The sequence below is a fragment of the Solenopsis invicta genome, chromosome 1 (genome assembly GCF_016802725.1).
Source record: "Solenopsis invicta isolate M01_SB chromosome 1, UNIL_Sinv_3.0, whole genome shotgun sequence".
Lineage (NCBI taxonomy): Eukaryota > Metazoa > Arthropoda > Insecta > Hymenoptera > Formicidae > Solenopsis > Solenopsis invicta.
In genome coordinates, this window is record NC_052664.1 from 442,135 (window position 1) to 692,564 (window position 250,430).

Genomic DNA, 250,430 nt, shown 5'->3' on the forward strand with positions numbered 1-250,430 from the left:
GATATAAGTTCAATAATCTGGACCTTTATGGTCAACATCTACATTCCCTTACGAAAGTGGTATATTTAACATAAAACAAAAAATTCATGGTCCAAATTGTGTTGACCAACAAGTAGCTACCAAGTATGTAGAATTGAATGTTTTCAAAAATAAATTTTATAATCTTTCGGACAATGAAGAATGTAGATTATTTATTAGTAATTTGTATTTCTATAAAAATTTAAGAGCAAAATCGGCTAGAAAAACAAAAAATCATGTTACACTGATAGGTAAAACAGAGATATTCGAAAATACAAGTAATTATTGTAAGAATTTAAATATCAAAAATTATAAACATATAATAAAAAATTGCAATGTGGGTTATGCATATAATCGGTGTATTTTCAATACGAATGTGTATCATAGTACAAAGTATACTGTAGCATGTAAAACCAATGATACCGTAATTTATTTGTATGAAGTCAAACAGTTCGTGGTAATATGTGGTTTTCTATTACTTGATGATATATGTTATACAATCGTTAGAGAGCTAGTAGTAGAAAATGTTATTCACGAGCGTACACTTGTGAAACATATGCATCGATTAGTTGGAAGTAAGAAAGAACGATTTATTATACGCTTAGATAAGGTAAAGCATAATAAGGCAATTATGATAAATAATACAGAAATTCATGATTTAGTATGTATAATGCCAAATAATTTGGAAATACAATAATACATAATATAACACAATATATAACATAAGATAACACAATATTATTTACACAATATATAATTCCGCAATGTAAATATAAAAACGTCAAATAAATGATTTTGATTACTTCATAACGTATTTTGTTTCATTTTTCAAAATATTCATTAAAAGTATTGGATAAGCGCAAAAATATATATTTATTCTGGGTTAAAACTTTGTTTGCAAATTATGTGCATATGAATTGCGTGCATACATTGTAATATATTTATATTATTATAATTTGTTAGTAAAGAAGTTTAAATCGGTTGATTTACTATAAATAATACTCGAATCAGTATAGAATTTGAATGTGATATTCCGTATTCGTAACTGTAAATGTTTTGAAATTGCCATTGTCATGTAGAAACACATTTTTACAATCATGATTTCAAAACTGTTACAGTTATGAATACGGAATACCACGTTTAAATTTTATATTGATAAATGTGGGTTATTTGACTGAATTATTCACATTCATCAACTATAAGATTTGAATGAGGTATTCCATATTTATAATTGTATGTTTTTGAAGTCATCATTCCCATATAGAAACACATTAATCTGTAATAAGCAAATCATGATTTCAAAACTGTTACAGTTATGAATATGGAATACCACATTTAAATCCTATATTGATAAATATGGGTTATTCAACTAAATTAACCACATTCATCAACTATAAGATTTGAATGAGGTATTCCATATTCATAATTGTATGTTTTTGAAGTCATCATTCTCATATAGAAACACATTAATCTATAATAAGCAAATCACTATAGTAACATAATGACGGTGTCACTTATAGAGACATATACACGCTGCATTGTAAAACACTCATAAGAACTTATTGGCTATGGAAAATCCTTATTGATACTGATAAATTCTGTGTAGTGAAAAAACTATTAACGTGAAAAACTATTCAATCTTATTCAGACACATAAATACTGTATATGTCGATTGTTGCTTGCCATATAAAATCTGCACAAAACTATAACTTACTATACGAAATGTTCACAGATTTTATAGTTCCTATATAGTTTTTTACAGTAAATTTGCGGCAGGGGTAATAAACGTTTTTCTAAAATTTATCGTCTTCAAAATCATACTATCATAAATTTTATTATAAAAAGTATATGATATTAATGTAAGTTAACTGAGTTTAAGCTACGTTAATGCAAACAGACTTGAGACTAATACGTAATAAATAATAACAAGTAAATAATAACTCAACTTTGCTTTAAGTCTTTGTTTGACAAAACCGCCAACAACTGTCCCCTACATTTTATAAATAAATATTTAAGCGTAAAATAAATGTCTAAATTTTTAGTGTTTACTGAAATGTGCCAACATGTCAAAAATATTGAACTTTTTGGCATGCCAAATCCTTCTCGAGAAGAAAGACGGAAACTTTGCTATAGGCCATCAGGCTCATCTAATCAAAGCCATCACACGCTTGATTTTGACTCATCAAAAAATGACAGTGTCAGTATCTGTAATAGTATGTTTAATAATTATTATAATCTCTTTTTTAATTATTTATGTTTGAAATTGCACAGCTTGTTGTGTTATCGTAATAGTAATGCTGCTTTCTCTTTTATTTGATTTAAGTATAAGATATGTTAATTTGTAAGTTTAACATGATATTTATTCTGTTCAATTCTCTAACAGGAGCCTAATGAATCATTAAAAAAGCGGAAGAAGATTGAAACATCAAGTATTGGAGAAAGTCATAGTTTACAATCGCAAATAGAAAACTTATCAAGAGATTTTATCAATAAATCTTCTAGGGGAATTTTAATATTGTCTTGTATGTTTGACAAAAAAAACTTTATCTTTTGCCTATACAAAGCATTTAATATTTAAAATTTGATGTGCATTAAAATCATATATGCATTCTTACTTTATTCTTGCTTTTTTTTCAATAAAAGTGAAATAAATTTAATATGTGTCTTACTTTAGGATTTTTATATATTTCCAAATTAATTTAACAAATGATGAGCCGAAGGAGAATGACGAAGACGGTTCAATGTTTAAATGGACTAAAGCCAAACTAATTGATCTAATAAATACTTTACAAATAGAAAACAAAAAGTGAACTGCAGATAATGCAAGATTGCGAGCTTTAAGAACTATTAACGAAGGTAAGATGTCCCTTGTGAGATGTAAATATCTGCTGTAGCTGTTGATTTTATGTTTTACTTTCCATTCTTTTGAACTGATTCTAGATTTACATAAAATGACTGCCATGTCATCAACTTTATTTAAAGACATGGATAAATTACGCAGGAACATTGATTCTCTACGTAATAAAGCTGATCAAAACAGTAACAAGAACAAAAATAGTGATAACACTAATAATAATAGTAATATTAAACTATGTTATTTAAATGAAGATGAACAGAAGAAAAATAATATTAGTCACCATGCTGGAAATACTTCGGAGATTGTTGAAACACAAAGTGAGGTAACGTAAATCTTTTCATACAATGATAAACTGCATTTGCTTTTTCTTTTGTATTTATGTACATATGTGCATGAATGTATATGTGTATGTTTAAATATAAAGTAATATTAAATATAAATTTATTATGTAATTCTTGACATAGATAATCAAACTTTAGCAATATTATAATTTGGCTAGTAACTACAACAAAATCTTTATGAAGTGTTTATAATTTAATGTATTTAAAACTTTTTAAAGAATAATGATAGAAACACACTAATTTTCATTTTAAAAAGTTTACAGTAAAGCTAGAATAATTTAAATAAGGAATGAGTTACCAGGATTTTGTTTTTGCCACTGAAAAGGCGAAATAAATTTAATATAATATAAGACAATGAACTGTGAAATTTTATTCTTTGTTACATTCTTTAATATTGGACCGATAAACACAATCGAGTAAAATTTTCTTAATTTAAGGAGGAAATGAAATAAATTTTAACAATTAAAATTCTTTATAAAAACTAGCATAACATATATTTTAAAACTAACGTACATAATGGTATAATTATTATATATCAATAAAAGGGAAAAGAAGATTTTACATTTGACAATTTGATTTGCCGCATTTATTTATTACTAGAGATGTATTGGTTTAACGTTAATTATTCTCATTGAGTTATAAATAAAAGAGATGATTAATTAGGAACGTTACATATTTGACGGTTCATAATCTAAGCATATAATCTGAATAATATTATTTGATTATTACAACATTACTCAAATAGTTGTAATTTAGAGATTATTAAACAATTATTGCAAATATATATAAGTAAGCGCATGTATAATTATAACACATTTGCGAGGGCGATTTGGCTAGATTATTATTAATTTCATATATCAGAAAGAAATGGGATATTAACTTCTGTGATTATTCTTTAGTAATCGATTTTTGGTTAATAAAAAGGGGTGGGGGGAGAGAAAGAATGAAGGAAAGAATGAATGGTTACTATTTTTCGTGTAGCGGAAAAACCTTGTCCACTAAAATAAATATTAACAATGAGGAACCGTTTCTCTCTTCTCTGGTTGTTTGAATGAAAAAATATATTTAAAATTTTAAAGTTTACCGGAGAAGGGAAAGGAGTGGAAAAAATTCGTTTGATTCGGATCGAAATAATTCGATTTAATCCAAAAAAGAGAAGAAGTAAAAACAGAAGCTCTTTAGAATCGAATTGAAGTATCAATTCAATTCGGATGAGAGTGGAAATAGAAAGGAAACTCTTTAGAATCAAATTGAATAAATTCAATTCAATTCGGATAAAAACAAAAATAGAAGTAGAAACTCTTAAGAATTGAATTGAAATAAATTCAATTCAATCCGGATAAGAGGAGGAATAGAAATAGAACCTCTTAAGAATCGAATTGAAATATTATAAATTCAATTCAATCCGAACAAGAGGAGAAATAGAAGTAGAAACTCTTAAGAATCGAATTGAAATATTATAAATTCAATTCAATCTGGACAAGAGGAGAAATAGAAGTAGAAACTTTTAAGAATCAAATTGAAATATTATAAATTCAATTCAATCCGGATAAGAGGAGAAATAAAGGAAGAAAATAGTAAAGAAAGTGGGGAGAGAATACTAATTTGTGTTACTTATAAGTGTATTAATATATGGAAGAAAAACCTTCGCGAGAAAGAAAAGGTAGGTGCTTATATAAGAATATAAATAAAGAAAAGAAGCGGAGTGTAGACTTACTGTTTGATGGTAGTGATCATCGAGTCGCTGGTTGCCCATCGTGTAGAGGATGTCTAGCCCCATGATACTTGCGAGAAGAGGTTACTTGTAAAAATTTCTACTAAATGTCTTGGCACTTAGCACTAGCAGAACTTGTTGCCAACCAAATACTGACAATGAGTGTCAATGAAGATCCGATCGCACAGACTCGAACGTGTAAGATGCCACGGACTGTGCGACGGACTTGAGATGATGAAATGGAAAGAAGGAATGAATTCGAGCATCACAGACTCGAGGATACAAGATGCCACGGACTTTATATTGGTTTTGGCCGATGTTTCTTGGGGTCGTGCGCACCGATTTTATTTATTGTAACACCTACACGTTATTCCACGAGCTTTGGTTTAATAACGCTCTTTGTCTCTAACGCTTTGCCGACAGAACACGTGTCAGGTATCAAGCAACCGCGTCAATCCGAGTGACTCAGTTCCGGCTTACTTGCACTGTTATCCCGAATCACTTGTTTGAAATCGGCCGCCTCGCTTATCCGGATGTCTGGTCACTCGGATTTCGTTACTTCATTCTTTCGATAATTTATAGCACTCTTATGTCCCGTCGTGCTACAGGAAGTCAATTTAACTAGATTTCCGTTGCCTGACACATGCCGTCGCTTGAAAGAAAAGAATAGTTACCTCGCCAGACGTAACAATATTTTAATTTTAATTTTAATCTGCCTACAAAAGACCAGCAATATCATAAACATCTACCTTATGTAATGTTAAATAATTCTGGTTTTTTTAGCGCTACTTTCATATAATTTATCTTGCGACATAAAAAATAACTTTTTTTTTTTTTTATTGTCATGTTTATGCAAGTTTCGTTTCTTGCTTTTAATTATGATTTAATAACGCAAATGGCATTAATGCCAACGAAAGTTTATTACGTTGTAACAATACGCCCCTCCACCGTGCCGCCACTCCGGACCGACCAACCGTCGAACGCACCGCAGCCGAGCACGTGTATCTTACGTAAGACCCACGCGCGTGCAATCGGCTTACGTAAGACCACCGCATGCTACCGCGCGCGACCGACGCGCTACACGCCGCGTTCCGAAAGCGCTCCCACTCTAGCCGGCCCGTCCGCGCGCGCTGATTGGTCCGTCCAGCCGCGCGGAACGATATATAAGCCGGCAGTGGGCAACGTAAAACAGATCCGTCCGAACATCCGATCTCATCGGATCCTCTCCAGCGCTGGGCATACTCGGCGCCTCCTAGCTCGGGGATTCTCGAGCACCTCCTCGGGAACGGGCATTCTCGTTCCAGCCTTCCAGCAACGGGTAAAACCGTCGTCCCCGAGGCCGGGTATGCTCGGCCAATCCGATCCGCTCAGCCGTGCGACGGGCATTCTCGTCGCGCAGGCCATCCAATCCGATCAGCCGTGTGACGGGCATCCTCGTCACGCGGCCAATCCGGACCGTCCGGACGGACAACGGGCATTCCCGTACGTCCGGCTAAATCCGATCCGAATCCGTTGCGCTGTGCGGCGGGTATTCTACCCGCACGGCAATTCCGTTTCCGTTCGGCTGGACGACGGGCATTCTCGTCGTCCGGCCACTCCGACCAGACCGTTCCGAGTGTCCCCGGGAATTCTCGGGGACCGTCCGCGCCGACACCGATCCAGTGTCCGCCACCGTACCTCCCGGGCTAACCCCGCGAGATGAGGCCGAACCGGTCGCCCCCGTCGACAGCCCGCGCACAGCGCGAGGGCGTCGAAACCGAGACCGTAACCGGTCAACCGCAGAGGCCAATCGGGCCCCGAGCACGGCATTAGGGTGGACCGCCGCGCGGCCACTCTAACAAACGGATACCGTACGCATAGAGCGTGAACCGAAGCCGTCCGTAGCTCACGACTCATCCGAGTCGTTACATTGCGATAACCGCGAGTCCGTTCCGACATCGCACGTTCCGCCGCGAACTATGTATATAGATATATGTTGTCGAACCGAGCAACCCCGCTTGCTACTTACGAGCGCAAAGCGCCTAGTCACCGTCCGTCCGTTTCCGAATTGTTAAGTCCGTTTCCTAGTTTTCTAAAGTCCTTTCCGTTTAGATATTAAGTACCGCGCAAATACGTTGCGACTGTTCTCTTAAATTCACGCGGGCCGACGACCGCGCAGTTAAGTGCCGCGACACTATTCAAATACCACGTGATCGTTCTCTTGATTTTCCGCGGGCCGACGACCGCGCAATTGAGGGCCGTAATGTTATACAAGGAGCTCAGTATTAACCGATAACGATATCGGAACTGTATCATTTCATTTTTGTACCAAAGATAGCTAAATATATTTAACCTCTTTCATTTCCACTACCAAACCACGGCGTTATCATTGAATACGAACCCGGACACCCGGCGAGCACATCCGAGCATCCTATCCTGAACCCGAAAATCCCGTAACCGACACCGGAAAAGTACCAGCGTTACAACGTTTATTTGTTTATATGTGTTAAAAAAGAAAATATTCTTTCCGCATCGACATTTAAATTTGGAAGACATCGAACAGCATTCAGAAGACTTTTTAAGTTTGGATATTTATCTTTATTATTAACGTCGTAACATTACAAAATATTTTTCCACATTTCGTCAAACGTTTTTGTTGAAAGAGTTTGCTTTTCCTCATTTGTAAAGTCTGATGGCAATGCAATCCATTCTTTCTTTAAACCATCTTTTTCAAAATCACCGATAGTTTTGGCTACGAAAGAAACATCTTTAAATGATATTTCTCTATCTGTATTATATAAAGTTATATTAGGTGGGAAAACATTTAACTTTAATAAAAATAAATTATTAATGGGTAACCTTTTTGCAAATTTCTTCTGCAGAAGTCACATAAAACGACAAAAAATTTTCTCGTATTGTTGCAATATCGTTTTCGTGATCCTGCATTTTTATTTCGTTAAGGTAATAATCGCAATCGGATCCAAAAGTAATTTTATCAAAAATTTTATGGTTTTCTTTTTCAGAGAATACTATGTTCATAATGTTCTCTGTAAAAGATTTCATAAGTTCATCTTTCAAAAATGTTTGCAAATTTTAAACAAAAATTGGACTGATTTTGAATGTATCAGCGTTTCTACTGCTTGAAAGAATGCATTGAATGTATTAAATTTATTTAATATATATTTGAAAAATAAAAAATACGCTTTTATATCAATTTTGCGCATTATTCTTAACAATTCTTTTCCAGACTTACTTTTTTTACTGACAACTTGCTCAGTTAGAAAAAGTTCAATTGTATGTTAAGATTGCAGAAGTCTATCTACGCATTGATAATGGAAAAGCCAGTGTGTTTTAATAATTTTTTTAATTTTAAATACCTATTTTCAAAACTAAAAGAAAATTCACGAAAAATAGCAGTACGTTTTGGACTGCTGTTAACGTATTTAGCAATTTTTTTTTTAAATCGTCACAAACATCTGGTATCTTATTACATGCAGCACAAGCTGCTAACACTGTCGAATGACAAGGACACGAAAACGTTATTAAATTTGGACATAATTCTTCTAATTTTTTTTTTTAATGATCTTTGTTTCCCAGTTATAACAGACGCATTGTCGCATGACAAGGCAACAATATTTAAAAATCTCTAATTGCCACATTTCATATTTGAATGCGTTAATTAACTTTTCATGGCTGGAATCTTTGGCATCTATATCAATCAACTTTACTAACTGCGTGCAAATATCTAATGTCTCGAAATCTACGTATCTTACAAGAAATGTCATCCATTTATCATTTGTAATGTCAGACGTCTCATCTATATACTCGTATACGCAAAATTTTTTATTCTGAATGTTGTCCACGACACGTTCTCTCATCATTGGGTATACTGCATTTGTAACAACATTTCTGCACTTTGTACGACCCATTGTCATTTTTTTCAAGACATGTGAATCATCTGATAAATTTTGAAAAAATTCTAAAATGTGTTTTGCATTATCAAAAGGAATATTGAGAGTAGCAATTAATGTTGCATGTCTCATTTCAGTTTTTTTTCTACGATCTTCAAATGGTAATTCGTTACTACCTACATAACATCGGATATTCTATGTATATGTATTTTTTCTCCATTATGTGAAAATATAATAATATCCTGTATATAGAATGTACATACATTTCATATACATGAATATTTAACGTATATACATGTCATATACGTAATTTAAATATACATTATAGTACATAATGTTTACATCTATTAATGTATTTCGTATATATATACAGTACGCAATATTTAATGTATATACATGATGTCTTATACATGATTGTAATATATGTTAGGGCATATATTATGTATATTCATTAATGTATTTTGTATGAATATACAGTGCACAATATTTAACGTATATACATGTCATATACGTAATTTAAATATACATTATAGTATATAATGTTTACATCTATTAATGTATTTCGTATGTATATACAGTACACAATATTTAATGGATATACATGTCATATATATGATTTTAATATATGTTAGGGCATATATTATGTATGTATATTCATTAATGTATTTCGTATAAATATACACCACATCATGTCAAATGTATATACATTTCATATATTTAATTTAATTCACATGCACCGGTATTTATAGTTCAAGAATATCTACTCACTAATATCTGATAAGGAGTTAACATACATACATACGTATATATATATATATATATATATATATATATATATATATATATATATAGCGTGGCGAAAAAGTACCGGAACAGCGAAATATTTAGAAAACTAAGCATTTTAGAAAAAAATGTTTTAGATAAAAGTTGTAGAGTTTCAAAAGACCTATATACTGATCTTATCATTTTGACCTTGGATGGCGTCGCCAAGGTCAGATCAAAATCACATTAACTTTTTTAAATAAAACCTTAATTTTTAATACCGGTGCAAGTAAATTAACCTTTAAACACACAAGTGGGTCTAGGAGACTTTTCCGAAAAAACTTCACTTTTGTGCTATTTTATTTTAGTTAAGCAATGAAGTTAGTCAATTATAGCAGTCGATAGAGAAGATTTTAAACTTTTTTTCCACCTAGCCCAAATTTTTTTTCTTATTCCGTCTTCACACAATAAGCGATCAAAATTCTAGGAGAATTTTTGATATGTGTTTAAGGATTAAATTAAGTATATGAAACATATATACATTTAACATGATGCGGTGTATATGCATACGAAATACATTAATGGATTTATATATTATGTATCATAATGTATATTTAAATAACTTATATGAAATGTATATACATTAAACATTGTGCACTGTATATACATACAGTGTAAAATACATTAATGGATATACATCCCAGATAACCAAACGTGAACACTCAATCTAAATCAAATAATTGCAGAAATTAAGTTGCTCGTTAATTGCTATTATGTTGTTTATAATTTAATGAAACAAAAATGTCTTTGTTAATTCAGTATTAATATGCTGAGTTTTATTATAAAACAGCGGTAAAACAATTGTTGCAACCAATGTTTATAGCAATCTGATAGCAATATGTGAACAACGATTATCATTCATGAGTTGTGAGCAACGTGTCGGCAACCGAATGGTAATATAAAGTTAACAGAAACATGCGAGTATTACTTTTATTCATAAGTTGTGAGCAACATGTCGGCAACCAAATAGCAACTCTACTATAATAATAATTGCTAAAAAGCTTTCAGCATTTAGTTGACAATGATGTGCATTAATATTGAGTGAGAAAAGTGCACGTAAACGCCAGTACCTAAGCGACCAACTGAAGCGAAGCATACTTGCGCATGCATCGCCTAACCTACTTTTTTACTCTTATTATGAATGTACATCATTTGTCGTTGTGTGTTTCATAAAACTAGTGAAAATTCAAAATGGCCCAGTGTCAGTAATGCATTTTCGACTTTTAGCAGCCACACTAGTAGCATGGGGAAGACTATGGGGAAGGAAGACATGGGGAAGATAGTACGTATGTATGTGGGCGCTTCGCGTATATGTGTTGAAGCCGCGTGTCGCGCGCGGAAAGATTCCGTCGGTGTGCGTATATACAGTCATGAGCTAAAAGGTTGCAACACTTTTTTTTATGAGTTTTGGAACATAGTTTTGCTCTTAACTCACTAAGCGCTCACCGATCTGCTCTATCTGTTGAACATAAGTCTTGATATGACACAGATTTGGTAACAAGATCTATATGGTATTTATAGAAGGATATGAAAAGGATTAAAAGGATATATGAAAAGGATTAAAAATCTTTTTACCTGTTGTTTATAACATGATGGCAATTTAAAAACACAATATGTTGCACGTCAGTTGTTCACAAATTACTGAAAATCGTTGTCATCAGATTGCCGACAAGTTTCTTGCATTGTCTGCAATCTGAGGGCAACCTAACAGCAACACTTGTTTCCTACCCATTGTTTAGTTTTTAAGGATTCCTGACGTGTGGCGCGCCAGTTGCCAGCAAGTTGCTGAAAACTGAGTTTAAAGTCTATTGCCAATAGATTGTTAGAAACTTGCCGTTATTATATTTTGAAAATTGTTACTGACAAAAACATACTAAAAAGAGGATACCCCCTTCTGTTGCTTTGCTGACAACTTATGAGCGATATTTGTGGCAAGTTGCCGACAATTTGCAATCATTTGGCTATCTGGGATATTATGTACTATATTGTATATTCAAATAATGTATATGAAATGCATGTACATTCAATATAATTATGCGGTGTACGTATGTACACGGAAAAAACAGTCTGGTTATCGTACACAGAAATCTGGTGATGCTAACCAGATTTAATAGTAAAATATGGAACAACTATTTATGGGGATGCTTGAATCGCAATACAATTAGCGTCAGCGCAGGACATCATTTATGCCAATTTGTGTATGTATATCATGAGTGCGCACATGTTAGAACTTGCGAGATATACTAAAATGAGGGATCCGATATTTTCTTTGCGCTTTTTTTTTTATCGGGGGGAAAATGCTCATTGCATCCCGGGTTGGCTAGACCACGGGAGTGTGGGGACTCGGGACGCGGTACCCCTCGCCGGCACAGACCGCTTGCGCGGCAGAAAGTTGGCGAGGCCCGGCCCGCCTACCCACTAAAAACCCACCGAGCCCATCTCACCCTATTGCGTGGAGGGATCGGGATTGCTAAGGCATACATTCAGATCCCTCCACCGGGGGTCGGAGCATGGAGCTCCCCGAATCGCCAGTTCGTCGAGTTGGAAGTCGGGCTTTGCTGGCCCAGCCGAGATACGTCAGCCAGTAGGGCCTAGCCCGACCCCGGGGGTGCGGAGCGAGGCATCACGCACCCCCGCGCCCATTTAGGGCCATAGGACCGCTCCCGACATACCGCCGGTGCGAGCCCCACGCCCAAAGACGAGCGGTCGCCGCCGCCCGCCCCACCTCCTCCCGTCCACGGCGCTCAACGTGGCCGGGCCGGGCGCCAGGGGAGAGAAGCGTCTCGCCTAGCACCGGGCTCCATCAGCCTGGGCCCCGTCCCGTCGCATCCCCCGAGCGCTAGGGGCAGCTAGGGGCGGGCACCCGAGGAGCGGCACTATCGCCGCTTCCCCTTGCCGAGGACGGGCGGCCCCGGGGAGGGCGCACTGGGCGCACCTCCCTTGGGCCTCTCCTCCCTCGCGGCCTTACTCCCCCTCCGCTCCCTCTGCGGGAGTTGGGGGGGGAGGGATGAGAGAATCACCCTGGCCACGGGGAGGTTCTCCCCAGATGCGTGACTGGACACGCTTATCGCATCTGCAGCGCCGGTCTCTTCGACCGCGCGCGACTTAGGCGGCGGGGCTCCTCCCCGGACTCCGACGAGTCCAAGGTGGACCCCGGCAACCGCGCGTCTCCCGCGGACAGGGCCGCCGCTCCGTTGGCCCCGCCCACGAGAGACGCACCCCCTCGGCGGCCTCGGCCTCCGCCGGTCTGTCGCCCCCAACGGCCTGAGCGCCGTGAGCAGCGCCGGTGTCCGGCGGTGAGGGAGGCCGCTCTACCTCCATCTCCCCCTCACTCCCCGGATTCGGGGAGGAGGGAGAAGGACCCCCCAGCCCTTCTTGGCATAGGGGGTATCCTGGGGCAGCCCGGACCACCCGGACAGTGGCCGGCCGCCCTGTTGCGGGAGGCACACTCGGGACAGAACGGCTGGTTAGCGCACTGAGCCCGAGTGTGACCCTCCCCGCCGCAGTTGAAGTAGCACCGGGACCGGTCGGAATAATCGGAGCACCGGTGCTGCATGTGGCCCTGGGCCAGACAGCGGTAGCAGCGCTGAGGAGGAGCCTTGAGCGCCTCCACGCGCGCAGCCGCCCGCCCAGGGCCACTCTCCCACCTTGGCGAGCCTCGCGGCCGCCGCGACCGGGGACTGTGCGATCACAGAACCCATGCCCCGGCGGCCGCGAGTAACTCGGCCGACTTTAATCTCGGCGGCGCTGCAGGTTCCAGCGCCTGCCAGCACCGCCGCCACCTCCTCCGGCTCGGTGGAGTCAAGGAACCCGGACACCCGGACCCCCACCCTACGCATAGGGCAGGTGATCCGGATCCCCGGGCCCCCAGCCACCCGCCTCATTTCGGCCGCGAGGCGCTCCGCCGCCGGCCGGCTCTCCGAGCCGGGGATCTCCAACAGGACACCCCCGGCCTGAGAAACCTTAAATTTGAGGCCCAGGTCGGGCTGAGGGAGAATTTCCCTCAGGTTGATTGCCGCCCTGGACCTCTTGATGATGTCGGTGTAGGAGGCACACCCCGGCTCCACCCGGATTGCCACCACGGAGGACCTCGGGACCCGCCTCCCCACCGCACCCGGGGCAGCGGACGCCGCTCGAGACGGCGGCGGCCCCCCTCCCGGATTTACCCCCTTTGGACCCTTCTTTTTCTTTCCGCTGGGCTGCGACCCCGGAGAGGGGGCGCGGCAATGCCTCGCCCACCCCCGCCGAGGCACCAGCACCAGCAGCTCCCGGCCGGGGAAGGGGACAACCCCGGCCGCTCTTCGAGGCTACAGAGGCGGGAGCCGGCTTCTTCGCCGGCGCCCCCCCCGCTGCAGCCCTCCTTTTCTCCTTGCGGCCAACCACGGTCGCCCACTCCGGTCCGTTCGTCGACGGAGCCTGAGCAGGCGAGTCCGTAGAGCCGCTGACAGGGGCTCGGGGACAGGGGGCTCCTCCCGCGGAGCCCGATCCCCCGTTGTCCCCTTCTCACCCGTTTCGCTCCAGCGCCGGCCAGGGAGGAGGCCGTAGCAGCTCCCTCCTCGATCCGCGCCAGGCGCCTCTCCAGTTCCCCCATCGAGCCCGCCAGCTGCCCCAGCAGCCCGATTGTCCTCTCCTCGAAAGAAGAGGGGTCGGGAGACGGGACAGCCGCCGGGCTCAGCAGGGGGCGGGACGATCCCTGCGGGAAAATTTTCCTGTGGTCACACTCCAGAGGCTACCATGGGAAGGGGAGCCCTCCATTGAGACATCTCCTAAGCCAAATATGGAGCCAGAAAGCACGTACGAGGCACCAGAACAAAAAGAACCAACTGCCGAGACAATCCCGAACCAGGCAAGACCGGGAGGTGACAGCCAGAGCGACAACGGCAACCAAGGGATAAATAATCCCACAAAAGAAGCAGAAGAGACAGCAGTTACGCTCACAGACACAGCAATCCCGGACAACAGCACGCCGCTCCAACCTGCAAGGGCAACGGAGGAACAAGCGACAACCACAATGGAAATCTAGCGCTACGAGACACGGGCAAGAATAATTGCAACAATGATCTCTTCATAAATATTTTTTTATTATTATTATTTTGTACTCATTATTATTTTATTATCATTTTAAAATACACTATTATAATTGTAACCACAATCATAAACATGAAAACATACCACGAACTAGGTTAAGATGTTTAATAACACACAACCAAATGATACACATAGATTAGCAAAACAGTTTTATTTATTTCAGTATTTGAAATACTAATCATGACAAAATATCATTTAATAATAGCACTATTAGAAATACCACAAGTTCAAATGCGCCTTCCCGCGCTCAGTTGTGGTACCACCGCCATCTTGGCGGAGTGATACATGGCGGCGTCGGAAAATAGGGGCCTCAGCGAGAAAAGCCAAGCGTCGCCATATTGACAATCAGTCGGTTACAGACCGAGCTCAGAGACGGACATATGCCACCGGGCATATGTAGTATGATGTACACAAGCGGTCATTAATGCCTTCCCCAAGGAGGTTAGGCGCGCATTAGGCGCTTCCCAGACATACGCGTCGCATCTAGGTTTTCATCACGCATGATTGTCAAATCTGACAACGTTGTTGCTTCCTAACGTATCGTAACGCGCTAAATTCAAATTATGACAGATAATGAATGACAGATTAAATTAATTTTCAATAATTTATTGAACATTGAAAGCACAAAAAAACGAATATTGAAAATCTCAGTCAGAAAAGAAAATTACGCCAGAAATAAATTAAATAAATAATCTAAACATTTTTATTAATAATTCCTTTTAGTTCAATAAGATAAATATTTTTAAAAAATTATCTTACTGAACTAAAAGGAATTATTAATGGAAACGTTTATATTTATTTTTGGCGTAAAATAAATAATTAAAAAAATTGATCTAATTGAACTAAAGAAAGTATTAATATAAATGAATACATTTATTTCCAAAATGTTGTAGATAATATTTATCCATTTGTAGCAATTAATAGAGTAAATGTTAAACAACATGTTCTTTGGTTATCATATAAAACGTGCTACATTTTTACAGAAAATTAGTTTACTGCTTTACGGAGGGAGGTAATTAAGCTCGACATTTCGAAAGAAAGGTATTGTCACGTGAAATCATTCAAAACACCTAAGTTATAAATGCATTTCGTCTCCCTTAATGCTAATAATTAAAAAATATAAGGTAAAATAAATAAATAAATATATGTGTGTGTGTGTGTGTGTGTGTGTGTGTGTGTGTGTGTGCGTGTGTGTGCATTTTATATATATCTATATATATCTATATATATATCTATATATATATATACAAGGTGTTTCAGACCACCCGTACACCTCTTTTCTCTTCGCAGGATTAGGACCAATCAAAAATATGTTCAGACGAAAGTTATAGGGTTTCAAAAGATCTATTCAATGATCTTATCAGTTTGACCTTGGATGGCGTCGCCAAGGTCAGATCGAAATCACATTAAGTTTTTTAAATGGAACACCCTATTTTTGATTCCAGAATCTAATAGCTGGTGTCAAGACCTTTCCAAAACACTATAAGAATGTTTATTTTTGTTGACTACTTTCCGAGTTGTGCGGCTTGAAAGTTACACTACCGCCAGCATCAGCATTACTCAAGATGTACCATGTGGTGGTTACTTAGTCGGATTTAATCTTGTATGTGGGTGTGTGCATACGTGCATGTGTATGTATATGGGGGAGGAAAAGGGGAGTCAAAGTTTTATGTACTCTGCTTTTGTTTATTAACTGGATTGATTATGTTTGATGATCAATGTCCAGATTGACTGTATGCATTTTCCCGTGCTTAGCATTATCCAGAATGAACGACGTGGACGTGACGAGAATTTCATCCCATTGGGATGCTTGATTCACGTGAGTCCCCTTGCCTCTCACGTTTGGGGTGCTTGATTCACGTGAGTCCCCTTGCCTCTCACGTTTGGGGTGCTTGATTCACGTGAGTCCCCTTGCCTCTCACGTTCGGGAATGAATGTGTGTATGTTTTGTTAAGCGACTAAATGTTCAAAGTGAGCACCATTCTCTGCGATGGCATCAACTCTATTTTGAAAATCATTGGTTGCTCAAAGAATTTCCTCGGCACGTAAGGATCGAATTGCTTCACTTATTCTACGAATCATATTATCTCTCGTAGTCGGACGTTCATGATAGACCAAGTTTTTTTATCCTTCCCCAGAAATAATAATCAAGGACGGTGAGATCTGGTGATCGGGGTGGATAATTGATTGGACCGTATTTGCCTATCCACTTGTCGGGGAACATAGTATTTAATGCCGCACGAGCAACTCTCGATGTATGAGACGGACATGCATCTTGTTGGAACCACATGTTCAGGCGCAATTGCAGAGGAATATTTTCTAGTAAGACAGGAAGATCTGTCATTATCAAGGCGGAATATCTATCACCGTTTAGATTTTCGTCAAAGAAAACAGGACCTATGATTTGACTTCCAATAATTCCACACCAAACATTGACTTTCCAAATGGTTTGATGATCTACTTCTCTCAACCAGTGAGGATTATTTTGTGCCCAATAACGAGAGTTCCAAGTATTAACAGATCCATCACTTTTAAGTGTACATTCGTCAGAAAATAAAATTTTCAAGTGGAAATCAAGTGGTTGCTGTCTTATAAAGTTGCAAAATACAAGTCTCTGTCTAATATCGTTATAATTCAACGCTTGATGAACAGACATTCTGTAAGGGTGAAATTTGTTATTTTTTAGAATGCGCCAAACACTGATTTTACTAACACCAGAATCTTGTTCTCGTCGTCTTAAAGAATCATAAGGGTTCAATTCTGTCGATGCAAGAATTTCCACTATTCTTTCATCCATAATCGGACGACGAATTTGTGTACCTTTGTTATGTTGAGGCTGAACGACACCTTTAATTTTGATTCGTTTAGCCAAACGTGAAAAAACATTTCGCGAGTGAGGAGTCCGATCAGGATAACGTTCCCGCCACAATCTTTCCGCTGCAATGAATGTACCTCGACATTCACCTAAAATTAGCAGCATATCATATGCTTCTTCATTGGAATAGGACATGGCTAAATAAACCTAGACTAATAAAGAGGGTCGGATTTTTGTTGCGCGATTGATACTGATATGACGGTTATTGAAGACGTAGGTGACAAGTTTGAGAGAGTTATTGTCACTCGTGTTGAGTTGAGTCACAATAGCGTTGTGGTGAATACATCTCTACTACATCCTATGCAAATAACAATATGTATAAAATCACGAGTTAGACATCGTTACGCAGAAAGCCGCGCTCGTTATTGCTCGTGTGCTACCGTTAAAGTAATAATGTAATTACATAATATTATGACATACATATGTATGTGACTATCTACGGTCGCGACAGCTAACTTTCACGATTTTTCATGATCTGTTTTTGTTGGCCCGGCTCGCGTGTTTACTTTCTTTGTGTCGGCTGCACGGCTTTCTGCGTAACGCGTGATTTTATATTGTTATTTACATGGTGTTGGCGGTAGTGTGACTTTCAAGCCGCACAACTCGGAAAGTAGTCAACGAAAATAAACTTTCTTGTAGTGTTTTGGAAAGGTCTTGACACCAGCTATTAGATTCTGGAATCAAAAATAGGGTGTTTCATTTAAAAAACTTAATGTGATTTCGATCTGACCTTGGCGACGCCATCCAAGATCAAACTGATAAGATCATTGAATAGATCTTTTGAAACCCTACAACTTTCGTCTGAACATATTTTTGATTGGTCCTAATCCTGCGAAGAGAAAAGGGATGTACGGGTGGTCTGAAACACCCTGTATATATATATATATATATATATATATATATATATATATATTTCTATTATTAATTTAAAAAATGTTTCTAAAAGTTACAATATATATAAAATATTATTTCAGACACTCGATGACAACGGAAAGATTGTTAGATTCAAAGAATCCAGCAAATATTGTGATTGAAACTTGAAATTATGCAATGAAGAACAATTCAGATGATTGGCTTTATTCAACAATCTATATATAAAAACGACGGGACAACACTGCTTTCGAATAAAGTTTGCAATCCAAATATATAATATTCTTGGTTATACACTAAAAGTAATATGTACATACATATACATATATATGCATGTAAATATGTATAATTAAACATGTCTTATGTAAGTACAATATAATGCAAATACATTGAATTTGTTTATATCAAGCAGAAGTAAGAAAGCAATAAATTTATTATTAAAGCTTAATTATGCATGAAGAAGGCGGCTACGAATTGTTAAAAGATCATTAAGAAATATATAACGCAAAACTAAATAAATGATTCGTAATAATGAAAAAATTATTCAATCGTTGGACGCAAATTCTTAATTTTGTTAGTGCTGCAACAATTCTCTAATAATAATATTTCAATTTTTGAAAGGACTGTGACACCTTGATTGAATGCTACCGATAAATTCATTCACATACTCCTAGTTCATTGAAATAAAATAATCGAATTTGCACAGTAGCATTTAAATTGTACAAGAAGAATAAAACAAAATAAATGTAGTTATGGATAAACAAATGTTTTCTTCGTCAAAAGACAGATGATCTAAGGTATGAAGACTAAATGTAGAACATTTAAATTCAAAATACATTGTACACAAAACACAGTGGAACAATTGTGTTAGGATTTTGAGAGAATGTGATATCTCTATTGGATCAATGAATATCATATGGTATCATTTCACATGAATACTGAGAAATATATGGAGATTTTAGAAGATGAATTAAAACCTAATGCAAGACGTAATATCTCGGAGAGTAATATTTGACTTTCAAGATTGTAAAAGTTCGGTACATCCTCAAGAATAATTCTGAAATGGTTTCATACCAATCTAGATTTTCAATTAGTACCTTGACCAGAAAGATTTTAATATAACTGATGTTTGGACTATGATAAAAATATTGCGGATAACTGATAAACTATGAATCAAAAAACCACCGAGAAATCATGTTCATCAGAAATAGGATAAACTAGATACCGGATTATACACAACATTGGATTAATTTAAGGCGGATGCAAGTACAAAAAAGTGACAAAATTAAATATATGTATCTTCGGCTTGAATTTTTTATTTTTGGGCTTGTAGATGAAGACTTCCCTATCTGCTTGAGCTGTCGTGCCAATTTCTTAAAAACATTTTACATTTCTGAAATATAAATTTCATATATAATCTTTTTCTCTTTTTAATTTTTTTTTCTTTTGATTTTTGTTACTCACTAATATGGAATCCAGTAACCATGATTTTGTATCACTAGTTGCATCCGTCTTGGCATTGAATTAACCAAATGTGTATAATCTGGTCTCAATGACAAGGTATTCTACACTTGATGTACATGATCTCTAAGTGCTTCTTTGGTTCGTAATTCACCAGATTTCCATGATTTTTGCATCATAGACCAAACATTTTCTATCGCATTTAAATCAGGAGATTTTGGTGGCCAAGGTATTAATTGAAAATCTGGATTGTTATAAAACCATTTCTGGACCATTCTTGAGGAATGCACCGAACTGTTGTCCTGTACAATCTTGAGAGTCGGATATTGTTCTTCGGGAAATATACGTCTTGCACTTGGTTTTAATACTTCTCCCAAAATCTCCACATATTCTTCAGCATCCATATGCGGTGTTATTTCTATGATATCCATTAATCCCATAGATGTCATACTCCCCCAAAACCCTAAAGTAATTCTTCCACTGTGTTTTGAGGGAATCACGTATTTCGGATTTAAACGCTCTGCGTCTGGTCTCCATACTCTACGACGACCATCTTCTGACGAAGAAAACACTTTCTCATCTAGCCATATTATCTGGTTCCACTCTTCTTGGGGAGTATTTAAATGCTGGCGAGCATATTCAACTCTTTGATTTCGATGAGCTTCTGTGAGTGCAACTTTTTTTGCTGGAATATGTGAATAAATTTTAGCTTCATTTAATCGACGTCTCACCGTTCTTTCAGAAATTGGAATGTCATTATTTTGTAAAACTGTTGCGGCACTAACAAAAGAATTTTCGTCTATGAATTGAATAATTTCTTCATCCTGCTGTGGCAGAGTTTTCTTCGGTTTTGCGTTAAACTTTTTATCTTTTAAATTTTCGTACCCTCCTTCTTCATATTTGCGAACCCATAGAGAAACCGTTTTCTTGCTGCAGCCTACTATATCAGCAATACTCTGTCTTTCTTCTCCTGCTTGATATAAACCAATTATCTGGCCTCTCTGGCTTTCCGATAAATTTGCATACGGATGCCTCTCGTTCCTCTCCATTATTATTTAACAATTTCTAAGTTCCATATGATGCTTCGCTTCGCATTTGTTTATGATTTTTGTGGCAGTGTTTAAATCCGAAATACGTGATTTCTTCCCGCTTTTTGCCTGGTCACTATACTCTGCCTCGATAATTATAAACAAATGCAAAATGAAGTAATATATAGAACTTAGAAATTATTAAATAATAATAGAGAGGAACAAGAGGCATCCGTATGCAAATTTATTAGCAGCATTCAATCAAAGTGTCACAGTCCTTTCAGAAATTGAAATATTATTATTAGAGAATTGTTGCAGCACTAACAAAATTAAGAATTTGCGTCCAACGATTGAATAATTTTTTCATTATCACGAATCACTTATTTAGTTTTGTGTTATATATTTCTTAATGATCTTTTAACAATTTGTAACCGCCTTCTTCATGCATAATTACGCTTTAATAATAAATTAATTGCTTTCCTACTTCTGCTTGATATAAACAAATTCAATGTATTTGCATTATATTGTACTTACTTAAGACATATTTAATTATACATATTTACATGTATGTATATGTACATATTACTTTTAGTGTATAACCAAGAATATTATATAGTATATACGGATTGCGAACTTTATTCGAAAGCAGCGTTGTCCCGTCGTTTTTATATATAGATTGTTGAATAAAGCCAATCATTTGAATTGTTCTTCATTGCATAATTTCAAGTTTCAATCACAATATTTGATGGATTCTTTGAATCTAACAATCTTTCCGTTGTCATCGAGTGTCTGAAATAATATTTTATATATATTGTAACTTTTAGAAACATTTTTTAAATTAATAATAAAAATATATATATATATATAGATGTATAGATATAAATATAGATATATATAAAATGTACACACACACACACACACACACATATATATTTATTTTACTTTATATTTTTTAATTATTAGCATTAAGGGAGACAAAATGCATTTATAACCTAGGTGTTTTGAATGATTTTACGCGACAATACCTTTCTTTTGAAATGTCGAGCTTAATTACCTCCCTCCGTAAAGCAGTAAACTAATTTTCTGTAAAAATGTAGCACGTTTTATATGATAACCAAAGAACATATTGTTTAACATTTACTCTATTAATTGCTACAAATGGATAAATATTATCTACAACATTTTGGAAATAAATGTATTCAGTTATATTAATACTTTCTTTAGTTCAATTAGATCAATTTTTTTAATTATTTATTTTACGCCAAAAATAAATATAAACGTTTCCATTAATAATTTCTCTTAGTTCAGTAAGATAATTTTTTAAAAATATTTATTTTACTGAACTAAAAAGAATTATTAATAAAAATGTTTAGATTATTTATTTAATTTATTTCTGGCGTAATTGTCTTTTCTGACTGAGATTTTCAATATTTGTTTTTTATGTGCTTTTAATATTCAATAAATTATTGAAAATTAATTTAATCTGTCATACATTATCTGTCATAATTTGAATTTAGCGCGTTACGATACGTTAGGAAGCATCAACGTTGTCAGATTTGACAAGGTCCGTGGATTGGCGTTGGAGGGGAAGAAGGTCGTTGCATCCACTTCAACGATGTGGAACGAAAATGGCGGCGGCCATAGAACAGCTGATTAATATGTAATGTCAACTCAATAGTAGGTTATTCTCGTTTTAGACCATAGGTTAGATTTGTAGGGAAGAATGCTAGGAATTGTTTTATAAATAAATGGAATAAACAAAAATGTTTAACAGTTTTTTAATAATATAAAGAACCAATGTTAATAAGTATAATAAAACGAAAGAAAGTTATATTATATATTTGTTTTATAAATAAAAACATAAATATATACTTTTTAAAATATATTAATATATATTATTATTTAAATAATCGATTGCCTATGGGCACTTTTTGATCCAAAAGACTTATTTTTGGATAACCGTATTTCCGTTTTTTTATTATTTACATAAATAATTTGGCGAATTCGAATATATCGACATAAAATGTAATAAAAGAAATTGCACGGTTTCGTACGTTCTGCACATATTTTTGAAATTTCTAAGTTTTTATAAGGCGCCCATTTCTATCATTTCTAATAAGTGCTCAAATAATTGAGGATGCAAAGCACATCTATCAAAATGTGCTTGCAAATGGGCTTCAACCAAAGTAATATACGTAAAAATATTGTTAGAAGGATTCTCCAAAAATCCAAACGAAAGTGCTTTAGTATAAAATGAGTTAGAACCATTGTCGTCAACAGTAAAGGCCTTCAAACAGTTATTGCAAACGAATTTTTTTCTTAATACATAAGATATTGCACTTCCTAAGACATTATTAATTACATTACATTCCAATCCATTTGTTATTGGCAAAATATCCGAATAATCTTGATTATTTTCGTATATGTGTGAATACATGCAATCTTTGGCTGAAATAGATGTATTATTTACATTCTCCTTATTCTTATTTGTTAATGAACTGAAGAAATCAATATAATACTCGTTGTCATCATCTGCATAATTTTTTTTCTCTTTCTGGGTATCTATAAATTGGCACAATGTAACGAGGCGGAGACAACGTTTAGTTTGTAAAGCTGTTGGATTTATATTTCCTTTTCGACGCAACGTGGAAAATAAATTTTCAATGGCATCTTGATTTAGACGAGAAGTTAGAAAGAAAAGATATCCATTTTTAAATAAATATTCACTCAATGTAATAGTGTTTAAAGCTGACATTTTTATTCCAGTTTGAACTGGTTTCCACGAGTTACCAATAATTATATTTTCGATTAAATGTAAAAAATCGTCAATAATACCAATTTTTAAGTTTCTATTACTTGGAGTAATTGCTTCATTTTGCTTTCTGCTGTTCATCGCATCAAACCAAGCCCGTACTTTTCTAAGAAACCAAGCTGTAGTTTTAGCTTCATTATCTATTAATTTCAATTCTATCAATGTCTCCAGAGCAGCAGCTGTTTTTATGTTGAATATATGTGCTGCAGCTGCTACATTCATTTTGTTAAATCCTGTTGGGTTCACAATGTCGGTAGTTATTTTTGGAGCTAATTTTAAATTTTTACGTTGCTGAATTACATTTAATTCTTCGAGATATTTAAATCTAACTTCATTGCATGGTAAATTTTCTGATTCTACAATTGACAGTGCTATTGTAATAATAGAATTGTTAGTTAAAGCCATCCGTAGGTTTTTCAATAAATGTAGTATATCCGGAAATATATAAAAATTATCATTAGGCCGTATCGAATGCATTACAAACGGAGTGTTGTTATTTCTCGAAACTTTAATTCCTAAATTGCGCCATATCGCTTGATTTTTTGGACCCATATCACAAACTAATTCGTGGACCTTGTAACCTATTTTCTCTGCTTCTTCGACAATTTCAAACAGTAATTGAGTCATGATATCATCATTTGAAGACTTAGATGTAAGATGCCATGAAACAATTTGTTTCCAATTTTGGTTTAAACCTCTGAGCATAAAAACAACAATAGAAGTGCTTAACTTTTCTATCTCATCACACGTTGTTTGTCCAACAAATGATCCTATGGCCAAAAATGAAAAATATTAAAATGTTTATTGATATGTGCAACGTTAATTGATAAAAAATAATCATTTAATAAAGAAATTATTAGGAAATTACAAAGACGGAAATTTGGTAAATCAGGAAGGTAATTTATGTAAATATATTAATATGTATTCATATGTAACAATGGTAATCTTTTTATAATTATATATAAACAATTTGTACATATTTAATATATATAAACCATTTTTCCATACACTTAAATTATAATTAAAAACGATTATTAAGATATATGTACTTAATCATTTTTTTACTTTAATATTTTTTAAAAGCTTATGGAGAAATATTTTTTAATTGATATTTATATATATATATATATATTGTGTAAACGTGTTGTTTGATAAGTAGACAACTTCCATGAATCCTTTGTTATTTATAAGTAAGGGCACTCGTATTTACAACATAATTTATATGTACAATTAAACGGTAGCAGATCATTGTTGTCCAGTTTACAGTTGTCATTGCATACTTTCTACAGAAGTTATGCTAAGACAATGAATTTTAATTAATTTTGTTGTGTGTAATATATATATATATATATATATATATATATATATGTATATATTACACTATAATAACTGAACCTCACTTGTGCTAACATCATATTCTAATGCTGGTTGAATATCCATCTCATCCATTAAAATAACACAGTCGTCTTGATTCGAAGATTTATGACTTTCTCTTTTCTTTGCCATTAATGAAAAAACATTTCTTAACAAACCAGGTTGAAAATCAATCTTTCTTGTATATCTGCATATTGTAGAATAAGATGGCAATGGTAAACCCAGATCTTTCTTTAGATATAGATAAGCCTTCCATCCAACTGTAAAGAGTAAGTATTGAGATTAGTATATTAATTTTTATACAAAAATGAACAATAGTTTAAAAATTATGGAACTTACCAGCATATCTTATCTGTGTGGCCAATCTTAAACATTGCGGAGTCCAGTTAGTCTTTCGCTTGGAAAATCCTGATATAAATTTTTTGAAAATTGGTGATTTTTCTACTTTTTCAGACAATATTGTGTATCTTTTCTTATACTTTTTCATAATTTTTGTTGTCTTAAATCGCAATACTTTTTCATTTTCATATTTGGATTTGAAAGTACTAGCTTTTACTCGTTCTTCCTTTAATTGTTTGAGCAAATACTTGATTTGATTGGTTTGTCGAATCGTTCCTTCTTCATTTGTCATGAACATTGTTTGTAAATTCTGTCCACTTATCTCATTATCCGTTTGAACACTTGCATGTACGGCAATTGGGACTGATAGAGTCTGTTGTTCACTTGGTAAATTCTCAGTAGTAACATTTTCATTATATCCAAAATTGTCATTACATGATAAATCACAATTAAATAAATTAGCACAATTTTCTGGTTGAATATTATGCCCTACAAACAGTAAGAATTGTGTAAAATTATATATATATATATATATATATATATATATACATATCTGTTTATAAATTATATTTATGATAATACAAGGAAATAATTGAATTATTTTGGAATTATTACCAATTAAAGATTGATCATTTAATACATCAGAATTAATTTCGTTGCTTTCGAAAATAGTTGGAATTGCATTAGGTTTCAATTTCCGCCATCCATCCTCTCGTCGATTTTCGAATTGCAAATCATCAAAATGATACTATAGAAGAGAAACATTTTTTAAATGTTTAAATATATTCTACTTAATATATTCTAATAATAATAAAAAAACCGATAACATATTTACATACCTCACATAACCTAGAATTCTGTGTTGGATTTTTACCACATTTCTCAGCCCACAAATGTCTTCGTTTCTCATCCCGAGGAAACAAAAACATTCGAAAACCATGTTCGCTTCTATTTTTGCAATTTATTGCACAACAACCTGGCATTGTATATACTTTTATTGCACACTCGCTCACTCACACAACTAATAGCTGTAGCACCTATGTACACTAACACTGACTCGCTGTCTCGAAAATGGCGGCCATGCAACGACCTTCTTCCCCTCCAACGCCAATCCACGGACCTTGAGATTTGACAATCATGCGTGATGAAAACCTAGATGCGACGCGTATGTCTGGAACGCGCCTAATGCGCGCCTAACCTCTTTCGGGAAGGCATTAATGACCGCTTGTGTAATATTGCATCATCTCGCGCGCGACGCGAACGATAACATTATTCGTTAAGAACATTGTGAATAGTGACTAGGGACCAATTGTACTTTTATTTTCTTTTATTATCATGTGTGTGCAATAAACATTATTTTATGTGAATCGGCATAAGTGATTTACGCAACCGACATTGATAAGTCCCATCCCCATGTCGCTACCTGAAATAAGAAGTGCATAAACATTAAATTCAGTGCACGCAATCGAAATAATAAACTTACCTGTGTACCGAAGAACATTACGCAGCGGCGTAATCAATCCTACGACGACCGTTGACAGGAAGGACGAGCCTGGCCAATCACGTACGAGGATTCCTGAAACAGACAGATAGGACAATTACATTTCACACCTTGGTAATTACTGGGTCAAATTACCTGGCGACCGTGAGATCCACGCAGGATTCATCTTAAAGGTAGGTGAAATAACCTGTAAAGTGAAAACTCAGCATTTAGCATTCGTTCGTCCGCTCACATCCCCCCCGTCGCCGCGGGACGCAGCCGAGGATCCCGATCCGAGCACGAGTGCTCTTCTCGCGACCCCCGCTGCCCCCGCAGCTCCTCGACCTCGGCGCGGAGGATCCTGATATCCTCCTTGCGCGCCGCGGCCCTAACTTCATCATATCCGTCATCTCGCCCGAGGCGACCCATGGCCCGGTAGGCCAAGGTCATGACCGCCTCCCGGGCGAGATGCGTATTCTTGTTGATTTGCCCGGACAAGGCACCATGCATCCCGAGCTTGGTGCACTTTGTCCGGGCATTTTCCACCTCCCGCAGCCAACCGTCGGCCAAACCGGCCAGGTCGGTCGTCGTGCTGCGGGAGATGACCCCTATCTCCCTGTCCAGCTCCCGCTTCTGTTCGGGAGTGAACAGGGTGGGGGGGATCTTGATGCGCTGCCTGGGCCGCGCATCGGACCCCCCTCAGTGACGTCTCGTCCTCCGACTCAGAGCTACGTATCACGTTAGCCCTGAGCCGTCGGGCCCTAAATCCTTCCAGGGGTACCCCCTGGAGGCGGTCTTTGATGTCCGCCCCGTCCGAGGGCGAAGACGGAGACCTAAAAGGCCCCGTCCCGTCCAGACGGGGACGGCCACGACCCCGCTTTCTACCCTGCCGATCCGCGGATTCGGCCGGCACACCCGGAATGTCCGGGGTTACCAAGACCTCCTCCGGAGGATCAGCTTGGGGGTCAACCGGCTCCCTGGGGTCCCTGGCTATCCCCCCCCCTCATCGTCGGACCGATCCATATCCTCGTCGGCGCCCTAAGGAGTCTCATCGGGTGAGTTAGCCTCACCCTCGCTCCCCAGGCCGCCTCCGCGGATGCGGATTGGCGAACGCCAGCGCGATCGATGCTCTCCCCCGTCCCCGCCGGGCTGGCCAGCACCGCCATCTGCCGTCCGCCAAGCAACCGGCCCGGAGACAAGGAGCGCGATCGGCGCGCCCCGCTACCGAGGCCCGGTCCTCGGCGTCCGCCTCGCGGCGTCCGCCGGGTGACCGGCCCGAAGGCTCCCCAGCGGGAGGCCCGGGGGCCACGGCCTTATTGGCCGGCTCTACCCCGCGCCGCCCGCCCTGCAGCGAAGCTGTCCCATCCCCGGCTTCCAAGGCGGGGACCACGACTCGTTGAGCCGGCTCAACCCCGCACCCGTTCCCCGAGGGGGGGGGGCATGTTCAGGGGAGGTTCCTCCCCTCATCTTCAGGGGAGGAATAATCCTCTGCCAAATTCCATGATTCGGCCGAGCTCCAGCACTCTAGCCCCATCTTGTTTCGCGTCTCGACATCAAGGACATGCATGCGCCATAACTGCCTGTCAGTCGGCACAAAGTCGCGCCTGTATACCCTCCGACACATTTTCAGGAGGAACCCCCGGCGCGCTGCCGAGTACGCTTTACGCGAATCGTACTCGAGGTCATATTCCCTCATCTCCGCAGTAGCACTATGGTCGGCGGAGCCTGCGGGCACTCTACTCGACCGCCCATCGCTCGATGTCGACAAGGGGGGACTCGGGACACTAGCCCCCCCATGCCGGCCCTGGGGTGTCCGCTCACCCCTGGGCGGTAACTTTTTACTCTTTTTCTTGCCCATGTCATTTTCATTAGTGGGGTCTTGTTTAACGAGGGGAACCCCACCCTCGCCCCGGAGCCTACTCAGGCCGATGTCCGGAGACCATCGGCCCGAGGCAATCCATGGGCAAGCGGATCCACCAAGGCGAGGGAGACGGCCCGGAAAGGCCCCAGACGAGCGCAAGCACCCGCCAGGGATCACCCCAGACCGACCCCACGCCCCGGCAGCACGCTGCCGACCAAATAGAGACGTTGGCGTCCAAGACACGAAGCGCCGCCCCGCTATTACACGGAGCGACACCCCGCGCCACGGGCGCCTCCCTTGGATTTTTTATAGAGGTTCACTCCTCGCAGCCCGGGCGGTGAGGCCCAGGCCACCGATCCGTCCCGCGCGTAATTTCAGCACGTGACGGATTACGGTATACCAGCTCAGGCGCCAGGGTGGCTGAAGTCCCTGAGTCTGCGGCCTACGAGAGACCGCATCCCCCTAGTGAGCTCGGGAACCGCAGAAACGCCAATTCCTGTATCTGGAGTCGTTCCGCAGCCTCGGGAGGCCCCGAAACGACTCCAGACCCCTACGGGGGTCTCTCGATGTCCTCTATCGATTGGTATAGTTCAATTTTTGACGTTTTTTTTTTAGACATTTTCTTTAAAATCTGGAAAAAAACATGGAAAAATTTCAAAAAACGAAATAATTATTTTCAAAAATGGAAAGAAGACGTATTTTAGATCTTGAGTTCCCGTAGAGGTCTGGAATCGTTTCGGGGCCTCCCAAGGCTGCGGAACGACTCCAGATACAGGAATTGGCGTTTCTGCTGTTCCCGAGCTCGCTAAGGGGTCTGCGGTCTCTCGTAGGCCGCAGATTTAGGGATTTCAGCGACCCTGGCGCCCGAGCTGACACCGTAATCCGTCACGTGCTGAAACGTGACGGTCGGACCGGGGACCTTGGCTTCACCACCCGGGTCGCAAGGAGTCAACCTCTATAAAAAAATCAAGAAGGCGGCATCTGAGATGCCGCGATTCTCGCCTCAGACGCCATGGTGGTGAGTGTTTTGTTCAGTGTACAGTGTTCGTCGCGCGGGGGGTCGGGTCGCCTTCTCTTTGCAAAATCCTGGAGCGATCTTCTGATCAATGACTAAATCCCGCGTGTTGACCCGCTGGTTGTCGATGTCTCCGGCTAGCCCGGGTGCATCGGCGCCGGGCCCTTGGGCCTAGGATCAGCCCGTATACCGGTGCGACTGGCGCCTCCTCTTTGTAATGTTCCTCGTTAGCGTGGGGGCACCGCCGTGGGTGGTGTTAGCTCTTGCCGAGGCCTTGAGTCGAGGGATCGCTCTGGGTGCCTGTCGGGATCGGGGGTCCCGACTGCTCGCTGCAGTCCATTGTCTGGCGCGTGTCGATCGTGGGTCACCCCGGGTGTGCGCTTAACCGCGTGCACCTGGTTTCCGTTCTATGTTCTTCCCTGGTTGGCGCGTGCGATGTGTGTGTCGTCCAATAAAGTCGCCTTGGGCCGCTAGTCCCCGGACACTGGCCCGTAGTATCCCTCGGGGCTAGGGTGGAGTTCCCCTCGTAAAACAATACCCCATTTATGAATTACATGGCTAACGATAGGGATACACTACCGCGCAGGGGGGGTCGGATACCCCAGGGTCGGCAAGGGGGGACTAGTGTCCCAGGTGCCCCCTTGTCGTTATCGTTCAACGGGCGGCCGCGCGGAGTGACCACACGCTCCGCCGGCTATCGGGCTAATGTGGTATTTAATGTTTGTGTTCGTCCCCGCGCTAGGCGGATAGGCTGAAAGTTTGTTCCAATTCGTTGGATAGACTCAAGGTCCGAAGCCTACCAGCGCAACTTATGGCGTCGCCGACTGCTTACGGCGTTGACGCCTTATTGTAACTCCACAGACTCCAACTCGTGGAGCCTTGTCGGCGTAGAGTCAGCGGAGGAGGTTTTCTCCTCATCGAGTGGGGGGGTGCCTTCCTTGACGGGAGGGGTGGAATTGAGCCGTCCCCGGTGGACGAGGCTTCTGCCCTGACCGTCGAGGGGGACACGATTCTGCTGGACGACGACTGTCGCAAGGCAGGCTCCGACCGGCAGGACGACAACGCGATCGGGTCGTCGAGGACCCGATTCTTCGAAATGGTGGCGTACCCGACGCCACTGCAGAGCGGCGGAGGCAGAACGCCGATCCGCGTCCGTGGGGGAGGCTCGAGCCGAGAGGACCTCGCTGACCCGCCTCGTAGGAGGCGGCAGAGGCTCTCTCAACCTCCCCCTCGATGGTGACCCACCTTGACGTGGTGAGGGGGCTGCCCTCTTCCTCGAGTCGCCTTCGGGCGAGGAGAGATGGAGGGTCTAAGAGATCACCGGAAGGCATCTGCCTTCCTCCAAAAGGCAGTTGCAGTGCCCAAAGCGTCTTGGCGGGCACGAGAGAAGGAGGGACTGGTGATCCCTGTGTCTGGGGACGGTGTCGTTTTCACGGCTCGCATCCTGGCACGGGGAGAGCTGGCTCCTCAAGGGTAGGACGGGCCGGTGGGACCTCGGTGTTACCAAACGCGCCGGGCTGGACCGTCTCCGGGCCGCCTGGACGTATTCCAGGGCAGGGCCGGAGCGGAGGAGGTGTCCCGGCGCGTGCATCGTAGGAAACTCTCCCCGTTGCACCAGGTCGGGGCGGCCCTCGGGCCGCTCGGACTATTCCGAGGGAGGGCCGAGGGCGTGTGCGGACAGCGGCGAGGAGTTTCTGTGAAGGGACTTGTTCCGGAACGGAGTCCGTCGCTGCCCTCATCTGGACGAGACGGGCCGCTGGGACCCCGGTGTCAACCGGACCCAGCGGGCTGGGCCGTCTCCGGGCCGCCCGAACTTATTCCGGGGCAGGGTCGGAGCGGTGGAGAACGGTCTAGCGCGTTCCTCGTGGAAACCCTCCCCGAGGTCACGGGCTGGACTGCCCCTGGGGCCGCTCGGAAATATTCCGAGGCGGGGCCCGGGGCGGTGTTGGCTGGCCCGGCATTCCGCGACGGCGTCCCTTCCGAAGCGGGTGCCAGGCTGGAGTCCTGTCCCCCCAGGGGATTATTTTACCCTGGGTGGACGTGCTGGTCGCCACGGCGGTTAGGGTGCGGAAGGGGCGTCGTTTCCGTTACCCAACCCGTCCGTGGGGTCCCCCGGGTGGCGCCACCCGTGACGGTGCCCCCGCTGTCGGAGGCGGGGGACCCCTGAAAGCCCATACGGGGCGAGCCCTTGATGACTCCTCCGTATGGATGTGTAGGGGGCTGGAGGCCAGTGCACCGGATGTTACATTCCCGGTGCCCGCGCCATAAGCCGACCCCCCGGGAGTACCCGGAGCGCTCCTCCTCAATACACGTATTGGGGCGGAGTGGGAGATACGCCGATCGGTGCAGCCGTCACGGGGAGTGGGATTCTTCTAATTATGACTTTATTAAATATCAAAAAAGTGCTGAAGGTCGCCCTTTCCAGGGGTGACGCAGAGACGAGCTCTCGCTCGCCAGGTAGCCCGGGAGGAATGAAGTCCGCTTCATCTCTACCGGACCTCAAGGGTCTCTCCCGCTGAGGGGAGGGACGCCACCGTGTACAAGAGAGGTCCCAGCACTGGGGCTAGAGGGCTTGAACTTTTTAATTCAACCAAACCCCAGGACACCCAGTGCACAGAACAGAGGACAAAAAAGCCCCCGCCCACGCTGGGGGACTTCCTGCCCTCCAAGGACAGGAAGGGTATAACTTCCGGCACTAAACCGGGTCAGGCCTGCAGCAAGGGCAAGAAGCCCGAAGGCTGCAGTGCTGCGACGACGAACGTCAGGCAAAAGCCGTGCCCGGATCGTCCGGCCTGAGGAAGGACGACTCCTCAATTTCTGTCGGCTCCGTAACCCCGCTGCCCTCAGACGAAGACGTCTTCATGGACGTTGAGTCTGAGGGAGCGGGAACCTGGGAGCAGGGAAGAAAACGCTCGAGGCGGAAAGCGAGAAGGAATCCTATTGATTCTTCTTCGGATTCGGAGGAGGGTCCCCCCAAAAAGGGGCATGGAAGGCCCGTCAAAGACCCCTCAATATACGGCGGCGGCCCTAGCGCGGAAAACGGCGAAGGAGAAAGCACGGCAGCTTAAAAAGCACCATAAGAACATTTTGGACCCAGAAGTCCAACCCTCCTCCGACCGTGTTGCCAGGGCCAATAATGAGGCCCTGGAACGAGCAGAACAACTGGAGAACGAGCCAACTACGGCAGTCGTGGCGGTAATGACCCGCAGCCTGGGAATGCTAGCCAAGTCGGTCGAAAGGTCGATGAATATACAGGGCCCCATAAGAAAAGACTTATGGAGGGCGTATACTGACCTGACGGCCGGCTTCGCCACAATGGTGGCCAGGCAGGAGGAGGGCGATGAGGCGCGACAGCGCCGAGAAGACACAACGGACCTGGCTAAAGCCAGGGCAAGATGGGAGGCCGAGAAGCGTAAACTCGAGGCGGAGCTCGGACAGCTCCGCGTCCGAGTGGCGCTCCTCGAGCAGGGCCCCCACAAGTGCACCGATGCGAAGCGCTACACTGACGTCGAGGTCCAAACAGACCTAGACCTCGACGCAGACGTGGTGGAAGCCCTGACTGGGGAAGCCCCTCACCCCCCGTACCCGACACCTTCGGATACGGCGATGGGGAGGCCCCACATTGAGGAGCTCCCCACCGAAGTTGCGACCACCCGGCGCAAGAAAGAGCCGGTGATCGTAAGCATGGAGGTGCACAAGGAGCCTTACTTCCGTCCGCCGCTAAAGGGGGTTCGCAAACAGATGAACACCCTGTCCAATGTGGCGGACGTGAGGGTGGCTCCCGCTCCTCCCCCCTCCTTCCCATCCCTTCCCCCGCCCTCGCGTCCCTTGAAGACGACGAGGCAGACGGGAGGGAGGGAGAAGGGGAAGAGGAAGGAGATAACGGAGGACGGCCTTCAGGTCCTCAGTAGGATCCTCCCGGCCGTCTTCTCGGAGATGGGGCTCCTCCCGACCAACAAGGTCGTGGAGAGGCCCAGAGTAGTAGCCCCCATCGGGGGCAGGCCTGCCAACCAGAGCCGGGCTGCCCCTCCAAGTAAAAGAGCGGGCCAAGTAACCGCTGCGGCGACAAAACCCACAGCGGGCAAGGAGACCACCTCCCCCTCCATACTGCAAGTATGGACGGAGGTGGTCTCAAAAAAGACTAAAAGGAAGGCCGCCAAAGCCACTGACGTGGTGGCAAAGACAAATGTCCCAGCCAGTAGGCCATTAAGGGTCCTCTCGCCCCCCCCACTCAGAGAAACCCCCCTCAGCAAATTTCTTCCTCCTCGGGAAAGAAGAAGAAAAAGAGGAATGGGCGTGGGGGAGGCCAAGCAGGAGCTGGGGAGCAAACCCCGGGCGGAGTCAGCTCCCAGGGTCCGGCGGTGACTAAAATTAGGCCGCCGACCACGGCGGCTGTAACGGTCACCTGCGCTGACCTGGGAGCATATGCGCAGGTCCTCAAGACCGCGAGGGAGAAAGTTAACCTCTCTACCATTGGGATTGAGGACCTGCGCCCCCGCAGGGCCATAACAGGTGCCTTGATACTGGAGGTCAAGGGCACAGACAACGGCACCAAAGCCGACGCCCTGGCCGAAGGTATCAGGGCGGCCCTAAGCGGACGGGATGACGTCAGGGTAGCTCGACCGTGCAAGACAATTCGGCTGCTGCTATAGATGTGGAGGCATTGGCCATTTGGCCAATGCCTGTAAGGAAAAGGCGAGCTGCCCGATCTTCGAAGATGCGGGCAAGCCCGCCGACCATCGGATCGGCGCAAAGAGGTGCCTGTCTAATAAGCCCCAAAAAGCACCCCCGAGCGCCGGGGGCCGCCGAGAAGCGGGGTCGACATCAACGCCGACCTCGTCCCAGACTGCCCCCCCCCCCCAAGGCAGAGGCTCCTCTCCCGCAAAGGGAGAGGAGAACAGAAAACGCAGAGGACGCACCCAGGTGCGTAGAGATGAGGGAGATGGAGGAGCCTCGGGAGCAAGACAACAATGCCCCGTAGGCTCCTCCAGGCCAACCTCAACCACGCTAGGGCTGCGCAGGATATGCTTGCGCAGTGCCTGGCGGAGGGGGGTGGCGGGCTGGCCATCGTCGCCGATCCATATAGGATACCCGAGGGCAACCCCAACTGGGTTGGAGATCCCTCGGGCAGGGTGGCGATGGTCAGTCATTACGTGCCGGGCGCTCCGCCGATGATTCCGATATCGGCTGGCGAGGGCTTTGTCATGGTCGAGTATGGATCCATCGATGTCCTGGGATGCTATCGCCCCCTAGTCTAAACAGGGGGGAGTACGAGGCGGCCCTGGATGGCATGGAGAGCGACATGCTCAGTCGCTCTCCAAGGCCCGTCGTTGTGGGGGGAGACCTCAATGCCCACGCTGTGGCCTGGGGCTGTCCCTGCACCGACGTCAGGGGCCGCCTTGCTCTGGACTTTGCGGCGGGACTCGGCCTGGTCCTCTTGAACCGGGGCCGGGTCAGCACCTACGTGGGGGCCGGGGGGGGAGTCCATTGTCGACGTGACATGGGCCTCCCTCGGGGCCCTAAACAGGGTCAAAGGTTGGACAGTGGAGACCGACTCCTTGGGAGAGCTGTCTGATCACAGGCTCATCTCTATGGAGCTGGTCTCCCCTCCCCCCGCGGAGGTGCGTGAGCAATGCCGCCGCAAACGAGTCGAAAAACGATGGGTCCTGAGGAAAATCGACCCCGAAGCCCTCGAGGTCAGTCTCCTCGTCTCCACTTGGCCGGAGGGAGGAGCTGACCTCGGAGCCGAGAAGGAGGCGGAGCGTCTGTGTATGATGATGTCGCGCGCATGCGACCGCGACGCCTCCATGCCCCGCAGCAGACCGATGGCGCGCCGTGCCGCCTATTGGTGGTCCACGAAGCTCGCCGAACTGAGGCGGTCTATCGTGGCCGCCAGGCAGGCACATACGCGCGCCAAGCGACGAGGCATGGAGGATGCGTTGAATGACGCCGCGGCGGTTCTCAGGGAAGCCAGAAAGGCCCTGAGGACCGCCATAGCGCGAGCGAAAGCCGTGGCCTGGGAAGAGTTGCTCTCCGAGCTGGATCGCGACCCATGCGGGAGACCGTACAAAATCGTGACGAAAAGGCTCCACCCGTGGGCGCCCCCAGTCTCGGAGACGCTGGAACCCCAGTTCCTCGGAACGGTGGTGGACACATTGTTCCCCACCAGGGGGAGGGACATTCCGGAGAAGACCGGCCCTCTCCCAGGATGGACCGAGGAACTGGAGGTGTCCAGACATGAGATGGTCGCGGCTTTCGCCCGCGTACTGGAAGAAAAGCGAAGGCGTCCGGGCCGGACGGATTACACGCCAAGGTCTGGGCCCGGGCGTCTTCAATAATAGGGGAGGCACTTCGTGTCACGTACACGAAGTGCCTCCGTGAAGGAACTTTCCCCAGGAGGTGGAACAGGGCCCGGCTTGTCCTCCTCAAAAAGGTGGGCAAGCCAGCGAAGAGTCCCTCCGCGTATAGGCCCCTATGTATGCTGGATGATGCGGGCAAGATTTTTAAGCGAATCATCGCCAACCGCATCATCCGGCATATGTCCCGGAATGGTCCCGAATTGTCCCCCGAACAATACGGGTTCCAAGAGGCGAGATCGACCGTTGATGCCATAAGGCAGGTCCGATCCTTCTCGGAATCCATCACGGGGGACGGGGAATTGGCGTTGGCGATATCCTTGGATATCGCCAAAGCTTTAACAGTATCCCTTGGGGCGAAGTGGTGGCGGCGCTCGACGAACATTTTTGCCTGCCGCCCTCGTCTCCATCGTTCAGAATTACTTCCGGGACAGGGTGCTGGAGTTCCGGGACAAAACCGGACTCCAGCAGCGGAGGGACATGTCGTGTGGCGTTCCGCAGGGGTCCGTGCTAGGCCCCCTGCTGTGGAACGCCACATATGACAAAGTGCTCCGTGCGGCCCTCCCCCCTGGCTGCCACGTCGTCGGTTATGCAGATGACACGTTTGTGGTAGCCCGGGGAGCGTCCTGGGTGATGGCGATTGCCATGGGCAATTGGGCGGTGAACTGCGTCGTCGGCTCCAAGAGCCTGGACTTGAGGGTGGCCCCGGAGAAGACGGAAGCCATCTTTTTCCATAATGGCTCTTCCCGGGTACCGCCCCGGGCCTTTGTCCGGGTGGACAACACCCGGGTCCGAGTGGGGCCAACCCTAAAATATTTGGAATTGGACGGTCGCTGGGCCTTTGTCGAGCACTTTGACAAATTGGCCCAGCGATTGGGCGGGAGGACGGATGCCCTCCTGGGGTTGGTGCCCAACCTCCGAGGTCCGAGAGTCGGTGCGAGGCGCACGTACACCTACGCGGTCGTGGTTGGGGCTCTGTATGTAGCTCCAGTCTGGTTCCGCGAAGCGCTGGCCAGTCGCCGCATACGGGATGTGCTGCACGTTGTGCAGCGGCGGCTAGCACGAAGGATAGTGCGCGCGTACCGCACCGCCCCTAGGCGCGGCGACCATGGTACTGGCGGGGCTCCCCCGGCGGAAGTCACGGCCGACGCTCTGGCCTGGTCATACGCCAGAGCGAAGGCCGTCCGCCTGCAGAGGGAAGTGGTTACCCCCAGGGTCGCCGCGCTATTACGGGAAAGAGCACGCCGGCAGGCCATGAGGGCTTGGCAAGAGAGCCTCGCCAACGACCCGCCGGCGGCAGGATCTTGGATCTTGGAGGCCGTCCTACCCCACGTGGACGAATAGGTGGGCCGCCCTTGGGGCGGCTTGTCCTACCGGACAACACAGGTGCTCACCGGGCATGGCTGCTTCGGTGAGTACCTGTGCAAGATACGCAAAGAGCCGACGACGCAGTGTCACCATTGTGAGGCTGACCGAGACTCCGCGCAGCACACGCTAGAAGACTATCCAGCGTGGGAAGAGCTGCGCGGAGTCCTGCGAGAAGAAATAGGTGAGGACCTCTCCCTGCGGGCCATCATTAACCAAATGGTCAGCAGGGAGAGGGCATGGGTCGCGGTCTCCTCCTTCTACGAGCAAGTAATGCGACAGAAGGAGGCCGAGTTAATAAGGGAGAGGAGGCCGGGGGATGCCTTCCGGCGAAGACAACGGCGACAGGGGTTGGCGGGGACGGGGGCCATGACTCACTTTGGCTCCCCCCCCCGGCCGCCCCGTAGAAAAAGAAGGCCTGCCCCCCGCCCCCCGGGCCCTCGTGGCCCGTCTGCAAAAAGGCGGCGCGAGGGTGGGCGATCAGTTGCTGTCGCCCCCTCCCACCCCACAATTGAGGAGGAGGGGAGCAGCAGCGCCAATATTGAGAGGAGGCGACCCTCCTCCCCTGCGGCTGACGGCCCCGCTTTCGGGACGCGCAGCCGCGGGAGGAGGGCCCCTCACATTGGTGGTGAGCCCGGCGAGGCATATCCGACCTGACGGTCTGGAGGAGCGACCATGCGGTATAACGCAGAATCGCTCCCCCCACTGCCTCGCCTGGCGGGGGGGAGGGAAGGATCTTCTCTCCCCCTCCCAGGGTAGTAGGGAGGACCGCGCCGCCGTCAGCGCGGCGCGAAGAAACCCGGGGTTAAGGCGGGGGCCGGATACCCCGGGCTTTACCCCCAAAACACCAGGGGAAGAGGCGGGGTGGAAGATGGTGTCCCCCTCCTCCGACCTAGGGCAAACTAGGCCCTAAAGACCTGCCAGGTGCGTCCATCGTCAGGACGCACCTGGCGCGCCGCGTCGGTCCAGGCCGACCGGATCCGGGGGGCTCCGGAAGTATGCTGCACGCGTTCCCGGAGCCCCCCAGTCATGGACCAGGGCAGGACATCCGGAGAGGTTTTAGTGGGTATGTCCCCGCCGACACGTCGTCGGCGGGGAAGAGCCCCACATAACCACCAGGTCTCTCCCGAGGTCTGGGGTATGCGATAACGCATTTCCTCTCCGTTACCAAAAAAAAAAATAATGGTGCAAAGATATCAAAAAAGCTCCAGGGCATTAAGGGTCTTGAAAAAAAAAATCGGTAAAAATAGTAATTTTATTATCAAACTCAACAAATAAACGGAAAAAGGTTCAACCGAAAAAGCCAAGATAGTTATTTAAGGATTCAAATGTGTAACCAAAAAAAAACAAATCTTACGCGGCGGAAAACAGGTAAAATGGTAGTCGAGAGACACCTCAAGTCATGGAGAGAGGAACAGAATTGGATATTGTTGAAAAAAGAATAAAAAAGGTCTGCTGCTAACGAGACAATAGTCGATGCAAGAGTGAGAGAAAGCTGTGTGATGAGTGTCAAAGAACGGTATGATATAAAGATTGTTGCTAGCACTGAAATCGTATAGTGAAATCGTATAGTGATGTGGCGTCAAAAAATAAACGATTCAGATTGATATTAAAATCGCCAATAATAACGGCGACGGGAAAGTAAGAAAAAGTCTCTCAAATTCAGACTGGAAGTTTATGAGGTGATCTCGGGAGGATGATAGACAACCGCCAACAAAAAAAACCTACAGCCCGCAGCAGAAATCCTCACAAGCATAAATTCAGGCTGGCCGTAGTAAAGTGAAGCGAATGTGACAAAAATTTTGGCAAAAAGCTCATCGCGCACGTAGACCTCAATTCCCCCACTCCTCTTACATTTCCTATCAATTTTCAAAAACGAAAAACCCAGGAAGCAAACGAGATCGTCAGGACATTGAGCTTTGACCCACGTTTCCGACATCGCTATTAGGTTGTAAGAATTACAAGCAAAGAAATCCCAAAATTTGCAGAAATAAGGGAAAAAAATTGGCAATTAACGTAGCAGAGTCTGAGCGGACCATCAGCGGCCAACCACGTGATAGGCAAGGGTCAAACGTTGCGCGCAAACAAAAGTTGGGCGACAGCTGCGTAGCTAGCTTAACACCGTCGGAGGTCACCAAGGCACGGGACCCAGCAGCAGGTGCCTGCAAAATGTAAAGCACTACAGAAGGGTCGTTGGAGCTCAGCTAAAAAGGAGCAGCAAGTACAACGTGGCGTGCGTGCGCAATCAAGGTCGATCCTGGAGTTGGAAGAACTTGCGGACACCTTCGCACCTGCGAAAACGGCCTTGGCTCTCCTCTCACCAATTCACCAATTACGAGCATCGCTCGATAAAAATTGGACAATGATTGACTTTGAACAATCGCCCTTTAAAGGAATCCGCATACAGGATAGTAACTAATTCAGAGGAACCTCAATCCCCAACGCGGAAACAATGCTGTTTACGGCACAAATGTCTTGCAAGCAAAGCTCTCTTACTCCGAATAAGATTAGCTTAGAGCTAGGCCTGGCACTCTCAAACACCTCAAGTTGCTTCTCGACATTGTTTGCAGTGGCACTAAGGCCACTGGAGAGTCGCGCTTTCGAGGCGCAGATGCGGACATCTAAGTTGATTGCTTGGCGTTAAACTGTCGCACTGAAGAAGCCAGTTCCTTGGTTTTGGTTCTAATGGCACCCAGAGAGCGCTGAACGCTACGCTCCAGAGAGGTAAGCTGATTCTTCATAGTTAGGAAATCCTGCAGTTGCTCCCGTAGCGCGTAAAGATCCAGCAGCATGCGCTCAATACTCTCAACCTTGACCAGCATAGTAGCGATGAGGTCTTTGACGGAGTCCAATTGATTCGCAGGAGCGGCCGACACCAAAACGGCGTTTACCGACACTGGGTCACAAGCATTGAACAGGCTTCTGAAGAAACCCTGTATACGACAGATGGGACAAAAAATCGCCGAAGAATCAAAGGATTTGTAACGCTGGTGGTTTTCGTGCGGTTCTGGTAGGTGTCAGGATACGGTTGTGGATAAGCTCGCCGGATTGGTCGGGTTCGGTATAATAATCGCACTCGGTATTTAGTTGACAAAATACTAAATCTTTATTTGGATGTGATGTTTACAAGTAGCATCATTAGCTGATTGCGTCTAACGCCTTGTGACAAGTGGACCCAGCCTTAGCGGGGACGCGATTGGCTCGCGGCGGTCGCGACGACCAATTGCCGCTGAGCGGTCGGATTAGCAAGCGGTGGTAACGATAAGCGCACGGTGACGCGTGGACTGACGGGCACGCTAGGCGAGGGTCAAGCCTGAAGTTAAAGACAAGAATTTTAATAACCGCGAGAGTATAGATGAATCGGTAAAGTGACAAAAGATAATTCTAACTTATAATGAGACATAATAAGAACCGAAGTACTAGAACTACGAAATCATAAGAATACAAATAACTCTAACTTAAATTAAATCGCGTGGTTTGAAACGGACTCGGTGTCCGGGGTGGTCGGGGAGCCGCGGAACGCGGGATCGGGGCGACGGCGGCGATTCCGCGTCTCGCCCGAGCCGCCTCGTGCAAAAAGAGGCGACGTTCTCGTCAGGACGCGGATGCCCTGACGAGGCTTTAGGTTACGAGAGACTCTTCCCTGAGGGAGAGGACGGATGGGATTGGCTAGGGATACCCAGCCTGCGGACTCGACGAGGATGCTCGTCGTGGACGGTGATTCGCCGAGGATACTCGGCTACGGAACACGGCGAGGATACTCGCCGTGATTGGCTGTGTACGGTGTTCGGTATGACAGGATTAGCCGAGGATACTCGGCTACAGAACACGGCGAGGATGCTCGTCGAGGGTAGTCAGGATGAGGCGAGTATTCTCGTCCTCTTGGGAGTCGGAGTGCGGTCGAGGATTCTCGACCTGTCGGATTCGGCGGACCGGGAAGATCTGACTCGGCGTTCCCACTGCCGGCTTATCCGAACGCACGGTTGGGCGGACCAATCCGTGTGTTCGGTCGGCTGGTCCGGAGTGGGAGCGTTGCCGAACGCCACGGGCGGCGCGCGTGCTGCCGCGTGATCGCAACGACAGGTTAGCCCTGTGCGCGCACGTGGCGTTCTGCCGGTGTTTCGCTCGGGTGGACGGAGCGGAGTGGCAGTGCGCGCGAGGTGGAGGGGCGTTTTTTTAAAGATTCCAATGCAAAATCAAACTGGCCGCAAGCACGCTCCTCATGAAAGATGTGCTTCGGATTACGGTCGCAACACAGAGCATCAGCCGCCGAGATAAAACGCTTACATATTGTACAGGCTAGAGTCATTGTTGACATAGAAAATAAATTGGCTCGTCACTCACAATCAAACTTGGAAGCGGCGCGCGCAGGTGAGGAGAAATGGCGCACGAACAAACTCGGTCGGTCGGCTGCGCACAAACAGAGTCGACAGCCTACGGCGGGAGCAGCAGCAGCCAAAAAAGAAGCGAGATTAGGCTGCGACAACACACCAACAGCTGTAAAAAAGCGTTGTAGCGGCTTGAATGCACTCACCTTAACAACGGATGTCGACCCAGAAAAGTCCTCGACCAGGTTACGTAAAACAAGAGGCCCTGCAGGTCAGAATACAGCCACAGTGTCAAAAATAGTGAAGCAATACAAAGTACGCTGTGGCGGTTCATACACGCCACAAAAATGCGGCCGCCTATCAAACGACAATCTGCCATACACCAAGGACACCTGCAAGTCCGACAGCCACCACGCGCAAGCAAACACGCCCGCAAAGCACACGGCACAGCACGTGCACCGCGCGTGTTACAAATTTGCAAAAGCAAAAGCAGGTGACCAAAAACAAGAAGTTACTCGTAGTTAAAATCCTGAAAAGCAGTAATATAAGACATGCCGCAAGAAACAAAATCACTTCTCCCAGCGTTCACAAGGCGATACATATACTCGTGACTGCAGCGCATTTTTGGACTTTCTTGTATGAGAAAGGAACGTAGGCTAGTATCTACGCTCGTTGCCGTCAACCCAGAAAGGGTCACGACGCCGTCGTGAAAGTTGATCCCGCTGACACTTTTGCCACTATCCTTCACAAGGCCTCCCAGGGTGTTCTTGTCGGCAAAAGATTGCTGAATCTGGCGGTATACATTTTCTCGGTTCTGGGGATTATCGCGGCCGTGCTCGCCACTATCGCCACAAAAATGACACCTGGACGACGTAGCCACTCAGACAAAGCAAGGCACCAGAGTTCATAAAAGCACACAGAGCAAAATCGCCAAAGCGGACTTCTCGGGAAGTAAGTGAGAACCAAAGAGCAGCACGGCCAAGCCTCTAGCACCATCAAGAGAGCAAGGCCTACAGGTCCGCCCAACATCCGCATACAGATGGATTTTACGCTTGCAACAACTCCTGTCCGTCAACAACGCAGCAAAGAACAAAGAAACCGGTCTTGCGGACGCCATCGCTCATAGCCATCTCGTCGGGATTCCCGCCGTACTTCAGCATGTAGAAACACACTTCGGGAATCCCGCCGCTCGTCCAAGACAGCAAAGCAAACGACGTCATCTACACGCTCCCCGCTGAAGATAAAACAACGCGTAGAAAAACAACTAAAGCGTCCACACTTATACAGCGCGCAGAGAGCAACATAAACGCTAAGACCAGCGTTTACAAACGGCCTTTTTCAAGGCCACCACAACACTTTAAATAAGGAACTAGTCTCTCATGCAATCTCACAGCAAATATAAGCCACGATACTTATAGACGCCAACGTTATACTCACGCAAAAAAGAGAAACCCATGGGGAGACCCATAGAAAGGCGATCTATCATGGAGTTCTGCAGGGATCGGTTTGGGGCCGCTCCCGTAAAACCTTGGATACAATTTGATCCTCCAGGGTGCTCTTCTCCTCGGACTGGAGGTAATGTGTTACGCAGATGACACGCTGCTCCTGGACTGGGAGAGGGATTAGGGGAGCGTCATCCGCTTTGTAGAGCTGGGAGTGGCGCACCTAATGAGCAAGATAAGGGCGCTGAGTTTTGGGGTGATTCTCCAAAAGACTAAGGCCGTGTGATTTGCAAAGCCTCAGGTAAAAGGACCACCATAGGAAGCCCAGTTTGCCATCGAGAAGATAGGTGTCAAGAACGGCAACCGGATGAAATATTTGGGTCTCATTCTCGACAGCCGATGGAGCTTTAAGCTGCATTTCCGGCAGCTGTCTCCCCGATTGAAGGCAACAGCCTCCAGCTTAAGGAGGCTAATGCCCAATGTCGGGGGACCAAAGGGAGAGGAGCTTATTGCCTCTATTTAGGAGTGGGCCAATCCATCGCTATGTATGGTCTCCCGTGTACGGGAAAACCGTGGGAATCCCGTGGTACTCGAATATGATGGCTAAAAGTCCGAAGAACTCGACGGATCACACATTGTGTGAATGTAGGTCTTGGGACAAAGATCGCCAATTCCTTCAAGAGGCTCTAGGGAGATGAGGAAAAACTCTCCCTAAAGAGTATGGTGAGGGCCATGCTCTTCGGGGAAAAATGTTGGAGCACGGCGGCCTTCTTCTGCAAGACTGTGATCTCGCAGAAGGAGGCCGCTGAGAGGGAAAGAGAGGCAAACGTGAGGGACTCTCCCTGTTAAAGAAGGATAGGAAAGACAAAGAGAAAGGCATATGTTCGATTCCTCTGATTTCCCTCCCCTGCCTCTCAGGAACAGGGCGTGGATGCGGGTAACATACATGCCCATTGCACGTGACCCACGAGTAGGGAGGCCGTTGCGTGGTGGTCCCGCAGCTGCTTTAAAAATGAGAGAAAGGGTCCTCTCTCTTGCTTTTGCTCACAAAGGAGAGGGGACCGATAGAGGCATGAGAGGGCGCTTGATGGCTCTCTTCAATTAGTGGAAAAACATTAGAGGTCACATCTAGTCCCATATAACCACTGGTCCCTCCCCGAGGATCGGTGGTATGCGTAATGCATTTTTCTCATGTAATAAAAAAAGTAGTTATTCTAATTACTATTTGCTTTGCATTGAACCCTAACTTACTCTGCAATATTAATCTACTAAATTATCCTACATAATTTTAATAAATAGTTTAAAAAGAACCAACAATATCATTTCTTAAAATCAAATAAATTTTTATTTTGTTTAAAGCTATTTTCATTTTAACACAGATAATCAAATTAAAAAACAATGGTTTCAATGTAAACATGATCTTTTCTCTGAGTGTATAATAATTAAGCAAATAGTTGACTTACAGTTACAAATTCCTTACAATTTCTTAACAAATTAAGGGGCGGTAACGCTCAGGTGTCCAAGTAGTTAATTATCCAAAATTAGTTTAAGACAAATAAACTCGTTAAACGACCACTTGGTCAAACATAACTCTCTAGCTATTGTACACAAGCGGTGATTAATGCCTTTCCCATGCAGACTTTTTCTCCTACACTTTCATATAATGTAAAACGTATCCTATATAAACGCATGCACATATGAATATGCGCAAAGACGACATCAATGACTGCTTGTATTCTAAAATTACAATATTGTAATAATATTACTGTTGTCTCTTCTTTTTAATTTTATGGGTTTGGGGAGAACCGAGATATATAATATATTGAACCACTGAACAACACTTTATTGAAAATATCACATTAATATTTGTGGGAGTCTCAGAGAGTAATCCTGGAGCATCCGCTCGCCACGCGCGCCGGTCTCGGTCTCGCTCTGTCTCGCCGGTCTCTCGTCTCGCGGAGCGAGGGAAAACAATGACTCGGCAAGATACCGAGCTTTAGCCGATATTCGCGAATAGCTAAATAAAAGCACCGAGAGATGTCACGCTAATTCTCCTTTTATCATCTCGGCGTATATACTTGAATACATATCAATTACTAAAGCAAATATTAACATTAATATAATATTGAGCTAGTACTATTGTAAAAACGGAAGTAATACTCCCATAGAATGTGAGAAAATATTGATTCAATGCGTCGCCAAAAAACTCTAAATGTACGGGAGCCAAGGTATGTGTTGTTGTTTTGTGCCGGATGTTTAGGATTAGAGAAAATTTGTTTGTGTTTGATGATGTCCTAACAAAGCTTTAATTATACCTACAGATGTTCTAAAATTATGCGGATACTTCTTTTATAGATTCTGCAGATAATCTTGTTATAGTACTGGGATTATAGAATCCATAAAATATGTTGCTCTACTAAATTTGAATTTTACATGGTTGCCTTTCGTATTTCGTAAATGGAACTATCCGGGTTAATAATTCATGGATCCCATTTCACAAGCGGAAAACCACATGACTCACTCTATGTTTTTAATTTGTTTTATTATTTTGGAGATAAAAAAATTAGGTAAACCTTTACAAAAGGGGAGCAGCCTCTGACAACCTTGACCTTGACGTATGTTATCAATGGAAAGGTACTGAGTGACAAACACAAGGTTTTAAGTAATGCTCACTTTTTATTAAAAAAATATCATTACAGAAAGAAAAAACAGTTTGTCTTACTTTTTTCGGAAAATATTCATTTTACAAAAAAACGTGTCAAACAAACAATGAAGCTAGTAAAAAGCTTTATAAAAAAGATCATATACATATTTTAGCTAATTTAAATATTGTTGTCATTATTGTAGAAAAACTGTTTAGCGTCGAAAAGGCTTTCGACGCAAAACAGGTTTTCTACAATGTACAGAGAACGCGTGGGCGGGGGAGGGGCGGAGCCCCTCCTCCTATACCTCCGCCCCGTATTTTTTCTAATCCAACCCACTTCGTCTCAGGTCCACTAATAACGGGTGGGTGCGGGTGGAGGTGGGCCATAATTTCAAATCTAATATTGCAACGTTAATCCGTTGTGGTTACACCTCCAAAAAATAACGTAATGGTTACACTGGGTCCAGTTGACCCGACGCAAAAAAACAGTTGCCATTTGCATTCCTTTTGATGAATCGACTCAAATCCTTCACGAAAATGAAGTTTAAGACTTCTTAGTAATCAAATCGTTTATGTATCTTTTATTAAATATTTTAATATTGAAACGACACAAGAAAAAAAAATTTTGAAAAATGCCATTTTGTACTAAAAAATTCCTGAAAATCTAATTTTTGAGTAAAATCAAAATTATTACCGCGGTTTTACTACAGAAGTAGTATACTTTTAAGGAAAAATAGTATTATATTGAGCTTTTCAAAAAGTATATTTATTTTGAAGATTAAAGTTGGTAATTGTAATGAAAATCACGAAATGACATAAATCAATGTTGAAGGAGTAAAATAATGTGAAGAAATTTTATTTTGTGTCAAAAACTATATATATAACTATACAGGGTGATTCAAAATATTGGTCCCGAAGCTGACATATTCGTAATCGAATTCTGCGACGATTTTTCCTTTTGCAAAAATTTGTCCAGAGCTTAGTTTTCAAGTTACAATAAGAATTAGTTAGCGTATGACGGATCAGGTACAAGTGGTAGACAGGGGCGGCGCGACTCACTGTTATAAGCGAGTGTTTCCGTGGGGCACCTTCTGCGCTCAAATGACTGACAAAAGTACATGGACAGCACATTCCTATTTAAACTTTCTCTCTTTTTCTCTCTGTCACTTTAATTATGCTACATTTAACTTGTCAAATTTCGATCTGTCATTCGGCCGTCAAATATCGGGATGACCGTGAAATCTTCATGTAAGTTTACATTATTATAATAAATGTACGCCCGCGAATAATAAAATTTAATGCAAATTAGATTACTTAAATGTGCAAGTTAAAAGTAGCACTTTTAAAACGCACAACAGGGGATAGAAAGGAGAGAGAGAGAGACGGGGAGGGGGTTCAATTTAAATTTGTTCTTTATCCAGATCTATCCCTCGATGTTGTTTCATATTTCACCACATTTACACTATTTACTCTGCATTTGATTGATAAACGCGGAACTACGCGACGAACCGATCGATCGATTTTATTAATTACTATTAATCACTAATGTAATCACTACAATCATTCGGTGCAATAAAATTACTCGAAGAAACATGTATTTATCTTACAATCACACAACACGTGTTCACTCGACGATATGAAGTAGTCGACTCATGGGACTGCAACTTCATGTTAAACGATGGAAACGGTGGGAACACAAGCGATCGACGCGATCCAAGCGGCCTGACCTTGATACTACATGATTCTATATATATATATATGGCTACTCTACATTAATTTTAAAGTCTTCGGCCCACACTTAGAATTTTTATTGATAAATGTTTTTAAACATATAATATATATAACAGACATTAGGTGCAATTAAATAAGAGGTACAAAAAAAGAGTAAATTAATTAATGTTACATAGAAATATATTTTTATTTCACAAAATAATGACAAATATACATTACTTAATTTTTATTTATAACTAAACTTACAATTATAAGATCTTCCAAACGTTTTAATAAATTCTCACTTAACATAATAGGCAAGAACATAAACCAATTATGTAGCGTATGTCAAAACAGAATTTGTGCCTGATCACTTTAATCACTTTCCAACTTTCAATAGTTGCAACTTGCCATTCTGACCCTTTTTACCGTTGCCACATAGTAACAGTCGTTCACAGATCATATGCAGTCGTTCTCTTGGTTCTCTTCTTAGGTTAATCACGTGATCACGTTCCACTCGCTATACATGCGCGCGCATACATTCATCCCCGATCCTGCCTGGCCCGGTTGTTTCCTGCTTTTAGATACTGCCTGCAATCCCGTGAGTCGACTGAATGTTATTGACGTTATGTCGTTATAAGAGTGTCGAACGATTGGTTAAAGTCATAAGTCAAAACGCGGTAATTCGAAATGAAAATATTGATTAATACGATTTAAATCGATACAATTTATTAGAAAAATGTGGCAAATGCATGTTTATTATTACATGTTAAAAATTGTAAGTGACTTTATCAAGATAATTATTTAGAATATTTATTATAAAAAAACTTCAAGGATATAATTCTTGAAATCTCCTTGCAGCAATAATCTGCCCTTTTCAGGGCAACAAAATATTTTATTTCGAGGAATATTTTCAGAAAGGAAGAGGGCGAAAGCCCTGACCGAGGACGGCCTAAAGGAGGCTCTCTCTAGAGTCCTCCCGGCCGTCCTCGCTGAGATGGGACTTCTCCCCGCCCCCAGGGGGGCGGAAAGGCCCAAGGCACCCCCGACTGCGGGCAAGATCGCCAGGCAGTCCGGGATAGCCCCCCAGAAAGGAGCGGACAACGCGGTCGCAGTGGCCGCTAGGCCCGCTCTGACGACGCAGAGGGAGGCCACCCCGTTCATACTAGAGCTATGGACGGAGGTGGTCTCCAAAAAGACCAGGAAAAAGGCCGTCAAAGACGCCGAAAGGGCGACAAAGACGGCCCCACCCCCGGCGGCGAGGCCGACTAGGGTCCTCCCGACCCCGCCCCCGAAACCCACCCCCCAACAACCTTCTACTTCTTCTTCGAAGAAGAAGAAGAGGGGTGGACGTAGAGGGGGCCAGGGGGGACCAGGGGGGCAAACCCCAGGAGGAGCCGGCTCCCAGGGTCCGGCCAAGGTGACCAAGATCAGGCCGCCGACCACGGCGGCCGTAACGGTCACTTGCGCCGACCCGGGAGCATACGCGCAGGTCCTCAAGACCGCGAGGGAGAAGGTAGATCTCTCCTCCCTCGGGATTGAGGACCTGCGCCCGAGACGAGCCGTTACGGGGGCCCTGATCCTAGAGGTCAGGGGCGTAGAAAACGGCACCAAGGCCGACGCCCTGGCCGAAGGGATCAGGGAGGCCCTCGGAGTCAGAGATGACGTTAAAGTAGCTCGACCGTGCAAGACGGTCGAGCTACGGTTGAGTGGCATGGACGATTCGGTCACCTCGAGTGAGGTGGCCGATGCCTTGGGAGCCATAGGAGGATGCTCCCCCCACGACATCAAAGTGGGGGAAATCCGAACGGCTCCCAACGGGCTAGGCACCTGTTGGGTACGTATCCCAGCCAAGGCTGGCAAGGCAGCTCTGGCCGCCCCCCGCGTCAGGGTGGGCTGGTCGAGCTGCCGAGTGGTGCTGCTTCCCCCTCGGGGGCTGCAGTGCCACAAATGCCTGGCCCAAGGCCACGTCCAGGCCAAATGCAGCAGCCGGATCGATAGATCCGGCTGCTGCTACAGGTGCGGAGGCCTTGGCCATCTGGCCAAGGCATGCACTGCCAAGGCGGGCTGCCCGGTCTGTTGCGACGCGGGCAAGCCCGCCGAGCATAGGATCGGCGCGAGGGGGTGCCTGGCGAATAAGCCGCAACGGGCACCCCTGAGCGCCGAGGGCCGGAATGAGGCGGGGTCATCTACAAGTTTAACACCAACCCCGCCCCCAGCTCCGGGCCCCATGGTAGTCGAGGAGGAAGCCCCTCTCCCGCAAAGGGAGAGGAGCATGAGAAATGCGTGCGCGGAAACGCGCGTAACAGAGATGGAGGTGGAGGAGCCTCAGGGGACATCCGAAAATGCCCCCTAGGCTCCTCCAGGCCAACCTCAATCACGCCAGGGCTGCGCAAGACATGCTTGCGCAGTGCCTGGCAGAGGGGGGTGGCGGGCTGGCCATCGTCGCCGATCCTTATAGGATCCCCGAGGGCAACCCCAACTGGGTTGGAGATCCCTCGGGGAAGGTGGCGATGGTCAGCCATCATGTGCCGGGCGCTCCGCCGATGATTCCTCTATCGGCTGGCGAGGGCTTCGTCATGATCGAGTACGGACCCATCGATGTCCTGGGATGCTATCTCCCCCCTAGCCTAACCAGGGGGGAGTACGAGGCGGCCTTAGACGGCATGGAGAGCGACATACTCAGTCGCTCTCCAAGGCCTGTCATCGTGGGGGGAGACCTCAATGCCCACGCTGTGGCCTGGGGCTCCCCCCGCACTGACGCGAGGGGCCGCCTCGCTTTAGAGTTTGCGGCGGGGCTCGGCCTGGTCCTTTTGAACCGGGGCCGGGTCAGCACCTTCGTGGGGTCCGGGGGAGAGTCCATTGTCGACGTGACATGGGCCTCCCCCGAGGCCCTAAACAGGGTCCAGGGATGGATGGTGGAGACCGGCTCCCTCGGAGAGACGTCTGATCATAGACTTATCTCCATGGAGCTGGTCTCCCCCCCCACGGAGGTGCGAGAGCAACGCCGCCGCACCCGGGATAGGAATCGATGGGTTCTGAGGAAACTCGACCTAGAAGCCCTCGAGGTCAGCCTCCTCGCCTCCACTTGGCCGGAGGGAGGAGCTGACCTCGGAGCCGAGGAGGAGGCGGAGCGCCTCTGTGAGATTATGTCGCGTGCCTGCGACGCCTCCATGCCCCGCAGCAGACCTATGGCGCGCCGCGCCGCCTACTGGTGGTCCGCGGAGCTCGCCGAACTAAGGCGAGCTACCGTGGCCGCCAGGCGGGCGCACACGCGCGCCAAGCGACGGGGCATGGAGGAAGCGTTGACAAACGCCACGGCGGTCCTCAGGGATGCCAGAAAGGCCCTGAGGACCGCCATAGCTCGGGCGAAGGCCGCGGCCTGGGAGGATATGATCTCCGAACTGGATCGCGACCCATGGGGCAGGCCATATTGTATAGTGATGAAAAGGCTTCGCCCATGGGCGCCTCCAGTCTCGGAGACGCTGGACCCCCAGTTCCTCCAAAGGGTGGTGAACACACTGTTCCCCACCCGGGGGAGGGATATCCCGGAAAAGTCCGGCCCTCCCCCAGGATGGTCGGAGGAACTGGAGGTGTCCAGGCACGAAATGGTCGCGGCCTTCGCCCGAATAACTGGCAAAAAAGCGAAGGCGCCCGGGCCGGATGGCATCTATGCCAAAATCTGGGCCCGGGCATCGCCTATCGTAGGGGAGGCACTTCGTGCCACGTACACGAAGTGCCTCCGGGAAGGTACCTTCCCCAGGAGGTGGAAGAGGGCCCGGCTTGTCCTCCTTAAAAAGGAGGGCAAGCCCGCGGAGAGTCCCTCCGCGTACAGGCCCCTCTGTATGCTGGATGATGCGGGTAAGATCTTCGAGCGAATAATCGCTAACCGCATCATCCGGCATATGGCCCGGAATGGTCCTGAACTGTCCCCCAAACAATACGGGTTCCGAGAGGCGCGATCGACAATTGACGCGATACGTCAGGTTCGGTCCCTCTCGGAATCCCTAACGGGGGACGGGATGGTGGCGTTGGCGATATCCCTGGATATCGCCAACGCCTTTAATAGTCTCCCCTGGGGCGAGGTGGTGGCGGCGCTGAGCGAGTACTTTCGCCTGCCGCCCTACCTCGTCGCCATCGTTCAGGACTATTTCCGGGATAGGGAGCTGGAGTTCCGCGACAAAGACGGACTCCAGCAGCGGAGGGACGTGTCATGTGGCGTTCCACAGGGGTCCGTGTTGGGCCCCCTGCTATGGAACGCCGCATACGACAAAGTGCTCCGCACGGCCCTCCCCCCCGCTGCTACGTCGTCGGCTACGCTGACGACACGTTCATAGTGGCGGGGGGGACCTCCTGGGGAGGAGCAGTCGCCAACGGCGACTGGGCAGTGGCCTGTGTCGTCGGTGCCATAAAAGGCCTGGGCCTGAGGGTGGCCCCGGAGAAGACAGAAGCCATATTCTTTCACGATGGCTCCTCCGGGGTACCGCCCCAGGCCTTCGTCCTGGTGGACAACACCCGTGTTCAGGTGGGTGCAACCCTGAAGTACCTTGGGTTGCACCTGGACGGTCGCTGGGCCTTCGCTGATCACTTTGACCAGCTGGCCCAGCGGTTGGGCAGGAGATTGAACGCCCTCAATGGGTTGATGCCCAACCTCCGGGGTCCGAGGGTGGGTGCTAGACGCGCGTACGCCCTCGCGATCATGTCCGGGGCCCTGTACGGAGCCCCGGTGTGGTTCCGCGAGGCGCTGGCCAGCCGCCGCATCAAGAAGGTGTTGCACGATGTGCAGCGGCGGCTGGCGCGAAGGATAACGCGCGCGTTTCGCACCGCTCCCAACGCGGCAATCATGGCCCTGGCGGGGCTCCCCCCGGCGGAGTACACGGCCGATGCCCTGGCGTGGACCTACGCCAGGACAAAAGCCACCCGCCTTGAGGGGGGGGTAGTCACGCCCAGGGCCGCCGCGTTGCTACCGGAGAGGGCCCGTCGGCGGGTGATGAGGTCATGGAAGAGGAACCTCATCGACAACCCGCCGGCGGCCGGATCTCGGATCTTGGAGGCCGTCCTACCACACCTGGACGAGTGGGTGGGCCGCCCGTTTGGCGGCTTGTCCTACAGGATGACACAGGTGCTCACCGGGCATGGTTGTTTCGGTGAGTACCTGTGCAGGATAAGGAGGGAGCCGACGACACAGTGCCACCACTGTGGCGCCGCCCGGGACTCCGCGCGGCACACGCTGGAAGAGTGTCCAGCGTGGGAAGAGCTGCGCGGAGTCTTGAGGGCCGAAGTGGGAGATGACCTCTCCCTGCCGGCCATCATCAGTCAGATGGTCGGCAGGGAGAGCGCCTGGAAGGCGGTCTCCTCCTTCTGCGAGCGAGTCATGCTGCAGAAGGAGGAGGCCGAAAAGGTGCGGGAGCGTCAGCCTGGGGGTCGTATGCCCCCAGGCGACGCGAGGAACAGAAGGGGCGGCGGAGACGGGGGTCACGCTTCGTCTCGGCCCCCGCCCCGTCCGCCCCGACCGAGAAGAAGCGGCCCCCGCCCCCGGAGTTCCACCGGGCGGCGGCGTGGCAGAAGAGCCGTGGCGGTCGCCCCCTCGCTCCCCACTATTGCGGAGGAGAGGGACGACGGCGACCGCCACAGGAATGATGAAATGGAGCGACCCTCCTCCCCTGCGGCTGCCGGCCCAGCTTTCGGGACGCGCAGCCGTGGGAGGAGGGCAGCTCCCCATGTAAGTGAGCCCGGCGAGGCAAACCTGACTTAACGGTCCGGGGGAGCGATCGCGCGTCACAATGCGCCATCGCTCCCCCTCTAGCGCCTCGCTGGGGTGCTGGTGAGGGGAGGGGAAGGAACTCCTTCCTACCTCGTCGCCCCCCAACACGGAGAAGAGTATGCCGCCGCGCCGGGCTAGTCCGGCGCGTAGGGGCCCGGGACATCCGTCCGGGGTCCGGACTCCTGGGCTTTACCCCCTTAAACATCACAAGGTGAAGAGGCGGGGGAGGGCTGGTGTCCCTCTACCCCGACCTTAGGCCGGCTTGGCCTCAAGGCCCTGCCGGGGGACCCGCACCAGGGTGCCCCCCGGCGTACTGAGTCAGCCTCGGCCGACCTGGTCCGGGGGGCTCCGGAAGCATGCTGTACGCGTTCCCGGAGTCCCCCCCAGTCAAGGACCTGAGCTGGACACCCGGAGAGGTTTTAGTGGGTATGTCCTCGCCGACACGTTGTCGGCGGGGAAGAACCCCACATAACCGCCAGGCCTCCCCGGGGCCTGGGGTATGCGGTAACGCATTTCCTCTCCGTTAACAAAAAAAAAAAAAAAAGGAATATTTTCACAATTTTTGCAAATATTCAAAAATAAGAAATAAAAAAAATATATTTAGAGAAAATTGATTTTGATAAAATTATTTCTTGAATATTTAGAATGAATAATAATGATCTTGATAAAGTCACTATCATACAATTTTTAACAAATAATGATAAACATGCATTTGCAACATTTTTCTAATAAATTGTATTGATGTAAATTGTGTTAACCAATATTTTCATTTTAAATTGCCGCGTTTTGACTTATGGCTTTAACCAATCGTTCGACACTTTTATAACAACATAACCAATAACATCCAGTCGACTGCTTGATATCGTCGAGTGAACACGTGTTGTGTGATCATAACGTAAACACGTATTTCTTCGAGTAATTTTAACGCATCGAATGATTGTAGTGATTAGAGTAGTAATTAATAAAGTTGATCGTTCGTCGCGTAGTTCCGCGTTTATCGATCAAGTGCAGAGTAAATAGTGTAAATGTGGTAAAATATGAAACAACTTTGAGGGATAGATCTGGATAAAGGACAATATTAAATTGAACTGTCGCATCGTGGAAACAATAAGCTGATTGCCGTGTGCGTGAGTGAACGTGCTTAAACTTGTTTAAAGCCCCCTTCACCCCCGTCTCACATTCTCTCCTTTCTTTCCTTTTTGTGCGTTTTAAAAGTGCTACTTTTAACTTGCACATTTAAGTAATCTAATTGGCATTAAATTTTATTATTCGCGGGCGTGCATTTATTATAATAATGTAAACTTACTTGAAGATTTCACGGTCATCCCGATATTTGACGGCCGGATGACAGATCGAAATTTGACAAGTTAAATGTAGCATAATTAAAGTGACAGAGAAAGAGAGAGAAAGTTTAAATAGGAATGTGCTGTCCATACTTTTGTCAGTCATTTGAGCGCAGGAGGTGCCCCACGGAAACACTCGCGCGTAACAGTGAGTCGTGCCGCCCCTGTCTACCATTTGTACCTGACCCGTCATACGTTAACTAATTCTTATTGTAACTTAAAAACTAAGCTCCGGACAAATTTTTGCAAAAGGAAAAATCGTCTCAGAATTCGATTACGAATATGTCAGCTTCGGGACCAATAGGTTATTTTGAATCACCCTGTATATGGCCTTGGGTCATCTAGACCCCGTGTAACCACAATAGGTTAATTAGATATCCTTGATCAAATTATAATTAAAATAGAGTTAGGTTAGGTTTGGTTGTAGCCGGACAGAGTCGATAGTAAATATATCCGGAAAACTTTGCGATTGTTTGATTGTTATTAGGAGTACAAATTGAAAACCGCCGTTTTCCAGTAGATGGCGCCAGCGGTAAATGCTGGCGCCAAACGTTTGATCAAAAATTTTAAATGTAAGGTTGGGCATCTGGCAACAATTCCTTATCATTGCAGTTGTGAATTTTTATCGGCGTTATATATTTTTTTGTGATCGAAAATGTCGAAATTTGTGCCCAATAAGCGTCATTTGCGGGAAGTTTTGCTTTTTGCCTTCAATTCGAAAAAATCTGCGGCCGAGGCGCGTCGAATGATTGTAAAAACTTATGGTGAGGCTTTCATTAGTGAAAGAACGTGTCGAGAATGGTTTCAACGCTTCAAAAGTGGTGATTTTGGCGTAGAAGACAAGGAGCGTCCCGGACAGGTGAAAAAGTTTGAAGACGCACAATTGGAAACATTACTGAATGAAGATTCATCTCAAACGCAGCAGGAGCTTGCAGATTCATTGGGCGTGACTCAACAAGCTATTTCACATCGTTTGAAAACCATGGGAATGATCCAAAAGCATGGACACTGGGTGCCATACGAATTAAAGCCGAGAGACGTCGAACGGCGTTTTTTCGCGTGCGAACAGCTGCTCCAACGGCAAAAACGGAAGGGTTTTCTGCATTGTATTGTAACCGGCGATGAAAAGTGGATCCATTATGATAATCCAAAGCGAAAAGATCGTGGGGCTACCGCGGCCATGCATCAACATCGACGGCCAAGCCAAACATTCATAGCTCGAAGCTCATGCTGTGTATTTGGTGGGACCAGCTCGGCGTGATTTATTATAAGCTGTTGCAACCGGGTGAAACCATCACAGGAGCTCGCTACCGAACACAACTAATGCGTTTGAGCCGAGCATTGCAAGAAAAACGGCCACAATACGAGCAAAGACACGAAAAAGTGATGTTGCTGCACGACAACGCTCGGCCACATGTTGCTCAGGTCGTTAAAACCTATTTGGAAACATTGAAATGGGACATCTTACCTCATCCGCCGTATTCTCCTGACATCGCCCCTTCAGATTACCACTTGTTCCGATCAATGGCGCATGGCCTGGCTGAGCAGCACTTCCATTATTACGAAGAGGCCAAAAACTGGGTTGATTCGTGGATCGTCGCAAAAGACGAGCAGTTTTTTCGACGCGGGATTCGTATGCTGCCCGAAAGGTGGGAGAAAGTAGTGGCCAGCGATGGACAATACTTTCAAGAATAAGTATGTAACCATTTTTCAACAATCAATCCTCAAATTTTGACAAAAAACGGCGGTTTTCAATTTGTACTCCTAATACTAAAATATCATATAGAAGGTTGTCACCTGTTTTTACCGTAAACAGGAAGGATAGCAATGATGATGTTTGCAAGTAATGATTACAACCGATTACCTCTTACTTTGCTGTTTCAGGAAGTGTCTCAAGATCACGGTGAGGATACACAGTGCAGGCAAGATAGAAGATTATTATCCGAGGGGAGATTCGCCTTCACTGGACCGCTGTTGCCACGAGGTTCTCTGGATTTTTGGTTCAAGACTTTTCTCGACAAAAAACTTCTCGCGCGTTTCCTTGCACAAGGAAATATGCAATCAATGACATCACGATAACACACGTGTGAGCAAAGCATGGATTATTCACGGGAAGTTAAATAATGTACTTGACGTAAGATAGATGTAAAGTGTTAAACAACAGTACAAAATTACCTTTTCAAAAAAAGGTAAAAAAAAGGTGCCAATTTATGTGTGTGCGCGCGCACCTTATCTATAATTTTTTTTTAAAACTCAAGTGGTACTATTTTTTAATTCAACCTAAATGTATTTTTTCCAAAAAATGTATGAAATCTTTAAATTGCGCCAATTATAAAGAGAATATATTGCTGTTTGAAATAACTGTTGCACTACTTTTAACGAATAAAATGCAAGTGATAGTATATTTATTTTTTAAGTAAAACCCAAGTAGCGGTATCTTTAATTCTTTTTTAAATAAAATTCAAGTGATACTGTGTCTGTGTATTTTTATTGAAACATTTTTCTGTTCTAACCTAAGTGGATGTACTTAATTTAAAAAAGTTTCAATGAAATATGTAACATTTAATCTCAAAGAATTAAACAGAAATGAGAATGTTTTATTGTAATAAAAGATTTTTAAACTACAAAAATTGGCGCTGCTGTTTTACAACATTTTATTTAGATTATAGTTAGACATTTAGCAGCTGAACTGAAGTGTACACTTAAAATGAAATAAATAGATGTTTCAAAGCAAGATGATGTTAGCAAAAGCAAGAAGGAACGTTCCAGTGCAGTCTAGTGCAGGAATAGAAAACAAGCCTATTGAATCTCAAAATTTGGACCCACTTCTGACTGGTCTAGAGTATGGTCCACTGCGCATATGGTTACTTGTTTCACCTTTCTTCTTACATCATGGTGACGGGACGGTGACCGAGAGGGAATAAAAGTAGGGAGATGGAATTTTGCCTAAGATTGGAAATCCTTTTTTAAACAGACTCCTCGGATATCGCGAGGATTATTGGCTCGGGATCCTCGTATAAAGCGGAGTTTTCGCGTTCGAGAAACTCTAGAAAAAACATTAAATCCACGGGGCATGTTGCGCAATCACGAATTACCCGAAAAGTAGTGAGGGAAACCCGGCAGAGTATGCACCGTTCCGGATTATGATTTGTGCCGATATTTATCTAATGACAGTTCCTTTTATTGTAATGCTCGGTAATGTTCAAGGGAAAATTTTGATGACAAATCTCGCAAATGATGTTGTGACGGTCCAATCGATGGCGAAAAAATACGGCGTGCACACAACGAGCGGTTGCTACCCAATCATAATAAGCGACCGGCAAATTCCTAGCAATTACCTGACGTGATTGGAAGGCTGAGATATGCGGGCACATTATTTAAAAACTCCTCAACAAGAAAATTGACGCGTCGCAATACAAATAATCAAATCCCGACATTGACCTTATTGGGGTGCGCACGATTGGACACCGCACGATTGGACACCACCACTCACAGCGGCCGATGCCTAGAATTTTTCCGTTGGTTTGGTTAGATAAGTCAAGATGATTGGTTGGTGTCCAATCGTGCTGTGTCCAAAAGAGTGTCCAAAAGAGTGTCACCCGACCTTATTTATTGAAAGAATAAGTAAACCTCATCTCCCTGTAGTAATGCTCGATCTCACGCCGTGATTCCCCTGGTAGAGTAGATGTTGGGCCATTGGATTTCCCCTTCTCGGCAAGGACTCGTGGTGGTCGTGTGGCACACACGCGAGCAAAACACGTGTCGTCGTGCAATGTTGCGCAATATTGTTTAGGATTGACTGGATTGAATTAGACTGAACGACACTAGGTATTTGAAATTAACACAGGCTCTATTATTACACACTATGTAATATTTAATAACAAAAGAGATCGCTTGACTTTACATAAATCTAGGATTACAACTTACGGCTGTTACATTCAACTTAAATTAGGTTCGGAATTATTATATTGGAGTGAACAGATTTAGGATAAATATTAAATTCAGAGTTAGGAAAGCGACAAGTATTAACTTAAATTTAGGATTATTATCATAAAATAACTAATGTAGAATCAATGTGGAATTTAGAGTTAGAGCTAATTGGAATTAGAATTAAATTTAGAATTAGAATTGATTTGAATTAAGATTAATTTAAAATTAGAATTGGAATTAAATTTAAAATATGAACTAGTGGGATTTGAAAATAGGGTTAACCCTACAGCGCGCGACGTGGTTCGCTACGGAGAGCGCGGCGCGACGCGACCTCCGCGCTGCCAGCTGTCGGACTAACAGATATAACAATTTTGAAGATGCCATTCGTTTGCTAGTCGTTTGCTAGTGTTGGCATGTTTTTTTGTTTTGTTTGCATATTAATTAGTTTAAACAAAAACCGAAAATAAAATTTGGACAAACTTGAACAAGTGAAAAGCTGTTTTAGCATTTACCTCGTGATTTCCTGAATAATTCAGTGTCGAATCGTTTGCTAGTCGTTTGCTAGTTCCAAATATATAAGTATTATTCTAATTATATCGATAAATAATGTAATAATTCATTTATTAATAAATGGGATTTCTATAGTATCATTAGCCCTAGTAACTTTCTAGGTGACTCGATGCGCATGCGCTAGTTTTATCCCCAGTAAAATCTGTGGGTGGCATACCTGTACAACTGCATGAGAATCCGGTGTGATTGTACTATCTTTTTCAAAATTGTTATATCTGTTAGTCCGACAGCTGGGGTCACAGAGGTTATCTTTTTAAACTTTAAATTCAGATGGTGAATATACAGTTGAATTACAAGTGCGGACGTGTTTTCCGTTTCTGAATATTTTTTGAAGCCGCCGATTGCATCACAATCGACAATCGTTTTTGTGATACACTTTTTGATTTTCCCATACACAAGTAGCCTTTAAAGTATGTATCGTCCTTACGTTTCGTTTGAGGGACGGGTATTAAAAATGACGAACTGAACTGGTCAAAGTAGAGGTATTGGATGTTGTAGGTCGTGGGAGACGCGGGCGAAAGAGAATCTGAAAATAGACAATGTTTCGACTAACGCGGAGAACACTGTGAAGAAACCCGTTCTGGATGCTGAGTTCTTCGATGTTTATAAAAATACTAATGGTGTCGTCATCGTCATGGAACCAATTGAGCTGTCAACTGAGTAAGATTATTATATTGAAGAATTCTATTGTAAGCATTATTTATTTACAAACGTTTAATAAAAAAACACTTGGTTTTAGCTTAAATGAACTGAAAGATATAGAGTATTATCGTACAAAAGTGAAGGGCAAATTTTTATATGAAAAGGAATTTTTGATAGGACCTAGAAGCCTTATTCTCAATGGCGAAGCCATTAACGAAAAAGGAGGTGGAATATTTTCTCCTAAAGCAGGCTCAGGATATTACGTAATTACGCCTTTCAGATTGGAGGATCGTGAGTAATTACACAAATGTTTTTACTAACAGCTAATTGTCAAAAGAAATTTTGAAAGAATAAAAATTGTAATATTTTTATATTTTCTGATTTATTAAAGAATTAATTTAGGATTATTTCTTGATGTTAGCATTACTATCATGGTGAATCGTGGATGGATTCCTAGAAGTGATCGTTCAACGTTTAAAATGGAAAAGAAGATTACAGATCCCATAGAAATTATTGGCATTATCAGAGCAACAAAAAAGCGACCTCCATTTGTACCTAACAATGCTCCTGGGAAAGGTGTATGGCATTTCAGGTAATAATGCATAATTTACGTATTTGCAAGATTGGATATGTTAATATATTTATTTTGCTTATTATAACTTTGCTTATTTATTTTTATGTAAACCAAAGTTAATGGTTTATAAAATTTAATTACATTGAAAATTACATAAAAAATAATTCAGTTAAAAGTTGTGTTAACATTAAATTAAAAATTAATATTTAAAAGTATTATTAAGTCAGAACGTTGTAATTAAAAAAAATTGAATTACTCTAAATAACATAACAATTACAATAGTACCAAATAAATTTAATATTGTTTGTTTGTAAATTAAATTTATGTGAAAATGATGTAAAAATAATTTTAATATCGATTTTTTTCTTTACACAAGTAAATTCCTAATTTGGGAAAAAATAAGTTTATATATGTTTCAATGCTTATTAAGTTAAAGTTTATGTGTTTTAAAAATAACTAATTGAGGTTAAAAATTAACTTTTAAACTTTAATATTTAATACAAATTGAAACAAGAATGTCTTCTACGGTCGCAGCTAGGTCTTTGTGTTTGTATTGTTTGTGTGATTTTATATACTTTCCTCAAATTTAATGAACTGCGTGCCGAATTAATTTTCAATCATAACACAATTCTAAATTGAACATTAAGTAATATCACGTATTATTAAATATTAATCCTTTTCCCCTCTGAAAAAACTAAAGAAATTTTTGCGAAAAATAACATCTCATGATGATATTTCTCGCAATAATCGATTATGAGTTAGAACGCTTTCCAAGGCAGTGTGACTTTAAAGTAGTAGAGAGATATTTTGACCGTTACTGTATCAATACAAATAATTTGACATGCAGTTCATTGAATTTGAGGAAAGTATATAAAATCACACAAACAATACAAGCACGAAGACCTAGCTGCGACTGTAGAAGGCATTCTTGTTTCAATTTGTATTGATACAGCAATGGTCAAAATATCTCTCTACTACTTTGTTATTTAACTTTTTGATTAAATTTGTAACTTTTTAACTAATTGGTTATTACTCAACTTTATTTATGTATGCTAAAATTAAAGAACTGTAAGAATTGTAACAAATGTGTTCTATTACACAAAAATTCAAGCATATATATGTGTTTGTTTTAGAGATTTAGATGCAATGGCAAAGGTAGCAGAAGCAGTACCTGTGTGCATAGAATTATTAGCCGGATATGGCGCACCTCAAGGTCCGGTCGGAGGACAGACAAAAGTAACTTTAAGGAACGAACATTCAAATTATATGATCACCTGGTATTCGTTGTCTGCCTGTACGAGCTACATGTGATTTCGACAATTTGTACAAAAATTACCTCTTCTTTAAATGCATAGATGTTCACCCGATATACATATAATGATATACATACCGAAAAAAATATGTAAAAAAAGAATGTAAATATATGTACATTGTCATAAAAAATTTTTTTATTATGATTACACGTTATATTTTTTATATTTCATTTTTTTACATACAACTTTATGGAAATGAAACAATGTTGACTTATGCGAATCAAACACGTACAAAACTGAAAAAATAAACGTAATTTGTAGAATTCTTTATTTGAATGTAAATGTGACAACTGTAAATGTATTCTTTATATGAGAAATATCGTTTAATTGTTTTCCTGAAGAATAAAACTTACTGTTAGACCTTTTCGCCTTTCTCTATCATTAAAAAGATCCTAAATGCCGATAGCATTATGGTATAATCGATAGAATTCTATGGCTATAACAATTTGTATATCCATAATTATGTCACATATTATTATCTTTTAGGTTATGTAAGAAGAATGATAAAATAAAGAAGTAACGTTGTTTTTATAATATTCGTAGTATTTTTAATTTTATAACCTGATCTGACTTTTAGAAGTAGTAGCGTTATAAATTTTTTCTGATTTAATAAACCCTAACCTATTAAATTACTATAATCAAAATAACTTTATATTTCAGTTTATTATAATAAAATAAAGCTAAATAGATTGTTAACAATATAAGATTAGGTTAAAATACATTAGTATAAAATAAAATCTTTTAATATTCTAAAAATTACAATACGTAACGATTAACGTGATATAGCGTAACGTGATCTTGCTTCATTAATTTGTATACAGTTATATAAAATTTTTATTGCTTCTCATATAGAGTTGAATAAAATGTGTTTAATCATAATAATAAACACCCTAATGTAAGGTTATAAATAATGTCAGCGTCTTTATAAATATATATAATGCAATAAAAAAATGTAATAGAATGCTTATCAATGAGCACAATACAAATTCATAGGATTCTTCTACTGTTATAGTGTAATCAATAGAATTCTATGGGTATAACAACTTGTATATTCCCGAAAATCTCTGATTTGTGGGATAAAGATGAAATAGAATTTAATGTAATTAAATTGAATTTTTATCGTAAATCTTTTTTATTGTGTATTATATATAAATAAAGAAAATTGTATTTAATACAAAGTAAGAAAATAGAAAATGATGAAATTTCTTCTTACATAACCTAGATATTAATATGTAGATATTAATATGTGAAGTAATTATGAATATACAAGTTGTTATACCCATAGAATTCTATTGATTACACTATAACAGTGGAAGAATCCTATGAATTTGTATTGTGCTCATTGATAAGCATTCTATTACATTTTTTTATTGCATTATATATATTTGTAAAGACGCTAACATTATTTATAACCTTACATTAGGGTGTTTATTATTATGATTAAACACATTTTATTCAACTCTATATGCGAAGCAATAAAAATTTTATACAACTGTATACAAATTAATGAAGCAAAATCATGTTACGCTATATCACATTAATCGTTACGTATTGTAATTTGTAGAATATTAAAAGATTTTATTTTATACTCATGTATTTTAACCTAATCTTATATTGTTAACAATCTATTCAGCTTTATTTTATTATAATAAACTGAAATATAAAGTTATTTTGATTATAGTAATTTAATAGGTTAGGGTTTATTAAATCAGAAAAAATTTATAACGCTACTACTTCTAAAAGTCAGATCAGGTTATAAAATTAAAAATACTACGAATATTATAAAAACAACGTTACTTCTTTATTTTATCATTCTTCTTACATAACCTAAAAGATAATAATATGTGACATAATTATGGATATATAAATTGTTATAGCCATAGAATTCTATCGATTATACTATAATGCTATCGGCATTTAGGATCTTTTTAATGATAGAGAAAGGCGAAAAGGTCTAACAGTAAGTTTTATTCTTCAGGAAAACAATTAAACGATATTTCTCATATAAAGAATACATTTACAGTTGTCACATTTACATTCAAATAAAGAATTCTACAAATTACGTTTATTTTTTCAGTTTTGTACGTGTTTGATTCGCATAAGTCAACATTGTTTCATTTCCATAAAGTTGTATGTAAAAAAATGAAATATAAAAAATATAACGTGTAATCACAATAAAAAAATTTTTTATGACAATGTACATATATTTACATTCTTTTTTTACATATCTTTTCGGTATGTATATCATTATATGTATATCGGGTGAACATCTATGCATTTAAAGAAGAGGTAATTTTTGTACAAATTGTCGAAATCACATGTAGCTCGTACAGGCAGACAACGAATACCAGGTGATCATATAATTTGAATGTTCGTTCCTTAAAGTTACTTTTGTCTGTCCTCCGACCGGACCTTGAGGTGCGCCATATCCGGCTAATAATTCTATGCACACAGGTACTGCTTCTGCTACCTTTGCCATTGCATCTAAATCTCTAAAACAAACACATATATATGCTTGAATTTTTGTGTAATAGAACACATTTGTTACAATTCTTACAGTTCTTTAATTTTAGCATACATAAATAAAGTTGAGTAATAACCAATTAGTTAAAAAGTTACAAATTTAATCAAAAAGTTAAATAACAAAGTAGTAGAGAAATATTTTGACCATTGCTGTATCAATACAAATTGAAACAAGAATGCCTTCTACAGTCGCAGCTAGGTCTTCGTGCTTGTATTGTTTGTGTGATTTTATATACTTTCCTCAAATTCAATGAACTGCATGCCAAATTATTTGTATTGATACAGTAACGGTCAAAATATCTCTCTACTACTTTAAAGTCACACTGCCTTGGAAAGCGTTCTAACTCATAATCGATTATTGCGAGAAATATCATCATGAGATGTTATTTTTCGCAAAAATTTCTTTAGTTTTTTCAGAGGGGAAAAGGATTAATATTTAATAATACGTGATATTACTTAATGTTCAATTTAGAATTGTGTTATGATTGAAAATTAATTCGGCACGCAGTTCATTAAATTTGAGGAAAGTATATAAAATCACACAAACAATACAAACACAAAGACCTAGCTGCGACCGTAGAAGACATTCTTGTTTCAATTTGTATTAAATATTAAAGTTTAAAAGTTAATTTTTAACCTCAATTAGTTATTTTTAAAACACATAAACTTTAACTTAATAAGCATTGAAACATATATAAACTTATTTTTTCCCAAATTAGGAATTTACTTGTGTAAAGAAAAAAATCGATATTAAAATTATTTTTACATCATTTTCACATAAATTTAATTTACAAACAAACAATATTAAATTTATTTGGTACTATTGTAATTGTTATGTTATTTAGAGTAATTCAATTTTTTTAAATTACAACGTTCTGACTTAATAATACTTTTAAATATTAATTTTTAATTTAATGTTAACACAACTTTTAACTGAATTATTTTTTGTTTATGTAACTTTCAATGTAATTAAATTTTATAAACCATTAACTTTGGTTTACATAAAAATAAATAAGCAAAGTTATAATAAGCAAAATAAATATATTAACATATCCAATCTTGCAAATACGTAAATTATGCATTATTACCTGAAATGCCATACACCTTTCCCAGGAGCATTGTTAGGTACAAATGGAGGTCGCTTTTTTGTTGCTCTGATAATGCCAATAATTTCTATGGGATCTGTAATCTTCTTTTCCATTTTAAACGTTGAACGATCACTTCTAGGAATCCATCCACGATTCACCATGATAGTAATGCTAACATCAAGAAATAATCCTAAATTAATTCTTTAATAAATCAGAAAATATAAAAATATTACAATTTTTATTCTTTCAAAATTTCTTTTGACAATTAGCTGTTAGTAAAAACATTTGTGTAATTACTCACGATCCTCCAATCTGAAAGGCGTAATTACGTAATATCCTGAGCCTGCTTTAGGAGAAAATATTCCACCTCCTTTTTCGTTAATGGCTTCGCCATTGAGAATAAGGCTTCTAGGTCCTATCAAAAATTCCTTTTCATATAAAAATTTGCCCTTCACTTTTGTACGATAATACTCTATATCTTTCAGTTCATTTAAGTTAAAACCAAGTGTTTTTTTATTAAACGTTTGTAAATAAATAATGCTTACAATAGAATTCTTCAATATAATAATCTTACTCAGTTGACAGCTCAATTGGTTCCATGACGATGACGACACCATTAGTATTTTTATAAACATCGAAGAACTCAGCATCCAGAGCGGGTTTCTTCACAGTGTTCTCCGCGTTAGTCGAAACATTGTCTATTTTCAGATTCTCTTTCGCCCGCGTCTCCCACGACCTACAACATCCAATACCTCTACTTTGACCAGTCAGTTCGTCATTTTTAATACCCGTCCCTCAAACGAAACGTAAGGACGATACATACTTTAAAGGCTACTTGTGTATGGGAAAATCAAAAAGTGTATCACAAAAACGATTGTCGATTGTGATGCAATCGGCGGCTTCAAAAAATATTCAGAAACGGAAAACACGTCCGCACTTGTAATTCCACTGTATATTCACCATCTGAATTTAAAGTTTAAAAAGATAACCTCTGTGACCCCAGCTGTCGGACTAACAGATATAACAATTTTGAAAAAGATAGTACAATCACACCGGATTCTCATGCAGTTGTACAGGTATGCCACCCACAGATTTTACTGGGGATAAAACTAGCGCATGCGCATCGAGTCACCTAGAAAGTTACTAGGGCTATAGTTACTATAGAAATCCCATTTATTAATAAATGAATTATTACATTATTTATCGATATAATTAGAATAATATTACTTATATATTTGGAACTAGCAAACGACTAGCAAACGATTCGACACTAAATTATTCAGGAAATCACGAGGTAAAGGCTAAAACAGCTTTTTACTTGTCCAAATTTGTCCAAATTTTAATTTCGATTGTTTTTTAAACTAATTTTTATGCAAACAAAACAAAAAAACATGCAAATACTAGCAAACGAATGGCACCTTCAAAATTGTTATATCTGTTAGTCCGACAGCTGGCAGCACGGAGGTCGCGACTGTGGCGTTGCTACGTATTTAGATAGCTTGGGAGAGCACGCAGAATTATGAGGGTAACGACAGAAATGACGGATGTATCGAATACTCGTTGCTTTATTAGCTCTTATAATAATTACTTTTCAACACGTGAACAGGCACAAATTATGTCGTAAGACCAGAAAGAGAATATCTGAAAGACTAGCGACTCGATGCGCTTACAGCGCCCCTAAACTAAACGGAGGAGGCGCCACACTTACCCCCCTCCGAGCGGTTTACTTAATCGCGAAATATTAAAGCTAAAGCTATAATCAAAAATTTGTGCCTGAAGATTCTTTTACAATAGTATATTAAATAGTTATTCCTTAAATGTAACAGTCTTCTTTGGTATTGTCTGGGTCCTCTTCAGATCAGTCTTCCTTGGATTAGTGTAAATTTTGACTGCTGCCTGTGCTGATTTTCTGCAATCAGTCTCCTCAGTGGACTCGGCCTCGAAGAATGCAGGTTTAAGCCGCTCCGTGGAAATATTCGTATGCCGACCCTTGACGTCGACTTTAAAGATGGTATCCGTTATGCGCTCAATTATTTCAAATGGACTCTCATATGGAGGTTCCAAAGGTTTTTTGACTGCATCAACCCTAACAAAAACGTGAGTACAAGAATATAGTGTTTTATGTGCGAATGCTTTCTTTTGTCATGACGAGTGACTGGTTTTGGTCTAATCTTTCGCATGATTTCACGAAATTTCTCGATAAATGGCTGTGGATCCGGAGGAATGTCTTCGTTGAAAAAGAACTCACCAGGAAGGCGCAGGGACGTACCGTACACCAATTCTGCTGCGCTCGCTCCGATGTCCTCTTTGAAACACGTTCGCAGACCCAGTAGGACCACGGGCAAAGTCTCAATCCAGTTTGTACTGTTATGGCACATAATTGCCGCCTTAAGTGACCTGTGCCATCGCTCGATCATTCCATTCGACGCGGGGTGATACGCCGTCGTTCTGATCCTGTCGCATCCTATCAGCCTGGTCAATGCAGCAAAAAGCTGCGACTCAAATTGGCTGCCCTGATCAGTCGTGATGGTGGCTGGCGCGCCAAATCTAGACACCCAGTGTATGAAGAAAGCAGTTGCGACTACATCGGCTGTGACCTGAAAAAGCGGAATTGCCTCCGGCCACCTAGAGACTCTGTCAATGATTGTTAGACAATATAGATAATTTTGACAGTTTGGCAAAGGACCGACAATGTCCATATGGACATGTTCAAAACGCCCCTTCGGCGCCTCTATTTGCTCTGGAAGATTCTTAACGTGTCGGTGAATTTTACTCCGTTGGCATGCTATGCATGAGCGGGCCCATTCAGCAATATTCTTGTTCATTTGCGGCCAGAAGAAGCTTCTACCGATTATCTTCTTTGTTGTGCGGCCGCTCGGATGAGACAAACCGTGGGTTAACGTAAAAATTTTCCTCCGAAAACGGGAAGGTCCCAGATGCGCACAGACCCAATTGGACACCACCAATTATAGCGGCCGATGCCTAGAGTATTTCCGTTGGTTGGGTTAAATTAGATTACGTGATTGGTGGTGTCCGATTGGGTCCGTGCGCATCTGGGACCCTCCCGCTCCTGCTATGTACGTTATTCTCGTCGTAAATTGTCCGATCAAATCTAACTGGCGTGTTTGTCTGGGCGACGCCTTATCTGCCTTTTGCTGAAAAGCAAATGTCAAGGGTTTGTGATCGGTTCTGATGATCAAGTTTCTTCCTTCGATCATGTGCCTAAAATATTTGATGCTCAAATATATAGCAAGCAGCTCTCGATCATATGTGCTATATTTACACTGCGCTTTTTCTAACCTGCGCGAGAAAAACCCGAGAGGTTCCCAATTATTATTAACCTTCTGTTCTAAAACTGCTTCCACTGATACGTCCGATGCGTCCGTTCTCAAAGCCATTACAGCGGAGTTCCTGGGGTAACATAACAATGTTCGTTTAGCTAAAAGTTGCTTACATTCTTGGAATGCGCGCTCCGTTTCCGGCGACCAATTAATTACGCGCCTGTCCTTCTTCCGAGCTCCGATCAACAATTTGTTTAATGGTATTTGCACCTTTGCTGCGTCGGGTATGAATCTACGATAAAAGTTGATGATCCCAAGAAATCTTCTTAGGTCACTTATTGTCTTTGGCTTGGGATGGTTTTGTATAGCTTCAACGCGTTCCGTTGCCGGTGAGATACCATCTGGGCCTATCATGCAACCTAAATAGTGAACCTGTTCTTGAGCGAAAACGCATTTAGTAATATTTATAGTTAATCCATATTTCCTAATTCTTTCGAATATAATGCGTATATGTTTTTTATGCTCTTCATGAGTTTTCGACGCGATGATTATATCATCTATATAACAGTGACAGAAGTCTAAATCTCTTAAAACGGAATCCATGAAACGCTGGAAGGATTGTGCAGCGTTGCACAAGCCAAAGGTCATGACGTTGAACTCGAATAGGCCGAACGGTGTTATCACGGCTGTTTTCGGTCTGTCCTCGATCGCAATGGGTATGTGATAATAAGCACGTGCAAGATCTATCGTGGAAAAGATTCTACATCCGACAAAGTGACGTGCCATGTCTTGAATATGCGGCAAGGGGTAACGGTCTGGACTCGTTACGCTATTTAATCTGCGGTAGTCCCCGCACGGGCGCCACTCACCTGATTTTTTTTTTACTAAGTGTAACGGACTGGCCCACTGACTGTTTGACGGCTGACAAATACCTTCTTTCAGCATGTAATTGAACTCGGCCTTTACTGCCCTGAGCTTGTCTGGTGGTAGCCTTCTGGCCCTTTCAGCGAGTGGGGGCCCCTTGGTGGTGATGTGGTGCCTCACTTGGTGTGGTGCGCACCCACGATTAGTTGGACGTGTAATGTCGGAGAATTTTTCTAGAAGTGCTTGACAATGGTTATTTTTGCTGACTGTAGATATGGTTGGCGACCTCGCACTAGAAACGCGTCCACTTGTATGCAATTTTGTGATGCCGTCTATAAGCCTTTTGTTTTTAATGTCCACGAGCAAGTTGTAGCGATGAAGGAAATCTGCTCCCAGAATGGCTCGTGAGACTTTGGCTACTGTAAATCTCCAGGGGAATTGACGTCGCAAGCCTACATCCAGCGTCAATAATTTTTCACCGAACGTGTCTATGGGCGATCCATTTGCGGCGTATAATTTAAAGTCCCTTGATGGTCGACGGTTGTGAACGGTTGATCTAGGCAGAACAGATAAATCGGCACCCGTATCGACTAAGAAACGCATACCCGTAGTGCTATCGGTTATAATAAGGCGGTATTGGTTTGTTGTGCCGTTTCCCACCGCCTCAATGGCCAACGGCGTGACTAGTTTTCCGAATCTACCGCTTTTTTATCTTCTTTCCACGCACATGGCTTACGGCATTTCCATGAGCTCTTTCCAAATTTGTTATGGAAGTAGCAGATGCCTGTTGAACGATCCTTAGACTTGTTCCTATTCCCATCTTGGTTTCTGGAAAAATTTCTCCTGTTACGGCTTTGACTCCTGCTGCGAGCTGTCCTCCGCATCAACGTCTCAAGCTTTCCGATACGCTTGGTGAGCGCAGCAATTTCAGAGTCCGGTGACTGTGCAGTTGGTACGGCATCATTGCGCGACACTAGAGCTACCTCCTGGACGCCAGACCTCTCCATGGCTTTGTCGGCGAGTTCTGCCAGTTTTTTTAATTCCATGTCTCCTACAACGGTGAGAAGCTCCTGGATCCTCTTGGGCAGCCTCTGCAACCATAAAGTCTGCAGAACGCACGCTGCGACGTTACTGCCCGCCAATCGCGTCATTTCTCTGAGCAATTCGGACGGCTTCCGATCATTTAACTCGAGGCCGGTCAATAATTGGCGTAGCTGTGCTTCCTCGGAAGCGGCCAGTCTCAAGATCAGTGCGGTTTTAATATCGCCGAACGAGTCGTTGGACGGGGGGCGGCTACAATGTCGGCGACGATCTTAGTCGTCGGCGTATCTAAATGTCGGATTACAGCCGCGCATTTTACCGCGTCCGATTTAACGTTGTACGCCGCGAATTCGCGTTCTAACATTGCGAACCATAATTTCGGCTCCTCCCGCCAGAATTGCGGGAGCTTCGCATTCCGGAATTCACTTGCCTGAATTTCTGGTCGGGCCTCCTTTGTCTCGCTCGGTCCGCTATCCGTTAACGACGTGATTCCAATCGGCCGTTCTCGAAATCCCTCTTCTTCTGGTATTAATCGGGTTTCGGCACCAAATGTGGCGTTGCTACGTATTTAGATACCTTGGGAGAGCACGCAGAATTATGAGGGTAACGACAGAAATGACGGATGTATCGAATACTCGTTGCTTTATTAGCTCTTATAATAATTACTTTTCAACACGTGAACAGGCACAAATTATGTCGTAAGACCAGAAAGAGAATATCTAAAAGACTAGCGACTCGATGCGCTTACAGCGCCCCTAAACTAAACGGAGGAGGCGCCACACGACGCGTGTTCGAGTCGGGCGAAGAAGTGTCTGGCGTCGGCGTGCGGAGGCGTAGCGTCGCCATCCCACGCGGCTCTATGTGACCTATGCTACCGGGCGCGGCGCTGGTGTTGAGGAGGGAGACGCTTCTCATCCTGTTTCCATGGATACAGTCTTACTCAAAAGTTTTATGTTTCAAGCCTCATTCGGTAACTAATCTTGCGAAAATTTATGTCGCGAAACGGCGGATGTAACAAAACACAAAGAAAGTTATGAACGCTTAATTATATACTAGTCATATTTTATTATAATATCAGATATAAAGAACGTTCAAATGTTATTTTAAGTTTTGCTGGGGAGGTGGGCCATATTTTCATTGAGTGATGCTCCCTTTGGTGACCCAGGTTTTTAATCAATCTCCAATCTTTCCCATTGATAACATATGTCAAGGTCAAGTTCGTCAGAGACTGCTCTCTTTTTGTAAAGGTTTACCAAAAATAATATACGTGTCTCGGCGTTTGATTAATAAGCCTTAGTTTCGGAGTAATAAATTTTGAAAATTGACTATATTTGCATCGCACTAAGGTGCGCAAAACCAGCCAGTGCAATTGATTTCCTGAGTTAAGTGCTTACTTCATAATCGTAAGATCGCTTCCCGGAAGTGAACAATAATTCTTTTTTTTTAATAAGTGTGTAACAAACCGTCTTTCGCAATCCCATTGGGCCGTCCACCGCTCAAAGATGTCCGGCTAAACAACCGCCGGACAACTGGCGCAAGGCGCCAAATAATTTATTTCAAACCAGCGTAGCGCGTAAAAACGCATCCGCGCGTAGAGAATGTCTCCACGCGTACGCGCCCAAAGAGCGACCAAAGTGGCGGTCGCTGCCGATCTCGAGTGGCAAGGATCCCCTTTCCGCTACCAAACCGTCCGTACCCCCGTACCGCCCCTCCTCACAAAATTCGGCTATATAAGCGCCGCCGCTTCGACAATCGAGGCTTCTTTTTCTTATCCAAACCGTCCGTCCGTAAGAAGTGGTACTTTTTCCGCTCCAAACCGAACTCAAGTGCCTTTGGTTCTGCTGAGAGATCTCAGCAACGAGCATCCTATCCGCCTCCAATTCTCTACGTGCTCAAGTGCCTTGGGCTCAACCAAAAATCTCGGTAAACCGGAGAAAGCACGATCCAATCTCTTCTCCGTCGGCACCAACTCACGATCTGGGGTGTGAAGCTCCGCGCCTCCACCAAAAAATCTTGGCGTGAGTCGTCGCAACAACACCGCGGTATTAACCGCTGAGCGTCGCAATCGCGTCTTGAAGTACAGCTGTACCGCGCGCAAATCGTATTGTCATCGGGCCCGCGCGCCCGTGGCCGTGGCCACGGCCTTTGGCAAGGCCAAGCCGGCTTGTAAACAGGGACTCCAAGTTTGAAGAAATTCGACTCGGAATCACCCACGTGAAAATCGCGTCGTTACCGCTTCCGTCCGTCCGAGCGCTATACTTTCCGTTCCGTCCGTCCGCGTGTTATTTTTTCATTTTGTCCGTCCGCGCGTAGAAGTAAGTACAACGTCACGTCCGACAGAGCATCATCCTCATTTGTCCGTTCACGCGCCGCGTCCGCAAACACCATATTGTAATTTCGTTCTCTTATATAATAAACTGAGTTTTTTTGTCAACTTACAAAGTCAGTTTAGTTTTCTCGGCGACCTACCCGCGTCCTCGCCCACCAAAATAACACCGCTCGTGCGTGGAAGTCAGGTCGTTACGAGTGTTTTTATTTATTTTGATGATATTGATAGCGACGTACTTTTCCTGCCAGACGCAGGAGAGTACGCCCAAGAAAAAGGAAAAGGGGGGGAGGGGGAAGAGCAGAAATTCTTCAAATTTAATTAGTGGGCGCCAGGCGCGATCTCTTGCACCACTTCACGAAAAGTGGTAATACATGACACGGCAAGACAAATATCGCTGCCTGCAGCTTGCTCCGCAAATGGCAGAGAGGCGTAGTTCGTAAGTGTAGCGAGGAAGGGGAGGAAAACGCAATCACAACGCCATGGGTAACAATAAAAGATAATGTATTTTCGAATAATCAGAGACACGGTGAACGAGTACAGGGAATTTACAAAAGTTACGCAGCGGTAGTAGATACTCTTAGAATAATCTGGAAGATAGAAAATTAACGGAGACGCACTCTTGCTACTCGGAAACGTCCCAAAGAAAATCAAGAGATCACCAAATCGCAGAACACATAGGACGGGACAAATTACAAAATACGCGACACGATAATTACTACGACATAACTACAAGCGGCACGACAATGATCACCACGTGAACTCGCACGGCACGAATAATATTCTCCTCGCACATAAAATCCGCACGGGCGTTACGCTCTCGACGACAGTACTCACTCGCGACTAATAATCCCGATAATTACCTCGCGGAATTCCGATCGTCGGTGGTTTTCGCGGCAATTCCACGGAGCTGCGAATCTCGCGGAGACCGAACGATATAACGTCTCATCGAGATCAAACCGAATTCCACGCACCGAGCAATCCCGCTATTACAAAAACTCTCCACGACGGGTTCGGCCGGAGTACAATACTGCTCCGAAATCACTCCGGTGCGGTACGATACGGTACGATAATCCTTAATACTACGGCTTGATACGAGACGACAATTTACAATTACGCGACACAAAACGATACGCGATTTTACTTAAAACTAGACGATACGCGCGACTGTCGGTGTCCGGCACCCCGAGAGAGACTTAACGATTCATAAGCTGCGGTCGATCTTTCTCGGAATGTCTTCACTCCGGCTCAGTTAGTTGCTCCGCTTTCATAAGTGCGGTATGATTACGGGAAATGCACGGAGATCGACCCTCACTCAAGGACTTAACTTACGATTACCGGAGCGGCGGCTTACAATGATAGGTCGGTAGGCGATAATCGGCGGCTCCTGGGCTGTACCTCTCGTCGCTGTGACACACACGACAGTGATAAGCCGATCCGCGCTTTCCGGCTCGTCGGGCTCCGCCGAATTTTCTCGTGATGTCACAACGTCCCTTTTCGCCGATTTTCGCCGATGATTGATTCGCGTTCCCACGCGCATCCTTTTCGCTCCTAGCGGTAGTCTTTCTTGAGCGGTCGGTAGTGCGTCTTTTTCCCTTGCTCCGGTACTCGCGATTTGCCCTCTTGCTTTCCCTCGGTGCTCCGCGCCGTTGTCACGTTGTGTGGCAACTGCCGCTCTTTTACTCAGCGGCGGGACGGACGGGACGTTCCGAAATCTTTCTCGGCGTTGACGCTCCAAGTTCGAATTTTATTTTTTGCTGCGGTCGTCGGGCTGGCCAGGCTTCTGACGGCATTCTTCCGGGATGATGGCTCAGCGGCCTGCAGTTCGCTGGTTTTATTTGGAGGCTCCTCCGGCAAGATTCGCTACAATAAAGGATGGCGTTAATACAGGCGGTGTTTGGGAAGATAGGCGGTAGTAATAAATAGGCGGAACCGCAATTTAGCTTTCCGGCATGGGTTCGGCGGCGGTGCGCCTTCCGTCGTTCCTTCGGCTTCCTCGTCAACGCCTCCACTTGGATCTTCGTCGTGCACACACAATTAGCATTGCCGTCCGCTCGGGTTTCATCGATTTCGATGCGTCCTAGCGTTCTCCGAATAAAACGAACGGTACATTACAAAAGAACATGCAGGCAATTAAAATTCAAGAGCGGTAAGACGCGGTAATGAAAATGGGGCATTCGCATCCCCTTGTCTCTCTCAGGGGGGAGAGAGAGGCGCAGCCCATGATACCCTCCACGGCCTTATCGCCCTCCGGGACGGCGCCGCGGAGCATCACGTCATATATGCATGATACAGTATGCAAATTTTTTAAAGAGAAAATTTAATATCACATTGTAAACATTAATTTAAATTTAATTTTAAGGAAATTTTAATTTAAGTAATAATATTTAAAATAATAAATAAGTAGAGAAAAAGAGGGTAATATGGTACCTATTTTCATTTTATTGAATACTTTTGTATATAATTAATATTTTCTATTGAAACTTTACGATTACATTTGTTAAAGTGTTGTTTGACAGATTCTAACATAGCATAAAGCATAAAGTAACGAGATATTTATTATTTAGGACGGGATTTATAAAAATCTAATGCCCTGCATAATCAATGGCAGAAAAAAATGTTTGTAATATAATTATCTATAAAAATAATTTAAAAAAATTAATTAAGTTTTAAAAAAATACAGTATCTTGTTACAAAATTTTATTTTTTAATTTTTTATTGTTTAGAATTTTTTTGCATTCAGAAACTTTATAAATATTATTAGAAATTTAGTTAAAAATATCATTTTATCCCCGTTTAACATAAAACAACAAGCATAAGATGATGTCTATAATGTTTCTAGACAACGCTCTTTAGAATGACAATCGATTTATCGAAGAAATATTTTGATATACAAATTTTGCTTAAAAAGCTATATTAATAAAATTCGGGAAGGTACCGATAGCGCACGGTACTATTACACACAAGCCACTCACAACCACTCACAGCGCTTGAACAGAAGAATATCACTAAGCACCACTTATGATTGGCTGTGTGTAGAGTCCTATATAAAGAGAGAAGCGACATTGATGTCCGAAGCTCTGATTGGTAATCTAATTGATACTTGATTGGCTAAGCGAACAGCCATATTGTGACCACAGCTGTTTACAGAATGATACGAATGGTGTTTGATGACGTTAGAGCGGTCTCAAAATGGCGGTGGAGGACTCAATTGGATACTAAAGGTTGTGGTGGGGGTTCGATGTCGCTTCTCTCTTTATATAGGACTCTAGCTGTGTGCAATAGTACTGTGCGCTATCGGTATCTTCCCTAAAATTCCATGTTATTATTTTAACTTTGTATAACTCGAAATGTGTATAGCCGAATAAAAAAGTAAATAATAAACAAACACTCAAGTGTATGTACATTCGTGTGATAATATACTCAAGTTTAAAAATAATGAGGAAGTATAAGTAATTATAGGTTAAAGGTGTACCTTGAAAAAGTTTAAAAGTGCTCAAAAGTAAAAATGCTTTATAACAATTGTCATTTATTATGTGTTGTCATATTAGCATCACTAAAAAACGACGGGCTACTAATGAATGACTTCATAAGCAATTGTTAGGATACGTCACTTAATAACAGAGATAATAGGGGTAACCATATTGTCGACAGTAGCCATAATACCCTTTTCTTTTTTAATAATAACAATATATCAGTTATTTGTAATAAACAACGTATAAAGGCAAATTTATTTATTAAAAGCATATCTAAATTTTCAAATTATTTAAATTTAAAATTTAATTCAAAATAATATTAACAGTATTTTGGACTTGGTTAGATGGCGCGATGGTGTATGGAGATAGAATGAGACTGAGTATGAGTGTTTGTAGTACATTAAGAAGTATTAGAAAGTAAAAAGGTATAGATTAGAGAGGTAAAAAAGTAGAGAAAACGGATAATTAAAGGCAGGTGTAGGGGAAAAGAAATTGAAAAGAAATTGTAAGATATAGGTGAAAAGAACAGGAATAGGTTAGGGCGGACAATGAGGCAGGAGAATACGGAAGGGTAAGGTAGAAATAAAACAAAGAAGGTGGAGAAAACAAAAAGGACAAAAAAAAGTGTTAGAAGAATAGGTTAGAGGAATAAAATGGTAAAAATGGAGACAAAAACAACTATAGGAAGGAAAAGACGACAGCTAATGCAAGAAATCTGGCAGAATAGTTTATGGAGAATAAGTGGCATATTGTAAATGAGAAAAGGAATAAATAAAAGGAGATTGGAAAAAATGTATAGAAGTACGGAAAACGTGAGAAGAGTGATAGTATAAAAAAATAATAGCATAAAAATTAGAATGTAAGATAGGAAATAAGAGCAGGTATAGACATAAGTAAAGATATAGATATTGTGAAAGTAAGCGTAAAGGAAATGGAAATATAAAGATAAATGTATAAGTAATTGGTTAATTAAGGATCCTGGGTGGCTTGGTATATGAAGAAGGAGACCGAGGAAACTCAGATCACCGACCGTTAGAGATTGAAGTTATGAAGCATAAAAGATGGAGGAAGAGATATAAGAGATTAAGGTTATAAAATATAAAAGATGGAGAAAGAGGTACAAGAAGAAAAAGAAAAAAAGAAAATAGAATAAATATATAGGACAAGGAGACGACAGAGGTGTAAACAGGTGTAAGAAAAGAGAAACCGGAATTTTAGTAAAAATTGAAAGAAAAGGAGGTTGTTGGATTGTTAAAGAAGGAGAAATGGAACCGGATTTTTTGCTTTTAGAGACTGAGCTTGGAGGTTGGAGAAGGATTATATGGATCAAGACAACAGAGGTAGATGCAGAAAGGACGGGAGTGCGCCGTGAATCTCCTTTGCAGCAACAAGTTTACATTGTGGATAATTCTTGTCACGTTGTATCGGAATGATTCTATAAGATGCGTAATTTCTACATTTCTGCGTGGAGATACCAAGTAATCTCTGGAGGTAATCTTTAACCTAGTTAAAAAGGAGGCTAAAAAGGTTATTAAAGATGTTTGAATTAAGAAGCAGGAAAGAGAAGAAAGAGGAGAGAAAAGGAAGATGAAAAAAGAACCAAGAAGAAGGAAAGGAAAAACCAAGAGATGTAGAAAAAAACAAAGAAAAATGTAAAAATACGCGAAAAAAGAAGTTAGGAGATAAAATTGAAAGAGAATTAGGCATAGGCATAGGTACAGATATGGGCATAGGTGCGCTGTGGTGCAAAGGTTTGTTCGGGCGGACAGATTTGCTGTATATGGTACGGTGTTTGTTTAGCTGAGCGGACTGTTGCGCCATGATGTACCAAGGATAGGTAAAAAAATAAGTATAGAAAGGTATAGTTAGCACCGCGGGCGCGAGGAAAAGAGAGAGAAATGCGTATAAAGAGTAGGAACAGAGATGGGCTAATATGGAATGGAACAACGTATGGATGGGTGAGTTGAGAATAAAGATTGTAAACCAAGTCCCTTCATGGTTTTTTGTAAGCTAACAATTATCTAAGTTATCAAGTAACTATTTTAATAAATATTTTACAACATTTTATTTAGATATTTAGACATCTAGCAGCGGCAATTTTTTGTAGTTTAAAAATTTTATATTTTAATAAAACTTTCTCATTTCTGTTTTTTCCTTAATTCTTTAAGATTAAATGTTATATATTTCTTTAAAACTTTTTAAAATTAAGTACATCTACTTAGGTTAAAACAGAAAAATTTTTTAGTAGAAATACACAGATAGTATCACTTGAATTTTATTTAGAAAGGAATTAAAGATACCACTTGGATTTTATTTAAAAAATAAAGATACTATCACTTGCATTTTATTTGTTAAAAGTAGTACAGCAATTATTTCAAAGAGCAACATATTCTCTTTATAAATGGCGCAATTTAAAGATTTCATACATTTTTTGGAAAGAATACATTTAAGTTGGATTAAATTGAAGATTTTTATTTTTAAGTAAATACAGCAGTTATTTCAAAGAGCAACATAATCTCTTTATAAATGGCGCAATTTAAAGATTTCATACATTTTTTGGAAAGAATACATTTAGGTTCGATTAAATGTAACATATTTATTTTTAAGTAAATACAGCAGTTATTTCAAAGAGCAACATATTTTCTTTATAAATAGCGCAATTTAAAGATTTCATACATTTTTTGGGAAGAATACATTTAGGTTGGATTAAATTTAAAATATTTATTTTTAAGTAAATACTACTTAGGTTAGAAATAGGAAGATTTTTCAATGAAAATGCAGAAATAGAATCACTTAGGTTTTGTATAGTAATTAAAGAGAGTACCACATGGGTTAGCATATAAAAATTTCTCTGTTAAAATACAGAAATAGTACCACTTGTGTTTTTAGGGAATTAAACTTACAAGGAAACACAGGGAAGTGTCCGTCTCAGATTAAAACGAGTTTTCAATATGTTGTAGTACAGATAAAAATAAGAGACACGTATTTTTTTATATGTACCCATACGCACTTTAAGGGGGTGAAACACCCCTTTGAAGAAAATCGGTTTTTTTCTTTTGAAGCGTATGCCGTCGAAACTATAAGAGATAGAAAAAAATGTTTTAAATAAAAGTTGAATGGCTCGAAGAGTAATTTATAACAGCGAAAAAAAAATTTTTTTTTTAATTCTTTTTAATACTTTCATCCACCACTTACCTATTTTTTTTCAAAATTTTTATTTTTTTTATAAGAAAAATAAAGCTTATTTTATTACGAATTCAACGGTATATGGTAAAGTTACGATACAACATTCCCATTTTCCAAAAATAATTAAAAACCTCTCTATACGCACGGTACGCGCACCCGTCCGCGCGTTCGTGCGCTACGGAAGTGAATCCCTTTGATTTCGACGTGTCTTTAATATGTTGTACAGATTAAAATAAGGGACACGTATTTTTTACACGTGTCTTAATACACTTTTAAGGGTAAAACACCCCTTTGAAGAAAATCGGGTTTTTTCTTTCGAAGCGTGTATCGTCGAAACTATAAGAGATAAAGAAAAATGTTCTCAATGAAAGTTGAATGCATGTTTTTCTCGCATAAAATGACAAAAACATTTCGAGGAGAGTCTGTGTCTAACATGAAAACGCAGACATTAAAAAAAACATTTACTACAAAATAAAACGACACTACACTAAAGAATTACGGTGTTGTAAGACATTAATTTCTTGTTTAGAAAATAATATGTAATTAATATAAGTTAAACATTTATTTACTGGTCTACATGATTCAACTAGAATATTTGTTCTCTTCAACATTTTATAAATAAGGAGACTTGGATTACAAAAAATTATTACTCACACATTCCATACCTTCACTATCTAACGCCAGCTCATCAACTAACAATAAGAGAATTAAATGTTCAACAAGAGAACAAAATTTCTTATCTTGAAATAGAATGTTTACCTCGGCAGTAATGACATGTATAGATTCAAGAGTTACGTATGTAAGGAAATGACCCAAAGTGCACGCGCCAGTAGCGTGGTTATGCATATTTCTACACTAATCGAATTTAATAAACACATTAATTGAATTGTATAAATGCAGTATAAAAGATGAAATTTTTAACTAATTTTTTAATTAGTTTTATGTTAGTTCTCTTGTTGTTAGTTGATAAGCTGGCGTTAGATAGTGAAGGTATGGAATGTGTGACTAATAATTTTTTGTAATCCAAGTCTCCTTATTTATAAAATGTTGAAGAGAACAAATATTTTAGTTGAATCATGTAGACTAGTAAATAAATGTTTAACTTATATTAATTACATATTATTTTCTAAACAAGAAATTAATGTCTTACAACACCGTAATTCTTTAGTGTAGTGTCGTTTTATTTTGTAGTAAATGTTTTTCTCAATGTCTGCGTTTTCATGTTAGACACAGACTGTCCTCTAAATGTTTTTGTCATCTTATGCAAAAAAAACATGCACTCAACTTTCATTGAGAACATTTTTCTTTATCTCTTATAGTTTTGACGATACACGCTTCGAAAGAAAAAACCCGATTTTCTTCAAAGGGGTGTTTCACCCTTAAAAGAGTATTAGGACACGTGTAAAAAATACGTGTCCCTTATTTTAATCTGTACAACATATTAAAGGCACGTCGAAATCGGAGGGAGACACTTCCGTAGCGCAGAGAGCGGACGGGTGCGCGTACCGTGCGTATAGAGAGGTTTTTAATTATTTTTGGAAAATGGGTATATTGTATCGTAACTTTATCATATACCATTGAATTTGTAATAAAATAAGCTTTATTTTTCTTATAAAAAAAAATAAAAATTAAAAAAAAAATAGGTAAATGGTGGGAGAAAGTATTAAAAAGAATTTAAAAAAAAATTTTTTTTTCCGCTGTTATAAATTACTCTTTGAGCCATTCAACTTTTATTTAAAACATTTTTTTCTATCTCTTATATTTTCGACGGCATACGCTTCGAAAGAAAAAAATCGATTTTCTTCAAAGGGGTGTTTCATCCCCTTAAAGTGCGTATGGGCGTGTATAAAAAAATACGTGTCCCTTATTTTTATCTGTACTGCAACATATTAAAAACTCGTTTTAATCTGAGGCGGACACTTCCCTGTGTTTCCTTGTTAGACACCAAATGTAAAAATATTTGAAAAGTTGTATCTCTAGATGCATGCAATATTGATGTATTGTTGTAGTACGTATCAATGTTTCATAAATCGTATGTATCTTAAAAATCATATCTGTGTATTTACAACTGTGCAATCACTAGTTCATTCATTAAGAAAATGCTAAAGTTATTTAGTTTTACAAAAAACAAAAATAATTACTTTAAGTACAGTTATTTTTTAAACGGAAAATCATGTAGCCAAAATTTTAAATTGTTAATTTGTTGTTGTACTGTTTTCAAGCTAGTTCCACCAGTTGTTTGGTATTGATCCACGCTAAAGTTGAAATTCCAAATACACGATACGTTGTCTTCAAATCTTTCACTGAAACAAGCATTTATTGTTAGTCTTTTTCATCAAATAATATACTTTTATCTTTATTAAATTCAGATTTATTATTCATTTTTATCTTAATTATACCTTATTGTTTTTAATTGTGATACAGTTAAGTCTGATAAGGATATTCCTTTTGATTCAGCTAAAGCAACAGCTTTTCCAACCAAATGATGACTTTCTCGAAAAGGTACCTGTTAATATCATATTATTAGTATCAATAAGTAATTTATTGCTTTTATTAAATGATGCTTTTATACACGGTGTATCAAAAGATATTTAACGAAGCCGTTAAATATCTTAAAAAATAAGTATTTCTGAAAAAAGTTTCATACAAAAGTTATAAAGTTTTAAAGGACTCATTACAAACAATACATTAGCAATAGTAGAATAATCTTTAATACTATTGTTAAGGTTGTAACGACCTGACTTCCGTGTACAGACGGTGATCGGCTGGAGGACAAGGACGCGGGTAGGTTAGATTGCCAAGAGAACTAGACGCGATTTAAACAGATGTGAAATAAAACGGTTTATTTAGAAAGTAAGAAAATATATTTACAAACGTGGTGAAACCAGTAACGTCCAAAAAGAAAAAACGGATTTTGTTTATAAATGTGATGCTCAGACGGACGAGATAAAAATGACGCGCAGACAGACGGAACAGATAGCAGAAATTACCCGGTAACGCTCAGATGAACGGAACGGAGAAAAGAAAACGCGTGGACGGACAAGATGGAAATATCGCGATTATGTATACGAGCAGGTAATTCCAAGGCGGGTTTCTTCAAACTTGGAATCCTTGTTTACAAGTGAGCAGGCAATTGTTCGCTTGGCTCGCCGAGCTTTGTGACTACTGCGACGTGCGTGCGGACGCGGCGGGATCGTATTCACGCGGTACTTCGGACTTCAATTTAAAAGTTAAGAATATCTATTCTGCCCTGTAATGGCAGGATGGATGCAATATCTGTGGACTTACAAAAACTGCAGATGCCTGCTCTTAAGAAAACTGGATTTGAAGTCCAGCAGGAGGGTAAGCTTATTTTGATCTGACCTTGGCGACGCTATCCAAAGTCAAACTGATAAGTAAATAGATCTTTTAAAACCCTACAACTTTTGTCTAAAACATTTTATTGTAAAATGCAAGGAAACGGAAATATTTAAAAGTTTCCAATCTTTTTATACACCTTGTATAATGTGGGATGGTTTGCTAATTACGAGCGTGAGCGTGTGGTGTGTGAACAGGCATGAATGTCTTTGGTAGCAGCAAGAAAAATCGGAGCAACGCGTCTAGAAATTGTTGTAGCAATGATATAGTGTGTGTGATTTTTGGCGTGTTGCACTTTCTTATGTTGTCTTGTGCGATTTCCTTTTAAAATATTGTGAGTGTGAATTTAGTGAGACTTAAGTTCTGATTTCGATACGCATATTCCAAATTTGCACTAAATAATTTAATTTCCTACAATAATATAATTTTATTAAAATACCCCATAAAAAATAGCTTGATATAACACTTTTAAAAATTTAAAAGTTGAATAGCTAATATTTACTGTTATAAAAAAACGTGATTAATTAACTGCAAATCACAATTTTTCGTGACTATAATAAAAAAATGCTTATGTTAATTTAAAATTGAAGTGTTATTGTACGTTGAGAACATATATTATCAAAATCCAAGTCACCCTTTTTTTAATACAATTTTTTATTCTTAACTCACCATATTTATTTTCAAAATACCGAAAATAGAAAAGAAAACTGTGACCAAAAATAAAATTACATAATTTTCTAGATCACATTAATATGACAAATATTAAAAATTAAGTAGCATGTCACTTACAAATTAGCAAAAACAATAATTTTTCACATAAGAATTAGAATTTTTCTCGGTTTTTTTTTTCAAACTATAGCAATAATTAACAAATATTGTTTAAAAAACGTAATACGCAAAAGTACACAAAGTATAATTATTTGTAATATAAAAATATGTTAATTGTAAATTACAAGATTAAACACTTTTAAAAATTAAAAATGGATAATCTCTATTAAACAAACAAAATTTAAAATTGTAGTCTGCATTAAACTATAATTATCAGCATTATTTTTCTTTAATAATATAAATAATGTTAATTAAAAGTTAAAAAAAAGTATAGAAAGGAAAAGAGTACTTACGCCTTTGGTTACAAGATAATATGCCATATCGGTTGCAAGCATATTAGGTGTCAAAGCATCTTTACAAATTTCTCTATTTATTTGCAAAGTAACTAATGCTTTTTCGGCTATATAAAACATTTGATATAACATATCATATGTATAAAATAGCATCTCTTTATCTTCTTGAAGATCCTTATTGTACGTTGATGGAATTCCTTTCAGTGTTATCATGAAGCCAATACACTAAAGTTATAATAATGGTATAAGCAAAGAAAAATATTTTTTAAGTGTATCATTACAATTTTTCTTTAATATTCTAAGATTTTAAAAAAGTAAATCTATATTGTTATTTTTTTATAAAGTATAAAAATGATAATGTCACTAATACTTTTAACAATTTTAGAAGTATAAATGAATAGTAAAATAAAGGAAAATCCTTGTAAGTATAATCAGTGCAAAATTACCTTTTCAAGAAAAAGGTAACAAAAAGAGGCCTATGTGTGTGCTCGTATCTAAAAATCTTTATTTTTTCAATTAAAATGATATGTAATAATATTTTCTAGAAAATCTCTTATTCAAACCTAAGTGATATTTATTTAAAATAAATATCTTGAAATCTAATAAAAATGATATGCGTTTCTTCAAAAAACTGTATGAAATCTTTAAAGATCGCCTATTATAAAGAGAATATACTTTTCCTACGAAACCCAAGTACTATCTCTGTATTGTCATTAAAAAATCTTTCTATTTAAAAAATTCAAATAATAGCATCATTAATTCTTATTAAAAAGTTTTATTCCAACCCAAGTGGTATTTCATTAAATAAATAATATTTTACAATTGTGTAATTTAATTCAACCTAAATGCATTTTTTAAAAGAACCTTTTAAGTAATCAAAATGTACTATCTTTATATTTCCATTGAAAAATTTTTCAGTTTTAACCCAAGTGATTGTATTTAATTTTAATAAGTTTTAATGGAATATATAACATTTAAATTAAAAGAACTAAAGCGGAAACAGTACAAAATAAGTAAATTTTATTGAAATAAAAAATTTTTAATGCACAAAGATATGGCGCTGCTAGATAGGAAAAGCAGAAGAGACATAAGAAAGAATGCAATAAATGTAACACTTGTAAAGTATGCGTTATAAAAGCAATTTGCGAAATAAATTTTAGTTTCTTTAACATTTAAATAACATCGTAAGTTAAGCTTAAGATACCAATATTTGAATTTTATTAAAAAAATAAAGATTATTAAAAATTATTTATTTCAATAAAATTTTCTCATTTCTGTTAAAATATATGTTGCGTCCGGGCGTGGATCGGACGTTTTTGGGAAGGATTTGATTATGTGTTTTATTTATTAATTTATTTTGATTTTAAATAGTTAGTAATAGGTTGCTGTCACCAGTCTGCTGTTTAATCCCAGACAATTTCAATGTGTTATTTATTTTGTATTTTTGGATTATTATAATTATTATATTTTATTGGTTAATTTGGAAGCATGACTAGGAGCGGTGGCGTGGGATAAAGTTTAAATGATTTTTAAGAGCATAGTTAAGTAGTAAAATACTTTATGAATTTATTTATATGAAGAATTATAAAAACGCCATAAATAAACTGTCTGATTGTTAAAATAAATATATTAACATGAACAAAGATAACAATTAAATTTATAATATTATAATTATTATGGTTTTACAAGTCCTAGCTCGCGGTTTTCAATATTTTAAAATTTACTTTCACATTTGAAACGATACGCGGCAATCTTTGCGCCGCTATACGAGGTGTGTTCAAAAAGTATCGCGAATTTTGTGTTTTTTCAAAAATTATTTATTTATTCATGAATATCTATTTTGTCCCCTTCAAAGTAATCCCCATGAGATATTATACACTTGTGCCAACGGTTTTTCCAATCTTCGAAGCACTTCAAAAAATCATTTTTTTTTATCTTGTTCAGCTCCTCCTTCGATGCCGTCTTTATCTCGTCAAGCGTAGCGTAACGTCGTCCTTTCATGGGCCTCTTCAGTTTAGGGAACAAGAAAAAGTCACAGGGGGCCAGATCTGGGGAATACGGTGGCTGCGGCATCATTAGTGTGTTGTTTTTGGCCAAAAAGTCGCGCACAAGCAACGATGTGTGAGCAGGGGCGTTATCGTGGTGCAAAAGCCAATTTTTGTTCTTCCACAAATCCGGGCGTTTCTGGCGGATTGCTTCGCGCAAATTGCGTATAACTTGCAGGTAATATTCCTTATTGACCGTTCTACCCTGTGGCAAGAACTCATGATGCACCATGCCCCTGCAATCGAAGAAAACTGTCAGCAAAACTTTCACATTCGACCGAACTTGGCGCGCTTTTTTCGGTCTTGGTTCGTGCGGCAGCTTCCATTGAGATGATTGAGCTTTGGTTTCCACGTCATAACCATAAACCCACGATTCGTCACCAGTTATGACCCTCTGGAGCAAATTTGGGTCGTCGCGGACAGAGTCCAACATCTCATTAGCCATGTTCATGCGATGCTGTTTTTGGTCGCAATTGAGCAATTTTGGTACGAATTTCGCGGCGACCCGTCTCATGCCCAAATCATTGATAAAAATCGAATGGCACGAGCCAATCGATATGTTTAGGTCCTCAGCAACTTCTCTAACGGTGATTCGACGATTGGCCAATACCATTTTCTCCACTTCATTAATTTTTTCGTCTGTTGTTGAAGTGCTCGGGCGTCCGGCACGCTCTTCGTCGTTCACATCTTCTCGGCCTTCTGAGAACATTTTGTACCACCGATAAACGTTGCTTCGGTCCAAGGTAGCTTCTCCGTATGCCACAGTCAACATTCGGAATGCATCCGCGCACTTAATTTCGTTTTTCACACAAAATTTGATACAGGTTCTTTGATCCATTTTTTTGAATAGGTAAAAATCGAAGACGATCCAAAACACGTGCAAGCAAAGCAGCTGTCAACAATTAAGTGAACATTCAAAATGGCCGAGCTTGTCGGCATAAGTGAGAGACATGAGTACCAACATAACGCCACAAAAAGATCGAAATTCGAATATACGTAACCCGCGAAAATTCAAAATTCGCGATACTTTTTGAACACACCTCGTAGGTTTCCTCGTGTAAATAGATCAGTACAAAATTACCTTTTTAACAAAAGGTAAAAAAAAGGTGCCAATTTATGTGTGTGCGCGCGCACCTTATCTATAATTTTTTTTAAAAACTCAAGTGGTACTATTTTTTAATTCAACCTAAATGTATTTTTTCCAAAAAATGTATGAAATCTTTAAATTGCGCCAATTATAAAGAGAATATATTGCTGTTTGAAATAACTACTACTTTTAACGAATAAAATGCAAGTGATAGTATATTTATTTTTTAAGTAAAACCCAAGTAGCGGTATCTTTAATTCTTTTTTAAATAAAATTCAAGTGATACTGTGTCTGTGAAATTTTATTGAAACATTTTTCTGTTCTAACCTAAATGGATGTACTTAATTTAAAAAAGTTTCAATGAAATAAGTAACATTTAATCTCAAAGAATTAAACAGAAATGAGAATGTTTTATTGTAATAAAAAATTTTTAAACTACAAAAATTGGCGCTGCTGTTTTACAACATTTTATTCAGATTATAGTTAGACATTTAGCAGCGCCAATTTTTTGTAGTTTAAAAATTTTTTATTTTAATAAAACATTCTCATTTCTGTTTAATTCTTTGAGATTAAATGTTACATATTGTATTGAAACTTTTTTAAATTAAGTACATCCACTTAGGTTAGAACAGAAAAATGTTTCAATAAAAATACACAGACACAGTATCACTTGAATTTTATTTAAAAAAGAATTAAAGATACCGCTACTTGGGTTTTATTTAAAAAATAAATATACTATCACTTGCATTTTATTCGTTAAAAGTAATACAACAGTTATTTCAAACAGCAATATATTCTCTTTATAATTGGCGCAATTTAAAGATTTCATACATTTTTTGGAAAAAATACATTTAGGTTGAATTAAAAAATAGTACCACTTGAGTTTTTAAAAAAAATTATAGATAAGGTGCGCGCGCACACACATAAATAGGCACCTTTTTTTTACATTTTTTTGAAAAGGTAATTTTGTACTGATATCACGCGTTTTTGTAGTGTTAAGCAATATATTTATTTTTTGTGATGCCATGATTTCAACTTACATGTAAGATTATAATGTGTGTGTACACACACACACACACACACGCGCGCGCAATACATACATACATACATACATACATACATACATATATATATATATATACACACACATACATACATATATATATATATATATATATATATATATACACACACATCATACATACATATATATACGAAGTGTGTTCAAAAAGTATCGCGAATTTTGAATTTTCGCGGGTTACGTATATTCGAATTTCGATCTTTTTGTGGCGTTATGTTGGTACTCATGTCACTCACTTATGCCGACAAGCTCGGCCATTTTGAATGTTCACTTAATTGTTGACAGCTGCTTTGCTTGCACGTGTTTTGGATCGTCTTCGATTTTTACCTATTCAAAAAAATGGATCAAAGAACCTGTATCAAATTTTGTGTGAAAAACGAAATTAAGTGCGCGGATGCATTCCGAATGTTGACTGTGGCATACGGAGAAGCTACCTTGGACCGAAGCAACGTTTATCGGTGGTACAAAATGTTCTCAGAAGGCCGAGAAGATGTGAACGACGAAGAGCGTGCCGGACGCCCGAGCACTTCAACAACAGACGAAAAAATTAATGAAGTGGAGAAAATGGTATTGGCCAATCGTCGAATCACCGTTAGAGAAGTTGCTGAGGACCTAAACATATCGATTGGCTCGTGCCATTCGATTTTTATCAATGATTTGGGCATGAGACGGGTCGCCGCGAAATTCGTACCAAAATTGCTCAATTGCGACCAAAAACAGCATCGCATGAACATTGCTAATGAGATGTTGGACTCTGTCCGCGACGACCCAAATTTGCTCCAGAGGGTCATAACTGGTGACGAATCGTGGGTTTATGGTTATGACGTGGAAACCAAAGCTCAATCATCTCAATGGAAGCTGCCGCACGAACCAAGACCGAAAAAAGCGCGCCAAGTTCGGTCGAATGTGAAAGTTTTGCTGACAGTTTTCTTCGATTGCAGGGGCGTGGTGCATCATGAGTTCTTGCCACAGGGTAGAACGGTCAATAAGGAATATTACCTGCAAGTTATGCGCAATTTGCGCGAAGCAATCCGCCAGAAACGCCCGGATTTGTGGAAGAACAAAAATTGGCTTTTGCACCACGATAACGCCCCTGCTCACACATCGTTGCTTGTGCGCGACTTTTTGGCCAAAAACAACACACTAATGATGCCGCAGCCACCGTATTCCCCAGATCTGGCCCCCTGTGACTTTTTCTTGTTCCCTAAACTGAAGAGGCCCATGAAAGGACGACGTTACGCTACGCTTGACGAGATAAAGACGGCATCGAAGGAGGAGCTGAACAAGATAAAAAAAAATGATTTTTTGAAGTGCTTCGAAGATTGGAAAAACCGTTGGCACAAGTGTATAATATCTCATGGGGATTACTTTGAAGGGGACAAAATAGATATTCATGAATAAATAAATAATTTTTGAAAAAACACAAAATTCGCGATACTTTTTGAACACACCTCGTATATTCACACCAAGCAAATCAAAAACTGCTTACGTGAATATAATTAACCTCAACTCCCATCACCAATAAATAATATGTCTCTTGTATAGACAAGATTATATATTATGCACTTTTTTCAGCGAATTCGTTTATCTCGTACAAAAACGTGTTGAATAAGTGTATTATTAATAAATATATGCAGTTAAAAATATATATTTTGCATTAACTAGAGTCAACTTTATATTATACTCCTACGAATGCTACGTATAAAATTTTTCAAGTGTCACAAGATATGATTGACAAAGTTCATATGAATATGATAATGAAACATAGCTAATTAGATTGCATGAGCCTTATTAAATTTATTTTTATCTTTCTATCTTTCTCCAATGCATATTTTTTCCACCAAAAATGTGGTATGCTTTTTCTCAGATCTACCTCTAAGTCATACTTTTTTAACTCTAGCATAATGTAAATGTATATTTTGAATGAATTGACGTTTGAAACAAGTGTCAAATGATTGAATAAAGATATAAAAATATGTGTAATTTTACAAGTTGAGTCTCAGAGGTCTCAACGCTGCGTATTCTCTCTAGTTTTAGAAATTTGTAACTAGATTAATTAATAAGTATGGTAAGTACATTTTGAATCCTGTTTATTAAAGTTAATAAAGTTAAGTGTAGCTCTTACAATATATATATTGAGTTCACTAAACTAGTTAAAATAATACATGGTATTAAATATGCTCGCTGTGTTACAAAATAAATGTTAATTGTAAATAAATAATATGTGTTAATCTCGCTGTTACCTGATATTTAATAATATTTCTGAGCGTCTTGTAAAAGATATTTTTTCTTATAAAAGATAATTCATTTTGTAACACAGCGAGCATATTTAATATCATGTATTATTTTAACTAGTTTTTAGTAACTCTATATACATTGTAAAAGTTACACTTACTTTATTAACTTTTTTAATAAACAGGATTCAAAATGTACTTACCTTACTTATTAATTAATCCAATTACAAATTTCTGAAACCAGAAAGTACACGCAGCGTTGAGGCCTCTAAGACTCAACTTGTAAAATTACACGTACACCAAGCATTGGAATCATTTTTATATCTTTATTCAATTATTTGATACTAGTTTCAAACGTCAATTCATTAAAAATACACATTTACATTAAGGCTAGAATTAAAAAAGCATGACTTAGAGGCAGACCCGAGAAAGCAAACTACATTTTTGCTGAGAAAGGTAAATATGCATTGGAGAAAGATAGCAAGATAAAAATAGATTTAATAAGGTGCATCCGATCTAATTAACCTCGTTTCATTACCATATTCATGTGCACTTTGTAAATCATATCTTCTTATGACACTCGAAAAATTTTATACGTAGCACTCGTAGAAGTATAATATTATTATACTATTGACTATACTATTGAATATAATAATATTGACTCTAGTTAATGCAAAATATATATTTTTAACTGCACATATTCATTAATAATAGGCTTATTCAACGCATTTTTGCACCACGAGAAAGATTTCGGCAGAAAAATGTGTCGTTTGCCCCGCAAATCGAGATATTATTGACGATTCAGGTTACAGGTTAGGAAACCTGTCATACGCGTAATCAGGATCGCGGTCACGTGATGCACATCACATGGTGCATCACGTGACCGCATAGATGCTGATAGTGTAGTAGCGAGCGCCACACTGTGTCGAAAATGTGAAAGGGAGAATTCCTGAGGGCGACGACCAAGGAGACGTATCTTACAGAAAAATGTAGAGATTAGAATTTGCATCGCGATATCTCCGCTTGTACGGCACGGAGAGCAAAAATAAAAACACTTTTATGCAATTTTTCCCAAGCTATCGAATGAGACAACTTTGAACTTGATCGGTTCAGCCGTTGCTGAGATCTAATAATCTCGTTATGCTTGAACTCGCTGACTCGCGTAAAAGAGGCTTCGGTCTTTCTCGCTTTTTTTTTTTTTTGAATTGCCACGAGACGCGACCGCGCCTCTTGATAGAACAACGGGTCGCGTGGGAATTCTGTTCGGTATATAGTTGTTTGTCGGTTTTGTTGCTCTTTTCCGAAATTCGGCGATCTCCTTCCTTATGTCTCGTTTGGGAGAACGGAAGGGAACTGTAAGATCCGGAAACTCAAGGACCGGAAATTTCGCCGGGGAAGATGGGACGTCAGGGAGGTCCGCCCAGTATGTAGATGAATCAAAAATTTTAATTTCGTTCAATTCTTTTCGTAGAGCGCATAGAAATTGTCTACGTCCTCCGGCTTTACCACGATGGGTCTTCCTACCCATGTTGCTCTGTAAAGGATTGCCATTTTTGTTAATTAATAAAATTTTCGATTAAGAAAGAAATAAAAATAAATTCTTACCGGTTTTCCAAATATTAAGTTAATTAGAGAGAGAGGAGCGTGAGCGTAGGAATGTGGCGTGTGGAACAGCGGAGTGAACTTGAAAGTTACAATTTTCAAATTATTAAATGTTTAAATCTTGAATTTTAAGATTGAATTTAATTCTGATTTAAAATTAAACATTTTTAGTTTAAATTTTAAATCTTGTGTACTCGAGTGTCGAAGAATAAATCAGAATGCCAGTGGGATTTTTAAAGAAGGGAGAGAGGTTAGGAAGAGAGAAGAGATGGCGAAGAAGCCGCAAACACAAGCATGACACCAGGTCGCGCGCAACTCGAGGAAATGAGGGCTAGGGCCTCGTAATTAATTGAGCTGCACGGTTAATGAGGGAAACAGAGTTTATTGTATTGTGCTACAAGAGTCAAGACGCACGCGTATGAACAGATACAGACAGATACTATACTACTACGGTATATATCGCAAGTTAAGCGACGCTCAAAAGAGCCGGTCTGACAACAGACTGATGCGCTTAGCAACTAGCGCTCGTTCGACTCCTCGACTCCTCCGCCTATGCGGTAGGTAGAAGGGGAAGTCACCAGCCGCTACATACTCCCCCCCCGAGTGTCAGCGACTGGAGAGAAGATGAGTGATTTACATTTAAAGTAAACGCTGGTACATAAAATAATGTAAGATGTACATAATAATATAAAATGAATATGAACGCTGGACTTAAAGTAATACTTAAAGTTACGGAGTACAATGAAACTTAAGATTATTGCTGGCGCTAAAGGATTACGAACCGCTTAAATTAAAACGTACGCGCTTTTTACCCGGATACGTCCTGATTGGTTTACGCTGAGGTTTTACGGAAGGGGGATTCTCGTTTGTTTGAACCGAAGTAGAGGGTATATCCGCTGAAGGCGGTTGATTAATATCTGATAGAAAATGCGCAGGTTTTAAACGTTCTACCGAAACGCTAAGAGATTTGCCATTGACTTCAATAGTGTAAACTTTTTCGGAATTTCTCTGTAGGACCTTGAAGGGACCTGAATATGGTCGCTCCAGAGGTTTCCGTACTGCATCGTTGCGGAGAAAAACGTGTGAACAAGAGTTCAATTCTTTAAAGAAAAATGCGCGCTGTTTGTAGTGGTGAGCCACAGGGACAGGCTTAACTTGGTGCATGTATTGACGAAAGTCATCTATGAAGATCTGGGGATCTGGTGTGAAGTCATCTTGGAGGAAAAATTCTCCGGGTACTCGTAAAGTGGTACCATAAATGTACTCGGCCGGAGAGGCCTGGGTGTCAAGACGTACATGGGTTCGCAAACCGAGTAGAACGGTTGGGAGCATGTTAACCCAATCTGATGTCCCGTGACACATTAAAGCTGCTTTTAACGAGCGGTGCCAGCGCTCGATCATGCCGTTAGAGGCAGGGTGGTAAGCCGTAGTACGAATACGTCTATACCCTATCAAAGATAACAGAGCTGTGAAAAGCTCGAATTGCGCTCCCTGGTCCGTGGTCAGGATTTTTGGCGCGCCAAATCGAGTGATCCAATGATCATGGAATGCTTTAGCTATTGTTTGTGCCGTGATGTCGGTAATCGGGATAGCTTCCGGCCAACGCGAAAATCTGTCTATAATAGTAAGGCAATATCTGTAATTACCGTTTAATGGCAACGGACCGATAATGTCCATATGGACATGATCGAAACGCCCGTCAGGAGCGACAAAGTGAGAAGGCGTTTGTTTTACGTGCCGAGATATTTTAGATTGCTGGCAATCGATGCAATTAGCTGCCCATGCCGCGACGTCGCGATGTAGATTAGGCCAGATATAGCGTTGTCTGATTACACGATCGGTGACTTTTGCGCTCGGATGCGCGGGGTTATGAAACAGGTCGAAAACCTGCTTCCTAAGAGATACCGGAATATAAGGACGAATAGATTCTCCTGATAGTTCGCAGTAGAGCTCAGTGTTAGCGGAACCCCAAATAAATTTTTTAAGTTTAAGAGAAGATGAGTCAGATGTAAGCAGGTGCTTGAGTTCGTCATCCTCTTTTTGTCGCGCGGCGAGATCGATTAATTCGAATTCGACGGGTAGACGGAGTGCCTCTATGCGCGAAAGGCTGTCGGCAACAACATTGCTAGAACCTGGAAGGTGTTCTAAATCGGTGGTGAATTGTGCGATAAATGATAGTTGCCGTAATTGCCTCGGGGAGGCTTTGTCTGAGCGTTGATGAAACGCGTAAACTAACGGCTTATGGTCGGTTAAAATTTTAAAGTTACGACCTTCTAAAAAGTATTTAAAATATTTAATCGCTTCGTAAATCGCGGTAAGTTCGCGGTCGTAAGCGCTGTAGTTTTTTTGGGAAGCCGTGAATTTTCTTGAAAAGAAAGACAAAGGTCTCCACGTGTTTTCAAATTTTTGTTCGAGTACGGCTCCCATCGCGAAATCTGAAGCGTCGGTAACCAACCGAGTTTTCGCGGTTGCGAAAGGATGCGCTAATAACGCCGCGTTGGCCAGATCAGTTTTTGCTGTAACGAACGCGGTTTCGGCATCGAGTGTCCATGTTATCTCGCGCTTGTCGTTTTTACGCGAATCTTTAAGGTAAACATGGAGAGGAGATTGCACGCTGGCTGCGTGGGGAAGACTACGCCGATAAAAATTTAAGGCGCCTAAAAATCGTCGTAATTCAGCGACTGTACGTGGCTTGGGTATATTTTGAATAGCCGCCACTTTCTCAGGGACTGGTTTAATACCATCGCGATTGATTGAGTATCCTAAAAAGATTATCTCTTTCGCGCCTAAGATGCATTTAGAAGGGTTTAGGAATAACCCGAAATCTTTAAGTCTTTGGAAGACTAAACGAAGATGCAACTTGTGTTCCTCGACAGAGGAGGATGCAACAAGGATATCGTCGATATAAACGAAAACGAAATCCAAATCTCTGAGAGCACGATGGATGTAACGTTGAAAAGACTGCGCAGCATTGCGCAAACCGAATGTCATATGAACATATTCAAATAAACCGAAGGGTGTAATAACGGCCGTCTTGGGGACGTCCGCTTCAGCTACTGGAATCTGGTGGTACGCTTTACACAGATCCAGACTAGAAAAGATTGATTTGCCGGTTAGGTTGGCGGAAAAATCGTGAATATGCGGAATGGGATATTTATCCGGAATAGTCACTGAATTAAGACGACGATAGTCGCCGCACACGCGCCAATCACCGTTCTTTTTACGAACGAGATGGATGGGGCTAGCCCACGGACTGTTGGATGGCCTACAAATGCCTAATTCCGTAAGTCGTTTGAATTCGGCTTGAGCCGCCTTCAATTTGTCCGGGGGTAAACGTCGAGGACGTTCCGCGACGGGCGGGCCCGTAGTTAAAATGTGATGCTCGACATCACGCACTTTAGAGGGAATCATTTGATTGGTCCCTGTTATTTCCGGGAATTCGGAAAGAATATTCGCGAAAGTAGACTCGCGGTTGACCGTTGAAATGTTAACTTCCGGCACGACCCGTAATTTGCCCACGGAAGAGAGCTTAGTATTGCTATCGATCAATCGGCGTTTGTGTAAATCGACTACTAACTGATATGCTTTAAGCAAGTCGGCGCCGATTATTGCATGCGGCACTGAAGCGATGCGGAAATTCCACGTTATGGGTCGCCGGAGACCTAAATTAAGAGTAATGCAACGTTTGCCAAACGTGTCGATTATTGAATTGTTAGCCGCATATAACTTAACGTCCGACAGCATTTTTCTGTCGTTAAGTGACGCTGGGACGACGGATATCTCCGCGCCAGTATCGACAAGAAATTGCCGGCCGGTAACGCGATCGAACACGTGAAGACGGCTTTGCGTTGTTTCGTCTCCCCGGACCGTCTGAACAAGGGGAGAGGAATTTAGTTTTCCGATTTTTTAGGGGCTTGCCACGAGCAAGGTTTGCGACAGGAGGTCGCTTTTTCTCCGTATTTGCGGTGAATGAAACAAATATCTGACTGTTTGTCAGGTTTCTTGGGATTTGCGGATGCCTCAGGGGAACGGCCTCGCGACACAGAACGTCGCCGTTTAAGTTTTGTTACTTCCCTGTTTAAAGAGGCGAGTTGTTTGGTTAATACGGATAATTTTTCTTCGATGCTGGACGGGGCATCGGTGTCACGCTGTTTGTTTTTATTTACCGTCGCGACAAACGGCACTACGGATGTAGATGGATTATTAATATCTGCTAGCCTATCCGCAATTTCGGCTAGCTTTTGTAAATCCGGTTCGTTAGCCGCGACTAAAATGGCTTTGTGTGTCTCAGGCAATTGTTCGATAAATAATGATTTAAGAACCGCGGTACTACATTGCCCATTATTGAGATTTTTCATATAGTTGAGCAAATGCGATGGTTTTTGCCGGCCTAACACTTGCCCTTTCAACAATTGACGCAAGCGAGCTTCGGGAGAGATCGCGTAAACTGATAAAATGCGTTCCTTTAATCGTTGATATAAGTTTTCGAGCGGTGGGTCTGCCGTAACTAAGTCGGTGACGTGTGAGACTACTTCATGGTCGACACCGGTTAGCAGAAAATCGGCCTTAGTACGGTCTACGGTAATATTCGCCACGCGCAATGATGCTTCGACTTGGATAAACCAAGTTTCTGGTGCGTTTTTCCAGAAAGGTGGAATTTTTGGAACGCGATACGCTTCTACGCGCGATTGTTCCTCAGCCATAGTAATGACAATGGCGGTAAACACGTTAAAAACGCATGAAATGAAAATGTGCGCGATGACAAAAGAAAATGGCGGTCGCGATGTTGAGAGCGCACGAAATATGAATGTGTAGGTTGACGAGGAAAAATGGCGGTCGCAACGTTGAGAACGCACGAAATATGAATGTGTAGGCTGACAAAGAAAAATAGCGGTCGCAAGATTTAACAAGCGCGATGACGCAATATGTCAGCGCGATGACGCAATATGTCAGCACGTTGACACGTGCACAAACGTGCAAAGTTTTCTAGGGCTTCCCTCGCCTGGGAGATAATTTTAAATACCGGCTACGTTGACGCAATTTCGTTAACGATAACCGAGTATAAATAAATGAAACGTTAACGTTACGAGGGGTGCGGCGATCTTGGCGGCTACGAAGAGCTGCGATGATCCGTTGGACACGATGAGGCGAGCCGATGAATCTGGAACAACCTCGCCTGGGACGATATCCCGGGGGACGGGCTGCCTCAGCAACGATGTGGCGGGAACCGTGTAGTCAAATGGCACGGCGATTCCTACTGCCTCGTCCAATCACGCACCGAGTTCGAGATGACCGTGTAATAACAGCAATGATGCAATAACGGTCTCGAGGTCACTGTCACTACGCAATGAATATGCGCTAATTCTCCTGTCGTGTCGAGGAATCGTTCTGTAACAGGCAAAAAAAATGCCGTCGCGTGTCCCCCCGTGAACGGAAGACACGCACGACTCTCGTCGAGGAAATTCTCGAAACCGCGCACTAAGCTCGACGTTCGCGAATCACGTCGGGGTCACCAATTGAGGGCTAGGGCCTCGTAATTAATTGAGCTGCACGGTTAATGAGGGAAACAGAGTTTATTGTATTGTGCTACAAGAGTCAAGACGCACGCGTATGAACAGATACAGACAGATACTATACTACTACGGTATATATCGCAAGTTAAGCGACGCTCAAAAAAGCCGGTCTGACAACAGACTGATGCGCTTAGCAACTAGCGCTCGTTCGACTCCTCGACTCCTCCGCCTATGCGGTAGGTAGAAGGGGAAGTCACCAGCCGCTACAGAAACACACCTCTCAGGGTAAAAAGGAAAAATGAAAGGTAGTGGTGCAAGCAAATTACGCAGCGACCAATCTGAGGAAGGGAGCGCGAAGAAGGAGAGAAGGAGTGTAGGTTAGGCCGAGGCCGCACTCAAGCATAAGCTCAGTGTGGTTCAACTGCCTACAAAGGAGAGGTAATGAAGAAGGGGACATCCCGATGCTATTCCTCGGCTGCCTCGTTTTTGCAAGAATAATCGTCCCGTCGTTAGGATTCCTCTGCCAGTCTTACCGTTGGCTGGCCGCCTGTCAAGCGCACACTCCGACTGTCCAGAGCAATTTGTTCAAAAAATGCTCCGCGCGCGCTCCTTTTATATGCTTCGGACGCGCGAAGGTGGTTATGGGTTCGAAAATGGCGCTGCGGCGCGCCCTCGCGGCTATCGCCGGCTCTCACACTTGGTGGTGCCCGCGCGGGGGCGAGGGGGGAACTGCGTTCCGCTGGCGGCCGTAATCCGCCGCGCGATCACGCGCCGTCGAATGTTTGGGAACGCTGTACGGCCGCACGCGCTTGCGGGCGCATTCTTTAAATTTTAATATTCGCGCATTCTTTAAATTAAAATCGACACATCCTTGCCGAATGAATCCGATATATTAGTTAATTATGCGCTTATTAATATCAAAAGAAATTTTCCAAAATCATAAATAAATTCATAGGTTAACGCGACTGTTTTAGAAATGTTTTGATTTAGAAATATTATCGAATGGCGTAAGAAAAGAAAGAAAGAAAAAAAAAATTTGAACGCCAGACGTAACATATAAATTATTTAAGATAAATTATATTACAAAATTTTAATATATTTTTAAGTTTCAATTAAGTACCACTTGGGTTGGGAGATTTTCAATGATGATAGAAAGATAGGAGCAATTAGGTTTGGTATAAAAGTTATTCAATATTTTTCATTGCTTTTTCTATCTAGCAGCGCCATGTTTTTATGCATTAAAAATTTTTTATTTTAATAAAATTTTCTCATTTTATACTGTTTCCTCTTTAATTCTTTTAAATTAAATGTTATATATTCTATTGAAACTTAATAAAATTAAATACAATCACTTGAATTAAAACTGATGAAAGATTTTTTAATGGAAATACACTTTTATTAGATTACACAATTTCAAGATATTTATTTTAAGTAAAGACCATTTAAATTGAAATAAGGTTTTATAGAATACAAATATTACAAATATTATTTTTTTCAAAACAATAAAACAAGGGTTAAGGCTCTTATAATTAAAATAAATTAAAGAATAGTGTGCTCAAGAGCCACGCAGGATGTCAGGTGCAAATAAATAACGAAAGACTTCAATGCCAAGCAAACGTTTCGACCTTTAATAACGGTCTTCTTCAGTGATAATACAAGTCTATAACAAAACAATCGCACTAATTAAAAAATGAATTCGTCGGAATAAACAAATAAAAATCGAAAAATTAAAATTAAAAACAAAGTTACCAAAAAGATAGAGATTACAACTTATTATAGCGTCTTAGCATAATGATATTGTGAATAACCTCACAGAGCGTGTGCCGAGACAAGAGTTTTGTGAAACAACATCGATTGGTTGCTAACAAATAAATAAATAAATAAATAAGAAAATGATGTTAAAATGATGACTATAAAGCTTGTGGCATACAACAATGAAAATAAATAGTTATAAAAGAAGAAGTATAAGCGGAATATAAGTAAAAAGATTCTAATAAATAAATAAGAAAGCTGTACAAGTCATTAGATATAAAATTGTAAAAAATCATTCTAAAAGTAATGTAATTCAAAAAAGGAAAAGAGGAGATAAGTCAAAGCGAAAATCAAATACAGATTACCTCTAAGTATCAAAACTCGTGTCACAGCCTTGAGATGGGATGTTACATCTCGGTGAGAATAGATACAAATAATATAGACCAAAACGAGATAGCCTCGGTGGCCAGAACGAAAGGAATAGAAGGAGAAGGGGAGATGAACCTAAGAAGGGGGAATACGCTCGAGGATAGGAAGATACGCATCCGAGAGAAGTTCGGTATCGCTTTGTTTATTGAGTCCGTGCATTTGATTTTTGATGTGTAGCATCTCGGATATAGATCTTTTGACATAAGATGGCTCCTTGTCTAAAATTTTTACGTTCTTCCAATCAAATTCGTGATTTTCTCCGATGCGATGTAACGAAATAACTGAAGGAGAACTGGCCTTCCTAATGTCTGCTTTATGTTCGCTAACTCTTGTTTTTAATTGACGTTTCGTCTGTCCCACGTAAGAAGAATCACAGTCCTTACAATTAATTTTGTAGACCACGTCATTACAAGAAAGATGCTCTGTATGATCTTTATCTGTCGTTATAAATTTATTAAGTTTAGAAGGGATTGTGAACGCAACACTGCAGTCAAACTTACATGAAAAAGACGAAAATTTCTCTGATACCGACTCAATGTAAGGGATCGTAAAAAATCTTCTAAAACGTTTATCCTCACGTTTATCCCTTTTTATAAAGATGACACCTACGTTGAGGATAAACGTGTTAGAAGATTTTTTACGATCCCTTACATTGAGTCGGTATCAGAGAAATTTTCGTCTTTCTCATGTAAGTTTGACTGCAGTGTTGCGTTCACAATCCCTTCTAAACTTAATAAATTTATAACGACAGGTAAAGATCATACAGAGCGTCTTTCTTGTAATGACGTGGTCTACAAAATTAATTGTAAGGACTGTGATTCTTCTTACGTGGGACAGACGAAACGTCAATTAAAAACAAGAGTTAGCGAACATAAAGCAGACATTAGGAAGGCCAGTTCTCTTTCAGTTATTTCGTTACATCGCATCGGAGAAAATCACGAATTTGATTGGGAGAACGTAAAAATTTTAGACAAGGAGCCATCTTATGTCAAAAGATCTATATCTGAGATGCTACACATCAAAAATCAAATGCACGGACTCAATAAACAAAGCGATACCGAACTTCTCTCGGATGCGTATCTTCCTATCCTCGAGCGTATTCCCCCTTCTTAAGTTCATCTCCCCTTCTCCTTCTATTCCTTTCGTTCTGGCCACCGAGGCTATCTCGTTTTGGTCTATATTATTTGTATCTATTCTCACCGAGATGTAACATCCCATCTCAAGGCTGTGACACGAGTTTTGGTACTTAGAGGTAATCTGTATTTGATTTTCGCTTTGACTTATCTCCTCTTTTCCTTTTTTGAATTACATTACTTTTAAAATGATTTTTTACAATTTTATATCTAATGACTTGTACAGCTTTCTTATTTATTTATTAGAATCTTTTTACTTATATTCCGCTTATACTTCTTCTTTTATAACTATTTATTTTCATTGTTGTATGCCACAAGCTTTATAATCATCATTTTAACATCATTTTCTTATTTATTTATTTATTTATTTGTTAGCAACCAATCGATGTTGTTTCACAAAACTCTTGTCTCGGCACACGCTCTGTGAGGTTATTCACAATATCATTATGCTAAGACGCTATAATAAGATGTAATCTCTATCTTTTTGGTAACTTTGTTTTTAATTTTAATTTTTCGATTTTTATTTGTTTATTCCGACGAATTCATTTTTTAATTAGATTGTTTTGTTATAGACTTGTATTATCACTGAAGAAGACCGTTATTAAAGGTCGAAACGTTTGCTTGACATTGAAGTCTTTCGTTATTTATTTGCACCTGACATCCTACGTGGCTCTTGAGCTCACTATTCTTTAATTTATTATTTTTTTGTAAAGAAACGCATATCATTTTTATTAGATTACACAATTTCAAGGTATTTATTTTAAGTAAATACCACTTAAGGCATATAATAAACTGGGAGGACGGACTAAAATCTTCATACTGGAGCGGCACGACTGGACTGACCCAGGCCAAAAAGTTCATAACATACTCGCCCCAAAAAATACGGGACTTTCTTTCCCCGGATAAAACAGATTTAATCACCCTGGTAAGTCTCTTTTCTGGCCACTGACAACTCAAATATCACCTAAACACAATTTGCATGGTTGAGGATGATGGCTGCCGTTTCAGAATGGATACGGCCGAGACGGCTGAGCATATCATGTGTGACTGTCCGGTCGTCGGCCATCTTAGACAAGAACTCATGGAGGAGGTACTCATCACCCCTGACCAGATTAGGAAACTAGATCCCCGGTGGGTCGTAAGGTTCTTCAACAGACTCGACTCTGGCGCAACTCTAAGCTAGAGCATTGTTACAATAGATCTCTCTAGGTCGCGGTGATGCACTGGCGGCTGTTTGCTACGGCCCTTTTTCCACTATTATTATTATTATTATTATTATTAAACACCACTTAGGTTTAAATAAGAAATTTTGTAGAAAATATTATTACATATCATTTTAATTGAAAAAAATAAAGATTTTTAGGCGCGCGCACACATATAGGCGCCTTTTTTTTACCTTTTTTGAATAGGTAATTTTATATTGATATCACGCGTTTTGTAGTGTTTTAATTTGATTATATTCCACAAAGGTTTTTATCTTATTTATACTTCACATTTCACAGTGCTTTTCACGTTTGACATATATAAGTCAAAATTTTAATTAAAGGTTTTAGTAATAAGAGGAAGGCAGCCAATTCAACATTTTTTGATTAGAAACTTAGTAATTTACAAAAATTTCTTTACTGGTAAACAAAAAAATGTTAGAATCACGACAATGTTTAGAATGACTCATATCTGTGAAAATGATATGCATTCTCACTCAAAAAGGTAAATATTCAAACCAGGAAGATCAGTGAAGGAAGAATTTATCAGCGCAAACCAGCCACTAAAAATAATTTTTAAGTCATCTATTTACATATGGAGCATTATTTTATGAGTTATTTAGGTGTAAAGTCTGTTACGATAAAATTCATGGGAAGTAGAAATTCATTACAGGGTAAAACATAATCCCAGTAATAATATAAAATTAATAAATAAGTAAAATTATTATAATATCCATCAATGAGTAAATTGTTTGATTAACATTCATGCTGTGATTAGTTGTTTTTAATTCAAACATGTTTAGATAACTTGTTCCACGTAATGAGTTTGTACTTCCCACAAAGTGTGATTTTTATTTCACGCTGTACAACTTAGTTAAATTTTTATAAGATTTTGACATTTGTAGGATTTTTTTTACAAACTTTGCAAAGCTCTACAACACGAAATAAAAATTGCACCTAAATGCGGTTTACAGCATTTGAAAGGGTGGATTATTAGCTTTAATTTGCGTTTTTGTTGAGCTTTGTACGATTTTTATTTACTGTTTTAACATTGAAGTAAAAGAGGCCATTTTTGCTTTAATGTTGCCTAACTCAGTAAAAAAAAAAAAATCGTACAAAGCTCAACAAAAACGCAAATTAAAGCTAACGATCCACTCTTTCGAATGCTGTAAACCGCATTTGCGTGCAATTTTTATTTCGCGTCGTAGAGCTTTGCAAAGTTTGTAAAAAATTTTGAGATTTAACGCATTCCCATTTATATCCGCGTAATCCTTCGTAAACTATCTAAATCATTTAATGACTTGTCAATCTCAAAACTAGAAATTTCAAGCTTTAAAATGTTTTTTTTTTAATTTTTTTACGATCGTTTTTGACAAAGTTACACTCTCTTGAATTACGCCTATTTTTCGGAGTCAGAATAGATCCCTCAATTTTTCTGTTAAGTGTATTTTGGTTAAAAAAATTTTTTTTTTACATCTACAAATTATAAAAAGATAAATGAGAAAAGTTATGGACAGTTCATTAAAAGTTTTGTGTTGCAAAAAGATTTATGAAATTCAGCTTTTCTTCGGCCGATTACATGACCTTCTCTCCTTAAGAAACCAGTATCCTAGCAGAACAACAAGTCAAAATGACATCAAAGTAAATTGTAATTGATTAAAAAGTGACTTTTAATGATCATTTTGCAGTCACTTTGACATTAATTTGACGTCGTGATGACTCCCTGTTCTGCTTGGTATGCATTTAAAACACGTTTTTATATATTGAAACAATAAAAAATGGTGCGCAAGTGCCTGTTATGATGTAGTTATATAATTTAAAATAAAAGATATAAAAGTTTTAAATATGTATTGACAAACCTTTCCTAATATAGTACCAGTTTTCCCGCGTATTAATTCCATGCAATCTGGATTACGCTTCTGAGGCATCAAACTGCTACCAGTAGAATATTTATCAGCAAATTTAATAAAATTGAATTCCTGAGTGTTGTACATAATCAAATCCTCGCAGAAACGGCTTAAGTGCACCGTCGACAAAGATGACCAAAATAAGAATTCAGCTGCAAAAAAGGAAATAAAACTTATAATTTATACAATACTTTAGTACATTATACAAAATATAGTGTACATGTAACAATGTACTCTCCAAATACATCGTTTTCGGTGTCTTATCGCTTTCCAGGAAACAAGAAATTACTACAATTGTAAGCGCGCGCGCACGCGCATCATAAACCAACATCTACGTGCCTGTATGTATCGCCGACGCGCGTAGATTCGAGCAAGATAACCGAAGCGTTCCGATGAGGGACAAAATAAACCAAATGTGTTAATTGCCGAGTATAAAAACCCATGCAACAATTGGCACGAGTGATTCATCCTTCACCAAAATATAGTTCCGACTAGATCTCCGTTGTATTTCGTATTTTCCGATTCCGAAGCAAATGGGAAAATTGATAAAGGTTCTGTGCCGTCTTTGAAATTCTTGGACGCTAATTTGACTCTGTGAATACTGTGAATACTTTATGCTGATATGTGTATATAATTAATAGATCAAATCAATGTACATACGTTATCAAAAAAATAAAATATGTATAATTAAACCACAACATTTATATAAATAAATATAAAATTATAGTTTTTTTTACTAATTTTGCAAATGCAGAATAGCATCTGGAATAACTTTTCAGTTATTTGTTTAAATAAGAATGCAATGAGAAAATATATATCAATATAACACAATAATTAAATTAAATATAAAAAAGTTTTTATTAAAAAAACAATTAAAAAATATTGTTTGTTCATTGGGATGTAGATCAAGGTTTCTTCATATTTAAACTTATTTCGTCTATTGATATAAATATTTATGTTTCTCAACAATATTATGATGCACACAGCACCACGGGACCGCATGCCTTTTTCTAGACGTCTTAGAGTCAACTTTTGAAGGATGTCTGCAGACGTCTATGCAAAGTCGATTTGCAGTCAACTCTGAAAGCTTGACTTGGATGAGTCGATTTACAGTCGACATAAGAACGGTTGTGCTGTTAGGGAATGTAGAGATTTAGCGGAAAATTTAGTAACGTCGCCCGACTTTAGTTTGCTAAATGCGGATGAATAATTATGGATGAGTTAAATTAATATATTATTATACGCGAATATTCTGCTCTTTATTGCCATTACTTTATTAAAAAATTATGATATTGCAATGTTTCCGGAATATTATTGGCATATGCCATGAGATGTTGCAAACATTGCAACATTGCTGCAATGTTGCTGCAATTTTCTGTGCTGTAAAGGATTAGACTATGCCCTGCTTGCACCAGACGAAACAGAGACGTTCTGTTTTGGTCACAAAATTGCAGAAAATATGATACGTCGTTTGCACATCGTTAAAACGTAACCAAATAATTTGAATATTTCAATTAATTAGCTGTTCGTTGAATTTTTTTTATATTATAATTTATATTTTAAAAATAAGTAATATTTTACTTTTTAAAAAATAATGTTTTTCATTTAATGTTATTAAATTTAACGCGTAATTGTGAAGACGTTATGTAGAATAATGAATTACAGTAGTATTATTGCGGTATCCGGCTATCCGGTAAAAATCACTATCCGATGCATCCCTTATAATTATTTTCTTAACCATGCAGTCATAGTCACAAATTTCACTTCTTTTTCTGCGTATAGTAGTACACAAAATTGTCACTAGATGGTTGCTATGGCGTTCTATTTCTCGTAAGAAAGGAAACACATAAATGGTATAAAAGGCGGAGATTTTTCACCAATGTTCTATTACAGTAGAATAATTTTTCTGATAAATTCTCTTGAAAATAAAATCAAGTGGAAGATGTTTTGATTTACTATATGAATAAGGCCTGTCGCACATGAAATGCATAACAGAGCATCAGCGTAGCATAAGACCTTATCTTGGTAATTTCAGTATCCTATAAAAGAAACCAACTTACAAATAAAATAATAATGTCTTTGCTCTTTTGTGAAAAAAAGTAAAAGTTAAGAAAAAGAATTAATTAACTTTATTATTAATTAAGATATTAACTTAGTTTATCCCTTAAACTGTATATATAAACTAATGTACGCTCTTCTATGTAATCTATTAATTTAATTTTTTCTTTACTATTTGATCAATAATAATTTTATTAAAAAATTACAGAAAATTCTTTGTATTTGTCTTATTGCCATTTATAATTTTTACAGGAGCACAAAAATCGGTTTTAATTTTTAAAAATTTTTATCATAAAAAATTTTTTTAAAGAAAATGTTTACAAAAAGTTTTGTCAATACACATTTATTATTCACTTGGCAATAAATATTTTAAGGTATATTTAGAAGTTTTTAAAAAAAATATACATTTTTACATCATTTAATATTTACTGCTCGGTACATTATTTTGTAAAATAGTTTATTTATTAATATTAATTAGACTATTATACACCACAGTAAAAGTTTTCAAGTTAATTAAAATATTGAATTTTTAACAAATTTTTCTTTAGACTTTACTTTTCTTTTTCAATTCTATTAAAAAATATGATTATATATATTCCATTAATTAGGTATTTTACAATGTTCACTGATTATATGTATGTATATAATATTGCGGCTCGGTCACCGATCGTCACAACATACGACAAAACAAGCAAGCGCGTGCATAGCCGCGGTCCCGCCGTGTGTATAAGGCTGCGGTCCATTTAGTACTTCTGAACGCTCTGAATGCTACGCTCTAAACGCTACGCTATGATCGGTCCACTAGTGTTACCAATATTACAATCACTACACAAGTGGACCAGTTTGTAGCAGTTGTAGCACTTGAATCAATTAGCCGCGGTTTATCCAAATTTAATAATGGAATCAGTTCCAATTTTAGTAAATGTTTATAATACATTCAACGATATAATATCTTATATATATGATGATGAGGAAGAAGAAATAGAATTTTGCTTAATGAGTTATGAATCAAAGAAAACGAAGAACGCCTAAAATTGAAGGTTATGTAGAATGTATTATCCCATCTCTCACTGCTATGGAATTCAAGAGTCATTTCAGGTAAAGTCATAATTTTAATTTATTTTTTCTCGCGTAGCAGAAACAAAGAAAGTTAATGATAATAATTCCTTTTTATTGTCAATTGATATATCATGTTTAAACATGTATGAATACAAATACGGCCCCAAACAAACTATTGATGAAGTCAATAGCGGTTTCAGCGCGAATCGAAATACGGTTCAAGTCGTAATTTCCCGCCAAATATTGAAACGCTCCAGCTAACCCATCTCCCGAGGTGAGGCAGTTAGAGCAAATCGAGAGCGAAAACGATGACGTATTGATGACGTAATAAGAGCTATTAGGGGCGTTCCGAAGCGTCAAATGGACCAGCCATATTAATGCTACGAATGCTCTGTAGCGTTTGAAGCGCTAAGTGGACCGCAGTCTAAGACTCCACGCAAACAAGTGAGTGCTGGCATAACCGCTAGGTGACCGCGCCGCTGAAGACCTTCTCGTGAGTCGAGTGTAATATGTTATATCTAGACGCCATCGTGGCCGATTTACTAGCTCACACTTCAGTGAAATTTTAAGGAAAACCGTTGCGTGTTATAATTTGGAGACGAATACTCGTTCTGATTCTTTTCCTAACGTGACGTGTGTGTGGAACGCTGTTCTACATAAAATTTTATATTTTTACATGTAAACAATATTTTGCATTGTTATTTAATTTTGAACCTAAATTAAAATTATAATTCAAATTAAATCTTATTTAACAAAAATGAAAAAAAAACACAAGAGATATTTTTTTGTAAATTAAACATTTATTACGTTTACATTATTATATTCTGCTTTAATAAATATAATTATTTTTTTCTATGTCTAATATATATTACATGTAACAATAATATTAAGAATAACAATAATAATAATATGAAAATAATATTAAGAATAACAATAAAAATAAAAGAAATTAAAATAATTTATTTATTTAATTTCTTGGAATATCATTTAAATATCACATAAACATCACAGAAATATTGTGAAATATCACAGTAATATTACTGTCATGCGTTTTTGCGGATTTTGATATTACTGTAATCACAATAATATTTTGTGATATCACAATGATATTTCTGCAATATTTTATTTGTAATATTGCAATGAAAAAGTGATATTGCTGTAATATCACTGCAATATTACGTGCTATGTGGAAATGCTGTCGATCAAAACAATTCAGGTAATTCAACAGTTTTTGTGTAATCAACGTTTAATTAATTTTTTAATTTGTTTAAAAGCATGTGTACTTAAACATAATATCATATATTTTTATTATCTAATAACTACCTACTTTTTATTTTAATGCTTTTAGACAAAACAAAGGTTTTTTTGTTGCCAGGTAAGGCAGTATTCCTCTTGCTTAAACTTTACAGAGAAAGGGAAGAATTTTTTAGTAAAGCAAAACAAAATAATAAAATTTGGGCTGACATTGCTACCTAACCTCTATGAAAGAGACTAATTCTTCGTACAATATAACAGGTCAACAATGCACGTCAAAAATGTCAGGGTTGAAGCGTGCATACAAAAACTGTTGAACAAAATAAAAAAAGCGGCAATCAGAGGAATAGTTGGACTTTCTATTTGGTAAGAATGTTTTACACAAAGTTTATGTAAATAAATGTATTATAAAATGCCTATTTTTCTCAGATGTATTTATATATATTTTATTATACACATTGCATTTTATTGCATGCAGTATATTTATGAGTGCAAAAAGATAATTTCTATATTATTATCATTGTTGTACAATAAAGATATGTAACTATAGGTTTTGGATTCAATACTCGGAGATAAGACCTCGACTCATCCTCCTGCGACTGCGACGAGTGATGGTCCAGTGGATTCTCAAAACAAAGAATTGTTATTATATTTACCTTCTACTTCATGCTCTGAAGTAAAAAGTAAGTACTTGAATTTATGCATTAGCTAATAACAATAATTGCATATATAGTAATTATAAAAATAGTTGCAAAAATGAAATCTTAATTTGTTTCTGATTTCTTACATAGATTTTCTGTCGTTGTTAAAAGTATATTTATTGGGAGTCGGGTATGAATGTATTCTCGTTTAGGAGCCGTGAACTCTGGTATTTTTTGTTAAAAATTATCTCCAGTAAGTCCAATAATATGCATATTCTTTTAAAGTTTTTATTTAAATTTATTTTTAGTAAAAAGTTACAGAAAATACATTTGAAAGTTTTTAATAAATTAATTATTACGTTTAGCGTAAACGGTTAAAATTCCATAATACATAATTAAAAACATTGCATTTTTAAATAACAAACATTTATATATCTGTATTATATACGTGCTTTCATGTAATAGTAATTTTTATGTTATTCATTATAAGTTTACAGAAAAAAAAGAAGACAGAACACGTTTTGGAAAAAGTTCTTGTTAATATGGTCGCAAAAAAAGAAGAAAAAAAAAGAAGCAAAAAGAAAAGAGGAGAAGCGTGAAGAAAGCAGACTTGATCGAGAAAGAAGACACCAAGAGCAACTACAAATTTAGACATTACTAGTGTCTATTTTATAAACGTTTTTAGAGAAAAAGTAGTTTTTTTTTACGTTTTTAGTTTTATTTTTTTCATTATTTTTTTGACAGGTTGATATTATTTTTATTTTTGTTTTATTTTTTGTTTATATTCTGTCATATTTTTTGTTTTGTGATACTAGTGTAAAGGCGGTTGGTCAATCGTGACAGAAGAGATGATGCGGCGCACTCGTGGTGGGGACATGTGAAGAGAAGCGCACATGCGCAGACGGAGAGAAACTACTTAAAAAGATAGCAACAGCGCGGACGCTCTAAAGAAATAAACGAGAAGAAGGCTTTGGGATGCTTAACAACAAAGAGAGACCGGTCAAGGACTCCTTAGTGAATAATCCTGTCGCAGCCCAGAATAACAGCCGACTAAACAAGAGAGAGAGAAAGAAAGAGAGAGAGAGAGAGAGAGGGAGAGAGGGAGAGAGGGAGGGAGAGAGAGAGAGAGAGAGAGAGAGAGAGAGAGAGAGAGAGAGAGAGAGAGAGAGAGAGAGAGAGAGAGAGAGAGAGATCTGTTAACTCTAACAGCTTTAGAAGTGGGATTACCTTGTTGAGTGTGGTTGCTAACACCGCTTTGGGAAACGGCCGAGATAAGGGTTAAAGGAAGGAACGACGCAGAAGCCGCTCACGTGAACATAACCTCAGCAAAAGCCGCTCACGTGAACATAACCTACGTAGTGGCGACCACAGTAACCGTGCCAAACAAGAAGTTAGTAAAGAATCTTCCAAAGAACCTCGACGACGACGTGTTCGTTGTGATTGACGCGAACAGAATAACAGCCGCAGCTATAGTCTTGGATGTTGTAAGAGCAGAGGCCGCAGCCGACGACAAAGGGAGCGTGAATCAAGCGCTGCTAGTCAAACTTCACCGCCCGATGATAACGCAGAATGGAATATTGTGAACAATGGTGGTACTCAATTTTTTCTCTCCAAATTAGCAAAAACATTCATTAATAATCGTCCAGAGGTAAATAAATTTTCCATAATAGATAACGTAATATCCAAATTTGATTCAATGAGTACGAATCAAACCATTCACAATTGGTTGAATAAAGTAGAAGAGTGTGCTAGGATGTATAAATAAGACAATAATCAGATAGTGCATTACGCTATGCTGAAACTCATTGAAGTGACCAAAACTTAGTATTAAGTCCTTGCCAACAATGTCGTTTTCATAGGCTGAATAAAAAATTAAATTAACTGAATTGTTTCCTAGCCAAGATAATTATACCGAGCTATTAAGTAAAATGTTAGCGCGGAGAGCTCAATTCGGGGAATTGTTGGAACTCTACTTTTATGATAAAATAAATATGTTAAATCGTTTAGAAATAGGAGGCAAACGTGCCATAGATTGCTTGTTACACAGATTAGATGATCGTTACGTTTTGTTCGTTATGTTTAGGTGCAAAAGCTGTAAAATGTACGGAGCCTGAACAAGTTTTAAAATATTTCCATTTAGTAAATCAGCAAGCGCAAAAAACGGATAGGGTGAAAAATACCCAAGATAGCGGAGCAAATCTTTCCATAAACAAAAATAACGCTAATGTTGCAAGCGATGAACCCAAATCGGCCAAGCCCTTATCTTCAACGTCAATCTCTTGCTTCAATTGTAGCAAGCAAAAGCATTACGGTTTCAAATGTACAAAAAAGATAAAAAAATGCACAGTGTGTAATAAGTTGGGTCATTTAACTACGGAGTGCTCTAGGTTATTGACTGGCGTTTCAAAGAGTGATACTAAGGAAAATGATGTAATGTTAATTAAAGTAGATAACATAAGTGACAAATACATGATGAATTTGAAAATAAATAGATAACCGGTGTTGGGCTCTGTTGACTTGGGTAGTCAATGCACTCTAATGCGATATAGCAAGACGATTAAGATAAGAATATCGTGGACGGTCGACGGCCTGCCTGTCCTTCGAGAAATCGGCGGAAACGCTGTGATACCATTAGGATTAACCACTGTTTTAATAGAAATTGGCGATGTTGTCGAAACAATGCTTATATAGTATGTGACAATACAATTCAATATGGAGCGTTAGTAGGGCAAAATTTCACCAAATTACCTGGAATTATTATAATCAAAACAGCAGAATCATTAATAATCAAACTGGAACTACCAGCTAAATTACTTTTTAGTTTGTGTAAGGATATTGAAACACAACTGGGAGAAACGATAGTTGTGTTAATCTATTGTGACGCAAACTATTCAGGAAACGTGTACGTGAAAGGCTTTTTCAGGGAAAACATAAAAAAAGAATATTATCTATTACTAGGAAAATACGAGATACGAAGGGGGAGGGGGGGAGGAGCTAAGCTTTTAAGCATCACTTCTTGACAAGCAAACTTGAAGTAAAGCAACCATCATTACACAAGTTTTACCCGTTTGGGAGTACAGGGATGTCCGAATTCTAGAACTGGAAGATTTAGAATCTGATTCGGTGTTAGACTACAGTAATCAATTGACCAGCAACAAGATCGATAAATTAAAGAATATGTTAATAAAATACAAAGCGTGTTTTTCTTAAAATTTAAAGGATTTAAGCCTTACAAACGTCGCGCAAATGGAAATAAAACTAACGGACACGAAACCCACCGTGTATCGCCCGTACCGACTTTCAATTCCGGAACGTCACTTAGTGAGAAGGATGGTGCAAGAAATGATCGATGTGAATATAGTTTGTGAATGAAATACGCCAGCCCAGTCTTTCTTGTAAAAAAGAAACAGGGGAGAAAAGACTATGCGTAGATTAAAAGTTGCTAAACTGCAAAACGCGAAAAGAATATTATCCATTACAATTGATAGATGATAAAATGGACTTGCTAGCGGAAAATTCCTTGTTTATCCTATCTTATTCCTTGATCTATACCTCTGGCTATTCAAATTCCCGTAGCGTTGCAGTCACGAGATAAAACTGTGTTTGTCATCCCGGACGGGCAATATCAATTCAAACGTGTGCCGTTCAGGTTGGCCAACGCGTTCTTCATGTTTCAGAGAGTTATGAATTAAATTTTAGTAAGTGCAAAAAATAAGTACGCTCTGATATACATAGATGATGTTTTAATACCGGCGCGTACGTTTGAGGAGGGACTAGGGCGCCTAGAAAAAGTCTTGAAATTGTTAAACAATGGCGGATTAACGTTAAATTTAAAGAAATGTAAATTTTTTTACGAAAAGGTCAACTTTTTAGGGTTTAAAGTCAGCAAGAATGGGATCCGACTCGGGAAATTAAAGATCATGAACTTTCCCACCCCAAGAAATGTGAATGAAATTAAACAGTTTATTGAGCTCGCGAGTTTCTTTAGGCGGTTTGTCAAGGATTTTGCAATAATAGCGCAACTACTCACTAACCTCTTAAAGAAAACATCAGGATAAAAGTGGAGAACTGAACAGATAGAAGCTTTTAATTATTTAAAGGAAAAGCTAGCTGAGCGACCCGTAATGGCACTATACAATACCAAATTAGAAACGGAATTACACACCAACGCGTCTAAAATAAGAATTGCGGGTATTTTCATGCAACGCAACATTGAAGGAGCATTAAAACCAGTCGCGTATTATAGTCAAAAAACCACAAAAGAGGAACAAAAATGGCATTCCTACGATTTGAAAACGCTTGCCGTCATTGAGTCCTTGCGCCGCTTTCGTATCTATTTGCTAGGACTAAAATTTAAAATAATTACTAATTGTAACGCGTTGCGAACAACGTCAGTTAAACGTGACCTTGTACCACGCATCACGCAATGGTGGATTCAGTTACAGGAATACGATTGTGAAATCGACTCCAAGCCGAGAACACGTATGAAACACGTGGACGCGCTGAGTCGACACCCAATTACCAAACCAAATATAGACAAAAAGAAATGCGCGTTTGACGTTACAAATAAATGTAGAACATTAGATAGTTACAGTTCAGAGCGCAGACGATGAGTTAAGAAAAATCAAAACGATTTTAGAACAATGCAAAGTAGAATCGGAAGTGAACAAGTATTATAAGTTCACGTGAAAGAAAGGTCACGTGTATAGGCAAGTAGATGATAAAATTAGATGGGTAGTACCGAAAGAAGTTAGATAGCAAATATTGCAAATAAATTATGATAATGCAGGACACTTTGGATTCGACAAAACATTATTGCGTGTTAAAGAATTATTCTGGTTTCCGAAAATGCGTAGGTTTCTAAAAATTACGTGTCGGCGTATTTAGAATGTGCACATCACAAGGCGCCCGGCAGTAGAAAAGGTTTCCTTCACTCAATACACCCGAAAGTGGATATACCATTCCATACTATACACACTGACCATCTCGGTCTCTTCATTTGCAGTAGGAGGAGCAATATGTATCTATTGATCATTGTCGATGCATTTACAAAATACATTAACATCAAAGCAGTTCGAGATACTAAATCTACGACAGCAATCAGAATTTTCAAAGAACATTTTAGCTATTTTGGTACACTCGTACAATCGTCTTATCACAAATAGAGGAACGTGCTTCACTAACATTAAATTTAAATCCTTCGTGCAAGAACTCGGAATAAAGTATGTGCTAAATGCAGTTGCTACTCCTAGGGCGAATGGACAGGTGGAGCGTTTTAATCGAACTGTGATTGACGCCTTTCGTGCCCGTTGTCATAACAAAAAAGGATAACGCATGGAACGAGTACGTAGGCAAAATACAATTAGTTATAAACACCACTATTAATAAATCAACCGAAAAAGTCCATCTGCACTGTTATTCGAATGCAAACTTATGAACACCTCTGTAAATATAATTAACAATATAATTTGCTCGACTGGCGACCACGTCAATGTTAATAATTTAGCACAAATGAGGTCAGAAACCAGTCGTATAGTACAACAACAACAACGCAAAGCGGAGAAAAGATTCAATAAGCAAAGATGCTTAATATTTATAAAATTGACGACTTAGTGAGAATTGAAAAAACTCAGATAAATCAAGCAACACTAGGAAAACCAAAAAAAGTTAATAGCTAAATTTCAGGGCCCATACCGTATAAAGAAAATCTTCCGAACGATAGATTCTTGATAAAAGATACTCCAATAATGCGAAAAGGGAATAAACGCTATAAAAATGTAATCGCAATTGATAAACTATACTCTTGGCTTATTTTCAACGACCCAACTAGTGATAGTGATAATAACGACCGTGATGAAAGTCACAATGAGTAAAACAGAGTACAAATGACTACTATGTATCAATCATTTATTTAATATTCTATAACAAATTGTCCGCGCCATGATGTAACGGGTAATAAAATAATTAACATGTTTGAGAAAGTCTCCTAAATTCTTCGGCATTCCAGCATTAATCCTTTTCAGCTGTTATGAGCTATTAACATAGATCGTGAATAGTGATGATAAACATCGTGCAGATAATGGCAGAACGTAACAAACCATGTAAGACTCAAACAATCTTATTATTCCCCCGTGAGTTATAAGCAATTAGCACAAATTGTGAATGATATTGATAGATATTGCGCAAATAATTGCAGATAATAACAGATTGCCCAAAATCTATTATGAACTGCAATATATTGAAATTCCTGCATAAGTTATGAGCAATTAACCCAGATTATGAATAGATATCAATAGATATCGCGCAGATAATTGCAGATTATGACAGATTGTGCAAAACACATCATGAATCACATTATAACCTTTGTGTAAATTGTGAGCAATTAGCGCAGATAATTGCAGATCACAACAAATTACGCAAAATCTACTATAAACCATATTGTAAGTGAGAGGACTCACTCTTAGCAGGATGGCCGAGTTGTCTATTTGGCCGATCGTAGTAGAAGAGATGATGCTGCGCGCTCGTGGTAAGGGCGTGTGAAGAGAGACGCGCAGATGGGAAAAAACTACGTAAAAGGACAACAGCCAGGACGCTTTAAAGAAGACAGAAGAGCTTTTGAGATGCTTAGCAGCAAAGAGGGACCGGTCAAGGACTCCTTAGTGAATAATTTTGTCGCAGCCCAGAATAATAACCGGCTAAACGAGAGAGAGAGAGAGAGAGAGAGAGAGAGAGAGACCTGTTATTTCTAACACCAGAGTTTACACATGAATTGTAATAATAGATACAATTATACATAACTACACATACACGCCCACACATACACTGGCAATCACACTTCCATAGTAACACAACACACGCACATAGTCACTTATGCATTCATACATTACACTCTAGCACATAACTCTCAACGGAAACAAAACAACACTCACGTGCCAATATCTAAGTTTTAAACATTAAGTTTTAAGCTATATCTAAATTTTAAACATTAAATTTTAAGTTCCATGACTGAAAATGACAGAAACAAACTAAGATTTTATTTTTGCAACTATTATTATAATTAGTTAATGCGCAAGTACAAATACTTACATTTTATTTCAAAGTATGAAATGGGTAATGTTAAAAAACCTATAAAATTTTTTTAAATAAAAAAAAAGTTTTTATTAAACATAAAACCAAAGAATAATCTTAAACAAACATTTATTTAATAACCTAAATGTTTATTTATTAAAAAAATATACAATACAAAATTCTTTGTACAAACTCATTGATACAAAATAATATTAGATATTTATTTTAAATAGGTAATTTAAAAAATGTATTTAAAAAAGCATATTTTGAACATGAAAATACGACATTAATGTTCTTTATATTTACAATACAAAGAAATTCAATAATAATTATTCATTTATTTTCATTTGCAACGCATACATGATTGTTATTCTCTTAGCATTTCCCAAGTCATTGTTATTGCCGTGAATTTGTACCTGATGTTGTTCATCGTGTTAGACACCGATAGTCATAACATTGTTTTGCAATTTTTTTGACGATTTGTCAAATGTTTATTATCTCTAAACGGTACCATTACATGCGGATGAATTGCATATGCACCATTTCCAATAATGTGGGAATTGTTTGGGAAGTACACTTCAGGTTTCTTTAGAAAACCTATCACTGGACAGTTTCTAAAAATCCGAGCGTCATGTACTGATCCGACTTCACCTGCATAGCAGTGCGTAAAAAGTCCACGCAAATTACAAACAACCTGAAGATTGATAGACGGGAAACTTTTTGGTTGATGTATAAAGCTGAATCTGTTGGTGGAACTCGAATCTTAATGTGTCCCATGGCGCCGATTACATCAGGGAAGCTACGAACTCTTGCAACTTCACTATTTATATTATCGGCAACCTTGGCAGGCCATTGGATGAATCGAGGTGCGATGCAATGTAATGCATAAGTAACGCGTCTTACGCTTCTAAACGCCATTGCTTTGCCTACACCAAATTTAACACAAATGGATCTACAATAAACCAAAAAATACAAAATAAAAAAATTGTAACAAACGATATAGCAGTAATGATAATGATTACGTATGTAGGAAACAAAAATAGTGTATATAAATTCAAAGCATAAAAGCATAAGATTTTTACCTATACAAATTAGGAGTAATCATAAACCACAAAGCAATAAGCACTTGTTTTTCTGCTGATATAGGTTTTCTGCCACTTGCGGTATTTGTCACGTTTAGCGCTAGTCCGATCAATGTTAAAATTACTTCAACTTTTGTCAGAAGCATCCTAGAATGTTTACATTAGGTTATGGCATAAGTACTATCAAAAAAATATAATAGAGAACTTATTCAATATAATATGACAACATAATATGATTTTGATAATATGCAAATATCATATAAACGAAGTACCTTAACGGTCATAACAAGATTTTAGTACTAATATTTATTATGTAATTTTATATACCTTTTTAAGTTCATTAAACTGCACACCAAATAAATTTTTTGGTTAAAATAGTTCTAAAAGCTGAACAAGAATTAATATAACTGCACATTATTAAATTAAAAATTAATTTAATAATAAATGATATTAACTTGCATCTAAATGTGAAAACATTTTTCCTCCTAAAAAAATGAAGAATTTGTTGCGAAAAATAATACCTCAACCAAAGTTTAGTTTTTAAGAATTTCTTCTTATTTCACTTATACAACTTCGTTTGTATAAGTGAAATAAATTTATCAAAACCAAATGAAAATTATTTTGATTTGAACGTTTATATTAAACTTAATGACGTTTATATTAAAATGCTTACCTGAAATGCTGTTTAAATGCATTGTTTGAGTAACTGGGAATTACACGTTCAATGTGTAACAAACCGCCTTTCCGCTCCCCCCTCGGACCGTCCACCGTTCCGGGCTGTCCGGCCGAACAACCGCCGGACAGCAGAAACCTGGCGCATAGCGCCGAAAATACACTCAAATACCAGCGTAGCGCGCGTTGACGCATCCGCACGTGAGATCTGCGTGACAGATCTCCGCGCGCACGCGCTCGACCGGAGTGGCGACCGCCGGACCGATCTCGAGCGGCAGGGAGACCCCCACCGATTCCGTACCGTTCCGTACCCCCGCACCGTCCCTGCTCTCGAGATTCGGGTATATAAGCGCCGCCGCTCCGAGAGTCGAGCGGTCTTCTTCTCCGTCTACTCTCCTGTCCGTGGAAGAAGCCCTCCTAGCGCTCACCCGGGAGTTAAGAGCCTTAGCTTCCGCCAAGCAGTCTTGGCAAGAGCCGTCCGCCTCCCGACACCGCCGATAGAAACGGGCTCAAGTCCACCTTGGGCTCCACCAGGAGATCCTGGTCGGCAATTCCCGATCCGCCGTCCCCGCTAGTGTATCGACTCACGACCTGGAGTGTGGAGTTCCGCGCCTCTACCAAGGGCTCTTGGCGTGAGTCGATCACCACCGCCGAACATCGCGGTATTAACCGCTTCGCGACGATCCGCGTACGGTCGCACCGCGAGCGTCATTCACGGCCGTGGCCACGGCCTTCGGCAAGGCTACGGTCTGCGCGCGTCAACACCGGCTTCGAGTTCTCGGAAAACTCGAGGCCGGAATTCCGCGAACCGAGTCGTGTCAATAGATCTATTCCGATACCGCGGCAAACACCGGCTGTAAATACCCTTCGTCCGTCCGCGCGTTCCGTTTCTCGTCTGTCCGTCCGCGCGTATCCTGTAAGCTTTGTTACGTCCGTCCGAGCGTCACCGCCATCCGTCCGTCCGCGCGTCGTGGCCAAGCCACTCCACATGTACATAGTTTACCGCGAAATAAACGCACTGTTATATATACCATCCAAACAACCAAGTCTAGTTCTCTTGGCGACCTCACTCCGCGTCCTAGTCCGTCGCGCTCGCACCGCCCCGTGCGCGGAAAAAGACGGGTCGTTACAAATGTAATCAGTAATTTTTTCTGTTGCAATTATTTTCCCTTTTACTTTATTCGCAATTAGTATACCCTCATGAAAAATACACCTAACTAGTGTTCAAAATGACACTCAAATGAGTGTTAACTCTCAAATAAACCTCTTGAAAGGTTTCTCTCAAGTAAACTTGGGAGTTAACACTCAATTGAGTGTCATTTCAAACACTAGTTGGGTGTATTTTTCATGAGGGTACAATATAATATTTGCATATCTCTTATGCAAATATTATCGTGATCATCGTTTTTACTCTCGCTCAATATCGAGCTATCATTTTCGTCGTTGTTTAAAAGTATAATTAAAGTGATAATTGATACTGTTAAATGTTTGTTGTCGTTTCATTTGGCGTCCATTTTTTGTAGCTTACAAGTTACTTCCCCCACGGAAACGCATAGGTTGCACAGGAAACCGTTCTAAAATTCTCAAGAGCTCATGCGTTTTATGCGCGCATTGACAAAACAGAACGTTTTTAAAGCATTAGTATTGCAATCTTCGCGCTTCAAGTGTGATTCAAAACGCACCCTATAATATATCACGCGCTCTAACTAATCCCACGGCGCCTCCGCTACGCGGCGCTCAAACTCGGAAATCGCCAGTGCACCCATTCAACCGTCACTAGACGCGCGCGCGCAGCTTGCTTAGTTCCGCGCCGCTACACGGCGCCCTAAGTCAGGAGTCAAGACAAAATCAAGATATAAGGGGCTCCGCAAGTCTCAAAAAATCAGTTTTTGTTTGCCAAATCTTGGCAAGTACTACCGAGACAACATTCCGTTGCTCTCAGAAGAAATTTTTCGACGAAAGCCTTGTCGCTCATCGTTCATCTAAGTACCACTGGCTAAACAATCCCAAATTCCAGGAAATTCCGATCAAGCTCAGCTTTTGGGAAGTCAACTCTCTTCCTTACATCAAGCTCTGCTCTGTAAACCGATGAAGCCCTGTTCTCGGCGATTAACGCGTTCTCCTTGCATTAAAAGGAAGACTGCAAATGCAGAACAGACTTTTGGTACCGACGTTGAGCTCGGCTCTGTCTACAAAGCAAAAGTCAATACCACTGGTATTGAGCTCGGCTCCACCAACGAGGATACTTTGGAAACTTAGTAAAGATAATTTCAATACAACTGCCACCTCGTCGAAAGAAGCAACAGACGAAGAAACTTGGTAACTTCGTTGGACGATCGTCGAAGACTGGCCTGGTGTAACCGGAACTTCAAGAAACCAAAGGGCCCTTTTCAGGGCTCTCTCACTAAAAAACTTAATTGGAGTAAAAAACGAAAAACCGTCAGAGGTTTAAGAAAATTGATGACTGTAATCAATCCCAAAATTTAAAATAAATATTAGATTAATTTAATTTATTTACACGTACATAAAATTTTTTTTCGTAAATCATTTACTTTTCTCTCACTCGAATCAAATTCTGTTCCCGTCCACGACTGAGCTGATTTTGCGCAACATAAATTTCGGTTTCCAGAACAATAAGCTTGATACGACGTAGATATAGTTGACAGCTGGTTAAGTCAATAAAAAAGTCGACATTCCTGCAATATCGATCGCTTTTGGTCAAAAAAGCATGTTGATTTAAGGTTAATTTAACATTGAAATGATTATTTGAAACTTAACCCTTAAACACACCGATCCTGTAAAATACGGAAACACATTTTCGGGTCTGAGAGACTTTTAACATTTGAGAAGCTATTACTTTAATTACAATCAATACTTTACAATAATTTTTTTTCTTAATAAAAATCCAGAATCTCAGAAGTGTGACTGGACAATCAAAATTGTCGAAAAATAATTTATAAAGGAAAAACCATTAAGCAAAAATGAAAAAATGGTCAAAAATTCACTTTTTCTTAAAAAAATCATATCTTTGTAACAAAAAGCTTTTAAGAACTTTCAAATACGGTGTTTTAAAACTAAAAAGTCACACTTTCAAAATAAAATTCGGCAAAGTCTTTCCTTTTAAAAAATATAATTATGTAACATGGAAAATATAAGGTGTTTTTGGGTATCTAAAAATCCACTTAAAAAAATCATATCTTTGCAACAAAAAACTTTTAAGGACTTTACAATACGGCGTTTTAAAGCTAAAGACTCATACTTAAAAAAAAAAAAATATATATATTTTATTAAAAAATGTACTTATGTAACAAGGCGAGTATAAGGTATTTGTTATTAAATCGTGTCTAAAATTAAAAATTGATGTGTTTCATGATATATTTCGGAAAAACTCTCTTTTCTAGAGCATTCTATAGTATTCCAATTTTAGACAGAGTATATGCGACTAACATCCGCAAATTGACCTGTTCGAACGTATTTTGTCCAGCTTTTTTATGTAAAATACTCACAAAAAAAGTTTCACTTACATACTATATGGGTCGCATTGACCCTAACAAAACTTTGTTGCCGTCCCGTTTGAATTCTATTTAACCAAAAAAATTGATCAATCATATCAATCGAAAAAGGAGATTTCAAACTTTTTTTACGATTTGGTCTGAACCTCCTATCTCATTCCGTCTTCATACAGCAAGCATTCAAAATTTCATGTGGGGTCTCTCAGACCCACTTACGTGTTTAAGGGTTAATATGCTTGTGCTCTTTTGATTTTGTAGTCCTAGATTTTTTCTTGAACACAGTACTGTTGAGAAACATAAATATTATCAATAGACAAAATAGGTCCATGAATAATGTAAATAGTAATGTTGTAAATATTAAAGAAAAAGGATTGCGCATTGTTTGCGCGGAATTTTTGCCGCAAATGGGCACTCTTAAATAATGCTCGAGCTCTGCATGCGAGCATTACGATTGCTCGCAGGAGCCCTCTACAATAGTGAATTTAAGACCTTTATCTCCATCTCGCGGAATGTCGCAAGATTCGGCAGTCGCGTTCCCAAGCCTCGCGCTTTTTCACCCCCTGATCAGCTCCTCGGACAGCGATTTTCCGAGCGCGAACATCAGTTTATTGTACGACTTCAAGAAAGAAACACTTGCGCAAAAGTTGAATAACAGTGTTATCGCTTTTGGTAATTGCGTGCGCGTTATACTACCCGGCTCTGCTACTCCTTGTCCTCTCGCAACTTAACTTAATCTATTTGGAGCGCCTTTCTGCATTGGGAAGTGCGGCACTACAATTTTTTGGTCCTTTGAGCCGGATTTCCAACGGCGTTGGAATCAGAGCAAGGATGAGCGATAGGCCGGCAACTCGCCACGCGGTTTTGTGAGCCATCTTGGATGCCGACACGGTTCTCCGGCAAACATTCCGTGCATCCTGTGAACTCTTCGTCTTTGGCGCGTCGCGTGTGTGTGTGCGCGGACTCGCAAGTGCACGGTACTTCAGGCTGGGAGCTGATTGGGAGCTGATTGGGAGCGAGAACATAGCCGTGCGGAGCATTAGGAGTCGGTCTCCAGGCTTTCTACTCTTGCTCACGCCGTGTTGCCGTGCTTGCACGCACCGTAGAGCAGGACATTGAAAAGAAAACGGTGCGCGAAAACCTCGAGTCGTAAACGAGCTCAGAGCAATCAGAGGACCAACGGCAGAACGTGGACATCGTCTCCGAGCACCCCCCCCCCGGCAAGCATCGTAAGTTTGGTAAGAGGGGAGCGGCGCGGTGAGAGACGATACCGGCATCTACGTTTCATGCATCTACACGCCTCGCGCATGTATCTTGCTCGCTCGGAACACGGTGCGAAATCGGTCGCTCTCTCTCTCTCTCTCCACTGAAATTCCAGCATGCAGCGCTCTCGCTTACACGCCCGCGAACGTGCATGCTACAGCGTGCTCTATATTGGACGCTCGCTCGCATTTAACGTCTCATCTCTTTGCGCAATCCGCTGATATTTATGCGATACTCGCTGACTCTTTCTCCGTCGACTCGCATTATTTGCACGCGGCGAGACTCTCGTTTACTTTCTTTTGTTTACTTATTTGCTGCTGGCGCACGCGCTGTCTTCTGCATCATGCCGTTGGAGCGTGCAGAGATTGACGAGACTTTGGCGCGTCAGAAGCGTGACCTCGAGCTGATCGCAAACTTTTAGGCAAATACCTCTAAACAGAAGGCAGCGAAGGACATGACGCTAAGCGATTATCAAACGCAAGATTGTCTCCTTGAGGATTATTGGAAAAACTTCCAGTCAAGAGATTATGCGTTCTTTCCTCATGCCGAGAAACTCAAGGGTCGCACATATTTTAAGGAGAACCTGTACGAGTCAGGGTTGTTGGTCTATATGTCGGCAAAGTCGTGATTAACCGAGCGCATTGCCGCAAGAACGATGCCTGTGCTAAGCGGTGGACCTGCGTGCAGATCTGGTTCAATTGTTTTGACTTTGACCTCCCAACTCAAACGCATCAAACCCCCGAAATTCGACGGGACTCAAAGGGATTGGCAGAGCTTCAAAAGTAAATTTCAATCGCTCGTTTTGAACGATTCAAACATAACTGCGGTCAATAAACTTTAGCATCTTCTCAACTCCTTAGAAAGAGAGGCTGGAGGCAAGCTTAAGGGACAGGAGGTCACCGTAGAGAATTTTACTATTGCTTGGGAGTCGTTCTGCAGTCGATACAACATTTTTCTTAGGTTCTTCACTCACTCCAATGCGTTGCTCGCGCTGCCTTCATTGGCTAAGGAGACAAGCGCGCATTTGAGTGGCCTTCTCAATACGACTAACAAAAGCATAAACGCTTTCAAGTCGCTGAAGCTTCCTGTTGAACACTGGGATATGGTGTTCATTCAATGCATCGAGTCCAAGTTAGCTCCTGCAACACGCATGGACTGGGCGAAGCAGGTTGAAACCTTTCAAGACGGTTTCTTCCCAAAGTTTGAACTTTTTAAGAAGTTTCTTGAAGACCAGATCTAGACCTTGGACAAAGTCGAGGCAGTAGCAAACTCAGGCATCAGCAGATTCTAAGGGCAAATCTTCTAACAATCAACAGGAATGCTCGGGCAAGCAACCAAAGGGGAAGAGCACCGCTATTCACACGACAGTTTTCTCCTCTTCAAAATCGAACAGTTCGAAGTCCTCGGACCCTGGTTCCTGTGCGCACTGTCAAGAACCACGTTTCATCAGCAAGTGCAAGGGCTTTGCCGTTCTTTTGCATGGCAAACGAAAATACCTTGCTGTCAACAAAAGTCTTTGCACGAATTGCCTCAGTAACCGTCACAAGGTCGACGAGTGCAAATCTCAAGGGTGGTGTCTCGTGTGCGCTGGGTTGCACCACACGCGACTTTACCAAAACAGACAGCATTCCGGATCTACAACGCAACATCTCTTCGAATCTTCAGGGAAAACCACCACGCATGTTACATCCAGTTCTCCTCAGATTCTTAGTGAGCCTGCGGCACTGAGCAACTTCTAACGACGGCCGTAGTCACCTTGCAATCTGAGACTGGGGTGAATTTGACTGCGCGCGTACTTCTAGATTCCTGCGCAGAGCAATGCATCGTTTCGGAATACGTTGTCCAGGCGCTCAACTTGAAGCGCAAACCCGCTCACGTCATTGTCATTGGCACGGGCGGCACTCCAAATGCCGTTGCTCAGAGTCGGATCGGACTCATTCTGAAATCGCAACGAAACGCTAATTTTTCACTTAAGTTCTCAGCTCTGGTATTGAGGAAAGTCTCCAGTCTGGTGCCCAAACTGGTGGCCAGGTTCTGGGAGACAAAGGAGGTCTCGCGTGTGCATCAGCTGGCGCCGAACGACCAGGAGTGTTGGGACCAATTCAAGAAGATAACTTTCCGCAACAGAGAGGGTCGCTACATTGTACGGCTTCTCTTCTCCAAAACTCCTCAATTTTCTGGCATCGACACGACGGCGCGGGCTTGTATGATGCGTCTCGAACATCGATTTGCCAAACAACCCAACTTCGCATCCGCATACTCTGTCTTTATGCGCAAGTACATTGACCTCGGCCATATGGAGGTCGTCCTGGAGAGCGAGGTGGTAACAAACCAGGCCTATTATCTGCCACATCACCCGGTCTTCAAAAGGGACAGTAGCAAAATTCGAGTCGTTTTTAACGACTCTCAGAAAAACGCTGTAGGCGTCTCACTTAATTCCAGGCTCTCTGCTGGTCCTAAGTTGCAGGAGAATTTGTTGGTCGTGCTGTTGAGATGGTGCTTCTTCCGGTATGCATTTACCTGCTATGTGGTGAAAATGTTTCGCCAGATGTTAATACACCGGCAGGATTTGGACTGGCAGCGCATCTTTTGGAGGTTCTCACCCGAGACGCCGTTGCTTTCGTACCGCTTGCTCATTGACACATATAGTACCGCCTCTGCACCGTTTCATGCCAAAGCCTGTATATTTGACCTTGTCAAAGCGGAGGCGCATCGCTTCCCACTCGAGTCCAAGCTGCTCCAAAAAAATCGCTATGTAGACGATTTTTTGGCGGGAGGAGACACACCCGAAAAAGCAATAGCTGCTAGGACGGAACTTGTTGGCATTCTATCCTCCTCGGGAATAGCGGTGGACAAGTGGGCTGCCAATCACGCCAACCTTCTCGGTACAGCTGAGCCGCTGCATCACAGGAGGCTCACAGTAAGCTACGCAGTCTCGACTTTGGGCCTGAAGTGGCTGCCTCACACAGACGTCTTCAACTTTGAGGTGCGGCTTCCGCTGTCACCTCCTGCAGTAAAAAAACGCACAATTTTGTCTCAAATTGCCACGCTGTTCGACCCGGTGGGCTGGGTGTGTCCAGTGATCATACGGGCAAAACTGCTTCTCCAGTGCCTGTGGCTTTAAGGTATAGGTTGGGACGCTCAAGTTACAGGTCGACTTGAGCAGTTCTGACTTACATACCGGACGGATTTGACGGATCTAGAAGCCATAAAAATTCCACGCTGGCTGGGTACCAGTGAGACCATGGAGTGGCATCTCCACGGTTTCTGCGACGTTTCGGAGCGTGCGTTTGCAACCACCCTCTACGTTGTGGTACTAGCAGCATCTCACTCTCGACTCGGTCAAATCTAAGGTGGCGCCTTTGAAGGCTGTAAGCCTTTCCAAACTCGAGCTATGTGGGGCTTCTCTTTTTGCGCGGCTGATCGCTGGCACTCTGCCGCAACTAGAAGCTCAACCGGCGCAAATACATTGCTGGTGCGACTTGCAGGTAGTCCTGTTTTGGCTACAGTCGCATCCATCAAAGTGGAAGGCATACGTGGCAAACAGGGTTAGCAAGATTTCCACCTTGCTGCCCACTGCTGTTTGACGTCACGTCAAATCTGCTCAGAACCCCGCGGACTTGGCTACGAGAGGATGTACCCCGCGACAGCTGCAGGAATCCGGGATCTGGTGGAGCGGGCCTAAGTGGCTGACTCAACCACAGACCGAATGGTCCTCCAAAACTGTACTTGAGGCCACAGAACTGAAGTCACGCGGTCGAGTTAACGTCTGGCTGACTCGATCCAACTTTTCACTTTCCGACTGGCTGCAGAAATTTTTGTCTTTCGACAGGATGTGCGCAATTCTTGCGTACGCTCACCGCTGGCAACTCAACTCAAAGCTGGCGAAACCTGATCGTCACAGGAACTTTTTGTCCTCGCAGGAACTGGCTTTTGGATCATTGACACTTAGGCTGGTGCAGATGGAGGCGTTCTCAGAAGAATTCCGGAGCCTAGCCTCGAGAGGGGAGTTTGATCTGGCAGCCCCTTCCGTAGACTTCTGCCATTTGTCGACACTCACGGATTAATCTGCGTCGGTGGCAGACTGCAAAACTCCTTCCTTTTGAAATCCGAGAAACATCCTGTTATTTTCCTTAAGAACCATCACGTCACCGCTCTCCTTATTCGCAAAGCTCACATCTCTACTCTTCATGGGGGTTACAGACTAGTACATCGCTGTCTGTTGCAGAGGTATTGGATCCTGCGCGCTAACACGTCAATCCGACGCATCATGCTGAGCTGCGTCAGGTGCGCGCGTCACAACGCCATCACCTTCGAGCAGCAAATGGTTGCTGCCGGCCATCAGAGCTAAACCGGCGCTACCATTTGCGCACTCTGAAGTCGACTTTGCCGGCTACTTCTAGATAAAGGCTTTACTCGGGTGAGGTCAAAAACATTGAAAGGGTACGTGGCGATGTTTGTGTACCTTGTGGTCAAGGCCATCTATTTGAAACTGGTCTCTGACTTGACCACCGACGCATACCGTCGCTTTACCGCCCGGCGTGATTTCTGTCGGGTCATCTACACTGACAACGGTACCACCTTCAAGGGCAGCGAGGCCGAACTACATAGGCTTTTCTTGGAGACCTCCGCCATCGTCAAGCTGTAGCGACTGCCGTGGCGTTGGATGGAGTGGAGTGGCGATACATCCCTCTTCGAGCTCTAAACTTTGGGGGCATCTGGGAGTCTAACGTGAAGTCGATGAAACGTCATCTTTATAGAGTCATTGGCGACTCTAAGCTCACATACGAGCAACTGTTGACTGTGCTGGCTAGCATAGAGGCCTGCCTTAACTCTCGGCCGATCAGCGCGCTTAGCTCGGATCCTAGCGATGCCTTAGCCCTGACACCTAGTCACTTCATCATCGGAAGGCCTCTGATTGCTCCCCCGGAACTTTTCACGGAGATCGATCAGGCAGGGCAACCCGGCTGGCATTTGCTTTGGCTGATGAGGAGTCACTTTTGGCGGCGCTGGCGGTCGGACTACCTGGCTCAGCTGCAACAGCGGGCCAAATGGCTCAAATCAAACCGACAGCTCCAAGTAAAAGACTTGGTCCTGTTCAAGGACAAGCTGGCTCCTCTGACAAAGTGGCCACTGTCCAGGGTGATGCAACTTCATCCTGGGAAGGATAGGCTGACAAGGGTCGCCACCATCTACTCGTCGACGTCTGAGTTAGTGCGACTTGTCAACAGACTCATTCTGCTGCTGGTACACAAACAGACATTCGTTAAGTTTTTCTCAATTTGAGTCCTCCATGGCGGGCAGCGCCCATTAAGAGAGCTGCATCAGGACTCAAGATATGTGAACTCTCTTGTGTATAGTGACTGTTTAAATCAAGTTTAGTCTATCAAAGATACCCGCAATCCTAAATTGCCACTGAGTGTTTAATCTCTAGGTGTTGCGTGTGCCTAATTCATCTTGTAACATATACTCGTTCCTTTAGTTTAATTTAATTTTCTGCTTAGTCATGCGTTCTGGTTTTATTAGTTACAAATTCTTTCAGTTTATTCAAGCAATGTTTAAGAGATTGTAATTTTAAGGACCTCTTCACAGCCATCTAATGTTTGTTGAATTGTGATATTTGCCCTGCTAACCTTTAACTTAAATCTGTGAATTTTTGAGTGTATTCACGTCAGACAAGTTGTATTATAATATTATCCTCCACCCTGTAATCTCGTTTGTGTCTACCGCGACATGTATGTTAGGCGGTGACCACCAAATTATTCTATTGTTCGATCGCTCGAACCTGACACTTTGAGCGATGGCGGGCGGAATGTTCGCGCGGAATTGTCGCCGCGAATAGGTACTCCTAAATAATACTCGAGCTCCGCATGCGAGCATTACGATTGCTCGCAGGGGGCCTCTACAATAGTGAATTTATTCATCTTGCGGCAGACTTTGTAACCTTACTTTTAAATCGCCCCTCGTAGTTTTATTTTCTCATTTTTAATACAAAAGATATATTGTATAAACTTACTAAAAAAAGTAAAAATGTTTTAAAAAAATATTATCATTGTGGTTCATGAAATATTTAAAATTTTACAAAAAGGGAGCAACCTTTGATGACCTTGACCTTGACATATGTTATCAATGGGAAAGTACTGAGTAACATATAAAAGGTTTTGAGTAAGGCTCACTTCTTATTAAAAAAATATTATTAGAGAAAAAAAGTTTTTTTTAATTATTTAAGAAAATATTTATTTTACAAAAAAGTGTTAAACAAAAAATTAAGCTCGTAATAAGCTTTATAAAAAAGGTTCGACTGAGACGGGGTAAGTTAGGTTAGAAAAAATACGAGCAGGGGGTGCAGGGAAAGGGGCTTTGCCCCAGTCACAACTGGCTTTCGGAGAGGAGAAGAGAAGTCAGAGGAATCTTTTATCGTTCACGAATTTTTAATCTCAATATTAGCGTACCACATTTTTTTTCAGAATTTTACCAAAAATATACATATTTTAACTTCAATACTTTAGTCGTTATAGTAGGAAAACTATTTTGTGTGGTAAGTCGAAAACCAATATGATACAGAGAACGCATGGGCGGGGGAGGAGGTAGGCCATAATTTCAAATCTAAACAATTTAAAATATTTATGAATAAGTTTTATAATTGTTTTAATATTTTTTTACGTTATATTTAAATATTATGTACATTATTTCGTAAATATATACAATATTGACCGCTTGTGAAATTTTTTGTGTGACAAAAATGTTATACGTAGTGAAACATCCCGTCATTAATGGACCGACTGAGACGGGGTAAGTTAGGTTAGAAAAAATACGGGCAGGGGGTGCAGGGAAAAGGGCTTCGCCCCAGTCACAAACGGCTTTTGGAGAGGAGGAGAGAAGTCAGAAGAATCTTTTATCGTTCACGAATTTTTAATCTCAATATTAACGTACCACATTTTCTTTCAGAATTTTACCAAAAATATTCTCAAATTTTAAACATCTCTCAAAAAGAGAAATTTGCTCAATTATTGGAAGAATTTCAAGGTATTTTCACGGAGATTTCACGGATTTTTACTATTATGTTGTTGCTGGGAATTGTTCTTTGGAAATGTATTCTATCAATGTTATGAATTCTACACCAATTAAACAACCGTTTAGACGTGTTCCCTTACAAATGCGTGAAGAAGTAGATAAAATTTTATCTGAAATGAAGCAGCAGGTAATAATTAAGGAGTCACATAGTCCATGGATTTCTCCTGCAGTTTTGAGTTAAGAATAAAAGGATAGTTTGATTAGGTTTTGTGTTGATTTTAAGAAACTTAATGCTGTAACTAAGAAGGATTCTTACCCAATCCGACGGATAGAGGATCTACACAACCGTCTATCCGGAAATTCTTAGTTCTGTACTTTAGATACTAAAAAGTGGGTACTAAGAAGTTAAGCTTTGTTCAGCTTGTGCTCCTGCCATTTTCGAGCGTTTGATGGAGAAAGTTCTTTGTCCAATTCTCAATAAAATTTGTTTAGTGTATTTAGATAATGTGATCACATTCGGAAAAACTTTTGAAAAGATGTTTGCAAAATTTAAGAGTAGTTCTTCTCTTAGGGAAGGCAAATTTAAAATTAAATTTAAAGATGCGTTCTTTTTTCAGAGAAGTAAAATATTTAGGTCATGTTTTTGAGAATAGAGTTGCTATAAATCCTGAAAAAATTGAGTGTGTTAGAAGTTGGCCAGTTCCTCAAAATAGAAAGCAAGTTCGCAGCTTTTTATAAAAAATTTGTAAAGGAATTTTTGCTTATCGCGAAGCCCTTATTTGTTCTCACAGAAAATTTAACAAAGTTTTTCTGGGACAAACAATGTCAGCTGGCGTTTAAAAAGTTGAAACAAAATTTAATATTTTTTCCAATCTTGTCTTTTCCAACAGTGGAGAGGAAATTCATTCTCGATACAGACGCCTCTAATCATGGCTTAGGAGCGGTACTTTCTCAAATCCAGGATGGAAAGAAAAAAAATTTTAGCCTTTTTTAGCCGGGTTTTCAATAAAGCTGAGAGAAATTATTGTATTACTCGGAAAGAACTTCTGGCCGTTATTGATTCATTAAAAACTTTTTACTATTATTTATATGAACGAAAATTTCTAGTAAAGACAGATTATGATATTTTGCGTTGGTTAATATCCTTCAAGGATTTGGAGGGACAATTGGCACGTTGGCTAGAACGGCTTTAGCAATATGATTTTGAAATTCAACATTGTGCAAGAAAGTTACACGGTAACGCTGATGCATTATCTAGACGTCTCTGTGTTTAAAATTCTTGTGTTTATTGTCAGAAGATAGAATTGAAAGAAATTAGTAAGGAAGAATTTGTTGGTAAAATAGTTTTTGGAGAGATCAAATCAATTGATTGAAGAAAGGCTCAATTAAAAGACCTGTCAATCGCGGATTTATTTCGTGGAAATGAGGCTAATAAGCGTCCACTTCGTCAAAAGTTGGTTTTTGGAGTTACTACTGCTAAAAGTTACTACTGCTAAAAATTATTAGTTGATGTGCAATTCTCTCGAGATTAGGGAGGGAATTTTATATAGAAGATGGAAGTCTCCGAATTTGCGTTGTTTTTCAGATAATAGTGCCACAAGTTTCAAATGATAATGTCATGGTTAACCGGATTTTGGAGGAGGTTCATGTTTCCCCTATAGGAGGACATTTCAGTGTTAATAAGACTCTAGGAAAAATTCGGAAACATTTTTATTGGTTTTCCTGTAAGCAAGATGTTAGGCATTAGTGTGAAAGTTGTAAAGTTTGTCTTGTTAAGAAAGGTCCGAGTAAAGGAAAGTCTTTCCTTCAGATTTATAATGCTGGGGCACCTTTTGAAAGAATTCAATTGGATATATTAGGCCCAATTTTTTTTTTCTGGGAATAGATATTTGGTAATTGTTACAGATTGTTTTACTAAGTGGGTAGAAGCTTTTCCGTTAAGAAATATTAGGACTAAGACTATTGCAGAAGTTTTTGTGAATCAAGTGATAGCAACGTTTGGCGTTTCATTAGAATTGCATACAGAACAGGGAAGAAATTTTGAGTCACGAATATTCTTGGATATAACTCAGTGTTGTTGGGATTAAAGAAAAGAAAACAATGATTACTCTACTTCACCCGCAATGGTCAGGTGGAACGCCAACATCAAACATTGTTGAATTATTTAACAAAATTTCTGAAAATCAAAGGGATTGAGGTCGTTAGGTTCCTTTAGGTTTATTGGTGTATAGATTTTCTAAACATGAAACCACTGGTTTCATTCTTTCAGAATTGTGTTTAAGTCGAGAGTTGAGACTTTCTCTGGATCTCCTTTATGGTTGTCCTTCGAATTTTCAAAAAACTTTTTTGGTTGCAAATTATTACGATGACCTTAAAAAAAAATAAATTTGTCTTATAATTTAGCGAGAGAACGTATTGAGATCAAATCTCAAAAAATTAAAACGTTATACGATTGGAAAGTTAGGCAATTAAATTTCAAACTTGGACAAAAAGTCTGGTTGTTTAATCTTCAAAAAAAGTGGAAAAAACTCCTAAACTTCAGAGTAATTGGAAGGGTCCTTATGAAATTGTTAGAAGATTAAATGATGTTGTTTATTGCATTCGGAAATCTAGAAGGCATAAGGATAAAATCATAGACTAAGGTAGACGGAGCTTATACTGTTAGACAGGGTTGGCGCTGAGATTAGCGGTAAGGGGCGACTACCAGCACATCGGTTTGATTCGGAATTGTTCGGAATCATTCGGCTCTTAGCTGTCACTTCAAACTGCATACAGCTTCATTGCATTTTGCGATTATTCAATTATATACTTTTGTGCTTCTTTGAATATTTTACAATGAGTTATTGCATTGTATCTGGGTGCAGTAATCGAAATAACTGCAATAGAAAAAATTGGAAGCAGCAAGAAAAAGAAAAAGAAACAGAAAAATTTTCATTTCATTTGTAAGTTAGAATATATCTATTGGTTAATTTTTGCAAGAAATTTATTATTTAATTAAAAAATTATGTTTATACGTATTTAAATAATAATAATAATAAGGTATTTAAATAATTCGTAATTTTAGATTACCAAAAGATATTAATAGAAAAAATAAATGGCTTGAAGCATTAAACTTAAAATATTGGTGTCCACCGAAAAAAGCAGCTGTGTGTTCTGCGCATTTTGAAAAACAAAATTATGAATCACATATAACATTAAAAAAATTAAAGATAGATGCTTTCCCACATGTTAATGTAAGAAATAATGTAATATATATATATATATATATATATATATATATATATATGTATTTAACGTATACACAATGTGATGACTAACAAAATATTTCTTGTCAGTTGCCTGAGACAGATGTTGTAAATAATGAAACATGTGCTGCAGTGCATAATGTAAATTCTCAAGTACATCGTTCAACAAGTATCTCCCTTGATAGGATTTTTAATTCTCCTACCAAAGTTCTAATGCGAAAAATTCATAGAGAAGAAGTAAAATCTCTTCATATCATAAATTATATCAAAGAAAGCTTCATATCATAAATTATACCCACAAGAAAGCAAAGAAGAAAATTCGTGATTTAAAAACTGTCTTAGAGAAATTACAGAAACGAAACCTAATAACAGAAGATGAAGGTGACATATTGCAACATTTAAATGAAGGTGCGAAAGAATTAGTAAAACGTGATATAAGAAAAAAGAAACTCTTACCTATAGCCAAGAAATATCCTCCTAAATTACGTCAGGTTGCTTTATCTTTACACTATTATTCACCTAGAGCATATAATTTTGTACGCTGTAAATTCTATAATGCTTTACCTCATCCTAAAACCATTTCAAAGTGGTATCGTTCAGTTGATGGAGAACCTGGTATTAACTTTGAAGCTTTAGAGGCTATAAAATTGCATGCACGTTCTGTTTCATATAAATTGATAGGTGCTTTAATTTTTGACGAGGTCGTCAACATGTGGATTACTGCAAAGATAAATTTGTCGGTTACGTTGACTGCGGTAGTAATGTAGAATGTGATTCAACAAAACTAGCTAAAGAAGCGTTGGTTTTTTATGTGGTATGCATCAATGACTCTTAGAAATTGCCAATTGCATATTATCTAATAAATGGCATAAATGCTGAACAGAAGAAAAATTTAACTATTCAATGCCTGATTGCACTTCAAGAAGCTGGAATGTTAATTGTATCACTCACGTGTGATGGTTTATGCTCTAATTTAACAATGTTCCAGAGTTAGGATGCAATTTAAATCTTTCTGAAAATTTTCAGACATGGTTCAAACTTCCTAAATTGAAGATTCTTTATGCTAACAATAAGGATACAATTGAATGGAAGTATTTTGAAGAATTGCATAAATTACAAGAAGTCGAAGGTTTACATTTAGCAAATAAACTTAGACGCATGCACATAGAATTTCATAAAAATAAAATGAAAGTTAAATTAGCATCACAATTATTAAGCGCATCAGTTGCAACTTTGATCGAATTTTGTAAAAATGTATTAAAATTATCACATTTTCAACATTGTTCCGAAACAATTAAGTTTACATCAATGTTCAATGATCTATTTGATATTTTGAATTCTAAAAACCAAAGACAATATGGATTTAAAAAGCCGATAAGCGTAACAAATTTATCGGAAATAACTAAAAAAGTCGAAGAGTGTGCTAACTATATTAAAAAATTGTCATTATTACAAGAAAACAGACATCAAAGCATACTACAGTCTAAACTAAAAACAGGTTTCCTCGGTTTTTTAATCAATATTGAAAGTATGTTACATCTATATAAGTTTACTTGTATTGACAACAATTTCTTGGACTATTTACCAATGTACAAAGTCAGCCAAGACCATTTAGAGTTAATATTTGGTAGTATAAGATCCCATGGCGGACATAATAATAATCCAACTGTTAAACAATTCAAATCTGCTTTAAAAAAATTAATTGTACATGTAGAAATACGCGAGAAAGATTCCGGTAATTGCATACCCTTGGAGAATATACCCATATTGCATATTTCATCATCACAGAATTCATTGGATATCATTAATGCTACAACAATTTATAAAATTCCAAATAGCCAATGGTTAGATATTTTGCATACAGAAGAAACAGATCACGATTATTTGTTACACACTCAATTATCCCTAAGTACAACCGAATATAAAAACAAAATAATTACATATATAGCAGGATATATAGTTAAAAAATTAAAGAAGACTTTACACTGTGCTGAATGTATTGATGTTTTAATCGCGAATGATGTAGGAATAAATCAGAATTTAATACATTTAAAAAATAAAGGTTCTTTAATATTTCCATCAGAAGATATGATTTATATATGCAAAAGAGTTGAAAATGTAATACTTACGTACATAAGAACAAATACAGCTCTAAATAATTTTAATATGAATGCTTTTATATATAACGTAATGGAAAATACATCTTACAATAAAAATATATTTATTCAATTAAAGGAGCATATTAATGATCAATGTTTCTTTAGTAATCATTTAAATCATTTATTGCGATGCATTATAGAATCATATGCTAAAATAAGGTTAACTCATTATATAAAAAACGAAAATTTAAGTGACAGACATACATTAAACAAATTAATTATATTTAAAGACCAATAAAAATCAATAATAAACATATATTTTATTTCATGTATTCCTTTATTACATTTATTCCTTATTCAATTATTACTCAGACCGTAGTTTTGAATATAGCTCCGAGTAATCACGTTCTTCTGGCATATCCCAGCTTTATGTAAACCCGAACATAGCCGAACGCTGCGGAAATAGCCGAAGAGCTGGTAGCCCCCCCCTTACCGCTAATCTGAGCTACCCCTCGTAAAAAGGCTCCGTCTATCTTAGTCTATGGATAAAATAGTTCATTTAGATAGGTTAGTTATTTTTCGTAAAAAATAATTGCTTAGAAAATTAGTGTGTCGACAATTGGAAATCAATAGTTAGCAAGTAGTTTATTAAGCTTATTTTTATTCGCGGAGATACTCTTTCTTGTATTTTTATTTTTCTTAAAAAATTTGTAGAGTTGGCGGAGAGAACGCATTTTTATCGGCGAGAACTACTACGTTAAAAAAAAAGTAATTGTTATCTGAAGTCTGCTTTGCTTGCGGTTTTTTTTGAGCTGTGGTTTTCCCGTGTGGACATTGGGCAAATGCCGGATTTGGAGAGTCTTGTAAGGTGAAGGGTCCATAGTAATTATTCCCCCCCACCCCATATCCGAAGATTTTAAGGCTTTCTCCTTTTGACAGGAAAATGAAGTATTCTTTGAGTCTTCAAATGAACTTCAAGAGAAATCGAAAAGGATAAGTGAATCATTTTGCAAGAAAAAAGAATTTTAAAAAATTTGACATTTTAAAGATGCGTGGCTTGGTAATCTGTAGCAACAGCTCAGAGTAGAGTGAAGAAACGCATGAGCTAAGAGATGTCAAAGATTTCCTACTGAATTGTCGGGACGACAATTTTTTTTAAAAGAAAGGCAGTGTTGCGTGCCCGCCCTGTGGAAGCGGCTGTAATCAATTCACGTGAAACGATTAATGAGCGCGACAAGTGAGGATCGTTCCCTGCGTGTCCCAACGTGTTTTTAGAGAGTTTCGGGACGCAAAGCTGTCACAAAAGATTAATAATAATTTCGTCTCGATCTTATTGTACAGAATTCCACGATTAAAGTTAAAATTCTTTTCGTAAATAAAGCGTATTCATTTTGTGTTACGCAAGTACAAGTGTTTTTGTGGGAGTGTACTGTGTACTTGTCTTGACAAGTATAACAGTATATAACCTTTTTCACAGAGCTTATTACAAGCTTCATTTTTTTGTTTGACACATTTTTTTGTAAAATAAATATTTTATGAAATAATTAAGAAAAACTGTTTTTTTCTTTCTTTAATAATATTTTTTTTTAATAAAAAATGAGCATTACTTAAAACCTTCTGTATGTCACTCAGTACCTTTCCATTGATAACATTCCATTGATAATGTGTCATAGTCAAGATCGTCAGAGGCTGCTCCCCTTTTGTAAAGTTTTATCATATTTCCATAATATTTATTATACAATAATACAATTTATGATAAATATTTGTAAAATATTAAAATTATTATTAACAATATTTTATAAGTATTTTATAAATATTGTGTACTGGGAAAAAAAAAATTAAATGAGTTGTCAAAAAAAGTGAAAAAAACACGTTAACACTGTTTAAATTTAAACGATCACCAGTTATTTTAATCTATCAATCTTTATCTAAAATATAATAAGCACTAGATTTTTAAAACATACCGACAAAATCTCGATCTCCAACAGCATGCATACTATTTTGGGTAATTTCGTCGAACCCAAGCTCTATAGCCAGAAATTGACGGTCAATTGGAAACGGATTTCCTGCTATTGCACCACTCCCAAGTGGTAAAATATTCACACGTTTACGCACTTCTAATAGTCTTTCCAAATCTTGTTTCATATACCAAGCGTAGCTACAAAATTTAAGAAATTAACAAAATTAATTAGTTTCAATTGTAAATAATACGTACAATCGTGAGCTAAAAGGTTGCAACACATTTTCTTTGATGGTTTTTGGAATGTAAATTTGCTCATTGATCGGCGAACGTAATTGGTTGGATCCAGGTAAGAACCAATTACGTTCGCCGTTCGGTGAGCAAGTTTACATTCCAAAAACCATTGAAAAAAATATGTTGCTACCTTTGAGCTCACGACTGTACATAATGATAATACTAAATAAATTGTCTTTAAGATCCCTCCTACTTCAGAAAAAATAAAAAATTTGTTGCAAAAAATATTACCTTTTCCAGGATTTTAAACCAAATTTCTTTTTGTATTCTTTTACAATTATTATAAGATACTGTAATTTATATTATATTAAACCATACAATATATTATACATAAATTAAACCATAAAATGTATTATACATAAATTATATATAGGATGTCTCAGAAATGAGATGAACCGCATGAAGGACGTAGAAGTGGTCAAGAAAAACAAAAAAGTATTATACCATTTGGAAATATTTGCTGCCCAAACAATGTGCGACATCCATTGGACATTCAAATTTGATTTTAATCTGATCCACACGTCTATGGGTTTACAAGGAAAAGCACATAATCGGTAACCCGGGTTATCAATTCTATCAAATCATGGCAGATGTGTAGTACAAAAATAACAAATGCTATTTGGAGACAATGCACTGTTCATTCCGTTGCCGAGTATCACGGTTTGAATTTGATTACATTCTATAGTATCAGGTCAGTGAAATATTTGTCAAGTGGCAGCGTGGTACAGTAGAGTAAGATCAGTGTTAGAGATTTGAAGATCGCAAGTTCGGTTTCACTCACTATAAGATTTATTTAGTATACTGTGTACTACTGTGTCCAAAAAGTAAGGCTCCTTCTTCGCAGCGGTGACACCTCGAAACGGTGTCCCCGGAGCGGCCGCTTGAGTTTGTTGAATAGCCAGAAGTCGCATGGAGCCAAATCAGGTGAATACGGTGGTTGTGGAACGATATTAGTCGAGTTTTTGGTTAAAAAATCACGGGACACCGTTTCGAGTCGATAGAAGAGATTCAAGCCGCTGCGAAGAAGGAGCTAAAGGCCATTCCTGAAATCGATTATTACAACTGTTTCGAAGATTGGAAAATCCGTTGGAATAAGTGTATTATATCAGGGGGGGATTACTTTGAAGGGGACGAAATTGATTTGCAAGAATAAATAAAGAATTTTCGAAATAAATGCAATGTCACCTTACTTTTTGGACACAGTAGTATATTGATTTTTTTATGCCGATCCACAGGAAAGAGCGGTGGCTTCCTTTTTTTTCATTGCAGTAATCACTTACGAGCAGATAGCATTTGTACACCGTGCTAAGGCGATAAATGTAATAGTTTTGTAATGATATGCATTGTAACACGCCATACTTTTGCGTTTCACCGGCTTAGACAGCTGCTTTGTTCATACGTGCGGGTTCTAGAATAAAGTATGTGGGGCTCATCTTGGGCATTTGAGGAACACCTCGAGATTGTGCCCTGAGCAAACAGAATAGCTAATTCGCTGGCTTGCCTTCTGCCCAATCTCGAAGGTCCAGGCGCCTTTGTCAGGCGCTTGCATACGCTGCAACGTACTTTTCCTGTGCTTGCCAGGCGCAAGAAAGTACGCTCAATTAATCAAGGGACGGAAAGCGGTAATCACTAAAATCGTAACCTTTAATTGGGCGCCAGGCGCGACTCTTTGTGCTACTCGAAAATTGAAAGAAGCGTAATCACGATGAGACTCAATACCTCTGCCCGCGGCTTGCTCGATATATGGCAAAGGGCGCGGTTCTTAATAATAGCGGGGGGGGGGGGGGAAGAAGAAAAGAAATGCAATCACAACGCTAGAATTAAGTTTAATAATTAATGACAATGTATTTTGTAAGGTGACAAAGACATTTTTGTTTGATAATAAATTATAGTTTGAAATAAACAGACATTAATAATTTTGAATCGGATAACAGACGGATAAAATAGTAGCGATTTGAAAAAAAAGATAGGAATAATACAGCAGTGCGTTAATTGCGTTAATTCAACAGAGATATAATTTGACCGGTGTTGCCAAAAATGTGAGAAAAATTATGAAGACGTATAATGCTTTACGGCGGAATTAAATACGGAATACGCGGCACAATAACTATTGTAACATAAACGCACGCGACACAAACAACGACAATCTCACAAACGAATAACTTACAACTCCACACGCTCTTCACGGCAGAGTTCGATTTACAATTAATACGATCAACAATTACTTCGTGGTATTCCAGTAGCCGGTGCTTCTCGTGGCAATTTCACGGAGTGACGAATCTTGCGGAGACCGATCAGTATCGCGTCTTGCAGAGATCGAACCATGCAAATTCCACGCACCGAGCTACTTTTATTGTCTCATACGATTTTTTACGACAAATTCGGTGCAATTATAATAATCTTCCCGAAAGTATTCCGACACAATAATTCTCACAAACACAACTCAACGCGGAACGATAATTTTTACAGAAAAACACTTCAAAACGATACGATAACGCTCATAAAGCAACTCGCCACAACAATTCGTAAATTACACAACAACTACGATACGTAAATTTCACTTAATACTAAGACGGTACATGTGACTGTCGGTGCGCGTGTTCTTGAGAGAAACTTACAACAAGATCCAGGCTGCGGTCGATCTTTCTAGAAGGGTCGTTATTTTCATTCTACTTTTTAATTGCGGAATGACTCATTTCTAATTGCGGTACATGGTACTATCAACAAAGGCAATGGAGATCGACCCTTATCCGGCTTCTTAAAATTACGGTTACCGGAGCGGCGGCTTACAAGTAGTGATTGGCGGTAGTCTTCGGTTCCCAAAAAGTTTTACCGCCTTTCGATTAATTCAGGGGCTCATCGAACATGGGTGTCTTAATGAGTACCTCAATCGAATAAGCCGGGACCCGACCTCTGTGAACCACCAATGTGGGACTGCCGTGAACTTCCTCCTCCACGTCTGGAAGGAATGTCCTGCATGAGACGATCAACGGGAGTTTTTGTCGGCCGCCGTTGGGGAAGATCTCTTGCTGCCGGTTGTTATACGTGCAATGCTCTGCAGCGACGGCTCATGGGTAGCTACCTTATCCTTCTGCAAAAAGATGTTCTTGCGGAAGGAGGAGGCAAAGAAAGAGTTAAGCAAAACGGGACTTCTTTTCCAGGACAGAACTAGAAACAAAGTGACTGTTTTCGCGGGTGTCGTAGATTTGCTGTGCATCTAAGAGCCGTTCCGCCTTAACGGGAGCGGCGGGGAGAGACCCCAGTGGGTCTCCGATCTCCCCGCCACTCCTATCTGCCCTAACCCTTTGGCGGGTAGATGACGGAAGAAAGGGGTCAACTTGCTGTTCCACTTCGCAAGGTTCCTTTTCCCCCATAAGGAGAGATAGTATTACCCGCATTAGTGGGCTAGTTGGGGGCGTGGAGAAGGCAGGGGGTTTCTCCTCTACAATTGCTCCTTTAATTGCACAAGTGCGTGAGGGTTAGCGGCGACACCTTTGCGCAGTTACAAGTCAGAAGGCCGAAATCTGACTATAGGGGGGGGGGGTCTATGCGTATGCCGATGGTGGTTCCGCCCTTCTCCCCTTCTCCACAAATGACCGAAGTAAGACACCCGTGGGGTTTTAGTGGATTCGGGAGTCTCTCCGGCTTGCAGAGGGACACTCCGCTTTCATCTAGTCCCTTATATTCTTTGGTCTCTCTTCGGAGGTTGAGGGTATTCCTAAAGCATTTCCCCTACAAAAAATGCTTGTTTATGACAAGATACTCTCGATGGTTTGTCGTTACCTTTTGAAAGGTAGTGATCGAATAAAATCAGATGTTTGTAATCAATGAGATTTGAATCCGGACAGAGAGCAGACGCACAACCTTTTTGTGCTAAGATTACTACTAATATACTGAAAACCACTTATATTGATATACTAAAAACCGAATTGTGATCATTAGTTGATAATAAGAAAAATCTGCCTCCGTGAGTCTGCAAATGCACAGAAAAATTATTCATCGTAACACGGTTTAAATATTTGGGAGCGTGATTAAATGGCAAAATAAACGACGTAAATGAGAAGATACAAACCAAGATATAGATGACAAGATTTGCCTTAAAAAATAAAGAGCTATTTCTTTCTCAGCGAGGCTTGAAAATGAAAGTCCATCTGAATGTTCTCCAATGTTACGTATAGTCCACGCTTTTCTTTGCTTGCAAGACGTGGACGCTTAAAGTGAACATAATGAATCGTATAGAAGCATTTGAGATTTAGTGTTATTATAGGATGCTTAAGATATCTTAGACAGAACAAGTGACGAATGGGAATGTTCTTCGCGAGCTTCATAAGAATTACACTGTGAAAATTCATCTAAAAAATTATTGTCGAGCGCTAAGATCTATTTTTGATCGGTATAGTCATTATCGTTACTTAAATGTGTTAAATCTAATAAAAATAAAATTTTAAAAGAATGAATATAAACTAGAATGTCTCTTTAAATGATATAGCAGTTTAGATTTTTTATTCTACCAATTTATTGGATTATGCGCAAATGTACTCTGTTCTGCAAACGCTGCACTCGCGCATAATGCGGTGGATCGATCGATGAATTACAAAAAACTAGCTTTTTTTAATAATAAAGCTAGAATCGAATGATGATTTCTTAAATTGTAACATGCACATTGCTACCTTTACTCTGATGCATGTTAGATCTATTCATTGCTTTAAGGCTCCTGAGTACTCGCTGCGGCCATATTGAAGTCGTGATGTTAGAAAAAATAACACGTAATTTTGTCCGACGTGCCATTTGTAAATAAAACCAATTTGGATAAAACAGACTAATCAGATGACTTTAAAACACTTTTAAATATTGATCAAGACTATCCTTTTTCCGCCTAACAGTCAGTAAATAGTCGTAAAAAGCATGTAAAGTAAAGCCATTAAAACAGGAAAACAAGCGATTATGCTAAAGTTTCCGATGTGCCATTTGTAAATAAAGAAAATTTGAATAAAACAGACTAATCAGATGGCTTTGAAACACTTGTAAATAATGGTCAAAGTTATTCTTTTTTTGCCTAGCAGTTAGTAAATAGTCGTAAAAAACACGTAAAGTGACGCCTATTTAGACAAGAAAACACACGGATAGCTATTGAAAAGAATAAAAAATAAACTTTTATATATAAAATTCAAAGAAACTTTACTCACGGTCCATTTTTATGAATTTGGTAAATACGAGACAAGTCATATTTTCACAATAAAACATATAATAACAATATGACATGCACGACAACATCTTATCATCAATTTGTCACGTTTCACGTCTGTTAGTCCTAATTTTGTCCGCGACGGAATGTTGCTACCGTCAACGTGGAGTTCTCGGCTAAGGAGTTAGGAGCCTTAAGCATTACATACTATCATGCATAATTTTTATGCAAGTCATTATTGTGAGCTTCATAGGATATATTATAATAAACAAAATCATGCATGTTAGTATGTAGTGTTCAAAGCAATGAATATATCTAGCATGCATTAGAGCAAGCATACCTGCGTGCATACTATAATTAATTTTACTGTCACTCGTTTCCAATAATTCAAAAGGACGGGAACAATTTGGCCACGTACACAAACTAATATCAAGATTACAAAGTTCAGAACAATCAGCGTTCCGGCGGCTGATTGTGATGCAATCGACAGGCACAAAAATATATCGGGAAATATAACGGGCAATAATATCCGACCTCGTAGGCGGCCCCAAACGGACTCAATAAAAAAGGTATTATCATATCTAATACCCGTATTTATAGTCCCTCCTTAAGAAATAAGAATTTCTTGTTTCTGTCTGTCTTTGTTTTGCATAGGGTAAAACGTAGTACGCGAGACAAAGACAAACAATAACAAGAAATCCTCGTTTCTCAAAGAAAAACTATGAATACGGTCGTTAGACCTGTTAGGTGCGTTCTTTTTAGTTGCACTAACTGCACTAGTAGCACGGTTATTCGCAACGAATATATAAGATGGGTAATTGTTGCGCATTTCAAGATGAATACGCATAATTGTCCACTGCAAATTGATTCGATAAAAAAAGACGATTACTCATACTATTTAACCTAACTCAAAACATGCACAAAATAACGTACTTTTGTAAGGTATACAAGATATATAAATAAATTAAAAATACGTATTTACCATTTTATTTTCTGGGTGCCAAAATTTCAACAAAAAATGACTTTACTTTTTCTCATTTTTGCAATTAATTACGTTTTTAAATGATACATCCTATGGTTATATCTTAACAATACTACCTCCAGCCTATAAATATTATTGCAGAATTTTTATTGAAAAAGTGCTAAACCAAGATGCACACAATTACTCACTGTGCACAATTACACTACTTTTCTCTAAAATTGACAATATATTTCAATGTCAAGTTAATCGAGATGTTATTGTAAATAATAATATTTTTAACAAACAAAATAAAACAAAGGTTAAGGCTTTCATAAATAAATTAAAATTAGGGAATAATGAGCTCAAGAGCCACGCAGGACGCAAATAAATAAATCAACGCATAATTCCAATGTCAGGCAAACGTTTTGACCTTTAATGACGGTCTTCTTTAGTACAGATATTACGAGTCGAATAAATAGAGATTGTGCAAAACCGCGGTGTACATCTTATTTCAACATCTTAGCATAATAACATTATAAGACCTCACAGAGCGTGTGCAGAGACAAGCTTTATAAAACCACATAAATTGATTGCTCTAAGCACCAAAACTTGTGTCACAGCCTTGAGATGGGATGTTACATCTCGGTGAGAATAGATACAAAATTTTTGTATCTATTTTTGTATTTAATCTAACCGAGATGTAACATCTCATCTCGAGGCAGTGACACAAGTTTTGGTGCTTAGAGCAACCAATTTATGTGGTTTTACCAAGCTCTTGTCTCTGCACACGCTCTGTGAGGTCGTTTATAATGTTATTATGCTAAGATGTTGAAATAAAATGTACACCGCGGTTTTACACAATCTCTATTTATTCGATTTGTAATATCTGTACTGAAAAACACCGTCATTAAAGGTCGAAACGTTTGCCTGACATTGGAGTTATGCGTTGATTTATTTATTTGCGTCTGACATCCTGCGTGGCTCTTGAGCTCATTATTCCCTAATTTTAATTTTGATATTTTTAAATTTTATATTATTTCTTAGTAAAAATAGTAATGAAGAGATTTTTTTACCTAAGTAACCACTGACTCCATCTAATAGGCTGTGCTCGTTGCATATGCGTATACCCAGGCATAAGTACGTCCATATCTTGTTCCGCTCGAATTATGAGGATCTGTTTTTCCAAAATCAGTAAGTTAGTATTTACCGTAATTCAATAAAATATTGTAAGTTATTTTAAAGTAGTTGTAAAATTTAATAAATTGTAAAAACATTATTAAAAGTTTAATTTTATATATATATATATATATATATATATATATATATATTTATTGTACCATTCAGCTTTCGCCAAGAAGCGGGACTTGGTTTACATAAAATCCTTAATTCCATTCATCCTTCCACACTTTCCCTACTCTCTCTCTACCCTACTTCATACATTTCTTCCGCCATATTTTCTAGAGACATTGAGTCTCTTTATGCGCATGTGTCTACTTTATATAAATTCTCTTATATATCTACGCGCCTCTCTATTCGAATACTGTACACAAAAAACAAAATAACAAGTAACATAGAATACATATTGAACTAACAAATAGATAACTAATACATAACATAACAATTACATAAATACATAGAACATGTCACAAACATAACACCCATCCAATATACCTATCGACACCCCTCCCCTTACTTCTCCCTTTCCTCTTCTGCCTTTCTACTTTTATATTTTTCCTTTTCCCTCCAGAATTTAACTAACACCTTCTCTTTCCTTTCATCTAAACTGTCGCTTTCTAGCTTACTTATCCTTTCCTCTACACTTTCTCCTAACTCCTTAAACCAGTCTTTTGTTATTTCACATTCTCCCGTAAAATGCGCTAAACTATCTTTCTCTATCTCGCAGAATACGCAATTTCTTTCTTCCTCTTTTAACCAATATTTATTCTCTACCTCCATATTCCCACATCTCAATCTCATCAACGCTCTTATTCCTTCCCCATTTTTCCTTTTTCTCACTTCGCTTTCCTCCAAGTAACAAGGTATCCTGCTCCTATCCATGAATATTTTATATCTCTTATTATATTTAGCCTCTCTAATTCTACGCTCCTCCTCCTGTCGTTGTTCATCCCTCTCTCTTTCCCTTAGTTCCTTAATTAAATCCCTCTCTATCCCTGGCATACCATCTATCGCTACAACCCCCCAGCCATTTCTATTATAATATTTTTCCCTCTCTCTTCCATATAAATCTTTCCATCCATCCTTCTTTTTTTCCAACCAGCACACTTTTACCCATCTCTCCTCTCCCATCTCTTCAATCTTTTCTTCATATCTTCTCGCTCTAATACCCCATTCTACTTTTCGCTTGTCCAACCCTAATTCTCGCGTAATCAAATATCTTCCCACATAGAAATTGACCTCCAGTGGATGTCCATCGCCCTTCCATACCTCCATGGGACGTCTATCTCCATGGTGGAAGTCAGATGGACGTCTATTAGAAGTCCATGAAACCTCCATAGCTCCATGGGATTTTACTTCCATCATGGAAGTTAGATGGACGTCCATTAGAAATCCATGAAACCTCCATAGCTCCATGGAATTTTACTTCCATCATGGAAGTCAAATAGATCTCCATTAGACATCCATCCAACCTCCATAGCTCAATGGGATTTTATTTCCATCATAGCAGTCAGATGGACATCCATTAGAAGTCCATGACACTTTCATAGCTCCATGAGATTTTACTTCCATCATGGAAGTTAGATAGACGTCCATTAGAAGTTTTTAAAACCTCCATAGCTCCATGGGATTTTACTTCCATCATGGAAGTCAGATAGATCTCCATTAGACATCCATCCAACCTCCATAGCTCCATGGAATTTTACTTCTATCATGGAAGTCAGATAGATCTCCATTAGACATCCATTCAATCTCCATAGCTCCATGGGATTTTACTTCCATCATGGAAGTCAGATAGATCTCCATTAGACATCCATCCAACCTCCATAGCTCCATGGAATTTTACTTCTATCATGGAAGTCAGATAGATCTCCATTAGACTTCCATCCAACCTCCATAGCTCTATGGGATTTTGTTTCCATCATAGAAGTCAGATGGACGTCCATTAGAAGTCCATTAAACCTCTATAGCTTCATAGGATTTTACTTCCATCATGGAAGTCAGATGGACGTCCATTAGAAGTCCATAAAATTTCTATAGCTTCATGAAATTTTACTTTTATCATAGAAGTCAGATAGATTCCGTAAAGCGTATAATGCGCATGACGTTATTCTTGTTGATCACTAGAAGTTAAACAAGGATAAAATGTTATATTACGTATATCATGCGCTCTCTTTACGGAATTTGATCATTATCTCTTTATCAAAACAATTATGCAACTAATTTGTTTATAACAATTTGTTTATAACAATTATAACAACTATGACAATTAAAAAAGCGTCATATATGTTTTTTTAGTAATTTTTTTTGGTGAATCGATTGGCTTAATCAGTTCTCCTCTACAGTCAGTTTTGACAATTTGTTTATAACAACTAATTGCAAAATTAACTTTGGCAACGGGCTTTTTACGTCATTAATGTTTTTTCATGCTTTGATACTATTTCTAATTGTTGTTTTTTGACTGATTTGGCCATGGGCAGAAACAAGTTTTAATTATTTATATAATTTATATTAAAAATATCTAAGGCTAAATAAACAAAAGGTTAATAAGAGTGTTCGCGCGATACCCAAGACGCCAGTTTTTTCTTGTTCAAATCAGCTTTACTTCAAATATAACTTTTTATTAACAATCTCACAAGTGTACGTTTAGCTCAGTGTTAAGATACTAGGTTATCGTTCCGAAGATCTTAGGTTCGAATCCCGCCGGCGCCGATGCGTTTCAAAAATTTATAAAATAATACGTAATTGTAATTAGTAAATTAAAATGTTATATGTGAAACAGTGAATACAGATTAAGCTATAAAAATAATAAAATTTGTTTAAAAAAAAATTTTTTTTACCGTCCATTAGATGTCCACTGAAGGTCCGAACCTCCACGGTACACGTCTATTAATAATCTAAGTAACGTCTGCTGAGACTCCATAAAGCCTCTACTAATAATCCACGTGACGTCGGTTTGTCATCTACTAAGACTCTATGAACCCTTTATTAATGATCCACGTAACGTCTAATGGACATCCGTTGTTAACGTCTAATGGACGTCCAATGGACGTGCGCAATGCGGAACTGTGGATGCCTAGTGGCCGTCCATTGGATGTCCATGGGACGTCCACTGGAAGGTCCGAACTTCCACGGCAGACGTCCATTAGACGTCCATTGGAGGTTTTAGTTCTATGTGGGTTGGTGTACAGAAATCTATTTTGAACATCCATCTTATATAATCTAGTGAAATCTTCTCTAATTCCTTTCTTTCCTCCTACCCCCATAATTCTATCCCATAGGACATTACACTCTCTACCAAATACTTAAACAACATCCATCTCCTTATGAAATCCTCTCTACAGATCCTTTCTCCTAATCCCCATACCATATTAGCTGCCAATCTTCCTTTTCTCCTTAATTCCTTTATATTTTAATCATAATCTCTTCTCCTATTAAAATTGAAACCAAGATATTTGGATGTTTGCACCTCCTCGATTTCTTTCTTTCCCCATTCCCATTTCCTTTTCTTTTCCCTACCATCTTTATTGAACACCATCATTTTCGATTTATTTGTATTCAGCTTTAAATTCCTCTCTTTTAAAAACCCTCCTAAAGTTCCCATCATGTCACCCATAGCCTCCCTATTTTTCGCTAGTAATACTAAATCGTCCGCATACGCCAACATCCATATTCTATCTTTCCCTAGCTTCAGTCCCCTTATTCCTCTTTTCTTGAACCATTCATCCAAATCCACAATATGCAAATTAAAAAGCGTCGGACTCAGAACACACCCCTGCCTTACACCTTTCTTTATCTTGAACTCTTCCGATAATCCTTCCTTTGTCCTAATTGCTGCTCTTGTGTCTCTATAAATTTCCTTCAACCTCTCTATTAGCCCTCCATTGAGATGTTTTTCTTCTCCAAAGTTTCCCATAGTTTCTTTCTGTTCACATTGTCAAAAGCCGAGCTCAGATCGGCGAAAAAGGCATACACCTTTTTCCCTTTTTCCCCTGCTTTTCTCTCTCTCTGGATCAGGTGACTGAGAACAAAAATATTGTCCGTAGTCCTTCTACCCTTCCTAAAGCCACCTTGGCTCTCAGGCACTAAGGTCCCACGCTCAATCTCCTCCTCCAGTCTTTTCCTCAGAACTTCGGCGTAAATCTTATACGCCGTACATAGCAACGATATCCCTCTATAATTCTCCATTTTCTCAGTGTCTCCTTTCTTATATATCGTTGCTATGACACTTTTCTTCCAGTCCTCCGGAATTCCGCTGCCTTTCCATATACGAGGTGTGTTCAAAAAGTATCGCGAATTTTGTGTTTTTTCAAAAATTATTTATTTATTCATGAATATCTATTTTGTCCCCTTCAAAGTAATCCCCATGAGATATTATACACTTGTGCCAACGGTTTTTCCAATCTTCGAAGCACTTCAAAAAATCATTTTTTTTTATCTTGTTCAGCTCCTCCTTCGATGCCGTCTTTATCTCGTCAAGCGTAGCGTAACGTCGTCCTTTCATGGGCCTCTTCAGTTTAGGGAACAAGAAAAAGTCACAGGGGGCCAGATCTGGGGAATACGGTGGCTGCGGCATCATTAGTGTGTTGTTTTTGGCCAAAAAGTCGCGCACAAGCAACGATGTGTGAGCAGGGGCGTTATCGTGGTGCAAAAGCCAATTTTTGTTCTTCCACAAATCCGGGCGTTTCTGGCGGATTGCTTCGCGCAAATTGCGCATAACTTGCAGGTAATATTCCTTATTGACCGTTCTACCCTGTGGCAAGAACTCATGATGCACCACGCCCCTGCAATCGAAGAAAACTGTCAGCAAAACTTTCACATTCGACCGAACTTGGCGCGCTTTTTTCGGTCTTGGTTCGTGCGGCAGCTTCCATTGAGATGATTGAGCTTTGGTTTCCACGTCATAACCATAAACCCACGATTCGTCACCAGTTATGACCCTCTGGAGCAAATTTGGGTCGTCGCGGACAGAGTCCAACATCTCATTAGCAATGTTCATGCGATGCTGTTTTTGGTCGCAATTGAGCAATTTTGGTACGAATTTCGCGGCGACCCGTCTCATGCCCAAATCATTGATAAAAATCGAATGGCACGAGCCAATCGATATGTTTAGGTCCTCAGCAACTTCTCTAACGGTGATTCGACGATTGGCCAATACCATTTTCTCCACTTCATTAATTTTTTCGTCTGTTGTTGAAGTGCTCGGGCGTCCGGCACGCTCTTCGTCGTTCACATCTTCTCGGCCTTCTGAGAACATTTTGTACCACCGATAAACGTTGCTTCGGTCCAAGGTAGCTTCTCCGTATGCCACAGTCAACATTCGGAATGCATCCGCGCACTTAATTTCGTTTTTCACACAAAATTTGATACAGGTTCTTTGATCCATTTTTTTGAATAGGTAAAAATCGAAGACGATCCAAAACACGTGCAAGCAAAGCAGCTGTCAACAATTAAGTGAACATTCAAAATGGCCGAGCTTGTCGGCATAAGTGAGAGACATGAGTACCAACATAACGCCACAAAAAGATCGAAATTCGAATATACGTAACCCGCGAAAATTCAAAATTCGCGATACTTTTTGAACACACCTCGTACACGTCAGCAAATCCGCTAACCTTCTCTTCACTTTTCTTCCTCCATATTTCCACGCCTCCATTGAAATTCCGTCGAACCCTGCTGCCTTTCCTTTCTTCAATCTCTTTACTGCTCTCTCTATCTCCTCTATCTTCAGTCCCTGTTCTGCTTGTTCCATCTCCTCAAACTTCCTCACCTCGCTTTCCCTCTCCTCTTCTACTTCTTCTCCTCCGAGCAGTTCTTTGAAATGCTCCTTCCAGCTGTCCTTACTTATCGTATTTTCCATCCAGTTGCTCTTCCCTCTCTTGTTATTGATCACCTTCCACACTTCAGCCTCATTTTTCAATTTCTTGAGCTCCTTTTCTTCTCTCTCCTTCCATTTCTTCTTCCTCTCCTCCGTATGCTCCTTAAATCTCCTTCTCTCTTCCAAGAATCTTTCTCTACTCGACTTCCCTAATCTCCAGCCTTTGTATAGTCTGTGAACTGTCCTTTTCTTCCTCGTGCAGCTCCTATCCCACCATTTCTTGTATCCTAGGTTCCTCTTTCTTCTTCTTCTTCTTACTCTTATCATTGCATTTTTTACCAAATCTTTTAACGCCTTCCATTTTTCTTCTATTGTGCTTTCATTTATCTCCTCTACGTCTTTTCTTTCTGTCCTTTCCTTATATAAAACTATGTCCTCCTCCTTCCATCTGTAGCTCCATTCCTCTTCTTCTCTTCTCTTTTCTCCTCCTTCATATATCTCTTTTCCTCTGTCTTCCAGTATTTCCAACACCAGAGGCATGTGATCCGAGTCCGGCCGCCCTACAACCTTAAAACTATTTACAATTTCCATACAATAATCGTTCGCAATTACATAATCAATCGTAGAGCTGTCTTTTTCTCCTATATAAGTGTATTTGCCTTCCCTATCTCCTATCATTGTCTCATTCATAATATGCCCACCTATTTCCCCCACTAAATCTACTAGTTCTCTGCCCCCGCTGTTAATTACCTTATCTTTACTTTTCCTTACGACATTCCATCCTTCTTCGTCATTACCTTCTTCTAAATCAATTCTTGCGTTAAAATCCCCTCCTACCACTATATACTCCTCTTTATTCTCTTCTACCACTTTTTCTATTATCCTTCTTATCGTCTCCCAATTTCTTGTGACATACACTGCTACTATTATATAATCTTTTTCACCTTCCTCCCCCTTGATTTTTATTACCATTACCCCATTTTCCTCCTCCCATTCTAAATTTAATTTATCTTTTTTCCAGTCTTTCCTTATTCCTACAATAAATCCCCCCATTGCTCTACCTTTCTTTTTTACCCTTTTTGGGTAACTACACATTCACCTGTGCGTCGTCGGTAACTTTCCCTTAATTTTCTCCCACCCCTTTTCTTCTACCCAAGTTTCAATTAAATAGACATACTCCATGTCCCCTATAAATTTCCAAAATTCCATATCTTGCCTCCATATTCCTGCTATGTTCCAAAACATAAATCTTTTAATTGCCCTTTTATTCCTCTCTGCTTTCCCCCCTTCCCCTTCTTGGCTTACTCGAAATTTGTACTATTTTCCCTCCCCCATTCCCTCCCCCCTTCCTCTCTCGCTACCCTATCTTTATCTATCTCTTCCTCTATCTCACCCCAGCTTCTCCAAGTATTTCCTATTTTGACTCTCCCCGTTCCTACCTTCACCTCCACCCCCTTTCCTCTTTGCTCCCTTTTCCATTTATGTATTCTCTCCTATATCTTTCTCTCTTCCCACGATAAATCATTTTCTATATATATCTTTCTTCCTCTTAACTTACTCTTATTTGTCATAATTTCCCACTTTTTATCGTCCCCCTCTACCTTTGCTATTACTACTGCCTTGTTAATTCTACACATCTATATCTTACACTCTATTCCTAGTTCTTTCTCTATAAACTTTTCCACCCATGTTACCTTGTTCCCCTCCACCTCTTTTACCTTATCTCCTAAACCTTTAATTACGAAGTTATTCCGCCTTCCTCTCTCTCCTTCTCAGTCACCCATTTCCTTACTTTACTAACCTCTCTTTCGCTTAGCCTACTACATTCGCTTCCTCCGCTCCTAGAACTTCCCTCCTCCCCTTCCCCGCTCCTCGAATCGTTCAACTCCCCCTCATTCATCGACTCCTTTATATTTGCCGTCTGTCTCTCTACGCTATCTAATCTTTCCTTCATATTCTTAAACCTTTCTTCCCATTCCCTTTCTCTAACTCTAGCTCTTTCCACCGACTTACGTAATTTCTTCACCTCTTCCTTTAATTCTTTAACCTCTTTTAGCCATACTCCTTTAAATTCTTTCCAATCGCTCTTCGCCTCCTCTGCCCCCGTCATCTTAAAAGTAACCTTCTTACCGCTCGCGTTATCCTCCGTCACTAACTTTCTTTGTCTTAAGTCCTTACTTCCTACCTTACCGGCCTCATTTCCAACTCCCGCCTTTCCCGGTGCCATAACCTCAACTTTGAGCCTTCCTACAATTCGCTGTATCTCCTCTAAACTATACTTCTCCACTCTCCCTCCAATTTCTCTTCCTCCTTCTATTCACCTCTCCACGTACTCACTCCCCTACCTTCCCCCTCACGCTTATTCTACTAATTGCTCTATGCTAAATCACACGCTCACGCTTCTCCGTCCATTCACTCATGCGCCCTCTAACCAAGTCCAAAAGTTTAATTTTAAAACAATATGTAAAGTAATTTTTCTTTTCAGAAATCCCTTTCTAAAAGGGTATGTTAAATCATATCAATGTTTATTGTTATTATCTTTTTGCAATGCTTCAAAATTATATTTTTTGTTAATTACACAGGTCTACGAAATTTAAGGGTAAGGGGGGGAGGGGTCTGGACTTACAAACTTTGAAAGACGTTTCTATGTTCTCACTCACTGAATGCTTTGATGCGCTGACAACGACTATGTTGTATGCTGTTTTCTATCACCTCTCATTTTTTAAATAATCGCAAAAATAGTTTTTTTTCAATTTGATTCTTTATGATTTTTTTTTGACTAAAGAAAAAATGATAGCAAAATCAACTTTATGGCATTTTACACAGAAATGTTCCCACAATACTGAAAATATTTTTTCGTGACTTAGAAAAATGTTTTATGTAAACCGTAAACAAAAAACTTTGATAAAACCATAAAAAAATGGTAAATTTTGACATATAAAATCAATAATTCAAGAACAAATCTTAAAAAATATTTGACCATTTAGGCTTATAGCTGTATGTTTCTAGTTTCAATTCTTTTTTAAAAAATTAATTTTTGATCATTTATTAAAAAGTTATAGAATATAAAACATAAATGCATTTCGCGCGTGGCATCACCTATGGTACGCGATCAGACTTGAAAAGATGTCGAAATCCTATAGAAACATCCTTCAAAGCCAAAAACTCTCTTAAATTTCGTAGACCTGTGTTATATGTATATTGAGAGGGTGGTGTATTATTATAAGTACATCTGTTTATTGTAATGCTTCTTTATACAATAAAGACTTTTTGAAAGAGAGTAAAGAAGAGAGAAAAGAGGTTAAAGATTTCTTCAAGATTGTTCCAGATAAGATTTACTGAATATGTTGGATTGTTGAGTTTACAAGCATTCTGTTTTGTTGTGCCCGGTGGTGGTCCAGGCACGTCCGTAGGTATTTCGGGATCGTTTACAGCGCCTTAGGAGTTAGGACTCTTAGGAAGGATCGCTTGGTGGTCGAGGATAAAACACTTGCTGTTCCAATGTTAATTTAAATGTATATTTCTTCTAATATTCCTTGTTACACTTGCTCAGTGTTGTAAGACTCGTACACTTTCTTCCCGAACGGCCCGATATATATAGGTTTTTCTCTCCGGATTGTATTACAAGCTCGACGTGTAAGTTACGCACGGCAAGTAACGCACCGGACAGCTGTTCGTTAGACTCTCCTGTTGCTTTTTGATTTTGTCGCGATATTTATGCAAAAATCTGTCATTTGGTTCTGCCAATCGTGTCCTTGCAACATGTAGCTCCGATTTTTTGGAAGATGTGCCATTAGCAGACAGAAACAAAATAATATTCCAGCAAGATGGTGCCGGACCACATAATGCCCGAGTGGTCACAAATTTTTTAAACGAACAATTTCCTGACAGATGGATGGGTCGTTATGGACCAATACGCCCGCTAGATCTCCGAATCTTAATCCATTAGATTTCTTTTTATGGGGACATTGCAAAGAAATCATTTACAGGAAGCTTCCTGAAAACGTAGAAGAGTTAAACAACAAACTCCATCATGCAATTTGGAATATTGAAGAAGATGTTTTGGAAAGGATGCAAGAAAATCTGTTAAGACGCATGAGAGCCTGCATCACGATGGACGGTGGTCACTTTGAGCACTTGTTATGAAGAAAACTCTTCGAAGAGAATTAATCTGCCCTTTTCAGGGTAACCAAATAATTTATTTCGAGGAACTATCTTTTGGTTTTAACAAATTATTACACTGAGAAAAAAATTTATTTGAATACTTGCAATGACACAATTTATTAAATCTAAATAAATATTTATTCAGTAAAAAAATGATAGTTAAATTACATTAGTGATTCTTGTATTAAAGAAATATTTAATTACATTTAATAAATTATGTCATTGCAAGTATTCAAACAAATATTTATTAAAATTCAATAACTTTTTTTCTCAGTGTAGAATCTCTTGATATAAAAAAAATAATTTTAATAAAATAAATAGAAAAACATTTTTCAATAAATTTTATTATTAAAAACAATATTAATCACTACTTTACTTTTAAATTGCCGCGTTCTAACTTCTGTTCGACCAATCACGCATTCATATTCGATCATAACGTAACCCATAAAATCAGTCGGCTCTTTCCTGTTGTCGAGTAAACACGTGTTGTCTGTTCGTCGCGCGTAAACACGAGTTTTTTCGAGCTACATATTTTCGCACGCCGAATGACTAATACTTATTTGCAGTGATCGTTACTCGAAGTGTTCGTTAATTAGTTACTCAAGTTTTATCGATCAAGTGAATGTGTATTATGAATTGTGCATTACGATACTAAAGTGATAATTTACGAGAGGATCAACGAAACTTTGGTCTGTCTCATCGTGGAGACAACTAATTGATCGCTGACAGAATAATACGTAAGTAAATGCATGTCCGAACTTGTTTATGCAAGCACGCGCGCTCTCTCTCTCTCTCTCTCTCCCTCTCTTTCTTTCCCCCTCCTCTCTTTCTGTGACAAAAAAAGTACTACTGTTTCTAAAAACTTGAGATGTAAATACTTTTGTAGATTTTGTGCAATTCTTTGTTCGATTCTTCGACTGTACAAAGAATTTCCTGGCACTTCTCTTATTAAAATCACTAAAATTAAGAAGAAAATTAATTACATTTTTCAGTTAAAGCATTGTGATGTGACAGAGAGAGAGAGAGAGAGAGAGAGAGAGAGAGAAAGAGAGAGAGAGTGTGTGTGTGTGTGTGTGTGTGTGTGTGTGAGAGGGAAGAAAGACTTGTGTGTTGTATCAGCTGAGCGCAGCAGGCACCTCACGACACACCCGCGCGTAACGGTGAGTGCGCCGCCCCTGCGTACCATCTGTATTCGACCCGTGATACGCTAACTTAATCGGCTGATATTTCAAAATCTAAGCGTCCGACAAATTTTTGGCAAAGGAAAAATCGTCTTAGAATTCGATCAGGAATACGTCCCTTGAAAGACAATGGGTTATTCTGAATCACCCTGTATATGTGATATCGCCAATTTTACTCCTTCCTAACTCCTAAACTCGTTCTAAGCTCAACTTAAAATTTTTCTTGGATTAATGTCTCATCATAAAGTATCATTTAAAACTAAATGCGATGCATAAATCGAGGTACGAAAAATGGGTTAAAAAAGCCTTGATTTTGGAGTCACTTTTTTAAAAAGCAATTGACTTCATCTGCAAAAGCTCCAACTGGACGACCCAGATTTCGATAATTATGGTCAACGCTATACTTGAGGCCGATCTATGGTATCTTATTGAACGGCAGGGTTAAGTGTTACCATAGGATTCGGCTGCTCACTCAACTGTTTTCGAGTTTAGCTTTATTGAAAAATTTTTTTATTCTAACCCATGTGGTACTCTCTTCAATTTCTATACAAAACCTAATTGATACTATCTGTGTATTATTATTGAAAAATCTTATTCAAACCCAAGTGGTATTTACTTAAAAATAAATATCTTAAAGGCTCTAGCCGGATAAGGAAGGTCAAAATCCTTCCCCAATGGATTTGTATAAAATTTAACCCATTCTTTTGTAATTAAAAAAAACTAAGTTTCTTAAATTTTTAAGTCCCGGGTTTCTTTCTATCGTCCATAATTGAAAAAAAAATTTTTTTAGTAAATAATTCTTTTTCCGCGAGTTTTTAATGAATCGATTTGAAATTTTAATTGGTATCAAGAGACGCGGTAGCGGCTTGTGCCATGTATATTTCTTTTTGTCTTTCCATGTAAAAAACGCTATTGCGTATCACTTACAGGAACACAATTTTTTACAAATAAATGGTTGTTTTTTTTAAACAAATTAATTTTATTAAAAAATGAATATAGTGGAGACCAATATCAACTTTTTCCGAGTACAACGACACAAGAATGATGTCCGTAAGTGCATTCGATGCTGAGATATGAATTATGCATGTATTTTTCAGCCCTATTATGTCATAAAAAAATTCAGATATGTCGTCGTCGTCTCCATCATCGCAAAATTTCAGATTTGTCCCCTTTGATCCAAGTATACACAATCCGAAAGGGGAACTGTACGGAGATAAATCCAACGGGAATAAACAGTGTTCTTCGAGTACTTTAACATTGATCTTCAGTACCAACTCTCTATCACCAACCCCTATAAAGTTATTTAATATCTTCGAAAAATTTTAAATTTGTCCTCTTTGGCAATAATTTTGAAAAGATACATACATACATACACACACATATATATATAGATAGATAGATAGATAGATAAAATATGTCAGACTTGGTCTCTTTCCCTCTGTTTTTCATTTTCTTCTTCGTTTACTCTCGTTCTTCGTCTATCTCCCCCGCTCTCTCTCACTCTCTACCGCTCTCCCTCGCTTTCCCCCGCTCTCTCTCTCGCTCTCCTTTGCTCTCCCCCGCTCTCCATCGTTCTCTAACGCTATCTCTCTCATTCTCTACCGCTCTCCCTCGCTCTCTACCGTTTTCCCCCGCCCTCTCTCACTTTTCTTCACTCTCTCTCTTGTTCTCCTTCACTCTTTATTGCTCTTCCACGCTCTCTCTCGCTCTCTACCGCTTTCCAAAATAGTTGGGTTTACGGAAACGCATGTAACGGAGCAAATTGAGGACTACTAGTTACAAATTAATGGATATGTATGCGTGCGAGGTGACTCTGCATCGACTAGGACTGGTGGAGTACTGTTATATATAGATAAGAAAATTAAATACGTAATAAAAGCGATTGAAAGATGCGAAAGCAATTGGTAGGCAATAATAGTAAAAATTGAGGAGAAAAATTACAAGGGGATTATAATATTAGTATATCATTCGCCGAATAGCAGTGAATCTAGCTTCTTGGATTATTCAGAAAATATATGTACTGATGAGATGTTGTGCCAAAAAGTAATTATTATGGGTGATTTTAACCCTTAAACACATAAGTGAGTCTGAGAGACCCCATATAAAGTTTTAAATGCTTGCTATGTGAAGACGGAATGAGATAGGAGGTTTGGACTAAGACGTAAAAAAAGTTTGAAATCTCCTCTTTTAATTGATATAGTTGATCAACTTTTTTGGTCAACTACAATTCGAACGGCACGGCAGCAAAGTTTTGTTAGGGTCAATGCGACCCATATAATGTGTAAGTGAAACTTTTTTGTGAGAATTTTACATAAAAAAACTGGACAAAATACGTTCGAACGGGTCGATTTGCAGATGTTACTCGCATGTACTCTAGCTACGGTCCACTTGACGCTACAAATGCTTCTAAAAGTATTTTTTGATTGGTCAATTTGTAAAATTCATTGTTCCGATTGGTTAATCAAACGCTTCGAAGCACTTGTAGCGTCAAGTGGACCGCAGCCTCTGTCTAAAGTTGGAATACTATAAAATGTTGTAGAAAAAAGAGTTTTTCCGAAATATATCATGAAACACATTAATTTTTAATTTTAGACACGATTTAATTAAAAATTCCTCATATTCGCCTTGTTATATAAGTACATTTTTTAATAGAAATGACAATAATATAATTTTTTTTAAAAGTATGAATCTTTAGCTTTAAAACGCCGTATTGTAAAGTTCTTTAAAGTTTTTTGTTGCAAAGATATGATTTTTTTTTTAATGGATTTTTAGATGCCCAAAAATACTTCATATTCTCCATGTTACATAATTATACTTTTTAAAAAAAATGACTTTGCCAAATTTTATTTTGAAAGTGTGACTCTTTAACTTTAAAACGCTGTATTTGAAAGTCCTTAAACGTTTGTTGTTGCAAAGATATGATTTTTTGAAAGAAAAGTGGATTTTTGACCAATTTCTCATTTTTGCTTAATGGTTTTGTTTTTATAACTTTACAATAAATTATTTGTCGGCAATGCCGATTATGTAGTCACACTCCTGAGATTTTGAACTTTTATTAAAAAAAAATCGTAGAAAAATATTGATTGTAATCAAAATTGTTGCTTTTCAAAGTTGAAAAAGTCTCCCAGACCCAAAAATGTGTTTCCGTATTTTATAGGACCAGTGTGTTTAAGGGTTAATATTGATGTAAGGGTAAGTAACTATACGCAGGGAAGATTGATACGAAGTATGCATTCGGTGGGACTGACGCTATTGGTCAATGAGCCGACCAGAATTGTGAAAACATCTGAAACAATAATAGACCTGGTTTTTTCAAATGATGAAATTAATGTGGATGTATGGCATGAACCGAAAATTACAGATTTCTCCATGTTAGTACTATACTGGAAAGAAAAAATGGGTGATAAAACTAACAAAATAATTGTTAGGAGAAATTATAAAAAAATGAATGTATCAAAATTTTTGAGTGCAATTGAGGGTAATTTGGATGTGGTGGAAGACGATAATATCAACGAAATGGCCAGGTGTGTTGTTGGTTTGATTGTGAAATGTCTTGATTTAGTTGCACCAAATAAAGAGATGATAATAAAGAATAAGTGGCAGGGAAAACAATGTTTTACAGAGGAAATATATACGCTAATGAGGCAGAGAGATAAGGCATATAGAACTGCCCAAATTAATAAATCGGAAGAGGATTGGGAACTATATCGACTAATGCGAAATATGACGGTTGACGTTTGTAGAAAGGCTAAAAAAGAATACTTAGTAGAGAGGTTAGATAACAGTAAGAAAGAACCGAAGCAAATGTGGAAAGTATTAAAAGAGATATTAAAAGGAAGTCTATGTAATGTAGAATATAAAGAGTTAAATAATAATAATAAAATTATAAGTTATACAGAGGAAATGGCAAAGGAATTTAATAAGTATTTTGTTGATAATATCAAGTAAGTAAGTAAGGAGGAGACAGTAATGAAAAGATTAGGCACACAGTCATATACAATTAATACTTTTAAAATATTTAAAAAGATAGAGGTAGAAAATTTAAAAAGTGTTGTACGAAAGTTGAGCAACAAGTCAAGCAAGGTGGAAGGAATAAATGTAGAAACAATAAAATTAGTAGTGGAAGTGATAAAATAGCATATGTATATAATAAATCTCTGGAGTATGGGATATTTCCTGATGAGTGGAAGGAGTTAATTGTAGTTCCAGTGTCTAAAGTAGGGGGAACAATAAAAGTACAGGAATTTAGGCCGATAAATAAATTACCGGTATATGAAAAAATACCTGAGGATTTGGATTTAAAAAGACGGTATTACAATGGTTTAAATGTTATCTAATAAACAGAACACAAAGGGTTAAATTTAATGGAAGAATCTCAAATGCCATTAGGGTTGATTTAGGAGTACCTCAAGGATCCGTTTTAGAACCATTATTATTTTTATTATATATAAATGACATTACAGAGGTTATAAATGATAAGTGTGTTATACGATTATTCGCGGATAATGCCCTTATTTATACATCGGGACACTCTAGTCAAGAGATTAATGATAAGCTAAACGAGCAAATAATGTTAATAGAAACATGGTTAAGCAAAAATAGACTAACGATAAATATAAGTAAGACTAAGATTATGATGATAAGAGGAGTTAGAAGAACAGCGGCGGAAAAGATAGTAAAAGTAAAAATGAATGAACAGATATTAGAAGTGGTGAATGAGATAAAATACCTAGGAGTAATAATAGACAAGAATTTGAATTTTTCGGCGCATATTGACTACATTATTAGGAAAACGCGGGAAAAATTAGGTGTTATGCGAAGAGTTAGTGCGGAATTATCGCGTAATATGCGGTGTACAGTGTACAGAACAATTGTTGCACCGTTATTTGAGTATTGTGCGTCGATATTTGTAGGCTTGAGTGAGACGAATGTGCAGAGATTGCAGAAGTTGCAAAATCAAGGAATGAGAATAATTCTAAAATGTGATAGAAGAGAGAGAATAGCAAACATGCTAGAAGCGCTATAGTTCATGTCTATTAAAGAGAGAATTGAATACAATGTATGTACGCTAGTATATAAGATTGTAAATGGGTTGTGTCCGAAGTACCTGAGTAGGGATGTGGACCTAGTGCAATTTAGAAGTAGCGTGTAAACGAGACAGAGAAACAATATACTATATATATTGATAGATGTAAGAGTAGGGAAGAACAGAAAATGCTATTGCATGATGGATTTAAAATGTTTAATAATCTGCCGAATGAAATAAAAATGGAACAAACCTTGAGGGAATTTAAAAAACTATTGGTACATTATATTGTGAGAAGAGAGCGGGGAGGACAGTGTAATAGCTCGGGGCTATGATAATCTGTAGTTAGTATGTAAGTTATATAGTAGTGTGTAAGTTGTAATATGTAATTTGTATTATATTTGTAGCTACTGCAGCTAATAAATATCAATTCATCATTATCATCCCACTCTCTCTCGCTTTCTACCGCTTTCCCTCTCTCTCTCTCTCTCTCTCTCGAGGTAAAAACGTGTCGAGAGTCGGTAAATGTAATAACTTTTGAGTGGTTTAAAGTGAGAAAAAACATAAAATAAGTTGTTTTATTTACGCCGTCATAGACCGGGGATAGTTTTGAAAGTTATTTAACCGGGATATGGCTATCTGTGAATGTGAGCAGTGAATTTATTGTTCGGGACATCGAAGTCTCACAAGACAGTAGACATTATACGTCTACACAATAGTGCTAACATGTGTAATTGGATCACAGGTGACGGATTGCTTATACTGATATTACCCTCGTCCATGCTGATAATTACCAGTTTTAGCCGCTAATTATCAGCATGGAGGAGGAATATGAATACCGATGCTCAGCATGTAGGAAGGCAATTAAGAGTAAAGTTGTTAAATGTAAAACTTGCTAAAAACTTTTTTACCATCCAGAATGTGTAATTAAGCATAAAATTCCTGATAAAAACCAAGAGTACGTGCCGTTTAAAGGCCCATTTTGATTGATAGTGAATTTTTGATTGATAGTGAGAAAGTACTGACACCGACAAGAAGAGATAGGACATCATCGACAGGATCTGTAGGGTTTACAGGAGCGCTCACAACAATAAGCAGTAAAAGTAAAGGATCAGGCATTGATTTAAAAATAGATTGGATTATGTAGGGATAGGTCGCATAGATCGGATGACAGGTTAAATACACGGTTCTATTAGATTAAAAAAAAGATCCTCTTTAATGTGAACACGAGAAAGTTTACATTATCTGGTCGAGGGCAATATGGACGTAGTGTCATATAGTACATGAGATCATAGATAGGAAAGTCACTACATAGGTAGCCGAAGAGGTCGCTCTCAGCAGAGAGCGGATTGTCGCGAGCGGATTGCAAGTACCAACATCCTCCCTCAATCCGAACGCTGATTATCTGGAATGTTGACTCCAAGTCCTTTTCTGAATTTTTCATGTTTAGCGTACGATAAGGGCTTCGTTAGGACATCTGCGATCATAAGGTCCGTTGGAAGGTATTCCAGTTTGATCGGTTGGCATCTAAGAACCTCTCGAATGAAATGGAACCGGACGTCTATATGTTTTGACCTTGCGTGATATATTGGATTGTGAGCCAATTTTGCAGCGCTCTGGTTGTCGTTGAACATCTGCACATTTGCGAGGTTCTCCAATCCTAGCTCCTTCAGGAATCCTATGAGATGAATGCCCTCCTTTGCGGCGTCAGTCAGACTCATGTATTCCGCTTCAGTTGACGATAACGCTACTGAGCGCTGTTTGCGGGACTCCCATGAGATAGCCCCATTGCTGAGGATAAAAGCTGATTCTGTGTAAGACTTTCGATCAATGCGATCGTTCGCCCAATCTGCATCTACGTAGGATGAGAGGGGCCTGCCTGTTTTCTGATAGGTTAGGCCATGATTTGATGTACCTTTCAGGTATCGCAGAATTCGCTTGGCCGCGATCTAGTGTTCTTTTTGAAAGCAGTTGTTGTACTGGCTTAGGTAGTTCACGGCGTATGCGATATCCGGGCGAGTGCACACAGCTAAATACATGAGAGCACCTAATAGCTCTCTGAACGGGTATTTCACTTCTTGAGTTGCGGATGTATCTTCGTTGATGCACTGTTCCGATCCTTTTATGGCCATTGGTGTATTTGCAGTCTTACAATCTTCCATGCCGAATCTCTGAAGAACATCCTTGATATAATTGGATTGCGATAATGAGAGTGTGTCTTGATTTTTGTGAATCTCGATTCCCAGGCAGTATTTTGCTGGTCCAATATCCTTGATGTCAAACCTCTTGGAAAGTTCCAGTTTTAGTCTTTGTATTTCCTTCTGGTCAGATGACGCGATGAGTATGTCATCTACATACAGCAAAACCAGTGTGAGATGCTTGGACGATTTGCGAAAGTAAACGCAGGGATCGGCATTTGTCTGTGTCAGACCGATATCGTGGAATGTCTTGTGAATTTTGTCGTGCCATTGCTTGCCTGCTTGCCGTAAACCATAGAGCGCTTTATTTAATTTGCAGACCTTGTTGCTTCCTTTCAAATCGGAGAGCATCACCTTGGCTTTATTTGTTAAATTAATATCGTTCTCCTCCGTGACTATTCGCCTTAACATTTCTTCTAGGAGATCCGGCTTACTCATGTAGATCACGGTATCTATGTCACCGTTCAAATAAGCCGTCGTGACATCAACTTGCTCTATATGAAGGTTTAATTCCGTTGAAAGCGCCATTAACAGTCTCAGCGAACTCAATCTGGCGACGGGAGCGAATGTATCTTGAAAGTCGATACCGGGTCTTTGTGCAAAGCCTTTAGCCACCACTCTGGCTTTTCGACGACTGATTGATCCGTCCGCGTTATATTTGTTTAGTAGCACGGTTCTGCAACCGATAACTTTTGCGTCGGTCGGTTTTTCAACTATCTTCCACGTGTCGTTGATTATCAAACATTTGATTTCGGAATAGATAGCTTCCTTCCATTCGTTTTGATGTGCACCGGTTAGTGCGTCTTTAAGCGAGATTTCGGATGCGTTCATGGCATACTGAGCATCGTACCATATTTCGTCATCTTCCGAAATGGAAATATCAGCAGCGTCGTTAACAGGTACCATATGATACATCTTGGGAGGTCGACCTGGTTTTCCAGTAAGGATTCTTCGCGGTCTTCCTGGTCCACGCTTCATATACGTTTCAATGGGTGCGATTTCTTCATCAACGTCTTCGTCATCTTGGGCCACTTCACGATCCTGTGATCGATTGGGACCTATTGCGGCTTCTCTGGAATGTGACTCATCAGTATCTAGTAACAGAAATCTGCCATTTTTAGTATTGCTGGTTAATATATCTTCATCTTGATTGTTTTTTTTAATTTGATGTAGAAATTTGATGTCTCTTGTAATGACGATCTTCTTCTGGGATGGTACCCATACTCTGTAGCCCTTGGAAGTTTCGGAGTATCCAACGAAGGTCCCTTGAGTGCCTCTCGGATCCAGCTCTCCTTTGTGTGGAGATTTATTCAGTATGTATACCTTTTCCCCAAAAACAGCGAAGTATCCTAGAAAAGGCTTCTTCTTGTGCCATTTTTCGTACGGGGTCTCACCATCCAAGCTTTTGGTGATACATCTATTCTTAATGTAATTGGCAGTATTAACTGCTTCAGCCCAGAAGGAAGCTGGAAGTCCACTTTGTATCATCAAACATCTCGCAGTCTCAATCAATGTGCGATTTCGTCGTTCGGCCACGCCATTTTGTTGTGGTGTATACACCGTAGTCAGTCGACGACGAATCCCGGACTTTGTTAGAATGGCGTCCATTTCCGAGTTACAAAACTCTTTGCCGTTATCTGATTGAATCGCCTTGATTTTTTTTCCGGTATGATTTTTTACTCTGCACTTGTATTCCAGGAACTTGGTTGCAACTTCATCCTTGCCTCTTAGAAAGAATACCTCGCACCATCGGGTATGGTCATCTATAAAAGTCAGCAAGTAGAGTGCGCCTCCATTGGATTTCGTGCGCATCGGACCGCATACATCTGTATGAATAATATCTAATACATTTGCTGCTCGATTATGATTCGTGGGAAAGGGTAACCTTGACATTTTTCCGGCTAAACAAGTTTCACAAGGTTTTAGTTTGTGAGATATTTTGAACTTTAATCCTGATACCTTTTCGTTTTTCATCATCATATTTAAATCGTGATAGTTTAAGTGACCTAGCTTTTCGTGCCAAATTTCTGCATCCGTCTTTTCAGGTTCAGCTGCTCCGCAAATCTCTTCATTTTCTTCACGTAACAGGAAAAGATCGCTTTTTCGATCTGCGATGAGAGAAGTTCTGCCTTTTGGATCCTTGATTACAGCACCGTCCTTTTTGAATATCACAGTGTGATTTTTGTCGACTATCTTCGATACTGACAGGAGATTTGTTCTAAGATCTGGCACATAAAGTGCGTTTTCAAGCTTTATTGTTTTATCAGCTTGTCCATTTGAAACGGAGATCCTTACATCTCCTTTTGCGGCTGCCCTCTCCGTAGCGTTGCTTGCCAGCTTGATTTTACCTTCAATATCCTGTGTGTTGATAAAAGATGACATGTTGTTGCACAGGTGGGAGGTACTACCGGAATCCAGGCACCAAATACCAATATCGCCTTGAGTATCTACTTGAAAAGCTGTGAACGATGATTCCTCTGTAAGTGCGACGTTTTCATTTTTTGTATTTTTGGAGTAGCAATCGGATGCCTTATGGCCGAATTTATTACATTTGTTGCATCTGTATCTCGTTCGTTGAGTAGGTTCTTGCTTGGTTTTGTCTGATGGTTTTGAACTCGCATTGCGTTTGGAGGTACTCACAGGTTTGTTGTATTGCTTCGCTATCAAGGCGTTGGAAACATTCTCCGCAGCCTTTTGTTTCATTAAGTCGTATTCCTCTATGATTTTTACTCGTAATGACTCCGCATCCGGAAGCTGATCACGCGATTCTATGGCGCACCTGAAATTTTCAAAATTATTTGGTAGGCTGTATAGCAGCATAATAGTGAGAAGATCGCCATTAATTTCAATTTCCATCGCTTGGAGCTTGTCTACGATGTCATAGAAAGTCATTACATGAGTACGTACGTCATCGCCTTCTTGCATCTTACTTTGAATCAGCTGTTTTAATAATGCAGCTTTGCGGGCAGGCCCTTTCGAAGCGTACACGGACTCTAATTTTTCCCATATCTCCTTGGATGTCGTACAATTTCGAGTGTGTTTTAACTCTGAAGGACTGATGCATAGGATTAGATCCGATTTAGCTTTACGATCTTCCGCGATCCATTTCTGGTATGCGACTTGCGAACTAGCTTCGTCGGTGACGGTAGGTTTCGGCTTTTCGCCGGAAACGTATTGCCACGTGTCGTTTTTAACTAGCAATGCTTCGACTTGTATTCGCCACGTGTCGTAATTATCCTTTGACAACGTTTCTATGCGCGTAGAGTTAACGACATTTGTGGCGGACATCTTGCTCGCGTTGGCGTATCCCGGCGTTTACTTCGAGTCTCGACGATTTACGTAATGACACGTGTGAGGTTAGGAGCGTCGTCTCGACACGAGAGAGATAGAGATGCAAGATTCGTTCGCGCCCGTTTTATATATTTTATTAGTCGTGATGCACTCGACGGTTATATTTATCCGAGTCTCGGTTTTTCGGCGATTGCTGTTCGTGCTCGAGAAACGGTTGTTACCTGTCTCGCTTCTTTGCACTGAGCGCGTCGTCCGTTGTAGAGATCTCGCTATTGCTCGTGTTTCGTATCTAACCTTTTTGATTTTTTTTTTGCCTCCTGGGCCCATAACCATTTGTAGGGATAGGTCGCATAGATCGGATGACAGGTTAAATACACGGTTCTATTAGATTAAAAAAAAGATCCTCTTTAATGTGAACACGAGAAAGTTTACATTATCTGGTCGAGGGCAATATGGACGTAGTGTCATATAGTACATGAGATCATAGATAGGAAAGTCACTACATAGGTAGCCGAAGAGGTCGCTCTCAGTAGAGAGCGGATTGTCGCGAGCGGATTGCAAGTACCAACAGATTATAAGAGCTGTAAAAGAAATAAAGGATGAGGCGGTGCGTAAAAATGAAATTAGAATAATGATTAAAGAAGTAGTTTAAGAAGAATTAGGGAATTAGGAAATGTTAAACAAGAACTGCAAAACTTGAAGAAAATGATACAGGGAACAGCATATCGATCAAAGAATCACAGAAACGCTACAGTAAAGCGGTTAAAGAAAAAAAGAAAGAAAACGTTATAATTGATACACCAAAATTGCAACAGAAGAGTAAAGACACAAAAAAAATAATAAAAGAGAAGGTCTATTATATAAAAAATATGGCAATGGAATAACGACATTAAAGAAAGGAAGCAAAGGAGTAGTAATTATGGGTTGTAAAATTAGAGAAGAAGTAAAAAAATTGAAAGAGACAGTACAAGCTAAGCTGAAAGAGAATTATGTAGTGCTGGGGTCATCTCAATCAAAACCAAAAATAGAAATTGTTAACATAAATTTAGAGAAGATAAACTTAGATGATAATAAACTTATAAATACAATTAAGAAGCAAAATAAAATAGATACAGTAAATGTGCGAATTTTGAAGAGATTGGTTAAAGAAAAAAGTAACAATCAAAGAAGAGGAAATGAAAAAGGATCAATAATAATGGAAGTAGATGAGGAAACGCATGAGCTAATATCAAAGAAACCAAAACTAAATGTAGGATGGAAGAAATGTCCAGTATTTAATCATGTCAGTATCATGTCAATATCAAAAGATATTTTAAATGCTGGGTGTACTTCCACATTGCTAAAAGTTGTACGTGAGAAGAAACATGTTGCAAATGCGGGGAATCATAGCGTGTTTGCACAGCAAAAGAGAGCAAATATGTAAATTGTATGTTTAAAAATAGGACATACAATCTAAAGATAAATGACGACCATCAGTCGAGAATGTCCAACTTTTAAAAGGGCGTTACAGGAAAAGAAGAGGAGAGTAGGTTGGGAGGATACAAAATAGCAACTACAAAAGAAAGGAGAAATAATTATGTATACAAATGCGCAGAGCTTACCAGCGCATATAGACAAACTTCCACATCAGGTTATAAAGAGGATAAATCCTGTGATGATAGCGATGTCGGAGACCAGGATAATTAGTGAGATAGAAGACAGTGAAGTAAATGTGCCGGGTTACGGTGTAGTTAGATGTGATGCCAAAAATAGGAACACAGGAGGAGTTATTATGTATTATATTATGTATATAATATATTAGATATGAAGTAGTATTAATAAAATGTTAGAATCAAATTGCTGGTGTGATGCGATAGAAATAAAAGAAAAAAGATATAAAAAAGTGATAATATATCACTCACCAAGCGTACGGAGATTTCATGAGATTTTTTGAGGATATAGTAGAGGAGTTAATAATAAAGGGAGAATCCATGGTAATAGGAGATTTTAATATAGATCTTATGACGGACTTGTTTTATACGAAGAAATTGCAAAAGATGTTAAGCTTGGGTATGAAACAGTATGTAAACAAACCGACAAGAGTAACGAAAGACAGTCAGACAATTATAGATTTAATCTTCTCTAATAATATTAAAATACTACAAGTAATTCATGAACTTAAGATTACGGACCATGCGTGGCTTAAAGTAGAGTTGAGTGTGAGTAAAATTGAAAGTATATACAGAGAATTTAGTGCTATAAATTACAAAAGTTCGATGAAGATGAATTTATTATAATAGTAAAGAACAAATTACAGGAAAGTCAAGGATGGCAATGTGTATGTATGGGTGTGAGTGAGAAAGCAAAAAAATTTGTTAACAGTATAGTAGATGCGTTAGATGTAATGGCACCAAAGAAAAAACTTAGAATTTTAAAAGCATGGGAAGGAAAAAAATGGTTCTCAGATGAGATAAGAGAGACTGCGTATAAGAGAGATAAGGCATATAGGAAAGCATTGTATGACAATACCAAACAAAATTGGTCACAATATAAAATTGAAAGAAATAGAATATTAGTAATAAATAGTAAAATTATCAGAGCTGGTTGAAGTTTGGAACGTTTCTGGAGCGATTTTAAAAAAATAATTTGTCGCTGTTCACCTAACACAGAGAGAAGGCTATGAGGCCTAGAAAGAATGTAGAAAAGAAGCGGAACCAATACAGATTGCGGAAGATACCTTTTCAAGCTAAAAACCACCTTTAAACACACTTCAAAAAATTTTAGACACCGTAAAAATGAATTGTCGCTTTTCCCCTGAGAGACGGCTATGAGGCCTAGAATGAATGTAGAACAGAAGCGGGATAGATAGAAGTTGCGGAAGACACCCTTACAAGCCAAAAACCACACTCAAACACACTTAAAAATTTCTAGACAACGCAAATATGAATTTTTGCTTTTTCCCTTTCACAGAGAGAAGGCTATGAGGCCTAGAATGAATGTAGAAGAGAAGCGGGCTCGATACAAGTTGCAGAAGACACCCTTAAAAAACAAAAACTACCCTCAAACATTTAAAAAATTCTAGAAACTGCGAAAACGAATTGTCGCTTTTTTTCTTTTTCTAAGAGAAGACTATGAGCCCTAGAAAGAATGTAAAAGAGAAGCGGGCTCGATACAGGTTGCGGAAGACGCCCTTTCAAGCCAAAAACGTTCTCAAACACACTTAAAAAATTCTAGACACCGTACAAATGTATTGTCGCTTTCCCTTTTACTGAGAGACGGCTATGAGGAGTAGAATGAGTATAGAACAGAAGCGGGCTCAATACAGGTTGCGGAAGACACACTTACAAGCCAAAAACCACTCTCAAACACACTTAAAAAATTCTAGAGACTGTAAAAATGAATTGTCGTTTTTCTCTTTTCACTAAGAGACGGTTATAAGGCCTAAAATGAATGTAGAACAGAAGCGGCTCGATACAGGTTTCGGAAGACACCCTTACAAACTAAAAACCATCCTCAAACACATTTAAAAAATTCTAGACACCGTACAAATAAATTGTCGCTTTTCTCCTTTCTCTGAGAGAAGGTTGTAAACTCTAGAAAGAATGTAGAAAAGAAGCGGAACCGATACAGGTTGCAGAAAACATCCTTACAAGCCAAAAACCACCCTGAAACACAATTGAAAAATTCTAGACACTGCAAAGATGAATTGTCGCTTTTCTCCTTTCTCTGAGTAAAAGCTATAAGCTTTAGAAACAATGTAGAAAAAAAACGATACAGGCTGCGGAAGACACTTTTTTAAGCCAAAAAACTTTAGAAAAATACATTTACGCTGGATTACTTTTTAAAATATATATTTTTAAATAAATACAGCAGTTACGAGGTGTGTTCAAAAAGTAACGGGAATTTTTAAATTTTGCGGGTTTGGAGAGTCCGACAGTCAATTTTTTTTTTTTGTTTATGTTGGTATACATGCCCCTGAAGTATGCTGAAATATTGAGCTGTATTCATTGTTTACTTTGTCTGTGGCAGCCGCTAAGGTTACACGTGTTTTTATGAGCTCGGCGATTTTCGTTTCTGAAAAAAAATGGATCAAAGAATTTGTATCAAATTTTGCGTAAAAAATAACATAAAGTGTAACAAAGTGTGTGAAATGTTAACAAAAGCCTATGGTGAGTCTGCTATGAGTAAAACAAGAGTTTACGAGTGGTATAATCGTTTCCAAGATGGCCATGAAGATGACGAACGCCAAGGACGCTCCAGCACATCAAGAACCGATGAAAACGTCGAAAAAGTGAAAGAAATGATTATGAACAATCGCCGAATCACAATCAGAGAAGTCGCTGATGATGTTGGCATATCAAGTGGCTCATGCCATGACATTAAACGCCCGAATTTATGGAAAAACAATTCATGGCTTTTGCACCACGATAATGCACCTGCTCACACTTCATTGCTTGTTCGTGAATTTTTGGCCAAAAACAATACTGTAATGATGCCCCAGCCTCCATATTCGCCAGACATGGCTCCGTGTGACTTTTTCCTATTTCCAAAAATAAAGAGAACCTTAAAGGGCCGTCGTTTTACAAGCATAGATAACATTAAAAGCGTATCGCTGAAAGAGCTAAAGGCTATCCCAAAGATCGAGTTTGAGAAGTGTTTCGGGGATTGGAAGAAGCGCTGGCATAAGTGCATAATATCTAATGATGACTATTTTGAAGGCGACAACATTAATGTAGACGAATAAATAAATATTTTTTTCAAAAAACGAAAATTCCCGGTATTTTTTGAACACACCTCGTATATCAACGAGCAATATATTCTTCTTTTAATTAACGCAGTTTAAAGATTCGTACACTTCTTTTAATTAACGCAGTTTAAAGATTCGATACACTTTTTTGGAAAATTTTAGGTTTGATTAAATTTAAGATATTTATTTTGAAGTAAATACTACTTAAATTGAAATAAAAAGAATTTTCAATAATACAAAGATAGTACTGTCGTAGGCAAATAGCAATTTTAGGAAAATAGTATCTGACTAGGCAAATAGCATTTGCCTGGTCAAATAGCTTAGAATTAAAACACAAAATGCCTGCTTTAAAAACTCAAAAATTATAGAATTTTTGTGTTTTTCAAGTAAACATGTCGTGTATTTAAAGTAAAGAATTAAAAACACAAAATGCCTGCTTTAAAAACACAAAAATTATGTAATTTATTCTAACCTAACCTAACCTGGCAAATGCTATTGCCTAGTCAGATACTATTTGCCTACTCAGATACTATTTGCCTAAAATTACTATTTGCCTGCGACAGTACTACTTACAAGGGGAGGATCAGGTGAGTCACCCTGGGATTTTGATCCCAATTTTTTTAGTTATCTTGGAGACAAGAAAAAGTTTACGTCTCCCGGCGTTTGATCGAATAGGTCCTAGTTTCGAAATAATAAATTTGTGAAAATTCGCCATACCGCGACGCACCATATGAGTCTTCCCAGTAACTGTTTTCCCAACCAGTGTAGTCGGCTTCATGCGTTAGGTGCTTGCTTCACAATCGTAAGATCCGGGTTTGCTCCCGGATGTGTGCAATATTTTTTTAATTTTTTTTTAATAAGTGTATTTATTTATCTTGATGATTTTGGTATTGTATGCAAATTTCTAAAATAAAAAATTTAATTTAATATCACTTTCTAAACATCAATTTAAATTTAATTTGAAGGATATTTAAATTCAAGTAATAATATTTGAAATAATAAATAGGTAGTAATAATAATAATATATAAGTTATTTGAAATGGATAACATATAAAGGCAACGTATCTGAATTTTCAAATTATTTAAATTTAACACTGGTATTCTTCTTCTACGATTAATTATTTTAAAAACTAGAATTTTAAAATACTGTTAATATTATTTCCAATTAAATTTTAAATTAAACAATTTGAAAATTTAGATACGTTGCCTTTATATGTTATCCATTTCAAATAACTTATATATTATTATTATTATTATCTATTTATTATTTCAAATATTATTACTTGAACTCAAATTAATTCTAAATTAATGTTTAGAAAATGATATTAAATTAAATTTTTTATTTTAGAAATTTGCATACTAGATCAATATCATCAAGATAAATACACTTATTAAAGAAAAAAAATATTGCACACATCCGGGAGCAAACCCGGATCTTACGACTGTGAAGCAATCACCTAACGCACGGAGCCGACTGCACTGGTTGGGAAAACAGTTACCGAGAAGACTCATATGGTGCGTCGCAGTATGACCAATTTTCACAAATTTATTATTTCGAAACTAGGGCCTATTCGATCAAACGCCGGGAGACGTAAACTTTTTTTTCGTCTCCAGAGTAACTAAAAAAATTGGGATCAAAATCCCAGGGTGACTCCCCTTGTTAGATTGTGTAGAAATTAAAGAGAGTAGCACATGGATTTAAATATAAAAATTTTTAAATGCGGATTAAAAGTATCGATTCCGTTTCTTTTCTACATTTTTTCTAGAGTTCATAGCCTTTTCTTAGAGAAAAGAGAAAACCGACAATTCATTAGTACGGTGTCTAGAAATTTTAAATATGTTTAAGGGTGGTTTTTGACTTGTAAAGGTGTTTTCCGCAACCTGTATCGGTTTAACTTTTTTTCTACATTCTTTCTAGGACTCATAACCTTTTCTCTGAGAGAGGAGAAAAGCGACAATTCATTTGTACGGTGTCTAGAATTTTTTAAATGTGTTTGAGGTTGGTTTTTGACTTGTAAGGGTGTTTTCCGCAACCTGTATCGGGTCCGCTTCTTTTCTACATTTTTTCTAGAGCTCATAACCTTCTCTCAGAGAGAGGAGAAAAGCGACAATTCATTTGTACGGTGTCTAGAATTTGTTAAGTGTGTATGAGGGTAGTTTTTGGCTTGAAAGGGTGTCTTTCGCAACCTGCATCGGTTCCTCTTCTTTTTTATATTATTTCTAGAGTTCATAGTCTTTTCTCAAAGAAAGGAGAAAAGCGACAATTCATTTGTACGGTGTCTAGAATATTTTAAGTGAGTTTGAGAGTAGTTTTTGGCTTGTAAGGGTGTTTTCCGCAACCTGTATCGGTTTAACTTTTTTTCTATATTCTTTCTAGGACTCATAACCTTTTCTCTGAGAGAGGAGAAAAGCGACAATTCATTTGTACGGTGTCTAGAATTCTGTAAGTGTGTTTGAGGGTGGTTTTTGGCTTGTAAGGGTGTCTTCCGCACCCTGTATCAGATCCGCTTCTTTTGTGCATTTTTTCTAAGGCTAATAACTTTCTCTCAGAGAAAGGAGAAAAGCGACAATTCATTTGTAACGGTGTTTAAAATTTTTTATATGTGTTTGAAAGTGGAATTTGGTTTGTAAGAGTGTCTTCCGCAACCTATATCAGGTTTTTTTTTTCTACATTTCTTCTAGGGCTGATAATTTTCTCTCAGAATAAGGAGAAAAGCGACAACTTATTTGTACGGTGTCTAGAATTTTTTAAATATGTTTGAGGGTGGTTTTTGGCTCGTAAGGGTGTCTTCCGTAACCTGTATCGGGTCCGCTTTTTTTCTATATTTTTTTTAGGGCTCATAACCTTCTCTCAAAGAGAGGAGAAAAGCGATAATTTATTTGTACGGTGTCTAGAATTTGTTAAGTGTGTTTGAGGATGGTTTTTGGCTTGCAAGGTTGTTTTCCGCAACCTCTATCGGGTACACTTTTTTTCTCCATTTTTTTTAGAGCTCATAGCCTTTTCTCAGATAAACGAGAAAAGCGACAATTCATTTTTGCGGTGTCTAAAAGTTTTTAAGTGTGTTTGAGAATGTTTTTTGGCTTGAAAGGGTGTCTTCTGCAACCTGTATCGAGCCCGCTTCTCTTCTACATTCTTTCTAGGGCTCCTAGTCTTCTCTCAAAACAAGATAAAAAGCGACAATTCATTTTTGCAGTGTCTAGAATTTTTTAAATGTGTTTGAGGGTGGTTTTTGGTTTGTAAAGGTATCTTCCGCAACTTGTATCGAGCCCGTTTTTCTTCTACATTCGTTCTAGACCTCATAGACTTCTCTCTGTGAAAGGAAAAAGCAAAAATTCATATTTGCGGTGTCTAGAATTTGTTAAGACTGTTTGAGGGTGATTTTTGGCTTGCAAGGGTGTCTTCCGCAACTTGTATTTAGCCCGCTTCTGTTTTACATTCATTCTAGGCCTCATAGCCGTCTCTCAATAAAAGGGGAAAAGCGACAATTCATTTTTACAATGTCTAGAATTTTTGAAGTGTGTTTAAGTGTGATTTTTAGCTTGAAAAGGTGTCTTTCGCAACCTGTATCGGTTCCGCTTCTTTTCTACATTCTTTCTAAGCCTCATAGCCTTCTCTCTGTGTCAGGTAAACAGCGACAAATTATTTCTAAAAAATTGTTTCAGGAACGTTCCAAACTTCAACGAGCTAATCATCAGGGGAAAAAATAAAGAATATTATGAAAGTATGATAGATCTTAATAAAGAAAATCCTACGACTATGTGAAAAACCTTGAAAGAAGTAATTAGGGGCGAGCCAGTAAGTTTAAAGAAAGTAGGAAATATAGATTTTGAGATTTTAGGCGATACCAAAGAGTACAATAGAACTAATAAATTTCATTTATATTATGTACAAAGTATTAATAGTATGGTAAACTCTATAAAAGTAGATAGACCTGGCAGTGATGTAATTAAATTTTGGATGAATATAAATAGAAAACTATTTATACTATCAAAAACAAAGGAATTAGGGAAAGTTTTGAGGTTGTTACACTAGAGCAGCTAGAAGAAATCGTTATGAGATTACCAAAAAAGAAAGGTACGGAAGAAGGAATAACTAGTGATATATGGAAGGTAGTTTTTTCTGTAATAAAAAAAGAATTTGCAATTTTAATAAATAATTCTTTAAGAGAAAGTCACTGTACGGAAGGTTGGAAAACCTCTACTATAATATCGATTCCAAAGATAGATAAAGCTAAAAGAGCGAGCAAATATAGGCCTATTAATATGTTACCAATATATGAAAAAGTGCTAGAATTAGTAGTAAAAGAACAACTTGAAACGTAGTTGGAAACAAACGGTATTATAACAGAGCATGCGGGATTTATAAAATATTATTCGTGTGAAACAGCGATTCAATCTGTCATAGACAAATGGAAATTAATAGCGAAGGAAAAATGGTTGGAGTAATCTTTATAGATCTTAAGAGAGCGTTTGAAACAATAGATATAAAAAGATTGTTAGAAAAAATATATCAATACGGAATTAGAAGAATGACCTTAGAATGGTTCAAATCATACTTGAATAAGAGGAAACAACAGGTACGATTCAATTAGATGATCTAAATTATTGTCTACAGAATATGGAGTGTCGCAAGGTACTAGAACCTTTGCTATTTATAATATACATGTTTTTACAATTGATTAAATTCTGCTTTTTTAAATGCACATATAAATTACAAGTAGAAATAAATATATATGAGACGTTTTACGTCAACAGAATTACCTGCGTGCCCGAAAATCAATGCAACAAAAATAAATGTACAATGTCTCAAATTATTCGTATACTTTCGAAAGAAATGTACCGCTTTAGAAAAATCCAATGTCGCGGATTCAACGTGGTATTACGAAGCAATAAATATATCATATAAAATTACTTTGTTGTTTAAGCCATTGTAATATTTAACCGTTATTATCTCTAATCTATTAATTTTTGTTTAAAATATTTTTTATAAATCTTTTTTATAAAATATTTTTTATAAATCCGATATTTCATGTTATTTCAGTGAATTAGTTAGATTAAGATACGTTATATATTTATAATTATAAATATGTGTACTTATGATAATAAATATTTATCTGTTTAATTATATAATTAATATTAATGTTTTATTTACCTCAATGAAGTTCTTGACTCTTAACAAAAGTCTGTCGATGGACTTTCTAAGCCATAGTTTGGTATCGGTTATTGTCTGATCATTGCGACTTCTACCTGTATGTAATTTCTTTGCCACGTCACCAATTAATTCCTGTATATTCATGAAACAATTTGTGTGATATTAATAATCCTTTATTAATATAAAATAATTAATATAAAATTAATGTAAAGTAATTAATATAAAATAGGGTAATTAATATTTAAAAGAGCGCACATAAAAATTCTACAAAGATATTTGTATAAAGGAAACTTGTTAGTACTCGCATAAATTTAAAACGGCATTCTCTTATTTTTCGAAAAACAAACATTATATTGTATTAATATAAAAACATAATTTAATTAATATACAGATATTTTCACAAAGAAAAATCGTCAGCGGTGAATCATCGATTTTAATAAAATTTTATGGATATGTAGTATTTACTCAGACCTTTACTGTAGTAAAGCCATAAATTGCGGAAATTAGGCATTCTCAAGAAAATGTCGATTAAATATTTTTAACACCTATAATGCTGTTACAGAAAAACAATTGAGTCATGCGGCGTTAGGACTGCTACGCTAGGGGTCTCAGATTCGATTCCCACTAATGACTTTTTTTATTTAAATCTTATATTTTTTGTATATAATTTTTAAATTGTTTTTAATTATTTAATATAAAATATGTTATTTTTTTAAATCAAGAAATATAAAAATATTTTTTATTATTAATTAGTAACAAATAGTTCAGACCGGTGCTCTGTACACGCGAACTCTCGTCGACCGGTACACGCATACCTAATCGACACCCGGCGCATCGCCTATTTTGATGCGCACGCACTCATGCCGATTCCGGCCCGCCTAAACGTATTCCGCACAGCAAGATCTCGAGCGGTGGGGATGCTGAGCTCCAAGAAACGCCGAAAGCCCTCCGGACATCACCAACGTCTCGAGATGCGGGTATATAAACCCAAGACAGAGAGAAAACTAGGTTCTTCATCTCCGACCAATCCTCCTGAGGAGAAGCCACTCAGGTCTATCAAGATTAAGCGTCTTAGTTGCAAGTGTTCTTGACAAACGGCAGACTTCGATCCCCGTATCAAGTCTCAAGCGTGCTTAGTTTCGGAGAAGTTTTTCAGCCAACAATTTTGTTGCGGTCGGGATATTCGAATTACAAGAAAGAAAATGTCCCTTGAGTTTACAACGAAAATAAATGACTTTATTACTATCAAGCAGAGTTCAAACAGTATTACAAAAGTCGCGGAGATAACTCTTTACAATCACACGCGGTCTCAGTCTTGGGCGGGGGAGAGCCGTACTCGTTCTGTCTCCTCGACTCGCGGTAGTCACCAACCGGTGAAGTAGGGTGCGTGCGCATACAACGCCCATGCTCTTGGGCGCGTATTCAACATTCTCTCCCACCTTGAGTTGCGTCTTCTTGATATGAGCGCAACTCAACATACTAAAACAAAAATCAAAATTCAGAACAAAAAATTAAATTTATGTCTCAAATCTTTTGGGCTTCTTAACAAGACGTCCACTTCGCGTCTTGAAACTCGTCTCCTCTGAGGAAGTCGTCTCTTCTTCAGGAACAGGTTCTGAAAGCTTCTCAGGAACAGATTTCTGCTTCTCGTGCGTTGGGCCTGCTTTGGTTTGCTCTAACAAACTTCTCGGATTCTCTCACATCTTGCCTTACTTCCAATGGAATCAGTCGTTGTACTGGGCGGATTAAATCACCTCTTCCTGTCTTCAGCTTTACAACTCTATTGTGGCCGTCCTTACCCGGAAAAACTTCCTTAATTACTGCAAGCGGCCAGTCCAGTCGCTTCTGTATATCGTTTCCCACTAGTACAACGTCACCTACTGTGACTTGAGTAGAAGTGTTCTTATGCTTTGCTCGCCTGGATAATTATCCTAGGTATTGAAGACGAAAGCGACTTCTGATCTCTTCCTTCAGTCTCTGACGGTAGCGTATTCTTTTTGCAAAGTGACCTTTATTAAGTTGGTCCAAGTCTGGTACACCCAATTCGCGGATGTCGCTAATGAACATAGCTGGAGTAATTGCCATAAGCTCCGTGCTCTCCTCCGGAAGCTAAGTGAGTGGTCTCGAGTTCATGACGGCTTCGCAATCACACAAAACCGTGTTCATTTCTTCATAGCTCAATGAGGCTCTTCTCAGCGTTCTTTTTAATAAATCTTTAAGAAGGCGAATAAGGCGCTCCCACCATCCTCCCCACCAAGCGGCTGAAGGCGGGTTAAAAATCCACTGTATCTGTTTGAGAGCGCAATGCTGAGAGATCCTCTGCCAGTTAATCTTCCGCAGCAAATTCGCTAGTCCCACGAAATTTCTTCCATTGTCACTGTAGACGACGGAGGGCCTTCCTCGTGCTATGAATCTTCTGAAGGCCTCTATGAATTCCTCCGTTGACAATGATGTAACTAACTCTAGGTGGACCGCACGATAGACTGCGCAGGTAAATAAACAAATATAAGCTTTGCAGCCACCTTTTAAGAAAAATGGACCTGCGTAATCGACGCCGGTGACTTCGAAAGCTGCGGCGTCTCGTACTCTGTCCTCCGGTAATGGTCCAGACGATACCTCTATATTCTTCACACTGTGTCGACGGCAGATCGTACATTTGTAAATAACGGCGCGTACCGTGCGATGATACCGAAGGATCCAGAATTTCTCTCTTAAATTATTCATGACAATACCTGCGTGATTAAGCTTCAAATGAATATAATGGATAATTCTTTTCGTCAATAAATGTGTGGGATCCAATACTATGGGGTATCTGAAACAGAAAGTATCTTGGCGATTAGCAATTGCCGTTTTTATTCGTATAAAACCCTTTTCTTCGAAGGCCCCTATTCCCTGCAGTCGGGCATCTTTTAATTTTTGAAAAGATTCACTCTGTGCTAATTTGCAGAGGTATAACTCTGCTGCAGTGATCTCCTTTACACTCAATTCTTGATCGACGACTACATGCATTCTCTGAGAATTGCCTATGAATCTTAATATCCAGGCCATCGTACGCAAAATTTTAGGATATGTCGAGAATCTTTGCAGGTACCAAGGGATATCCTCTTCTTTTGTTTTCTCTGCAGCATCCATCATAACGATTCCTTTTTTAGCATTCTCTGGATAGGACCGTTCATTAAGTCGGTCAGCTGTTTTACGCAGTTCCATATTAACCGCCTCTTCATTAATTTTTTCTTCACTCGCAGGCCAATCTTCAGGGGGCATCTTTAGCCAGGCGGGTCCCTCCCACCATCTTGAATCTAGAAGTTTCCTCGCATCGCATCCTCGCGAAGGTAGATCCGCGGAATTTATAGCTCCTGGTACATATCTCCATGACACAACCTCTGTAAGGCTTCTGATTTCTTGGACGCGATTCCAAACAAATACTGTCCACTGTCTCGCTTGCCGTATCCATGCCAGGACAGTGGTCGAATCACTCCAAAAATATCTCTTGACGTTTTGATAATCCATCGCCTTGTCGAACGAATGCATTAATGCTCTAATAATCTTGCTCCAATGGAAGCAGCCATCAATTCGAGACGTGGAATAGTCTTCTTGCTTTTCGGCGCTAATCTTGACTTAGCCTCAATTAAGTGTACTTTGATCCCTTTGCTTGTTTCCACTCGTATAAAGAGGACGGCCGCATAAGCATCCCTGCTTGCGTCTACGAAAATATGAAATGACAATGTATCAATGTTCCTCTTATTACCAAAAATCCAGCGAGGAAACCTTAAAAGACGAAGGAGATTCAATCGTCGTGTCCACTCTAGAAATTCCCCTTTGCTCTCCGGATCGATCTCCGTGTCCCAGTCTGTATGTCGGGTCCAAAGACGTTGCAACAATAATTTTGGCCTCAACAACACGGGACAAATGACGCCCAGAGGATCAAAAATCTTCTATACATATGATAACACGAGTCTTTTCGTAATTTTCTCCTCTAAAAGCTGCGAGGAAAAGCCTGCCAGCGAAAGAGTGTCACTCTTGATATTCCAGGTGAGCCCCAGAACTGTTGCTCGTTTCTCGCAATCCATTCCCGTATATTTCCAATCTCTCAAATGGAACTTGGATCTGCTTAAGAGAGAGCTGGCTTCTCTCTGAAAAACCTCAAAATCAGAATAAGAATCGACGCTAGTAATGCAATCATCTACATAAAAAGACTTCGTTAATTTTTCATATACTTGGTTTTTCTGTGGCGAAGCAGCCGAACTCACGGCTTTTCCGATGAGTATCTCTAAGGTAGCCCCCAAAAGGAAAGGGCTGCTGGTTACGCCGAAGACAACCCGACGATGTCGATAAATCTCTATTTCCCCGTTGGCATCCCACCACAGGAATCTCAGAATATCTCTATCCTTCGGGGAGACGCTAATCTGCAAAAAGGCTATTGCAATATCTGCTGTCACTCCTATCTTCTGTTCTCGAAACCGGTGCAGCAGTGCTGGAATAAGCTCAATAAGGTTAGGCCCTGTTTCGAGGCATTGGTTGAGCGACGGCGAATCCTTTCTACTTTTTGCTGAAGCGTCAAAAACCGGCCGGATCTTTGTTGTTCCTTCTTCTTTAATGACAGGCCGGTGTGGTAGATAAAAACTCTCTTTGTCGCTTTCGTGTACAGGTACTTTCTCGATGATATCCTCAGCGAGCCAATTGCAAAAGATCGAATTGTAATCTTCAAACAAGCTCTCCTGTTTCAATTTCTTGGTCATGAGATTCAATTGTTTTTCTGCTACCTCTTTATTGTCTTGCAACGGCGGATGATTTTTCTTCCAGGGTAACATGACCTCATAACGTCCTTCCTTTGAGATCTCCGTCGTTTCCAGGAATATCTTCTTAATCTCAGCTTGACGTGCCTCCTTTGAAACGTTCTCTATGGGGTCAGTAATGTATCGTGTCCCAACGTATCGAGTCTCCATAAATGTGATATGTCGGCTTCTTGTGCGTACATGGAGACAACCATCAGTGCCGCATCCGTTTCATTTCCATCCTCGAAATCACAGCCTAAGATTGTCCATCCTAGTTTTGTCTCCAATGCTGTTATCCCCGGATCTATTTGTACTAACTTTACCCGTGATTATTTTACCTGCAAAATCGGCTCCTATTAACAAAGAAATGGATTCGCTGCCTCCGCCGGTGTCACTCAACCGTATGTTCTTCTTTTCCAGTTCATCCACCCATTAGTTTCCGGTGGAGTATCCTGACAAATAGTGTCTTGTTGTAAGGCGACAAAATCGCATTGGTATGTTCCCTCCAGATTACCGATACGAGTCCGACAGGTTTTATGTTTCTGAGGTCTGGTCTTGGTTCCCCCGAACAGCAGATGTATCATCGTTCGCTCACCTTTCGTTTCGTAACCAAGGTTCTTGGCTACCTTCTCTAACACATAGGATCGGTGTGAACCGGTATCAATAACAGCTCGAACAGTTATCAACCCTTTTGGTCCGCGCATCTCGACTCTTAATAACGGTAGAAACATCTTATCGTCGCAGGAAACATTGGCTAAACAACTATCTCCCTCGCTGAAACCTGATTTGCTGGACATCTTCTCGTCAGCTTCCTTCGCATCGTTTTTATTGGAGAGATTTCGGCACATCAGAAGGGCGTGCCCTTTACTACACCAAGGACATTTTTCTTTGGCATAACATTTTTTGTAACTATGGCCTACCTTTAAACATTTGAAGCAGCCATTCTTTTCTTTGACGACCCTGGTCCTCTCGTCCATATCCATGCCTCTGGCTTTGTCGCACCTCGAGCTGTCATGATTTTTTCCACAGAACAGGCATCTTTGTGATTTAGATTCTTTCACGGATAATAGACTAGCTGCTGTCGCTGCTTCTTGATCTTGATCTCTCGTTTTCTTCTTATTTCTGACCGCTACTTTCGAAGCATGTCTTCGCCATTTGAATTCGTTCCTCGCTTTCAACCTCTCTTCCTAAAAAGGTCATAAGATTAGTAAGACGATCTTTGGCTGTAAGATTTCCTACGAAAGCATTTCCTTGAGGAGTTAGCTGTATCATCGCTCTCTGCCATATTCTTAGAGTCTCTTCCGGCAGTGAGGATTCAACTAACGGGAATAACATTGCTGCGCACATGTCAGTGGTAACGCCCAGAGTTTCAAGTGCTCGCATTTGTGTTTCTAGTTTATCATAAATTGTCATGAGCGTTACTTTCTTATTCTTATTTAATACTAGTTTCAAAAGTTCGCGCACATAGAATTTAATGAGTAAATCTTTTTTGCCGAAGCGCGATTCGAGGCTCTGTATTGCCTTTTCATAATTGTCCGCCGTTAAAGGAAAGCTATTCACAACTTCGTAAGCACGCGAGTCTTTTACCGTGGACTGTATTAATAATGAAACTTGTCCTCTCTAGACAATGCTGTATCGTCGTGTATTTTCTTAAATGTGTTCCAGAACGGCAGCCAATCCTTAATGTCACCTCCGAATCGCCTCAGTTCGATCTTCGGCAATTTAAGCGCGCGTATACTTTCCTGTGTTGCAATCGAAGGATGTGTCCGCAGCACTGGTACTGACGTTCCCGCCTCTCGAGTATCTTGCCGTTCCGTCAGCTGGGTTAACTCAAGTTTCGCTTGATGATATTTTGCCGCATACTCATCCGCATGTTCTATCTCTCTGCAGATGTTTTCTTCCGATTCTCCAGTTTGAATCATCAAATTTCGCAGCTTCTGGCTCAACTCATTGAGCTCGCTCTCTTTATCTCGAACAAGCGCGAACTGTACCTGAAGTGAGGTTAGGTCCGACGACCCTCTCTCTTTCTCCGCTCGAAAGGAAGTATATGCCCTTGTAAAGGCTGTTCTTATTACTTTCTGTGTTAACTTCACTTGATCCATTGTTAAACACTTCCTTGAATTTCCGCTTAAATGAAATGACCAGCAACTCTAATCACTGTCCTGTCACGGTCGCCACGATGTTGCGGTCGGGATATTCGGATTACAAGAAAGAAAATGTCCCTCGAGTTTACAACGAAAATGAATGACTTTATTACTATCAAGCAGAATTCAAATAGTATTACAAAAGTCGCGGAGATAACTCTTTACAATCACACGCGGTCTCAGTCTTGGGCGGGGGAGAGCCGTACTCGTTCTGTCTCCTCGACTCGCGGTAGTCACCAACCGGTGAAGTAGGGTGCGCGCGCATACAACGCCCATGCTCTTGGGCGCGTATTCAACAAATTTTATATCTTTTGCATCTGATCCTCGGCACCTGTTCACGAGAAAGTGTGCAGTGTTCGGCGCCTCTACTAACAAGGGAAGGATCAGGTGACTCACCCTGTGATTTCGACACCAAATTTTAATTATTTTGGAAAAAAAAAGTTTACATCTCCCTCCGTTTGATCGAATAGGTCTTAATTTCGGAGTAAAAATTTGTGAAAATTGACCATATCCAAAGCGCATCGCAGCGCTACATATAAGCCTTCACGATAACTTTTCTTCCAATCAGCGCAGTTAACTTGAGTTAGGTGCCTGCCTCATAATCGTGAGATCCGAGTTCGTTCTCGGAGGTAAATAATAATTTTTTTAATAAGTGTTTTTATTTATGTTTATTTTGTTTGATGATATTGATATAGTATGTAAATTTTTGAAATAAAGATTTAATTTAATATCACATGTAACGCTGGTACTTTCTCGGTGTCGGTTACGGGATTTTCGGTTCAGGAGCGGATGCTCGGATGTGCTCGCCGGATGTCCGGGTTCGTGTCGAAATGATAACGCCGTATTTTGGTAGTAAAAATGAAAGAGGTCAAATATATTTAGCTATACTTTAGTACAAAATGAATTTATACAGTTCCGATATCGTTATCGGATAGTACTGAGCTCCTTGTACAACCTTACGGCCCTCAATTGCGCGGTCGTCGGCCCGCGGGAAATCAAGAGAACGATCACGTGGTATTCGAATAGTGTCGCGGCACTTAACTGCGCGGTCGTCGGCCCGCGTGAATTTAAGAGAACAGTCGCAACGTATTTGCGCGGTACTTAATATCTAAACGGAAAGGACTTTAACAATTCGGAACGGACGGACAGTGACTAGGCGCTTTGCGCGCGGATGTAGCAAGCGGGGTTGCTCGGTTTAACAACCTAGATCTATATACATAGTTCGTGGCGGAACGTGCGATGTCGGAACGGACTCGCGGTTATCGCAATGTAACGACTCGGATGAGTCGTGTGATCTACGGACGGCTTCGGTTTACGCTCTATGCGTACGGTATCCGTTTGTTAGAGTGGCCGCGCGGCGGTCCACTCTAATGCCGTGCTCGGGGCCCGATTGGCCCGTGCGGTTGACCGGTTACGGTCTCGGTACTCGACGCCCTCGCGCTGTGCGCGGGCTGTCGACGGGGTTGGCCAGTTCGGCCTCATCTCGCGGGGTTAGCCCGGGAGGTACGGTAGCGGACACTGGAACGGTGTCGGCGCGGACGGTCCCCGAGAATTCCCGGGGACACTCGGAACGGTCTGGTCGGAGTGGCCGGACGACGAGAATGCCCGCGTCCGGCTGTACGGAGACGGAATTGCCGTGCGGGGAGAATACCCGCCGTACGGCGCAACGGATTCGGATCGGATTTAGCCGGACGTACGGGAATGCCCGTCTTCCGGCCGGACGGTCCGGATTGGCCGCGTGACAAGAATGCCCGTCACACGGCTGATCGGATTGGATGGCCTGCGCGACGAGAATGCCCGTCGCGTGGCTGAGCGGATCGGATTGGCCGAGCATACCCGGCCTCGGGGACGACGGTTTTACCCGTCGCGGGAAGGTTGGAACGAGTATGCCCGTTCCCGAGGAGGTGCTCGAGAATCCCCGAGCTAGGAGGCGCCGAGTATGCCCAGCGCTGGAAAGGATCCGATGAGATCGGATGTTCGGACGGATCTGTTTTACATTGCCCACTGCCGGCTTATATATCGTTCCGCGCGGCTGGACGGACCAATCAGCGCGCGCGGACGGGCCGGCTAGAGTGGGAGCGCTTTCGGAACGCGGCGCGTAGCGCGTCGGTCGCGCGCGGTAGCATGCGGTGGTCTTACGTAAGCCGATTGTACGCGCGTGGGTCTTACGTAAGATACACGTGCTCGGCTGCGGTGCGTTCGACGGTTGGTCGGTCCAGGAGTGGCGGCACGGTGGAGGGGCGTATTGTTACACACATTCTAAACATTAATTTAAATTCTATTTAAAGGAAATTTTAATTCAAGTAATATTTGAAATAATAAATAAGTAATAATGATAATATATAAGTTATTTGTAATAGATAACATATAAAGGCAACGTATTTAAATTTTCAAATTTTTTAAATTTAAAATTTAATTGAAAATACTATTAAAAGTATTTTAAATTTCTTGTTCTTAAAATAATTAATCGTAGAAAAAGAAGAATAAATAAACATTTAAATGCAAATGTAAATATTTTTATTACAAAATATAATTATTTCAGTATTTTAAATTTATTACAAAATAAAAAACCTCTCGATTAAAAACCTCTCGTTCATTTAATACAATTTTGTATCCGCTTTTTTTACCGGTTTTAAATTTAAAAAATTTAAAAATTTAAAAACTGTTTTTGTGGCGAACCGAAATCCGCCACCAACATGTGCGCGCGCGCGAGCGCGCAGGCAAGCCGCGGGCGCCAGCGTGGGCGTGAGCGCCGGCGCTAATTCAGGGGCTGCCGCTAGGCGGCCCTTTTCTCGGGAGTCAAATGCATCCATCAAGCGCATATAATACGCGACCCCGATCACGCATCCTCCGATCCGATCGAGGCTGAGTTCCTTCTAGGCTTTTCGATCACGGAAATCGTCATCAGAGGTGCGCTCCTTACCGGGCCATCTAACTTGGTGTAACTAGAGGTGCGCTCCTTTACGGGCCCCCACTTTTGGTGTAACCCGAGGTGCGCTCCCTTCAGGGCCCTCAGTTTTTAGTCAAAGAGCTAGATGGCACGCCTAAGTGTTTCGTCGACATCTTCGACGGGACCATCCGCATCCAGATTGTATAGGTTGCATCTGCCCCGACGATTGCCAGGGTATCCCAATACCCGATAAAGGAATAGCGTTCCTTCCCTGGAACTAGCGGAGATTGAGCTAGGGTGGGCCGAGTCTTATGGATGAATTTGGTATAGTATTTTGGCGCCATCTAAAGATTGACACCCCAAAAATTGGAACTACGTAACCAAAATTCCAATATGGCCGCTATGTTTCTCGCAGACATTCGCAGGACTAACCGTAACCTGACTACGACGTTCTCTGAGTGCTCTGAGTGTCTTTGAGTATATTTTATTGATCTTAATCTAGATCTAAATCTTAATCTGTCCAGGAGATTGAGGGATACCCACAGAAATTTCGAAGAAAAAGTGAGCCTTTTTTTCTATTCTGCATCTAATTAACACCTTTATTTAGAAAAAATTTGTACATGTATAATAGCACTCTTATATACGTAGTTTAGAAAAAAAAAAAATTATAGCATCAGCCATTAATATTTAAAAATTAATGATTTTAAATTCCGTTGAAGACGTACAATCAGTATAGCATTTTCTAATAATAATCAACAATAAAATTAAGAATACAGAAGCGCAATTAATCATGACATATAAACACGCATAGGTAACGGCGGTCAAATTCCATTGGTTGGGAAAACAGGACCAAACAAGACAGTTTAAAATGACTAGGACGTGCTGCGTTCCAAATTGTAAATCCGGCAAACAAGCGCCGCGTCACAAATTTCCAAAAAATCCAATGAAGTGCCATCAATGGATACAAAGCCTAAAATTGGATTTTTTGGAAAATGTGTGTGCACAGGATTTGAACAAATACAAGGTTTGTCATAAACATTTTCGCGAGGAACATTATAAATGTTGTTTACACTATCGTGTATTAAAGGATTCGGCAATTCCTGATCTTTATTCGGAAAGTAATATTAAAAGTAATGCTGTTCATGGAATAAATCTTGATGATCAACAACCATTGCAAAATATTTTTGAAGAAAATGAAATCTCGCAATCTAATACATCCCCTATAGAAAAACAAGTGCAGCATCACACAGAATTACTTAAAAAAGTAACGGAAGATGTTGAAAAAGTAATGGAAGTGCAACATCAAAGTTAACAATTGCAAAATAAATTATATACTATTACAAATGAACATGAAAACCGAATACAAAAGTTAGAAGAACAACTAAGAATACCTAAAAGAAATATTTTCCGAAGTAGACCTAACTTGCAGGAAATAACTCGCAAAAACAATTTGAGTCCCATTGCAAGAAAATTCTATGACAAGACTGTATTGTTGAAACGAAAAAATCTACGTCTAAAACGTCTTATTAATTGCCAAAATAAACGGAAAAGTAAAAAAATTGATAACACATTAATACAAAATCAATGCTCAAATGTACAACGGCAGTTTACTAGTATGCTACAAAGAAACAGTAATATTTCTCTGAAGGTACCTATTTTAAAAAGAACTTATTGATTTTATTGCAAGTTTTAATATACAGTCATGTGTGTGCAAAAGTATTAAGCATCTTATTTATTTCTTAATTTTCAAGTGATATATCTTTTAAATCTTAAATTATTTTACATTGCGATAGGCTGTTAAAAATAAAGCTGTATATACTTTTAAGTAGTTATAAATATTGACTACTTTAAAATATATACAGTTTTATTTTTGCCTGCCTCTATCACAATTTAAAATAACTAGAAATTTATAAGGTGCCTAATCGTCACTTATGTAAGACGTCTTATTTTAATAATAATGTAAAATTAGGTAGCATACTATTTATATAGGAAAACCGGCAATATTTCGCTAAAAAAAACTATTTTTTAGAAAGAAAAACGGGAATTTTTCTGTTTTTTCTAGCGACTTAAATAAAACGGTTTTTTAAAAGTATTAATTTCTGCTAGTAACATTTAGTACGGCTCATGAGCCCGATTATTATTTATACATTCTATTCTATTCGATCTCGTAAATACTTAATTTGCAGAACTACAATGTTTTGTAGTTCATGTAGTTTTGCATTTCATAATTTTTGTTCTAAAAAGTTGTTTTATTGTTTTGCGGTGCTTTTGTAGGCAAGAAGATATACAATTACAGAGAAAATGTTTTGCATTGGTATATATAAAAGATCGCCCTCCTGTTACAAATATCACTTTACAATCACTTGTCCTGTCCAGCAATAAGTACGATAAAATCAGAATTAAGTAGTATGCCGTTAAAAGCTGGATGTACCCGGATCGTAATAAAGTTTTTAAAATATACTTGTAAAAATATTGAAGACGACAGCGAAAAATACGTAGCGCTTTTATGGGACGAGATGTCACTACAACTTGCCTTATTACATAATAAAATTGAGGATAAAATCATCGGATTCGAGGATTGGGGGATGCGCAGAACGCGAAAAATGGCTGATCATGCTATCACATTTTATCTGAGATGTTTGAAAACAGGACAAAAAATGCCATTGGGCTATGGTTTTTGCGAGAGTGCCACAAAAACATCTCAATTAGTATGCTGCATTAAGCAATAGCTAGCTAATTTAATCATATCTGGATTTATTCCTGTTGCTACAGTATGTGATCAGGGTGCCGCAAATATTGCTGCAATAAAGTCATTGATTGCAGATAGCAATATCATTCGTGCAAAAAAGAATTTGCCTCCAAGTAAGTGCTAATTATCCGAATATTATTTGTACTGTAATAGTATAATAAATTCAGGAAAATTTTGCAATAATAAGTTGTCGGATAATATACAATTTCATTCATATTTTTTCAGAAATAAATAAAATAATACGTTTTTATCATTATTTATGTTTTTATCATTTAAAATTGAAAGATGTAATTAAAAAATGTTGAATATTATGTAACAATTAGTAATAGTAAATATAAAAAATCTTTCAGAAAATACTATTTTATCAAAGGAAAAGAGATTGTGCCCATCTATGATTACGTACACTTACTCAAAGCAACAAGAAATAATCTTTTAACCAAAGATTTGGATACTAATGTTAAGAATACATGTTCAGAAACAAAACGCTTCTTGGGAAGATATCAAGACTGCATTTGAGATTGATAAAAACACTACCTTAAAATATCGCCAGCTGCGAAAGATTACAGAGAAGCATATACAGCCTAGATTAATTCCTAAAATGAGAGTGAAATATGCTTCACAAGTTTTTTCAGCAACATTGGCAAATTTTTTAGACATTATATTACTTTTATGTAATGGTAAGGATAGCGATCATGTAACTTTTTCTTTAGGATGTAAAGGTAAAAAGTGAAAAATTGTGCCATTAACTTCAATGGCGAAAGATTTCATTTGTCACCTTTCCGCCCTAGGGAAAAAATTACATAATCGCCATTTAACTGTTCAAGTAAAGACTCGACCATCCGCGGTGCAAAGAACAGAAAATATAACATACCAAAATATTTTTTGGATATCATTTTTATTTATTATTATAAGGGTTGTTGAAACTCAAAAAGGTACAATGAAATTGTCGTCGTCTGCAATTGCAACAAGTGAAATTTTGCATTTCTTTAATGATTTATTTGATTCGTTCAACGGAATCAAAGGACAGGGATTGTCTAGCAAAATCCATGTAAATAGTGGTCATGTCCACTTTTTCTAAGAAGCTATTCAGAAATTAATCAAAATGCGGTTTGTTGAAAAAGAGTCTAAAAAAATTATAAAGAAGAATGCTCCAAAATGTTTAACAAATTAGGTATGGACCATCAGAGGTACCATACAAATATGGGACACTTAAAAAAAAAAATAATTTTCTATCTTTGAATTTAAAATATTTAAATCAAGATGTTGTGGAAAATTTCTTCAGTCAAATAAGAAGCAATGGTTCAAACAAAAATCCCAGTCCTTCTCAATTTGAAGGAGCCTTTAGATCCTTACTTATATCAAATTTAACATCGAAACATTCCGTTGGAGCAAATTGTCAAAACGACGAGGGAACCTCGTTTGCTCTGTCCCAATTTTGGAATCACAATAAAAATGACTCGAATGAAATAAATTCAGAGGAAGAAGGAAGTGAACATGGGAGGCTGCTATACCGCCAACAACAAGAACTGAGATCATATTAAGTGGAACAAAAATTATTAATTATGTACGCAATAGCAAAACAGTTGCTGAGTGCAAAGAATGCATTAAAATTTTAGAACATTCTGAAACATTGCAATTTGTACAAGGTGTCTCTGAATTTTTAGAAAAAATTATTATAAATATATGTCACGAGTCAAAAATTGCTCAAAAATTAATACAGATTTTGGAAGAAAAGTGTCCACCAATTCTTTCTAAATGCACACACGCAAAAACAATACTTTGCCATGTAATTGCTCAGGATTTCCTAAAAGCTTTCTGTACACTAATAAATGGAATTTTATGCCGCAAAATTGACATTGAATCAGACAATTATGTATATCACTTAGCAAAAAGAATGTCGCAAAAATACTCAAAAAAAGAAAGCGAAAGAAAATTTGTTTAATATAACAATATGTATTATCGTGACAAACTCTTATTAACGATGGAGAAATGTAAATTTAAATTGTATTTTGACTCATGTAAAATGTATGCACGACTGATGAAGGACACGTAAGTCCGAAACGTTCCACAAATAACTCCAAGAGGAGAATAAATATTTATATTTTTTTGACAACTGTATTTGCTTGTCTTCCCGCCTTTAGAAATTTAAATATATATTGATTTAACCAGGTAATTTATCAAATTTTATGTTACATTTATTGATAATGGCTGCGTTCAACACAAAAAGCTTTGCGACTGTTGTAAAATTCTGTAATATGATTGGTTTGTGTATTTAGATCCGGCAAAAACCAATTGTATCAAAGAATTTTACAACAGTTACAATGTTAATTTGCTGCTGAACGCAACCAATGTTTATTGACAATATTATTTAAAATTTTCTTTCTTTTTCAGATACATGTTATTTTTGTAAAAACTTTCAAAGCTTATACATAGTTTTTATCTTTTATCTTTTTTTTATATTGCAAAATGGTTTTGAATATGCCAGTACTTTAAAGACGCTTTATTCAGGATACTCTAGCATGGCAAGTATGTATTAAACTTAAAAATGATATTACAGTGAAGAAAACAGCTATTAAATAAAATTACTTATAGCGTTGCAGAATGTGGAAGGTGTGATATTGCATACGAGGTGTGTTCAAAAAGTATCGCGAATTTTGTGTTTTTTCAAAAATTATTTATTTATTCATGAATATCTATTTTGTCCCCTTCAAAGTAATCCCCATGAGATATTATACACTTGTGCCAACGGTTTTTCCAATCTTCGAAGCACTTCAAAAAATCATTTTTTTTATCTTGTTCAGCTCCTCCTTCGATGCCGTCTTTATCTCGTCAAGCGTAGCGTAACGTCGTCCTTTCATGGGCCTCTTCAGTTTAGGGAACAAGAAAAAGTCACAGGGAGCCAGATCTGGGGAATACGGTGGCTACGGCATCATTAGTGTGTTGTTTTTGGCCAAAAAGTCGCGCACAAGCAACGATGTGTGAGCAGGGGCGTTATCGTGGTGCAAAAGCCAATTTTTGTTCTTCCACAAATCCGGGCGTTTCTGGCGGATTGCTTCGCGCAAATTGCGCATAACTTGCAGGTAATATTCCTTATTGACCGTTCTACCCTGTGGCAAGAACTCATGATGCACCACGCCCCTGCAATCGAAGAAAACTGTCAGCAAAACTTTCACATTCGACCGAACTTGGCGCGCTTTTTTCGGTCTTGGTTCGTGCGGCAGCTTCCATTGAGATGATTGAGCTTTGGTTTCCACGTCATAACCATAAACCCACGATTCGTCACCAGTTATGACCCTCTGGAGCAAATTTGGGTCGTCGCGGACAGAGTCCAACATCTCATTAGCAATGTTCATGCGATGCTGTTTTTGGTCGCAATTGAGCAATTTTGGTACGAATTTCGCGGCGACCTGTCTCATGCCCAAATCATTGATAAAAATCGAATGGCACGAGCCAATCGATATGTTTAGGTCCTCAGCAACTTCTCTAACGGTGATTCGACGATTGGCCAATACCATTTTCTCCACTTCATTAATTTTTTCGTCTGTTGTTGAAGTGCTCGGGCGTCCGGCACGCTCTTCGTCGTTCACATCTTCTCGGCCTTCTGAGAACATTTTGTACCACCGATAAACGTTGCTTCGGTCTAAGGTAGCTTCTCCGTATGCCACAGTCAACATTCGGAATGCATCCGCGCACTTAATTTCGTTTTTCACACAAAATTTGATACAGGTTCTTTGATCCATTTTTTTGAATAGGTAAAAATCGAAGACGATCCAAAACACGTGCAAGCAAAGCAGCTGTCAACAATTAAGTGAACATTCAAAATGGCCGAGCTTGTCGGCATAAGTGAGAGACATGAGTACCAACATAACGCCACAAAAAGATCGAAATTCGAATATACGTAACCCGCGAAAATTCAAAATTCGCGATACTTTTTGAACACACCTCGTATTCCTATGCTCGGCCATGTAGTTGGCCCAGTATGATGAAATCGATTAGGGAGGCTGTAAGCAAGTTACTAAAACTCGTGAATAGCAACGACATAGTGTTGCTTCTGGATTCGCGTGAGACGAGGGCGAGATAGTTGACACGACCCTGTTGTGCGCCGCAACGAATAAAATAGCTATCAATGCCGCTTTAGGTTATGATTTGTATACGGTACAACGATACGACACGCATGATACTCTTTCCGATTCCGTTTCGCCGAATTTGACAGTGCAGAATCCTGCAGGGCACGATCTCCGATGTTACTTTTGCAACAATGTAACGTAACCTGGAAATGTGAGTACATATTTTATTTTAACAACTCATTCTCGAAAAGATTTATAACAAAAATCAACTTGCAAGTTAATTTTTTTAAAAAATAGGTTTCAGTCTTGTAATCGCAATTTGTATTTTAATTTTAATCGCAAAGTTATACAACACTCGATCAACAATGCACTGTAATGCCCATTTCTACCAATGAGATTAACTTTGATCTCAGTTTAACTTATTCCGTATCTTTTTCTATTTATTAGAACTAAAGACAGATAAAGAATAAGTTAAACTGAGATCAATGTCAATCTGCATAGGTGGAAATAGGCATAAGTCGACTGGGTTTGTCGGAAATTGCCACGGGTTTGGCAGTCGAATTACTCGTTGCGGCAATGCAACATTCTCAAGGGTAAACTGAATTCAAATATAAGCTGGAAATATAAAAGATTAGGGATAATATAATTTTAATAACATTTAATTTATTTTTACCTACATATCTATTGTAAAATCTGTTTAATGTAATATTCTTATTTTCAGTATTTCAGCTACAGCAATTATGAGTAACGATAGAGACATTTGTCGAGAGGATGTCGATAATCCGTTAATAGGATTATTAGGTGGTGTACCGCATAGGATATGGGGCTCGCTTTGGAGCCACGAAATAAAACTGACTGTCACGCATACATTCCCATTTTGTACAACTTGCTCAACGCCTTTGATCGACAGCGCGATTTTGCTTTTGTGCTCGACGCTTGCAATACGCCAAATTCTAGAGAAAGTATCAGGACTCGAAGAAGTATTGAAAAAACCTGATCTGGATAAGGTATGTAATAAGGTATAAAAGCAAGGAAGTGCATTAGCATCTAAAGTACTTTTTAAATCATTTCTAAATGTTCCTTTATATTTTTGTACAATATTTAAATTTATTTATAGTCTGCTGTGGCGCTTCAAGCGATACGTGATTTATATTCAGGAGTCACTACAGTCATACTTGATAATCTTGCAGCTGAAACTGCAGTTACAATGGCAACTAATCATCTTGACTCTGCTACATTAGATGCAAGAATGGATGTGTGTAACCTACACAAGGAAACCAAGAAGAGTTTCAGTGGTACAGCATTTTGCATTTAATTATTTAAGTCGGTTTCTATGTCATAAAATTATGTAACGATAGCATCGTTACGCAGGTAAATTATATCTCTTTCTCGCTCGCACGCCGGATTATAATATATTGTTCCGTCCTTTTTACTCGCACACCCGATCACGTGACGTCAGTACTCTCCGTCTCGCTCACTCGCACGCGCGGCCACGTGACGTCGGTTCCGTCTTCCATCTCGCTCGCTCTTGCGCCCGGTCGCATGACGTCACACGTAGCATCGCGCGGGCACGTGCGCGTAGGTACACGCAGAAAAGTGGGGTAAACACGTGGTTCTGACTGCGTGGGCGGCTGGAGGGTATAAATACGGAGCCACACCAGGAAGGAGCTACCAGTCGGTTCCAAATCACCGGTACCGACACTCCGGGTGTACTCGGAGCTCCTTGGCTGGGTGTTCTCGGCTTCCTTATACCGGGTGTACTCGGTTTCCTGAAAACCCCTGACACCGGGCGTTCTCGGTTATCCGCACTCCTGTGCCGGGCGTTCTCGGCTTCCTGACATAGGCCGGTTACGGCCTTCCTGACACCGGGCGTTCTTGGTTACCCGCACTCCTGTGCCAGGCGTTCTCGGCTTCCTGATACAGGCCGTTTACGGCCTCCTGATACCGGGCTTACTCGGTTACCCGTTTCTTTACCTGTTACCTCTCCTATAATTTCGATTCTTAATTTTTGTTTTATTTTCAGAGCAGATTTAGAATAATTTCACTCGGTCGGCGACGACGCGTTTACCCGGAGTTACAACTTCCTCGCCGGATTTTCTCCTTGGATATCCTCTGTCCCGAGCGTTCCGTCCGAACAAACGCCCTCCTAACAAAGCGAGCGTATCTTGACCCCTTCCTCAGGCGAGCGATAGCTATTAAGTTGCGTTAGCATTAAGTCGCGTTACTTGTAATATTTTCAGAGCGTTAGTTTGTAAGATCCGCGTCTCAATCGACGCCGCGAGCGCTTAATTTAGTTTAAGTTTTCTATGTGTTCTCTATGCGAGTACGTTATAATTAGTTTTAGGTTCTTTCCGTGTGTGATCAAACGTTCCGGGGAACACGAGTTCCGAAGGTGTTAACTTTCTCTCTTCCTAATAAATTTTATTTTTTTTTTGTATCACGGAGTGTGAGGAGAAATTGATTTAAATAAATATTTTGTTAATTTCTTTTCAAATCGGAGTTCCTTCTTTTCTCGACCCTGGCACCGGCGAGCTAATCCATGATCGCGAGAAAAGTCGAACCGTTACATGGCGCCCGAACAGGGACCTGATCCGTCGAGCTCCGATTTGTTATAAATGTCTCCTACACGAAGTGATATATATTATTATAATAAAACCCAGTTAATCGAACAGTTAGACCGGCTCGGCTTAGAGAGTACCGGCACGTACATAGCACTCCGACAGCGGCTCCTGAAATATTTCCTGAGAAATCCAGAGCAGTTAGAAACTCTAAATATGGACATCGACGATCAACAAGGGGGATGTCCTCCTCAGCTTGTTATCAATCCACCGGCCGATGAAAACAACGACCGTTTGAATTCGGCAAAGGTGATGAATCAGATGCGAAAATGGGGCTGCCATTTCAATGGCAAAGACGCTATCTCCTTTTTGGAGCGATTAGATGAATTGCGACAAGGTTATGGATACACGGGCGATCAAATGTTGATGGGACTACCTGAAATGCTGAGAGGTGATTCTTTGCTGTGGTATCGGAACTGTAAGAGTTCCTGGACTACCTGGGACGATTTCTGCGACGATTTTAAAAGACAATTCTTACCTCGCCGGTATCGCACGCAATTAGTGCGAGAAATTCAAGGTCGATTGCAACGAACAGATGAGCCTTTCCACAAATACGCCACGGCCATGCTCACAAATATGCGCCGAGCAGGAAAATTTTCTCCGGAAGAACAACTTGACCGGCTATACGAAAATATGAATCCGGAATATAAGTTATACATTCGCTTGGACGATCTCACTAGTCTTAGCGATCTCAGTGATAGAGCGGCCGAATTCGAAGCTATTGAAAAGCAACGGCGAGAATTACGCACAGAAAAGAAAACTACCTCCGGAAGTACCGTTGCGACAGCGTACAGTAGAGAAGAATGCTGTTGGCGTTGTAAACAGCGAGGCCACACGCGCTTTGATTGCAAACGACCTCCGAAGAAGTTTTGCTCCAGATGTGGCAAAGACGGAATATTCACGAAAGATTGTCACCCCCCGGCGGGAAACGCCGACCGGACCGGAGGAGACGCCGCCACCGACCAGTCCTCGCAAAAATCCCAGTGAGTTACCAGCCGCGGCCACACATACCTGTACAGATTCAAAATAAAGTGTTAAGCGCTCTAATCGACTCCGGATCCGAACTATCTTTCATTAATAATAAAACCGCCCAATACGCACAATCGCTTGGCTTCAATACAGAACACCAGGCCAGCATCGTACGAATGGCAGACGATACGGCCATTGAAATCCCTGGGACCGTGGATCTACCAGTTCAAATCGGGGGCAGACAACACGTACACAATTTTCTTATAATGCCCTCTCTTAAGAGTGCGATGCTGATTGGCGTGGATTTATGGGCCAAGCTTGGATCAATGCTAAGGCCACCGCCTAAAGCCTACTTAAGAGACGTAGCATCTACAACGAAAGTAACGGCAGAAGGACTGAGCACTCAAACTCCAGAAGAAGAGCAGAGATTAAAAGAATTTCTAGAATATGAGTTGCGAAAATTCGAGAAAGTTCAGGGTCCGACCGATCGAACACAGCATCGCATCCGGTTGAAAACTGACCAGCCGATTAAGCAAAGGTATAGACCGCGAAACCCGGCAATGCAAGCCGTAATCGACCAAGAAGTCGAAAAAATGATTAATGATGGATCGATCGAACCGTCCCGCAGTGCCTGGAGTTCACCCATTGTGGTTGTAAAGAAGAAAGACGGAACTCATCGCTTCTGCATCGATTTTAGAAAGGTAAACGAGGTTAAAGAAAAGGACGCCTATCCGCTTCCTCATGTAACCGCTACTCTTAACAAATTACGAGGTGCCCGATACCTGTCTACGCTCGACCTCGTAAGCGGATATTGGCAAGTTCCGCTACATCCAGAGAGTCGACCTGTTACGGCTTTTACGGTGCCTGGAAGAGGATTAATGCAGTTTCGCGTGATGCCTTTTGGCCTCCATTCGGCGCCAGCCACCTTTCAACGTCTCTTAGACGAAGTGCTAGGTCCAGAACTTGAACCTAATGTGCTGGTGTACCTAGACGACATCATCATCATCGTTAGTCAGACCTTCGAAGAACATCTTCAACATCTTCGTGAAGTGTTTCGACGACTACGAGAGGCTAAGCTACGAGTTAATCCCGCGAAATGCCATTTCTGCAGGGAGCAATTAAAGTATTTGGGCCACATAATAAATCGTCAGGGCATCCGGACAGATCCTGAGAAAGTAAGCGCCGTGGCGAACTGGCTCGCTCCGACCACGATACGCAAGGTACGACAATTCCTGGGGATGGCTTCTTGGTATCGCCGATTCGTACCGAATTTTTCAAGTATCGCAACACCTATAACTAAGTTAACTGGAAAGAATGTCAAATGGACCTGGACCGAGGAACAAGAAAAAGCTTTCCAGCAACTAAAGGAGGCATTAGTAAGCGCACCAGTCCTAGCCTGTCCGGATTTTAGCAAGCGCTTTATCCTTCAGACCGACGCCAGTTCGTACGGCCTCGGAGCTGTCTTGACTCAACATCAAGAAAGCGGCGAACGAGTAATAGCATACGCCAGTCGCACTTTAAATAGCGCAGAGAAAAATTATAGCGCCACGGAATTGGAGTGCCTAGCAGTCGTCTGGGGCATAAAAAAAATGCGAGGCTATTTAGAAGGCTACGCCTTTACCGTAATAACTGACCATCAATCATTACGATGGCTACAGAAACTGGAGGAACCGACCGGACGCTTAGGACGCTGGTTCTTTGAGTTACAGCAATACGATTTTGACATTCAATATCGCAAAGGCAGCCTTAATCAAGTAGCCGACGCTCTTTCCAGGCAACCAGAAGTTTGCAGTACGCAAACAACTCCGAAATGCAGCTGGTACCGCCGGGTATTAACAGGAGTTAAAAATAAACCAGCGGATTACCCGGACTTCCGTGTGCAACAAGGACGACTTTATCGGCACATCATGCACGAATTAGATTTTCGTGAAAGCGATCCTGCCGAGCAATGGAAACAATGTGTTCCTAAGGAAGAACGCATGACCATACTTCAGCGGCACCACGATGAGCCTACAGCGGGTCATCTCGGAGTAGCAAAGACTATTGCTCGGATGGCCAGATTATATTATTGGCCAGGTATGTTCCAGGGCATCACGAAATACGTACGACAATGCCCGACTTGCTTAACACACAAAATACCATCAATGAAACCAGCTGGCAATTTACACACGACTCCAGTAACTGCGCCGTGGAAACAAGTAACTTTGGATTTAGTCGGTCCATTGCCAAGGTCAGTGGACATATATGGCTCCTGGTCATGCAACACCGTTTTAGTAAATGGATAGAACTAAAGCCACTCCGTCGTGCCACGGCTCCAGTCGTCACCCGAGCAATCGCCGAAAATATTATACACCGTCACGGATGTCCCGTTCAAATTATTTCCGACAACGGAACACAATTAAAATCGGCACAGCCGAACTCTTGCGCGCCTTTCAAATCAAGCATCGCACCACACCGGTAAGAGCGCCTCACTGTAATCCTGTAGAGCGAACAAATAAAACCATTAAAACTATGATTTCTCAATTCGTTGGAAAAAATCATAGACGCTGGGATGAATATTTACTACCCTTGCAGTTCGCATATAATACTGCAAGGCACGAAGCTACGGATTATACCCCGGCCTATTTAAATCATGGCCGCGAATTGGCTTTTCCACATCCGCAGGATCGCCGGTATGCCGAAAACACGACACCGCATATTACGCGCCGTCGTTTAGAAGAAGCATTCGAGGTAGTCCGCATCAATCAAGCCCGAGCATTTCAAAAGCAAGAAACGCACTACAATCTCCGCCGAAGAAATTGGAGACCGCAAATCGGCGACAAAGTTTGGAAACGTGAGTATCCGCTATCAAATAAAGTCGCCGGATTCAATGCAAAACTTGCCCCGTGATACATTGGACCGTTAGAAGTAAGACGCATTATTTCCCCGGTAATTGTGGATTTACGCGACACGCGAGGACGCTGGCACCGACATGTGCATGTCCAAGACTTAAAAAACGCTCTGGAAGAAAACGAAATTTCAATTTGTAATTTTGTCCGTAAAGCCGTGCCCCTGACTTGCGACGCCTTTGCGTTACGCTTCCAGAAGAATTCGCGCCCCCACGTTGCCACATCTCTACGAGCGCAATTCAAAAATAACCCAAAAACCATTGTAAAAGCGCACCGACCTAATAAGGTCAAGTACCGCACACACAAGCACAGTCGCTTGCGAAAACTCGAAGAGGCAACACGTCTTCGCAAGATCACCATGGCCGAAACCAAGGAAGAAATTTTCCAACGACTGTTCGGCAATATTTCCGATCTCTCGGACGAAGAACCAACTACTAAACCGTCGATCTCCGTACCATCGCAAAATGTACCTCGCGTCGGAACAATAATTCAAAGAGGCGACCGGGAAAATGCGGTAAAGAAAACGATCTTTCTCACGGACCTACCGAAACTACCGAAAAAACACCGACGCTCTCAACAAAATGTAAGCTCAAAAAAATGCTTAAATCTCCGGAAGACGGACATACGAACGGCTAGCGAGACCGCTAAATCACCACCGCAAGCAGATCCCATCGTCGCCGCCATTGAAGAAACTAGTGGTGACAATAAAAATCCGAAGACAATGGAGGCGCAAATACCGTGGCGAGCGCCAAAGCCATTGAATATTTGCGAACAAACACCGGAGCCTTGGGACATTCGGGAAATTAATGTGATACCACCCCCGCCACCACCGGTAAAAATCACTTTACCAAACGGCCGCGTAGTGGACATACCATACTACGCCGTACACAAAAGTCGCAAATATAAATTGCGACTCATGGGCGACCGATGGATTATGCGATTCAATCACCGAGGCCAATTGACGATGTGCCGAAAATCAAATTAAATCTCCGCGCCACCAGCCTGAGGAGGGGGATGATGTAACGATAGCATCGTTACGCAGGTAAATTATATCTCTTTCTCGCTCGCACGCCGGATTATAATATATTGTTCCGTCCTTTTTACTCGCACACCCGATCGCGTGACGTCAGCACTCTCCGTCTCGCTCACTCGCACGCGCGGCCACGTGACGTCGGTTCCGTCTTCCATCTCACTCGCTCTTGCGCCCGGTCGCATGACGTCACACGTAGCATCGCGCGGGCACGTGCGCGTAGGTACACGCCGAAAAGTGGGGTAAACACGTGGTTCCGACTGCGTAGGCGGCTGGAGGGTATAAATACGGAGCCACACCAGGAAGGAGCTATCAGTCGGTTCCAAATCACAGGTACCGACACTCCGGGTGTACTCGGAGCTCCTTGGTTGGGTGTTCTCGGCTTCCTTATACCGGGTGTACTCGGTTTCCTGAAAACCCCTGACACCGGGCGTTCTCGGTTATCCGCACTCCTGTGCCGGGCGTTCTCGGCTTCCTGACATAGACCGGTTACAGCCTTCCTGACACCGGGCGTTCTTGGTTACCCGCACTCCTGTGCCGGGCGTTCTCGGCTTCCTGACACAGGCCGTTTACGGCCTCCTGATACCGGGCTTACTCGGTTACCCGTTTCTTTACCTGTTACCTGTCCTATAATTTCGATTCTTAATTTTTGTTTTATTTTCAGAGCAGATTTAGAATAATTTCACTCAGTCGGCGACGACGCGTTTACCCGGAGTTACAACTTCCTCGCCAGATTTTTTCCTTGGATATCCTCTGTCCCGAGCGTTCCGAACAAGCGCCCTCCTAACAAAGCGAGCGTATCTTGACCCCTTCCTCAGGCGAGCGATAGCTATTAAGTTGCGTTAGCATTAAGTCGCGTTACTTGTAATATTTTCCGAGCGTTAGTTTGTAAGATCCGCGTCTCAATCGACGCCGCGAGCGCTTAATTTAGTTTAAGTTTTCTATGTGTTCTCTATGCGAGTACGTTATAATTAGTTTTAGGTTCTTTCCGTGTGTGATCAAACGTTCCGGGGAACACGAGTTCCGAAGGTGTTAACTTCCTCTCTCCCTAATAAATTTTATTTTTTTTTTTGTATCACGGAGTGTGAGGAGAAATTGATTTAAATAAATATTTTGTTAATTTCTTTTCAAATCGGAGTTCCTTCTTTTCTCGACCCTGGCACCGGCGAGCTAATCCGTGATCGCGAGAAAAGTCGAACCGTTACAATTATTAGATTATTAAAGTTTAATTAACATTAGATTTGGAATTAGAATTTAATATATTCTTGTACTTTACTGAGGTCATGCATGATTTATATTATACCAGAAATTCTATCAAATCATGCTTCTGTAATCAGCGAACATTATTATAATATTATTAAGAATAACGCGGAGAGACTAGATTCTGTTATAATATACGATCGAGACTTTGGTTTTGATTATATTCATTTTAAAACGCTCGAAATAAGCTATCTGCTAAAAATTAATGGCAAGATGGTTGGGAGGCCTCAACATATGTTAATGAGAGTAGCTATTGGTATTCACGAAAACGACATTGACAAAGCTATAGAAACGTACAATTATTTATCTGAACGATATTTTACGCATGCTTTACCAACACTATTTAACGCTTGTACTAAATTTGATATAAATAAAATATAAGAAATAATTAAAATGGTGTACTTTTATTTAAAAAATTATTCTTAAGAATATTAAAAATTAATAAAGATCGGAGCCATTTAGCTATATTTAGCAAAGACAAAAACCAGAAAAGGTATCGACAGAATGCCGTTTTTATCGACAGATTGCTATTTAGTTCAGAATTTTGGGGTTGTCAATCTTCAGATGGCGTTCAAAACACTGTACAATTTTTTAACACAGGAGTCGGCTCAGCCTGGATTGAGCTACGACTACACGACGATCCTCGACGCCGGTTCACCGCAGCCGCCACGAGGAGTCAAGGAACCCAGACGTCGCCACCCGCTTCAACCACGTCCAGCGGCACCCAGACGTCTCCTACGCCTGCCACGAGCCACTCCATCGAGGCCCAAGAGCGTCGTCGTCGTATCTATCGCTCCGTCACCGCGTTTTCCGCGTCCTAACACGCCAGGACGATCTCTCTACACGGAGAGACGGGAGAAGAAGAGAAAAAAAAGGACAAGCTGATCCGTAAACTATTCGGCAACTGACCGACTTTTTTTAGGTGCCTTCGGGCGCCGCCCATGCCAAAACCAAAGAGAATAGAGATCACACTTACGCAAATACACTTGTACCAAAGAGCAATTTTATTAAAGAATACGTGAACATAAAACGTTCATTTATTTGTGGAACCTTCTGACGCAATAAGATAAACCCACAGTTTTTATATCTTATATATTACAACTAACTTTATGTTATTAAAATTAGAAAATAATAAGCTTAAGAGCCACGTAGGATGTTAAACGCAATAAATAAATCCACGATAATGCAAACGTTTTGACCTTTAATGGCGGTCTTCCTCAGTACAAAGTGTTACGGTCTATAAACCACATATAAAAATCGCCCAAATTACAATGTGAATTTATCAAATTAAACAAGTAAAATTCAAAAATAAATCGAGTTACCAAACAAATAGAAACTGTGAGATGTCGCAATGTACATCTTCCTTCAAGGTCTTATTACAATAAACATTTTTACGGAACGTGTCTCAAGACAAGAGCTTCAGAAAAACGGCTTGACTTGATTGCTGATCAATAAACAAGAAATAATGCTGAAATAAAAAATTATAAGATTGTAACTGACAACATTAAGAAAAAATATAATTTAACAAGATAAAAAAAATAAAAATAATATAAGAATAAATAAAAAAACCTGTACGGAGTCATGAATTAAAATTGTAAAAAAAAAATATGAAATCAAAAAATTATAGAGGGTATAGGAACTAAGAATTGAAAATAGCTCTAAACTCCAAAACCCGTGTCTTAACCTTGTGGATATTACTTCTTGGAAAGTTTAGTTACGAATAATGTGGGCCGAACGAAATAGTCTCGGCAGACCAAACACAAGAATGGAAAGAGAGATGACAAACTTAAAAAGGGGAAATACGCTCGGGAATAGGTAAATACGCATCCCAGAAGAGTTTGGTATCACTTTGTTGAATTCATGCAATTGTTTTTTTAATATGTAACATTTTGGATATCGATTTTTTAACATAAGATAGTTCCTTGTCTAAAATTTCCACGTTCTCCCAATCAAAATCGTGGTTCTCTTTTATACGGTGTAACGAAATGAAACAAAACTGAGAGAAAACTGACTTTTCTAATATCCGCTTTATGATCACTGACTTTTGTTTTTATTTGACGTTTCGTCTGTTCCACATAACAAAACTCGCAGTCTTTACAATTAATAATTTTAATTGTAAATTTTATAAATTATTAAATTTTATATTTATAAATATTAAATTTTATAAATAACATCATTACAAGAAAAACGCTCTATATTGTCTTTGCCAGTAGTTATAAATCTGTTTAATTTATCGGGGATTGTGAACGCGACCCTACAATCAAACTTACACGAGAAAGACGCAAATTTCTCCAATACCGACTCAATGTAACAGATCGTGAAAAATCTTCTCACATGCTTATCCTCAACACAGGTGTCATCTTTATAAAAAAGGATCTAATCTTTTCTGTTCTACATATCCTTCTAATATTTTTATTAACCTTTTCATCCCTGCTTTATCCTCTGCCATCATCTGCATACGCCAGGGAATAGATTTTTTTTCCTTCACCTTTACTCCCCCTCCCCCATCCTCCCTTTTCTAACTCCTCATCCAAATCCGCTAGCAGTAGTGTGAACATGCATGGGCTCAACAGTCATCCCTGTCTCACTCCTCTACTTGTCCAAAAGTTTTCCCCTCCCTTTCTCCCATCCTTACTCTACTTATTGTCTCCTCCAAAACTTTCTCACACCTCACTACCAGACTCTTTCTCATTCCCTTCTTCTTCATTGTTTGTACCAGTATTTCTGCTATTTTCTTATTTATTAGATAATTTAACACGTATATGTGGTCTATACGTGTTCTTATCCCTCTCCTGAACCCCGTTTGACTCAGTGGTAATATCCCTTTATTTTCTACTTGTTCCTTCAATCTCTCCGCCAAAACCGCCGCATACACTTTATACGCCGTTTGCGTAAGCGTAACCCCTCTATAGTCTTCTATCTTTTTTCCCTCCCTCTTTTTTACTATCGGTACCACTATTCCCTCTCTCCATTCTTCCGGCCATCCCTCTCCCTTCCACACTCTATTGCATATCTTCTAAAGCCATTCTCTTATTTTTTTTCCCCCGTATATCCACACTTCATTCATAATCCCATCCCCTCCTGCTGCTTTTCTCTCCTTTAATTTCATTATCGCCCTATCAATTTCCTCTCTACTAATCTCTTTTTTCTCCTCTACCCCTCTCTCCTTTACCTCCCCTTTTATCCTCCACTCCACTCCCCTAGTACCCCTTTAAAGTGTTTTTCCCACTCCCCCATTTCAATCCCTTCCCTGACTCTCTTTCTCTTCCTCCTTCCTTTATTCACAACCTTTCATACATCCTTTTTGGATCTTATTCCTTCTATTTCCCTCTCCCATCTTTCCCTATCCCTTTTCTTGTTCTCCTCACAATGTTTCCTGTATCTCCTCCTTACTTCTTTATATTTTTTTCCCCTCTTCCCCCCTCTTCTTCCACCTCTTTAATTCCTCCATAACCTCTCTTTTCCTGTCCCTACATTTCTCATCTCACCATCCTCTTCGTTTTTTCTCTTCCTTCTTTATTCTCTTTAATGCTACTTTTATTCTTCTCTTTATTTTTCTCCAAACCTCTCCTACCCCCTCACCATCATGTTATCCATTACAAATAACTTATATATTATCATTATTACTTATTTATTATTTTAAATATTATTACTGAATTAAAATTTCTTCCAAATAAAATTTAAATTAATGTTTAAAATGTAATTTTAAATAAAATTTTTTATTTCAAAAATTTACATACTATATCAATATCATCCAAATAAATAAATAAAAACACTTATTAAAAAAAAATTATTGCTTACTTCCAAGAGCGAACTCAGATCTCACAATTATGAGGCAGGCACCTAATTCAAGTCAACTGCACTGCTTGGAAGAACAGTTATTGAGAAGGCTCAAATGTAGCGCTGCGATGCGCTTCGGATATGGCCAATTTTTACAAATTTATTACTCCAAAACAAAGACCTATTCGATCAAACGAAAAGAGACGTAGACTATTTTTTCGTTTCCGAAATAATTAAAAAAATTGGGATTATAATCCCAGGGTGAGTCAACTGATCCTCCCCTAGGAAGTGTTCTTATTGTGGCCGATGCATCCATTGCCGAAGCGGTATTAACCCTTAAACACATAAATGGATCTGACAAACCCCATATAAAGTTTCGAACGCTATCTGTTTGAAGACGGAATGAGATATGAGGTTCAGACGAGTACGTAAAAAATGTTTGAAATCTCCTCTTTTGATTGTTATGGTTGATCAATTTTTTTGATCAATTAGAATTTGAACGGCACTGCAGCAAAGTTTTATTAAGGTCAATGGGACTCATATAATGTTGTAAGTGAAACTTTCTTGTAAATAACCTTATGTAAAAAAACTGGACAAAACACATTCAAACAGATCCATACGCTCCATATGTTACTGTCTAAAGTTAAATTACTATAGTGAAAAAGAAAACTTCTGCGTAGGGTCCAAAATATATTATCAAACACATCAATTTTTAATTTTTGACACCTTAAAATTATCAAAAATATGTCATATTCGCATTGTTACGTAAATATATTTTTTAATAAAAATGGCAGTGACATAATTTTTTTTTAAAGTATAATTCTTTAGCTATAAAACGCCGTATTGTAAAGTTCTTAAAAATTTTTTGTTGTAACAATATGATTTAAAAGAGAAGTGGATTTTTAGATACCCAAAGATATCTCATTCTCCTTGTTATATAATTATACTTTTAAAAAAAAATAGCAATACCATAATTTTTTTCTGAAAGTATGACGCTTAGCTTTAAAACGCCGTCTTTGAAAGTCCTTAAAAGTTTTTTTGTTGAAGAGATATGATTTTTTAAAAGAAAATTGGATTTGTGAACAATTTCTCATTTTTGTTTAATGATTTTTTTCGTATAACTTTACAATAAATCATTTTTCGACAATGCCGATTGTGCAGTCACATTTCTGAGATTCTGAACTTTTATGTGGAAGAAGAGATTGTTGAAAAATGTTGATTAGAATCAAAGTTATAGTTTCTCAAAGTTGAAAATGTTGCCCAGACCCAAAAATGTGTTTACGTATTTTACGGGATCGGTGTGTTTAAGGGTTAACCGCAGCCTCGTATTGATGACTTTTCAAAAAAAGGTAAAAAAATGTCGCAAATACAATGTAAACATATACATATACAATGTATATGTGTGCGTGCACCTTATTTAATTCAACCTAAGTGTATTTTTTCTAAAAATTGAATAAAATTTTTAAATTGCGCTAATTATAAAAAAATATATTGCTTTTTAAAATAACTGCTGTATTTATTTAATAATAAATATCTGAAGTTTAATCCAACTTAAATGTATTTTTTCCAAAAAATGTATGAAATCTTTAAATAGCCCCAATCATAAAGAGAATATATTGCTGTTTGAAACTCTTATACTACTTTTAACGAATAAAATGCAAGTGATAGTATATTTATTTGTAACGATGCGCCTCCGCATCGTTCCCCCTGGGGCCACGAACCGCCCCCCTGTCCGGCCGAACACCCGCCGGACAGACGAACAGGCGCTACGCGCCGATAATCGCCTCGAACACACGCACGCGAACGGTCCGACGAGCGCGCCGTTAAACGCCCGAAGTCCGCGCGCACGCGCACGGATTCGCATGCTCCTGGCGTTGGAGCAACAGAGAGGCGTACGCTCAAGCGAGAGCGCGATACCGGACCGATCTCGGAGCAGCGGGGATGCTGTATTCCGAGAAGAACCGAACTCCACTCGAACATCCCCGACTCTCCGAGATCGGGGTATAAAAGGCGGACGATCCCACAGAGAGATCGACTCCTCTCCGGTCCAGCCTCCGAGCCAGACCCAGGAAATCCGCGTGGTAGAGCGAGCTCTGTCACCGCCGAGAGATCTCGGCGATTTCCGATCCCGCTTTCCCAGCACCGAGGGAATCCGAGTGGTAGAGCGAGCTCTGCCACCGTTGAGAGATCTCAACGATTCCCTCAACCCATCTCCGTCCAAACATCCACGGTAACGACTGCCACCAAGGGGGTAGAGATATCTCTGCCTCCATCGAGAGCTCTCGAGGCAGCCGACACCGACTCACGTCGGGGATTCCCTACTAAGGGAATCCCGCCGCGCACCTGTCGCGAATTCGCGGAACACCGACGCGACTTCTAGCGTGGGGCGTCCCGGCCCGCGCGCACCGCGGACCGACAAGGCGACGTAAACATCGTAGGATCCTCGCGACGATACCGACACCAAGCGCGAGCGAGACCGCGCTATCGTGCGCTCTCTCGCACCGACCGCGACCCGAGTGCGAGCGACCGGACGTATGTACATAGATCCCCGGTCTGTAAATACCGCGTCTTCTTGCTGTAAATACCGCGTCTTCTCACTGTAAATACCGCGTCTTTTTATTGTAATACCGCGTCTTCTTATTATAAACCCGCGTCACCGTACCGTCGCGGATGCACCGCGTGTATCCGCGAACTGCGGGCACATATTGTCATTAGTAGATCGTAAATAAAGTCAGTACACATTACACGCACGTCCGATCTCGGAATTGATTGAACCCGGCAACCTTCCTTCGAGCCCTGGCTTCCCTGAGCTCGTCCGCGCTCGGACAAAACACAGGTTGTTACATATTTCGTAAATAAAACCCAACTAGCGGTATCTTTAATTCTTTTTTAAATAAAATGCAAGTGATACTGTCTGTGTATTTCTATTAAAACATTTTTCTGTTTTAACTTAAGTGGATGTACTTAATTTAAAAAGTTTTAATGAAATATATAACATTTAATCTCGAAGAATTAAAGACAAAACAGAAATGAGAATGTTTTATTAAAATAAAAAATTTTTAAACTACAAAAACTTGGCGCTGTTAAAAATACATTTAGGTTGGATTAAATTTAAGATATTTATTTTTAAGTAAATACAGCAGTTATTTCAAAGAGCAATATATTCTTTTTATTAGCTCAATTTAAAAATTTCATTCATTTTTTATAAAAACTACACTTAGGTTGAATTAAATAAGGTGCGCGCACATATATACATTGGCGCCTTCTTTCATCTTTTTTGAAAAGGTAATTTTGTATTGATATCACGCGTTTTTTAGTGTTAAACAATATATATTTTTTTTATAAGTGATTTCAATATATGATTTCATTATCTAATATATGATTTCAATTTAGTAAGATTATAAAGAATTAATGTGTGTGTGTGTGTGTACACTCGACAGCAAAATTAAGTGATTACTTATTCTAACTCCGAAAAATAAGCATAATGTAAAAGAGTGTAACTTAGTCAAAAATGATTGTAAAAAAATTAAAAAAAGCATTTTAAAGCTTAAAATCTCTAGTTTTGAGATTGATAAGCCATTAAACAATTTACAGATTGTTTACGAAGTTACGCGTATTCAAATAAGAATGCGTCAAATCTCTAAATTTTTTACAAATTTCGCAAAGCTCCACGACGCGAAATAAAAATTACACGCAAATGTGGTTTACAGCATTCAAAAGCGTGGACCTTTAGCTTTAATTTGTGTTTTTGTTGAGCTTTGTATGATTTTTGTTTACTGAGTTAGGCAACATTGAAGCAAAAATGGCCTAACGTGATTTTTAATTCACCTCAAATAAACTCGCAAAATTCGTAATAAATTTTGCTGTTTCTTACATTATGTGTCTAATTGTCTTGGACTCCGCCCTGGCAATCCGGCGAGCTACATTCGTGCACGATAAAAGCAGAGTTGTTACACATTAAATTAAAACTGTTTAGGAACACAAAAAGTATATGTGTTATAAAAATTTACAATAATTGTTTTACAATGAGTGTACAGCTTTTAACTTTTTTTATAAGATCTAGACAAAAAAATATACAATAACAAAATCGTTTTACTCGGATACTGTTGTAGGTATAACGATTTATAAAACATTTATTTTGACGTTCTTAAACAGTTATTGTAAATTATAATTGCAAATATATTTTTTGTGTTTATGAGATATTTTAATTTAATTAATAATAAAAATGAAATTTTATATTCCTTAATTTCTTTAAATGACATATTTTTTTAGTAAATATTTGAAAACGGTTTAAAAATTATATATAACAGTTTAAAAATATAATACATGTCTCCAGTAGCGCGGAGAAAATTGGGAAGCGAGGAGGGATAAGTGATGGGGTTTGTCGTGTTGCGTTCTTAATACAAAACGTACGATCGAGAGAGCTAGCATAATGCGACGTGCTACGGACTCGCAATGTCCTATAGCTATATTATACACTGTGCGAGTGAGATACCGCGGTATTATTATTATGTCGCTTACTTATTGCCAGCTGTTTCAATTTTTAATAACGTAAATAATATTTATACAATTAATTATTAAAGTACAGAAGGATGTTCTCCCGAATAATTTAAAGAAAAATGTCGTTTATATAAAATTCCATGTAAAGACTGCGAGGCGTCATATGTGGGCCAAACCAGTAGAAAATTGAAAGCAAGAATTACTAAGCATCGCAATCATATTAATTGGAATACAAACAATCACTCTGTCATTACAGTACATATCCAGATAGCTAAGCGTGATTTTGCATGTTAAATAAACTAATGCACTTTACGAGTTGTTGTGAAGTTGCCGTCAATTTGCTGACACCGAAGTCTTATGTATACCTAAGGACTTTGATTCTGTCCATGGAGAAATTTTCTAAGAAGTCGTTATCTTTCTACAATTCATGATTAACGTAACGACCAATAAGCTCTAGTCATTTCATTAATCATGAACTGCAAGTATGTAGAAAGTGGTGACTTTTCAGTTTGGAAAATTTCCCCATGGACAAAATCAAAGTCCTTGGATGTACAAATTGAGTTAGCAATATGAGAACCTTTGACTATATAACTATGAACTACCAGTTACACCCACTTTTCCTATTCTCACAATGCTTTGCTGTGTTTTCAACATAACGTGCGCCTCCGACTGTTTAATGGCAGAAAATTGAAATACGAAGTCGCATTTTGCCGATAAAATAGAAAAAAAGAGAGAGATGGAATATGACATGATATTGCATTGTTTTATTATACTTAACAAAGTTCAAAACCATTTGTAATACACAAATAAAATTTGCACATTTTATTTATGTATTACAAATTGTTTTGAACTTTGTTAAGTATAATAAAACAATGCAATATCATGTCATATTCCATCTCTCTCTTTTTTTCTATTTTATCGGCAAAATGCGACTTTGTATTTCAATTTTCTGCCATTAAACCGTCGGAGGCGCACGTTATGTTGAAGACAGCGGGAAATGGCCAACTGGCAGTCCATATAGTTATATAGTTAAAGATGAGAATAAATAGGCATCCAAAAAAGTAAGAAAATCAGGAAAGAGGCTTTCTAGTAACCCGTGAAACAAAAGTAGCCTCTTAAGATGGCTGCCAAATTGTTAAGTGCCATTATTTAAACTTCTATTGTGACCTCTACACGAGATTTCCCAGATAGCACACAATATTTACGATAAATATTAATAAATATATATCATAAATATTTTTTATAAATATTATAGAAATATTTTATACATATTTTATATATATGACGGAAAAAGATTATAAAAAACTTTATCAAAAATATTGTTAAAATATTTTCTAAAATATTGGTCGCGACTTGGATGGGTGACCGCTTCGGAATTTCCGAAAAAAATTCCTAATGGAATTTTTTGGCGAAAATTGTTTTTTAAAATATAGAAATATTGTTTTACTCATTGGGATTATGTGGTGTAATATAATATTTATGCGGATATTTTGAACATTTTCAAATAATTATCATAAATCATAAATATTTTTAAAACATTTATGATAAATATTTATGATCAGTCCAATCTACGGCCATAAAAACATTTATTAAATGTTTTGATAAATGTTTATAAAACATTAAAATAAATATTATAAATATTTAGTAAATATTTTATAAATATTTTGTGCTATCTGGGTTATATGTAGTAATATTTAACATGTAAAGTTTAATATTGCATTTTTTTAGGTAATTAAATCATACATATATACTTTTGCAATACATGATGTTTAAAGTTCTTTTACTTCTGAGATAATTACTAAATAGCAATTATTCCATATTGTGAAATGAAGAACCAAAAAATATATTATAAATTATTCTGTTTATATATTCTGTATATTATAAATTACATATTTTTAAAAATAATTATGTATATTATACATTTATATTACATATTTTTGAAAAGAAAGAACATATAACAGTTTCAAAAAATTGTACAGTTTTTGTAAATTTTATAATTTTTGTAAAATATATTAAAATACGTTTCAATAAAACAATACTAACAGTTGTTTTATTGTTAATGAACTTTATAATATAATAGGCTATAAAAATGAGGTTATAAAAGATTATTGCAAAAGCAATCGGCAATCTAGAAACAAAAAATCCCTATATTTACTAGAAGGCTTCTTCCGTTTCAAGCGTAACCATGGGATTCTCGCCAAATGCTCCTTCCTGATTTTCTTACTTCTTTGTAGACATCAATAGTTTATGAAATTTCAAGAGCAAATAGTGAGGATTAATAACGTGTCATGTTGATAGCAAGATGACGACATGCGATGATCTCGCATTTCATATACAGTATCGTGCCGACAACATAATGGCAAACTGATGGCATATAAAATATTTGAAAATGTTGCAAAATATTGGCTGAATATCATTAAAGTTTCTGAATTGTATCTCGTTGTCAATATTATGATGTTAACAACAGTTCTTGTTAACATTATAATAGTATTGTTCTTTATTTTTATGACAATATTGATGTAAGAAATTTTTTCTACGTTTTCAATAACATTCTAAAAACGTTTGTTTCTAGTATTTAAATAACTTTTTTTTCATTGTTTTTCAATAATTTTAAAATATTAATTTTTTGAAACTGTTATATTTTTTCTTTTCAAAAATATGTAATATACATATATAATATACATAATTATTTTCAAAAATATGTAATTTATAATATACAGAATATATAAACAGAATAATTTATTATATAAACAGAATAACAGAGCTAATTGTCACTTCTTTTTTGTGTTTAATAAAATAAAAAATTTGTATATCTTTTATAATATTAAGAGTTATTTTCTTCCAAAAATATAAAATATATGGCAGGGATACAAAGAAACTGTGTACATTGAACAAAATTTATTGCCATTTAAAATTTTTATAGAAACACAAACATCGATTTCAATTTAAAATATGAGAATCCATCATGAGAAATTAAAAAAAAAAAGAATGTTTACAAAAATTTTGTCAATACACATTTGTTGTTCAGTCGGCAATAAATATACTTTAAAGTATATTTAAAAATTTGTGAAACAAAAATATATACATTTTTACACTGTTTAATATTTATTGCTCGATACATTATTTTGTAAAATAGTTCATTTATTAATATTGATTAGCCTATTGTACATCACAGTTAAAGATTTTTCAAATTAATTAAAATACTATTATAAATTTTCAACAAATATAGTCCTCACTTTTTTCTTTCAATTCTGTTAAAAACTATGATTCCATCATTAATTAGGTACTTTACATTGTTCATTAATTATATGTAGGTATAAATGTAGCGGCTTGGGCACCGATCTTCACAACATACTACGGCGAAACAGGCGAGCGCGTGCACCGCCGCGGGGTGCGCACGATTGGACACCGCACGATTGGACACCACCACTCATGGCGGCCGATGCCTAGAGATTTTCCACTGGTCAAGCGCTGTGAATGGTGGTGTCCAATCGTGCTGTGTCCAAAAGGATGTCACTCCACCGCCGCTAGGCGGTCTCACCGTATGTGTAAAGGATCTCGTACATAAAATGCATAACTTAACATAAGCACAACATAAGACCGATGAACCAATGAGCATCCAACATAAAGTCGCCATATTGATTTACATAGATTTCTATGGTCCAGAGGTCTTATGCTCAGCTTATGCTTTGTTATGCATTTCATGTGCGAGACTCTTAAGGCCCCATGCGAACAAGTGAGTACTGACGCCACCGCTAGGCGGGGGATCTTCTCGTTAGTCGGGTGCGACTACAGGGGGTCAATCATGTAATTTCACGTGGAACTTTTCACGTTTCACTTTTCACTTTTCACGTTTCACTTTTCACTTTTCATTTTTCATTTTTCACTCATAGAGAGTTCACGTGAATCTTTTCACGCACAGCGATTATATATGAATAATGCGCGGAAATTTAGTTTGCGTTCCGAAATTCACCATTAGAGGCTCTGTCATTGCAACTATCAAGCGATCGTGAAAAAGGTTTCTATCTGCTTTTACAGTATAACTTTTACTGTAAAAATTTTGTTATATAAAAAAAAATTGTAAAAAAAATATTCATAAATAAATAGCAATATTTCTTATATTGCATAAACTTAATTTACAAATATAATATATATTACATTTATTTTTAATGATCCATATATTGTAACAACTATATTATTATGTAGTAATCTAATACTCAAAATTACATTGTAATTTAATTCAAACATTGTTTTTCAAAATTAACTTTAATTTAGTTTTCTATTTATGCAAATTTTAAAGTAAATTAATTTCACTAGTCATTAAATTTAACTTTGTTTAATTAAAAAATATTGAATAATTTAGAATACGGACCTTGATCAAAACTGAATTCTCCGCTCACACATGTATTTTCCAAATTTATAAGTTATAAACACTTACATGATTGATTAATATTCTATTTCACAAGACGCACTTTTCTTATATCATTGTGTATCAAAACGCGTTTAAAGTATATTTTTATTTAAATTTGCATTTGATGAAACCTCATTCTATATAATTATCAAAATATCAATTTGTCAAATATAAATATCAAACCTAATTACATCACAAAAGCATTATTTTTATTTATGTATGTATTACTTTATCCTATCAACGCAATGCAATACCAAAAAGGTTAACCTTTTCAATAATACCTCTTCAAACTGTTACCACACTGTTACCACACTTTCATTCTTATTTCAAAATACATACAATTTATTAATTCCCTAAATTTTCACCTTTTCGCCATCACGGCTGATGGCGAAAAAGTTCACGTGAAAAAGTTCATATTTCCGCTCATGAGTGAGTTACATGATTCCGTGGAATCGTACATACATGATCGTGCAGTTCACGTGAAACTTTTCACTTTTCACGTTTCCGCCCTAGGGAAAATGTTACATGATAGACCCCCAGGTGTTATATCTAGGCGTCACCGCGATCGACTTACCAGCTCAGTGAGACTCTTAGGAGCTGCTTTTTGTAACTTTGAGACGAATACTAGTTCTCATTTTTTTTTTAAATGTGACGTGTGTGTGAAACAGTCCATAAAATTTTACATTTTTACATGTAAATAGTTAACTTATTTTTATATCAAATGTAAGGCGTTTATATTTTTGAAAATTTTGCCATCATGTTGCTGTCATCATGCTGTATATCACGAATACCACATCATGACAAGTTGTTCTCATGTTGTTATCAAAATGCCGTCAACATGCCGTCAATATGTTGTTAAACGCGGACAGCAAACTGATGGCAACAGTTGCCATCATGTTGTTATCATACGTATGTTTGAGTATAATGAAGTAATGCTATCAAGATAATAAAGTAATTTTATCAATTTTCCATCATCAAATTTAGAATTGTGAGGGCATTTTATACATAGTGAGGAAGCACCTTGTCCCTAGTTTGTTGACATCAGTTGCTGAAACGGTTAACAGCAACATAACGGCATTTTGAAGTCATTTGGCTATCTGGGTAGACTTACTTGCAATTATGAATTTGATTGGGAGAACATCAAAATCTTAGATAATGAACGCTACTTAGGTAGGCGGTTAATTTCTGAAATGCTACATATTCAGTTACAAGATAACAGTCTCAATTACAAACGGACACTGAATGTTTGCATCATGAGTATTTCTTGTTATTGAGTAAATTATAATTAATTTAATCCGTCGAAGAGATACAAGATTAACTAACTTTCATTGTAATATTCGTCTTACCGTTAATTTATTCTATATATTTTAGGAACCTCCTGACTTACAGTATTTGTATGTTTGTACTTATACATTTCTCAACCGCCTGACTTTTGAGGTAACGTGTAAGTAAGATGTGCTTTTTCGGACAGTTAGTACGCATTCGGATTTGAGACCGTGAGCACGTGTTGAACGTGTGAAACAAGTAACGTTTGAGTACTTATGTACTTCGTCAAGAGAAATTAATTTCTATAGACAAAACTTATCTAAAGTTCATTAGTCATCAACCCAAATGGGAATTTTGAGTAAATACAGTCTCAGTTAAAATAATTTTTCAACATCTAAAATAATTATATGACAACTATATAGTTAAGTGTCATCTCCTGCGACACTATCACGATTAAAGATACTACTACGGATTTATCAAATTGTTGGAGACTTTAATGCTTCTTGTTTTTGATGACTGATGACGGTTTCTATTTCTATTACTTTACTATCTTTTGTTACGCTAAAGCTGATTCCAAAAAGAGTCGAAGCGTTTGTTTTGTAATTTTGAATAGAATAAATGATTTAATATTGATACTTGTGATTGCGTACTTTTACTCGCGTACTTTGACTCTAATTAGCCTATTTTCTAATCATTATACAGGGTGTCCCAGAAAGCTCGCATCCCATTTTAAGAGCGGATTCTTTGGAAAATTCTAAGAAAAAAATCCTAATACAAAAATGTCGAGGGTATAACGGTTTTCAAATTATTCGCGATTAAAATTTACGAATCACTGAGCTGACATTTCGCGCGCTCAGGCATGGTGACATGACAAAGGTACCACAAGGGTACCTCTTGATATTAAGATTGTCATATAAATACGCAATGACATTTATATTAAGAAATTACTACTATAGGACACATATTTGTACATTACATATGCACAATTAATGTTTTCAACAAAATATCAATTCAATAACAAGATGTTACGATAGCCGTTGGGTTAGCTGTCAAAATAAATTCATTACCATGTTCATATGATAAGAACTTTTATGGTAACATATCGATAATATCAATAATTTATTTACATTTTTAACTATTAAAAATGTAAATCAGTAATTTAATTGATATAAACGCGATAATGTCAAATAGACCTAATTTGATATGTTTGAATTCTACTTTATCAACATATTCAATCTTTTTCATATCATCGCATAAATTATCGATATTATCAATATGTTACCATAAAAGTTCTTATCATATGAAGATGGTAATAAATTTATTTTGACAGCTGACCCAATGGTTATTGTAACATCTTGTTATTAAATTGATATTTTGTTGAAAACATTAATTGTGCATATGTAATGTACAAATATGTTTCCTATAGTAGTAATTTCTTAATATAAATGTCACTGCGTATTTATATGACAATCTCAATATCGAGAGGTACCCTTGTGGTACCTTTGTCATGTCACCATGCCTGAGCGCGCAAAATGTCAGCTCAGTGATTCGTAAATTTTAATTGCGAATAATTTGAAAACCATTATACCCTCGACATTTTTGTATTAGAATTTTTTTTTTAGAATTTTCCAAAGAATCCGCTCTTAAAATGGGATGCGAGCTTTCTGGGACACCCTGTATAATTGTATTGAAATTTATACTCTATTAAACATACAAACGGATACACTTTTTAAATATTCTATGATTGACCAAATAACTTTGCATTAATAAGTATTGTACAAAATCAATAGATTATGTTGTTTTTAACGTACCGAAAGTCTTCGTTCGTTAGCACTGTGTACATCTTCATCTTCATGGTTTATAATAAATTTGTTACTGTCCCATTCGTCTTTTATCTAATTAAAAATCAAAGTTTTTTATATTGTATAATACAATGGTTGCATAATGTAATAACTGTTATCGTATCGCATTTCCGCAAGAAAAGTGACTTAACTGAAAAATTTTTAAATTGTTTAGAAGAGAGAAAAGAAAATTGCGTATTTTAAAATTAATAGTAATTATACCGATGGGGAGAGTTGATTCTGATAAACTTAACATATTATTATAGCTTTGATGTTACGGGTTTATTTTTCCACGCCCCCCCCCTCAGATATTACCGCTAGCTGATATCGATTGACGAAAGGTACGAATTAGAAGATCGCGCCTTGACAATGGCCGATAGATTGATTCTTGATACGAGTTTGGGTTTACAAGCTGTCAAGCGTGTCTTGTTATTATTTTTGTTAAATAAAGTGTTGTTTTATGTAAGTACGTCTCCTTTCTTGTGCGCGAGTGTTGCGAGAGTGCCGCAAGAGTATAACAATATGTTGTCAAGGTTACAACCCTAAATAATCAAAAGGTTTTAATCGTTGCTAGTTTATCACTGTAGTCGGTTTCGAGGTGAGAGCGGGATCGGTCCGGATAAGGCTGAATGCACACAGGACGGGTCAACGCGTTACGCGTGGCGAGGTAGCCAATCATTTTTTTGCTTTCTTATTTCTTTCCATAAAAGAGAAAAAATGATTGGCTACCTTGCCACGCGTAACACGTTGACGCGTCCTGTATGCATTCAGCATAAAAGTCGAATGATCGGGTGTTCGAAATGATCATACTCGATGGGATTATGCTTGAAAACTAAATTAAGGTTTATTTATATAAAATGCAAAGAAGAATTAGTATTGTGCATGACAAAATATTATAAGCAGCGTAATAATAGCAACTAGCAACACAAAAACAAGAAATAATTACCACCAGGTGTAAAAAATACTACAAGTATAAGCGTAACTAATAATGTATTATGCACCTAAATTAGAGTAAGTGGAGTTAAGCGGACATTCGGTCTGTGACGGGTCAGAGAGTTGCGGAAAGCTGGTACAGTGACGCAAACGTGGGAGCGTGGTAATGCGTTAGCGCGAGCTAGTGCGGTTGCGGTCAACGCGAGAGTGCATTTGGATAAACGGTTCTACGAATCGCCCGAGCGTGCCTTGCGCAACAAGATAGATTTCGTCAGAGCGCGGACCTTCTGACGATAGTGAGGTTACAATTGATTGCCTTGAGAAGTTACGGCAACGTCGAGAATCCTCGACGGTGATGGGTACCTTGAGAATGCTCGAGAACGGAGCGAGCGTTGGTCGAAAATGCTCGACTGATGGATTAATGAGGATGCTCGTCGATAGAAACGGAATTGATTGGTCGAGAATGCTTGGACGGCAAAAGCGACAAGAATGCTTATTGACAAAAGCGGTGTTGAGGCGAGAACTCTCGTCTTCGAGGAACTCGAGAATGCTTGAATCAGGAGGCCGTCGAGAATACTCAGAGAGTCGGACAGGTTGGAGAACCGAAAAGGTCTAATCTACGGTGTTTCCATTGCCGGCTTATATACCCGTTCACGCGATGCACCAACCCGCGCACGCAGTCCCTCGGAGGTGGCGTTACTGAACACGGTAGACGGCGAGTGTGCTGTCGCGTGTACACGCGACAAGATTAGAACACTAAAGATATAAGATGATTGTCTAAAAAGTTACCGACCTTAACATAAAAATGACAGCACTCGTCAACAAATGTTGGGAAATGTGTTTGTGCATACTTTGAAAGGTAACTCACCAAAATTTCAGCCATTTTGGACGCGCAATTATTGTTTGATAATCCTTTGAGTGAGTCGATGTGTGTTTTTGTGAAAATGGAAAAAATCAAGTATAGAGTTGTTATTAAATATTTGTTTTTGAAAGGCAATACGCCTACGCAAATTAAAGATGAGTTAGGGGCTGTGTACGGGGACTTTGTACCATCATTTACCACTGTGAAATTTTAGGCAGCTGAATTTAAACGTGGTCGTACCAGCTTGGGTGATGATGAACGTTTAGGACGGCCGAAAACTATAACCACTGACGATAACATTGCTCAAGTTCACCAAATGGTGTTAGAGAACCGACGAATTAAGGTTAGAGAGATAGCAGAGGCTATAAAGATGTCCTAAAAACGTATTTGTCACATTTTTGAATCAAGATTTAGACATGAAAAAGCTAACTGCGCGTCGGGTGTCGCGTTTGCTCACTCCGGACCGTCTCACACCTCAGCGGTTGCTATGACAAAAATCGACGAATTACGGTTTGAACTGTTTGACCACTCTTTTTACTCACCAGATCTAGTGCCAAACAACATTTTTTTGTTTCCTAAGCTAAAAGCTTGAAGGACAGATTTTCATCAAAAGAGAAGGCCATCACCTTCATAAACAACTATTTTGCAGAGAAAGACGCTAAGTACTATTTGGACGGGTTGATGAGATAGGAACATCGCTGGGAGAAGTGTATAGACTTACAAGGAGACTATGTAGAAAAATAAAAATAAAGAAAAAAAAATGTCTTGTTTCTTTATTAGGTCAGAAACTTTTCAGATAATCTTTGTAGGTATTTCTATGGTTTGTTTTTTTTTTTAGTCTTCCTTCCCCCCCCCCCTATGCTTCCTCATTCCTTGCCCTTTAGCTGCCATGTGATGAAGCAGCTAGTTGGCAAGGAGTGAGAAGGCAAGAGGGAGGGGAAAAGGATTAAAAATGGCAGACCGTAAGAATACTCATATCTTTAGTGCCTCAGTAAGATTAGCTTGGCGCGCGCATGTGACCGGCTTGCTACACAGTGTTCGGTAGACGGAGCAAGTTGGAGGTACACCCGAGGTGGAGGAACGTACAATATATTGTTACGTGTTCTTTGTTAAAAAGTTATTAGCAATAAATGATTATTTAATAGAACCAAAATTTTCTAATTTAGAAATTAAAGCTTAAGTTGAATTATAAATATTATAAATATTATAGGATGAAGACGCTCTTTCTTTGTCCATGCATGTATTTTACACAAGAAACAAAATCCACCCCACACATTTCCCTGCTTATGGAGCAAAACAAGTTTATAATTGCATTATTTTATGCGGGGGTTTTCGGTTTTTTCTGCAAAGGAGATCCATTTCACACTTTTCTCCAGTTTATAAAACGAAACAATGTCTGTAATTGTATTGTTTTATGTGGATTTTTGGTTTTCCATACAAAACAAAGTTTACACGACATATTTTTCTTTTTAGTGGGCAAAGTGAGAATTGTTCCACATAGGTTTCCGACTTTATATGAAGAAGAGTCTATACCATTTTTTGTTCATGCGCGCTTTCAACTTTAGTTCACAGAACACTGACACTTTAATTACCAAACAGTGGCTAGGTTCCCGAATAATGCACTGACTCGTTTGTTAACGTAATTACTTTATTGTCCACAAGTAAAATCGAGTACAAAAAAACTGCAACGGTGAATCAAGCCGCGAGCTTAACTCCGTGACTATTTGCTCGATTTCAAGAACGCGAAAAGGCCAGGCAGGATCGCTGAATAAATCGGGGTAGGTTGCGAAACCGCGAGAATCTAATCAGAAGCGATAAGGCATCCGAAGGAAGCGTGCGTGACTATCTATATTCCAAGGGGGGTATTTCGAAATACTCTTGATCTCATGAATGAACAACCGTAAAGAATTATAAAAGTCTATACACTTTTCTTATAGTATACTTTGCAAAATAATCAGCTTACATAATTTTATAATACCTTATATTGTAAGAGATTAAGGGCCATAAATATTGTTAAGCGAACGGAATAGTTACGGTCTCAGCAGTGGCTCAGCATCAAGAGTACAGAATGAAGGCTTTCGAATTCAAATCCAAGTCCGTATTTTTATGTAGCTTGTAATGTGCAAGATGATTTAGGTCGCTCGCTACAGCCGGCACGTACATATTCCTCATAAAAAATTAAGTTATAAATTTTAATAGCAAATTGTTGAGGGGTCAATAGTAATTTTAAATGATGCGCGTTTGAAAATATCCAACCACAGGGCGTGATGTTCGCGCTGTCAAAGGCGGCGCAACCAAGTGATATCTTCACTGTATTCCTAACTTTCTTTCTTATATTGTAATTCGGATTTTTGTTTATTTTATTTCCTAAATATGAAATATTTATTTATATTAAATGCAAATTTCAAATGTGAATTTTTTCTAATATTGTTTTTGATAGAACTTTTGACAAAGAAGTTTTAGAAATGTTTGTCGACTAAAGTTTTTAATATTATTTGTTCAGATAACTTAATTAATATTGATTTTATTTATAATTTATTTGTTTACACATACAATGTATTTTAAAAACGTACATTTTTTATTCATATAAATGATGTTTTAACGAATTTGCAATTGACATTACTTCTTGTTAATTAAACTGAACTCAAGATGTTAATAGAGATTTCACGGAACCTTTACTATACTTAAAGTTCAACACCGTACTATTAACGGTATCCGTCCAAAGTGCCCGGCCGTTCGCAGATTGCGTCGCACTTGACAGCGCAAACATCATGCTCTGTGGTTGGATATTTTAAAACGCTCACCATTTAAAAATTATTGACCTCTCAACATTTTGCGATTAACATTTTTGACTCAATTTTTCGTGAGGAATACGTACGTGCAGCTGTTGCGAGCGACCTGAATCACCCTATATATTAAATGTAGAAGTTAAACCTGTTTTTTACGTTGAATCAATTATAAAATCAGATTTTCAGCTAAACTTTTGTTACATCCGGTGCACAAAAAAATTTTTTTTTTCTCGCACTTGCCGTTTTATTTGTAAAAGCTGCATTAAATTAGTAAAGAATAAGTATAAAGAGCCTAACCGAATAAGTATGGTAAAACAGCTCTCTCGGCTTTTCGAGTTGGCCTTTTTTTCTAAGATAACTCATATGAAAAGACGCTTATAAACCAAATTTTAGATTTTTATATAATAGAGACGTGACCAAGATAGAGCAAAAAAACAATTTTTTTACATTTTTATGCTTTTCTTAGTAACAAATCAAACAAAATTTTGAAAAAATTCTGAAAATTTAATTACACTTATTGTTAGACATTAATAAAAATATCTTTACATTTGTTTTCGATGCAAATTTCGATTATAAAAGAATGAAAATAACTTTTAAAAATTGTTTCTGCCATGATTTCGTTGATTTAAAAAAATTACATGTAATCTTTGTTCCTAACTTCTAAAAAAATTTTTCAGTTTTTTTCAAAAAGTGCGTCACAATGAAAAAAATTTACATAACATTTTTTCATTAATTTTTATTTTTTTCAAAAAATGAGCAGGTAAATCGTTTTTATCAGTTTTTTAACGTTTTATTTATTTATAAAATTTCATATTAACCCTTAAACATATCGATCCTGTAAAATACGGAAACACATTTTTGGGTCTGGGATACTTTTTCAACTTTGAGAAGCTATAACTTTGATTACAATCATAATTTTTCTACAATTTTTTTTTAAACACAAGTTCAAAATCTCAGGAGTGTGACTGCACAATCGGCATTGCCGAAAAATAATTTATAGTAAAGTTATAAAAGCAAAATCATTAAGCAAAAATGAGAAATTGGTCAAAAATCTACTTTTCCTTCAAAGGAAATCATATTTTCGCAACAAAAAACGTTTAAGGACTTTCAAATACGGCATTTTAAAGCTAAAGAGTCACACTTTTAAAATAAAATTTGGCAAAATCATTCCTTTTAAAAGTATATTTATATAACATGGAGAATATGAGGTATTTTTGGGCATCTAAAAATCCACTTAAAAAAAACATCATATCTTTGCAACAAAAAATTTTGAAGAACTTTACAATACGGCGTTTTAAAGCTAAAGATTCATACTTTCAAAATAATTATATTATTGCCATTTCTATTGAAAAATGTACTTATATAACAAGGCAAATATGAAATATTTTTGATTAAATCATGTCTAAAATTGAAAATTGATGTGTTTCATGATATATTTCGGAAAAATTTTTTTGTACAACATTTTATAGTATTCCAACTTTAGACAGAGTATATGCAAGTAACATCCATAAATCAATCTGTTCAAACGTATTTTGTCCAGTTTTTTTATGTAAAATACTCACAAAAAAAAATTTCACTTACACACTACGAGTATATAGGTCGCATTGACCCTAACAAAACTTTGCTGCCGTGCCGTTCGAATTCTAGTTGACCAAAAAAGTTGATCTACCGTCATCTATCAATCGAAAGAGGAGATTTCAAACTTTTTTTACGTCTTGGTGCGAACCTTCTATCTCATTCCGTCTTCACATAGCAAGCGTTCAAAACTTCATATTGGGTCTCTCAGACCCATTTACGTGTTTAAGGATTAAAATATTTTGCTGATCATAAGTTAAAAGTTAGTGACAGCTACATTATTTTTCAATTTTTGTAATTCCATAACATAAGCATTTATTTCATATTTATGAAGTAAAAACTTTATGTTATGGAATTATAAGAATTGAAAAATAGTTTAGCTACTACTAACTTTCAATATGTGATCAGCAAAATATTTCAATATAAAGTTTTATGGATAAATAGAACGTTAATGAGTTGATAAAAACGATTTACCTGCTCATGTTGCAAAAAAAATTAACAAAAAAAATGTTATTTTAATTTTTTTCATTGTGTCCCACCTTTTGAAAAAATCTGAAAAAAATATTTTTTGTAGGAATTAGGAACAGAGATTTACATGTAATTTTTTTAAAGTGGTCCATCAACGAAATCGAGGTGGAAAAAATGTTTAAAAGTTATTTTAATTTTTTTATAATCAAAATTCGCACCGAAAAGAACATAAAAAATATTTTTATTAATGTCTAACAATGAGTGTAACATTAAATTAATACCCAAGTATAATATTATTAATGTCTAAGTGTAATTTTATATTTATGAATTAAAAACCTTATGTTATGAAATAAATATTGAAATATAATTTAGCTATCACTAATTTATGATCAGCAAAATATTTCAATATATAATTTCATAGACAAATAAAACATTAAAGAGCTGATAAAAACGATTTATCTTTATAAATATGAAATAAAAACCTTATGTCATGAAATTATAAAAATTAAAAAGAAACTTAGCTGTCACTAACTTTCAACTTGTGATCAGTAAAATATTTCAATACGGAATTTTATAAACAAATAAAACGTTAAAGGTCTAATAAAAACGATTTACTTGCTCATTTTTCGAAAAAAATTAACAAAAAAATGTTATTTTAATTTTTTTTATTTTGACGCACTTTTTGAAAAAATCAGAAAAAAATATATTTTTTAGAAGTTGGAAACAAAGATTACATGTAATTTTTTCAAAGTGGTAAATCTACGAAATCAGAGTGAAAAATATTTTTAAAAGTTATTTTCGTTTTTTTATAATCGAAATTTGCATTGAAAACAAATGTAAAAAAGTATTTTTATTAATATTTAAATGTAATTAAATTTTCAGAATTTTTTAAAAATTTTGTTTAATTTGTTACTAAGAAAATCGTGAAAATGTAACAAAAAATTGTTTTTTCGCTCTATCTTAGTCACGTCTCCACACAAAAATCTAAAATTTTGTATGTAAGCGTCTTTTCATATAAGTTATCTTAGAAAAAAAGGTCAACTCAAAAAGCTGTGGGGGCCGTTTCACCATATTTATTTGGCTAGGCCTTTTATATAAGATTTAAATGATCAATTTGAGTAACAGACGTAACATAAATAATATAATTAGAAGTAAATACAATTAAAGTAGAAAAATCAGAGTAATAATTTTTTGTGATTCTCTTTTTATTATTTTGATAAATATACGTCGCATAATGATCGCGTGTACTAGGCTGTTAATGTGCTGTACATGCCAATTTGAGACCTCTTCTAAATAAAATATTAAATTTAAAGCGAGTTAAATCATAATAGAGGAACTCACGTCGTGGTTCTCGCAAATCTTGCTACCTTGCGGAGCGCGCCCGTATTGTTATACAAAATCTTCTCCTAATTCTATACAAAGACTTGTCGAATTAAATTTGTTCCTGCATGCTAAATTATTTTAGGAGTAATAGTATAGCGATGTGCCGGGAATGAAATTTGAAAGGAAGCTAATTGATTAACAATTATAATATTTTAATATTAATATAGAATACTTTTATAAATGTTTGTGTGTATACTATGTTGCATGTCTAAGCGTGTCTCGATTGTATTTGAACTCCGTGTGTAAGGGATTGCTAAAAGAATTTGAGAGCAAGGTGCAGATGCAAGAAGAAAGTGTAAGAAGAAGTGGACGATAGGAAATGATGATGAGAATAAGGAGAGGAATAGAGGTGATACAATGTAGAAATGAGGGAGAAATGAAGGAAATGATGACAAGAATGGTTATAATTATAGAGGAAAGATGGAGTTTATAGTAATGGAGATCTGAGGGCAAAATGAGAAAGATAGAGTTAGGCGGAAAATAAAGAAGAAGGAGTGAGGACGATAGTTAGGAAAGATTTTAGCGCAAAGACGGGGGTTTCAGAGCAAAGGGAGGGATGAGAGAGTAGAAGAGGAAGGAAGGAAATTGCGGGAGAAGATAAATAAGGAGGGACAGCATCTGATTGAAGAGTTACAGGAAGCAGAGTGGTATATTTTTAATAGGTTTTAGTAAAGAAAGAAATGTAGACTCTGTGGAAAGAGGTAATCGATGCCAGGCTATGTAATAAACAAGGGTGGCAAAACTAAGAGTGGTGAATAAGGTGGATTAGGATGACGATAGTAGTATGGGTATTAAATAACACGCGAGAGAGATCAGAGGGGAAAAGGAAATAGAAGGAAGAAATGGATGTGGATAAAGGAGGGAAAGAAGGAATTTAGGAAGAGACTGGAGAACATGAGGAAAAATAAGAAGAATAGAGAGGGAGTGAGTTATATAACATTTATGTTATATAACACAGTTAATACAAAACTGCTTAGAAGTTGTTTGCGATTTGTGTTATTTTTTTTCGTTTTCAATCTCACTTTTTGTATTTACTCTTTTTTCACAAAAATGTATAAATTCAACTTACATGTAATCTTCTCTTTTCCTGATTAAAAGCTAAAATACCTAGAAAAAATTTGCGTAGAATATAAAATTAAAAAAAAATTTCAATTTGTGTCACTTTCACGGGAGTGCGATACAGTAACAAATATTTTTTGTTAACTTGTAATGTTACTAAAGTCCAACTTTTTTGCATAATAGAAGTATTAAAAAACAATACCTGATTAAAAGCCGCATTCATAATTTGCAATTCTTTTTCTGAGAGAAGATTTATCTTGCAAAGAGCACGTGCATAAGCTACGCTTCCCTGAAAACAATTACAGATAACTTATTAGTATCATTTATGAGATGATGCCCTGATTAGATATATTTATATATTTTTCCGTTAATCTAAAAATATCTGTTATATTTTTATGAACATTAAATTAAACAAAACAATAAAAGAACAACTGATAATTATGCAAAATAGAAAATTCAGCTCTAATAACATTGACCTTGTTATCAGGCTTATGACTCTGAGTGACCTTTAGATTTTAGCTGGCGATGAGTATTCGTTAAAAAGTTCAACAAATAAACCTGATAATATAAATGTGTATTAGAATACAAATTAACGACTTTATACAAGCATATTCCAATATAAATTACAAATGTTAGATGTCTGGTTAATTTATTCATTTATTCGAGCAAAAATCTTAATATAAACGTTTATATTAAGATTTTCGCTCGAATAATTTAACCAGATGACATCTGTAATTTACAATGTGCTCGTATACAGTTGTTAAATTTTATTCTAATTATGTTTGTAAATAAGCGAGTTTGTCCTCTATATTTTATTATTGATAAATGTGTATATTTTAGCAAAATGAGATTTATTTAAAGTTCCCGCCTTCTCTATGAGAGGGCGAAACTCGAAAGATATAACTTAACCTAACCTAACTAAAATTTTTGTTGCACTACATTGACCACGTTGCCATTTTGGATAAAATTTTATGGATGTGTATTCACTCATACATTTACTATAATAGCAGTTTGTTGCGGATTTTCGCAAATTTTCTCGAGAAAATGACGATTACGAGTATTTCCAGCACTTATACCGTTACAGCTTTTAACTTTATTTATAAGGTCTAGACAAAGAAAACAATTGTTTTCCTTGGAGACTGTAGGTATAAAGCCGGATGCTGACTCAACAAACGTTCTTCTGTAACGGTACTATAGGAAGCATTTAAATGTTATTTTCTCGAGAATGTCTATTATCCGCAACAAACTGCTTTACTATAATAAAAGTGTGAGTCAATACTATATATCCATCATATTTTATTAAAATCAGTAACCAGCATGTTGCGGGTTCCCCTTGTAAGCAATTATTCTTCTCGCCAACGCGGGTACAAAGCGCACGGCAAGGAGCGCAGCAGGCCTGCGTAGGGCCGATCATGCGGCGCGCGGATGATCAACCGCTCCGTTAGTACGCGCAAAATTCCATGCATTTCTTCCGTCCAGTTTCGCTGAGACAATGTTAATGGCGTAAGCCAAATCTGGACGTGTTGTCATCATCTGATACATTAACTACTTGATGATTCAAGTACTTGATCATAAGGCTTCTTCTAAATCTTGATTAATTTGTGCTTCAGTTGGCGTTGAAACTTTCTTTGATTCTACCATTCTGAATTTTTTAAAAATTTGTTCTGAATATGTAAGTTAAGTTTTAAAAATGAATCCTGTTGCTTATCTGCGGTTGTAATAGAATATTTATTCAAATAAAGTCTTACAAAAAGGAAAGCAATCTCCTACGGGCAACATAACAAAGAACAGCATATTAAACAGAGTAAATTTTAATACATAGATAAAGAAAAACCTAACTGAGAGAGACAAGAAATCTATTACACTAGCGCCACGAGAGAGATTGGACAGAAATACCAGTTCATTATCTAGTTACTAAAAGAGTCTATTGTCCAATAGATGACTCAAATTTATCGCCATACACAACAAATCCATTCTTCGTCTGTTGAATTTGAATTCCCAAAAAATTATCCAGAGGTCCTATTGTAACTTTAAACACTTTTTTCACCTTATGCTTGAAATGATTAATCTTTGTTTTGTCTGTTTCTGTAATTAATTCATGTAAATAACAACGATCAATTTTTTACCGTTTTTCTTTCATATAAATAGACAAATCTGCTAAATTACTTTTCATTTCCTGTCTCTTGAAAAAAATTACAAATCGATGGTTCCAACAGCGTAGTGCTTGCTTTAATCATAATCCATAAAGACTGCGCTTCAATTTGCAGACTTGTCCTGTCCAATTGTCATATCTTTCTAGCTGTTTCATGTAAACTTCTTTTTTAAGTTCACCATGCAGGAATGCTGTTTTAGTATTAAACTGTAACAGCTTTAAACCATTAGTTGCGGCAACACTTAATACAGCTCCCACAGTATCATATCTGGCTACCAAACTAAACGTTTCTGTTGATGTTTTATACGTGAGCGTGTTAATGGATTTAGCAAGAAAACAGTCAATGTGATATTGTAAGTATTTACTATATAAGTACGCATGTACACCCAAGGACTTTGATTCTGTCCATGGGGAAATTTTCCAAACTGAGAAGTCACTACTTTCTACATATTCGCAGTTCATGAGTAATGAAACGACTAGAGTTTATTGGTCGTTACGTTAATCACGAACTGTAAGTATGTAGAAAGATAGCGACTTCTCAGTTTGAAAAATCTCTCCTGGACAGAATCAAAGACCTTGGGTGTACAGCATTTCCAACGACGTACAAGTTTTACAACGTGTCTTATACCGCATTCAGAACAGAACAATCTAGAATAGAAGAGCGCGCGTGGGGGAAATAAACGCGACAAGAATACCACGCAGGCGCGCAAACACAAAAAGAAACTAGAGTAACCAAAGTAGACGCATATGTCAAAAGCTGGCATCAATATAAAATTAAACCAATTTAAATGTTTTGCCTCAACAGTTTTGTTGTAATTAATGCCTGCTTTTTGTATATAATCTTTAGCTACTAATCGAGCTTTGAATCTGTAAAAAATTCCATCAGCTTTGGTTTTTACTTGCAGTACCCATCGATTCTGTATGATCTTCTTTCCTTTTGATAGACTTACTAGCTCCCAAGTGTTATTTTCAGCTAACGAAGTCATTTTCTTGTCCACAGTTGTTTGCTATTCTTTTGCTTCATGTGATTTCATAACTGCATTGTACAACTGTGGATACAAATCTTCCTACAAATACGAGTATGTTTTAGCCAGCAATAAGAATTTATTAATTTAGGCTTTCTAATTTCCCGTTTTTCTTGACGAAGTGTTATAAGCAGATCTTCTCTAGCTCCGGAAAGTTATTTTTTATAAAATTCATCAGTTGCTTCCTCGTAATTTTGAGAATCTTTCGACTTGACTTCTATACCACCATCATTTTCATGTATTCTGCTCTTGAAATCAGTGTTATCTTCATTATCTGGTTTTCTATCATTAATTTTGTCACTCTTAGTATTAGCAGATTTACAATCAGTTCCGATTTTTTAATAACCGTATTTTCGGTTTAAAAACAACATTTTGACTGCATTCAATTTTGTTTAGCGTGAGCAACCAGATTATATATCCATATTTTTTTCACAATATCCAACAAGATAGCCTTTGTTATTTTTTTTGTCTTTCCTACACTTTTGCTTTAGAAGATGTACAAAACATTCTATATCAAACATTTTAAAGTGATCTAGACTTACAGTCTTTTTACTCCAGAATTCAATTAGACTATTTTCTTTTACTGGCGTTGGACGATTTAAAATATGTGTTGCAGTATTGATCGCTTCTGCCCAGATTTTGATCGGTAATCCTTTTGAATGTATCATAGTACAACTACTTTTGATTAGTGTCCTATTTTCTTTTTCAGTTACTCTATTTTGTTTGGGCATCGACATCCAAAAATTTATTTCTTTTTAATTCTAAAATCTTTTTTACTTCTAGGTTGTCAAATTCTTTTTTTTTCATCACACAGCAGCTCTTTGATTGTATGACCAGCTACGCTTGTTTCATTCAGGAATACTGAAAGACATCTGGCCATTTCAGAGTTTTCTTTCAAAGAAAATACACGTTGATATTTTGAAAAATCATCTTTGAAACATACGAAATATCGCGATCCTCCAATAGATCGTTCTTGCGTAGGCCCGCAAACATCTGCATGAATTAATTCACGTGACTGTGTCGACCGACTTCTGTCTATCTTTGAACCTGGTTCTTGCGTGTTTGGCTAGAACTCCTGATCAACTGTCACTTTGATTCTTTTTGACTTCAGAATTCCTTTTATGTGACTTTTCGTTTGATGAGCTCTTCTTTCATGCCACAATTGCAGCGTTTCCTCGGTTGAGGCTATATGGACTTCTGCAGCTTTCTCTGGAATAACTCTTGTTTGAAGAGCATTAAGTCGAAGGATTTGATATCTTTCTTCCAATTAGTCGAGTCTGTCCATTCTTAATGAAGGTATAACCTTTTTTGTCAGTTTTAAAACTGAAATCTCTATGTTTTGACTAATTGAAAAAAGTCGTTCGATTTGTAGTACATACCAGACATTTTGAAGATGATTTCGATACCACTTACCTTTTTTATTCATCTCAACATTTATCGTACCTTTTCCATAAGTTAAAATTATTTCTTTATTACCTACTTGTACAGTCTTCAGTGTGAGAAATGCTCGTATGTAACAAAAAGTTTTTCGCAGTTTGTCATATGTGTAGAAACCCCAGAATCAGTCAACCAGGCATTTCAGTCCATAACACCATTGACAGAGGTGTAAAAAGCGTTTCCATCATCTACAACAGCTAGAAAACCATCACCTTCTGTTTTCAAGTCCTTTTTAGAATCTGTCAGCTTCTTTTTCTTTAATTTTTCTAGGCAATGCCTTCCAGTATGTCCAACTTTATAATATATATGACATTTTTTTTGTGAAAATCTTTTTTTGTCTTGGGCTTGCTCTTCTTTTTGTATCTCAATTTGTATTACTCTTCTTTTTATATCTTCTTTTTATCTTCTCAATTAGCGCTTCTGTTTCACTATTTTTTGCTGGTAATCTCTGCTCAATGAGTCTTAACTTTTCTAGTAGCAGATTTATTCGTGTCTCTATAGTAACTGATTTTCAGACACTTTTAAATTCACAGTATTGAGAAGAAAGTGTCGACACAATCCGACTTGTCAACAAGATCTCAGGTAATTTAGTGTTTTCTAGTTTTTTTAGTTCATCGTTGAGCTTACAAAAATTTCGTTGGCGACCAACATGAGTAGCAATTGTTTTATTCACCATTTTCTTATTGGTGAAAAATAGCTCTATTAGTTTGTCGATTCTTTGTCCAGAGTTTTACTCATAAATTGATATCAATTTCTCCTATGTTGCTTTGACAGTATCACACAGTATCACGCCATATCAACATGCTCATCATTTAAACTATTAACTATGATGAGTTGAGCTGAATCATCTTTCTTTTGATATGCTTTTACTTCTGCAATATACTGATATTTGCTATTGTATTCTGTAGTTCTTTAGGTACTGTCACTTGATCTGTCACGACTTCAAGAACATCGTGAAAGAAGCTAAGTTACTTCTCTCTTCCATCTTGTCCAATTCGCACTTTCTTCCAATTTCTTGATTCGGGCTTTGAAATCCAGACATTTTTATACTATAAAAATTTTTATAATATAACCTCGCAAGTTGGCACGTGCTTTTTCACTCTACCTTTTTACAGCTGTGCTGGGCTCATAACCTGTTGGAGCCAGAAGGGAGTGAAGGGCAATATTTAGAGAATACACTTGTGTTCTTATATTACAAGAAAGCTTTACTTATGTTTAAAAAAAAGAAAAGACTTTACAATAAAAGCAAAAGAGAACAATTAATAAATTTATAGTTAGTTATCTTTGTTAACACGCACATTACAAAGACAATTTTTGAAAGATAAAAAATAAAAAAAACTAAAAGTGTAATACCTAGAAGTGTAAATTTGTTCTAAAGTCAATTTCTATGACTTTGAGCAACTTTCTTCAAAAATAATAAATGAACGTGCTCTTAAATTAGGCACTTATTTGCGTCAAGCAGTCTCCTTTTTCTAACATTAAAAACACAATAATATTCACATAACACTTTCAATCTCAAATTAATTTTATTTGAAAAGTTTTTCTCTATTTATTATTATTGCTGATAGTACAAAAATGATATCTAATTTTTTTAAATAAATTTTCTATTAATGGTCTTGGAGAAATCAAAATGTTGTTGTTCACATATCTATTATGTGACATCTAAATTGATTTGAAGATTATTGCCCTAGGGCAATGATAAAAGATGTAAATAATTTTTTTATGATATATAGTCATTACTCATATTACAAATAATTCAATCACTTACCTCTATTTTCATTTTTATTTTTTTGAAAATCCCAATTTGTCTACATTGGATTAGAGTAACCCGGCATACTCTTTTACAGTTTTGCGGCTAAGTCCGTTAATCAAAGGAATTGTAGAAAGGATACACAAGTTTTATCTTTTGGCTCTAAAACCACTGCTCAAATTATGTCCAAATGCAACAATTTTAGAATATCTGATTTTATTAACGTAATGTGGGCACTGAGAATAACCATAGCAAAGAATTTGTCCAATTTTAAAAGATCCAATTTGAAAATTTATAGTAGGCAAAATTTTAGAAACATTTCTATTGTAACCTTTTATATATTACAAGCTTTTAGAAACATTTTTTTTACAAAATTTTATAAATATTTTGCAAAATCCTCTCAAAAGTGCACATAAAATGTGAAAAATTGAAATCTTTTTGAAAGCTGCAGCAGTCTGTGCTGCATAAGGTAACAGCACTTTTTGCGTATTTCATTTGCTAAAAGACTAACTGTTATCTTAAAACAGCATTGTTCTGAAAGATTTCCTTTATGAACTGTTAAGTTACATGGTAGGCTGGAGAAATAAGCCAAAGACAACGAAAACATAAGAGAAGAAGAGTTGACGCTAACGCACGTACGCACGCATGCACACGCGCGCGTGCGCAATATCTATGAGCTAGGATTTCAATTCAACATGTGTTATGTTACTTGTTGCATAAGTTTATAGTCTTATTATTTTACTCTTTGTCATATCTCGTATTTTAATTTATACTAATATACCTGTATATCTTCAGCATACATTCGCTTGTCAATATTAATTGATGAATTTAAATTATGGAAGTCTGGATCAACATCTTCGGTAAATCGACCGCCCCATAGCTTCTGATAAGTCTTTATATCACCACATGCAATAAAAAATAAATATAAAAATTATTATTCATTGTTCTAACTTGATAACTTGTATTTTAACAATAAAAAGCTTGAAATTACTTTAATTCTCTTTCTCTACCTTTCTATTACTCTTTCTATCTTTCTCTAACAGCACATGATATCTGAATATTGTAATATCGTATAAATACACGCACAATATTACGATAATGTATGAATATTCGTACAATATCTAAAATATTCTAGAATATTCATACAATATCTTGTGCTGTTAGAGTTTCCTATTTCTTTTTCAATTATTTTTTTGTTTATAACATTTTTTCTTCTTATATCACTTATTCTTTTAGCAAAAGAAAATTAACAAAGGCCAAAAATGAGTATGATTAATATGTGAGTTAAACCAACAATTTGATACATTTAAACAAAGTAATACGGGACATTTTTAATTTTACTAACAAGAAAACTTTGCAAAGTTTCAAACTCTGATTTTAATGAAATTTTGTACATACATATTGGGTGTACAACTTAGTTTGGTCCGTTTTCAAAAAATGGCTCTAGGTGCTATAAATGATTGACGACGACAGCTGATTTTTGTTGTATCGTAAAGTGTCAACATTTGTCAACTAAATATTGTTTACAAGCCTTTGAGTTTTGCACAACAAGTTTAATTTTTATTGCGTTGAAAATGTCGAGTTTTATTCCAAATAGCATTATTTGCGGGAAGTTTTGATTTTTTGTTTTAATTGGAAGAAAATTGGCCTATATATTATTTGGCATGTAATATTTTGTATCTTATGAATATTTATCCTATGTGAATATAATATAATTATACTTTTCCTATAATCCGAAGATTACAGTTTGAAATCACGCAAATGCTTATAATATGTATGTAGAGTTATCGTAATTGTATAGTTCTTATAACATCATTTATATTACACGAATTGCAGTATCTAGCTAGTGATTCTTTTCTGTAAAAATTGTGTAGAGTAATCTACATACTAATTAAAATGAAACTGTCAAATGTTTATTATTAAACGCAATTTTATTTTTTCTGATACGTTACAGAATAACAAATAATTAACTTCACTTAAGGTAAAATCGGCTATTATGAGCTACCTTTTCTTAAAGTCTTATAATTTATTTAATTTACACCATTAACTCTTATTTTTATTATAAGGAATGAGATCCGTAAAATTGGCAATAACAACGAAAAAAGCGGCGAATACGAGTCAGGCACGGTAATTGATGCTATAACTCGTCCAAACGTGTAGCATCTTCGTGATGAGGAAGCCTTCTTTTCTTTGTACGTACTGAAGATGGCTTGAAGGATCAACCGAAACGTCTAATAAACTAATGTCAATTTAAGAATTGGAGATCATTATTTATTGCGCACCAATTACCGTGCCTGACTCGTATTTGCTGTTTTTTTTTTGTTATTTCCTATTTTTATATCCAAATTATGGTAAATACATTTAAGTTTTGTCATTAAAAGTTAGCAACTGATAATAGTTATACTTTGTTGTGTATGAAATTTTTTATCAAAATTGTCGATTTTGCTAATTCAAAAAAAAGGGTTCCTAATATAAGACACAAAGGTTTTTTTTTATATAAAATGGATCTTATTGACTTGGACCTTACTAGATTCAAATTAGGCTCAAGACTCAAAATCTAATCGACCAATCTAAGCTCTTTTGATACTCACCGTCAGAAAATTTTGTAACATTGTTCTACAAAATCTATTCTCTTCGAGATATTTAAAAGTCTCATTGCTAATGCTGAAAGCCATAACTTTCAAGCTTCATAATTCGATAGTCCTCAATGAAAAACTTTATTATTTTTGAAAGCCTTCGAAGTTAAAATATGTAATAATAAATAGGGAGTTTTAAGTCTCATATTGTAAATTCCACAATTTGCGGTTTTACGATCACCAAATCTAATATTTATAATTAAGCAAATCATCACAACTCGTATTTTTTTATTAATACGATTTTACTCTATTACTGAATACAGAATTTATTATCAAATATTTGTTTATTTTATAATAAACAAAGTTTAAAGACTCATCTCAATAAATCTTGACAATATTCAATTAAAAATAAGTTTTTCTTCAACAACTGCACGCATGATCTAATAATGAATTTTCTACTAAATAGATTTCACCCCTAGAGTAATAAGTTTATGATAGTACCAACCACATGCGTTTATTAATGTAGCAGAAACTTTGCTGCCTCATATTAGGAACCTATCCCATAACGAGCGACTTTACCTTACCTGTCGTGAGACGCTTGTCTAATATATAGAATATTATAATAGATATGTTGATATAAACTATCTGACTTACCCGTTTTAGTTCTCCATCCATTATTACTACACTTTATAATTTCAGTAATGTTTATGAGAAATAAGAGTTTCGTCTGCAAAAGTTGTTTGTGAAATGAAACTGGAGAGAGACCCGCTAACTATCGTTATCGTTCTAGATAACCCCTGTGTATGTAAATTATACAATTCATACTTGATTTATCATTTGATGATAAATAATCATTAATGTCTTTAATCATTAGTGTTTTTTCATAAAAGATAGTAAGATTAAAATAAATAATTATCATTATGAAACTATATTTGTATTTTTGAAAATAAAAGCTAGTTTTAAAATCTCTGGATTTCTTTCTATGAGAATATGTAGAAAGAGAAACTTTATTTCTAATGTTGGAAAAAATCAAATTTGTGCTAGTTACTTTATAGTGGATATAATCTCACAATTCAAGAAAAATTTATTGTCACAAAGAAAACGAGATGTGCGGGAGAGCAAATGCCAGATTCGTTCTTTTTTTTCCGGTATATTGGGAGCGTATAAAAAGTGTATAAAAACATGCGAGCGAGCAAAGTGACTGCAATAAGTATTTATATAACAAAAAATTTTTGTTTCCTAAACTACAAATTGCATTTATTTTGCTTAACATTACATCTTTTTATTTTTGATTTGTTTGTATGGTAATAATACCCTCTGTTAAAAGAATCATCATTTAAATTATACTTAAGCATGATGCCTGAATGATCGTTAAAGTTGACAGTTACAGTTAACGTTAAGTGTTAACTTGTTAACTACTTGAAAAGTTAAAAGTTAAATAATGAAGTTACAATTAATAACTTTTAATTTAACTTAATTAAATTTAAATAATTGAATTTTTAGTTTCAATTAATTACTTTTAAAATTCATAAATTTTAATTTATTATTTTTTTAAGTTAAAAATTTATTTACGTAAAAAGAAAATTATTATAAAAGAAAAGACATTTGCACAAATATATTTTTTTGTTATTCAAATATATTTCTTTGTTACTGAAAGAGGGGCTTGAGTTATTTAAGTTATAAACAGATACATCATTGCAAGGCATTTCCAAAAGAGATCCACTTTCTCTACATCAAATGATTTGGTAAGTAAACTTGCTCCACTTATTGTAAGTATATTACTTTACTCATTGTAAGTATATTACTTGTAAATTTTTTTATAAATAGTGTTATCCTTAGGTAACTTACAATTTAGATAATTTTATATACATAAAACAATTAACAAATACTGCTTATAAGATTTATATTGATTACAATTTAATTTTAATATCATGTTTTTACCTATACCATGTTTTTAATTTACTCAAGAATTTAGATGCTACAATTACTTGAGACCTGGTATACAATTTTGTGTCCTACGACTACAGAAATTGCGCTGAAATCTTTGCATCACAGCTATTTGATCTTTACGTGCTTCTATAAGAACATTAATCAATAATATTTGAAATTTTTATTACTCTGAGAAAGTAACTTTGATAAAATGCCTTAAACTTATGATTGAATATAAAGATAACAAAAGACATCCTTACCACAAGGAATTTTTAATGAGGTTCTTATAGGAAATTTATTTGAGTCTGTACAAAAACAAATTGAGTACAAAAAACATTGAAATTTGTAATCTCTCCTATACGATTGCAATTCTGTACAGAAGATTATTTACATCGATTGTATAATAGCACTTTAATTGAAATAGGCGATCTACTTCATGTACTGACTATGATTGTAAATTGTATAATATTATAATATAAACTACTATTATAATATAAACAATACGATGTTATATACCTATGACAATCAGCATTTTACAAAAGACGTTTATGTCGTTGATGGTTGATATAACAAGTTTAAAAAGACATCTATTCGACGTCTATGTCGTTGATGATTGATATTAATAAGTTGAAAAAAAGTCTATTCAACGTCAATGATTGATATTAAAAAGTATTTCGATTACTTTTCAATTACTCAAAAATTTCGTTTTTATTAGATGTAGTTTTGCAAATATATAATTAACAAGAATAATTAACGTCACTATTTTCTTTTCTTATCCAGATAACATAAAGTTGAAAATTGAGTCATGGAAGACGTCTTTTATAAACCTGACTTCCTAAAATTATTTCACATTTAATTTAATTATTGTATTATATTGACACATAATTTTTAGTTGTATTCTTATTTGAACGAATAATAGAAAAATTATTTCAGATTCTATTCCGCATTTGTGAAAATAGTAAAAAAACAATAATTTTATATATTTTTTTATAACTAACATTTTTTAATTATACATGTTTCATTTTTTTGATAACATATATTGAACTTATCTACAAGTTATTTACACATGTGACTACGAAGTACTTGCAAGACATCATGAGGGATCAGTTTGTAGCGATTACGGAAGTCAAGCAACGTTCACCGGAGTCGCGACTTGGATAGGTAGCCACTCGGGAATTTCCGAAAAGAAATACCTAAAAATTTTTTTTTTACAAAAAATGCTTTTTAAAATATTACAAAAATATTGTTTTGTTCATTGAGATCATTTGGTGCAATAATATAATAGTTATGCGGATATTTCAAAGAAAATATTTATAGAAAGTTTATGCTATACGTCTAATAGTCGTTTAATTTTAATAACACAAAGACGTCTAATTGACCAAATTTTAAACGTCTATATTAACTGGTTTATTAAACGTTGATTAGACGTTTTTTTAACCTGTCATTTTTCACTGGAAACCAGTTACTTTATTCATGTTATGTAACAAATCAAAGTAACGCATTACTTTTTGCATTACTCTTTCTCATTACGTAATGAATCAAGAAATGAGTTACTTTTTTCAACGAAAATTGTATAATGGTTAGTTAAAAGTAATTATTCTCTAACTTTAGCGTTATTGTTACCATATTATATTGTATACAAGGTGTACGAAAAGTGTGGAAACCCCAAAATATTTTCGTTTCCTTGCATTTTATAAGAAAATGTTTCAGACAAAAGTTGTACGGTTTCAAAAGATCTATTTACTGATTTTATCAGTTTGACATTGGATGGCGTCGCCAAGGTCAGATTGAAATCACATTAACATTTTTAAATGAAACACCTTATTTTTTATTCAAAAATCTAATAGCTGGTGTCAAGAGCTTTCCTAAATACTATAAACAAGTTTATTTTTGTTAAGTACTTTCCGAGTTGTGAGGCTTGAATGCTATAGTGTACTATAAATTTCAAGCGTCATAACTAGGAAAGTACTTAACAAAAATTAATTTATTTATAGTGTTTTGAAAAGCTCTTAAAATTAACTACAAGAAAATACAATAAAAAAATATAGAATATTAGAAAAGTGTTGATACTCTTTAATTAAGGAGCTACCGATACTCTAACATTATATCTTATAGTGCATTTTTTCATAGTTGATTTTGAGAGATTTCCAAAACACTATAAATAAGTTTATTTTTTTTAATACTTTTCAAGTTATGGCGCTTGAAATTTACAGTACACTGTAGCCTCACAACTCGGAAAGTACTTAACAAAAATAAACTGGTTTATAGTGTTTTGGAAAGCTTTTGACACCAGCTATTAGATTCTGGAATCAAAAATAGGGTGTTATATTAAAAAAAATTAATGTGATTTTGATGTAACTTTTGCGACGCCATCCAAGGCCAAACTGCTAAAATCAGTTAATAGATCTTTTGAAACTTTACAACTTGTCTGAAATATTTTCTTGTAAAATACAACAAAACGGAAATAATTAGGGTTTTCCACACTTTTCGTACACCTTGTATATAATTAGAAAATGTTAAATCCATGAATATCGCTTAAAGAAATTTTTATTTCTAGAACACAAAATCTCAAAATATGATATATTTACCCGTTATTAAAAAAATCTTTAAATTCGTGTTTGTGTTTGCACTTTTAATTTTTTTCGTCTTTTATTTAAAAATCTCCATCTTCGCAATATTTCTTCACTAACGCGCGCACTTTCAAAACTATAGAAATTTTATTTTCTAATTATTAGAGGAGAAGAGAATATTATGGCTACTGTCGACAATATGGCTACCCCTATTATTTCCGTATAGGTGATATATTTTAACAATTGCTTATGGATTTATTTGTTTAAGAGCCATCGTTCTTTAGTGATGCTAATATGCCAATACATAATGACTGATAATTGTTATAAGGCATTTTTGCTTTTAAACACTTCTAAACTTTTTCAAGGTACACTTTTAACTTTTAATTACATACACTTCTTCATTATTCTTACACTTTACACACTGAGTGTATTATCACACAAGGGTACATAATTTTTTATTCGGCTATATACATTTTGAAATATACAGAGTTAAAACAATAACATGGAATTTTGTTAATATAGTTTTTAAGCGAAATTTTTATATCAAAATATTTCTTTAATAAATTGATTGTGATTCTAATGAGCGGTGTTTAAAAACATTAGAAACATTTTATGTTTGTTGTTTAACATTAAACATGGATAAAATGATATTTTTAATATAATTTTTAGTGATATTTCTAAAACTTCTAAATGCAGGAAAATTCTAAATAATGGAAAATTAAAAATATACAATTTTGTAACAAGGTACTGTGTTTCTTTTTAACTAAACTAATTTTTTTAAATTATTTTTATGGATATCATTTCAACCACTTGTTTTCTTCCACCGATTATGCAATGCATAAGATATTTAAAAATTACGTCTTAAATAATAAATATTTCATTACTTTGAGTCTAGAATCTGTCAAACAACATTCTAACAAGTGTAATTGTTCAAGTTTTAATAAAAAATATTATTGTAATTATAAACAAAGTTATTCAATAAAATGAAAATGAGTACCATATTATCCTATTCTTCTATATTATTTACCCCAGCGCGCTATATGTTTAGTTTCATGTTTACATACAACTAAATATAAATAATAAAAATTTTAAAAATTTAATTATATATTTATGATTAAGAATAATAGAGTTCACGATAATAAATGACAGAACATGTTCTTGATGACAGATTATAAATAAATGACAATAGAATGTGATTTGATTTATTATTTAATGTCCATAAAATTATCATTAATAAGTAGTATACATTAATATCACATTCTTGTAATTGATACTCGTACGTATAACTTCTTTATGTTCTTTATATAATCAAAATTTACGCAAAACTTGAAGGTGAAAAGGGTAATATGACACTCATTTTTATTTTATTGAATAATTTCGTTTATAATTAATATTTTCTATTGAAACTTGAACGATAACATTCGTCAGAGTGATGTTTGACAGATTCTAGACTCAAATGAAATATTTAGGACGTGATTTATAAAAATCTAATGCACTGCATAATCGATGGAAGAAAAAAAGTGATTATAATATGGCTATTCTTAAAAATAATTTAAAAAAATTAGTTTAGTTTAAAAGAAACACAGTACTTTGTTACAAAATTATATATTTTTAATTTTTTATTGTTTAGAATTTTCCTGCGTTCGGAAGGTTTATCATTAGAAATTTCATTAAAAATATTATTTTATTCATATTTAACATTAAACAACAAGCATAAAATGATGTCTCTAATGTTTTTAAACCTACCCCCCTTTAGTATGACAATCGATTTATCGAAGAAATATTTCAATATAAAAATTTCGCTTAAAAACCCTTATTAACCAAGTTCTATGTTATTTTAACTTTGTATAACTTGAAATGTATTTGGGCGAATAAAAAGTTAAATAACAAAAAAACATTCGAATGTATGTACCTTCGTGTGATAATATGCTCAAGTTAAAGAATAATGAGGAAGTGTATGTAATTCAAGGTTAAAAGAGTACCTTGAAAAAGTTTAGAAGTGCTTAAAAGTAAAAATGCCTTGTAACAATTATCAGTCATTATGTATTGGCATATTAGCATCATTAAGAAACGACGGGCTACTAAACGAATAACTCCGTAAGCAATTGTTAGAATACGAGGTGTGATCAAAAAGTAAGGTGACTTTTCATTTTTATAAAAAAATATTCATTTATTCATCCAAAATTATGTTATCCCCTTCAAAATAATCTCCGTCTGATACAATGCATTTGTGCCAGCGCTTTTTCCAGTCGTCAAAACATTTCTGAAATGCACTTTTGGGTATTGCCTTGAGCTCCTCCAGCGATGCAGCCTTAATCTTCTCAATCGTCGCAAATCTTCGTCCTTTCATAGGCCTTTTCAATTTTGGGAAGAGGAAAAAGTCGCAGGGGGCCAAGTCTGGTGAATACGGTGGCTGAGGCATGATGATAGTATTGTTTTTGGCCAAAAAAGTACTCACTAGTAACGAAGTGTGCGCAGGTGCATTATCATGGTGCAGAATTCATAAATTTTCTTTCCACACTTTCGGACGTTCTTTTCTTATTGATTCACGCAAACGCCGCATAACCTCAAGGTAATACTCCTTGTTTACCGTACGACCTTGTGGTAGGAATTCTTGATGCACAACGCCATGGTAATCAAAGAAAACTGTGAGCAAAACCTTCACATTCGAACGAACTTGGCGTGCCTTTTTCGGTCTTGGCTCTCCTGGGCTCTTCCATTGGGATGATTGGGCTTTGGTTTCGACATCATAACCATATACCCATGTTTCGTCACCAGTTATAACCCTTTTGAGCAGATCAGGATCATCATTGACGTCGTTCAACATGTCTTGAGCGATGTTCATGCGACGCTGCTTCTGATCAAAATTAAGCAGTTTTGGAACGAATTTCGCTGACACACGTGTCATACCCAAAACATCCGTTAAAATTGATTGGCATGAGCCAAACGATATGTTAAGATCATCAGCTATTTCTCTAATCGTGATTCGACAATTTTTCAACACAATTTCTTTCACTTCCTGAACATTTTCGTCGGTTTTTGACGTGCTGGAACGTCCAGAGCGAGGTTCATCGTTAACATTTTCTCGGCCCTCTTGGAATAACTTATACCATTTATAAACATTTTTTTTGCTCAAAGTTGACTTACCGTACGCCACTGTCAACATTTTAAAAGTTTTTGAACACCATTTTTTACACAAAAATTAATACAAACTCTCTGCTCCATTATTTTCAACAGCAAAAAATCGCCGAGCACGCAAACATGAATCTAACCTTTATGCCTCTCACATAAAAACAACATATGCTATATAGTCAAAACTGTGAACATATGATCGTGATGAGTGTACCAACACAAAAAAAAAAAATTTTAAATTAGAGTGTACAGAGCGCGCGAAATTCAAAAAGTCACCTTACTTTTTGATCACACCTCGTACGTCACCTAATAACGGAAATAACGGGTAACCATATTGTCGACAGTAGCCATAATATCCTCTTCTCCTCTAAAATTTAAACATGTTTTAATTATTTATTTTATAATTATTTAATATACAATAACGTTTATACGAGGCACAAGACATGGTTGCATTTTGGTATTAATAAAGAATATTATACACGAGTCATTAACTTCCAAACACAGAGATTATCATATCTCAATAACTTCTGAATCGATCAAGTTCTAAATACTTTAAAACGATACCTTGAGTAAAGTTGTATTATAAAAATGTTTTTATTCTTTTTGTCCGTGTTCTACGGACGGAAATATCACAATGAAAAATTCAAACCTCTGAAATTTTATTTTCTGAGATACACTAGTCATTAAAAAAATCTTCAAACTTGTGTCATTAAAAAATCAATTGCATTCTTAATTTCTTTTATCCTTTGTTTAAAAATCTTTACATTCTCAAAACCTTTACATTTTTCTTTAAATCCTTTGTTATTATAACTTTCTATTTTTTTTCCTATTTTACACTCTCACAATTCTATTTTTTTCTTTCTTAAATTATTTCACACATTTTTTAAAATCTTTTATAAAAGAGATAATGTTTGGTTAATAAAATCCCAATTCCTAAAATAAAAAATGTCAAAATATCATGATATGCATCCATTATTAGAAAAAATCTTCAAATTCGTGTTTAATTGCGTTCTTAATTTCTTTTGTACTTTATTTAAGAAACTTAACCTTCTCCACCTTCTTCAAGTCTTTTCTGTTTTCTATTTTGTTACTTATTTTACACTCTTACAATTTTTCCTCCTTTTTTCTTACATTATTTCATTTCTCTACCTTCATTACACATATTTAAAATTATTACTAAAAAAAATAATGTTTAATTAAAAAAATTTTCATTTTTATAACACAAAACCTTAAAATATGATATGATATTTACAAGTTATTAAAACAATCTTTAAACTCGCGTTTAATTACATTCTTAATTTTTTCGTTCTTTATTTAATGATCATTACATTAATGATCATTATCTGCCTTATTTATTTTTTGATGGATATTGATACACACAACAATTATCGAACAGACTAGGATAATATCGATCGTATGCGGTGGTCGACTGAACTCGACATTATGTGTACTTTCGCACTCTCTCTCTCTCTGTCTGTGTTATACTGAAATACATAAGCTGTAAAACGTGAGCTGCATCAAGATTTTCTTTTATACTTCCACTGACCATCCTTATAGATGAACATTACCGTCGAACACTTTGCCAACAAGGTTATGGGCCCAGGCAAGTAATAAGTAGACTGCCTCGAACGAGTAAATGTTCAGTTCGTCGAGCGAAAGACGACACATAACCTAGAACAGCACCTTGAGAGGTTAACGAGGCGTATTCCAGTGAGAAAGATAGACATACACGTAGAATGGCCTTGTCATCTTTGCAATTCGTAGATCGCATTGATAAGTTGAATGGTGCAAATTATCGGTCATGGAAGTTCAATATGAAGATGACATTGATACAAAGAGAGTTGTGGCAGCATATTACCGGCGAAACTACACTGCCGACAGAACACACGCCAGAAGAAGAAGAACGCTTTAAGGTTAAAGAGAATAAAGCTTTAGCAACAATTGCTCTCGGCGTTGAACCAGAATATCAAACGCACATCATAGATTGTAAGAAGGCATCCGATGCATGGGAATCATTACAAAGGATCTTCGAGCCAAAGTCACGGGCGAGAATTTTACAGTTAAAGAAGCAGATGTTATCCATAAAGTTGGAACCTAACGAAACGATGAATTCATACATGGCCAGGCTAAAGACATGCAGTGACAGCCTAAAGGAAGTTGGATATGAACTTCGAGACGACGATTTGGCTTATGCCATGCTATCAGGACTTCCGGATGCATACGATGGAATAGTGATGACGCTAGCAAACCTGGACGATGAAAAATTCAAGTCAACCGAGATTAAGGAGATTCTTATGAACGAGTACGAGCGTCGTGCCATGAAGGAAGGAGAACATACAGAAGAGAAACCAAAGGAGGCGTATCATCAGGCAAAAGAGCACAGCAAAGAAGAAAGAAGAAGATGCTATAAATGTAACAAGATAGGTCATTTAGCGAACGACTGTAATTCGAAATCGGGTAATTGTAAACGGAACAAAAGGTACGCTACACCTAATATGCATAAAAGCAACAATGCACTACTGCTAGAATTAAATAACGCTCAGTTAGATGACTCGTGGTTAATAGATAGCGGAGCGACTCATCACGTATGTAAACATAGAGAATGGTTCGATAAATATAAACCGATAGCTAATGAAATAATTTATTCAGCAGATAGTAAATCGAATAATAGTCTAAAGGCAGTAGGTGTAGGCAATATAAAAATACAAACATATGTTGGTAATAGAAAATTCTATTTTACGTTAATTAATGTATATCATGTTCCCAATATAAGACGCAATTTATTGTCTGCCTCACAGATAGAAAAGAAACGTAAAAGACTCATAATAGATAATGGAAAATTAAAGATTCAGGATAAAGAGAATAGAACAATAGTGGGGGAAGCTTTATGTAGAGACGGCCTATATATTGTTAAAGCAAAAGTATTGAAAGGTAAAAATAATTTAAATCAAACAGAAATGCTTACTATGTATACTAACAAATTAACTGAAAGTGATAAATGGCATCACAGGTTTTGTCATGTCAATATGAAAACTATTCAAGAGTTATCAAGAAAAGACTTAGTTAGAGGATTAGATAACGTAAACATAGTTGACACACGTTGTAGTAGTTGTAGCGTCAGTAAAATAACGAAAGCACCCTGTAAAGCGTTAGGAGGTAGAAATACGAAAAATGTATTAGAGCTCGTACATTCAGATCTATGTGGCCCTATGCCAATAAAATCAATGGGTGGATCAAAATATTTCTTAACATTCACTGACGATTATTCTAGAAAAGTAACAGTTTATTGCTTACAGAGTAAAGATGAGGTAGCAGAATATGTCCGAAAATACATAGCCAGGGTAGAAAGAGAAACAGATAGAAAGGTAAAAAGATTTAGAAGCGATAATGGATTAGAATATTGCAATAAAACTCTTAAGCGAATGTTCGATGAAATGGGTATAAAACATGAACGGACAAATGTAGACACACCACAGATGAACGGAATCGCAGAACGTATTAATAGGACGCTATTAGATTTAGTACGAGCAATGCTTAAAAATGCTGAATTACCAGAAAGATTTTGGGCTGAGGCAATAGTGACTGCGTGTTACATTAAAAATAGAGTGATACATTCATCTATTGATGACATTCCGGAAAGAATTTGGACAGGTAATAAACCAAGCGTGAAACATTTAAAGGTATATGGTTGTTTAGCTTATGCGTTCGTTGTTAAACAAGGTAGAAATAAACTCGAGTCTAGGGGAAAAGAGTGCATATTGGTAGGATATTCGAGTCAAACAAAAGGATATAGATTATGGGACGCAGTTAAGAATGATATAATACAAACAAAACATGTAGAATTCGTTGAAGATGTTTGCGGATACGATTATATATATAATAAGAAAACACTTGAAACTCCAGTTTATATCGATGATACAGATGAGATAAAGAGCACTGATGCTGTAGATGAAGATAGCGAAATAGACATTAAAGAAACACGCGAAGAAAATACAAATGATAAAGCAGGTTCTAGTGAAGAAAAACGTAGCGTAGGTAGACCAAAGAAAGTAATTAGAAATCCGTGGGGTCGTGCGGGTAAACCTAAAAATATAGAATTAAACGTAACTGAAATAATTGAGCCTACTACGTATGAGGAAGCGGTGATATCACCACAATCAGAAGAATGGAAATCAGCGATGAATGAGGAGTTAAAAGACTTAGACGATAGAAATACATGGGAGATACTAGACAAGCCAGAAAATGTTAGTTGTGTAGGAAGCAAATGGGTATACAAAGTTAAGACTAACTCAACAGGAAAAATAGTAAGTTACAGAGCTAGGATAGTTGCGCAAGGATTCTCTCAAAAGAAAGATATAGACTATTCAGAATCCTATGCACCCGTTGTGAATATTTCTTTAATTAGATTATTAATAGGTATGTCAATATCGCACAATTGGATAATATATCATCTAGATGTAAAATGCGCATATCTTTACGGTAAGATTAAAGAGAAAATATATATGAGATTGCCACCAGGACATAAAGACTATGATACAAAGATAGCGAAACTTTTAAGGCCAATATACGGTTTAAAGCAGTCAGGACATGTTTGGAATAATGCGATTGATGAATTCTTAACCAAAAATGGATTTGAAAGATCAAAAGCAAACAATTGCGTTTATACTTATGGCGACAATCTTATTCTTACATTATAAGTAGATGATATTATACTGTTCGCGCAATCAATTGATAAAGTAAACGAAGTTAAGTCATTATTGATGTCAGAGTACGAAATTAGAGACCTAGGTAAAGCGTCGTACTTATTAGGATTGACTATTGAATATGATGAAAACAAAGCAAAGTTATCGCAAGCGTTATATATAAATAAATTACTAAACGAGTATGGAATGGATGACTGTAAAGCGAGTAAAACGCCAATTGATGTAGGATTGAAACTATCAAAATGTGACAGCCCATATAATGATGTTGAAAAGGACGAAATGAAAGACGTACCATATAAGCAATTAATCGGTTCACTAATGTATATAGCGCTGGGAACGCGACCAGATATATTATTTGCAATAACAAAATTGTCACAATTTAGTTCAAATCCTGGTAGAGCGCACTGGTTACAAGCTAAAAGAGTATTAAGATATTTGGCTGCAACGAAAGATATTAGCCTAGTGTACAGTGGCGGTGTAAATGATATAGAAATCTTTAGTGATGTAGATTGGGCATCAGATGTAGATGATAGACATTCATATAGTGGCATGATAGTACTTTTGAATGGAAATCCGGTAACATGGAAATGTAACAAGCAAAAGTCAATTTCAACATCAACTATGGAAGCTGAGTACGTTGCTTTAGAAGTAGCTGTAAAAGAAGCCTTATGGCTGAATATGATGTTTAATGAGTTAGGGCAGAAAACTAATCTTAACGTGCCTAGTAGTCCATATGTGATTAGATGCGATAACAAATCAGCTATTGATTTCACAAGAAATAAGATAGAAAGATCGCGTACAAAACATATTGATATAGCCTATCACATAACTAGAGAATCACATGAAAAGGGCTTGATTGAATTAAAACATATTTCATCAGGGGATAATGTAGCGGACATTTTAACGAAGCACTTATCCCACATTATAATAAATAAGCATATCGAAAGATTAGGATTACAGCGATAATTGCAGAGTGATCATAGTGGGGGATTTGATGGATATTGATACACACAACAATTATCGAACAGACTAGGATAATATCGATCGTATGCGGTGGTCGACTGAACTCGACATTATGTGTACTTTCGCACTCTCTCTCTCTCTGTGTTATACTGAAATACATAAGCTGTAAAACGTGAGCTGCATCAAGATTTTCTTTTCCACTGACCATCCTTATAGATGAACATTACCGTCGAACACTTTGCCAACATTTTTCTTTCTCCATTCTATTATTTACCTATTTTACACTCTCACAATTCTTCCTTTTTCCTTCTTACATTATTTCATTTTTTTTGTTTCTCTAACTTCATTGCACATATTTTAAAATCTTTACTAAAAGAGATAATGTTTGATTAAGGAAATTTTTATTTCTATAACACAAAACCTCAAAATATGGTATGATATTCACCCATTATTTGAAAAATCTTCAAACACGCGTCTAATTGCATTTTTAATTTCTTTTGTTCTTTATTTATAAACCTTTAGCTTCTCCGCCTTCTTTGATTCCTTTCTGCTTTCTATTATTTACCTATTTTACAATCTTATAATTCTTCCTTCTTCTTTTTTACATTATTTTGTTCCTTTTCTTTTCTTTACCTTTATTACACTTTTTTTTAAATGTTTACTGAAAAAGGTAATGTTCCATTAAAAAAATTTTTATTTGTATAACACAAAATCTCAAAATATAATACTATATATTATGCATTATTAAAACATAATAAAACCAAAGTTTATAATATCCATGCTCAAAAGCATCTTATGACCGCTCCCTCAAAAAAACGTTTTTCATAACTTAAAAAATTATTGCATTTTTATTGTATGTACATTGACTCTTGATTTGTTTTCTCTTTCATTTTATTTATTTATTTATTGTTTTTTAATGTGATTTATTGAAGAAAGAGAAACTAACCTTTTACGTAGTAATCTAAATATTATACCTTAGTTAACAATTATTAAAAAATTACTTTATTTTTATGATGTATATTCTCCTTTCCTCCCTCCCTCCCCCCCCTCTCTCACTCTCTCTCTCTGTTTTTTTTATTTTGGACTCTTTCCTTAGTCCCGTTATTCGTTCCTTCCCTCTATCCGTATATTAAAACTTTTTTCTTTTTTTCTTTCACCTTTCATTCTTCTGACCATTTTATATCCCGTCCTATAAATGAAATGTAACACAAAATTTTCACGTACTTAAAGTACTTCCTTTTATACATGAGAAATGAAAATGTGTTTAATTTAAAACTTATTTCAGACACTTTCGTTGACAGCAACACCAGCAATTATACGTATAATATTGATTAGTGTGGACGACGCAATACGCGTTGGAAACTTTCAAAATTCACACACGACGTAACGACAATTTGTATACCGGAAGAACGTACACATTTCGACTCGCCATTAACCTTGCAGGCGTGCACATATCACTTAACGACGTCAAAATGCGAGCTGTCACACTACATCTTTAACGCCTGGAAATGATAACCTAGTTTATGGATCGTGGGGAGGCTATAAGCTGTTGGTAAAATGTCATCGCTTCAATTTAATTTTCTATAAATGTTCAATAATATAAATTCTTTTTTCTTCCATCTTGTCAGCAGAATATATATATTTTTCGTTAATGTATTAGTTCGATCTTTTTTGACAATGGTATAAGTGTTTTTATCCTGTAGCATTTCTGTGATCATATTTACCAGGTGTATGCATAAGTTTTTTCCGGTTTTTTGGTAAAAAAA

General features: G+C 38.3%; 6 protein-coding genes and 1 pseudogene across 12 annotated transcripts; 2 read left to right on the forward strand and 5 right to left on the reverse strand.

Moving 5' to 3' along the window:
* Nucleotides 1-13,605: 13,605 nt before the first annotated feature.
* LOC120358537 (translation initiation factor IF-2-like) lies at nt 13,606-14,233 on the reverse strand. Its single transcript, XM_039453094.1, has 2 exons — nt 14,150-14,233; nt 13,606-14,058 (listed from the first exon to the last, which is right to left on the reverse strand). Exons 1-2 carry the CDS (start codon nt 14,231-14,233, stop codon nt 13,606-13,608), a joined length of 537 nt encoding a protein of 178 aa, XP_039309028.1.
* A 10,923-nt stretch (nt 14,234-25,156) lies between these two features.
* On the reverse strand, nt 25,157-26,542 carry LOC105204918. The gene is made up of 4 exons (XM_011174199.3): nt 26,329-26,542; nt 26,105-26,237; nt 25,490-25,978; nt 25,157-25,410 (listed from the first exon to the last, which is right to left on the reverse strand). Exons 1-4 carry the CDS (start codon nt 26,470-26,472, stop codon nt 25,157-25,159), a joined length of 1,020 nt encoding a protein of 339 aa, XP_011172501.3. The 5' UTR covers nt 26,473-26,542.
* Nucleotides 26,543-59,456: 32,914 nt separating this feature from the next.
* Nucleotides 59,457-62,192, forward strand: LOC105201256 (surfeit locus protein 1-like). 2 transcript variants are annotated; one of them, XM_039450104.1, is made up of 5 exons: nt 59,457-59,707; nt 59,778-59,957; nt 60,117-60,234; nt 60,361-60,531; nt 61,647-62,192. In XM_039450104.1, exons 2-5 carry the CDS (start codon nt 59,882-59,884, stop codon nt 61,822-61,824), a joined length of 543 nt encoding a protein of 180 aa, XP_039306038.1. In that variant the 5' UTR covers nt 59,457-59,707; nt 59,778-59,881; the 3' UTR covers nt 61,825-62,192. The 2 variants fall into 2 exon arrangements, with proteins under 2 accessions (XP_039306038.1, XP_039306034.1); XM_039450100.1 differs by having other exon boundaries at nt 59,458-59,707; nt 59,796-59,957; nt 60,037-60,234.
* Nucleotides 62,193-63,773: 1,581 nt separating this feature from the next.
* Nucleotides 63,774-66,870, reverse strand: LOC105204458 (surfeit locus protein 1). 4 transcript variants are annotated; one of them, XR_005574663.1, is made up of 6 exons: nt 66,856-66,870; nt 66,261-66,569; nt 66,012-66,173; nt 65,739-65,852; nt 65,438-65,608; nt 63,774-64,318 (listed from the first exon to the last, which is right to left on the reverse strand). XR_005574663.1 is itself a non-coding variant. In XM_039448665.1 (5 exons), the coding sequence occupies exons 2-5, from the start codon at nt 66,035-66,037 to the stop codon at nt 64,141-64,143; spliced, it is 573 nt and encodes a 190-aa protein (XP_039304599.1). In that variant the 5' UTR covers nt 66,038-66,173; nt 66,261-66,461; the 3' UTR covers nt 63,774-64,140. The 4 variants fall into 4 exon arrangements, 3 of the variants coding, with proteins under 3 accessions (XP_039304599.1, XP_039304600.1, XP_039304602.1); XM_039448665.1 differs by lacking the exon at nt 66,856-66,870 and having other exon boundaries at nt 65,735-65,932; nt 66,261-66,461; XM_039448666.1 differs by lacking the exon at nt 66,856-66,870 and having other exon boundaries at nt 65,735-65,852; nt 66,261-66,460.
* A 14,758-nt stretch (nt 66,871-81,628) lies between these two features.
* On the reverse strand, nt 81,629-236,128 carry LOC105201255 (argininosuccinate lyase). 3 transcript variants are annotated; one of them, XM_039446410.1, is made up of 11 exons: nt 236,022-236,128; nt 233,573-233,683; nt 226,630-226,716; nt 217,329-217,412; nt 176,171-176,302; nt 144,512-144,612; nt 137,003-137,196; nt 104,027-104,226; nt 84,090-84,314; nt 82,011-82,117; nt 81,629-81,914 (listed from the first exon to the last, which is right to left on the reverse strand). In XM_039446410.1, the coding sequence occupies exons 1-11, from the start codon at nt 236,040-236,042 to the stop codon at nt 81,764-81,766; spliced, it is 1,413 nt and encodes a 470-aa protein (XP_039302344.1). In that variant the 5' UTR covers nt 236,043-236,128; the 3' UTR covers nt 81,629-81,763. The 3 variants fall into 3 exon arrangements, with proteins under 3 accessions (XP_039302344.1, XP_039302353.1, XP_039302357.1); XM_039446419.1 differs by lacking the exon at nt 176,171-176,302; XM_039446423.1 differs by lacking the exon at nt 84,090-84,314.
* LOC120357051 lies at nt 116,481-117,531 on the reverse strand. Its single transcript, XM_039446426.1, has 2 exons — nt 117,237-117,531; nt 116,481-117,106 (listed from the first exon to the last, which is right to left on the reverse strand). The coding sequence occupies exons 1-2, from the start codon at nt 117,380-117,382 to the stop codon at nt 116,755-116,757; spliced, it is 498 nt and encodes a 165-aa protein (XP_039302360.1). The 5' UTR covers nt 117,383-117,531; the 3' UTR covers nt 116,481-116,754.
* LOC120357055 lies at nt 192,682-193,857 on the forward strand (annotated as a pseudogene).
* Nucleotides 236,129-250,430: the final 14,302 nt, after the last annotated feature.

Bases quoted from the DNA above. Each gene is read 5' to 3' on its own strand.
- LOC105204458 (XM_039448665.1), bottom strand. From the start codon at position 66,037: ATGGAACCAATTGAGCTGTCAACTGA. The intron at 65,933-66,011 runs GTAAGATTATTA...ACTTGGTTTTAA, and splicing joins CCAATTGAGCTGTCAACTGA to CTTAAATGAACTGAAAGATA. The intron at 64,319-65,437 runs GTAATAATGCAT...TGTTTGTTTTAG, and splicing joins AAAGGTGTATGGCATTTCAG to AGATTTAGATGCAATGGCAA.
- LOC105201255 (XM_039446410.1), bottom strand. From the start codon at position 236,042: ATGGATGGAGAACTAAAACGG. The intron at 226,717-233,572 runs GTATATTAGTAT...AATTGTTTTCAG, and splicing joins TGTATGCTGAAGATATACAG to GGAAGCGTAGCTTATGCACG. The intron at 81,915-82,010 runs GTATAATTAAGA...TGCTTGTTTCAG, and splicing joins TCACAATTAAAAACAATAAG to TGAAAGATTTGAAGACAACG.
- LOC120358537 (XM_039453094.1), bottom strand. From the start codon at position 14,233: ATGGGGGAACTGGAGAGGCGCCTGGCGCGGATCGAGGAGGGAGCTGCT. The intron at 14,059-14,149 runs GTGAGAAGGGGA...TCGCCTGCTCAG, and splicing joins CCGGCGCTGGAGCGAAACGG to GCTCCGTCGACGAACGGACC.
- LOC120357051 (XM_039446426.1), bottom strand. From the start codon at position 117,382: ATGCTTCTGACAAAAGTTGAAGTAATTTTAACATTGATCGGACTAGCG. The intron at 117,107-117,236 runs GTAAAAATCTTA...GGTTTATTGTAG, and splicing joins ATTACTCCTAATTTGTATAG to ATCCATTTGTGTTAAATTTG.
- LOC105201256 (XM_039450100.1), top strand. From the start codon at position 59,932: ATGGAACCAATTGAGCTGTCAACTGA. The intron at 59,958-60,036 runs GTAAGATTATTA...ACTTGGTTTTAG, and splicing joins CCAATTGAGCTGTCAACTGA to CTTAAATGAACTGAAAGATA. The intron at 60,235-60,360 runs GTAATTACACAA...TCTTGATGTTAG, and splicing joins TTCAGATTGGAGGATCGTGA to CATTACTATCATGGTGAATC.
- LOC105204918 (XM_011174199.3), bottom strand. From the start codon at position 26,472: ATGCCAGGTTGTTGTGCAATAAATTGCAAAAATAGAAGCGAACATGGT. The intron at 25,979-26,104 runs GTAATAATTCCA...TACTGTTTGTAG, and splicing joins AAATGATCAATCTTTAATTG to GGCATAATATTCAACCAGAA. The intron at 25,411-25,489 runs GTAAGTTCCATA...TACTCTTTACAG, and splicing joins CACACAGATAAGATATGCTG to TTGGATGGAAGGCTTATCTA.